Source organism: Plectropomus leopardus, chromosome 11 (genome assembly GCF_008729295.1).
Source record: "Plectropomus leopardus isolate mb chromosome 11, YSFRI_Pleo_2.0, whole genome shotgun sequence".
Classification (NCBI taxonomy): domain Eukaryota; kingdom Metazoa; phylum Chordata; class Actinopteri; order Perciformes; family Serranidae; genus Plectropomus; species Plectropomus leopardus.
This window is the reverse complement of record NC_056473.1, coordinates 3,951,526-4,239,883: the sequence shown is the minus strand read 5'-3', so window position 1 is coordinate 4,239,883 and position 288,358 is coordinate 3,951,526. Positions and strand designations below refer to the sequence as shown.

Below are 288,358 nucleotides of genomic sequence, written 5' to 3'. Positions count from 1 at the left end.
ACTGGACCTTGTTACTGTTGGTAAAAGAGCACCTAACAACCCTTCCCAACACTGTCACATCACACTGCCAAAACTGCAGATTATTACTGATCTAAGCTCTTTATGCATGATCAAATTGCTGCAAAGGTTTTGACTGAAAAGAGGCAAAAATGACAGCTGGCACATAACAAAATGAACAAATGTCAGATTGTTATCAGTATCACATTCATGCGAACAAACAGCTAAGGCGAGCTGTGAATTGAGTTACTTTGTGTGAGAGGAAAAAATGTCTGAAAGCTGTTTAGTGTGATACCATTTGTCTGCTGTTGTAAACATTCAAACACAATGCCGTGCTGCGCCTCATCTCTATCCTGAGTGGCACCGGTGCACTCTGCATGCTGCTGCTGACCCGCACAGATGGGCCACTCTCTGAATATCTGAGCAGGAGCTCTTAGAAAATAAAATTCACAAACATGAACATGTTTGGGTGCAAACAGCTAGAGATGACGTCAAAGCGAGGTTGCTGAATTATACCCATATGGTCCTGTAATTGTATAACAACACTAAGCGTGATTCTTGAGATCAAATGGAAGATATTTTTACTCAAGCATCCGTCTTGGCAAAGGCCCATTCATTCAGGAGGATCTATTTCAATCTTGTGTCCAATGTGCAAACAAAACCTGCTATAATCCCGACTGTGGCGCGTGTGTGTAAGGATTGGATTCTCTTGACTGTTCCTGCAACATGAACAGCTGACAAAGAGCTTATCACAGAGGATTAACTGCTGCTTTTCAAGGTGTTTTTCCACATCAAAACTGTAATTTTTGGCGCTCCACCAAAGAGCATGGGTGTGGCACGCTGCAAATCTCTTTCTCTTTGAAAATCCCCCTTGTGATGGTCGAGCCCAACATGACAACTTGTCTAACAGCAGGCAAGGTAAGCACTTACAATGGGGTAGACGGAAACTGACACTCACCCTGATTACTCTGTGTACACAAAGCCGGTGAATATATTACCCTGAGGAATCGCAAAGGAAATGCACTGATCGTAAGCACAGATGTAAATTCGTCTACAGTACAGTCACCGCCATCGTACAATCACAGCTGACTTTATCCAAGTGTAACTGTAACATGGGTGTGCCCCAGAGCAAAATGTCTATTCAATAGCTTTGTTTTCATGACAACCAATAATAAATAAAGCTTAAACACTGACTCACTGAGTTACTCAACCTCGTGGCGAAGGTGATAGCTCAGAAACCCAAACCCAAGTGTTTAGGCTGCAAACTAGAAACAAAGAGTATAATCCTTTTTCTCAAGACTCTCAACATGCTTAGAGTAACATAAAATACATCCCAAGAAAAGTGGAGGAAACAGCAATGCTGCAGCTTAGGGATGGATTTGAAGTGATCTTTTAGTTTTTGTTTGACACTGACGGAAAATTATAGATTTTCATTAACTCATTGAGTGCCATTGACGTATATATACGTCAAAGAGTGTTTTCGACAACTGGCACAAGGGGGCGCTCTCACGTTCCCTGTGTGTAATTTTAGGGCTGCTGGGATTCGTAGCTGTAGTAAAAAAGACGATAGATCAAAATATGAAGTGGAGTAGCCGGGATCAGAGAGCAAAGTGATCTGTAGGGAGGTGATTTGAAACTACAGCAACGAAGCTACATCAATTCAATATCTGCATGAAATGCCCCCCAAAAAATGGAGAGGGTCAAGTAGCCAGTTTCGCCAGCGAACGCCACCCCATGCTCTTGACTGAGTGTCCCGCGGGGTCCGAAGCATTTACTTTGAAAAAATCAAAGCAGGCCCGGTCCCCCGAATACTGCAAGTAGGAATAATGGAATGGGACTCTGGTTCTATTTTGTGGGTTTTCTCTCTCTGAACTGGGGCCATGATTTGTTGCATTGTGCTGTACTTTGTATATTTGTTTTACAATAAAATAACATTTGTAATACAATTTCAGGTGTCTTTTATGTCATTGAAGGCAAAATTATAACATTCAAATCACTGTTTTGCTTGACAGACTCCCTTTCACAAAAAATGCATTTTTCTCAGCTTTCTAGAAAAAAGTGGTCTTTTTGATGAAACTAGCCTCAATTCAACTACAGATAAATCAAGAATGGAACAAGGTGCAAACAAACGTTTTTTTACATGACAAAAAAGAGAGTTTCTTCTTTCATTTGAGCTATTCCGTGTTTTCAGAGTCTTTGTACAAAATATTCTGTGGGTCTTGAAAGATGACTCAAAATGGCCAGAAAAGCCACTTTCCATTATATAATAGGGCTGGCACTCAATGAGTTAATTGCAGCCCAACTAAGGAGGTGTTATTTATATAGCACCTTTCAAACAAATCAGTTTTGTTCATTTTGATTTTGATAGCCTCACACCCATTAAAAGGTAACTAACCATTACATTTCTATTAGGGGTCCATCGATATTAGTTTTTCAGGGCCGATACCGATTATTAGTAGTTAATGACAATGATAACCAATATCTGAAACAGATATTTATTTATATTAAAAATGAAAATCTTTCAATATTGAGAATTTGAAATATAACAAACTCAACATAAAACTTTGTTTAAATACCTTTGGCAAATGTTTAATCAAAACTGAGACTTTATTATATATTCAGCAAGTTCCAAGCAACTTTTCTTATAAAATTTGAATTAAAAAATGAATACATAAAAATAGCTTCCTGAGGTTTTACAAAGTAAGAGTTCCTCCCATGCTGACACTTTCTTTGCATTTTTTAATTTATTAATTTTATGAGTACCAATACAGATAATGGGCAACATGCCAAATATTGGTCCCCATAATCGTCCAGGCCGATAATATGTCCACCCTTATTATTCAAATTTCTCGCCAAAAACTTAATTTCCTTTTTCTTCTCTCTCGACTGGTATCATTTTCCTCTACAAAGCCAGCAAAAGGGGCATCTCCTCACGTCTCTCAGCTCCTCTCTCTCCTATCAGGCATCCAGGGGACACTCATTTGCAACACCGAAACGACGCCATGAATATCACCCTCAACTGCTAATTCTCTGAGGCCTTTGTGGCGGTATAAATCATTAAGACAGATACTCCTCAGAGATGCTATGGTGGTCATATACCTCTTGCGCCATTTGATTTCATTTGTTCTTCTGCAAAGCGCATAACAAGTGGGGTGATGTTAAATTTAACACCTTGTTGAGATCATTTGCATTATTTTCAGCTAATTTACACACCATAGCGGGGTGTGCAAAACGAGCGCTGACCAGGGATGGCGTATCAGACGAAATGATACACATTGTGCTGCTCAAGTCATTAACAATCCAAAGATTGATGAACAAACAAACAGTGGAATGCTTCAAGGTGTGCCTTCCATCTGCAGCAGATACAGCGATGCTATATGGAGGATGCTCATTGTGAGGGAACCATTGTTCTACTGCTAATCCTGGCTCAGCCTCTCAACCAACCAGCACTGGAGGCTTAAATGCAGCAGCCCTTTTAATTCTCCACTTTGTGCCGCCGTTGTTGTGCTCTCCTCGTAAATAATACCAAGAAACAGGCCCAAGATTGAATATGAAGCATGTCTTTAGAAATGCATTGTGACTTGCAAATTAAGTTTTCTTTTTCCTCCTTCCTTTGGACCAGCTCTTGTCGCCTGCCAGGAGATGTGCGGTGGCAGAGATATGACTCCGGTGTCGAAGAGCACATCAAAGACGTGGGGGGGGGGCTATGAGAGGTCTGCTTTACCTTTGAACATAGAATAGGATTGGAGGCTGCGCCAGCTCTCTGCAGGCAAGGCTCAGGCTGATCAGAGGCTGCCCAGCGCAGCAAATGCAGCAGCAGTGGGCACAAACACTCGTACTATAGTCAGTTTCAAAGGAGCCCTCTACCCACCACTGATAGCCTACACACAGAGCGAGCGCGAGCTTCGCCACTGAGGGAAACTGAGACTGCATGCCAAAGCACAACACCCTGCAGAGCTGAGGCGGTGTCATATGGAACAAAGTTACTGATTCAACAGTCTCTCACATAGTTCCTCCTAAATACTGCATTTCCCAGTACGCCCGAGCCAGCATGAGGAGAAAAGATAAGTGCATACTTGAATACCCGTCTCTCAGAGGGAGGTTCAGAGTGTCCACAACATTATTCAGAAAAACAAATCACACGCACACCTTTATGTCTGCACTGGCCAATGGGAACAGGAGATAAATTCAGCTTGCTCGTCTGACCTGTTCCCAGGGATTGATTCAATTAAAATTAGCTTTATGGGGTTTTTTTTTTCAATCTTTCTTCCACTTCTTCTGAAGAAAATATTAATTACATGAATCATAGTTCACAGTCTCTCAGTTAATTGTTCAGCAGTAGAGCATTTCACAGAGCCGCAGCTGAAGCCTGGGAGATGAAAACAGAAAGGAGATAGGGGGGTGTGAGGGGTTCTGGGAAAGGGGGAGGGGGCACTAATGCTTTGCCACTGTCACTGGACTGTAAAACGCAGATGGGACCCCCATCATGCTTTGCTTGCTCAGCAGAGACACAACCACCTTCGCAACTATTAAAAAGTTATTATGCATGACAAAAATTTATAGCTACCTTACATGCTCATTGTCTCTGGCACTGAAACAGTATTTAGCCATCTTTATCAATCAATCAATCAAACCTTTTTATATAGCACCTTTCAAACAAATCAAATGCAAATGCTTTACAATTTGAAGAAACATGAACAAGAACAACACATGAAATAAGCAAAAACTGATCTCATCAAATGGACCTTAAAACATAAATAAATTAAAAAAAATAAAATAAAATAAAATAAAAGGAATGAGAATAAACCATAAAATAGTAATAGTAAGACACTACATAAACTACATTTAGTAGTACAACAATGCCACTGAACTCCGTCCTCCTCCTCAAACTCTGATTTTATTTTCAGTAACATGATAAAGTCCCCAATCACAGCGGATACTCTTGTCACTTCGGAGCAACGTGATTGTTTTAAAATCATTTGGCAAATTATCTTGCAAAAAAACGTGCGTGGGCAGGAAAGTGTTTATGAGCACAAACTATTATCAGGTTAAGCAGAAGAAAGCCATGAGCTGGCGCTTTGCTCGCTTTGTAATCTCTACCCCCATATCTTTGTAACAAATTTAGTGTGGACTCCACAGCTCTCAAAAAAAAGGACCGTGCGCCGGCAGTAGCCCGCCAATTAAACAGATAATTATGCAAATGTAGCCTTTACTTAGTCAGCGAGTGGGCAGCAGCAGCAGCCAGCGCTTTCTACAGGGCAAAGGCTACCACTGCACTCACACAGGAGAGTCTACAGTCGAGCAACAAATTTACAATCAAGCCTCCCTTTCATTTACACACACACACACACACACACACACACACACACACACACACACACAAACACAAACACACACACAAACACACACACACTTCACCTTTAATTATCAGAAACAAGAAGCTTACAAGCTGAAGTCAATGACCACAGGGAGAGGAGGAGACACCCCTGCTGACTGTGCATAAATAACATTCGAATGCTACAATACTGTAACTGTGAATCAGTAATGGCCGCTTTCCAGAACTGATAAGGCAAATTTCCTCCTCTAATGTGTATTATTGCTCGTGTCAGTTTGTCAACAGCAAACCGCTCGGCGTGATTCAAACAAACGAGGTTGGGGAAAACAAAGGCGAATTGTTAAGTGACAAAAGTGCCAATGCAGTTTTAGTATGAAAGCAGCCTCATTAGTATTGGATGTATCGCCTTTTTAAGACGCCTGCCAGATTGAGCGGTTCTAGAAGCGAGCCATTCAAGATGCACACCACAACAAAATGCTAATGGAAGACACAAAGCAGTGTGCTGACAGGATTTCGATACGGGGATTGTTAACAGTCAGAGAGAGAGAGAGGAGGCTGGATGCGCGAGTGCTCTAATCCCACCTGCCTCTCTATACACCGAGGGGGGAGACGAAAGCAGCCCCCGGGAAGTTCAATATCTGCATCTGCTTGACCACATCTCAGCCCCCCTCCATGAGAAGCAGTGTCTATGTGGCAAGGTGGAGCAGCATGGCTCAAGGAGTGCCGGATTAGGCCAGACTCTCCAGGCAGACCTCACAGCACTTTGCTGAAACATTCATGAGGTTTGCCTGCGTGGAGGCGCAGAGAGAGAGGCCGGCGTCTGATCCATGGGCAGAGCCCCCTGCATGAACTGGACCCCCAACTGCTCCTTCACCAGGGCGAGTGTGACAAGCCCTCTCACATATCCCATCAGCCACCAGCTGCGGGGCTCTGTTAAGACTCTGGTGGGCTCTGCAGGTACTGGCCACTAACCAGGTCCCTCCTGGAAGGCTCTGGTAAGCACGCTGAGGTGCTCTTTAAGCTGAGAGGACTCACACTCCCGAGGCGAAGGTTGGGGCTTTCCTCTGCATGTGTTTGTTACTCGGTGACTAACAGAGGGCTGCTTGTGCTCGTGGAAAAGACATGGCAAAGTTGACATGTTTAGATTGGAGAGCAGTCAGGCCTGTCTACATAGTCGCAGTGAAGCCACAAAGAGCTGCTATACAACTGACAGAGGAAACAGGACTGTAAGGACCAGGATGTTTTCATGCTGAAGTTTAGTGCTCATGGATACTGTTCGGATAACAGAAAGGTCAAACACTTACAGTAACTTGGCAGTAACGCTAATTGTTACTGAACTCAAAACCAAACCTTTTTTCCCATGCAGCTCTGAGAGCGTCTACTATTGATTCTTTTCAAACCTTTTTCCCCCCCAAAAGGTCTCCATCAGTGTCATAACTGGTGATCGCCTCTTACACAATTTGTGGGATGCGAAATCACTTCCTCTAGTTTCCACAGTTTACCTGACCTTGGCGAATAGATGCGCCAGACATCTGTCAATTACTGTAACATGAGTCATTTCTGCCTCCACACCAACAGCCAACTCTGAATGTCGACCGCTGAGGACCAGAGCTCGGCTTTGTCTTCTTTTGATTCCCTGTTATAATCACTCTATCAAAGAGGAAGTGTCGCAAAGCAGCGAGCATTAAAGGCATGCTGAGACTTACATTGGGTAGAAAATACATCTGAACAAAAGTGGAGGAAACAGGTATGCTGCAGCTCAAGGATGGATTTAAAGTGATCTTTTAGTTTTTGTTTGACACTGAGAAAATAGGGAGGGAAAACGATAGATTTCATTAATTGTAGCCCAACTAAGGATGTCAGTTTCTTTTATTTTCATTTCAATAACCTCACGCCCATTAACCGGTAACTATCCGTTTAACTTCTATGATAAAAAATCCTCAAAATCACTTGAAATACAAGAGGAGTGTCCCTTTAGTCCATTGCTCCACTGCATCAGTGAGCTTTAGCGCTCTATTTCAAAGCTCTGTCCATTTAAAAGGTGGTGTAATTTTTATGTTTTGTGATTTTAATGTTTTGCCTTTTATTTTATATTATGTTGGCTTTGCTGACAGAAAGCTGGCAAGCTGTGTTAATATGCAGAAACAAAGTGCCCACTGCCCATCCTCCGGTCTCCACTGGTTAGCTAATGTTAGCAGTGACGCTGCTCATGTGCGGTCACCTCTGGTACCGCCACCTGGATGGAGTGGCTTCATTTTGAGCTGCAAAACCAGGCCCCCCAGGAGAGTAGCTCAGCCTTGCTTCCAATTTTTCCCAGAGGCCTCTGCAGCGAAAAAATCATTGGCTATGAATTATTACTTGTTCTAATGTGAATTTTCCATCCATGGAGGTTTTTTTTGTAAAACTTTACTCAAAGTAAAAAAGGGGATTAAAAAAGTCTGTTACATTATCAATATGCCACCTTCATGTGCTCTTCGGAAATATCTTATTTACCATATTTACAAATTACGAGCACATGAATGGCCCTCTGAAGTCACAATTATGAGTGGAAATTTCTTTGGTACCGGAGTTGCCTAGTTATGATATTTGTGTGATGGAAAGCATACAACAGTGTCAACAACTGACGGTAAAAAAATATAGATTTTGTTATTTTGTCTATCATACTGATTGGATTACTGAATATCAGGGCTAAAAAAATACTGCTATACTTTATGCATTGATCCCAATTACTATAATTTCAGTTGCTGTGCATCCCTCTGCTGACTGGTGGTGGAATGTAACTAAGTACATTTACTCAAGTACTGTACTTAAGTATAAATCTGCCACTTTCTTCTTTTACTTCACTGTACTTCTGAGGGAAATATTGTACTTTTTACTCCACTACAATTAGTAGATAACTACTTTACAAATTAAGATTTTTGCGCACAAATTATATGAATATATATGAGCGCAACTGAAACAATGAATCAATGATTTAGAAATTTAATGGCAACTATTTTTATAATCATTTAAGTCATTTTTCATGCAAAAAACATTTTATGGTTCAAGCTCCTTACATGTATGTATGAGGACTTGCTGCTTTTCCTTTCAGTGATCTTATTTATTTTTGATTTATTATATTTATTTAAACCTTTGAACTTATAATACTTCAATAAATTTCCCTGAAATCACATTTACTTTGTTATAGTTTATTTAACAGTGGGCATACTAGTAGTTTCATTACTGCAGAGGCTCTTCTTCTTCTTGCAGTCTTTTTTTGGTGTCAGTCTTGCCAATGTACCGGAGTCTTTGCACACCGCACAAAACCTGCCCTTATATGGTGTTTAGGGGGCATTACCTGTGCTAAGAGGTGACTTATGATCAAGTGGGATTCATCATTGTGCACACGCGGTCAGAGCAGATTTGGATGGTTAAGAGTGTTTGGTGCATCTGTAGTTGACTTCTCTTATATTTTTTCTTTCCAGAAAATTAATGGGAAATAAAAAAGGGAATTGAAGAGAATGCTGATACATGAGGCCCTTTGCGTTTAACCATCCTTGAACTCAATTTGATTTAAAGTGTTGCACAAATACACAGTATATAATATATAGGCTACAGTACACATGCACAGTTCTGAAACATGAGCACAATTTAACTCCGACCTCAGAGCTGAGGTGTCTGACAGAGCAAAGCACACAGTGAAGTCTAAAAATCACAGCGTCTCTCGTTACCTTGCCACCGCCACGCTGCATGACAATCACAGCACTACAGACATAAAGTTGGGGCTGTGTTAATTTGAGCACTACATATCCACAGGCAATCTGCAGAAAGACACCAATTACACAGAGTTTTAAAGTGTCTAATTGAGGCCCTTCAGTCTGAATATGTTATTGCCAGCTCTGATTCAAGGATGAAGACAACATGCTCGGCTGCAGCCTGCTGCTTACTCTTCAAGGGATATGTGGTGTTAATAGGATGGATGCTCAGCCTTTGGTTCAGCGTCCTCCTACTGAACCGGCACGCCACAGGGTGATAATCCTTATTTTGTTGCACTGGCTTATTACAATGCTAGCAGTAAATTTTGCATTTAACCACAGGCCCTGGCTGCTTGATGTGAGAGCAACCCTCTGGAGGGAGTGTCAAGTCTACAGCATATCACGAAACGGCCTATTATGCTGTTAAGAAAACTTTTTAAGTTAAAAAAATTATGCTTGGAAAAACTATGCATTAGGACTGAGGAAAAACAGCAGGATGTTCTTATTTATGACATAAATTATCATTCCGTAATTGATGTTGCATTAAAATAATAACTAAAACAGAGTAAAAATTTAAATAATGGTGTGTGTTTAATTGTACTTTACAGTGTTTGTTGTGTGTACAGCTTATAGCTTTCTTTTAAATATTTATTAGTACCATTTTTTGTATCTCTGTTGTGTTTTCACCTAAAAAAAAATACTGTATACCTGTACTGCCTGTCTGTGCATGAACAAATGGCAAATAAACTTCTTAGAAAATAATGATCTATGATTGTGGACAAAAAACTTTAGGATGGACAGGACATAAAGAGACACAAGGCTGTGATGAATGATTTCTAGGAACTTGAATCAAAACTGGTCTAAATTGGAGTGCTGATGAACTCGCTTGGCCTTAAATTCCACTTTCGCTGCACCACAAACGCAAAGCTTTGTCCACAGACTCAAGTACGGGTCACACTGATTTCCATGACTCTAACTCCAAAAACAGCCACCAGACTCTCATTAGGAACCCCATGTTGGAGAACATGAATAATGCAGCACACTTAGAACACTGGCCAGCGTCTGTACATTCACCAGTGTGTTTGATCTTGTCAAGTTTAGCTCACATTTCTGCATTTATTCTGTGGCGTTTAACTAAGCAAGTTCCCCCGAATGCACACAAGGGTGTCGCAGGCAGTCACTGGTATTTGATGGGTATAAATATGGGAACGTTTGAAGATTAACCCAAAAGACTAATGCCGCTGTAACACTTGCAACGGGTAGATCAGCTAATGAGAAGCCAGCCCTGGTCTTTGGCATCATAAACATTTTACCAAATGTATTCCAAAGCCCCCTGGAAAAGCATCTTGAGAGTTCTTCCCCTCATGTACTGTACTTCATCTCATTACTAGAAGGAGTCAAAAACATCGGCAGGAACTTTGAAGCTCGGAGCTCTTCTGCGAACCAGAAGGCACAGAGGTGAGAGTGGGCATATTAAAAAAAAAAGAAAAACGTATAAAAATAAAAACTCAAAATAGTCCCTCCAGTCCACCCACTGAGGTGTTACAAAATACAAAATAAACTGCAAGTACATACACCCAACAAGTGTTATAAAAGGAAACTTTTAAATGAGATTACAGTGTGCTTTAGAGTTGATGCTGCATTAACAGGGTCGCATATTTTAACAACTTTTTTCATTACCTGCGTCTTAAACTCTGAAAGACTACATTCACATGCATACTAATATTTCAGAATTATTTCAAAATTATTTCATTTATAACAATATTTGAATTTGTAATACAGGTAATGAAAACAGCATATTATATTTGAATATTTCAGATGAGACCTTTTTCCAAATGTAGCATTTTCCAATTAACCCTCTGAAACCTGGACTGGCATCTCTTTTCCTGTGCTGCATTCAGACGTTTTTCACAAGTATTAAGATATACAGGATATTCATGGATAAAGTAAATATAAGTAAACCTTTGAACCCAATTTTGCAAAAAAATGTCTTAAAATTGCAAGAAACTTGTAAATTTAGAAAGTTTTATAAATTAGGAAAAAATAAGAAAATACATCCAGAAAACATATATTTATAAGTATTATAATTATATATCTTAAATAATTTTACAGAATTATTAAAAATTTTAAGCAGCTTTTTTTCAGGTCACTGCCTAATTATTTTTGTTTACTTTCCACTTTTTGTTGTTTGTTTGTTTGGAGGTTGGTATGTTTTGGGGTTTGCGGGGTTTTTTTTGCAATTTTTTTGGTAATTCTCTTGTACTTTTTACTTATTTCTCACTAATTGCTGGATTGTTTCTTCTAAAGTTTCTCATTGTCTTTTTCCCATGTTTTTAAAAGAAGTCAAGCCAATTTGTATGGACAGTGTAAGTGCAAATTTGTGCATTCGCACTGTTTGTAAATGAGGCCCATTAATATTTAGTGCATGTAAACAACTGGATCTAAATAAAAAGGAAAAAAAAGGAAAACTTTAAGTTACAAAACAGAGTTGTGATTTTCATGTTATGTAACTGTTTCCTGCATGTTAAGCCATGCAAAAAGACCATAAGATCATAATTACAAACACAGATCCCTAGAAAAAACACAGTCTACTCAAAAGTGTCATTTATATCTCTACCTATGTGATGCTGATTCAGGTCACGGCAGAAGAAACAGTGGAGGCCTTTGTCCTCATGAGTCTACAGAGTTCAGTTTCTAATACATTTATCTATATGATGATCCACTGAAAATGTGGAGTGACTGCCATTCAGTAGTTCAGCAGTTCATTCCAAACAATCTGTGGTGAAATGTTAATACAAAAAGGAATCACATTTAAGCGCTAGATTCCAGGAAAAATCCTCTCAACTTCCAGTAAAAACGGACCTTGGAGAAACGTAGGAAACTGAAGGCAGTTAATGCAGAGCCATCATGTTACAAGCTGGCTGATTTGAAAAGACTTGAGCCAAAAAAGGGGGAAATAGGCATGTCAAGCTTAGCTTTATTGAAGGTCAGTGTAGCCTACTTGCAGTGTGGGCAATCTTCCCCTTAAGTCATTTAGCTTTAATTTCCACATCTGATATCACAAAACGTGCTCCCTGTAAGAGGGATAAGCTTAGCATTGGCCAGAGCTAAAAATAATAAGTCTTAGATGTTAAGAGACCAAGGTTTGTTCTCCCAAGTCATTAGCTGAGATAGCCGTTATACTGACTTTTATTCCCTGAGAGGAGCGCAGGAGGAATGGTGCACTGCCCGCTCTCGCCTTCAAAGTCATTCCAAAGAGTTCAGTCTCCTCGAAATTAAACACGAATTTCCAAGAAATATGATCCCCAAAATAAGAAAAGATAATCAACACTACCAAGGTCTCTTCTCTCATTTCTGAAATAATGCTTTTACGAGTTACTTATTTAGTCACCGAGTCAGAACCTATCAAGTCAATTTAAGGATGATTATCCGAGTACACTCCCCGATGGATGACAAGCTGCATCGGCTGCATGAAGATAAGAGCATCTTCAGTGCACACTGGGGAGATACTATCAATGCCCCTGTGAAAGCAAAGATGAGAAAGTTCGGCAGAATTACCAAGTACTCATCGAAGAACTCAATTACAGTAAACAAGAATAGTTAATTTGTTGCCAGCAGATAATCAAACCGGATTAAGCTGATAAAAACTGATTTTAAGGTGCCGTGGCGGTGAATACCGCGCAAGAGCCAAAATGTTTCCAGCTTGATAAGACAGCCGGCTCCTCCTTAAAGCAACACATTGGTACATTTGATACACAGTCACTCATCCTGCCCCTTTGACAGCAATGAAGGTAAAAAGTTAGGGGCTATAAAAATGATATACATGACAACGGCATTTCATCATGTGTTGTAGCAGCTCCCAGATACTCGCTGTTAGCTCAGGACCCAGAGGAGCTTCTGTATCTCCATGATAAACTCATCTGGCATGATTTATTAACTAGTGAATCACACTCTGCTCTCGCTCCGTAACACAGACACACAGACACACACACACACACACACACACACACACACACACACACACGCACACGCATACACACACACACACATACACACACACTACAACTTCTCTGGAACAGTAAGCCTTTCCACAGGGACAGTCAAAGTCATTAGCACCTCCAAACTTTCTCCATGCTAATTTTTGCTTTGATATACTGTCTGGGTAGCTCATTTAAAACATAGTTCAGAAACAGTGTGGTAATGTTTAAAACTTTCACAAGCAATACAACTTCTTCTCACATAACAGAGCTCACGCACAAATTGTGCAAACTTTAATAATGCTTCTCAATCTTTCAAGTGCCACAGTTTAAAAAATCATGACTCGTATCACTTTCAACTCATCCGTCTTTCTGTGGATGATCACAGCGTCGCCCTACTCTGGCCAAAATGACCTTGTGGAGGTCAGGCTAAGGCAGCTGTCTTATCACATCGGCCCTACCCCAGTCTCAAGCGGTCCATCGAGTGCACTGCTGGCACCAGACTGCACAAAGAATGCTGGCATCATTTCATTCTTTGAGCCTCCATCTGCCACGACTCTGACCAAGGGGCTACTTCTTATTTTAGACCATCTATTCACATCCTCGCGTCCGTGTCCGCTCATACGGACCCCCACCGGCCCATCACCCCCGTCCCATTTACCCCTCACATCCACTCTTCAAACGCAAAACTTGGGCTCCCAAGGCGGAGCTAGGCTGAACTCTATGAAGTAGACTGGAAACATCCGTGTCCTTTCCCAAACTTTGTCAGGTGAAGGATAGTGGTTCTGCTCTAATGGACAGAGGAGCAGCTTTGCCCTCGCACTTACACAGCACTTTAACAAGGAAATCCCACACAGCCGCCACAAAAGCAACATTCAGACAAACGTATCACCTTGTAATGAGTGCAATTTGTAGATGAAATGATAGTTTTAATAGGTAAAAACATGTGTTAGAGTTTATAGGTGTGCACAACCAGGCAAATCAATATGTATTTGCCAGATGTATAGAATAAATTCTATACATCTGTTTTCATGTAGTTTCAATTAATAAAACAATGTAACGTTCTTTATATAGCACCTATCATACAAACATGCCACCCAAAGTGCTTCAAACTGCAAAACTGAAGTTTTGCAAGACTAGAAAATTACAACAATAAGACAATAAACTATATTTTTTTAAAGCAACAACAAAAAAATACAAACAAAAAGAAAAAATGATTAAAAGTCTATAGAATAAAAAATAAAATAAAATACATTTGTATGGCACCTTTCATACAAATATGCCACTCAAAGTCATTCACATAGCAAAACTGAAGTTTTGCAAGACTAAAAAATTACAACAATAAGACAATACAATACATATTTGATAAAAAAAAATGATGATTAAAAGTTTATAGAATTAAAATAAAATAGAATAAAAATAAATGGCATGGATAAAATAAGGCAAAAAACAATTCTTAAAACTACTGTAACTGTAATTTTATCCCATATTAAGTACATACATAATCACTGATAAGCAGTTTTAGTATCTTGAATATTCAGTCTTACACAGAACAGTGCAGCACTGATTTTTTATTTAATACCAAAAATGCTTAAACTGAGATAGAGATATTTTACATCCACCCCAAAAAAACCCATTTCTCAGTATCACTTGCTCTCACTTATGCTCATTAATTTTTGCTGTTCACTCACACTCAAACATATACCTATGTACACACGCATTTAAAAACACACACACACAGCAAATATGGTGCTGGCTCTGTACGGAAATGCATCACATCATTTTCTTGACTACTGTAACTGCCTGACACACCAGGCTAGAGACCACAACATCTGTAATGATGGATGGCCTTCATATTAAAGATATCAAAGTAACCCCAAAAGAAATACATTCTAAGTGACATCTATGTATTACCGAGGGGGAATGGCTGCACATAATTGACTTCATATGCAGCTCGAGTGAGATCTGGCATGCAGCTGACAGCCCTGCAGAGATAGTGAAATTTTACACTGCGCAGAATGTGCTGTGGAGAATGATGGACTGCGAGGGACCAAATATTTGGGTTTGGACATGAGAATATGACTACAAAGTTTTCTTTTTTTTACCACTAGTTTTTTATGCAAAGACACAAAGTAACAAGAGAGTAAGTCATGTTAAAAAAAGTTCTGATCCGACACCTTCTGACATGTGTATGCTTCAACATCGTTGTTTCTGTAACCACCTTGTTGGCTGGGGCTGGTACGTGCAAACTCAGAGCCAAGGCAAGTAGTGAAAGATTGCCAAAGAAATGTCTGGCAGAATAAAATATTTCTCTCCTGCTGGATGAATCTCCACGGTAGAAAAGTACACCTGAGGCCACTACTGTACCAGAACAGTTGACTTTGACTTTTTTTTTTGTGTTTGTAGTCTCACAGGTGGGACCACATTAACTGTAATCATACCACTTCTAAATTAATAGACCTCTAAAAGCTAAAGCAACATAAAAACTTGATATCGGGAGCTTTTGTTCATTTGATAATCATCCAAATAAAGGCCCAAAAGACAACTGTAGGCTATGGGCTGCCCTCTGAAAATCAAAGATTGGAATCATCATTCGGAGACCCAGCAGTCAAGATTTTTGTGCTTTTAGTAACATTTCGGTCCTTAGATTTAGCTTCAAAGTGAACGCTCCTGACTTTAACACTCCATAGGCAGCTGCTGACACAGACCCAGGATGAGTCTGAGTGAGATGGAGGAAGCTGCACAGAGGAGCCGAGGCTTTGCCGAATCAGGCTCCAAAATAACGTTACCTTATAACTTTCTGCTTAAAGGTGGTGAATTTACAACTCTCAGCAACTTAATGATATTGTCTCTGGCTTCTGTTTGATGTCTAATGTCGTAAAATAACCAATGTTAGCACCTTGTATTAGCTCGATGGCTAAGTAAGCTTGTTAACTATATAATGTGAGCGTAACTGAACAACCATTCAAACTATAGACCGAATATAAAGATGGACGACATAACAGCTACCAAAAAGTAAAGCCTAAACATCTTGATTGCCTCTTAGTTGCTGCCTGGTTGCAGAAGAGGTTATAAACCTCGCCTCCTCAATGTTAGCACATTGGACATGAGCCAAACTAAAAAGTCAAAGTACATGTCAAATAATTTTTTTCCAAAGATGGTTTCTGTCATTTTACTTTGCTCTTATTACACTGATTTATGTTCAAGTGTTATTTTTCTGATGTGTTTGCCAATCATTGCGCTTGCAATCAGTGGCACTACTTGCAATTGTTCGGACGAGTGTATATGTGGTAACGGTAGTTAGTTATATTTACTTAATTTTATGAAGTTGTTGCAACAAAAATGGCAAGTTTGATTAAATCAATCTTTCTATGTTTTAGCATCTTCAGTAAACCAAGTTCACTAAGCTATATATATGTTTTCTACTGGCTGCACAATAGTCAATCATATTTATATTTTCTTAAGCATGTTAACATAACTTGCAGATCCCAATGGCTAAATCTTTTTGGTCATGACCAAGTTAAGTCTGATTAACTTGGTTTACTGAAGTAGCTAACAGAACAAGGTAATACCATTTATCATTATTAAGTTGCAACAACTTCAAAAAACTAAATAAATATGGCTACATCTGAAGTAAATTCTACACTTAGATATAAAGTCAACAAATTGAGATTAATAGATATATTTTTTATCCTTTTTCAAGGCAATAGCTTTCAAGGATTAAGACTAACTCTGCGTACTGCGCAGACTATGGCTCCAAATTACCAGCACAAGATGCTTCATTTTGTACAGTAGAAGGAAGACACGGGTTGTCCATCATTAATTAACTCTCATGCTCTATATGGAAAAAAAGAGTTGATTATTCGTATTCAACAGCCAAATTCAATTCAACTGACGTAATTCTGACTCGGTTACAGCCCCAGTGTGAAACACAACTCTACTTACAAAGGGTTTCATGGACAAAGCCAGACTGAGGTTGCTTGTTGCTTTACTACAAAATGTAGTTCACTAGAAAGTATAACTTCGAGGGTTTTTTTTGTGCATGACCTCCACTTTTTGAACTTTTGGCCCCGGTGCTTTTGTTCCTTGTGTCCCTCGGCTTCACCGTGCATCTGTATCGTCTATTCTCCAGCGTTTACATAAGACAGGACTTTGGTGAATCTGAATTGTTCTGTGTTTTAAGATTACTCCCCGGGGTGAGCATCACAGCCCCACGCCGCTACTTTGGAATTTAAAGGAGTGCGGATTAATAAATCATAATCCCGAACCCAGCACTCCTCAGTCACCTTTTTTGTTGTATCTAACACCCCCAATTCCCAAAAGGCTGGGCACACAAAGGCATGTAAGATATGTGCTGCTCAGGAGAAGGGAAACAAACAGGTGGTGTAAACCTCGGCGGGGCCCTGCATCTCTGCACGAAGCCTCCCTGACTCTGTCCTATCAAAGCAGGTTGTGAGACCTTACTGCGGTTCCCTGGTAGTCCCTTGCTATGCACACTTAGCGGCCTCTGGGAAAAGCACTCCAGGTGCTCATTGACTTGCATGAAGGCTGACTTTAGTTCTCACGCTGGTGCATTCGAAAGACTGATGAGCTGCTATTGATCTCTAGCAGTAGATGCTTTTTCTCATGTACAAAGAAGATTATATAATGAGTAATAGCAAGAAAAGGATTTTACCAATTATCTTCACTAGTTAAGCCTGAAAGAATTACAGCAGGAGAAACATTTAGCATCCTTTTTTTTTAAACCACCAAGCCCTTGTCAAGGCAACCAGCGGAGGAAGCATGTGAATCCGCCTGATACGATGTGCTCGGAGTTGAAAAAGTAGACTGCTATTACCCACGAGTGCTGCAAGATGCCCGATGTAAGTGAGATGCCGTTTGCTTTCAAGGACACTTAGGATCCCAAGGTACTTGTTGAAGAGGAGGAATATTATTAACCCCAGTGGCATGGCCTTCCATTTCTTTAGATTTCACAGGCAGAACCGTCAAACCATTATATTACAACATTTCTTTGAATGGTGAAAGCTAATTTGACTTGAGGAAAATTGTTCCGCGTAAGGTCAAAACAATGCCACAACAATGGCGGAAATGGGGCATTTTAAAAATAACTAGACAGGAGAGGAAACTTCAGCAACACAAGCTGTTCTTTTTTTCTAGGCCAGTGTGCACCAGCTTGCCATGACTAGACACTTGTCTAAGTAAAAAAAAAAGGGGGGGAAAGTAACACACTTTTACTTTAGAGAAAAGCCAGATGAGAGCTGATAGATGCACAGCTTGCTTTTACATTTTCGGCTTCACCGTTCACTTCCGTAAACTTTGTAAAACACCTTAAAAATTCCTCAGATGACAAATTTGTTTCTCTTGCAAACTAATTAAAGCTTCCATAGTAGTTCTGGTTGGAAAGGCTGAATTAACTGGAAATATTTGTGTAAATAGAAGCAGTGTCTGAAATTAACTTTTTGACTCAGCTAACAAGTGCTAACAAACTAAAACGGACTAAATATTTAAGACTCCACTAGTAGCCCAAAGGCGCTGCAGTGCTCATTACACCCACAATACATAAGTGTTAGTGACAAACATACAGATTTTCCTGTAGCTTTGCCACCCGGGGGGCTATAAAATGTAAAGTCTGACCTCAGTCAACTTTGTGATTCAGTGAGAGCAGGTCACTGAATCACAAAGTTCAGACGGGTTTTTCTTGTGGAAGGTATAAATATGCACAGAAAATGAAAATGAAAATCAGCCACAATAAAACTACAAAATATCTTATGGTGAAGTGCATATTTTTCTCCAAGAGGGGAACTAAAGGAAACACCAACCAAAATCAACTGGAGACATTAAATGTTCACAGCAAAAATCTAAATAATCTGGCTATTATTTATTTTGTGTACAAGGCTGCTAATTTGGCACCAAGGTGGCGCCAGAGAAAAGGTCACACAATGACCAAAAAGTTCCTCTGGGAAGTATGACGGCTTTCAGTAAGGTTCATGGTAATCTGCCCTTTACATTTAGAGAGATGTTTTCTACAAGTGGAAATTTTGGCCTGAGGGTGGTGGTAAAGTAAAGGTCAAGGGGTCACGACAGTGAACCATGAATGTGTTTCCCAGAAGACTACAGGAGGGCACAACTATAGAAATCTTGGCCCAGTGGTGTGGGTCTGAAATCATTCTCCTCCAAAAAAACAAACAATGATTTTTTGACATAGACAACAGTTGTTTGTATTTTTGAGCTTACTTGTGTGTGTTAAAGGAAACCTTCTAGTATTTCTTCGTTTTTGGGTTGTTTTTTTGGCATTTTGCCTTTATTAGATAGGACAGATCAACAGTGTGAAAGGGGGAGAGAGGGGGGATGACATGCAGCAAAGGGTTGTGAGCTGGACTCAAACCCGCGGCTGCTGCGGCAAGGAAGTGCCATTATTCATGGGGCGCCTGCTTTATCCACTAAGCCACTGGATGCCTTGTATTTCTTAGCTTTAAGTGGATATTTTGGCCTGATGTTTATGACAGCGTTTTACTGAGAATTTAGCCAGTAATCCTCAAGATGTCAAAGATAAGGAGGTTGTTTAAAGAGAAATTTTGATATTGCGATCATGCAACAGGAAAGGTCAAGGGATCACCAAAATAATTAGGATTCATCCTCTGGGGACTTTGAATAAACACCAGATTTATTTGTAATCTTGTCAGCATTTGTCAAGGTACTTTGCACTGGACCAAGGTTTAAAAGGTGGTTTGGACAGCAAAAAGCAACATTGAGTACAATTTTTGCAATGAGATTCAAACCACATATGGAAGTGGCTTGAAATGTGATTGCAACGAGAATATTACAGTTGAGTCTCAGTCCTGTCACTCAAATCAGATTTTAAAGTGTCCTTTGCGTCACTCGGAACATGAAACACAACGAGGGCATCAAATCCAGAGCGACAGAGCTGTATTGCCATGTATACCATCTTCCTCCGTTGCTCAATTTGTCTGCGAGGTCACGACCTCCATTGCTCATGCTCCTGCGTTGGAAGGCCACATCACCTGAAGAGCTAACATAGTTACTGACACCTACGTCGTTACCACAGCAACCCATGCAGTTAGGTTAGTGATGTCTGGACACATAAATCTGATAAATAACAGTGCAGAAAGTCTGTCTTAACGACCTCATTTGAGAAACAAAGCTGATTTTGCAGTCTAGAACACAGCAGTTTAGCGCTCTCTTAAAGGGAACCTTTTCCGCATTAAATTTATTTACACGTCTTGGAGTATGACTGAAAGTTGCTCAAAGTATTTTGTGGTTTCAGAGTGAGCTTTGTGGAGTCTTATAAATTGATTCAATTGATTTGTGATTATCTGAGTAAACATCAGTTAGTTTTGAAGGCTACAAGTTTGGAAATGAAAAAAAAAAACACGAGGAATTAAAAAAAGTAAGTTCACCAGACCTTTGTAGCTCCTCAACTCAGCTTGAAGCTCGAGGCTACATTAGGCATAGCATCAAAACTAAATCTCAGACCTGTGCTGTTGTACTGATTTCTACTCATTTATTTTAACCCATCTTTGGTAAGTTTGCCAATATCCTCAGAGTGCAGAACTGACTGGGTTGAGAAACCTTTTAATTTTACTCACAGCAGATTTTGATCGGCTTTATTTAATTCGCCCAGATTGCCCCTGATATCGATCCTTAGGATCCATGCAGGACATCCCTAGCTAATACAAAATAACCTGCTTCAGTGCTTCAGCTTCAGTGTTAGGTGAGAGGGAGCCCAGTGTGCCTCCGACTGCTTTGACAGTTTTGTGACACTTTATGGTTTGTGAAGTTAAAAAAACTAACAGTTATCAGTATAACAATCTATGTCCAGTGTTCTAAATTAGTCTGTTAAATTTTGTTGTGCATCTGAAATGGGAAGTGTCCTAATTTAAAGAATATCCAAATGTCTAAATTGAAATATTGAAACAAATACCTATCCACTTATCAAATAGCCTAATATTTGGGTCTAGCCCTAGTGTATTGGAGAATTATTTAAGGCTGCCCCTTGAAAGTCAGACGATCGAATCATCAGTCGGAGACCCGGAGTCGACTGAGATTGCCTCAAGTTGAGCAGTCACTTTTTTACTGTGCAGTGTACTTTTTTGCTGCAGACTGAGTGCTCTTGACTTTCATGCTACTCTCTGCACGGAGAGAGAGCCCGCACTGTCAAAGGTGAAGAAGTGGTGAATTTATAGCTCACAGGAAGTTAATACAGTCAGTGTCAGTGGCTTTTTTCTGATATCTAGTGTTGGCAAAAAATGTTGTTGTTAGTGCCATTAGCTTGTTTAGCCTACTAAATGCCGTGGTCACATTGAACGTCCCGCTGAAGCCCGTTCAAACTATAAAACTTTGTATGGAAAACAAAACGGATCTTCAAATATCAAACAGCAATATCTGATTCGACTGGCATGATCTGGAGTCAGGTACAGCCCTAGTATTATCACTGATTTATCAACCAAACACACATTTTACCAACCATTTAGCTCTTGGCAACTGTTCATTTCAGACCTTCAGGAGGGGAGAAACGCTGTAGAAACTCTGGCTTAGCAGGTGTGCTCTTACTCTCGTCTTTTCTGTATAGGACATGGCAGTATGACAATATTCTGTCTCCCATCCTTAGTGACACAAGACTCTGGAGCTCCCCTATAATTAACCCTGGCTGAGCTCCAGCCCAGGTAGTGCAGGAGAGGAGGCCCACTGACTGCCAGCACGTCTGGCAGACACCATCCATTCCCCAAAACCTGGAGATGATCCTGCACAGGAGACACTTTGACACTCTCTACCGCATGCACGGTGGACTCAGCAGAGCGCCAGCCAACAAACCCATCTGTGGAACTCATTATTAGATCACTGCTAAAGACTCAAGCAAGACCCTCCACACTGAAACTCACTTCTGCAGATATTTTTCTGAGCTGCCTATGCGCAGGATCGCTATTCCACCAGCTCATTAGGTAGATCTTGTTTTCCTCCATATATTCTATGTATTACATATTCCTAATTCACATTTCTGTATTAAACAAGTTGATTCTTCACATTTGTGGTGGTCAGCTTGATGAATTTGGAAGGCTGTTTTCTTTGTTTAGATGATAATAATACACCGCAAAAATGCACTCCTAGTAAGATGAATAATCATTATTATGTTAATGAATTATAGCTGATGCAGTTCCAACTATATACTGTATATAAAGCTTGGAAACATTTCCGCTGCATCCAGAAGTGCTGAGCATTATTGTGCATCAGCATTTCTTAAAAGGGCCCATAAGAGCTCCAACATTCGAGGTATCATCTCAGTCGTCGTTGGATAAAGAGAATCCATAAGCCCCTCATTGTTTGCAGTTTGACCAGGTGCTTGGCACATAAAACCCCTACATTCATCTGCCAAAAAACTGCTGGCTCACACACAAGACTGCAAACATCTCCCCTTGCTCGCTGCTGCTTCTTTTTTTTTTTTTTCAAGAAACTGTGCTCTATGAAACACAAACTGTTTGTATTCAGATGTCTTTTTTTTTTTTTAAAAAAAAGAAGGAATTTAATAAACATTTATCTTAGCTGTGGATATAGCTTAATGGTTTTATAACAATAACACATTGCCTTCATCAGTTTATCTGTCTTTTGTCATAATCTGTTACTCACTTCCAGTTAATGAAATGCATATCATCACACATAAATCAAACTAATCATACATGCCATATTTTTAATGCTCCTGTACAAAAAAAAATACAAGACTGCAATCTAGTCTCATTTTTTTGCTGCCTTGTGATGAATATGAACCTGAGGTTAACCTATTCCTTACAAAGACCAGAAATCAATTAATATTTAATTTGTCTGCAAATTAAATATTGAGAAAACAGGAGGGCTTTTCATAATGTCTTTGCAAGTTTTTACTAGATTAATTTCACTGTTTTTCATCAAAGGTAACGTCACACCAAAGCTGCCACATCCCTCCCCAGTTTTGGCTGCACTTTTCTTTCAGAATGATTGATTCGTGAATGGATGACTGAACAGGCCTGGTGTGTAATTCAGTGTTTCTTTCATACCGCTAACACACTCTGGTTTAAAAACATCTCGAAAGGTGTCACGTATAATATTTAATATATCCCATATGACTAGAAGAGATAAGGTTGCTCATTCAAATGCAGACTATTTTAAACATCTTCTGTATGATAAACGGAGCCTTTATTGCTATAACTTAGCATGAAGCAGAGGTTTTGGCTTCAGTCATATGACTTGGACTTGAGTCACAAATTTGATGAGTTTTGACTAAACCTGACAAAATCAAAAGACAACTCAACTTGGTTTTAACCACCAACGATGAGTAACTTCACTTGGACTTGAGCCTTTTGACTTAAAAAATGATTGACTCCTCACAAACCCAAAAATTAAAAAGTATATTATTTAATAAAAACTGCAAAAAAATCAATTTCCCTTCATTTCACAAATCAACTACGTTTAACGCTGTTCATTCCCAGCAGGACACTTAATTCCCAGATCCACTTAGTTTCTACCAATCCAACCGCATCCAGTCAAGTTGCAGGAGAGAACCATGAAGAAATAATGGTGTTACTGAGCACCAGTTGGAAAAAAAATGATGCCAAGATCATTTCCTTTAAATTGACTGATGAATGAATGAATTTTTACTCCGAACATGTAAAAACAAAGCAAAACAAAACAGAGAAATAAAAGCAAACAAGCCTTACAACCAAGTGCAATCAACAACAACAAAACGAGAAAAAAGAAGTCAGATACAAAACCTATAGTCAATCTCAATAAACAAATACTTAAGCAAACTTATCATACATTCATACATACATACATTCCCATTCAATAAAAATGACTTCCAACCTCAGCATCCCACTTTCCTCTTCCATAGCCCTGTGAGGTGACCTCTCTTCACTCACAGTCCCAAAAAGTCAGCAAACATTCATTTTAATTGCATTGACTGTGGCCAGGAAAATCGTTTCACTCAATTGGAAGGACAGTTACTGCTGGTAAAATCTGCTGACAGAACACTCAAATTTAGAAAAGCTCACATCATCCTAAAAGACAATTTGGCCCCTTTCAAAAACACCTGGTCACCTTTCCTGAAATTTATTCAGATCTAATCCCTCTCTACACCACCCCACTTAGTTTTTTCCAACCTACAATATACATGCTCGATATTCTCAATATTCCCCATTGTGACCTGCACCCCCATTTTTTTTCTTGGTTTGTTGTTCACTTATAATGTAATCTGTGTCCTCTCTAGTGTCACACTGCGATTTGTCCTGTAGTAAAAGAATAAAAAAATAAATTTAAAAAATAAAATAAAACAAACAACTTCTAAAAACTTAAATACAACCCAATACAATATGGAAAACTATTGTAGATTTATACTTTCATGATGGGTAAAAAAAAAAAAAAAACAACGAACAAAAGTTAACAAAAGACGAATTCTAATATGCAAAACACCTAGGTTGAAAATTACTGATGGAGACGCAACAACTTCCATTTAACATCATAAATTAATAATTTTTTGTAAAAGCATTCATGATTTTTCTTTAAATGTAATCTATTCTTACTCTGTTATTAAAATTAGGGGTCGTCCGATACTGTTTTTTAAGGGCCGATATTAGTAGTACTAGCAGTAGTTAATGAGACCCATAACCAGTATTTGGAACCAATTTGCATTTATAATAAAAATGAAAATCTTTCTGTCAATATTTAGAATTTGGAATATAACAAACTCCAACACAAAATTTTGTTTAAATGCCTTTAGCAAATGTTTAATAAAAACTGAAACATTCCACATCATATAAAGCAAGTTACCAGCAACTTTTTATAAAGTAGAGAGAAAATTAAATAAAAATGAATAAATAGAAATAGCTCCCTGAGATTTTTATAATGTAAAAGTTCCTCTTACGCTGACACTTTCTTTGCACTTTTTAATTAATTAATTTTATCGGCAATCATTAAAATAAAACAACGATACAGATAATCTGCAAAATGCCAAATGTCAGCCCCAGTAATTGAACAGATTGATAATCTGTCAACCCCTCAAAAAAATTACTGAAGAGTGCATTATGACTTGTTTAGGAGTCAAAATTTAAGGTTTAGGGTTTGGGGCTTGACTTGGACTCACCTCTAGCATAAAGTCACATCAGGGCTTATTAAATAAAAATACATTTACATTCATTTCAGAAATGAAACATAATTAAATTCTTAATTAGGAGCTGTCACTTAATAACGTACAGTGAGCAGTTTTATTGATTTTTCTTAAGTGAATAGGATCCTCAGAGCGAGTGTGACACTAATTACTCCATACAAACTCTTGAGTCAAGCAACAGATAAACAGGAGCGACATGTTGGCATGCACATTCATGCCACTTCACACTCAAGAAGCTCACAACGTCTGACGGGTTTGATGTACTTCACTCACCCTGATATTTCACTTGTTTAGACAACCTGCTCTGGTTTCATCATGTGAATGTCTAAAATCATACAAAATAACCTTTACAGTCACATCCAGGATCACACACTCATTTTATCTATGCTGACCTTATGTCTTTATGACCATTTTCAGTGTCATTTTTAACCATTTGAAACCTAAGCAAATTTGCTTGATTTCTTCCCAAAATATGGGATAATAATAATAATAATAATAATAATAATAATAATCCTGGAAAAGAGAAAGAAATGCTGGAAAAAATAAATCAATTAAGGTGCTAAAAAAATTCTGTGGCATGAATAAATAATTATTACATTATACATAATAATTTAATTTAATTTTCTTTTTTTTGGGGGGGGGGGGTGCATTTTTTTGCCAAATTTTTTCATTGCCCTTTTCCCATGTTTTCAAAAAAAAATAGACCAATTTTGTGAGGTCCCAGAGAAGTTAGATTTGAGTATTAGAGTAGTTGCATAAGGCGTCAACAAAACAGATATCGATCCAGGTTCAAAAGGGTTAATGCCCATTTCTTAACTTTCAGTCAAATTTATGTGCAAAGGCACCACAAAGGAAGTGAGCGTCTGATTTGTTAGGAAACAATCAAAAGCCAGCATTGATGCTTGTTAAGCTACAACATGTTCAGCATATCCAGCTGGCAGACCATCATTGCACACAATCAGACTTGCTGGCAACATCGTCTCCAAAAGCTTTAAAATGATTGTAATCTCTTGATATTTCAATCCTCATATCTGCATTAAACTATCAGATATATAAGACATTAGGAGATAACAGATTTAACAGTGATTGCATCCATTTTTCTCCATATGGTTTCCAATTTAAATCAGTGTTTCCATTAAATACAGAGTGGCATAAATCATTTTCTGGAATAGATGGTTGAACCTGGGCTGTCGTTAAGGGTCAAACAATATCCAAATGTATGACACAGGTTGAAACCGCCCCAGTGCTCCGCAAATCAGCTGGGCACAAAATACCCTTCTGTTCCCACTGTCACCTCCTGGTACCTTCACGCTTTGTGGATATATCTGGGAGGGAGGGGGAGGCAGCGCAGCGCCAGGAACCAGGGGCTGAGGCCGAGGAGCCTGGATAAATTAGCCAAACCACTTAGGTGATTTCAACTAAAATTAGCAGTGCTGCCTGTGGGCTCCATCAATTCTGAACTTGCTCAAACTCTGACAAGCATGGGGGGAACTTTTCCCCCTGGCCCCGCTATCTAGGAGCCCCCTCTGTCTGGCTCTCTCTCTTTCCTCCTTACACCCTATCCTCTGCTTTCCCTCCACACTTTACTATGGAGAGCTCCAATTAGGGCTTCCAGCCGCTAACCACGACTGTACATCCTGGCATTTCATGATATTATTTTTATTTATTTATTACTTCATTCATGTAAGAGGCAAGAGTAGGGCTCTTCTATATACGACTCTATATTCTCAAAATACAGGAGGAAGGCAACTGAACAATAAATTACCCAAAAATTAGCAAGAAATTAGTAAAATGTTCCAAAAAAAATATCTGAAAATGAGAAAAAAAACAGAAAAAAATGGGAAAAGTACCTTAAGACAGTGCTAAGCAATTTTTTAAGCAATTTTCAGGACATTTCTTGCCAAGTTGCTCATTGCCCTTTTCCCACATTTTCGAAAGAAATGAAACCATTTTCCTCAGGCCCCAGATTAGTTATTAGAGTGATTATTAGAGTAGTTGCAAAAACCAAAAACAATCAATTCAGGTTCTGAAGGGTTGAAAAAGTGAACATTACTTCAATTTGAGAGCATAAATGAAGTGCTAATTTTTTTTTTTTTTTGCCCCTGTAGAGTATTTTTAATTATAGTATAGAATAGTGATATGAATTTTGAACATGGTTTTCTGGATAGTTTTTATTATTTATTTATTTTCAAATAAAAATCTGTCACACTGCTGCGAATTTTCACCTTATCTTTTTTCTTGGGAGGGGGCTAAGTTTATCATTGCCCTTTCCCCATATTTTCAAAAAATAGAAAAGGACCCACAGGAGCTAGATTTGAGTGTTAGACAATAGGGCTCAACAAAACTGAGGTCGATCCAGGTTCTAAGGGGTTAAAAAAAAGGAACATCGTTTCAATTTGAGAGCACAAATGAGTTGTGTTCAAGTCTGTGCTGTGGTTCATTTTCAAGGTTCAAGCTCACAGTCACAGGTGCTCATATTGTCTGACACACAACAATGTGGTAGCCGAGAAACCACAGTGTCTGAATAGGGCGGAACACAATGAGCCCAAATTTCAAAAGGCTTCCTTCTGCAAAGCTAATTCAAATATTAGCGACATGGCAACAGAGATTTCCCTACTACTGTATACGCAGAGCATAATGCACATATCTGGTATGATGCTGCTGAACAAATGTACATAAAATTAGAGGATAATGTTGCAATCATCTGTCAGAATGCACATGCATAATGGATAGACAATTTCCTTTATAATCTGATGACATATGTGCAACATTTATCTACACCTGGCTCCTCCTGGCACCAGGTTTTCTCTCCTGGCCAAATCTACCTAAACTGACAGGTGGCCACCTTGAAACGAGAAATTTGCAACACATTTTTGTATTTAGTCCGTTAATTGTCTCTCTGGAAGGTAGCTGCACAGTATTCTAAACAGAAGTGAATGTGAAGAAACTGTAAACACACAGCCAGTGAAAAAAGCAACAGTGGATTTGGATTCCTTTTACGACAAGTATAGCTATAAAAACCTCTATTTAGCCATGCAGACGCAGCATCTGTTTCAGCCCGAAATATTACAATAAAACCTCATGTTTGATGTGGGGAACATTTTGTGTTTCCACATATGTTTATGAAATCAACCGCACAAATTTTAAGGTGATTTTTATTAGCGTAATTAATTGCTCACAGTAGTTCAAGCTGCGGGGCGAACAGCGCTTTTCATTGCTAATCAGACAGCAGCTCATCAGCATCCAGACGGCATGCGTGCTGAAACAGAGCACAGGAGCATGAAAACACATGTGTACGCAAACACTCACATACCAATAATAATAAAAAAAACACTAAATGACAACATTTAAAGGATGCCACCATGACTCACTGCGACGTTCAATCAGACATGTAAACATGCATGAAATAGCGACGGATAATATTTGCTGCTCCAGTGACTGCCCGAGCCCACAGAGCTGGGGCAGATGAAGACAAAGACATTTCATAGGAGGAAGTGCTCCAACCAGCCAAGCAGACTAAATTGACCTATTCCTTAATCGTTTTTAATGAAGACAATGTGAGCCCTGAGTGCCGCTGAGACCCCGCGAGCGCTGGCGCCCCGTGCGTCTGCCGCAAACTGGCTGCCACACAAACAAAAGCCGAGCAGCTGATTTTTAATTCTAAATTGCGAATTCCAAAACATCTCTCCGAGAGATTACCTTTCCCCCAGCAGACTTTCTCTAATTTGTTCAATTAATGGGAATAGTGTTCCAATTAAAATGTCATATCCAAATGAATTTAATTTGAGACCAAACTGCCTGTGACAACTGGTTGCTGAGAGATCTCTGACAATGAATAAAGCAGTTATATTAACATCCATCAATCCATTTTCCACTCATGATTTTTCCTAATAAGGCTCTTTTTTTTTTTAAATCACAAGATACTTCAAGTGCCTGTCTCTTAAAATGGCCATAGCCTCAAATAACCTATATGGATTCATTGCCATGGCCTGATTAGTAGGACTGTTTCATTAGTTCAACAATAAACTCGAGTGTGAGAGCTGCATATTTCAGGTTACTTTATTTAAACTGTAGGTAGATTTGGTTTGCAGTATTAAATGCAAAGCATCCATTCAACACAGTTGGCAGACACCACAGACAACATAAAGGATAAAAACAAGGAAAAAAAAGATACAAGATAAAACATTAAAAAAAAGACAAAAACAAAGAGCCCCAGTGTTACTCAAAAAGTTTAAGATGTAGTAAATACCAACAAGAAACAATAAAAACCAAACCTTAAATAAAAACAATCTAATAAGTGCAAATAAATAAATAAAAAATATAAGCTCCCAAATAATATTGTGCAATTTTTCTACAGCTTGTTCACCAGTGTGATGGTAGCTTGAACAAAACTGTTTTTATATCGCTTAGTTTTACACTTTGGGACTAAAAACCTCATCCCAGAGGGGAGAGGCTGACACTCAATGCGCAAAGGGTGCAGCTCATCATTTGAAATGGCATGAGCTACACGCTGTAAATGTCTGACGCTGGGTATTTGGACCTGGTCTGACCTGTTTGATGACGCTCTGTTTTGTAAGCACCACCATGAGGCAGCTAAAGAGATGCAACTGAGACAAAGAGGTCGGATCAAATTAAAGTATTTGATCACACCGCTGTAACAACACCACAGCCGGCTGCTTTTTTCTCACCATTATGCAACTGCTAACATCTGTTATTCCGTCATGGACATTATGTGCAGCCTAATAAAGCAGCAATATTATATGTTGGATTTGAACAAAAGCTTAAATTTAGATCAACATAAAGCTGAATACACTGGATAAATCAAGTATCGCAAGCATTAAGATTCTATCATGCAAATTGGATGACTTTTTGAATCTCCCTGAAATAACTTTTTTGCTCACATGTTAAATAAATTCATTTTCGCTTCAACCTCCATTTTCTGCTGGGCCAGGTCTGGCAAAAAAAAAATGTGTACGCAGACACATGTTCTCATCTCTTTTGGGAATGTCTAGCCGAGGACATTTCTCTGGGAATATGCGAACGTTCTTTATGCAGCATAACAGCTCCTGCAAACCTATTGTTTTGAGTTGACAAGGTGCTCCATAGAAGCACGTCAGCTCTTATATCAAATTCGCCATTCTGACCTTCACCCTAGTTTCAAGTGGGGCAAATAAAGACTGCACCTGAAACAGGAGTGGGAGAGGGATAGAGGGAGCGAAGACAGGGGAAGTTATAGAGAGGAGATTTCCAAGGACGACTCCAACTTCCTAATGGAGTCTCCAGAAGCTGGACACGGGTACGGCAGTGAGGAGGAGGGCAGCAGGAGCAACAGCTCCCTCTGGGGTGAAAAGACAGGGAAGGGGTCAAGGGTACCAGGAATGTAAACAACCTCATAGCTGGCAGCTTTACCAAAATATCAACTGTACAGGTGTTTAAGTCCAGGTAAAGCAAAAATAAATATTTTTGTTATGAGTTTGGCAAACCAATAAAAAATGTTTCACTAAAGCCAAACTGAATGATTAAAAAAATAGCCAAGTATATAAAATTGGGTCTCAAAATTGTGTAAAAAATAGCAGGTTTCCTCTGCTCTGAGACGCTGGGGACGTGTCCACTGAAGGTGCTGAGCTAAAGCCCATGTAAAGCTACAGACTCTCATTAGCAGCTTACCCAGCAACAAAGCACACACACTAGGCTTGATCGGTATCACCATATTATGGAATAACAGGGTATTTAGAAATCCCAAGGGAATAATTTTTAATACTGTCATAAATACAGGCACTCCCCTTTCCTTTTTAACTCACTGCATGTAGTGCACAGCACGCACCACCAAAGCTTCGTCTCTGGTCCCTACTGGTGGAACATGCAACTGAGTTGAAAGACACAGCAACACCTAGTGGTGGAGGGAGAAGTTACAGGACTGTAAACAGCTGGCAGCCAGCAACAGCAGAGAGACACTGTGGGGGAAAAAGGCATGTTTTTTTTTCTAATTCAGAAAATGAAGGATTTACTTTAACCAACCTGAAGCAAGTGAATGGTTGAAAGTGGACTAACTTACTAGATTACTAACAAGAGTAACTAAGGCTTGTGTGAGTTTTATTTTATTTATGTCAGTTTTGAATGAAGTGTGTTTTATGATGAGCCTCGCCAGTCTTACGTGACTGAGAGAAAGTTGGGTTCAAAAGTGTACAGTTGCATTTCTCTGTTTAATAAGAAGAACAGCTGTGGGAATATTACTTGTGAGAAATGTACATCATACTACATCAATAGTTCTTAACATGTTATGAGTTTCTTGCATGTATTTATTAGTCTATTAGTCACTCCCTGAGTGGGTTTGCTTTGTGACATTTAGGACAGTTGTTCATTGATGTAATTATTAGACTGAAAGAGCTAATAGAGCTTGTTGAATGTAGCGGACTCACCACTTGAGCCTCATTCCCACTGCACAAAAAACCCACTAACATCTGGCTTTTTAATAGACTTTACAGTAGTCACAGGTATGTATCGCTTTCAGCTCTGATCAGCATTGATGGAAACACAACACCCGGGTGAACGTGCTAATTTCACCTCCTCAACCAGCAAGATGCCACCACTAATTACTGTCTGTCTCCTCCTAACCAGCCCTAAAACATTAATCCAAATAAGTCTGCGCACCCACAGAAAGGTATGACACATACCCTCCAGGCCTACTGCAGTGCCATGTACACAGCTCTGCTCTACTTGCAATAGAAAAGCAGTCTATAGCTTATTTTTTGTGGAAAAGAGAAAGTGGTACTGCAAACAGCGGATGAATGAGACAACAGTTTTAACGGGGGGAGAGGTTGTTAAGTTTGGCCTCAGTATGTCATCGAGCCAACATTCAATCCTGCCCAAAACATAAAACACACAAAAATGGTGAAAAACAGTTCAACTGTGTAACTCTACAATGCAGCACTGTGCATGTCACATTTTAATAAGTATTTTTTTAAATGTATAATTTGTTTAGAAAGATATCTCTAGCTCATCTAAGTGTAGGTGTCTTTAAAGAAATACCACTTTTAAGACTTCTGTTGGTTTCCTCTTTTCTTTCGGTAGATGCTCTTGTCATCCTGCTTGCTTTGTGTATATTTCTCAACTATAGAGGATTAACAGCCTGTAAAAGTATGCAAACTGTCAAGGGGCCCAATTCCAAACATAGCTGCTTATTTTGTTATTACAGACCTCCCGGTTCTAAGTTGTGTTAAGAATACATCTCCTCAAGCCTGCTGCTGGAGTCCTTCTCATACAACTGAACAGTAAAAATACCTTTCCTTACATAAAACATAAACTGGGGGGGTTTAATTGTTTCTCTCTTTGTGTGACATCATAGTGCATTTTGGCCGGCCATTACATGAGTCAACAGACAATCAGCTTGTTTATATTAATGTAATGTAGCCTTTAGTGTGTCCTCAACCATATTGATATCTATCGCACTTTCTATACTCTCATGTTCACTCTACACAACACTACAGTACTACTCTTTATCAGAGGAGGTACAAAAAAGTAAAAAGCCAAATCTCTTTTGTCTTTTGTTATTTCCAGCCCAACACAGTGCTGAAAATGTCGCTATTGCAACACTTTCTCCATATGCCTCCAGACATCATCAAAAGACTATTTTTACTTTTTATTGGTAAATCATCAACTTTTATTTGAAAGTAAAACAAATGACAGACGTTTCAGCCCCTTGGCGCACCATCATGTGGGCAGGACAGCAAAGCCAGGCAGCCTGACGAATGCCCAGCCAAGGCAAGCTGGAGGGAAGTAAAAGACACTCCTCCTCAAACGGGCCCGTCGGCTTTCAAAGAAGCAGCCATTAGTGAGTGCTCATCAAGCGGGAGCAGGGGCCCGTCCATTCCCCTGGTGAAGCAGAGCAAACGGCAGGCCACAATGCCTCTACAGGAGGAGGGGAGGCGGAGGACTACAGAGATGAGCCCTGGACCCAGTGGTGTTTCCGAGCGGAGTCAAGCCGCACGTCCCCGGCACACTCAATTCCCAGCCCAACTGTCACTGCTGGCACTCAATTCAGCCCCTTCAAGCACATAATCTGTGCTCGTATGGCTGTTAAACACCACACACTCTGGTCCTTCACTCATCCCGTGCCATGGTATTGTTGTGTCTGCCGTCTTTCTGTCTATTATTGAGCCATTAAAGGATCTGGATGGCGAACCATTTCTCAGCATATGTTATCTTGATCAGCGACAAGACAACTCAAGGACAATAGATTCCTTGCACATTTCAAAACTGATCATTTTGTGCGCCAGAGGTAATAGAGGAAATATCACTAGATGTATATCTATTGTGTGCTTTGGAGCATGGTGTAGCCAGCGCAATCATTTGCTCGCCGGTTCATGCAGCGAGGGGAGCGGTGCGCAGGGAACAGGTGAGATAGCCGACTGAGATTCCTGCAAGTTGGAGGGAGAATCGTTGCATTAATCTGAGCGAAACACAGTGGGGTCTAAGGTGGCACGGTGCCATGCCGGAGATTCCCACTTACGGCCATCTCTCCCGATGACAGAGCGATAATGTCACATGGGTCCAGGTGAGCGAAAAATGGCAGTCTGCTTGATGCTCAGCCGGCTGCTTTAATTGGCTAAAACAAAGTAATTTGAGAGCGGTATGGGGGGCACGAGGGGGTAAATGATGGGACAGAAGGTCATTGCTTCTCTTTTACTCTGCTGTGTGCCATCCACCAACACTCCCAGCATGTGCTACAGTTAATATTGAGATCTATTATACACTAGCCTTTCACCATCTGCTTCACACACTGAGAACCAGTGCTGCACACCTTGTTATTGAATAAAAAAAAATATAAAAAAACAGAAAATGTGTTTTGCTGCATTGTATGTCTGTTTGAGGATGTTGCAGCATACTTTGATTTGTGGGGATCATAAGACACTCAGATGTTACTGATGGGTGGTGAATTACAACAAATGATGTAATAGCATCAAAAGAGCTTTTAAAGTACAGAGCAGAGTATTAACAACATGCCCTCTGTATCCATATGGTGCAGTAAGAGCAGGAAACAAGCAAGCATGATGCCAATATGACGAGTGTTCTTTGGATTCTACACTTCAAAACAGGGGTAATACCATAATATTTAGAACAAGAAAAACTGTTGTACTTTTAGTTATACACATATTATAATATAGTGCTATAACTCAGCACCTTTTAAATCCTTCATGTTTCTGTACAGTAGGTGGATTTCCAATACAGATTTGCTTAAAACTTCAGCAATATTTTCTAAATGTCGGTAAAACACAGTTGCGAGATGACTGCATTTCCACTGAGTGATGTTATGCGACTTCTCCTCTTACAACATTCCAAGAAACATGGTGATGGATGTTCAAAACATTAGCAGGTTTATTTCTATTGCAGCCACTGCACTAGCTGTCATTATTTCCAATCAAAGGCCATGTAGGCGTGTTTTCGGATAATGACAATGGAGAGGCGAGCCCCTTATCCGTGGGAGCGGCCACGTATCAGTTTGTCTATTAACTCATTGAGTGCCAGCCCTATTATATAATGGAAAGTGGCTTGTGCCAGCTTTTCTGGCCATTTTGAGTCATCTTTCAAGACCCACAGAATATTTAGTACAAAGACTCTGAAAACACGGAATAGCTCAAATGAAAGAAGAAACTCTCCTTTTCATCATGGAAAAAATGTTTGTTTGCACCTTGTTCCATTCTTGATTTATCTGAAGTTGAGTTAAGCTAGTTTTATCAAAAAGACCACTTTTTTCTAAAAAGCTGAGAAAAAACTGGCCACATGACCCTCTCGGTTTTTTGGGGGGCATTTTATGCCAATATTGAATTGATGTAGCTTTGTTGCTGTAGTTTCGAATCACCTCTGTACAGATCGCTCTGCTCTCTGATCCCGGCTACTCCACTTCATGCTACATGCTACAAATCCCAGCAGCCCCAAAAGTACACACAGGGAGCGTGAGAGCGCCCCCTTATGCCAGCTGCCGAAAACACACTTTGACGTATATATATGTCAATGGCATTGAAGCGTTGGCTTTTGAATGATGTATATATACGTCAATGGCACTCAATGAGTTAATCATTGGGAAGAAGCTTGGGAAAATCAGTTTGAAAACTTAAGCTCATTCCAAATATTAATCCAGTATAACGAGTACTTCTTATGAAATACTTGAGCATTTTCTAGTGTTGCCAGGATACTGGACTTTCTGTCTTTATTACCACATCTTGAAAAATATCAATACTCTTTACCATTAATTTGCATAGAGGCCATTTTATTAAAAGCTAAAAATACCAAACCTATAAGATGAAAACAATAACTTTCCTTTTTTTGTTTTATTTTTTTTGGTAAGTGACAGAGAACAGCAGACCGACTGTAGTAAACATCAACAATTTGAGAAAGAAGTAAAGGGCAGCTGGTACAGGTGTATCATTACTGTGAAAAATGATCATTGAAAATGTTTCAAATGCTTAGAACTGCAATTTACCAATGAACTGATGTATTTGACAACACCAACATCTGTAGATATCCAATAAAGATGCAGTATATTCGTACTTAATCAAAACACTGTAAATATTTTATCCCCCCTAATCACACTTTAAACAGTGTTTCCTGATGTACATTTCTCACAAGTGCTATTCTATTACAGTCAGTTTTCCCCTCATGATATTTTATCAAGACCTCCAAAACTGAAAAAGTGACAGAAACAACAGGTCATAACGAAAGGTGCTGTACTGCAGACATGTGTCCGATATAAAACCATGTGAGCAGACAGCATTTCATTAACACTTGTGTATCTTTGTGTGTGTGTGTGTGTGTGTGTGACCGTGTGTGCATTCAGGCATGTGTCTGTCTCTGAGCGTGCATTCAAGCGTGCACAGTGTGTGTGTGTGTGTGTGTGTGTGTGAGCTTGTTTGAGTGTGTTGAGATACATGATGCACCTGTGTTAAACAAATGACCCCCATGCCTGTGTGGGTTTCTCCCAGGTGTGGCTGATGCATGGATCATGTGGTGCAGAGTGCTCGGGGCCACATTGGCTCAATCGTCCTGGGATCATCTCTGAATGTGGCCCCCAAATTTGCATCGAGTGAAGGAACGGTTCACCTCCTCACTACAGCCTTGGATGTGTCTGAGGTGCAGGGGAGGAGTGTGCTAGACCAACCCCCTGCAGGCAGAATCAGGTGTTATCTGTCTGACTGGGGACACCACCATCAATCTCTCCTGTCCACTTTCCTTTGCCCAGAATCAAATCAGCGCAGGGTAATACATCTGCGCTGACGACGTGCAGACAAGATAAGCAATCGAGTATGCCAAAATTTTGCCAAGTTTGCCTGATGTGTGAAAGAAGTAGTGATAAGGAATTCATCACCATATGCAACTGGTTTCCACCACCATACTGTGATCAAATGAGAAACCGCTGCATAAACGCATGCACTAGGGGAAATCAGTTCAGAGCGGCATGTCTAACTACAAAACAAACCCACACAAGAAACACACGTAGCAGCTTTCACAATACAAAATAAGGCAAGTGTACCAGGAGCCAAGGAAGCGGGGTAAGAAAAAGGTCTGACCGCTGAAGGGATAAAAGATTTTGAATGGCGGTTTGTTTTGCAAGCAGATAATACAAAAGAGAACTCTATTTCCACATCTATAAGCACATATTTCACTAATTTATGAAGCCATTTAAGCCCCTGTATTGTCAACAACACAGTTCTGCAAATGTTTCACAATAAAATGCCTTGTGTCAACACCTGATGGGATACTGTCAACTGAGACGTCAGAGGACTTTTATTTTGAAAGAGAAGCAGGGAAGTTTGAGTAAAACAGATATGGTTGTATTTCCTCATCTCTGTGACAGATAAAGACATTGAAACTGCCATTAAAGGTGGTATAGAGTCAGTATAATTATCAAAAAGCCATTTTCACTGTCTATTTCTACTGACAGCTGTACGCAGCATGCGGAAAAAATTGGCAAGCCACCGTTTCTCTAGATGTGCCACAGCTGACAAGCAGCTGAGACATGCTTGACCAGCACTGCTCATGCAGGCGGTGTGGCTGCTCTGACTTAACACTTAACACGTGCATTGGAAAAAAACAAGAGGTTCCGCGACACTCACACACTCCTCACGCAGGCAGAGTGTTCCAGGCCTAACCAAAGGGTATATGTTTCAATAGCGCTCCTAATGAACCATCCGGTTCCAAAAATATCATATTAATACAGGGCGGCACATGTTGTAAGTATGGTAGGCGGCCACAAATAAATGTATGTGTGGAAAACCCTATGAAATTACAGCCAGAGCAACAACAAACCAGCGGCAAAGTTGTTAGAAGTCAAATAACAGCTTTTTGAAAGTAACCGATAAGCTTTGTTCAGCAGAAGAATCAGGTTTCAGGTGGATCATATGCACTGGCAATGAATGCAGCTAAAACTGATTGACTAAAATACATAAAGAAAACCAACACTTTGTGCAACTGGTTCAGTTTGTATTGTCTTTGCTCACATACCTGCACTGCCCTTCAAGGTCTAGTGTTATGCACCACATTATTTTCCATTTACAGCCTACTACTTCCCATATAACATTTCATATATAACAGAACAGAAATCAACATTTCCTCCGACTGCAGCACTTACAACACACAGATGTACCGCATCCTCGAAGGCCAGTGACTCAATGTGTCTCTTATATGATGTTTTAGAATCAAATCTGTCCTGGAACACGTTGACAAAAGCATGTTTTTCAACGTTAACGGTCCAGAACAGCATTTCAACATTTGAGTTTTATTCTATATTTAATCTGTTAAAAAAATATGAACGGAAAAAAGCCTTTTATCTATCTTGCGTATAGACTACCCTTACTTTATTCTTACATCAATTACTAGTCTGTTTCACTTCCATGGGTCATTCAAAATTCAGCAGTTATGCTTTTAACTGATTCAAACAGACTAAATAACATCACTGGAGCACTGCTCTCTGTCTCTAGTTACCTGTTATGTGAAGAATTGATCTGAAGATTTCACCTATTGCTTTTACAAGCACAGTGAGGTCTGGCCCCGAGCTATACTGCAGACCTTGAAGCCCCCTGTGAGCTCGCCTGCAGCCTCAGATACTCCTCCCGGCTGTTGCAAAATGTTTCTGTACTTGAGACAAAAGATGACCGGCTATTACTTCAAGCTTAGGAGCTTGCGAATCTTAGGCATCTGTTAAATCACTTGAGGATCATTTTGATCTCTCCTAGTTTTAGAAGATGTCTTTTGTCCGAATGTTGCCCTACAATAAAAGCTCCAAAGTCAAAGTAACAAGTGCACTTTCTTGTAATTAATCTGCAAGACAAGGCTTATTATGCCTTGGGCCACTAGGCGGCAGGGAGTTGAACAGGCGACACAGCACAGGGATGATCTGAAAGTCGACCAAAAAGATGTACAAGAGAGCAGGAGGGGACGAGGGAGGTGAAAAACCTCTGTTGACACCTGGTCTGTATGATAATCTGATCTGTGTATGATGGCTCGGAGTTTGAAAGGCACTTTGTCCAATTAGAAGTGTGCAGCAAATTTCCACCTGCCCCTGACAGAGATGAAGTGGCTCTTTCAGAAGACGCTGTGGCACCGAGCCAGCGAAGAGAGCCCAAACACCGCAAGTGGAGCAAGCAGAAATTAATGAGCATCACAAGCTACACTTGTTTAACACAAGATGACATCGAATGAATATTCCCTCAGTTAAACTGTTTCATACTATATTTCAATTACTCAAACCACAACAAAGGCAGAATGAAATAAGTGTATAATGAGAGTAAGTTGATAAAGGTTTTTTGCCTGCAGTAATTCGAAAAGTAGATACCTCTCATTTTTTAAAGATTTGTGTTGCATTTTTATTAACCTGCCACTTCTGCAAAGTACTCTCCTTTACTTACTTATAATCCAAATACCTGTTAGTCATCCATAACATTCATAATATATAAAATAAATTTATGCTCTTAACTGTTGCAGTACTTTTCCTTTATTTTTTTTCTCTTAATATGTTTATTCTAGGCAATAATTACAATATATTGGGGAAACACCTCCCAGTCCAATATTCTTTTTTTTCTTTTAATTTATGTTACCTTTTTAATTTATGTTTTATTTATTTCATTTTAACTTATCTGTGATTTTATTGCTTTTATTGCTTCTGTTGTTGTTGCTGTTGGTTTATTACTTTGTAATATTTTATATTGACATTTTACGTCTTGCATCTTGTATTATGTTCCTTGGTTTTAATTTTATTCTGACTCTACCCTAGTTTCTTCTTGATGGTGTTCAGTCGCGCTGCTGGCTTCCCATTGTTGTATCACCATCTATGTATCCCATTTGTGCTTTGCTTTGTTTCTTAAAGTACTCTGTAAACTCTGTTTTCAAAGGTGTTATATAAATAAAGGTATTATTACTATTATTGAAATATGCACAAAATGTGCTCAAAATGTGCCCCTTGCTGATATAATATCAATTATTTGAATTTATTTAAAAAATGTAAAGAAAAAAAATTGCTATGCTTTCAAAAGCAAACACCACTATCCAAAATTGTTATTAGCTAATTATGATCATAAATAAACTTTCCAGATTGCCACTATTATTACTACTATTATTACTATTATTATTACTACTGGTTCTAAATTACTTTATCGTAATTTGAGTGTAACGTGGGCTATTTCACTGTCAGCAGTTCTTGAATAGTGTAAGTATTTTTTTTTTTAAATGTCATAGTTTGTATTTTTCCCATGCAGTCCCCTAAAATGGCACTCAATCATCGAAACTTTGAGAGCCCCAGATCTAAGATTTCTTTTTCACAATGCTCTAAAATGGCCACTTTAGCTGTAATTTTTCAAAACTTCTCCTAGGGAAAATTCCACTCAGACCACATAGATGCTTGGGTCGCAGAAAGTGGAGATTTAGGCCACATTTAGACGAGAACGGCCCTACTGGAAAAGCACTCTTTCTTTTGTGTTTAAAAAAAAAAATCTGTGTTCATATGATAACATTATGAGAACGACCCTTGTGTACATGGATCCGCAAAAACATCCAAAAACACTGTAGTACGCATGCCAGGCCGATAGCTGGCGATGTAAATTTGTAATCACACACCATAGAAGAACACCACGCACAAGCGCATCATCAGTTTACATGGCAACAGAAGGGGTGGCGTTTTCAGAAAATGACACTCTGGAACCTGGTTTCAAAAATTAACATTTTCAGGCCCCTAACATGCCATAGTCGTTTGAACAAAAGGCCAGACCACAACACTACTAAACATTTCATGCAAGAACCGTTGCCATGTAAACGGTCCCTTAGAGCCCCCCCACCCCCCATGTTAAATAGGTGATTACACACCTGTTTTTATTGTATGTTTACAAACACCAAAGCAGACTGCTTGTGAGTTAAAAACCTACTTGGTAATAAATCCTATTCTAATGACAGTAAATTAAATAGTTAAAAGTGGAAAAATAAATTGAGTTTTGCACATTAACATAACTTGAAAGCAACAGGAATTGTGTGCTAAGAAAATCTCTTGTACTTCTAAGTTCACAGTTCAGTGTGTAAGGAACGTCTGCATGATGTGCCACTATCAACATCAACCAGAGGCCTTCATCTTCCTATTTCTGTATGTCTATTTCTGTCTGTCACATAAAAATAGGCTTTTAACAACCCAGCATGGCGTTAATTATTGCCTCTTAAGCACTGCATTAGTAAAATAAAGCTGCAAATATTGATTGATCAGACAGCTGATATTTGTCAGTGAATGAGAGCAGGATTCGTGTAGCATACATGGCGAAGAGTGACTCTGTCTTTCAATCACTGTCAGAAAGCAGCACAGCGGCAGCATTGCTGCATTGATTGAGCCCCATCGTGCCACACTCTGTCTTAGTACGCCTCCTAAAGCAATCAATCCACACACACGCGAGAACCAAATATTCATTAGTGACTTATTCATATTCAAAAGCTGCCTTTTGAAACTAACAAAAGAGCCGAATTGTGTTTGACAGGCACATTACAATGATTCTATGACACACTGTGTGAGGCATGAACAATCAGTGATCATCTTCTATTATTTCGCGCAGAAAAAGATTGTGTGCATTATTGTCGTCTGCCAAATGAGAACAACTGTACAAACAGCTCCAAAAAAGATTATAGTGTTGTGATGTTACACTGTGAAACAAATACAAACGGATTCTTTGATTTCACAAATAATTCTACGCTCAGATTGGTTTAAAATGACACAAAGGTCAGTGAAAATATTCGTATTTGGACAACACACAGACTAGTATGAGACGTTTCAATAAGAAGAAGCTAATAGTTTCACACAGAGTGATTCAACATGATTAATACTTATGGGTATTGTTTAAGTACTCCAGCCCATTGGCCCTCTGTAACTGGCAAAAAATAGAGAGGAAGATGGGCTGCGATGTTAATAATTAGTTGGTTCTGCACTCAAAAAAATTCTGTCCAACCTCACCAGATTTTAATCAAAGGCTGAAAATAGTAGCTGATTGTAATCGGCACTCAGAAGTCACCAGGGGTGTTTGAAGAGCCCGTCAAGCCTGAGAGTGGAGCTAATTCGATTAAGTGGCGGCAGTACCTGGAGGGGACGGATCTGTATCTTTCCCTTTTTTATTTATGAGATTAAGTTGCGCTTGTTATTCCAATATAAATAATCAAGCCAACAGAAATGACACTGATTTTCAAGTCGTTTTATCTCCCTTGTCTCCAAAAGTTTTTTGTTTATTTCAGGTGACAAATAAACTTTGTTGAGTAATACTCCACCGGTACTGATGTAACGGAAATAACGGCGGAGGATGTGATATGCACCTTCCTCAGTATTATTACCTTACCCTGTGTGATAGAAGCGATGGGGGGAAAAAAAATCAAAGCACTCGAGAAAAAAAAGTGATCTGCTCCTGCAACTTCATTATTTATAATATTTGTTCAATTTGAAGATGGTTTTGTGCAAATGAAAAACAAAAAACTTCACATGTGGTGAAATAATGATGCAGAGACTAATGATGCCAGACTGATGCGCTTGAAACAAGACCAATAGTTTCAGCAATTCCTGAGACCACTTTCTCTAATCTCGACTATTCTGGTATATTTAATACATCCTGAGAACACGTGTGAAGACATTGTTACATTATAATCACTCTGAGGAGAAAGCACACGGATTCTTCTGCCTTGCTACTGTTCCTCATCTATGCCAGACACATTTCAATTTTCATCTCAGCCTAATGTCGTAGTCTGACACTCCACAGTCCTTCAAATGGAGCTGCCGTGAGGGCCATTTAGCCTTCAGAAAGCAAGATAAATAATGGTTAAGAGGCTCTTGAGGTGTGCCGTTTGACTAACATACTTTAGATTTTACAACGTTACCTCTTCCTGTTTTAAAGCACATGCACAAGGTCTGGGAGGACCTCCGCAGCCGGGGGATCATCCTGATTTTTCTCTCAAGTGTTCAGCACATGTCAGCGCTCTGCAGCCTGCGTGAAACCGTAAAGGCTCTGTGGTAATATTTTTTTTAATAAGCAGACACTCATGTCCACATGACTTGATGTAAAGCAGCATGAACATGTGTATGAAGGCACGGTGCTGACGGTTACAGACAGTACGTTTACATTAGAAAAAGTAGAATTACTGTGTTAGTCCAAGAAAGACTGGACTTTTAAAATACAAGTAAACATATTAGTGCCATTAAAATCAGACTAAACTAAATTTCTCAAAATCAGACCAACACACCCAGATAATGCGACTGAAGTCGAGCTATTCCGTCATGTAAACACCTCAGTCTGACTTTAACTGAACTCTTTGTTCTGCGCGTGCTCCAAGTCGCCACGCCGGACTCCCTCCGTGGTTAGGGACTGTTCATTACTTATGAGGAGGGAAGGGGTGCTAAAAAACAGGTCAGGCATTTTTTTTAAATGTAAGCACTGAAGAGGGACTTGTGCTTTTGATTTTGTCTTAGGTAAGGGAGATACAACTTGAAAAGGTAGTATCTTATATTTATTTTATATAAAACAGTCACACCCCAGCTACCCTCCTGATAAAATACAGTCCCACAACACCAGCATGGAAGCTAAGCGACGTCCTGCTGTGAACGGGCGCACAGCAAAACATACTTTAGCCATCTTAAAAAAACATTTTTAAAAAGCAATATCTCTTTAAGTGTACACTATATTTGAATATTTGTTCCTCTTTCGCAACAGCTGATGGAGGCAGCAGTAAAGCAGAAACTCTGCAATTTGGTGGAGTAAATAGTATTTTTTTTCATTAGTCTGGTGATTTCAATATAACACCTTCAAATCCCTGTCGGTACGGGCTGTCTTACAGCAAGGTAAAACACTGAAAATATTCTAAATATAGCGTAGATTACACTTTAACTTACATGGACTTTTCTAGGTGGCTTAAAACTAATCAATGAAGGCAGAGTTTGCTCGAGTTGATCATATGTACGTGATGTGACAGTTTTCTACCCCAAAATTATTGTAAATGACCATTGTGATTGTGATGCGTTGTTTATCATAGACTGTATAAATAACATAGGTTTACTGCAACTAACTGAACGGTGCATATCTCCACCTGCTGTGGCCAAGTCTGAAATAATTTTGTCAATAAATGGATTCTCCCCCGGCGCTTGTATACTGGGACAAGGACAGTAGTCCAATTAAATGGCCTAATCGAGCTATAACTTTAGCTCCACAACACTGCATGTAAACATACTGTGAGATACTGCTGGTCAAAGTTCCTGACTGAGTGCTGGGGTATTCAGTGCGAAGGGCTTACCTAGCTTGCACCCTCCACACTGCTAGAGATGTGAAAGGCTTGGCACTTTATGCGACATAAGAATCCCTCTGAGTGATCCTTTAGACCCCTCTCACCACCTCTCTCCCTCCAGGCCTCTTCTGAGGGGCCCTGCTTCATATCAGAGAGGCACAGAGCAGCGAGGAGCCAAGCAGCACCAGTACTTAGGTCACAGTGTGCCACATTAAATTTAGACTCCTTTAACACCCTCCAATAATGCATCTGGAGTATTTCCGGTCATTACTATTCAGACGTTTTCTATCTAAGATACAAACTTCTGTAAATGGGCCATAGATCTGAGCTGTCGTTCACCACAGGAGATTTCACATCAAATCTGGTGTCTGTCACCAGCTGAAACTTCCTCGCCAGCCCCAGTTAAGCCACTGGTGATTCAAACTCCAAAATAAACTGTCCCACAAGGGTAAAACTTTAGGATTTGGTCTAGGGTAAGTTTGACATTTCTAAACTTTTTTTTAAATTAATATAGTCTATTAAGGCTTGCAGTGAGTTGCCTTCAGTGTACACCCCATAGACCTAAGAACTGACTTAACAGGTTACCAAAAAAAAATGCAGCTACACCAGAACGTTTGTGCAATGGATTCTTGTACTTTTTCAGACCATTGCACTTTTTTTTCTGCATCCAGAGCGTATCCTGAGCTGTGTAATGAAGTGTTTTGTAATATGTCAGCACCAATTAACAACTTGCGTAACAACTGCACTTAAGGAAAAAAAAGCCCTGAACTGATCGAAAGCACAAGCACTCAAACAACTTAAACCTTGAACCTTGGTGAACTGGGTTTCTGCATTACATTAGGGGTGCCAGAGAATATATGACGGAATATGAGATACATGCATATATATTTCAGCATGGGAAACTTTAAAGCTATTGGTGCAGATGTTTAGGCTTATAGCAGGAATCAGGGGTCAAGTGTTGAACGTCTTGTTAGTTTCCTACAATAAAATCAACCCGGTCCTTTCTTGCAGCATCCCTCTAATCAAAAACATTCCACTTAACAGCATCACAGGTCACTACATGATTTGTCGTTCATATGTTATAAATTAGACATCATATTCAAATAATAATTACAAAAAATACATATTAAAGCCCCCTTAATGTAGCATTGATACACCAAATAAAACCAAAGGGGTTAAACACCCAGAGATCTTGCTGACGAAGTTCAAAACATTCAAATGTCTCCTATTTAAGTATATAAAGCACCAAAAATATTTAGCTTAAAAGGTCCCATAACATGCCCGTGTGTGTGTAATTTTAAAGTTTGGCCTGTTTCCGAAAACCAGGAGGGACTTCATTTAAATATTTGAATATAATGAGTTTAAAAGTAAATTTGAGCCATTTATATCACAACAAAGACACTTTAGGAAATTCAAACCAAGTTTCTAGCAAGAGACAGCCAAACATGCCTCTCTGATGTGTATGACTCTAGCCGAGTTAGCTTTATAACAAAGGTACACTTTAAAATCAAAGATCACTTTTCATGCAACAGAACTGTTACATATACTCAACGCAGCAGCAAAAACTTTAAAAACCTTACGGAAAATGATTAATTTAGGATCACAAACATATCTAAAAAATACATAAGCTAAGGCTGGAGAACATATCAATATTATATAGATACCATATATGAGACTAGATATCTTCTTACAGTTCTACATTTCATATCTTAATATTATGTCTTTTCCTGGTTTTAAAGGCTGCAGTACAGTCAAGTGATGTAACTGATGTGAAAAACGTTCATTTTTGTACCATTTTCTGCGTCTTTGTTGATTAGTGTAAAGCCTATTTTATTATTGTTACTTCTCGTACTGAATGTGTTGTGGTGGTCATGTTCAAGTTTTTTTTATTTATTTAACATAAACCTATCATGGGACCAAAGATGGAAATTAGCCTCTGGCTATAATCTTGCATATATCCATGTAAATGCTCATTATTATGCCCTGTCCCATATTTTAAATAAATAAATTGAAAAAAATGTATGAACAAACCAGACCAGCTGTTGTTTTATTTGCTTTTACCATTTCGGAAATATATCCACATTGCTGATGATTATTTATTAAAAATCTCATTGGGTAAATATTTTATGAAAGCACCAATAGCCAAGCCTGCAATATCATCACAATATTGATATCAAGTAGTTGTTCAGAAATATTGTGATATTTTGATTTTTTTCTTAACGCCCAGCCCTAACATACACATATTTTTGGAACAAGTTGATAGATAGCAAAACAGTCAGCTGAGGGAAACTGTAAAAAAAAGAGACCTAAAAAAAGATCTAAAAAAAGTAATAAGCAATTTATAGCACTTCACAAATAATTATTTTACATTATTTTATTTCTTTACACATTTTGTGACTTGTTATTTTGAACTGACAGCGAGAAGGAAAAGAGCCTCAACCTGACATGATAAAATCTCAATCAGTGCTCATTTTACTACTAATCCTGGTGTTATGCTGACGTTCACGGGTACATCCTCCTTAGATAAGTGCCAGCCGCCCAAATGTAATTTGACCTTTGAAGCTCATAAAAACAGATCCTTTTTTCTCTAAAGGTGGCAGTGCCAAAGTCTAAACTGAGAGCAGATGTCACTGTCTGTGTAGCAGCTCAGAAGAAATAATGTTTATCTTTTTTCAGTTGCTGTTGGTCTGCAGAGAACTTGATGTGAATAGATCAAATACTGAGCTCTGACTTCAATGGGCTGATTATTAACATTTAACAATGTTAAGTGTCTGACAGGTACCAATAAAAGACCTCATGATATTATCACCTCAGCCACATTTAAGGGTTGAAAGCACAGGAGGACTGAAACTCGATATTGTGTTACAGGCAGCCAGCCAGAAAAAAAAAAAGAGACACCTAATGGAGTTCCTCTCCCGGATCTGTCCGAGCTGAAGGCTCAGCTATAAGCCTATACCTGTATCTTCATGCTCTCCAGCGGGCAGGGAGCCCTAATTCATTGAATTTGAGAATGCCACTGCCTCAATAATGTTGCTGTCCACTCGAGTGGCGTGCAAGCTCCCGTGCCAACTTGGGGCTTTCTGAGATTTTGTGTAAAAACCTTTTTTTTTTTAAAGCCTCTGCAACCTCATCCGTCTTGTGTCAACAACAACTGAATAAATGCTGCCATTCTAGCCGAGAGCTCTCGTTTCGCTGCCCAAAAATAAAACTGACGAACGAAAAGTCTGGTTGCGTGTTCATTAGGAGGAGTGTTTTTATGCTGTGCTTTTTTAGCGACTAAAACTGAAGTGACAGGTAAGATTTTCTTTGCACAATGGAGGATTTTAAAAAAATAATCTCAAAAACTACTGAGCTTCTATACAAATGTGACATAATAGGTTGAAACTGGTATTTAATATGAAATGATGAAAAGAGATTTGCTCTAGATATGACACTGAGGCATGTTAATAAGTTGCACTGTAGTATTTTCCACTGTGAGAAACCACACTTCACCTGGTGACAACTTTCACAATCTAAAAAGCAACACTATGTTTTCAGTTCTTGCTCCTTTATGAGGACCAATCAATTCCACCTCTTTCTCCCAAACGAAGGAACACGATGTTGAGATGACTCACTGTTGCCGTCAATGAAAAGAACGAACATGCGTGCGGTGAGAAAACAAGTGGTCACTGTCATTCAGCGCACTACAACACTACAACACTCACACGCGTTGAAACAAACTCGTGTTCTGAGGGGATCCAGGACACCGGAGCTCTTATCAGATCTGTGGCTTCAGCTCCCCTGTGCAACTGTGAGGTTCCAAGCCTCTGCAGAGACCATGACCTTATATAACCAAGCTATTAATATTGATTGTTTCCAAATTTGCGAAGCGAGGGATCTTGCAATATGAAAATAACACCCTTTCTTCTTTCCCGTAATGATATCCACAGCCCTCCAAGGCCTGTTCTCTGACCCACTCAAGTCTTACAGCAGAGCTTCTGCTGAAGTAAGCCCTTTCTACTTAAAAGGTATTAGCACTCAGGGTTAAAACAGTAAATGCTCTGCATGCAGGATAAGAAATGTGCATCCTCAGAAAGTCTAATACAGCTGGTGTAAAGAGGGAAACTGCGCCTGAGCGAGCGACTGCCGCCTTTCAGATGTTGGTTTCTGTGGCTGGCCTGAAAAGTCTCAGCGTGGAGCTGTAATCCGAAAAAATGTCTTACAAGACTGTAACAGGACGGTGAGCCTTTTTTTTTTTTTATTGTTTTTTTTTTTTTTGAGTAATCCTGCACTGAACTTTGCCAATGCAATAAACCAGCTGCGGTTACCTCTTATTAGAACACTTGCACTTTTACATGTATGCTTTTTTTTTAACCCTTTGAGACCTATGTCTTTCAAAAAAGGCACTGAGCAACTTATGAAGAAATGACCTAAATATTAGCAAAAACATTGTGAAGGTATAAGAAAACTACATGAAAAATAGAAGAAAAAACAGTTTAAAAAAAAAACAACCCCACATTTTTGGACAATTTTCCAAATTGTTGTTAAAAGTTATTTTCCAAATCTTCTAATTTCTTGCAATTTGCAGAACAGTTCTTGTCAAGTAGCTCAGTGCCCTTTTTTCTCATGTTTTCGAATAAAAACATAGCAATCTTCTCAGTTTCTGAAGGTTTAAATACTTGTGAAGGTGTCTGAATGCAGCACAAGAAAAATGATGGTGATCTAGGTTGAGAACAGTGAAACATGCTACAGTGTCTTTATGAAACTTTTCTTCTACTCTCATGCAAGGTGAACATATATATTAAAAAATAATCTGCTTTGTAGGCGCAGTTGAGTGTCTTTTAAAACAAATATAAGGCAACTGCTGCAGTATTTTAATGCCTTGTAAACACTGGCAAGAGTATAGATTAGACGGCAGACCGCAATAGGTTGCCGTTACTATATAACTGCATCAGAGCAACAGATGGCAACTTACTGATTCTGGAAGATAAGATTAAAAATTAATTACCCTGCAGTAAAAATGGAGCATGCATCCTGTATGACGGGTGACACATATGAACTACACAGAAAACTGGCTTTTTTTTTAAGCATGGGAAGAAGACAATGAGCAACAAAGGAAGAAATGACCCAAAATTTAGGGAGAAGTTAGTAAAAAGAAAAAGAAAATTACCTGGAAATTAGGGTTTTTTCCCAAAGAAAGTTAAAAAAACACCAGTAAGGAAAAGACCATGAAAAGTGCTTTAAAAATTATAATAATTTTGTAACATAATTTTAAATATATAATTAGGATCAATTTAATTTTTTTTTTTCCTACCTATTTCCCCCCCCTAAGTATTTTGCCTAAGCTTTTTTTTTTTTAAATAATTTTCCAAATCTATTCAATTCTTGCACTTTATGGAACATTTCTGACCAAGTTGCTCATTGCCTTTTTTCCTATGTTTTTGAAAGAAATCTATTTGCTCAGAGTTCACAGGCTTACAATCTTTTGAAAGGCGTCTGAACGCAGACCAAGAAAAATGATGTTGCTCCAGGTTTCAAAGGGTTAAACATACTACAATAACTGAATATAGGACTTTAATCACAACCCATTTCAGATAAATGTTGATTCACACTAAGTTTTTAAAAGTTCTCCAAACTTTTCTTCAAGCCTTCGGCTGCTAATGCTTTCTAACAATCCTCCTTGTTCTTTGCACAAAGGTCAAAATAAAGTTTGAGTGCAGGGAAACTCCTTTAAAGCTGCAGAGGTTGTCCCACTGAACATGTGTTTTTTTTCACCCATTCAGCATTACATAACAGACCGAAGGCGTTCTTTTTCCTGTCTTTCTCTTTCCCAGACGCACTTTAATCCTGTGCATAAAAGGGTGGGGTGAATATGGGTCAGCAGGTTAGGAGTGTCTCAAAGTCAGACTTGCGAAAAAAAGAAATCAATCCACGAAGCCTCCCAACTACCTGTCTTTGCCCCGCTATTACATAAGTGCTCCGGCTGTGCCAACCCACAAAGTCACACAGTTTCCCTTCACTGCCGTCTGTATAAATACACGCTCAAGAAGTGCTGTGATTTATTTTTTCTTTTCTAATTAAAACATCAGTGGTTTTCACGGGGAGTGGAGGTTGGACTCTTGTATAAAGTGAAAAAGATCTGCGTTGATGATTTCTGCTCTCAGTTGCGCGCCTCTGTTTATGGCTAAACCTGTTACATAACCAGCTTACATTCCACATTCACCATATCACACTCTAAATATACCCGTGCGCACAGGAAGAGCGCGCGCACACAAAAAACCCCACCGTTCAAGTGAATTAATTGTCACATGGCTCGCCTCACTTGTCATGTCACACACACGGAGTGTGCTTGCAAAGAATCAGCAGAGAAATCAGGGATTTCTTTGAACTTGGATGAGCCCGGTTAGCCTGTGCTGGAGACAGCCGAGAGGGGGTGTGGTTAAATACTGTCTGTACTGTACAACATGGACGGGACGTGGTGGGTAAATCATGTAAAAATGAACTCGTCCTTAGCAGCAATGCAGACTTTTGACGGGCTAATTGATATCACAGGCCAGTGGAGTTATTCATTGTGTCATCATGGTGTCGCATGCAGCGCCTTCATGCTTGCAACAGTGTTTGAAAGCAGATTCCAGCTGCTGGGGCGTCTTTTTTTGCACACTGGAATAGCCTAAAATCTTAGCAAGGAGATGTAAAAAAAAAAAAAAAAAATCCAGCCAGACGGCGCTGTGTGCTGTGTGAGGAATAGTGGAGGACACGTCCCTACAAAGGAGAATGATCGATAAACTAGCCCACAGTTCCCCCTCCAAAAAAGTTCACTTTTGACACTTTGACTATATCGCGTTGGAGCGGACAGGTTGGCCATTTTTTTGGCACCGACAGAAGCTCCCGTTGGTCAATTTTAAGTTGTAATTGATTTCGCTTGCAGTCAGAGTAAATGTGACATCTGTGACCGTATCACCCCCCCTATGATTTGAGCTGTCAGTGGAGCCTGAAAAGCAGCAACACACACCGAGGCACTAATTCCAGCCGAACGCATAAAAGCGAAAACAGAAAAGCCATCTATCTCCCCCGTGCTTGGATTTAAGACAGCGTGCAGTTATTTATGGGGAGGCGATTTCATTCATTTTGAAGTTTGATTTGGAAAAATAATCCGCGATCGGGGTTTATTTCTCACACAGTGAAATTTAAAAGAAAGCGAACCACGGTCCGCTTACCTCTGTTGGTGCTTGAGCAGGTCTGCCTTCGAACCGGGGCTGGATGGTCCGCTTTCCGGAGCGTCTCCAGGTTTACCGGGGTTTCCCTGACCGGGGTAGCCGGCTCCGAGGCGCTGTTGCCCGGGTCGCTCGCTGGATCTGGAGGGGAGTCCATGTTGAATTTCAGATTCACTGTTTAACTACCGCTAGTACTTGAAACTAATTCTACGCGATCTGTGAGCTCCGGCACTACGTCTTGCTATCTAATTTAGACTAGAAGTAAGAAATGAGAAATGCGAGTGTGTCTGGAGGTGGGTGTGTAGGTTTGATTGTCCACTAGCAGCGCTAGTGAGAGCTCCAGTCATGCACACTGGAAAGGGAGAGGTTGTCAATAGCCGAAGAATAGATGTAGGCCTGAAAGTAATCCACGCTGATCGACCCTGCGCAGATTTACATGGGGATGGCAATATTTTCTTACTGTCTAATCTTCATCAGCAGTTTCATACATATGTGTATTATCTCACCTACAAGTTTGGGAAATTATGATCACACTGCATGTAGGCTGCTGCTGAATTTGACACTGAAAACTGGGCAAACAATGTCTAGATACACAACAATGACATTTGCATCATCTCATGATATATATCAAACTGCAAATAATGAAATTCATCGACATGAAAAGTACAGCTTTTGTGGTTATTTTACTTTAATCATAATCTGCAAAAGCTAAATATGGCCACTAATATGCACATCATGATATGGCATTATAAATATGCAATGCTTGCAAGTCGACCCTGTGCAGTTTTACATGGAAATGGCAATATTTTCTAATTGTCTAACCTTCATCAGCACAGTTATACATCTGTGTATTATCCCACCTACAAGTTGGGGAAATAGTGATAACACTGCGGGCTGCTGCTTAATTTGACACTGAAAGCTGGGCAAAAAAATGTCTGAATCTATCATACTGCAAATAATGAAATCATTCACGTGGAAACTGCAGCTTTTGTAGTTGTTATTTTCCTTAAATCCTAACTCGCAAAAGCGTAAATGGCCATTACCATGCACATCAACATATTGCATTATCAATATGCAATTTTTGCAAGTTCACAGTCAAAAGCTGTGGAGGTGCAGAAATGATTTACTGCTATACAGTGAATGTTATTACTGGCTGCAGGTTACAGCACTCTGCATGAGCTAAATCACAAGACAACTTTCATGTCAGAGAATCCAAACAAGGACTCTTCATTATGTTTGTCATCATCATCATCATCTCCACCGTTCTATGGGAGGAGCGGAGTGCACTACTGAGAACTCTACCCAAAGTGTTTATTTTGTATTTTTTATTTTAAAAAGGACTCTCACACATTAACCTGAGAGTCTCCGCTCTGCTCTGATTAAAAGTTTCACACAGGCAGCAGTTTAGAGAGCTTTAAGATATAATGGCGCGTGCAGCTGGCATCAAAACGTCACTCAGGCAACCGGCATCCGCGCGCCGCTTGTTGCGCAGCAATTACAAACACCACGCTCTCTGCATGTGATCAGCGGGCGAGCTGCGAGGCGGAAACCCCGCCTCTTTCAGGAGGTGCACGTGGACTTTGACATGGTCCTGCCCTCCCAGTGCAGAGCCACACTGCTGATAGACAGGTCAGTGATAACACAAAAAGCACTATACCCACAACTCATAACCTTATAAAGTAATTTAATCACAGAAGGAATATCTCTTTAAACACTACATATATGTAAAATGTGCTTGTATATTAATATTCATAAGGATGACTTTACAAGGTCTTTTTTATCTTCAAGAAAGTTGAGGGTCTTCAGGAGGTCTTCAAGAAAATTACCATCATTTACACAATAGTGTATCCTCTTGATGACTATATTTGGTAGAAACTAATATGCCTGCCTTAACACATAAATCAAGTTAATTAACAGGTTTGAAAATACAGAAAGTATACACTATCTTTACTTCACTTGCCTTTTTCAAAGTTCATGGAGTGTCTGCACAATAGGCCTGCGTGTTGCAGCAATACCGGTTTCTTAGTATTCTATGGTATGAAAATTAATGGTTATATTGCGTATATGCTATTCTATGGCAATGGAAAACGTTCCGACCAGACAGGGACTCTCACTTTCTTTCTGTACATCTTCCATTTAAAAAGGGTCATTTTTAAATGATGATGATGATGATGATGATGATGATGATGATGATGATGATGATGATAATTATTATTATTATTATTATTCAGTATATCACAATATTTTCGGACACAGTAGTCACACCATGAAAATCTCATACCGATGCATCTCATACCGATGCATCCCTAGCACCTAATATGATAATTTATATGATAGTGATGATGATAATTTATACAGCCCTATGCCATACTACTGCTTTCATTCATAAAGATAAGATAACTGACATGTAAAGCATAAAAGATGACCGATATTTTGGTTCTGTCATGAACTAAACATGGTCACAACAATACACTGTAAGAATTTGGCTGTAAAACTTCAGCCAAATTCTAAAAGTAATGTAGTTTTTCCACAACACAGTAAAACACTGTAAATTTTGATACTATCTTGGAGCCAATATTTCACTGTAAATCTCACATTTCACATGCAATATTCTGTAGAATACTGTCATATATAAATGGTAATATACTGTGAAAGTAAAATAAAGGTATGCTGTCAATTACAGTAGTTTAGTGCAGTTCTACAGAAAACTTACAGTTACAGTGCACACATAAACAACATTGTATCTGACTGCATCCACATCCAGCAGCTGTGGTACATGACTGCAACATTGGGGATGTGCATGACTGGTTAATTTTTCTATTAACCTTTGCTACCCTCGTTTTTCAGCAAGACAAATACTAGCCAGAAAAATCTAATCTATTATCAAAATTATCATTGTATGTGGTTGTGTTCACTCACTGAAATGCCATCGTAATAATCAGGTTCTTTCCCTAAAAATGTCTTTTCAATAAATGTTATTGCTTAACTTTGTGTTGAGTGGGGTTGTTTTTCATGCTTTGTAATGTGTCATGCTCATGGTGCAAAATAGCACAAATTTCAGTGGCATTTAAATGCAATGTGGTTATTCAAGAATGTGATTGAGGATTTCAAATGGCTATTATGATGTGTGCAATATGTTTGTGGACAATGTTCACCCTTTTCGATTAAAATGTGCTTAATTCAGACTGCATTGCGAGCGTTTGTTTTACTTTTAGACCAGTCAACTACTCTGAGTTAAATTTCAAGATGAGTTAGTGGTTATCATCCCTATACAACAAGTTGTCAATGACAGTCATATACTTTTAGCAGAGTCTTGCTGATTGTCATTTCATCTTGTCCTTTATTTGGATTTAGCATCTTAGATTTGGTCTCTTTTTGTGCAGCTTTTGTAAATGGTGTTGACTTTTCATTTATTTGTTTGTTTCAAGCTGGATAACGCTTTGTTAGTCAAGTGACATCATTTACATGAAGGTAAATAGTGTCAAACACAAGGTGAGAGACGTGAAGCACAATGGTTTACTGTGCTATTGTCTGGTTACTAAGTCAACACATTTTTTAAATCCCTGAGCAGGTGGCAGATTTGGAAAATAAAAGACATGAAGACAACAAAGTGAGATATTTAATCCACATGAAAAATACTGGACACAGTAAATACTTGAAGCTAGGACTATTCACGGGAGACTTAGTCAAAAAAAACAAAACAAAAAAAAAACAGATTCTGTTTTCATGTTTCCAATGCAGCGTTCTTTGCATGTAACTCACCAACGAGAGTATGATATAACTTTTGGAGACAACTTTTTGACAGAGAGCCAGAAGGAATCTCTCACTGCCAAGTGAAGAGGCCAAGTTCCATTCCTTCTGCTCAGCTTTAGCTCCTCCAAATTTCCCTGACCTCCTGACCCACTGCAATTTGACCGTGTGAACCCTGCTCTCACATTCCACGCCTGCTGCATGTTTGGTGCCGAAGCCGAGAAATCTTGAACTTGAGAGAGAGAAGCAAGCACCTCTGCAAAAACACAGAAGAGCACTTCTGCATAACCATGAAAAGTGCATGCTCGTATGTGCACACCCACGCTTGTAAAGGTGCATGTAAACACTCCTTATGTGTGTGCATTAGGGATGCAAATCATAGGCACTTTCCATAATCGAGTATTCATCGTTATTTGGATCGCTAATCAATTATTAATTGTTATTTGGAAAAACAGAAAAACTTTGCTCATTTCAAACAATACAAAAGGGGTTTTGTTTTTTTATTTATTTTCTAAATTGAAGCTCACAGAAGCATATTCCATATACTTTGACAGCATTGCATAACCTATCAATTGATCAATTAAATTTCACATGTTCCATTAAAGTTTTAACGACTGATTAATCAATCATCGATTAATTGTTATTATCCCTAATTTCTAGTCATTATAATTATGCATTTAAATTTTGTTATAGAGAAAACAATACATATATATATATTTATATATATATATATACACACACACACACACATAAATGATCTAAATCTAAAATTATACACACATAAATTATCTAAATCTAAAATTATACATATATTTTTTTCTGAACTGATTTTGGGTCAATTTTCTTGTTTTTTATTTATTCATTTATTTATTTATTAAATATTTATTTATTTTGACTTATTTTCAGGTAAATTTTCTTGTAATTTTTTTACACACTATTCTTGGGCCATGTGTTATTAACATGCTAATTGCCTTCCCCCCATGTTGTTGAAAGAAATCAACATATTGCATAAACTTTGCCAGCATTTCTCGACTGATTCAATTTCACATATTCCATCAAAGTCTTAACGAACTATTAATAGATCCTCAATTAACTGTTGCATGCATTTAGTAAGATATATATAAAAAGAATAAAATATAATGTAATTTTAATGTATAGACAAAAGTAACATATTCAGGCCAACACACTGTGCTGTGTTTAAACCGAAAGGATGCAAGGACAAGTTTGATGCTGCCTGTTTAATTTTTGAGTTAAAATGAATTATGCTGCTGTCACATTGTTGAGCAGGGGAAGGATGTGGCGGATGTGAAGCGAGTAGAGTAAGCATGCCTGCCTGTGTTTAAAAATGATTGATTAAGCTGACACCGGCTCAGGGGTGCAACACCGCTCTATTTTTCTCCCTCATTATGTAAGGCTATATTTCAAATCAGGAGTGCACTGGAGGAAGACACCAGAGACACTAGACAGGACACCCTTCAAATAAAAAGTTTATCAGACAACAGCCAAGAAGACTGATGAGTTTCCCCTCTAATCTTGTCTTGGGAGTGGCAATGGGAAAGAGGAAAAAAATGTGTTTGTCAAAGGACGAGGTGATCTTTAGACAAAACACACAGAAAATACATTTGACCAGTTTGGCCCCAAGTATTCACAATGTTTATGAAAAAAAATGTTTGTTTTAATCTAAATTCACAATCAGGCAGAGTACAGAAGGTTACATGTAGGCTATGAATTTTTAATGTAATTTAAAAAAAAAAGATAAGTTCAGCTGTGTTTACAAAAAGCAATTAATTCAGATTAGATAGATTAAATATAGCTCATAATTTAAATCAGATATAAAATTCACTGTTCTCCTCACGCTGCACTCGTTGTCTATTTAAAGAGCAGCAACAAAACAAGTTCTCAGAAATGACTTTTTTTTTTCTCATGCGGACATGGTGACATATCTTTGTTGCCTTACAAATCGGACATCAGAACCCAAGCCCAGCAAACACGCGGCTCTTTGCATGCTCACGCAGTACAGAGTGCCACAGTGTAATGAAAAAGACATATTAATGGCCTTTCACTTATTCATGCGTCGGAAATGAAGAGGCACAGTCACATTCTGAAACGGTTGACAGAATAAAGAGCCAACATTGGGGAAATGATTGTATTTATGATTTCACTCTGACACATGAAGGTATCAAGAGAGAGACAGAGTGACACATTTCTGACAGTTCAAAGTGTTAAATGATGTGATGTATGGCAACATACTCGAGCACGGGGGCACATGCTCTTATATATTTTCACTTTAAGAGTCAGCGCCTCACAAGTGCAGACCTGGGAGGCAGCTGGAGAATCATTGCTGTTATTTCAGCAAACATGGGACATACTGTATACTGTACAGTATACACATGATCAGGAATATCAAAAGTGAACTGCAGGAAAGCTCCTTATATAATTAGCTTTACACTATTTCAATTCTAACAAAATTAGATGAATCCACAGCGCTTCTTGACTCTCCCCCTCAGAGCCAGTTATATCAATAGCACCACCTAGCAGCAGCTTGACCACAGTAAATCACTGCGTCCACACTCAGCCTCAGTTTGCTAACCCATCATGTCTACATTTCTGCATAAAGAGGAATTCCTATGCAAATTAAATCATGAGTAGATTTATGTGATTTGATATGTAATTCACTATTTAAATCTAGCATTTTTCCGTTTTTTTTGATCAGGGTCACATTAGCGAACATGCAGGAAAATATGAGCATTAAGTGTGCATCTGTTCTGCGTAACTGACATCAAAAGCTGCAATGACCATTGCGATTTACATTAATTCCTGAAAACAATTATGCAGTTAAATCATTTCAGTACTATCTGCAAGCTAATGATTATTTAAGGACATTTCTTAGGTAACAGACATGTATTTGTCATAGTCCTCCTGCAGGCTGCAGCATGAAATCAAGACAGCCAGAGCTGCCACACTGCACTCATCCAGTGATACAACAGTTAGAAAGGAATGCATTTATACAGTCTCGTTTAAGATGGTATATTATGCATTACCAGCGTTGCAGAGTAACTAGTTACATTAATAAAGTTACACAATAATTGTAATTTTGATCAATAAGAGTTACTGAGAAAAAAAAGAAATTAAATTACAGTTACTTATCAAATGTTAATGATTAAGAAGGGGTTACACATTTTCATTTTGATGAATACATTACATTTTTTAAAAGAGCAACTACTAATCTGTAACCTATTACATTCCTGTAACCATTTATAAATATTTAACATGTTGCTCTTGCTTAGTTTTATCATCCCTCTGCAGCCCCTGTGCGCTACTTTTTATACTTTTTTTAACTTCCCAAGTATTAATATATCATCAGTGTGTTGTTTGCATTTTTTATTGCTGCCTTGTTTTTATCTGGTACTTTTCTGCAAAGCACTTTGTAACTTTGTTACAAGTGCTATATAAATTAAGTTTATTGTTATTATTATGTTTTAAAAGTAACCTTCACAGCAACACTGTGCATAACAATCATGAACACTAGACTGTGGGGAAAAAAGACAAAGGTTTTAAGATTTGCAGGTTATAGTGAACTCCTTTCTGTCAGAGCCACAACTGACTCATGGCATGTGCGTAGAGTTCATATGACTGGGGACCAGGATGATTTTCTCCGTTAAAAATCAGGAGGTGAAAAATGGCGTGGTTATTTGTGCCTGACAGAAGTTAAGAGCTTTTCCCCGAGGCCCGCTGCCTCCCTGCTGACCGCAAGGCAGCCTTCTCCTCCAGCATCTACTCACCTTGTGAGATCACACCTCTGCACCGGCTGCTGGGATGGCGCATCCCGCAACTCCAGTCTTTGCATACAGCATATGGACTCAGGTGGTGTTTTTTTCCCCAATTTGTGCTCACAAGTTTGTTTTTGTTTGTGTGCAAGAGGTCTACTGAAGTTGAATTTTGAGGTGAAGCACAGAGGCAGGTAAATCAAGTGCAAGGTCAAGGTTTTTGCACTAGTGTAATTAGTAGTGTAATTGCTGCCTGCTTCTAAGGCTTATCGGAGAATCCTGTGTGGCACAAACAAGGTCCCACAGGAAGAGATCAAAGCAGTGTCTGGGGAGCGAGGATCTCGATTAGAGTTTATGTTTTTAAAGGTTCAGAGGATAGAAAACAATCCTGCATCCAGGATGGAATATTTCATATCTGTGTGTATGGATGCAGATGCCAGTTAGTGCACAAGGTCACCTGAGGGCTCATTTATATTATCATTTATACATCACTGCCTTCATGCTTCCGTGCGTCCTTTATGACAGCACAGATATACAGCCAACAGATAGCACTAGAGAGCAGGGTAAAACATGTCATACAACAAACTAGACTACAATGTAGAACGCTCTAATAACGTACCTTTAAGATACGTTGGTGGTCTGTGAGGCAATTAAATACATCGCAACAACTCTTTTCACAACATTACTGATTTTCTCCGCTCCAACGTTTTTAAATATCTTTGTTGTATTCTTCAGTTGTGTCTTGTCTATCATGGCTTGCTCTATGTGCAATATATCAAATGACTTTGTTGCAAATATCAAGTATGAATTGTCACGTTGGTTTTATAAGCCACCAGTGTTTCAGCTCTCTCGCTCTTTTCTACAGCTCTCTGCCTCCCAAACACACGCAAACAAAGCAGGGCTTTTGCAGAGCTCCAGACTGTGATTATTTAGTCACATTTTGCGACCATGGAGCACTACTGCAATCTGCAAATACTATGAATATATCGACTGGAGAGTTGTTGGTTTGTTTTCAGCTTACAGAGAATAAATCATCACGTTTAATGGCACTGTGGTAACAGCCTAACCTAATAAGTGGTGTGGTGGTAGTGTGAGCAGGTGAGGTGTGTGTTTGTATCTGCAAACTATTAAGTCACATTTTGCAACCACGACGCACCAGAGCAATGTGCAAATATTAGTAATATATGAACTGGACAGCTGTTACTTTGTTGCCCACTCACAGTGAATGAATCCTCAAGGCACTGTGGTATCTGTTTAACTGTCTGCTAACGCTAACATCCAACTGTTGGCCAGAAGCTTGAAGTCAACAGCAAAAATATCAACATTTCCAGAGTGAGATTGGCCAGGTCTTTCAAAATAAAAGCACCTTGGGTCCCACTTTATTTTATTTAATTATAACATTCATTCATTCATTCATTCATTCATTCATTCATTCATTCATTCGTTTTCTGTAACCGCTTGTCCTCGTAAGGGTCACGGGGGGGCTGGAGCCGATCCCAGCTGTCATTGGGTGGAATTAATTATAATTATAAATAATACTTTTAAAAATGTCATCATAAAAGTACTTTATTTAACATCTTTATAACTGTATTTTTATTAAATGTTATTATACGAGTAGTGTATTCAACTTTAACTTACCAACTTTATTTAACTTGACTGTATGCAGGTCAATCAGTAATTTTGTTTTTAATAGTTACATTAGTTTAAAGGACATTTAAAATATATGAAGATTATGTATCTCAATACAGCCTTAAAATATTGTGATTTTACTTTTAAGCCAAATTGCCTAGCCTTAGCTTGAGCAACGCTACACTACCCCATGATCTCCAGTGATACTGCTCCGTTGCATCCAGATCTTTCTCACAAAACGAGCACAAATACATACAATAAAAAAAAGCAGAGCACAGACAGAAGACTCAGTCTGTGTCTGTATACATATTAAATGTTGAGCATAAATGAGCTATAACACTACCGAGGTTGATCCATGCTGTCCACTAGACTCACTAGAATGAACCTGAGTAACATTGTGCAGGTATGAATTCTTGAAATAATTCTTACTATATATCAAAATTACTGGTTGAGAGAAATAATGGCCAAAGAGGTCATATAAATGTTAAATTAATCCATAAATGTGTTATAATTATGGCATGTAAGGAGGCCCAACATGGCAGTATAGTAAAAAGTCATTACATTTTTGCTTTTTCCTTGATTTGGTGTAGATTACCATGATAATATAAAAATAAAAGAGAATAATTAATAATTAATAATAATTTGCAGATCTTGCATTCCAGCCAACATTATTTTGACTCGTCAGTCAACAAAGCACCGTGGTCGCCAGCCCATACTGTTGCATGTGATGATGAAAACAAGACAGCGGCATGCCGCCTGCCTGATCCTATCTCACAATCCTCGCCCATCCAACATTACTGTGCAGTCTCTGATGTTGGGCGGCTGCTAATTTAGCCTTTAGCTCCATGGTACCGTAAATCACAACACTCAGGAAGACAAATGTCAGAACACATGTTGCCAGACTGTGTCTTTGAGCAGAAGATTCCTTTAATTGGGTGTGCAGGGACTGGGTCCAATCCCCAGCACCCTCCTCTTCTTCCTCCTTCCTCACTCTCCCTCTCTCTTTGCCTCTTCTCAACATACTAACAAAAGGCAGCGAGATGAAAAAGACAGCGCCAACCCATCCCTACTTTGTGCCATTATAGAACAGACACACTAGGGGTAAAGAGGTACGATGCTGAACATCAAGGAGAGCTTTATATAACTCTCTTTTCATTCGCCTTGTTTCATGTTTATTTTACTTCTTCAAGCTATCATGTCTGATTGACACTGCTCCCTGTCATAACAACCATTATTCATCGAACCAGCTTATGGAATACAGTGATAGCTTCTGGATATATTTGTCTGAGTTTAGGAAAATGTGTAAAGAATCAAAAATGCTCTCCAAAGTATGTTCGGTGTCATCTCATCATCAGTGTTATGATTCCACCCTTCCCCTTCCTCCGCTCACGCACACTCTGAACTTCAGCAGAGGGAATAGAGATCATAAAGAATAGATATTCAAAGGCTTTAACACAAAAAGACTTTCCTCAAAGCCTGCCTCTCTCTGGATCCGCTGGGCGAGGGAGGGTGAAATGTCCACACAGAGAAAATCACAGGGCTCAAGTCAAAAGCAGTCACTTTAATTCTCTTAAAACGCATTGTTCACAATTTAGATGTCGTTAGAGCAGCAAATGTTTATTTCATCATTTGCTGCCATATCTGAACGTGTGTACAAAGTTACAATTTTTTGCCAAGATTCAAGTTTAAACCTCCCAATCATCATAACCCACGCTGTGAAACAAAATCATTTTTTTTAAAAAACACATACAAGTCTAGAACCCCATTCCCCTCATTAAGACCAACCAATAAAGCGCAGTCAAAGGTTGCAGGCACATAAAGAAATAAAGCTGAAATCACTTCAGATGGTATCTACTTAACACAGAACTAACTTTCATATACCCCAGGACCCAAGTTTAATTATCAGATATACTATCCTCTGAGCAATGCCTTCCCAAAAGTTAAAGATTTGTTATAATAATTATAATAATTCTGTATTCCTTCACTAAAAGTCTGAGTTAATTTGGTGGAATTATTTGTTCAGTGTGCATGTGGTTTGATGGGCTCAGTTTGAGTGTCAGGCCATGCAGATTACAGGCTGATGGAGCTGTGATGCCGCTGCAGGTGAAAGGAAGCCGAAAAGCAATTTAGTTATTGCATGTGGGAAAGATGAAGCTGTGCTGAAAAATAAAGATTCATAGCCATCTTATATCTTCACTCTCTCCCAGCAAAACCTGGAATCCTTATTTTAACTACTCTGTCATAAAAAGGTGCCTGAGAGGATGCATTATTTACACAAATGCCAATGATTTATTGATTTAAAACATAACAAATAACAGCTTTAATAATGTGGTAGGACCTTCAAACTCTTTGGCCATCTTTCCAAGCTTTCACAAAACTCTGAAACTGAAAGGAACAGACACAAAAACTCTAAAAAAACGCTAAAATGCAATGTTTTGATTCATTTATAGTAGGACTGGGCAATATGGCTTTAAAATAATATTGCAATATTTTAAGGCTACACGATATATATCTCAGTATTTTTAACCTCTAAACTAATGTTAACTACTAAAAGACAAAATTACTGAATGAACTGCAGTAACAAAATTGTTTAAAAAAGTAGCTACTGTCAAATAATCAAGTTGAATACACTACTATTATAATAATATTTAATAAAATACAGAAATAAGGAAGTTAAATAAAGTATGCTTATAATGAAGAATATTATTTAATTTATTTATTACAATTAAATAAATCCGAGTGGGACCAATGGTGCTTTTATTTTGAAGACCAGACTTTAGTATAAATTGCCTGAACTTGAACGTGACATTTACACCCTGTCATCCTCATCAATTATTAAGTAAAAAATTGAATGAAAATGAATGAGTGTTCCAGTTTTTACTTTATTGAAATTGCTCATACTGTATGCTCATTTGTAGCCAACTGGTTCATTCGTAACCATAAATAGGTATGCCGAGTAGAAGTTTCTTATTAACCTCCAAGCAGGTGTTAAGATGTCATATCTGACCTTGCTGGAAGAGGCTGCAGTCCATAGATATAGAAACACAGTTACCGCCTCCCTGGTTTGACATGCATCTGCGCGGGTGCCATATTGGGAAGGTCAAGATCCGCAAGTAAACAAATTGAAAGATGTAGATTTCACTCAAAAATAGACTGTAACTTGTCTAATTATGAACCGATTTTCATTAAATTTGTTTTATTATAAACCTCTGATGTAAGTGATACATCATGTGTGTCGATTATTACACGTATGTAATGTTTCTAAAATGTAGTGGTATTTAACTGAATTAAATGAAGCTGCATGAAATTTAAAGTAGCAGAAAATAATACTCAAGTAAAGTGCCAGTGCCTCAAAATTGTACTGTACTTGAATAAATGTATTTTGTTACATTTAGTCACAGGATGTTGCTTATTCACAAGTAGAAGCCTGAATGTCCCAGTGTTGTTGCTATTCAGAAGATTACTGTTTTATCAAAGAGCTCATTAGATCGCTTCCAGTAACTGAAATCAATTCAAACAAGTAGCCACTATCACGTTCACTTTCTGATGTTTATAACAAAACAGATTTCATTAAAATTGGTTCAGTATTAAGCAAATTACAGTTGATTTTGAGGTGAAATCCGTGTGTCTTAATGCACATGTATATGTTTACTAGTGGATCTGGACCTACCCAATATGGTGCCCATGCAGACACATCTTCTTCATTTCTAGATCTATGCTGCTGCCTGTGACTTCAGGTGAGAGCACATCAAGTTTCAACATGTATGCAGAGAGGGACCATAATATGTGCGCAGAAACAACTGCACCTCTTTCTCCATGATATACCTCTCAGCAAATGGATTGCCTTAAACAGAGAAATAGGGATGCGGCAGTACGCAGATTGCAGACAGCGGGCACAAGCCTGCCAGTCAAGAATGATTCTGATTCACCAACATACGCACAGCGGTAAGAACAAAATCAGCTAGTACACACCTGTCATTAATACGATGGTAGTTTTGCGTGCTCACTTATGTTACACGCAGTGGAAGAACATTTCTACGCACATATTAGTAAATAAGTCCAGAGTCCTTTTCCTTAAAAAGACGTATATTGAGCTTTAATTTGAAGAAGTATTAATTGCTAGGAACAAATAACATTTACTGGGAACAAGGTTAGCAGTAAAAACAGTAGTCACTAGTGGAGGAAACTCTGAATAAGTAGTATTTCATATATATTTGTGTAGCCTGCTGTTGCACACAATTGAGCCTGATTTGTTAGGCAATGTGAGGTGGCTCTGTAGCCTGACCACCATTAATCAAGGCTAAAAACTTTCCAATAACACATTAATGAGAGGCCTTGCTTTTGCAACAACACACAACTTACAAGTTTGAAGAAGGTCCTATAAATGTGTGCTTTATTTAAAGCAGTCTGACCGTGCACTGTAAAATCTGAGAAGCTGATTTCACTTTTAAAAAAATCTAGACAAGCGACTGCTTTGAGTATGAGGTAAAAGTAACCATTAATCATAATTCATGTTTACTCTATATCGAATTATTAAGTTTACTTAAAAAACTAGTCATATTTACTTAATTTTGAAGTGAAGTTGTTGCAACTTAAAAATTAAAAGTTTAATTCAATCAATCTTAATAAGTTTTAGAAATGCCAGTAAACTAATTCACTGTGCCACATGCTGGTTGCAAACTAGTCAATCATATTTTCATTTTCTTAAACATTTTTACAAAACAGAACTCACAGATTTCCTAACTTCATCATTGGCAAAATCAAGATCAGTCACACTAACTTGGATTACTGACGTTTCTAACACAGTAATTTCACTTGTCATTTATAAGTTGAATCAACTTCACAAAATTGATTGAATACAGCTAAATTTTATATGTATATAGTATATGTCCATATCGATGCATCTGGAATAAGCCTACATGAGTGGTTCAAACTACCTATTACACTGATGCATCACTAATTTGAATTAACATACTGAATTAAATCAAACACTCAAAATTCATCCTGCAAGAAGTGAATTGAATTAGATTACAAAGTTAATTTTGAACATACGGCAGGGTCTCAGTGCTCACACGAAATCTCAATAAATACAAATAACCTCGCCTTAACCTAAGTCATTCCTCACATGTATATTGTGTTGCAAACCCCGTGCTCTGCAGAAACTCTTATTTCCTGCAATCATCTGACATGTGATTCACATCATCTCTGTTTGTTTAGGCAAGGCCCTGCATAGCAGTGGGGAGCGATGGGCCATGAGCTGCACAGCACCACTCTAATGAGCAGAGCTGGACACAGACAAAGAGAGTCTGGATGCTGTTCACCATCTCTGCCCATTATCTGGCTCCGGGCCAATACACAGATATTAATTCCTGTTCCTTTTAGCGACTACGGTTTCAAGTGTATCGCTCTGTCCACAAAGGCTGCACAAACTTTAATTAACATGCCTTTAATCAATAAGATATTTTCTGTGTAAAGCTGTTGTTTTCTGGAAAGAGCACTGATTTACTTTAGTAAATTAATTTCACAAAAGATATAGCCATCTATCTAGACTTGTGCTCTTGATATATGTGAGGTCTGGGATTCATATTCATTCCATTTAATTATAGACTGAGCAAAACCATCTGACATTTAAAACAAAAATAATAATAATAATTTGCAATAAATTTCAAGTTGGGATTTTAAAAAAACATACAAAAATGTTGCATATCCTTGATGAAAACTATAAAAATCATTATATCACTGCAGAGCAATCATGATTTAAACATCAAACTGTCTATTGCATATCGGTTCAATGCTTTATATAAATAAGTATTTATTGAAAGAATGCACCTTTAAATTATTTTTACATATTTGCAAGCTTCATGGATGGATCAACGTGTATATATTCTCTTAAAAACGTGTCTCTTTAAGTTAAAATGTGACTAAACTTTGAGATTTTGAAACTATGTTAGTGCAGGCTGCTAAACGTCAGTCTGAAATTCACGACGACTAAAATAGACATCCTGTAAAGAAAATTACAGAGACAACAGCCAAAGCTGTCGTTTTCCCCGCGGTTTTATAAAGCCTGAATTGTTCCCAGTAATGTTTGTCTTCAACAACAAAACAAGTCTCTTCTCTTTTTCCTCGGTGGGTTTTTTCCCCAGCCAGACCCCGTAGTGAGCAGCAGGCACCTTTTATTGATCAACACAAAGTCCCAAATAAATGAGCGCAGAATGAGAGCTATGCTCCAGGGAGTTCAGGGGAGCTGGAGCTCCATAGGTTCCCATCAATTTTAATCACTCCACTAATGAAGAGGCTCCTCTCTGTTGGGTGTCCATAACTCACTGTGCCAGAGCTACCTCCACTACCTCAATCAAATCATTTCTACACAGCCCGCTTCTCTTCACAACTCTAATGACCTTTTCAAAATAAACAATGCCTGCATTAACGGAGCTGAAAAATGGTTAGATATGAATAGAAAAGTTAAGTGTTTTACAGAAAGAGTGCACGCAGGATGGAGTTAATCACGCTTGCTTCAACTTGTGCACCAAGACACAAAGCATTTCTGTAATGCACTCACAATGAGTAAATCAGTATATTATGATTCATTTAAATTGGCAATATTGTCATTTGCAAGAACTAATTAGATAGACATAACATTTATCAGTTGTAACAGAAAAATAATTGTTTGAATGGTGGAAAAACATAGACTTGTGCTTATTTGCTAAATTGAAATAAAACAAAAGTTCACAGATTTATAATAATTTTATTGTGCAATTTCTTTTTTAAAAAGTCAAGATTTAAACAATATCCTACCTGGGCAACAGGGCTTGGCAATATAAAGATATTATGTTAAGTCAGGACATGAGACTAGATATCTAGACAGTTCTACTTGTTTGTGCCTTTACCCACTTAATCATTATATCCACATTTATAATGATTATTGATCAAAAATGGAATTGTTAATATTTTTTCAAAGTACCAATAGTTATTCCTACAATACTGTCACATCAAAGGTAAAAAAAAAAGAAAAAAAGAAAAGTAATGTTCGAATGTCCATGTGCTTTTAAACAGAATATATGATCATCATCTCAATATAAAAATATTGAGATATATATCATGTATCGACATATAGCCTAAAAATATGGCAATATAACTTTCAGCCCATATCGCCCAGCCCCACTGAGCAACAGCGTGTACTGCAAATATTAAATATAATACGCTGTTCATTTAATCTACATGCAAATGCAAATTCCTTTTGTCACCAATGTGTCATTAAACACAACTTCCAAAATCCTCAAGTGTAACCTGAGAGATCTGGGTCTTACTGGGGAGAAGCTCCTCATGCCATGACGGTGTGTAATCTCCTCATCCCTTTTTTTACCCTCCAAGTATTTCAGAAGTTATTGAAACTCCAGAACTCTGTGAACTGGTGCTCCCTGTACACACACATACACACACACCCGCGCTCATATTTTACTTCTCGTGACGTCCAGAATCTTTCTCCAGCATCTGCTCCGCTCACTGTAGGTAAGGGAAAAAATCCATCACCTTCCCCCTGGGTTTGCATAAGCCTCTCAAAGAGGTGAGTCACTGCCATTGGGCTATTTGTTGCCACGTTTGGGGATTTGCCCCGTCTTTTTGAATTTGATATCTGAACTCTCTGTTGTGGGCATCTTGGCGATTGCTCAAGTTAGACCCAGGCTGACGAGCGGCATTAGGTATTTGCATTAAAACCTGCTTTTTGGTTGAAAATGTAAAATGCTATTTCTATATTGTATGATTTATAAAGTATAGGTGCACTGGGACTTTTTTTAATAACCAAAACGTACAGTGAGACTTTAAAATAATGCACAGAGAGAGTCACAACATAAAAAAGCCATTAGAAGCCATTCTGTCCAGTTCTACCATGGCAGTGCAATAATGTGTACATTATTATGTGGAGACATTTTAAAAACAAACACAGTTTAAGTGGGGTACTCTCGGGGTAATCTCTCAACTGGAACACATTAAATTCACTGTGATTAACAGCTTGCTCTGAGAGCCTATGGTGAACATTGATGTTTGATCTTTCATTTGTGATGTAGCACATGGGGCACTCTTTGTGTGTTGTTGTTGTAGCCTGTGGGCTCACTGCGCTGTGTGCGCAGGCAGGGGCAGTGGGCCAAGTGGACAGAGACTTTGCTGTCGTCTCCGCAGCTGGCCTGACCTGCTCATACATCCACATTAAGAGCGGATGTGACCGGCTCCAGTGTTGCTCTCTAGACGTCAGACTGGGAATACTTGTGACACATTGTTGCATTACAGAGCGTTACGGTGCTGTAGATTCAAACACCGAACAAAAAAAATGGCTTTACCATTCTAAAAGTTGCAGTGACCAAATATATTCAGAGCTATGTGGTTCTCGCAGCTGCAGATATTAGGGGTCGACCAATATTGGTTTTTCAGGGTCAACATCGATACCCATTATTTGTACTTAATGAGACCGATAACAGATATTTGGAACCAATATGCATGTACAATAAAAATGAAAATATTTCTGTCCAAAGTTTGAATTTTGGAAAATAACAAATTCCAACACAAAACTTAATTTTCCCTACTCATCTCCCAGTCACCCTGCCCCTTAACCCCACCCTGGTAGGCTACTACCATCTAAAACATTTTTTAAAAAGCAGTGATAGCAATGCTAACAAATGAGATTATGCCAGAAATGCACAACCAAATAAGTAAGTGACAACCCCCCATTTTTAAATATATATATATATATATATATATATATATATATATATATATAAGATTATATATGTATATATTCAAAAAGGGGGTAGCCACACAAAAGAAAAGAAAGAAAAAAACTAGACACTATGCCTGTTGCTCCACACTCCCACACACCCACTTGACATTCCTATATGATTTAGATATTTCCCTATGACTCTTTCAACTTTGCTATTACAGTAACAGTAGTGATTAAGGACATAAATGTGGCCAACATTTTACGAAATTCAGCCTTCTTTCTTGATAGCAAATCTGATCTTTTCTGGTTTTAGGTGGAACATGACATCCCTTAGCCCTCACACATAGGAGTGGGGTTTGGGGATTTTTCAAACTGAGCAAAATGAGACAGCGGGCTAGCAAACAGGTAGAGGCGATCACATGATAGAAGTTCCCTGACCAAACAGCAGCCTGTGCTTTCACACTAAAAGTCAGGGTCCGGATCAACTACCATGTTGTAAGCTTCGTTAAAGGACTTAAAAATGAACCTAAAAATGAACGTAAACTTGAGCACGACCAAAACACGGGATGTCCAAAATATTAAGGGGGAAGTGTGTGTGCCTCTCCCCACCACCACCTGTGGCAACAGCGTAGATTTTGTTTTTTTACACTGGGAGGACACAAAATGGATGTCAGTGTCCTCCACCAAACAATTTTGAGTATGAATCCTTTCAAACCTCGATCATCACTTTTCATCTGCTCCTTTCAAATGCCTTTTACAAGTATTTAAACCTTTGAACCCTGAGCACATTAGTTTGATTTCTTAAAAATAACAATAAAAATGAGGGAAAAAAGACAATGAGCATCTTTAAGTAATGTTCCACCCATATCAAGAAATTAGTAGATTTAGAAAATTAATAACAAGAAATGAGACAAAATTGACAAGAAATAAGCAAGAAGTCCAAGAAGATTAATCAAAAATTAGCAGAGAAAAATTGTAAAAAAAAAAAAAAAAAAAACACACAAAAGCAAACACAGACATGACCTGAAAAAAATGCTTCAAAATTTATAATGATATTGTCACATAATTTTAAATATGTAATTATGACCATTATAAATATAGTTGTTGGGGTTTTTTTCATTCTCCTTAGCTTTTTAAGTTGCTCTTGCATGCTTCCCATGTTTTTGGATAAAGTAAAGCCAGTTTGCTCAGGTTTCAAAGGGTTAAAAATGTTATCTCCTACCTCTGATGAATTTGTGTACACCAAATGTGCCTTTTCGCACCAATTCATGGTGTAAATGTCTATAATTTTGTCAAAATAAAAGTCCTCTGTTACTTTCATGTGTTTACTGCAGGGTCCAGTTCACATATTCTAAATATTGAGGGGGACGGGTGCGTTCTCCAGAAATCTACACCTATGGTGACATGCCTTTGACAGACAAGGATGAAATATTTCTCCCCGTTCAACTAAAATTAAAAAAGTAAGATAATGACTGGAAGCTGATGAATGAGTTTGTGTGGCAGGCATGTCTATGTTAAAGATGCGTAGGTTATTATCGATCAAACTAAACAACCTGATGGAGCTGACTGAAAGTCACCTTGATATAATTCTGGCTATCAATCATTTGGAGTGCACTCTTAGTCATGGTTGGCAGTGCCATTAGCATCACCATGGCATTGTTTGGTGAAGACGACAGGGCTGTTCCGCTGTGATTAACACAATGAAGAATCATATCCTCCTGTCCCGCTGCAGCGTCTATTGTTTCCCATTTAGCTCACTAATCTCCTCTGGATGCTTCATCTCTGCATTATAACCGTCCCAAAATGTCTCAAATGTCACTCGCAAAGTGTTTGTGTGCGAGATATAGTGCTCTTGCCTCTGCGTTTGTATTTTTAAGCCGTGCATTGTCAAGCAGTTGTATCACAATGAGGAAATCTACCATGGATAATTAGTTGAGAATAAGGTGCAGAGAAGCCAGGAGATTGCTTAAGGTTTTTTTTTTTTCTTCTTAAGCTCTTTCTTTTTGCTCTCGTAAACAACACTAAATGTATACAAGCACTTACATTAACTGAAATTAGCCTGGACCACCGCCCGGATCAATTTCCATAACTTTCATCTCAACAATTACAGTATCAGACCTGAGTTAACAGAGATTCTCAGCAATATGTATTCAAGCTGTGCAACTAGTTACAATACAGTCCTCCAGACATAAGACCTGGCAATGTCTTTCACTCACGATCATTAACTTTACTATACACCACCGTCCAATTATTTGCTTTTTTGCTGCCAACATTCACAACAGAAGCACAGAGAAGAAACTCACTCAACACCTGGTCTGGGATCAGGGAGCAGAGCACATTTGCCCTCTGGTCTCACATGGACTTCATTCAGAGGCGAACTATGGGCTTCCTAAAGGTTCTGTGTGGTTGGGAGACATATGGCTTAGCCTGGTGTTATGTAACCCTCAACCTTCACCATCTGCCTGGAGGCCCAGGTGTGCAGAGCTTGCCAGCCACCAACTGAATCCAGCACCACTGGAGCTCTGTCATTCATGGGTTTTTAATCTCGCCACCATCCCTTCCCCTTGTTCCAATTACCAGACATGCACGTGTACAAATAAGCTGTATTAATAACTGTGGAAGCGCTTTCCCCAATTTGGCTCAACAGAGGATGGAAGCGATGGGCTTCGGCTGTGGATGTGAGAGGGAAGGTGTATAGGGGGATAGTCGTGCCCGGCGATTGTTGACAGGAGGGCCCAGTGCACAGAGCAGTCTGGGAGTTATTGGAAAATAAATCATAAATCATCTCACCTCAGTGACAAGGAAAGACCCTCACAGAGCACATCTCCTGTGTGGCCGGTCTGACTCGCTGTGATCGCCTGCTCCTGTAATACTCATGCTAATACAGCTCTAACGAGTATGCACACACAGACAGATCATTAAGGAGAAGAACTGAGACACGGACGAGGAGGAAAAACTTGAGTCCCACTAGCAGGAATACCTGACCTCTCTACGAGCACCACTAAGAGTTCATCCCGAGAACCCTCTCCGTTCCCATGAGGCGTTAACGCTCGTTTCTACGCGGAGGTGATTCAGCCAGCGTCCCTTCAGAATATTGGGGGAGATCTATAGTGGGCCCCACAAACATTGTGGGTGGCTTTACATCCAAACCACTGACAGGTTTGTAGTCAAAGTGCAAATGCTGCAAAACCAACAAATGTATTTGCCTTTACAAATACGGTGCATCCAGTCAGGTGATGGAGCCTTTAGTAAATATTGAGCGGAGGGGTGTCCCAGCAGCGTGGTCTGCAGGTTTATCTGCAGAGAGAGGAGTACAAAGATGAGCCCCCATGAGGATTCAGGGAGAGATGGCTCGTGTTTGATCACCCATCAGGTGTCAGCGATGTTTCGGCTGTTAAAAACACAGGAGAGGCTGCCGCTCTTGTTTGTGCCAAGCACATCTCTTCAAAGAGCCTCGGAAGCTCTGTAGCTCCTCATTTAAATGGGAAAGTTTCTTTCAGCTGATAGCGAGCTCGCTGGTGGATCTCCTGTTGACACAGGACATTTTTTCCTGTGAAAACACATCACTGTTGTTTTTCTGCCTCGTGGTGAGAAGGTGATTAATGACCAATTTTGAGATTCTATCAAAGCAACTGCGCTGCTCTGCAAATCCACCCTAATTACTACACATTGTTACAAGCGTAAGAGAATATCACATGAGTGCTGAGACCAGAAGAAACAGCGACTTTTTGCATTTGAAATATATATTTAAAGGTACTTTAAACAATGCTGAATCATTTTTACCTGGATAATGACTTAATTTTTTTCTTTAGTGATGATTTTCCTTTTGGTTTTTTTTTAAACCACCGTCTCTGTAAAAACCCAATGTAAGCATCCTCTCAGCACATACTTGATCAATTTTAATTGCCACAGTTCTCACCCCTCCGATATAAACAGAAAGTTGAAAGCAAAAGTAAGAAGAAAAAAAAAGACAGAATGAAATGTATTCCCGCATTCTATGATATGGTAAATGTTAGCGCCTGCTGCATCGCACTCCATATCACTTCGCTCCATATGAAAAATAGTTTGCTATTTTGGAACCCCCTGGCAGCCATAGTGGATCACCACAGACCCAGAGCTCATTTATCTTTTGTCAGAGATGAAGCCAAACTAACGCCATCTCCTGAAGCTGCTAAAGAATGAGGAGGGACGTAGGGAGGGTAAAAATAAACCCGGAGCCCAGGTAGCTACACAAAGAAGTCACTCCACAAGTAATGGGCGGCTTCTGAAAGTGGAACTCCTTTTGGAACTGTCTCCCCGCTCGGAAATGATACTATTTAGTGTCCAAGTTCACTCAATTACCTTTGCTGTTTTTTATGAGATTGGAGGCGTAATGAGAATGTGTGCATGTACAGCAATATTACCACACTAGATAAGTGACCGATCAAACTATGATTTTGTTAAGCACATTTTAAAGCCCCTGCAAATATGACAAAATTAGGAGCCAAAATAGAGGAAGCTTTTATATGTACTATATTAAAGTGCTGCCAGAGAAGCTTCAGATCAAAGCTATCATTTGAAAGAAAATACTTATGTATGGCACCAGTGATGCTTTGTGAATTACATCTTTAAATATTGTGTTAATGAAAAAAGTTTAGAATCTTTAAATTCGGATTGTAGATTAATTTAATTATACGTTTTTGATAATAGCTACTTGTATTATAATGCAAGGAAACAGAAACAGCCATACTTCATCTACGTTATCATTACTGTCAATAATATTCAACAATTCAGTGACCACTCATGATCTTTTAAAGCCTGTGTAAAGAGATTTCCCTACAGAATTTACAGAATGTACCGAATTTTTGAGTTAGACCGTTAAAACAGTAAAATGGTATGAAACACTTTGTTTTTTTAGGTGGGGCTAAACAGGGGGCTCTATGATACACTGGGGCCCCATGAACAAAGCCATAAATTTCATCTTTGCATGCCCCTCAAACCCTACTAATAGAGATTGTAAACAAACAGTAATGCTTTTCTCTCGGTTATTTTTGCTTCAGTTTGTAACTCTTATTTATCAGTATAACACATGTTGATACATTTCCATATAACAATTACCCTAAAATGCAATTTTCATCTTAGCAGGGTCACATTGACTTTGTTTACATGCACACTAATATTCCACTGATATTCCAAATATGACAATATCCTGAATTTCTGGTCATGCAAACTGCATATTCCAATTGGATAGCTAGCATTTTCCGATTAAGATGTGGGGTTAAAAAAAAAAAAAAAGATGTGGGATATGTCGATACTATTCAGGATTTAGGAACATTTAGACAGGTCCCCAGTCCATTTGGATCTCAATTGGATTATTAACCGCAGTTTGTGACAAGCGGCGCCTTTCCTGTTAAAGGTCAGCTCTGTGCGTTGTCATGGATACGCTGTACACAAACCAAACCAACTAACACTTTGCAAGGCTGTGCGGTGGAGATGCATGCCCAAAAAAATTTCCACATTTTTGGTTAGATTTAAAAACACATCTTTGCTTTTAAACATTATGAAAAACTTGGATATCAACAGGTTTTTGGATATGCAGAAATATTGCATACCTTTTTTTTTTTTAAAAAGAAAAAGATAGTTGGAGGAATTAAAGAGAGGCTGTGTTTGCATGGTCCAACAAGAACAAGAACAAGTGCACCAAAGGTGAAAAATGTTACATACATTTTCATTAGCCATTCAAATACCTTAGTAGGAATATCGTCTTTTTCAGAATGAGGGCAAATGAATTAATATTTTGTGTATATAAACATAGTCATTGGGCTTTAGAGCTAACAAACAACATCTGTGTCTCTCTCATCTCTGCCTGACTAGGTAAATCATTTTTGTAGTGCCAGGTTATGTATAAAGAACACACCTGTACAGCCAAATCAACATACAGACAGCCCAATACATAAAAACATAGTAACCTGGCTATCAGCCATACTCTGCTGAAACTACTACAACTCTAAAACTAGTCTTACTTTGCTTTTGCTGTTTATAAAACCTTTCCTACCTTGCAAAAGTATATCCCTGTTGCCATGAGTAAGCCAGTTTAAAGAATATTCCTTTACTCCTGTGGTGCCCCAGATACAGTAGATCGGTCTGCCAGCAAAAAGACCTAGCCGCCAGCTACAGCCTCCCTCTTTGACTCAGCTCGACTAAATTTCTTCTATTACAGGGAAAAGAAATGATAAATGTTGTGGTAATCATACTAGCAAAATCCTTATCACCTCCTTATCAGGATGTATTATTACACTATGCATTTGACGTTCTGTAGATGAAACTTTCTTTCAAAATCCTGGGAGCAAGGAGCAACTGAAGAAAAAATGACCCAAAAATTAGCAAGAAATTAGTAAAAAAAAAAAAAAAAAAAAAAAACGTACAATAAAATTTACCAAAAAATTGTAAAAGAAAAAAAAAAAAAAAAAAATAGGAGAAAACAAAATAAATAAACAAACAAACAGTATGGGGAAGTCAAAACAACAAATAAAAAAAACAAGGAACTGACCTGAAAATTAAAATAATTCTGTGAAATAATTAAAATAAATGTAATTATGTTATTTAAAGTATAGTTTTCTGGAAATTCTTCCCAAGCATTTTTAAAAATACTTAGGAAAATAATTGTCTTAATTTTTTTATTTCTTACAACATGTGGGACATTTTATGCCAAGTTGCTCATTGCCTTTTTTTCCATGTTTTTGAAAGAAGTAAAACCACCTTTTGAAAGATGTCTGAATACAGCACAAGCAAACTGATCCAGGTTTCAAAGGATTAAAGGCAGATTCACACTAGCACAGTGGGTTTTTTTGATCATATCTTCCAGGCCTGGGCAGCACTGTGGTACAGTGGTTAGCACTGTCACCTCCCAGCAAAAGGGTATGAGCTCCAGGGGGGCTCTTCTTTTTGGACTTTGCATGTTCTCCTCGTTTCAGTGTGGGTTTTCTCCGGCTTCCTCCCACAGTCCAAAGACATGCAGGTCATGCAGGTTGGTGACTCTAAATTGGCCGTAGGTGTGAATGTGAGTGTGAATGGTTGTCTGCCTCTGTGTATCAGCCCTGCGATAGTCTGGCGACCTGTCCAGGGTGTACCCCGCCTACCGCCCAATGACAGCTGGGACAGGCTCCAGCCTTCCTACGACCTCCTAAAAGTTAACCCTTTGAAACATGCATCAACACCAGGTTTCTTGTGCTCTGTTCAGATGCATTTCCTAAGCTATCTGACCCTTTTGAAAACTGAGGAAATCGGTTCGTCTTTCAGTAACATGAGGAATAAAAGCCATGACAAACTTTGCAAGAAATTAGTAAAATGTGACAATAAAAATGCCTAAAAAACAGTTTCAAAAACAAGGGGAAGATTATTAGAAAGCCTTCACTGTAGCGGACGTGGGTTCACTTCCAGCCTTGCCTTCCAGCCTTTGCTGCATGTCATCCTATCTCTCTTCCCTTTTCACGCTTAAGCTGTCCTATGAAATAAAGGCAAAAAGACAAAAAAATGTGTTAAGTTAATAAAATATCATTGTGTCACAGAAAAAAATAAAATAAAATATATATTTTTAAATAAATACTTTTATAAAATTATTCTTTTCAACACTTTCTTTTTTGTCTTTTTTTAAAAAACTTTAAAAAAATATATATTTTCAGGTAATTATCTTCTGATTTTTATACTTTTTTGCTAACTTTTGGGCTATGTCTTGTTTAGTTGCATGTTCTTTAAAGAAATTCAACCAATTTGCTCAACCCTTTCAATGGGTTAAGCGGTTATGGAAAATTGAGCATAGCGTTAGTTCAGGCAGGCCACAGATTGAAGTGCTGCTACTGTTGATATCAGCTGATGTAATGAAAGCCCTCATCAGCTGATGGCCAGCTGATTCGCCTCTAAGCATCTGATTCGCTTAACTAACTTGAGCCGCCTTATTTAAGCTGCTCTAGCCTCCCTGTTCCCTCTGCATGCCACTTTTGCACCCTCCTCCTCCCTGCCTCCTCCTTTGTGCCATTCTGACTTAATCAGTGTCGTTGTAGTCATTGATGCCTGCTCTGTGGGGTTTTTTTGTTTTTGTTTTGCTGCTGTTCTACCTGCCTCAGGCTTTCCTCGTATGCACAGGAAGGGCAGGAACGTGTGCTGTTCCTGCTTAATGCTTTCCACGTAAGCATGTGGAAGGGCAGGAGGTCCCCAGAACAAAGCCATACCGCCAAATATCAATAACTGCAAAATGTAAATATTTATAACTGTGAATAAAGCATAATAAACAACATAAAAGCTGTTAATAAATGTTTTTCTTGACTAAGTGGTCCTGACTGAAATAAAGAAATTAATCTTCCAGGTCTACCACTTCAGATGGCAAGGGGACCTTGTATTTTTTTTTTTTTTTTACTTTGGGTACATAAACAATGTAGATATATGCAGATATCTACAGTGTCAGGTCTGAACTGGAACTGAAAGTTTAATATTAAAATCAATGGCCCAAACCTTTCCACCAGTCCATCCTAACAGCTCTATTACTGCATTTCTCCCTACTCTCTCTAAACATAAATGGAACGCCTTGCATGTGATAACAGTTATCTGGAAATAGCGAATGCACTTGGAGGAGAAAATGCATACAGAAATACTGTATGTCACAGTATAAATCATCGTCTGCATCCCACACATCCACAGGCCATATGATTAGCCATCCTGTGCATCTTTTCAGCTCTCTGCATGATTGACCAGATCTGTGGCGCAATAAACTGTAGCTGTAGCATATCTCTCTGACAAGGCAATGATAGACCAGTCTGTGTCTCCTCAGAATGAGCCATCTGTGGGTCCTGGTGGCGGGCTGCTCGGCGGACAATATGACAGTCCTCAGGTATATCTCTCAGCGTGGCGCGCACTGATAGTGTAGTGAGCTGGTATGATACACTGCTTGGTTACTGTTACAGATGAATGACCCTGATGTGTCTGACTCTCCGTCTGTCTCCGCCCCTGTCTCTATCTGCGCACCACGGAGAAGTTTTAACAGTGGAGGCAGGCGCACGAACGCACCCAGAACCAACACACAGCCAGTGGGCTTGTCATTGGGAGAACACACCATGACTAAAAAAGGCCCAGCTGTGATTGCCTCTCCATGCCTGATGTGGTCTGATGATGGCTCATCCCTGGCCCCGGAGATGAGAACCTGATGAACTGTCAGGAGGCAAACAGCTTTAAATGAGAAATCGACAGACAAGAGCTGCATATAGGGAACATAATAGACGCATTGGGATGCTTGGACATCTCTTTGCAGGTGGTAATATGATGGCTGCGCCGTGTCTTCCTTGAAAATACAGCACAATGCTATAAAACACCAACAGATAGTGTCTTGCACCCTCTCTGCTTAAATACAAAAACTGGCCATATTTCCATGGCACTGTCTTGTTAATTATAAAACTGCTGAAACAGACTATGCATTGTTTCATGTTGCACAGCTATTATCAAAGAAATGTATTATTCCTCCTCGCGGTAAAAGATTTCATCACATCTGCAGCGCTCGAGAGCCGTTTGACTTTGATCTTAACGTGTCTTTTTAATCAAGTTCCAAAAGAGACGTCTTCATTGTTGCGGGCCCTGGCCAGACAGCACTGGGAGACATATGCTAAGTTTATCTTCAGCAAATAGATCAGCAGTGCTTTAATATTTTTGCTCTATAATGGTCTTCTTTCCCATTGCACTGGGCCCATTTGGCATTATTTGCTGCTGGGCATGGCTTCTTAATAGAATCGGAATTCCAATTTGACTCTCCCGCTTAGCAGCCTAAATTTGAAGACAGGCTGTCCACAGCCTTGGAAAGTGGAAGGCAGTAATTTGAGCAGACCCCCGCTAGCATTACAACTGCTGCATAAAGCATAATTCCTGGTTAACTTTTTTTTTTTTTCTTTGAAGGCTACAAATGAAATAACAGAGTTTTTACTGTTTTCACATCTATTCAGTGGGTTTAAACTGTATTGTCTTGCGATGGAAGTCAATTTGTTTTCTTGCCCCCCTGCAGCGTGGTCAAGGTGCGGGGTCAGCTTCAGAGCGGCAGGGCCTGGGTTAGTAAAGATTCACACGTTTGCTCAAGGACACTTCAAAACGATGGATGTGTTCTGTCACGGGGGCCTGAACTCAGACCTCCCAGATGAAGGACGGTCTAGCACATCACAAACGTCTAACCACCACTTTAATTCACTCAGCACAAAGAAAAGTCCAAGAAGATTGTGCACCTAAGCTGTAATAGCAAGGGCATCAATAATAAAATATTAGCTTTGAGGCAACAGACACAAAGAGGCTGCTAATTGAGTGTATAATTACCAGAACATGAAGGGAGGCAAAGTGGCTCATCAGAGTACTAACAAGCATGTGACCAGTGGTTTCTCGAGAAGCTCTTTGAGAATTAATTTCTTACACTTGCCCTGGAAGTGACTGCCTCCTAATGGTGCGTGTCACGGGGAGCATACTCAAAACATTACACTTGCCCTCACAAAAAAAAGTATTTACAAAGAGAGATAACAAATTCAACACTGCTGCAACACATCCAGGTGAAGTAGAATATTGTTTTATTTGGTCCTCCTCAATAACACTACATTCACACTGTGGGCCCAAGTCACCTGAATCTGATTTTTACCCAGATGTGATTGTTTAATTACAGTGTAAACAGCACAAATCACACGGATTTGGGCCACTTTCATATGCTCTAAATCAGATACAGATCTGCAACCTCAGTCTCAATAGCCATGAGACCTGTGTTGGAACACAATGTGACTTCTATATCACTCTCGATTGACATCCCTCTATGAAATGAAGAAATGTGAAGAAACGTCCATTTTTCAGTGTGTCTGTCTCTCCGTCTGTCTGTGTGTCTGAATCCATTTTTCTCCGAGATGGGTTGTCCAATTAATCTGAAACTGCACATAGGCATTTACAATTACCAAAGGTAGAGACTGACGAAGCCCTTTGTCTCATTCAATACTTCATAAATAACGTTGATGTGCTTCTTCTTCTCCCCGGGGAGTGAAAACACGGACAGTGCCACTCTGCCTTTGCAACGCACATTGCTGTCAAAGGTGGAATTGCAGATTGAATGACAGAAATAAAGCACTATTTTTCCATTCTGGCCATGACCAGTTCATGAGAGTTTGATACTGGCCACATTTTAACTCTAATGTGGTGTTCAGGTTAAACTATTACCAAAGGTAGAGACTGACGAAAGAAAAAAAACTGCTTAATGGCCTTTGCTTTGTGAGGCCAAAGCCATAGTTCAACCTCTGCAGAGGAATACTCCCCAGACAGTTGTAAATTCCAATAAAAGGTTCATGCCAAAGTGAGCGTGAGTGAGTTATTCTAAATGTTTACTTAAATAAAAATGATACAAGAATAAATGTTTTCAACCTGAAACTCTATGGCCTTAGCTTATTTTCTCTACAAATCCAGCCACATTCTCAAGTGGTGTCACCTGTGTGCGTTGCATGTGGACGCACCCAGTGCCATCCAGCCAGCGGCCAGGTATGATAACAACGCCACCGGTTCTGTCCAAATGCGTTATCATCTGTCACTGTCCAGCCACTCTGCAGTTGGACGTGAAAGACGGCTTTTGTCGTCACGCTCGTACACCGAAAGCACTGACAGAGCAGCGCAATTTCACAAATTCAGAATGAGAACGGGCTGGTATTTGATGTATCAGTTCAAAATAAGAAACAGTAATTTAAAAAACATTCTTTCATTTCATTTTTTCCCAGATGTATGCCACCAAAGTCTTTATGATAATATATTTTGTTACACAAATTATAACTTCACCACAAAAAACAAACTCTTTCATTGTTGTGATCTAGCAAAGATTAATTTTTCACAAATGTTATCTGAATTGGTTGGAATTGAGATATAGACAATATAACGCTGCTGTCTGGCACATACCTCCTCCTCTCCTAAATTGCATTTTTTTTCGGAAATTAAATAAAATGTGTTTTTATAAAGATTTAATGGAAAATAGTGAAATATGGTCATACAAGGTTTGTGCCCGTCAATGACGATATGTTAAGATTTTTATGTAATTTTTTTTACTGTTCCAAAGGGTCCAAAAAGTGTATAACACAGTACAAGGGTTAAACAACAATGTGAAGTTACATAAAAAAATCAGATGTAGAAATAAAGCAGATTTGAGCACCAAGGCTTGCAGTGTGAATGTGGTGTAACTGTGTGAATGATTTCTCCTCTCCAATATACACATACACATAATTAACCAAGTTAATAGACTCTGCTATGATCAGTTATGAATCTGAAAAACAAGGCAGCTCAGTGTGCGTAAAGTGGATGAATAAAGAGGGAGAGAGAGGAGAGAGATGAAGATAGAGATGGCTGCCCAGTCTGCTGGCACTCAGACCCAGCTGGGTTATGGGGAGGCAGTGGCTGCCTAATGAGCCCCTCTTACCCCAGAGAGCTCACCCCACTCCTCCCCCTAGAGTCCCTAATATAAGGATGAAGGACTGCACACACTCCATCACTATCACATGTGTTGCTTTTCCAACACGCAGCAGGGGAGCTGATGAAAACACAATCTTCATCTATAAAACGGCCACTTGCTCCACCAGTTAGCCGCGCACTCATATTGTCTTAAACCACAGGAGGAACAATGTTACCTATCAGCACAAATACTTGCACATGCTGTACTGACATATTTTTTAATCCCCTGTCTGCTTTCCTCTGTGTCAGCCTTCACCAGGACTCTGAAACATACTCAGGGGATCTCTTTCACAATAAAAGCACCCTAATGTCATTACTAATGACCACCAGCGCTACCGTGTCAAAGGTTCATGCCGCTTTGTGTTTAACAACACTGTGAACACATTTTCCTTGGCAGATTTAAAATTCATGGCTTGTCCATGAAGTCCATCTAGCGTTCTTCGGCTTGTAAAAAAAAAAAAAAAAACTGCTTAATGGCCTTTGCTTTGTGAGGCCAAAGCCATAGTTCAACCTCTGCAGAGGAATACTCCCCAGACAGTTGTAAATTCCAATAAAAGGTTCACGCCAAAGTGAGCGTGAGTGAGTTATTCTGTAGAGGAGGGTGGTGGGCAGAACTCCAGTGGGTCCACTTTCCATTACCACAGCTCCCTAGCGCCTAATGGTCAAGGCCCGTCTCCGCTGGGTAAATGTTTACCCTAAAGAAGAGGCTCACCACAAACAGGAATACAGAGGCCAGCATGGGCAGGGAGATAATGAGCTGCTATCAGCCTCCCTGCCTCCCAGCCTCCCTGCCTCGGCCACAGCCAATGCTCATTAGGGCCTCGGTGATGGGCAGGAGAGTTGAATGCACTCAGTCAAGTGGTTCTCCGCTCTTCCACAGAGAAAACTGCCTTCATATTCAAAAGGAGCGAGAGAAAAGAATCAACAGTAAAAATATTTGAACAATCTATTCAAACACCTTGTGGATTGTTACTGGAGGCAGGCGGCCAGAGAGCAGTTGTTGAGAATGGGCAATGAAGAGATGGCGAAGACTCGAAGGCAGTTCAGTGGGTTTTTTGTCATACGCTGCCAAAATGGCTTTGATTTACTGAGGGACCTATTGATAATTAATTGTATCATCTGTTTCCTCCTCCGCTCAAGCCAAGAAAAGCGAACCCCAACTCTTCATCAGAGGCCTGGGCACAATTCATACCATCAGAGAGGGTGATTGGACCGAAGCTGGCTGTGCAAGCTGTCAGCAGATGGCAGCTAAAAACTAAACAACTCTCAGCCCCGAAGAGAACACACACACTCAGGAGCCCAGAACTTTGCCAAGGTGTGGAGGAAACAATTAATAGTCTACTTTTGAATCCACTGCTCTGGATACTGCTTACCTAATTAAATAAATTGGAAGGTGGTGTGCTTTCTCATGCCTGGTCCTCCCATTAAACTGTATTGGTTGAGACTAGGGCCTGGCTATATGGCTTTAATAAAACATCACAGTTCTGATATTATGATTATTTTGTCTTTTGATTTAGGTTTGAGTACAGTTTTATGATAATTATACATTTTACTATTTTATGGAACATTATTTATTTTAATACTGATTTTAGCATAATTATGATGCACTTTGGTAATGCACTTTATAGTGTGCACTTCATATTATACATCATTATGCTGGTCAAGGGGACAAGAATTCTGCTCCTTTTATAATATTTAATATGAAATGAGGCAATGATAAAGTGAATTTGAATCAATATTTTTAGGCTATACTGCAATACACAAAATATATCTCGATACTTTAAAAATCTACCGTAAACTACCAAAATACAAACTAATTAAATTAACTGCAGTTAAAGTAACTACTGCGATATAATAAAGTTACAAAAACTACTGTTATAATTAAGTTTCATAAAATACTTTTATAATGTTAAATTAAGTATAAATAAAGTACTGTTATAGTAAAGTTAAATAAATTACTGTTAGAATAAATAAATCAAACAGAACCCATGGTGTTTTTATTTTGAAGGACCTGCCTCATCTCGAGCTGGACGAGTTAATGTTTTTGCTGTGGACTTGAAGCTTCCGGTCAAAAGTTGTATGTTAGTGTTAACTGAAAGTTAAACTGTAACCGCAGTATGAGGATTCATGCACTGCTAGCTGGAAACAAACAAATAGCTCTCCAGATCATGTATTGCAAAGCACTGGTGCTCCGTGGTGACAAAATGTGACTAAATAGTTGTGATCTGGAGCTCTGCAAAAGCCCTGCTTTGTGTGTGTGTGTGTGTGTGTGTGTGTGTGTGTGTGTGGGGGAGGCAAAGAGCCATAGGAGAGAGCGAAAAACAAAACGCCATAGCAAGTCTCGTGCCGGTGGCCAAAAAAACTAATTTCACAATAAAGTCATTTTATAAATCACGTGGAAAAAGCTGGAATGTATGGAGTATATTCCTTTGTGTCACTCTTAGCTCTGTGTCTGACTTTTCACATCCAAACCACGTCCTCATCCACGCCTCTCTTTTGGGTCAGAGCCCCTTGTTTTGAGTAGGAAGATTGGTGTCCGTGTCTTGTGCTGAATCCTCACGTTCAGTTTCGCTTTCCAGCTCCTCGATTGATATTTGTTGTGGTGCTGTGTATTGTGACGCCCTCTCTGCCACGTGGACAGACACAAAGCATTTTCAGATGACATTAACAAAATAAACGATATGGCATAATATGAAATGATGGGTGTTCATCAGACGATATTTTAGTAGTCAGCCATACCACCACACTAAGGAGCAGCTTCATGCTCCAGGCTGTGAGACTCCAACTTCTTCAGTTCCAAAAAGCAGGATCAAGGACCAATTTTAATTAATTAATGAAAATAAATTTCATTTTTTTAACTATGTTTTAAAAAATGACTAATAAATCTACCTTGTATTTTGTTATATCGCACAGCCCTGTTTGACATTTTCGTTTGAATTCATCATTCAGCCGGTTAAATATGGTGTTACATGTTCAGACTATCATCTACAGTTTTGCCCGTCCGCAGCTTTAATAGTTCCTGTCTGCCCGCTGTTTCACACAAACACAGATCTACCACACATCGACAGAGTGGGCGCCGTCTACAGCAAGCTACAGCACATGGCCGTATATGGAACATACTTTTAGCTCAATAATTCATAATATTGGAGGGATGCTGAATAATTGAAGTGAACTTGGAGGCCTTTCAGCTCAGCGGAGCTTTGCATGTAGCTGATGGATCTGTGGGATTCAATGCACATTACAGGGGGAGAGGGGAAATATAGTGCTAAGCTGTGTTTCTGTTTTCACTGCACATTCATTGATCAATTATTCAGCCGGGCCCTCTGACTGTGACCCACAGTTCTGAGGAGAGGCCCGAGCCTTCCCAGCCTAAGACGGCTCTGTGACAGCATTTGCTTCTCTTATTGTACTGCATTTCATGCTCCAGCCAGCATGCTCTTACACTGAGTATCTCATGAAACGCACTCAAACTTCCCTCTGAAACGCTCTCATGTTGTTGAGCTGCGGTGGCCACCACTTCAAATGTTACAGTAAGCGTCTTTCATCTTCTTAAATGAGTCAAAGTGGCGAGGCTGCTTATGAAATGAGCAGCATGGCCACTTCAGGCAACTTTGTTCTCTCCTTGTTCTCCTCTAGTCTGGGGAAAGAGGTGAAAAGGGGGGGGGGGGGGCTTTTAGAGAGCCGGGGGGTCCCCCGACTGAGTGTGGCTTTATCACACAGGCCTTCTCATGAGTGCTGGATCTTTTAATCAAAGACATTATTTCACAGGAAAACCAGCCTCGCAGCCAACATGACTGGGAGTGTCTAATTAACACAAAAGAAAAACGCTGTGCTCCGGCAAAGTCCCCCAAAACAGCGACCTCCATCACTGCATCTGAGATCGCCTTACATTCCCAAAGAATGTTGTTTTTCAGAGTCCGAAGAATTTATCCACTCTGGCTATTTTAGCATGTTAAGTATAACTCAGAGCGCTCTATGTGGACAACAAATACTACACCGAAGGCAGTCAAGTCAATCATGAGCTCATTTAAAGGAACAGTGTGTAAGCAAGACTTCCTTCAGTGAACATTGTTCAGGAGGTTTTTAACTGGGAGCCAAATTGTGCGCAGAGGTCTCTTCCTCTCCAATAAAGCTGTTTTAATGTTAGAAATCAGTGTTTCTCCTATGCTTTTTGGAACATCACAGTCAGGCCACTAGCTCAGCACTTGCTAATGTGTGCTCACATTATTTGTGATCGAGACATTCAGGAGGTTTTAACCAGGAGCTGAATAATTGGCAGAGGTCTCCTCCTCTCTAAAACAAACAATGGCTGGACCAAAATATTTGGATATTCATCAGTCATTTATTCATGGAGATCAGTGGTGAAGCTCCGTAGCCTCGAAAAAATTGTATTTGGGACAGCCATAAAACAAACATACCCTGTGATTTTAACCGGTAAATACACTGAATAAAAGCAGTCTCCCATAATAAAAATTCTCATGCCTCACATTCGTGTTTCTCTGAAGATGTGCTGCCTGTTGGATACTGGCCACTAGCCCGGCACCTGCCAATGTACTCCAACTACTACCGTTTGATTTTAATATTCACCTTAAAAAGGTATAATATGCAGGATTTTTCTTAAAAAAAAAAAAAAAAAAAAAAACCTGTCTTTTATTCTATAGTTGAGTTCTTGAGTGCTGCAGTACTTTGCATCATTATTATTATTATTATTATTATTATTATTATTATTATTATTATTATTATTATTGTTATTATTAACAATGGAACCATGTTTCTTGTAGGTTTAATGTTTGCAACAAAAACTAAAACAGATTCTTATAACTGACAACCTTCCTAAATCCATGTCAGATTTTGACTCTGATTCTGGCTAATTTGGAAATTATTACAATAAAATGAAATAAGTTACAAAATAAAATATCACAATTTGATATTATACTGATTATTTAGAGAATGATGCAATATTTGATGATATCACAAAGTCTGCCATAATACGATTTTGATAAGATTTGATTCATCAGCCTGTGATCGATATCAGATAATTTCAGTGGCCAGGCATGCCGAGGGAATTCCAAATTAAAGGCGCATCTTCAAAACGAGATCATGTGTCGATATCTTCACTTTACATCTATATTTGTTGATCGATTTATTTGGTAACTGAATCCTTAAATATCAATCCAGATTGATGTAGAAATTATCAGGGTTTTTTTTATGAGAATTAATCTAAATCAATATAAAAGTAGAAAACTTTGAGCATGTGTTTGGCTTTCCAATGGAAATCTATTTATGCATGAAAATATGCTCCCCTTTTTTCTCTCATAACTTCAGATCCAGACATCTCGGCCTCTACAAAACAGACATACCCCGCTTAATTTTACAGGTAAAACACTGAATAAAGCAGTTTCACATGAGAAAAATCTGTTTCTGTGGTGCAACATGGTGATCTCCGAAGACAAAGACCTGCTCCCTCTGAAGATATAGACAGTACGTCTCTTTCCAAGGTAACAAAACACAAAAAATCTTTATTTCCGGTGATTATTTACTAAAGAAAATATACTTATTATATTATATTATATTGCCAATATATCCCCCTAAACTATAACTTTACACACAAAAAATGAACTAATATGTTCACTGTAGTATTTAAAAATTGGTGCTGCACACTTTCACTTCCCCAGTCTATCTGAAAAGTACAGAAAGAGCCGTCGGACAAACCCAGAGATTGTTTGTTATGCAGAATCAGCCCTCTGGGATTAAGTCGGCATTGTTCAAAGCTCAAATAAAGTAAGTATACCTATTGAGGCCAAAAGACATCCACACTGAATCAGAATAGCCTGATATACAACCGTTTAGAGGTCAAGCTGAGCTTTGTCTGCTATGATTTATGATCCACTTGCTCACCTACAGCTGTAGGGGAGAATACATGTCATATAACATTGCTTTGTTAGAAAAACACAGTTTGATACCGTTTTGATAGATGGATTTGAAGTTACCCGGGCTTTCTGACATGAGCCGAGTGTGTTTTAGACAGAGGTGTTTAATCTTCATCCTGACTGGTAGGCTCCTCACGTCCCCTGAGCTCCTTGTTTTCCTGTATTGATTAAAATCTGCCCTATCCACCTTCCTGGTGTAAGAACTCCTTCAAAGAAGGCTCAGTGGGATTATTCGCTGAGAAAAACTTACCCCAGTCTTTGTTCTACTGGTTGCTCTACGTTGTTCAATGAGAGGCAAGTCTATGGGCCAATATCGGTACAAAAAAAATTGTTATGAACACGCAAGCCCCTCTGTGACTGGTACATTTTCATACTGATAATCAGGTAATTTATCATTACGCTACATCACAAAGCTTTATTTGGGGGATCTGAAGTGCAAAGAGAGAGAGCCTAAGGTGACCTTGGCGCCGTATGGACAGCTTCCCTGTTATTTCAGTTTGACCCTTGAAGCAGCGGTCTGCACCGGGCAAATGAAGCACGGATTGAGACAAGGGATTAGTTTGGAAATGAGCCCTGCCCTATCTTTAAACACGGACTGGCTGAGGACTGGGTAGCTTACCTCTTATCTTTTTTTTCCCATTGTTGCCAGAGCTGAAGAAATAATTTGAACACACACATTCACAGGTCCGTGTCTGTGGGTATGTTCTACAAAGGTATGATGGCAACAACCACTTAATTCGTGATTAGGGCTTTATTCAAAGGCGTGTTTACTCTCCCAGGAATTCATTAGATCCAGAAGCTGCTTCATTTTTTTTTCTTTCCTGCGACTCATTCCCCCAGTGAGGTGATTTAATGCTAGTCTCTAGGTGATAAAAAACTGAAGAGCATGACCACAAATACACTGAATACATTAGCTCTTTTTTTCCCTACCAAACACAAGGAAGGTTATTCTATCATGCAAATTACCCAGTGCACCAACACATTTCTCTTGCGTCTCATTCCGCAGACATCAAATTATTTTAGGTTTAGTGCCAGGTGACTTACCTGTAGTGTTTTAATGTTGCCATTGAAAGAGAAAAAACAGTGCTGTTGTTGTGGCAGCTGAAACTATTTGAAAAACATTCTGTGTCCTGAACTTTTCAGTGAGGATTAATGTAATATACAGGAGAGAAGGTAAACATTTTAAAATAAAAAACGCCCAGATTCTAAGGTGATGCAACTTCACATTTGCAGGTAAAAATATATCTACTTTAGCAAATATCTTTTACCTGTTTACTGTAATGTTTTAACCTTTCACTTGACAAATGTTGACATAGGAATTATCTATTTTCAAGTTGTAATTAAAGAACTTTTAATATTTATTACAACCTTCAAAAAGGCTATTCTTTTTGATGATAGTAATATCTAGAAAAAGACAGCTGTTTTCATTGACAGAATGTAATTTTGAACATGCAGGATTTTTCTTTTACAAAAAACCAACTATGTCTTTTATTCTATAGTTGAGTTATTGAGTGTTGCAGTAGTTTGCATTATTATTGTTATTATCATTAATATGTTTATTGTAGGTTTAATGTTTGCACCAAAAAATAAAGCAAATGCCTTTAAGTAACAACCTACTTAAATCCATGTCAGATTTTGTCTCTGATTCTGGCTAATTTGGAAATTATTACAATAAAATGAAATAAGTTACAAAATAAAATATCACAATTTGATATTATATTGATTATTTGGAGAATGATGCAATATTTGATGATATCACAAAGTCTGCCATAATACAATTTTGATAAGATTTGATTCATCAGCCTGTGATCGATATCAGATAATTTCAGTGGCCAGGCGTGTGATGGGAATTTCAAAATAAAGGCGCATCTTCAAAATGAGATCATGTGTCGATATTTTCACTTTACATCTATATTTGATGATCAATTTATTTGGTAATTGAATCCTTGAATATCAATCCAGATCGATGTAGAAAATATCAGGGTTTTTTAGGAGAATTAACCTAAATCAATATAAAAGTAGAAAACTTTGAGCATGTGTTTGGCTTCCCAATGGAAATCTATTTCTGTATGAAAATACACATGTATCCAAGAGGAGCATATGGGAAAGCAATTATTTCTCACATAATGAAATGCAGTAAGTTTCTAAGGTGTAATTACAATGAGAAAGACTGTCACTAACGTCAAAGGCAGAGTGTTTGGGACTGGGGACCATGAAGTGCTGCAGCTGCTGAATTCAATGAGCAACTTTCATCACTTCATGGAATTTCTTCTGTTTCTTCCTTTTGGTGAGCATCATTAGGAACTCAAACTATCAAACTATAAGCTGTTGTGTGGACAAGTCATTTTAAAATCAGTTCTAGTCAAGATCAAAAAGCCAGCTGATGCATCACATTGGATCAAAGGAAAATGTATATAAAATCATATTCAAGTCATGTGTTTCTTTTTGATGTAATGAGGTTAAATCCTTACAAGTATTACATACGGTACATACTTTCACATATGTTTGAACTAGGGATGATAAAAATCAATCAATAATCGAATAATGGAACATGTGAAATTCAATCGATTAATCAATAAGCTATGCAATGCTGTGAGCTTTGACTGAGGAAAAAAAGCATTTGGTATTGTTTGAAATAAACAACACCTTTATGTTGTTGTTTTTTCCAAATAGGCCTAACGATTAATTGTTAATTAATTCAATAATTTTACCAATAATCAATTAAGGAAAGAGCTTACTTATTTGAAACCCTAGTTTGAATCCACACAGATACAGAACGAAAATTGTGTGATATTAACAGACTTTAATGTTTCTAAACATTTAGTAACAAAGGGCTTAAAAGGGAAGTTAACCATTTCAAACCTGAGCAAACTGGCTTGATTTATTTCAAAAACATGGGGGGAAGGCAATAAAAATAGAAAGACGAAATTAACTTTTTCAGCTTTTTCACTTTTTTAAAGAAATTGCACCAATACATGCAGCAGGATCAAGGGCAAGTTTTAATCTCATTTTATACACTATATTTTAAAACTATGTTTAAAACTATGTTTTATAAATCTACCTTATGCTTAGGGTTCAAAGATTTAAATACTTGTGAAAGTGAAAGCAGCACAAGAAAACTGATATAGCTCCAGGTTTTACAGGGTTATGGATGATAACATTTTTATAAAAGGTATAAAGTTACAATTCAATTTTAATCCAATTTGGAGTAAAATCACTTTGCACCTGCACAGTGTTGGAGACTGCCTATGTTAGGGGATGAAATGTGCGCTGTGAAGGCTATGTTTCCAGACGGCTTTGAGCTGAGCTGCAGTGCACCATCTGTAGCGGCCAAGGGGACAACTGTTGCTCATTAAATTAGCCAGTTCCATCATCCTGATGCATCAGAGGAAGACCTGGGATCTCTGTGACCTTTCTCTCCCCCACAACCAAGCCCTTTCCTTCACTAATATAGATGCAAACTCAAGTAGGTCAAACACCAGGTATAAATCTTCCTTGGCAAGCCGCTGCGGCGTTTGCCAGGTATGCACCGCAGGCTGGCGTGACGGACTGTGAGTGGAGGTGTGGCTCAAGCATGAAGTGGGCACGCTGTTGCTGCTGCCAGCAGGCTGGGACCAGCTTGCCGCTGGCCGAAGGGTTTGCCTCCTACATGGGGACCAGTTGGCTGCTACAATGTGTTTCTGAAAACAGATATTTGTTATCAGAATCAAGCTGACGATGCATTTATACGAACAGTTGGGAATGTAGTGTTGCTGTAAAGGCTCCAATGAGCACATATTCTCCAGTTTCAGGAAACTAAAACTCCTAAAAAAGGAATATTATGTATTTTGTCACCTATGCAGCATTAGCAGGAGTGAAGTCAAGGTTATGACTGGTTTGACTTGATTTCTTTTTATAGACGGCCCTTGATATGAGAAAATGAATAACTGGCGCAGCCATAAAGCTTTTATATTACAGTCTATTTAATACAAAAGCAAAGGATTCTGACCTTTGACGTTTTACTGCAGACAAAGAGGTCCTGCCCTCACTGGGTGATAATATAAAAATGAGGTGAATCTCTTGTGTGATTAAAAATCGCACAGAATACACTACAGAAAAGGAAGTGAGGACACCAATTTAACACAGTAAAACCGTTCTTAAATGTTACTTTTTTGAGGAACTTTTCAACAAACCTTCCCTGCAGTGATCTGCAAATTGTGCCTGCTGATTCAGGCAGACAGCCAGCTGATCAGCTAATGACTGTAGTCAAAACACTTTGATGACATCAGTTAACTAAAAATTAAAATGGAAAAACTGCACAAAGCTGAAGGTGGTGTGCTGCATCCAGTGTGATATTAGCAGTCATTTTCAATATGAATTTCTATATTTGTAGCAATGCTTTCATATTACTATTCAGACAAATGAACTTGTTTGACCAGAACGCCATACGATGATGAAATGACAGATAAAACAGGACTCAAAGGGACAGAAATACATTTTTCTTGAGAAAGCATTCCAAAAGAAAACAGCTTTTCTGTCAATTTCTTGTTGTCTTGTGTCACTCTTGTAGAAAAAGCTTGCTTCACTGATGCCTCAAAGTGCTAGGTGCACACTGGCCTTTCTTGCACCCAAACACACACACACACCTACACACTCACCGTCTATGTAGTCTTAAATTTCCAAACCTCTCTGGGAAAACTCACACCTGTGGCAAATTCATTCTCCCCTCTCCTCTATTACACTCACACTAAGGCGCACAACAGGGCCCTCAGTGGTATATGGTAATGCTGGCTGAAAAAGCAGTGAGCCATTTTCACTTCAAACTTGCAGCTTTTCCTCAGTAACTATGGAAATTGTGCCTAAGAAAAAAATATGTTCATGTTTCTAAGCTACCAATATGAAAAAGCAGTTATTTATATTATAATACAGTAACATTCAGTTATAATAACAGCATGTGGTTTTAACAAAGTAGTTAGTATGGGCTTCAAAAGCCAAAAACAAAGCAGGTATTTAGTATTAACCCTTTGAGATTTGAATTGTTTCAAAACCAAGGGTAAAAGGCGATGAGCGGCTGAGGAAGAAATGACCCAAAAATTAGCAAAAATTAAATAATAAATTCATTATAAAATTAATATTTCTGTAAAATATTTTTATTTACAATTAAGATAATTACAAATATCATTTTTTTGGACATTTTTCCCAAGCTTTTTAAAAAATAATTTTCTAAATCTACTAATTTCTTGCATTATGGTGAAAACTTCTTGCCAAGTTGCTCAGTGCCTTTCTTCCTTTGCCTTCAAAGGAAAACAAGGCAATTTGATCAGGGTACAAAGGTTTAAATACTCAAGGTCTCAAAGAATTAAGGCTTCAAGCTCAACTAAGCAGATTTCTTCATATTGACATTGTAAATATCCAGCCCATTCTCATTCCAAACTCGTAAAATTAAACATGTGACAAGTTGAAATTAAAATGTGTTTCATGCAAAATTGTAGTGCTACCCATGAAGTGATGCATCTGCTAGCAACATGACATCAACATCACTACTCTCGATCAACCAAAATCTGCAAGCATCAGCACACACAAGTTCATCTGTTGTCTCACATCATCACACATGCAACAGGCTGCATCAGTCCACAGCGCTGCCACTGTGCCAAGTAACCAGATAAAGCTTACTCACAAGTACATCCTCACCCATTAAGGAGGAGCTCAGGCAAAATAAAAAGTGCTTGCTGCTGATACTGCCAGACTTGAGGCTGCTGTTCAATGATTCTTTATCTTATGACAGTCTGCAGATACTGAGCAATTTTAGCTTTTATAGGTATTTTTGTGGTTACATTTTTGCATATGCAGTTATATAAGGAATACTTTAATTATAGTTTAATTCTAATTTGTGCAACTCTCATGATAGTAAATACAAAAGGGCTGGTAGTTGGATTACTCAAATTTATTTATTGGAAATGTAATATTAACTAAAAAATACACAAGTGGAATCAATACAAATGTAAACTTAAAGAATTTGAAAAAAGCTATTGATCTCTAAACTAAGAAACCAAAAATGATAATGAAAGAATAATATGCAATTATCAGCTTTAGCTTACAGTAGCTACAACATGTAGCGCAGAGTGTCAAACAACAACTTAAAACAAAAAAGAGACTGAGAGAGAATGGTTTTTCGCTGTCGGTATTCAGAAAGAGAACTGCTGGTTGAGTGTTACACAAATATTTATACTGAAACAAAACTGAAATTGCATTTTCCCTCTCTTTAGCTTAAATCTATTTTGGAAACACGTCACTGTGTATACTCAGGTTATTCAATTAAATATGTGTTCACACTGCCTTGCTAGTTTGGCCAACAGGAATAAACTTTTTTATAGTACTTTTTTACTGTAATGATGGAATCTATCAGTAAAATGCAATGGTGTGGCTTTTTATTAAAAAACAGGTGAATATCTTTACTTTAACTTAAGACTTGTTTCACAAAATACTGAATTTAATGATGAAATGGATAAAAAGGGCACAAAAATGGGCACCCTGCAGGTTAAGGCCAATCTAAAACCGCTGTCTCTGGTAGAAATTGATAAGATTCTATTGAAAGTGAATGGACTTGTGCTTGTATAGCACCTTTCTACTCAGTTTTTTAACAATCAAAGCATGCACACACCAATGGAGGAGCCAGGGAAACTGCTGATCTTCTGATTAGTGGACAACCCACTCTATCTCCAAAGCCAAAACCACCCCAATAGATACCAATGTGATTAGCAATTGTGTTTATCAGTGTGATTCTTTAATTTAATTTTCTGTGCAAAAAAAGTAGGCCTACACAAGCTTAAGCACAACTGTTTTATGATCTCGATGAGTCTGAACACAGTGTAGATGACACTAGATAATACCAGTAAACTGTACTTGTGTACTTGTTTTCATTTAGATTTTCTTCGTCAAGGAAAAAATTTGCTAAACCTGCCAGCGTAACACAAATGTCATTATAACATACAACAGATGAGAAAGCAATACAAAAAACAAAATAATTTGTTTTATTCATGTTCACTTTGTTAATTAAAAGAATAAATATCAGTTGTGATATCGGCAGAGATTAACATCTTGGCCCATTGTGATATTTCATTTTAAAGCCAATATCGGCCAATAATGTCGAGCCGACGTTATCACGCATCCCTAATAACAAACATGCTGCTCGATCAGGAAGGAGAGGCACTCGTGCATCGAGTTTCACCTACATGGCATAAACCCATGTTGCACAGAAACATTTTAGCATATTACTGCTGTTTCCACTTAAAAATGCTTCTTTAAAAGACAACACAAACAGCACTGTCTGCAGCCACTATGATCTCGGAGGCACATGATTTCAATGGATCGCACAATTTGGAACCAGTTCTCAACTGGAACCAGTTCTCAATTCCCATCCTTAGACCTTAGGGACCTTGGCTGCATGACATTTACCATCTCATTTTCCTGTCATGTCTTGACTGTATCTGATAAAGGCATAAAGTGCCCCTTAAATACATTTAAAGTACTTCCTTTAAACAATTTAAAGGATAAAGAGAGGGATCTTAATAATGTAGCATCAACAGTATCACCACTGTATGACCAGAATATGATATTTCATGAAAGCCGAAAAGCATCAGCTTTATGGTTTTACACACACCAATATGCTTAGGATATATATAAGCCCAGTAAACAAAAATTTCTTCCTTTTTAAGTTTCTGAGCTACTTCAAAATGGAACACTGACACAAATAAAACATGTCTAGAGGAGTGCTCCCTGAGTTTCAGAGGTTGAGGAGAGTTAGCAGAGGTTGCTGCGCTTAGCCAGTATAAAAAATGGAGGCCTGTATTGAGTTTGTAGGCCTGCAGCTCCAGGCAGCGGTGATAAATCCACCTGTGAGAGAGCTTGTATCAGACAGGCCCAGGCCACTGGCAGATAAATCGACTGGCCCGTGCCCTGACTGGGAGACGCACCCCTGTGGGCTTCCCTGCCGCTGAGAGTTATATTTCCAGCTCTGTCCCTCGTAGGTTGGAGCAGCGCTTCAGGATACGAGCAAGCTAAATGAAACACTAATGCACCAAGTTTCCCATCAGAAATTTCCATAATTCATTTCCACACATTTCCTTGAGAGCACACTGTGGGATTTGAGGGAGGGGCTGGGAATCTAAATGTACCAGCTGTGTGAAAAGAGGAGTCTGATCAACAGCTCAGTGGCTGGAGCCTTATGGTGAAAGCCAGCCACCTGACCTTACAGGTGTATCCCCTATCTTTCTAAAAAGGAGGGTTTTTTTCATCAGAGTGCAGGCAGAGCTAGTCAAAATGTGCTCTGCCTCCTCCCTCGTTCTCTTTGGATTTAGACTTTATACATTTGAGAAATTCTATTATTTTATGTTACGTATTTCAAAGAAATCCCCTTTCTCAGCCATTTCATTTTCATCAATAAATAAGCCAGATTCTGCTCTTTCATTCAGCGCTTCAATCTATGTTGAATGATTTGAGGGGCTTAAAACTGCTTCAGCACTTCTCTTTGTGATGCTGGTTAAATGTTTCTCTCCTCAGTTTGTTTTTGTTGCTGTTAAACTACTTACGAAAACCATGTGTTGTCTGGAAAAATAATTCTCTCTTGGATTGCAGGGCAATGAAGATATTACGTTTGATGTTGTTCTCTCAGACCAAAGGCTGTTTGTGTCTGTTGGTGTATTGAACCATAGCCCGAGATGTCCAATATTACATCTCAGAAAATATTTCATAAAAGGCCATTTTCAAGCTTAGGATCCCTTAGAACTGCGGCTGTCCCTAACTCTTTGTTCATGGATTATTACTTTTCCATTCAGTCAGACATAATGTTAAATAATAGTGAAAGTGAATTACCCTTTTTTTAGACTTCCAGACAGAATGCAAATTGAAAATAACTAATAATGTGTTCAGTAATATTTAAGATGGGTACAAATCCTCCAAGAATAATGGAGCCGTAATGAGGCTTTGCAAGCATTGTTGGATGGAGAACAAATGGTTTGTACCAACAGTGTTTAGAACACAGAAATAGTCTGAACACCAGGTGCTGTACAACAATATTCCCCGCAGTGTGATGAATTGGTTGACTAAAGAGGGTATTCATCCAAAAGCACCATAGTCTGCAATATGTGATTGCTAAGCCCTGACAAAGTCTAAGAGAAATGGCATATCCAAACAACTTGCAACACATCAACCTTATCCTGAAAGATTATGATGAAACATCTATTTCACGTTGTCGAGAGCAAACAGAATAATTTTACATCAAATCTCAACATGATTGTCATCATAAATGTTCAGCAAATAGAAGAAGTAGTATTGTAAAAGACAGGATGTCGCTCAAATGACATGTTTTTGTGATGCTGTGCCAAATTTACAGACATACAGAGGTGGTAAAATTAAGTGCTCTGTCTTCTAGAAAACAATCCTAATAGTCGTTTTTTTCCCTGGGTTGGTAAAGACAGAGAAAAAAATAAAAACAATTCTCCAGGGGAGCTTTTGCCCGAGGAAAGACACAGGTGGATGGAGCCCAGAGCGGGGTCACAGTAAAGATTTATACTATGTACAAAGTAAAGAACAGAAGAAAAATGGCTGTTCATGTAGCGTCTCAGTGAAGCGAGTGAAACAGCTGTTCACGGAGTGAGGAAGTGGTCAGGTAAGACAGGCCTGGAAATAATAATCACAGGCCCATCTGCTGACCTGGGACTGCATGGCCCCCGGGCTCCCAGCACAGGCCCTCCGTATGGAGCACAGCACAGCCCTCGCCCCGGGAAACCTGGCCACGCCGCACTAGGCTGCTGACACTGCCACATGCTCTCTTTCTGTGGCCGAGCAAGCCTGCAAGCCTGTGCGCTCTGTCTATATATGATACACTCAAGTTAAGGTGCCACTGCAGATACTATCTATAACCAAGTGACTGCTGTTAAATGTACTCCAGGATCCTATTTATACTATACGAGCACCTCAGGGGAGGATGTTTAAACATAAAGGAACAAAAGATCCCAAACAAACCTGTGTGTGATGAATTGTTGTTTTATTATAACTCCCATTTAAAGAAATGGGTTCATTAGATATGAGGACAAAGTTTTGGAGCCAAATGACCAACAACAGGGGGATCAAGGGCCAGTCTCGTTTCCAACTGCCAAACTAGTTAATTCTCATCATTAATTCAGTGACTAATAGCGGCGTAAGATGGCATTTTAATGTAACGACGGATTAAAACACATTTATCATATTAGGGAGCATATCAGTGATTTCCTGGCCGTGCATCCTTGATGGTTTCTCCAGGAACAAATCAATATTGTGCTGTAATTGAGCGATGAGGAGGGTGAGAAGTGTGAACAGCCTAATCATAATTAAAGAGCGGGCGGCTGAACATGAGGGTGAACTAAGGCTCTGGAAGATAAACAGTGTCAGCGAAGAGACGCCGCAGAGACAAGGCAAGCTTTGCTACAACTTCCCTGTGTTGTCTGAACTTCGATCAGACACTAAATTAAAAAGATCCAGGCTGCAATCATCCACCTTGGAAATTTTGAAAACACTGCTCTGAAGTAGAGAGCAAGTTAAGTTTGCAAAGAGTGGCAAACCCTCTATGATGGAGCTTCTATAATAGGTGAAGACATGGAATCAAAAGGGTAATGACATTATTGATATTGTGTAGCACTAAACACACAATCCCAATTAGTCCCCATATTCACTTCACAGTCTGAAATGCGACACGGTTAAACTTCAAACCCACTTAAAGAAAGCAGATGCTTCCTCAAAATCCACCTGCTCACACTTAAAGCAAAACGCATATAAACAAGCTCCCACTTAATCACTCTCTCTCTCTTTTCCTTTCTGTCTGCCTTGCACAAACACGCACGCATCACACACACACATTCTTTGCTCCATGACACGCCGTCAAAGCGCGCAACACAAAAGCACCTTTAATGTATTGGAAGAAAAGTGGTAAACAGATTTGCATCACTACCCCACATTATCTGCTGACACCCAGAAATGATTTGTTTTATGCACACTTGGCCTTGAAGTTTGCAAGCAGGTTGTCAGTGATGATAGAATTGAGGTAAATGGTGTAGACTGAGAAAACAACAACTTTGCTGAGGTCCCCACTTTGAGTCTGAAGGCGAGGTGCTTAACGCAAAAGGCAATTTTAATTGTATCGATTCAGCCATACAAATGTAGAATTCTCTTCAAAAGTGCACAAGTCAGCACAGTCTCTGTCTTCTAATGCAGCCAAACGGGAACTAGTTTATTTTGTAAAGCCCCTCAACCCGAGTAGACAGCACACAATCACAGGACGAGGTTTTGGTTTCGCATGATCCAACACAATGCTCCAAAGTTATTTGACAGAATAAAAAGTGCAGATTGTTCAAAGCCCTGTTTAAATGTGATCAGCAGTGCAAAATGCAAACAGAGAAATAAATATTCATTTTTTTGCATTTGCAGTTTTGTGTCATTTGTCAGGTGGGGGAATAGCAAAGTGGCCTTTGTTGCTCTTTTAATAGCTGAAAAACAGCCTTTTGTTGTGGAACAAATGATGAAGTTTCAAAGATGTGCTATCAGAAAATAAACAGTGTAAGGGAAAAAATGACAAAAGCTGGACAAATAACCTACAATTATGACTTCAAGCTAAACAACTCCCCATGTGTTACAGAAAATAGGATCTCAAGTTTTCAGCTGTTAGTTATTGTAACATTCACCAGCTGTTTTTGGGTGATTCACAAACCAATAATCTATTGCTTTTTCTTTATTCTATATTGTGTGTCAGATGGTTCTTCCACCTGTGAATAGTTTATTGTTCACATACAGTCATCACAAATGATTGCCCCAGGCCATGTGGCGGCCTGGAATTGACGTTTGAGCAAGCAATCAACAAACACTCAACAGGAGTCACGGAATAATCACATATTACATTATTTCAGTAGATAGTGTAAGAGCCACATATTCTGTACTTGGTAAAAATGTTAATGTTGGTGTATGACATGTATAGGCTTTGATTTTAAAGTTTCTGTATATTTTGAATGGTTTATAGTAGTATACTAGACTAAAGTTATGTTTATATTTGCATTACTTCTTATATAATTTTTGTTAGAATGCAGGCTAAGTAAGGCAATTTGGTGCGCATGAGGGTTATATCCAGAAGAGAGGGTTATATACATATATATGGATGACGCCGTGCTAGAAGATGACAAGAAGTCTGTGTACATGTGGATAGATATAAGTTTTTTAGGAACGTGTTTTACTATTTTATGTGAGACAGGATTAGTACTTCAAGTCAGTAGATGACCAGACAAGATGTGCATGGAAGGACTTTGCCTGCTGTTTTTTTTTTTTTTGTATTCCAAAATAAATCTTGGTAAAGTTTTATTTGCATTTGGATTTTGCAAAGTGGAGCTGGAACATGAGTCAAAACCGAGACATCTTGCAGACTACGTGGTCAAGGAACTATGGTATATTGAGAAGGCCACTATAATTAGACTTTGATAATGCATAAGACATTAACAATTTTCTTTTTCTGATTTTAAGAATTATGGTTCTGATAAACTAACATAAATAAATATCTGACATTGGATTCTATCAAAGTACTTTACAGCTACTTCTTTAATCTCTTTAGAGACAATCACAACTACTCAACAAGATGCAGATCAACAGATTTTATTCTATTTAGATTTAAAAGTTAAACAGGCAAATATACCTTTTTATATATGGCTGCAATTAAATGAAATAAACTTCCAGTATCTCTAAAACTGAATGAAGCTTACAAAAAGTCTAAGCAGGTTTTAAAGACATGGCTGGCAAATAGTTTTCAGAAAATGTATAAATAGGGATGTTTATGATGACTGTCTTCAGGTGAAGTAGTTTTATGTGTAATTTATGATGGTCAAATCTATTTATATACGTCAAACACACCTGAAAACTTTTCAAAGGGTGTTTAACCCTTTGAAAAGTGGTATAATTTCTTTAAAAAACATTGGGAAAAGGCAATATGCAACAAAAGAAAAAATCACCGAAAAATTTGCGAGAAATTAGTAAACAGTACAAGAAAATTACCTGAGAATTAGTTTAAAAAGATAGAAATACATTTTAAAAAAGAAAAATGAAATGACCAGGAAAAGCCATTAAAATATAATAATTTAAATATGTTATTCGGATAATTACCTATAAATTCTTTTTTATATAGTTTTCCCCTAGCTTTTTAAAAAAAATATTTTTGTCAAATCTACTAATTTCTTGAAATTTGTGAGTTGTCAAGTTGGTCATTGCCTTTTTTTATGTTTTTAAAAGAAACCGCACTAATTTGCTCAAGTCTCAAAAGGTTTCAATACTTGTTATCAGTGTCTGAAAGCAGCACAAGAAAAGTGATGTCTCTCCAGGTTTCAAAGACAATTCAACCGTGCAAAATAACAGTTAAATAAGGACAAATGGGAATATAATTTAGGTTTATTGCTTGTGCAAATGAACGCAGTCACTGTAATGTAGTCATTTATTAATGATCATATTAAAGTCTGAAAATGAACCACTGTTAATGCTAACTGCATGGGAGTTTCAAAATTCATGAACAAATCAGTTATGTCGCTAAGAAACAGTAGTTAACAGTGACATTTAGATTTTATAAGGCATTTGTCTCATTATTTATTCAAGTCTATTTATTTAACAGCTGCCAGTAAAAGCTGTAAAAGGGGCATTTCCTGGGTGAGTGTTACTGTTCCACAGGGATGCACATTCATGCTGTACTATGGCGTCAGTTCACCTTATGTCACCTTTTTATTTAGTCTGTTAATATATAAGCAATTGATATCATTCATTATTAAGGACATGACATCAAACCTGTGCAACACTCTGGGTTGTTTCTGTGTGCATTTGTGCATGCGTTTCTAACACTGTAAGCATAAGCATGCAAGCCAGGGTTGTTTGTATCTTTGTTTACACACACACAGCGTATCTGACCATATGAGGCTTCCTTACATTGACATGTAGTAGATGACAGGCCTGGTCTGATGGGGATGGTCATTTCCCAGGTAGATCTGGGCACACCGTGAGGGATGGGTTCTGTGCGGCTGTCACAAGACATTACCAGGCGACACATACTGCTTCACACACACACCACAAGCCCATGAAGATGATCACATTTGATACACAGATGACATTCTTTCCCTGCTGTGACAACACGGGCTCATTTTTCTGCTCTGACATCCGTTGCTGTGTGGGTGTTATTCAAGTCAAATCTATCATTTTAATGGAGAAGTAGTCAGACCTGAGGATTATTTGAGGGATAAATATATCATCGTCTGTTGGTTCAGTATCGACCGAATGTCATTGTGTCCCTGACTAAGTCTTTCAAGACGAATGCCTTAAGATGCCGTAAAGCATACATACATGCAATAGGGGCCCATACCATAAAACACATCAAGTGAACAAGAGCAGCGAGCTGTAGAACCATTTAGATAGGCTCTGATAACAGGCTCTTTAACATAACCGCAGAGGGATAATGAACAGGGTAATTATGTTATCCTTAGCGAGTACAAAGGAACAATAGACCCATCAATTAAAAATCCTCAGGACTGCCCTTGTTTGGCACCATGAGTGCAACAAAGTGAATTGTCCGCCATGATTTTAGCTTTTTGTAAATGTCTTTAGCACAGTAGATCTGATGATACTCCAATTTGCCAGTAAGCAGTGCACAGGGGCACAATGGAGTATTCCAGCATATTGCTTAAACCATGGCCTCTGAAAGCACCACTAATTGCATCTGGGATTTGGTTATCCAATCCCACAGTGCATTGCAGCCAGGCGAGGAGCAGGGGGGTGAATTAGAGGCTGGCAGGGTGAAGCTTCTGCTTGCTGAAGCCTTGACAGTGCTTTGTACTGAATGATTGTTCTCCAGACAGCTGACGGAGGTAGCGGCGCACGCAGAGTTGTTTGAAAGCCCAAAAGGATATGCGGCTGCATCATCAAAGTCCAGCAAGTCTTCCATGTGTCAGGGAGAGATTAAGCTCTTCCAGAGAGGGCAACGCCTCTGATCACTCTATTCAATCGATGGGATTTGAATAAAGGAATAAAAGATCAGGCATTGTGTATCTGGGTGCTGTGCAACCGCTGGATAGGATTAAGGCATGTTGGAGCTGTAACAGTGACAGACGCCATCAATCACAAGTTCCCTACACTAGTTAGCTAAAGTTGATATTAGCCCTAAATAGGACACATCTGTTTGTTGCTGCACACTCTCTGACTTTAATTAATTCTCAAGTCATTTTATTTTTAGGCACGTTTTTTTTTTTTTTTTATTTGTTGCTGCTCCTGTACATGTGCACAAAAAATGTAAATTGCATCCTTCCTTTGCTCGCAGTGAGGGGCTCACATACACTGTGATGCTGCGAATTAAGCATGCACGCACGCGCGTGCATGGCAAAGCACGCAAACACAAACAATATGAAAGTCACTGTGCAAACAAACTTTGGTCTGGTGGTCCGCTTCGGCCTCATTTTCCTGGCTGAGTTCTCTATCATCGCCCAGCGTCTCCTCCACAGGCTGTGTCAGATAATAGCTTCCTTTCTCCACTTTTCAAGAGAGAATGAGTCTATTCCCTGGGAACTGAGTTCAAGGGCAGGTCTGTGTAACCCAGAGAGACAGGCTCTTGCCAAGACCTTGGCTTCAGATCCTGGAAATGGCCTAACACGTTTTTATGCCGGATTTGAACGTGTATGCCGCGCTGACCAGGAGCCCGGAGTCTCTCACATCAGGCTGAGGAGCGTTGATCCAGTTCAGGTACTTGGACTGTCCTTGCCATCTTAACCTCTAAGTCTAACCCAGCACTAATTGTTTCGACTGTCATCCTCTTGCATCAGAAAAAGTGGTTGTTTCGTGAGTTACGATGTGTAACACCAACTCTTTCCTCACTATTGTCTCCTCTCTCTTATCCTCTCCTCTCTTCCCCCATCATGTCCCACAGTGGGGCATAATTACTAGAATCCTTTGCCTGGCTATGCTCTCCTATTATTAGCCTAGCGTTTAAGCCCTCTCCCTGGTCAGATGGTCAATGCTTGAGGGCAATATGTCACACTACATGGGCACAAAAGGTAGCCAAACAATGCCTATTGAGGACCAGGTGCCATTGCAGTAATACCATTTGGCTACCATTCACTATTGTGGTGCACAGCGCTTGTTCATACAGTACATTAATTGCTCGTGGTTTCAAGCAACCGTCTTAATTAATGCACCCGTGGACAAGGTGTGTGCACTCAACTGTCCATAAAAGCTATTACGACTGTTCTCTGGATTAGCCAGTTGGCATCCTTGAATAACTCAAATAAAGACAAAATGACAGAGAGGAGAAACTATGACTGCAACCCCTACATAAAAAGGAAATGCAGAGGCATAGTTGTAGCATCATTACGATGGCTTTTCATCATTATGCTGCATGAGAGAAATAGCCTTTTTTTTTTTTTTTTTTTTGCAAAGATATTCTTGGCGATTAAGCCAGCCTCTTTAATGATGTTTTGGAGCTCAGTGTTCACTGAAAAGAATGAATTTGATTGGTATTTTTGACATTCAGTCCTTCTTTCATTTTTAAATGGGCCCTCTATTTTCAACACAGTGTGACATAAAGCGTCGGAATTTTCTGCGCTTTATGCCACAACAGAGCAACTGCTTCAGTGTTGGTTTCCAGGTTAAATGAGAATTCATTGATTCTGCAGAATAACAAAACACATGTATTGATTCATCTGTAACAAGAGAATAATGTGTTGATTTATTTTTTGATTTATGCAATTATAATCATAAAAAACATAAAACAGAGAAGAGAAGCAAGTTGAGATCAGCTTGTGTTTTACCTGATAAATGACTTAATCTCATATACAACTAAACAACTAGCACAATTGTAATTGTACTGTCGATCTACTCATTACTTGATCTGCATATCATGCTAGTATAAATTAGGGGTGGGACTTCTGATACAATATTATCACAATACTTCTGTGCAATAAGATTTCAATAACACATATTGCCTTTTATTGCATTTTTTCAACTGAAAATTAATGAAAAACTTTGACAACATCTGTTTTTATCTAATAAAATAATCTTTTCAGTGTGTTTATCTCACTTGTTCAATCATTTGATTGTGGCGTGTATCTAGTTGGACTGAAAAAGTTGATTTTATTATTCTAATAGGCTGCCAAAAGTTTGATTTGTATTGGCAATATTATACTCTATATAAATACAAAACTGATACTTGGCATCTGCATATTGACACACAAATTATCACAACACTATATGTAGTGACTTTTCCTCCTCCCATGGTATAAATATATACTGATGAGAATAAATAAAGAAAAAAAAGCTTTTAACTAAAATGACAACATATTCCAATCATCATAAGTATATTAATATAAAAAAACCCATATATAACATTTCATTTATAGCTAGTCCTTTAGTGCTAGTGTTAGATTTGTACAAACATTCGTATATTGTTTTGTGTTTTGATGCTGAGGTTTGGTTGTGTCTGTGGATTTTCCAAACCCTCCACAGGCTCCAAAGGTGGAGGCAAAGGTGGGCTGCAGAGGCCTCTGTCGGCCTGGGTCAGGCCTCCTGCAGCAGCAGCTTGCCTCCTGCATAAGAGCAGCAGACCCCAGTCTCTTTACTTACAGCCCGCTGGAGCAAGAGGTCGACGCACACCTGAACCCTCCCCAGCACACAGTGGGCCGCGGGGCCCCGGCAAACACACAGGACAGCCGACCTGCTTTGACCTCTCCTCTGCTCCGGGGCCCCTGGGACCCCCGCCAATAAGCTCAGGGACCACTCGCAACCTCTCTGTTAGCACTCTCTGCCCCCTCAGCACCTCAGCCGGAAGAGAGCGCTGCGCTGTTCAAAAAACACACACCCACTCAGGCACGTACACTGTACACATAAACAAAGAGACACACTCAAACATTATACAGGCATCACATACTGCCTCATGCAAACACAATCTGTCACACACAGCCATGGAGTGCATTTCTCTCTCTCTCTCTCTGTCTGTCTGTTTCATGTGGAGCCAGCTGGGAGCTCAGCTTTAAACTGGTGAATATCTCCATCTTGTGGACAATGTTTGTTTCATTATAAGAGATGTTGTAGGGCAAATGTTCATTGTCTAAGCTCCGGTCAGACAGGGTCAGAGCATGGATTCTTTTTATCTTACACAGTTATACCTCTTTATATAAGTAGAGGTATATCAGTGCGTCTATACGGCAAACTGCAATTATTTTCTTGAAATTATTGCATGAGCCAGTTGCCTCTTGTAAACAAAGTATGCTCATGTGTGAAATAATTTGTCCACATCCACAGGCTCCCAGGGTCAAAGAGGCGGCAGGGTGACTTTATCTTGAATGTCACTTTGTTTTTGGTTGGTTAGACAGTACCCTCTCTTGGATTGGCTTCTCGGATGAAGGCACAGGTGAGGCCCACAGAGGAGCAGCCCCCTCTCTCTCCCCGGCGTTTCCTCTGCTAAAACAGCCCTACATTTTAATATGCAACATCTGTGCCGGGAGAGCCTTCCAAAATGGCTGCTCCTTGGAGGATGACGGTAGAGTCTGCTCAAACTTGGGGTTGGGGCATTTGGTACTGCAAGGTTCTGCACAGATGTTAGCATTCACAATGTCACTCTGTCCTTTGCTTCAGTACCCAGGGAGGTCTATTTTAAGGGAGGGTGGTGTGTTTTCTTCCTTAGTTCCCCGAGATCACTTTATCTGTAACTGTCATTGTAACAATTCTACATAGACTTGTTCAACTGAACTGGGACTGCAGTCTCTGATCAGTAAGGTATGAAGGAGCTTTCTGCCTGTTAATTTATCATTCGGTCTGGTCCCACTATATGTACTACCAAGGCAGACCTGCCACAGCACAGTAAAATCACATTAAAAGCCTTCGAATAGATACAGACAATGTTAAAGGATGCCAAGACAAAGCCACTGTTGTCTCCCTCGTCATTTCAGTTGCAATCGTAGAGGAGCATTAGCTCCGTCGCACAGAGCTGTGTTTGTGCAGTGCTTTCACAAAGAATTGAGAATATTTTCTGAACAGAGATGCCATGACCTAAAGGCTGCTTGTCAGTCGGATTATTCAACTGATTCTCAAACAAGACTCTAGACAAGCCTGCGAAGAATCGGGGAGGGAAAGACGGGGCCAAAAGAGAGAAAAAGCAAAAGCAAGGAGAGGGACATGTAGGGTGCCTAATGCATCGCTTACACAAAGAAGATGTTCATATTTAATGCTCATCATTAAGGCAGGGTTTGAGCATGGAAGACGCTTATGCTATTTTCCCACACCCCTTGAGCCAAGTCCTTGTGACAGCCCTCCACTGCATCCCGGCAAATTATCCGCATGAGCTGCGGCGAACAAAAACAGCCCAGCGCGGGGGAAGTGAGGCCCAGCCTCAGCTCCACTCCTGTGATGGGGAGACACGTCACTTTGCATCAGCTCCAGCCCTCCAAACCACATCATCTGCAAGTGAGGAGAGCAAGACCACTCCGTGGGGAGAGGACAGCTGAGGAGAACAAGGGAGATAAGAAGAAAGGAGATAAGAGGCAAGAAATGCGGGAGAGGAGAGGAGAGGAGAGGAGAGGAGAGGAGAGGAGAGAAGAGAAGAGAAGAGAAGAGAAGAGAAGAGAAGAGAAGAGAAGAGAAGAGAAGAGAAAAGAAAAGAAAAGAAGAGTGCTGAAGCTTTAGGAGACACTTAAGTGTTCCTAGGTAAAGTCAAAGCTAATCAGTGGAACTGAAACATAAAGTTCCTGATTACCTGAAAATAATCAAGAAAAAAAAGTAAAAATATATATATATATTTTTAAAAGTATTCATTTCATTTCATTTATTATATTTTTTTCTGTAACATACTTTTAAATATAAAATTCTTAAAATTTGAAATATAGTTTTCTGGACATTTTTTCCTTTTTTTAAAAAGGTCATAAGACTCTCCTCTTTTCAAAAACTAATTTTTAGGGAAAATGTATTGCATTTTGTGGGACATTTCTCACCAAGTTGGTCATTGGCTTTTTCCTCCCATATTTTCAAAACAAATCAAACCAATTTGCTTAATTTTCAAAAAGTCAAATAGCTTGTGAAAGGCATCTGAACGCAGTACAAGAAAACTGATGTCAATGCAGGTTTCAAAGAGTTAACTAGCAGAGGTATGATACTGATTTCTGCAAAAATGTTTTGGCCAAATGATTTACAATAGCCTTGGGCTTTAAATTGCATGACAAATGAGTCATTTAGATTCGCTAAGTGAATACTGTATTCCCCTGAGCATTCATGCACTCACACATTAAGTATTTGCAGTACATCAAGATATATTCACATAACATATATTCTCAAACCACAAAAACACTAATAATCTCTCTACAGATACCTTGTGAATTGGAGGATGGGGCTTGCTACTTTCAGCCAGTGGTTGGTGCCAAGCCATCCAATGTTAAACAGAGTCACGGCACTCTCTGCTGGACATTACTAAACTTGCATGACCTGCAATCTCCCAAAGTGCATACACTGTGTGGTTTTTGCTAACTTCATTTCCAATGTTTGGAAAAGTACACATGCCTATGGCCTCTTTCTCAAGGATACATCCCGACGGCCAAGGAGACTTGAGAAAAATTGACTTACACCAAAATAAACCTGTCTTCCAAGATGCATGTGCTCCAAGCCTAAATTGGCCTATTTAAAGGCATAACCATAGACAGCCTTTGAATAATATTGACTTGCAAACTATGCTGAGGTCAAGGACAGGAGGCTGCACCACGTTAGTTGGCACAAGAGTGATGGAAAGTAAGCCGGGTACATTTAAACCAGTGCAAAATAAAAAGTCAAGTAGCTATTTTTTTATTTTTATTTTTACAAATAATGAATGATTGTGTTTTTTTGGATGGAGAAGCTCACAGCAAAAACAAAAAATATTAATTATGGATATGTGGTAGTACTTTGTATTAAAAATTCAATCAATATTTTAATGCTTATCTACCTCCAATGTTTAAGAATTAATTAAATTTCTTATGTAAAGCAAATTAGTGTGACATTTTTTTCCTTTTTTTCCCAACAGTACATTTCTGCATCATTACTTTTATTGTGTGGTGGTGCTATTTTTGCAAGTTCTAATGATCACAAGAATTATGTGCTTTAGAGGAGGATAAAAATATTGTAGCAGACTGCAAAACCCTAATGTGGTACCAAGTGAGGAGTCTGCGGTTTCATGTGGTTGTGCCTCTTTTGTGAATTTGATTTTTATATCTTAAAGAATGTAAGAATTAAGAGTTCACCAGTAAAACAAGTGTTATTTTCAAATCAATAATAAAATAAATAAAGCAATACAAGATTATTAATAATATGCTGTAAAAGTGTCAAATAAATCCCGATTTTTACTGCAATGTTCTTTGAAACAGCACATTAAAAGACATGTTTGGTGTACAATAATATCTATTTTATTCTTTGAAAGTCTAATGATACTCCAGCACTGGTCCAGTATTTATTGAACACACACAAAGTACGTGCAGGCTGTCTGTCTGAATCATTGCTCTCTTGCTGCAAACCACTCTGTACAGCCGAGCACACTATCCATATTCATGTGATTTTTGCCGGAAGGCATTGGTGTCTACTAAAAATAGCATGGTGAGAGAAAGGGTCTCGCACAGTGTATCCTAACATTCATGAGCCCAGTCCCTGTGATTGGGTGTAAACAAGTGTCTCTTTGCCGAGACCTTACTTCATGTTGTTGAGTAAACACTTGTAAATAATTGCTGTGGGCCGGAATGAAGAGATATTCGAGGTGCAGAGCGTAAATCAACACAGATTCCTCAATTTTCTTTTATTTGTTTACAGACCTCAGCAAAGTGATCTCTAGGTGGTAGGTGTATTTGTGTGAAGGGGGTATGCTGGTCCATTACTGTCTGTGTGTACGAATACATGCGTTTCTGCATTTATGTGCAGTACATGTGTGAGTGCAAGAGCAGACTTGCTTGCACAAAGAGTTGACTTTGCGCAGAGGTGAAATAATTAAAAGTAAGAGAAACTGGTAACAATAAAACCTTTTAAATGCATTGAGAGTGCATATAAAGTCCCATCACACATGGCTTGTGCACTCCCTTTCCACAAAGCCAAACTGATTTTGGTTCAGACTGAGTTGAGGTAGCGTCACCAGCAGATGGCGGTACACGTCAAGCTGCTGTTGATGTGCAAACTACCAGCAACATCACACTAGTGTTCACTACAGGAGCTTCCAAGAAGTGACTACTGACCATTAAAGAATTAGTTTAACATCCCCATAACTGAGATTCAAGCCATCAGATCAACATACACTAACAGAATAATTCCATTCCTCACATAAAGCGCCAAATACTGAGAAAAGCAGTATGATTTAAATACATTTAACTCCTTAAAACCTGAGCATATTGGATCTCTTTCAGTAACAAGACATGGCCCAAAAATGAGCAAGAAATTAGTAAAAACTAAGAGAAAAAAAAAGCAAAATGACCTTAAGAAACTTGTAAAAATTAAACATTTTAAGACATTTTAAACATTTTTTTTAAACATTTTTCTCTATTTTTTTGATAATATTTCATAATTTTCCCCCACTAATTTTTAGGCCTCTTAATTTTTTTCTTTTTTTTTGCAACACGGGGGACATTTTTTACCTATCAACTCATTACTTTTTCCCCCTATGTTTTTACAAGAAATCAAACCAATTTTGTCAAGTTGCATTGGTTTAAATGCTAGTGAAAGGTGTCTGAATGAATTAAACAAAACTGATGTTGATCCACGTGTTAAAGGGTTAAATCCAGTAAATCCCTGTGTCCATCAGCAGTAGGTGGAGCAATAAGGTTTCTCATTAATACACATAATATTCTACTTTTAGCTCGGGTCTTGATCAGTGAAGTGTACTCAAACGTCACTAACAACACAGGTAATTCCTGCTAAAGGAAACGTTCTGAGCTAAATTGGTGCTATTCTGAGACAAACACTTCACATACAGACTTTGTTAGACTAAAGGGAAGTGTGTTCAAGTGTATGCAGGCCCATACTAATGTGGCCAAGATGCAGGTCACTTCCTTTTTGAATAAATAAAAGGTGCCCGAGGCAGTACTCTGGCTTTACTAAAACCGGACATGGAAACTGTAGCAATGTGCATGTGAGACTGGGAGAATGAAGAGGTGGCTGTGTGGGTGTGTGTACTAGCTGAAAAGAACAAATCAGACCAGAGTATATCAGATATATTCAGTGACAAAGTTGTTCATGTTAAGGAACATATAGCAAAAAAAAAACACTAATGTGGTAAGATTAGAATTATATCCTCATCACATTGGGCCAGCTGCAGGTTTAACCATGCCAGCCCTTACTAGATTAACTTAGATCAGATAACACCCGATCTTTACTTCAGCCAATCAGAATTTGTTTGTTTATTCAGGTATTTCATCCTTATTTAGAAATTTAATCAGGTAACAAAAACCAAACAGAGCACTGCAAACAAGACAGAAGAAAAACAAAAAAGACAAAGACAAATGCAATGCAGGAAAAACTATATACTACAATAAACATATATACATCTATACATTAGGAATGTCATCTGATAATACAAATGAAACTTTTTTTTTTTAAATACAAAAACAAAAAAACAAATCAAAACCTAGAGAGAACAAAATTAACCAAGAGCTTGACACAAGGAACATGGTGAAAAAGGATTAGGCAAATAAAAAATGTCATAAAACATAAGTGAAATCACTGAAAAGCAATTCTACAAAAGTGAGTTTTTTAAAGTGATTAAATGGGTGAGACGCAGTTTGAGGCCCTGATCTCGTCAGGCACGTCGCTCTAAAGTCTAGAAGTTCTGACTGCAAAGGATCCATTACCTTAATGAATTAATCTGGACCTGGGAACAACAAGGAGCAACACATCTGAGGATCTCAGTGTGCAGGAAGGGACACGGGGCAGTAACAGATCAGATAGGTAATTTGGAGCCAGGTCTCTCAGGGCTTTGTAAGTCAATAATATCTAAAAATCCATTCTAAAAGCAACAGGTAGCCAGTGTAGGGAAGCCAAGGTCGGTAAAATGTGGTCCTGTTTTCTAATCTTAGTCAAGTACTATTTTCTTTCTACCCAACTGCCCCCGCAAGCTGTATCACAGCATAGAACGAAACACACATCTACTGCCAGCTCACCTAGCACCACTGAGCTAGCTAATGTTACAGCTCAGCCAGGAGGAAAGAAAATAGTTCCTACATAAAAATGCTCTCAACAAGGTGTGTGGATTATCTTAAGAAACTGGGTCATGATTTCTGGAAAGAGACATTGCTGTTGAGTTTTTCAAATGCATTTTTTAGTGCTTTGAGCACCAAGAGCTGAGTGCCAATTGGTTTTTATATTGGAGAAGGCAGAAACCTCTATGGCCGATATCTCCAACACTCAGCAGATCACACCAAAACAGCCTAGATTGAGAAATAGCACTACAGGTTAGAGGAAAAATATGTGTTTTTGAGTTTTTTGTGAACTGTGAACCTTTAAAATATGTCCTAAGGAGCACAGAACATCTAAGTGATCTCACTACTAACTGCCCTGTCTTAGCTCCTTTTGACTCCAACATGTGCGTTCACAAGTGATTCTTCTGCCACACCTTGAAGCACATGGCAGGCACAGTAAAGTTCTGCATGCATAAACACACACACACACACACACACTGAACTATACCACTGACATGTGTACCAACACATGCAGCCTCACATGGTGAGAAACATGTGCCCTGCTGAGATCTGAGCTCTGTGGCCTTTGAAACTCTCGCTTTCAACTCTCTGCATGAAGCAAAGGATGCCCAGCTGTGGAAAACATGCAGTATTGTAGCTCTGAGACAAACTAGGAGCAATAATTCACCAATTGAATCAATTAAATTTTGATCACAGAGGCAAATGAGTGATTCACTAAGCTTCCAGCAGATTAGGGCGCCTGCATTGCTAATCAAAACACTATTTTTTCCATTGTGCATTGTGACAGTGGAGCAGAACAGCAAATGAAGCGAATAATTATCCTTGATAGACACAGTAGTGTGTAAGGATGTGGCATGGAGGCTTTGTTGCACTAAATCCATCTACATATAGTCACAGTTGCTCCAGACATCTTTTGGTTCCTTAGTTTATACTAGCAGTCAACCGATATTGGTTTTTCAGGGCTGATATTAATATTGATTATTGGTAGTTAATGAGACCGATGACTGATTTTTGAAACCAATTTGCAACGAAAATCAAATTCTTTCTGTCAATATCTAGAATTTGGAATACAACAAAATCCAACACAAAACTCAAACGTTCAACAACTTATACAGCAAGTTCCCAGCAACTTTTTTTAATTAAATAAAGTGAAAATATAATTAATAATGTGTATATAAAAAAAGCTCCCTTTTTAATTAATTAATTTTAACGGCGATCATTAAAATGAAATAGCGATACAGGTATCCAGCAAAATGCTAAATATCGACTCCAATAATCAACCAGGCCAATGATCTGTCAACCCCTAGTTTATAGTTTTACTCCCAGCACCCTATTGCAAAATGCTGGCTATAAATGCATGCAATAAACATCAATTGCCATCAATAAATATGTGAGTAAGTGAGTAAAATAAAAAAAAATAATTCTAACTGCTACAAAGCAATGGGTCAGGGTTTGGCATTTTAGCAGCAAGTCACCAACAAATTGGAAGACAGTGAACAACTACACATTAGAATGTGCATTCTGCATCACTTGATGCTTAAACTCTCAACCACAGACACCAAGGGCACTATCCCAGTGAGCTACATGCCAAGAGAGAAATCAGAGATGGCTTCACACTATGAGGGAGCCAACCACCAGGAGGCAGGATATCAGCTGTCCTAGCATAGAAAGGCAGATTTCAAACTGCTGTCAAATATTCAGTTATCAAGACAAAATTCTGATAACTTGCACACTTCATCTAGACAGCATAGAGATGTTGATCATTTATTTTTACAAAGATTGATTTGCTACATAAGTCCAAAACTGCCAAAGATGCCATTTTCCCAAAGACTGCAATAGTTTACATGAGGGCAGAATTTAAAATTCTGTCAGAAATTCAGCTTTTGAGATAAAATTCTGAAGTGTTACACACTTAATCCGCCAACAATTTGTGAAATTTTGTCATGAACCTTAAAGATTTAATTAGGAAGAATTTGCAAGTATATGTTTACAGCACAGTTTACTGTCAAACATTTTGATGCACTCTTCACAGTTGGCCCACATTTTAGTGTAAGTTGCAAAGCTGTAACAAGCATGAATGATGAGTTATGAATTTTCAAACATTTAAAATCTAATCTGTATGTGAAGTTGGATTTCCTCATAATAATACCTCATAATAATAATAATAATAATAATAATAATAATTCTTTTCACCCAGAGTAAAAACACTGGTATGTTAGTCACGTCATTTAGATGAAAGTAAAAAAAATATGTAACTATAAACTTTTTGAAATTAATAACTTTAATCAGGCAACAAAAAGAAAACATCTCAGTGAGTCAGCCAACTTATACTGCATGGCTTTCTAATTAAGTAAATAATGATTATGTACAGAGTTTATTTTTAGCGTCTAGTCTCTGACCTCATCCCTCCCCATAAGCATACACCAGGCTCAGCTCAGCATACAGACATGACGTCAGTTGCCATTATGTAGATTCTTCTATGTGTGTGCAATGGGGGGGGTTAACCCTTTCTATGCATGGGCTGGACATTAGCAATCATATAGCAATCCCCCAACAACACACCATCATATCTGGGAAACTAACAAATCGAAATGGATCAAATCAAACCCATTAGTCTACATAAAATGTATCAGCAAGCTGGGACACATCACGTAGTGCTGAAACCATTTATTGTTCATTAGTCTAGTTAATTTAATAAGCAACAACATTCATATTTGATTAAATCATTTCACTGTGGAGGAATACGCCCACCATTCACTGGTTATTGAATCTAAAATGTGATCATTTGCTGTTTTTTCTCAGTTATATCATTGTATACTGAATATATTACCATGCAGGACTGTTAAATAAAACAAACAATAATTAGATGTCACTTTGGAGAAACTGTAATGGACATGTTTTTCAACTGTCTGTCAAATGTCAAATAATTAGCCATCAATGCATCACAGGCGACAGGCCATTTACTGTGGTTAGAAATTAAAAATAGTATTGGAAAATAGTATTACAATGTGACATATAGATCGATAGATAGACCGGACAATGTAAATGTAAGTGGGACTAATACTCATGCATGACAAAAAGCTAACAGTTTCATATGCCAATATTGCAGGTAGAATAAATAAATGTGAATGGGCCATATGCAAGAAAACTCAAATCTACATTCTAAAAGCAAACACAAAATATTACCTGTTATTAGACAGCAACATGCAGAAGAGCCACAAAAATCAGAAAATACCCCAAACTAAAACATTCTGCAACAGAAAGTAGTCAAAGAGGAGTAGGCTATATTTCACTACAACATAACTCAACAATCTAAAAGCATAATAATCATAATCATAATGCATGTGCCAAACAATTGCCACAACCAGCACAGGAAAACCAAACAGAAAAACCAAGGTCTCAACAGGCAAATATTTCACAGCACTGCACATTATTTAAACACAGCAGCTTACCAGCATAAAAGGGCAGCAAGGTAACCAGAGCATTAACAGCCTCATATAGCCAAACATTTAAACGCCCACAAACATAGTTAAGACATTCAGTCAGAAGCTAATGCATCCACTTAAGAGAACAATTCTTTTATAGAATTTTTTTTTCATGAAAAAAAATCTTGGTTTTTGATTTAGCAAAATAGTCTAATGATCTCATGTACTTTTCTGAATTAGCCTTACAATATTGGTAGGGCTGGACAGCACAGAGAAAATCAAATATCACAATATTTTTTATCCAATATCTGGCTATCAAAACTGTGACAATATTGTAAGGTTGACTACTGAAACTTCACAAAATGTTAACATAATGAATTTTTTGATAAATAATCATCAATTATGTGTATATAATGAAAAGTGGATAAAGGCAAACTACGAGAACAGTCTGGTAAATTCAGAAATTTGGTCAAAAGCCTGGCAAATGTTCTATCAGCCACTCAATAAATTGCCACTGGGTTTTTATCTGCTGGTGAATGAAGCAAATCTACCATACAATTGCATATGGTAGTTGGGGCAAATTCTGTACGCTGCTTAGGATAGTATGATATCAATAACTAGGTAAATTTCCAGTTTCCAATGCACCCTGGACATGAAGAATCTGCACAAAGATCTAAAATTAGAAACTTATATATCCATTAATGCATTTCAGGGCAGCATAAAGAATTTGGTGACAGAGGCATGTGATTTCTTTTTTATTTAAAAGGTCACTGTGTTTGTTCCTATGTTGTAAGCTATTTTTATATTTTGTGATTTTTCAATTGGACTTCCTGGTAAAATCAAATCAAATCAAATCAAATCAAATCAAATCAAATCAAATCTAACACCATATCTACTCTCATATCACCATATTGATATTATATCGATATTGCTCAGGACTGGATAGGCCATTATGTCTTTAGTTCAGAAAAACAATTGCCAACGTTTTTATTTCTTTTTCCTTAAAAGCTTTTCTCATAATTCTGGCATCTTAAAACAGATGTGGGTAATACAGAAAAAACAAAGCAGACTTTTGTTTATGTCACGTGAATGCATTAGCTTTGCGTGGAATGAAGATATTCGCGTTAACAACAAAAAAACGGTTAGCTTACCTTTGTCAGGTGAATTAGTGACGACGGCATCCGCATCAAGACTCCTAGGGGTGATCCAAAACGCCGAAAGGGTAACGTTAAATCCCTCTTCTTTGGTATTGAAGTGTTTATGTAAAGATAAGTCGAGGAGGTGCCTCATGAAATGTCGGCCCAGAATACGTTATTCCTCTGAAGAGACAAATAAAGCTTTTGAGTGAGATGCCACTGTTTTGGCAGAAGTAGCACCAAGTGTTAGCTTAGCTGTCGAGCTAATGTAGAAGCTAGGCCGCAGCTAGCAAAGAAAGCCTCAGCAGGCCCGGGACTGCAGAGGGCGCGCTGGATAAATGATTCAGCAGGAGTAACAAGTCATGTGATAAATGTACTATAGTTTCAAAATAAATTTCAGCTGGACTAAAAAAATGTTTTTAACTCTAACTTAACCCTTATGGCCCGCTTTAATGTTACACACACTTCTATGGCTTTGCGCAAAAAAAATGCGATTTTCAAAATTATTAGCATCTGCATTGATTGTGACAGAGTACCTAGAGGAAATAGCATGTATTTTGTCTATATGCCAAATATGGTTTTACAGAATGACCTCATCAGGTGAAAAATGACAAATTCCGAGGCAAAAACCCAAAATGACAATCAGAAATAATACAGTGCATGTTGTTATGCTTCGGTGGCTGTGGGATCAAAAAAGGCAGTTTGAATGGGTTTCAATGGCACATTTTTTGCACTTAAAAGTGTGAATGTAATAATTTTGTTTCCACAGCGTATTTTCTACTCATCCTGACAAAATTGATGCCATATGCATGAACACAGCCAAAACTATCAAAAATGTAGAATGAAAAGTGCATAAAATCACTTTTGGTAAATAAATGCATCATGATATGTATTCTTCAGCCTCTCACACAGATTTGTTTGGGCTACTCGCACTTAAAAGTCTTTCCCATCTTTCACAACACTGAGTACGTAAAACAACCTTTTTTATCAGACGAACTGTGTGTGTGCATCCCAGACTTTGAAGATAAGATCACAGAATAGCGACTGTTGCACAGTTTTGACAGCACTTGTCGATCCAAGACTATTTTTGATAAAGCAATTCTGCTCCTCCAGACATGAAAAGCTAGTTATGGTCTGTACAGCATGTTATCACCTGCTTGACAAAGAGGTCCGAGGTAGTTTAATCTATAGAGAAGATATATTGTAAATAATATTTTAAAGTACTAAACTAATCACATTGAGACTGTATATTGGCAGAGGCATTTCTGTTCCAAAATGACATACCTATTTTAAAAAAGAAAGCATCATTTTAGATTCATAATACAGTATGGGGGATTTAGTGTTTAAAGGTGTTACCATTTTATTAGCCCCTTGGGGTGAGACATAATTCTGACACTCTGTGACAAGAATACATATCTAAAGATACTTAATTGAAACAGAACTCGTAAAAAAGCTGCACCCACACGCTCTCAGCTGTCATTTTTATAACCCGCCCCAAGACACCTCAGTCTGTGCAGTCTGAACATCAGCAGCCGAAGCAACACCTTGCTTACAACCAAAGTCAAGACATTTATTAAGGCAGTATCAGCGCTTCAAAAGCAGCCAATTCTTCCTGCATCAGATTTATTTCGGCTGTTATATTCTCTGACATTGACTACCATGGAAAATGAGGCTTATGCTAACTTGAAAGTGCAGTCTCAGTGCTCCACGTTTCATGGTTAAACTCGTCGTCTTTCCTGAGGCACACTCTTTCCCCCAGTGTGAAACACTTGCAGAAAACGGTCTGTATCAGTCGGTTGCCCTGTAAACCAAACTGGCAAACAAAGACCCATCACCTATCGTCCATGTTTACCCTCAGTTAAATAACATGACCAGAGGCTATGCACCATTTGTTATCTGTCGCCCCTGATGTGATATTTACATCCCTTTTATATGACGATACAGTATGTCCATGTGGAAGGTGGTGAGGAGGTGATTTTCCAAGTCAGTGTGCTTCAAATTACACAACACTTAAGATGTAAACATGTGATGTAGCCCTTGATATTAACCATTAAATACCTGAGCAAACTGGCTTGATTTCTTTCAAAAACATGGGAAAAGGCAAGATTATACTTTCAGATGGCAAGTGGGAGGGTTAAATGTATACTAAAATAAAAGACATGTTTCTCGCCTTTGCCCTTATTGAAGTCCAACAAACCATCTAAATATTAAAAAAAAATTTTCAAAGTTAAAATATGTCTGAAAATACACATTAAAACGAATCCAATATATTATGTGCAAAGTTAAACTGGTCTATTTGTAAAAAAAATTTTAAAAAAAAAATAAAAAATTTAAAATGAATTAAAATAAAATAAATTAAGATAAACATTCCAATTACAGTACCATAACAGCAAGGCGAACTAGTTAGCTGACACTTATATAATATTGGAACTTATCAGCCAATTAGCTGTATTATTATTCCAATGACATTGTTTTGAGCCACAGTGGATTGTTTTGTAACTTTTTGAGCAAGAGACTCTGTCAGCTACAGAAGTAAGCATGATATATGAACCTATGCATCTTTCAGTGATTATTCTCTTTAATAGTTTAGTATTGTATGCACCACGAAATGGTATGTATATGGCACTTTAAGCCGCAGTACATGTTATTGTAGGCTTATTTTAATATGCAACAATTTTATAAAATACATGTACTGGGGGGGTCCCTGCTCCATTTCTCTTTCAGTTAAGGGGTCCTTGACCTGAAAAAAGACCCCTGTTTTAATGGATTTGTTTTTCAATACTCAAGCAGAAGAGCTTGTGCATCATCTAAATTATACTTTTATCCATCTCCCTGGTTCATTACAGTGAAAATGGCAATTCAAGTCATTTGGTTTATGTGAAACTATCATGACATTGGATTCCTCCCCTAAAATATGATAATTAAGTTGACAAATTGATTTAGGATGAGACCATAAATCGACTTTCCGTAAATAAACAATTTGCTCTACAGTCCACAACTTTCATAATATCTCAAAGTCAAGGACAGACAAAGTCAAGGGAATCAGGACTGTGAAAGCCCTCTGTGGTTTGGATGCTGGTTCACAGTAAGTAGGTCAGTTAAAATGACACAGACAGACCTAGATGTGTCTCATCGCCTCTCCCTCTCAGGGAAACTCATCAAGCAGCAGACTGTGGGTGAACTGGGCACACAAAACACGCTGGCTAAAGACCATAAGCATACAATGCAAAGAGCTTTGATATGAAGTGGGATTTCATCCATTTGAAATGATATCACACCATTAAAATAATCATATAAACTTTATAATGAAGAGTCATTTAATTCAAAAGGACAACAGATAAATGAAGTCCCTGGTTAATTAAATTATAGCACTTGACTGAGCCTTGAATCTGTGATTTGATGGATTTTGGTTCAGAGCACTTTATATGTATCAAATCATTTGCTTCTTTTTAATGTGTTCTATACACAAAGTAATTATATGTATATGCATATTTGTTGTGGTGTATTCACACCGCATAATCCAGACTTTACTCACCACTTCATTTTAGATGCACAGGAAGGATCTATTGACAGCTGGCTGTGGATGCAAGCAGCAGCGTGACTGAAGCTGAGATGCATCTGAATCAAACAGACAGGAACAGCCTCTATCAACTTATGTGTCGAAATAAAAGCATCTCACACATGAAAGGCAGGATCTCCATGGTTTCCCCTGGAGCTGGGCCTTGTTGCCATGGGAGTGGAAGGCGCTATTGCGAGAGGAAAAAACACAGAAAGACGGGTAGGAAGACAGTGTCATCTTTCCATTTGCAGCACCTTATCATGCACTGTCTGTTTTGCCTTGAGTTTAAATAGGCCCGTCCTTGTGCTTTTATTTTTTTTTTTTTTAAAGTAATTGCAAAAGTAATTAATTAAAAAAAGAAACTCTACTTATTATTTTATATTTCATGCTGTGTTTTCAACCCTTTGAAACCTGAGTAAATTGGCTTTATTTCCTTCTAAAACATGGGAAGAAGGCAAGAGCAACTAATGAAAAAATTTTCAAGACATTAGAAAAAGATACTGGAAAATTACCTGAAAATTAGTAACAAAAATAACCAACTTACCAACCAACTTACTACCTAACTAATCAACTAAATAAATAAATAAATATAAAAATAATGATAATAATAGTTTTTCCAAGACAAATTCCAAGAAAATGACCTGAAAATTAGTAAGAAAAAAAGAAATAAAAGAAAAAGAAAAACAAGGCAAACAGACAAGTTAAAGTAGTTCTGTAAATAATTTTAAATATGCAATTATGATAATTATTTTAAAAAAAATTCTAGATATCAAGAAATTTTCCCCTAGCTATTTATAAACGGCTATACATCTACTAATTTTTTGCAATTTGTGGAACATTTTTTACTAAGTTGCTCATTGTCTTTTTCCCATGTTTGCAAAAGAAATCACATTAATTTGCTCTTGTTAGATGCTCTCGCTCAAGAAAAGTGATATCGCACCAGGCTTCAAAGTCACCCAAATTGTGTTAACATTAGTTAGGAGGGTCTAAAGTTAGCATAAATCAAACAAAGCCAGCTATCCCTGAGTCAGCCCCACCTGTCACATGACGGGTGTCCAGGCAGACTGTTTGCCTAACTGTTTAATGGCTATTCAGACAACATTGTGCAAGCCCTGTCCTGATTCTCCTAATGCATTTAACCATCTCATCAGCATGTGCCTGCTCACAAGCGTGACCAGACACATCACTGGGGGCAACGAAGGAATTAACACGCACAAACTGGTGTGTTGCACAAGGCCTTACAATGACTCATTATTAGCCTCTGCTTTTTACTGGCATACTGTCAAGAAACTCAACAATAAAATGGCCATGCGCAGTCTGAGTGACTGCTTACCCAGACCACCAGGGCGCTTATATTCTGTTTATATAAGTCTGATCAGATGTGAGGAAGTCCAATCTACAGTATGTTTGGTTTTGGTTGTTATGTACTGAACGGGTCACGCTTGGACTCCACTCCATGCAGTGCCTGAGGAGATTGAGTGGGTGGTGTAACACAGGGCAGGTGCACAGGCTAAGTGATGAGTCTGCTACGTGCAGATACAGCATGATTTGTTCTTAGCCTTATCGTAAACTGAGAATTTCTATACAGATAACATGCGAGGCAGGTGCATCAGGTTGATTTTGCGCCGTTGTTAAACAGACGTTGGCACTGACTAGACAGAGGCAGAATAAATGACCTGACTGGTCGCGGTGAGACTGGAAACATCAATAAAGTGGGATATAATCAGTCAAATCAAATATTCTGAGCAATTAAACCATAAAGTTGCTTTTGTCGGTTCTATGTGCTGTGTTTTTCAATCATAGGCAAAGCAAACTATGTCCTTATAAATAACATTGTAAATACAAATTTTCACATAAATTTTTAGTGTCCAACCCTAACGACATATTGCAGACGCCAGGGAGTTTGGAGCATCATCGGGCATTGCCTCTGTGTGTGTGTGTGTGTGTGTGTGTGCGTGTGCGTGTGCGTGTGCGTGTGCGTGTGTGTGTGTGTCTGTGTGTGTGTGTGGGTGTGTGTTTGTGTCTGTTTCAGTCAGGTCTGGTTTTATTTTACGTGTTGTGTCCTCACACAACCTAATGACAGATAAAATCTATTGTATAGCCTGCTCATTACTCCCACTAATCTGGTGCAAAGCTAAACACTGAAGGCGGTCTTTACCAATTTGAAGAGAGAGGGGGCCATAAACAGTGATGTCATGACCCTGAAACAACAATCATTAACAGCATCACAACTGACATCATGGAATATTTGGACCTCTTTTCTGGTAATTTCTGGTAATCTGGTAATTTGATTAAAGCTGTTTAATATTCTTAGCAAAGATCAAATATGGCTTTGGAAGGGATTTTTCTTGCAGTAAGCTCAACTATTAAATTACCAGTGTGTAGGATTTGGAGGGATATATCAACAGAAAAAGAAAACACTATGTTTTTTTTAGTGTATGATCCCCTGAAGACAAGAAGTTTTATGTTTACATCATTACAGAATGAGCTGTTTGGGTCTTTGTAGTGGTCATATGCAGGTGTTCTTTGTATACGTCAGGTGTAATATGTTGATTGTGAAGGGCTAATTGCATGGGGGAAGTATACAGGTTGTTTGCACGTGATGTCAAGTCACCGCATAGAACTGCAGATGTGGTGCAGAAAGTAATACTGCATGGAGAAGTGCTACAAAAATGCCAAAGTTTAGTGCTGATTACGGCAGTGCCAACTGGTCAAAATCATGAAAAAAAACAAGCTCATTTCGAGTCCCAAAAGTAGTGACATGTGAAGGCAAGAAGTTTAAAAAAACTCACAGAGAAATGGCAGCAGACATGGATTAAAAGTCTGGAGGAGCGGAATAAGACAATGCTCATGTATGTTTTGTATGTCATGTTTTAAGCTGTGTTTTTGAACACCTCTGAGAATGGTTGACCTGGCACAACAAGGCGCTAGCTGGCAAACGGCCAGCTAGCGCATAGCCTGATGCTAGTGTTGCATCCATTCATGTAAATTTACTTTAGAGCTGAATGGCAATGTATTTTTTTTTCCCCAGGTGAGTATTCATTCCAAAAAATATAAAATGCAAGTCTCCATACTCAACAGCAGACAATGACCCTGGTTAAGACCTGCTGGTCGCAATGTGTTTGCCATTTTATTCTATAGTATATTACCTCGCAAAGTAAAGGAATTTTAATGTTTGCACAAATTTTATATTTTTTGATTGAGTGTTCACCCATGCAATGAGCTATTCACAAGATGGAATACACATATTAATTATAGGGGGCAAAAAAAGGTGAGCACACATTAGCAGGTGCTGGGCTAGCAGCCGATCTGCCATGTGTCAAACAGCATTTGTGATATGAAACTGCTTTATTCAGTGTTTTTACAGGTTTTAATCACCTGGTCCGTTTGCTTTGGAGAGGAAGAGAACCCTGCGAATAATTTGGCTTTGATTAAAAACCTCCTGAGCAATGACCACTGATGGAACTCTAACTGGGTTTCAGCTGGTTGCAACCTGCAATCCTCACCACTAGATGTCACTAAATCCCCCTAATTTTTACACACTGTTTCTTTAAAAGAAAAAGACAGCTGCTTTTAATAATCCTCTGTGTGCATGCAGTCAAAAAGCTCAACCCCTTCACTTATCAGCTTACAAAAAAAGTTTCCTACTGTTTTGGCAATGTTAAACATCAGGATACTTTGTCCTGATGGTATCATGCCTATGACATCTTCAGGCCATTTTCACAGGACATTTGATTGATTGCAGTGGGAGACGGATAACAAATTACAAAAGAGGTCCACCGGCCTTCGTCAGTTAATTTCTGAAGCAGTTGTTTCCCTGAGAACATGGGAAGGTGGGGTGACAACATTGGTCAAACACATTCACAGTGACATTTTACGGTGTATGTTATATATTTTGGCACTATATACAAGCCTGGTAAAACAGAAAATGAGATAAGGAAGCTCGTTTGAACAGACCCACTTACGCTGGAAGCTTTAAAACAGACAGGTGAGATATGGAAGGGGAAGGGGGTGGTTTGCATTTCTTTCTGTGAAAACAATTTTTTCCAATTCTAGGAGGTAGTGAACACTGAAGGCTTTGCAGCAAATAGAGAGCGGAATGGAAGTAGGACATTCAAAGTCAAAGTATACCTGATCACCTCTAAATGTAGTTGTTTTCAATTCCAGCTCATTACTTTGGAATTGTAAATGTGCATTAGCTGGGAAAAGGCATCCTGGTGAATGAAGGTAACCAGGCAACTGTATGGCACTTGAGATTAAGCCAGTGCACTTCCCCTGTTGTACATTTGCATTCATGATGCACAGCTCTTTGGGAGACAGATGTTTCTTACAGATAATATGAAATCACTTCCAGTGATCACTGGTAAGTAAAACACTGCAAATTATCTGCCCACATTCATTGTCTTTCCATTTCTCAGTGTTGCAGTTTTTTATGTTCAAATGGCAAATATAAAAAGTATATCACAGCATGTTTTAATCAAACTGTCAATATAAATATTTACTCTTGAAATATGTCAGTGAGGGATCAATCTTATGTTTATGTGGTACATAAACCTTTTCTGTCATTCTCCCTTTGAAAGCCAAAAAGTTTATGCTGCCCCAGCTCATTATTTTTTATTAATCATTAATAATAATTTGGGGAAGCAACTAATAAAAAGGATCCATGTTGACTTTTAGTGAAACAAAGGTCAGCATGATAGCATCAGCAAACTCTTGTTTGTTAAGTATAGAGTGGTGAGGAAAGGACATATATGAGTTAGCATGTCATTACACAGTACGTTTAATTGATTGATTAATGATTAGAAGTAAAATTATTGTGTGAGTCCAAACAAAACTAGACTTTTAAAATACATGTAAACATTTTAGTCTGACTGAAATGGTACTAAATCACATTTCTCAAAATTATACTAACATTCCCACATAACGCGATTGGCAGTCAAGCACCTCAGTCGGACTTCAGAGGGGACCTATTATGCTATTATGCTTTTTGGGTTCCTGCACTAGGCGTTCTGCATGTGCTCCTAGTAGTAGAGACCGCCTCCCTTGATGGTTAGGGATAGGGACTGTTTGTTACTTAAGAGCAGGAAAAGGGTGCTTTGCTCCTCTTTACCTTCCACGACAGCTGATGGAGGCAGCGGTAGAGCAGCAGCTCTGCCATTCAGTTAAGTGAAATGACCTTTTTTTCTCTGGAATCTGGTGTTTTTGATATAACAGCTTCAAATCCCTGTCGGTAAGGGCTGTCTGACAGCAAGGTTAAGCAGTGAAACATTCTGTGTATAAGGTTTACTTAAACGGATATCAATTTTTTAGGTGGCTTAAAACTATTTAATGAAGGCAGAGTTTGTTCAGCGCTTGTGATTGTGATTGGGTCTCTATCATAGACTGTACAAATAATATAGGTTTATTGTAACTAGCTGAAAGAGGGCATATCTCCACCGGCTGTCGTGGAGTCTGACATACTTCCTTCTATAAATAGATTCTTCCCCAATGCTTGTATAATCAAGCTATAATTGTGGTTTAGCTAAACTGTGCATGTAAATGTACTGACTCCCAGTTCCCTTGTCTTAAAATAAGTGAGTTCTTGAATGGATTTTTGGTTAGATCCCTGAAAGAAGAAGCTTAAGAGACTTTAACATTTTGTTAAAATACATCAAATACAGCAGTAAATACCCCACTCAAAAATTTGAAGCCTGCATGGGTCTTAAAATAGATGGTTGCTAACAAGGGGCTAAATGAAACGACAGTGTCATCATGCCCAACACGGCTTTACAGCTTTGTTGTGGCAGTGACATTGAAGTCATGTGACCATGCCGTAGTTTCTCAGCAACCTAACATTAGCTTTTCACACGTAGGAAATCATAGAAGTGATCATTTGCAAAGATTATCTTGTGAACAAAATGTGTTAGTATCATTAACTTTTGTTTGCCACAGTCTTTATTTGTAGCAATACATTTGAAATCCAATTGAAAAATGGCTTTTTGTTGAGGAAACCAGGACGATGCTAATTTCTGTGTTGGTCTCCAAATAAACATCCACTCCATATTTTTTCACTGATCATCCACTCCCCACATGCAGTGGCTCTATGGCACCCAGATGGGCCCACCCCCAGCTTGACACCACTTTATACCAATGAGTTATTATTTATGAAAGAAGACAATTTGTTTTAGTAGAAAAGTTAGGAAGGCAAAATCGTTAGAAAAGAAAAAGAAAAAAAAAGCATGAAGCCATTACTGAGGATATTTTCCAGGAGTAATATATATCTCTTATAATAGACTTTCATTTGATGCTTTTATTCAGTGCCCATCAATAGATAACATTTTTGTATGGGCGTCACCAGTTTGGATCGATGCCCTAATGCTGCTGCAACCAATGTGCTATATAAAACCCATCGCCTCTGTTCTTTTGAATGAAGATAGATCAGTGGAAATCCCTTTCAAATCCTATCAGCGGTTGACCAGCAAGGGGAATCACGGGTAATTCTCATTTATTACAGGGTATTTCACAGCTGAGTCAACACTCCATACAAAAGTGTCCAACAGTATCAGCCTCTCCACAGGATCTGAAACACATCCTGTTCAGAGAGGCATTGTTGAAAAATGTAGGTTTTCTGTGTGGGATGTTTATGTGTTTCTTTGTCAGAAATGAGATGCTCCTATGTAATACAGTAACACAAAAGCGCATGCGTTAGGCCTTGTATTGTAGAGGCACAAAACCCCTCATTTCCATCAAAACAATTGAGAGGGGATTGCAGGTCTTTGTGACGACGCTGAATCTGTAGTTCAAACTAAAAGTGGATCATGAGCTATATTTGTCCAAAGGCTTTTCTCAGTGGCACAATCCAAACTGTAAAATCTAGCAAGAAATTTGCATAATAAAGCATGCATCATTACAGACGTTGAGCTTTAAAAGCAATCTCCCAGCAGGTTATTATTACGGCGGAATAGCTATTTATACGTACCTCATCACGTTACTGTATGCTGTTGTGTCATATGCTGTTTAAGCAGCAGTTGTCAGTCCCCTATCAGAGCTTTCCTGAGCCCTGAGAAACCTATTAATCTTTAACTAGGAGCTATAGTTGCAGCCGGTGCTTTTAAGCCTGATCTTTATTGCTGAAAGCAGCAGGATAGATACGCGCCTGGAGTTTACATTAAGAGCTCCTGCTCTGTGCAGTTGAGTAAACATGTATGTATATTGCACAGAGAGATGTTGTTTGTGTCTTCAACATAAATAGAGCATGTTTTGTTCAGTAGTGGATAAAGGTCCTCATGTATTTATTCAGCCTTGTAGGTGCTGAAATTGCTTTTATATTCTAGGCTTTAATTATATTTTAATTCAGTTACTGCAGTTTTTACAGAAGCCATAAGCGGTCATGCATTCGTACTTTTTTCTCATCTGTTTTCCCAAGATAACAGGAAAAATTTATCAAGATCTGGAGATAATAAAATTGTATTTTCCCGAGATAACGGCATAATTAGTTTGAGATCTGGAGATAACAAATTTAATGTGATAGGCCTGAGATTTCCATCACACGTGACATGTCATGCCATGCTGACTGATGGACACCGGTGTAAATAAGCCATTATAGTTTTGTGCTATTATGCTTTCTGTTCTGAAATATTGTTGAAACAAATGAATGAGTGAATGTTACAACACGAATATTACCGATACAACAGCTGTCTGTTAGCTAATTTCACGGCTCGGGACCTCACGATGCTCATCAGTCTGCTCCTCTCACTCAGTTTGTCAAAACTGGATATAAATAGCTACCGTGACCCTAGACATCAGTGACTTTTTTTCTCATTATTTCTGCTTATTCTTATGTTTACATTGTCTGGACTATTATATTTTATTTAATTTTCCAATTTTTACTGAACATTTCTATTGCTTCATAATTCCACAGGCCACTGGCTACCCTTGAAAGAGGTCTTTGGGATGGGATGGGGTTGGGTTGGATTTGATAACTTTTTGTAAAAAAAAAAGAACACAAAATATGTTTGCTCTCTGTACCATCCACGTGTTTCAATAAAAAATGTAAATATTAATAGCCAACATGTCGCCCCCATGTAACGTGGTGGCCCTTGCTACACAATATGATGTTTCAAATAAATTATGTCAGTGAATAGCCTGCTATTACAGTATTGTTTTACTATCTCAAGATCTCAAATTTATTATGTTGTTATCTAGGGAAAACACAGTTACGTTATTTCAAGATCTTATGAAAATTATCCTGTTATCTCAGGAAAACGGAAGAAAATAAATGTATAAATGTATGGCTGTTTAGGGCTTCCATAACTTTAAGTGTTTTGTAGAAATAGTGAAAGTAGTTTTGAGTTTTGTAAAAGTCTTATCACCTAAATGCTTGACTGTCAAAAGGTGAATACTCCTTATTTAATGATCCATCTCAGATGCAAAGTATTTTTATGCTGATAAACTATACAACATTGCCCGGCCTTGTATGAAAACCGTGATGAGTAATACATGCTGTCCAACTTGAATTAAATTTCTCTGACTGAAAAGCAGCTTCAGCTGTTGTTCAGTCTTCGTGAAATAAAACAATAAGTATTCTGTATCCTTGGTGGAGGGAAAAAGGCAGATAGAGCTCTTTTTGTGCACTGATTAAAATTATGCATTCTCAATGCTGAAAACTCCCCTCTTGGGTTTCTGGTTTCTAGTGATATTTTTAATCATCGGAAAGGTCAGGAAGAAAACAACAGGCTTAGGAGAAATACGAGACAGCGGTTGCTCACACCAGCTGATGCTGCAGCCACATTAGAACACCAATGAATGAACAGTCTGTAAATCATTATATTAACATTTTTGTGTTTGTTTATGAGCAGTTATGAGGTGAGGCTTTTTTTCTGTGGTGCATTTTGTTTGAATTCAGAAAATCAATTTGGAGAAAACTGTGTGAACTGTTTCTGCACAGGCACAATTAGTAATATTACGAAGACACTTGTGAGGATATTGTTATTTTGAAATGTATTAAAGACAAACAACTTCAATGTTTTTCCATCATTTTATCATTAGAAAATCTCATTTTACAATACAAAAATGCTAATAAATAATCCCATACATAAATTAAGACTTTTGGAAGTACTTTACAATGTCACTATGCTAGAAAGAGGCAAGTCACAGTCGCCCAGGAGATAGTCTCTTTTCAGGGTGGACATTTTGTTCACCACTTTAAAGCGCAGCGACCGCTGGCTGAGGTCCTCCTCTGAGATGCTATCAAAGAAGAAATCCTCATTGAAGATGGGATTGCGGCTCTTTCTGATGACCGTGCTGCGTTGCTTCTGGACTTTTCCGGGCACCAGAGAGAGGCTGACGCTGCAGTTGATAATCTTGGGGTCTACAGAGAGCGGATAGAGGCCCTCGGCGCTGATGAGGCGAACTCGGAGTCTTTGGTTATCCGGGCAGTACTCTGCTGAGAGTCTCAGGCTGCCATCTTTCCCTATGGGGGCCATTCTTTCCTTCATTACCCGCTCTCTGTGCAAGGTCAAGTCTGTGGGGAAGATGTTGGGTGGTGCCAGGCTATAGCTGTTTGGCACGCCTTCAGCTAACGCATCTGATGCCCTCCTCATGACATTGGGGCTGTTGTCTGTGGAGCTGCCTTCATCTGTGGATAGGGAATTGTTCCTGGACACCATTGCCTTCCTCATGTTCCTTGACAACAGCAGTTCATGGCTCAGTGCTTTGAAGAGGGAAGATTTGGCAGGGCACCTGGTCAGCAGTGGCGAGCTGAAGGGAGAGGACTCAGTGGAGGAAGTGGTATCGCTGTCCAGAGTGGCCTGCCAGTTCAGGGTGTATCCTCTCTGGGAAAGCCTGGAGGTCAGTGTGTTCAGGCTGAATGAGGACGGAGAGGAGGAGGGCGAGGTGGAGGGGGAGACTTTGGAGCACACGCTGGATCGACTCCGGGGCAGCAGCAGGGGAGAGGAGCCAGGATCAGCGTGGAAGAGCGACTCCTTCCTCCTGGTGTGGGGGCTCTCCAGTAAGGTGCAAAAGCCATAGCAGGTCTGAGCTTTGGCCATGTGTGGAAGGGACAAAGCGGCCTGGCTCTGAGGATCCGCATTAGTGGTCTCCTCATCACTGCAGCCGTCATATGGACTCTCATCCACACTCTCCACCTGGATAATGTGCGGGCTGATGGACTCATAATGTGTCACTTCTATGTCAGGCCTCTCGCAGGGAGATGCCTTGATAACGCGAGCAGCTCGGCTCTGCTCCATGCTCTTCATCTCCTGCAGGGATGGGATTGTTGGGGGGATGCAGAACTCTGGGATGTTGTCAGGTGTGATGACATTAGGACAGAGGGAAATCCTTTTGGGTTTGTAGCCTTTGTCTCTGAACATGATGTCACCAATTTTAAAGCTGAGTTCTGCTGAGGGGACAGGCAGGTTAGATCTCTCCACTGACACACGGATCTTCTCCACCACCCACATGGGTCCTCTGGTTGGAATTAGGACACTGTAAAATCAAAAAGATATGCTTGTGAATTGTGTTCTAAAATCAAACAAAAAATGTGTCATAATATCTAAAATAATAAACTTTGCAGGAAAATTTTCTTACCTTATATTCTGAAATGATGGATAATCCACAATCCTGGATGGACTGAAAGCTCCAGCTAAAAGTTCAGGCTTGTTGTGAAAAAAAGGGCTCTCTTGACAGCAGATTGAGGTTGTCGCTTGTCAGGACCAGCACATCTGTGGCTGTTTGAGAGACAAAGACAGTTTAAATGAAGCAGGAAACCAGCCAATGTAACACACGCCCCCTGTGCCGCTCCAACAGGATCCGCCCTCTCTCCTTGGCCACTCGTTCCCATGGAAATATTCAAACCACAACAGAGCCCAATGCCCCCGCTGTTCTGTGTTGAGATAAGCGTACTACCTCCAGAGTGGAAAACTGATTTTAAGCAAATGGCAGGCCTTTTATTCACGTGTTTGTTTTCCATTCATTTAAATTAGATGGTGTGTATGACCTTGTTCTGTGAACATAAACAAGGTGATCTGATAAGATAATAATTCTGAACACATTTGGGACATTTGGAGTGGAATTACTTTCTCAGAGGTAAATGGTCAAGGGATAAAGCTGGCCTAGCTGTACTGTATGGTGTTTAGGAGAGCTATACAGGGCAACCAGGCCTCTGCCTAAAGGTGTTTCACTTAAAAAAAAAATGGTTAACCCTTTGAAACCTGGATAGACGTCAGTTTTCTTGTGCTGCGTTCAGACACCTTTCACAAGCATTATAATCTTTAAAACATGCATAAATTGGGTGATTTCTTTAGAAGACATGGGAAAAAAGGGCATGAGCACCTTGGCAAGAAGTATCCTGCAAATTGTGAGAAATTAGCAAGAGGTGATAAGAAAATGAAATTTTTTCTAAAAAATAAAAATAAAAAAACAGAGAGGGAAAGAGAAAGAGAATTATTAGAAAATCATAAAAAAAATAGGAGATAATGTCAAGAAAACTATGATTACAATAATAATAACAACTTGAAATTACTTCAATTTTAAAGCACTTTTCCAGACCATTTATTTTTATTTTACTACAAAAGAATTTTTCAAAAGAATTGCACATTTTGGGATAATTTGTTGTTGAGTTATTCCTTACCTTCTTTCCATGATTTTGAAAGAAATTAAGCATATTTGCTCAGGTTTCAAGGGTTAATAACTTTGGACTGAAGTAAGGGTTTGAGTGAGCTGAACTCCTATAAAAAGCAGTACAATCATACATCTGTGGGGGTCACCGATTACCAGCAACCATTATTTTAATCACAAATTTTTAGGGCTGCTGTGGTTTGTATATTCCATCACTGCACAGCAGTCATGGTCAAGTGCACACAGTTGCATGCAGAAATCACAGTCAGTTAAGAGTGAAAAGTTTTTTTCATGAAAAGGCAACATAAGAATAAAAGAGAATCAAATAAGAAAATAAGGGTCACAGAAGAACAAAGCCTACATTTAGATATGTACAGGTTTTTAGCCTTACTATTTAATTATACTACAGGCCTTTATTAATATGGTATATATAAATACAGTAAAAGAGGGAGAAGGCCAACATCCTTTCTACTTACAAGTATGAATATGATATTTAGGCAACCCAAAACAATCACAAGATTAACAGCATCTGAAATGTTTGCATACAGGTTGTCCATACAATACACGAGGCCCATATCATTGTAAATGATGGTATATTGTCTGTTTTCAATTACAACCATTTATGAATATTAAACCATAACAAATTTGCATATCAGCATTAAAAAAGGTCAATAGTTTAATCTTCTAAAGGAACAAAAGATGAACAGATTAACTTTAAGGTGAAATATTTGTAAAATAAAATCATTAACAGGGTGTATTCATAACATCATTCTAAAATGAGTTTATTTGGCTTCAGAGAAAGAAAATGACTTTTGAACAAAAAAAAAGCCCTCTTAACCCCTTATATAGACCCCTTATAGACCCCTTATCCTGTACAGAGCATGGCTTGAAGTGCCCCATTTATTTATTTATTTATTTATTTTTTATTGTCCATCAAGTTAATGCCGTCAACTTTATAGAAGACAAGGAAAGTGCAATTACAAAAAAAAGCATCAAAATTCAGAAGTCCAGCCCACACACTTTTAGCTGTAGAGGAGGTGTTAGCAAGTCAACTGAGGTTAGCGCAGTTTGCATGGGTTAGCACGGATTAGCACAACAAGCAAACAGGCTTGTGAGTCAGTGACACTTTTTAACAGTCTATGGTTACACTGTGGTGAAAAGTCAACTAGAGGAGCAATGGAGAACAAATTTTACAAGAGGAGGATGGTGTGTGGGTGTCGCTCCACTGTTGCAGAGTATGTCAGTATATACCTATGCTAACACAACATGCTAATGCGCAATGATAAATGTTTCGGTACTTCAAGAATGGTTAAATATAGCCAAGAATGAACGGACTGAAATGCTACTATTGCACAGTTTTTATCTATTTCTTTATTTTTGTTATTTAAGTTCATAACATTAACAGGACTCATCAGTTGACCCATTAACTAAATCACGCCTGGAACTCAAATATGTCCCTGTGGCACAGCCAAAGCAAAACAAACAAAAACCCACTCCTTCTATCTGTATATTACAGTTGTAATTCATTGAAAAAGAAATATTGATATTATTAGTTAAACATGAGAGTTACATCCAAAACGCAGCATGTTTCTGCACAGCATAACACAGAAAAAAACTAATTCCAGAAAAGCAAATATGATTACTGCAGTTATGCAGGTTGGTTATCATTAACTGAACTGATGCATTATCTGTCATTAATGTAACCAACTCTTCATATTTAGGTGTAATTTGACAATTTGAAGTTTTACTACATTTATGTATCTATGTATCTATCTAGCTAGCTAGCTAGCTATCTTTCTATCTATCTATCTACACTCCTAATAGTTTATTTATTTTAAAGACCTCCACAAAGTTCAATTACAACTTCAACCCTGACTGAAGTCGTTTTGGTATTAATATAAATGTGGCATGGGGCATCAGTTGAACCACTTAATTGATGCAATATCACACCCATTATTAAAAAAAAATATTAAGATGCTGCACACATCCGCATTACTTTGTCATCAATTCAGTTAGCACGTTCTTGACAGAATTTGCATCTCTCCATACAATGTCCCATTAATTCAGCATGATATATTTGGGTCTTAGAGTTGAAATTTAAAATGAAGTCTTGTGGAGGTCAATAATGTTTTAGTTTTTTTACATGAATGTGTATAAAGTGAAAATAGAATGTATTTAGTCATCAACCAACACTTCACCATTACCGAAGAGCTGCAGTGCTGGCAGGGCAGATCATAATGTCTCTTTATCAGAGATAAGGTGTCTGAAAAGTCAACATCTGTGTTTAAAAGGACACTGAGAACAGTGATTTATATACAGCCACATTGAACATTGCTCCTTAGGGGTTCAACCTTTATTGGAACGTTGTCATGTCTGTGCTACCCCCTTGTGGTGGCACACAAACAGAAAGCTGTATTTGTGGTGGGTCTTCACTGGAACAGATTACATGACACTTACTGTATATCATGTTAAACAAAACAAAAAATCAAACAAATGTGCCTGTTTTCATATTTTAACAGATGTCAGATGCAACAAGGACAGTCCCTTAACTTTGGTCCCTCGACCTTCATTGGCTCTGCACTGAAAAAAGCTAAGGGAACGTGGAGGGATCATGTCAAAACGCTTGGCTCTGTCCTGACCAAAGTTCAAGTGGAGTAACGTAGTTACCGTGTGTTACCAGGCACCAAAGGAGAGAGTGATGTCAGTGCAAACAAAATACCAGTAAAGTGTCCTAAATGGGGAACTTCTTGGAAATGTTTTTCCAAAATGTTCAAGTCGTATCAGTGATTCAAGTGAACCTCTCAAACATTGTGTACCTCTCAAACCAAGTGTAGGCATATAATAAATTTGCAGTCAGTTACAGAGATGCTAAAATTAATCAACTTCATTTATTTGAAAATATTATCTGAACTGAAGTCGATCATAATATACACATGCACAGACATGCATGCCTACTACGTGTCTGTGTGTGAGCCTGCTCTTTGTGTGTGTTACTCTACCTGCAAGCATCAACATCATAAATGCAGAATGCAGTGTTACTTTAATTTAACACAACATGCTTACTTGCGCTGCTCTTAGATGCTTTTCTTATGTATTTATACCTCTGAACCCTGAAAAAAAACTTGTTTCCTTTTCTTTAAAAAAACAAACATAAAAGGCAAAAGAAACAAAAACAGAAAAAAGGCAGTGTGCATCTTGTTAAGAAATGTTCCACAAATAGATAATAGAAAATAATACATTTTTTAAAAAAGCTATGGAAGAATGGGAGAAAAAAGGGAAAAAGCTAAGGGCAAACTATAATAATCATAGTTACGCATTTAAAATGATGTAACAGAAATGTTATGTTTTTATAAACACTTTTTTTCAGGTCATTTCCTTGTTTGTTTTGTACTCTTTTTTTTTTTTAATAAAAATGAAATACTTTCTAGCTAATGTTCAGTCATTTCCTCTTAAGTTGCTTGTTCCCTTCTTGAGATGTTTTTAAATAATAAATAGCCAATTTGCTCAGGTTTCAAAGGGTTAAGGAAGTAACTCAGCATTTTCTTAGATTCAAAAGACGGGAAGTATGCAAGCAAAATATATCCAAGCAGACCAGGGAAACAGACTAGCATTTATCATTTGAAGTATCAATATATGTGTAAAAAGAATGTTTATCATTGTGTAGATTTAAATTTCCAAATGTTTGAGCTTTCTTTGCATGGGTGCATGAATATCTCCACTAGGGGGCAGTATATGCTCAGATTTAAAAACGACAATACACCCACTGAGGTGACAAAACCAGAGGGAGATGTTAGATGTGAGTTGACACATTAAATGCTCCCTAATTATCACAAAAATTAGCAAAACTGTAAATCCAACCAAAACGATTGAATTGGAGTACATGAGACATGAAGTAATCATTCTGCTGGCAAAAAATCTTCGATAATTACCATTCTCTAAAAAAAAAATCTTTACAGGTTATATGTTTTTTTTCTGGATTGCATGATAGACACGTTATTTTTTTGCAGTAGACAGGTAGCATCACCTTCCATGTGGCATTGATCTTGTGTCAAAGTGGAATAAAGCACAGCACTATGGGCTGTCCTGCACTGATGGCTGGTGTGCTGACACCCTTTCAGCAGGTGTACTTCACTGCACAAATTCAAAGCATTTTCAAAATAAGAGAGAGAACTCAGTCATTCAGTTATTTCATCTTCAACCGTGCGAGCATTGCATGGTCTCTTTAATCTCGCAGGACTGCTCATCCGTATCATCTCGAGCCTTTAAATCTATCCCGATCTGGCAACATTTATGATGATCACAAACCGTGGGTGACTGTGACGCCGCTTCCCTTTTTTTCGGCGCAGAGATATGCGGTCGTTTTTCTTTTTTTCCCCATCTCTCTCCACTGTACGATAAACGAGGAGGGGCTTGATGCCGTGGAGGAGGCAGGCAGGCTGAGCTGACCCGCTTGCGGTGTGTGTGTATCGCTTAGCCTACATCCAAGCCAGGTCGCATGCATTAACGAGTGACAGACATCAAGGTAGGATTTCGCCTCATTTTTTAAAATTTCCCCTTGTGTTTTTTAAACCCTGGCGCTGGTCTTCAAGGTGCTGTTCCTCCCAAAACGGGCTCACTACAGGCAGGCGGACCGCTCGATGTTGGCTCAGCAGAAGCGCTGAAAACATTTCATATTAAGACGACCCTTTTCCACATGATTAGTGTGATGTGTTCACCATCTCCTTGCTCTTCTTTGGATTTAACACCGGTCGATTTGCTTCATGTGGTGCGTTTTTATAAGCTTGTCAAAAAAAATCTTCGCCTAACGTGTGACTGACTGCTTGTGACATTGACAGATAAGAGGTAATATATTTCATTGACCTACTTGTTTAGCGTTTGTCGCTGCATGTTTCATGTTTAAGCTCGCCGAATTTGGTGCTTAGAAGTCGGACGAAATGGACAACTATTGCTGCCCATGCCCAGCATCCTTGCTGCTCTGCAAAGAAATGTGCTGTACAGTAACTTGGACTTGACCTGAATGTTATCTGGATCGGCTCAACATCAAAGCTATGTGAGGCTGTAGTGCGCATGCAGGGATGTTACCACTGATGATTTACAGTAGGCTGACAGAAATGTGGGCAGAACAGGCTGGCCACTCTATAATGGTCAGTTTGGTCAAGTTTGTTAAGACTGCTAAACCCACTAATCCTTTGCCTCAGAGATAAAAATCTGCTATTTCATGGATAGCTGTTGGAAAATTCCTTATTTTGACTTGCCTGCTTGCAGAGGTCAGAGTGCATGCTCACCTAGATACACTTTCTCCAGCAGGGAGGATGTGCCTCCCCTGATTGAAGGACACGACTCCTTAGGCCGCCCTGCCGCCTCATACAGATGTGTATGTGCTGCACTTGTGTCGAGATATTTTATGAGCTGGTTGTTTCATGCAGGTACACTGACTGTGGGCTACACAGTCTATTTATCTTGTCATGGTTAGTTTAACATACAGTACATCAGTTTGTGGAACAAATGCATGAGTGTTGGGCTGACTTGCTATGCCAAACCACATTAGCTACACGTCAGCCTCTTTCGACATTTACAGAAGAGGCTTTTGGCTGTTGTGACCAACTGTTAAAAAGAAATTCACCCCACCCTTCTACAGTATAGAGCAGCTGAGCATTCTGTATAAAAGGCATCTTGGATTATTAAGGGTCAATTCAAGGATACTCATGCCGTGAGGGGCGTTTCAAACCGATATTGAGGAGTGACATGTTTTGCCTGTGTGATGTAACTGGAAGAGTCAAGCTGTATCAGCATGATGCATACAGCTGTGATTCTGGATGGCTTTATACAGTGGGGCAGCAAGGAGGGCGCTGGGCGAGGAGCCATACTAAATATATGCACCCTGGTGGTACTGTAAGGCACAACTTAGTGTAGGATAGAAGCATCTGCCTACTACACTGTATTGCAGGGTTGCTAAATTTGCTTTGTCCAGGGTCACTTTTGGAAAAAGAAAAAAATAAATAAATAAAATACTAATATTTATCAGTCTACATAATAAATGAGTGGACTGTTTTCTTTAAAATACACCTAATGGAAACGCGTCAGCTTAGAAAAAATATCCCATTTATCGCAAAAAAGTTTTTATGCCAGCATGAGGTGGTATTTCAGGCATTTCAGAAAAGCCATGTTTTTCAAAACTGCAATGGAAATCATTTTTGGCTTCTATGGGTCACATGATGCTATGGCTATGTGCTTGTCAGTAGGAACTGGCTCCCTCATGATGCAGGAGGCACTACAAGAGCTGTTATTGCATCACATAACTCTTCCAAAGTTGAGTGGATCATCTGGAAGTTTTGAATCCACAATTCCTCTGTGATATTGTAGACTATAACTCCAAAAAATCCCTCATATGTGGCTGCTCCCTCACATTAGGGGCTTGCCTTTCCACTATCTTTCCCGTAACACGCCTACGATGCCTTGGATTGGAAGTCATGACGACTAGTGCAGTGGCTGCAATAGAAATAAACCTGCTAATGTTTTGAACATCCATCGCCATGCTTCTTGGAATGTTATTACCAGAGGAGAAGTCACATAACTTCACTCAATGGAAACGCAGTCATTCGAAAATATCACCTAAGTTTTGCGCAAATCTGTAATGGAAACCTGGCCTCTGTTAAGAGGCAAATCCAATCACAGCAGCCACACATAGGTCAACCGTATGCAGGGGCGTTTTAGGATTTAAAGACATTCAAAGCTTAGCCCGGTCCTCTGTTAGGGTCCATGCTCTGTGTAGGTGCTTTTTTATGCACTTTGGCATCTTATTTACATCCATAGTACAATAAGAATTAGTTTCAGTTTGAATTAGTTTATTTTCATTGTTAATTAATGAATAGTCAGCAGGCCATCTGGCACCCTATCACAGGTTGTAAGTTGAGTATCACTGCTGTGGGGATTGGTATGGCCCCTCAGTAGCAGCATCATTGTTAGCATGTTGCTCAATGAATTTGTATACTGTCCACAAGGGATCTCTGTGTCTTAAGTATTGCTAGATTGCTGCATTGTAGTTTGACATGATCTGCAAAGAATACACTGTACATACTGAGTTTTAAAACTGAATAGATTGGATGCTGACAGTTGATGGTGTCAAGCATCACTGATGATGCTTTGGTGCTGAAGTATTCTTCATGTGTGATGGAATAGAGGTTTCAGTGAATACCTTTACCCTTTAAAAAAAAAAGCCATGACATGTTTCTGTTATCAGAAATATTGATGCTTACATGTTCAACTTTATGTCCTCAGTACCTTATCAATGATCTATAAAAGATAAAGATGATAACATACAAATATTGGGGATTTTTCGTTATATTTTATCTATATTTTTATCTGTAAGTCAACATATTTTTAAAGAGGGTGATAGGATCACATGTTGATCCCTTGTCGTGGCTGTTGAAAATATTTGTTGACTAGCAGATAGGCAAAATGTGCCAACAGCGAATAATCTCCAGATTACATACTGCTGGAAAGGCTTTATGAGTCGCAAATACCTTCCCTTATAATGGAATGAGCTGGATTGTCTATAGGATTAATGTATTTATTTTTATACCAGCCATAACAAATTTGCTTGTTGTGTGTGCATATAATGTTTGTTTTTGTGTCTATAGATGCACACACTGTTTGCAGTGTTTGCAGACATCTGAATGTTACAGCCATTCAGATGTCTCATTTTGTGGAAATACTGAAGCTATGTAAATCTCAGTGGTGGTACATTCACCTGTTGGTCAATAATATGAGCCCTTTGCTTGCCCATGTTTAATACAGAAGCATAGACCTTCACAATCTGAGTCTCTACATTGAGCTCTGCACACCTTCTCACCACAGTGCACAGATATAATTAGATCACAGCACCACCAATGTCACAAGCTCACATGCAGTATGCATCTGCCAGCGGCGACTGATAAAAGCTTACTGTTCCATCAAACAAAACACTAGATACTATTCACAAGACCCAAAGGTTATAAAATCAATGTTTGTAAGCTTGCGCCAGCAGAAAATCAGAAAAGTTTTAAACTTGAGACAGACAAAGTAGCACAAACTTGTAGATAACGTCAACATTTCCTTCTGCCTAAGCTTTTGAAATATTACACACTGCAATTTTGCTTTGCAGTGGTAATTAAAACCAAGCACTATTTAAACGGTGCCTTTTTCCCACTCATTGCCAGCTATTGAAGAGGCCATTACCACAGTGATTCCGTATTATGGGAAGCTATTAAGGGTATCTCTGCTACAACAACTTTAGTTCACTCTTTCAACTCTGGGCCTAATTTAAAGGGAATCACAAGTCCCAGACATGGTCTTTAAACGCAAAGCATGCTCTCATGAAGTGCTTTTAGACAGTTTTCTTCCAAATTGTGCAACCCAAGGAGAAACACGCAATCCTTAAACTGTTCCATAAATAACCATAACAAGGTCATGCATTCCCTAGTAAGTATTTTGATCCACAATGTGTTGAGAACAAGCAATTGTTAAAGACAAAGCCTCAACTGTTTCCGTTCTGTTCATTAGAAAGTGATTTTCCTCTCAGCTGTTGCAGTTGGTCCGTCATCAAGAATACATTCCTGGTTGGAATTCCCCAGGAAATGTTCAGCTGGGGGGGTGGGGGGGGTGGGAAGTTTTGAGAGTCATTGGAGAGTGTGATTGTTGAACCATATTTAATGCATGAGTGTGTAGGAGGTGGAAACTAAAACACACCCCATGCTGTCGCTGTGACCCAGCCTTTGTGTTTGGTGTTTACTAGTGAAAAAGATCTCTTCTATGTATTTTGTCTCGCTGCTGTCTCTCTGTGATCGTAGCCTCTTTAGGGCCTGGCTGGCCTCCAGATCTGTTTCTGTAGAACAAGAGGTAGATGTATAAACTGGCTGCCATTCTCCCCGTCTACTAAGACATCAATATGAATTCACAATTTCCTGTATTTTTCCTCCAACAGATGACTGTGGCAGGGAGTCAATATGTGAGTGCTATAATGCAGATGGGACATTTTTTCATTCGCAAACACTTGACCACATTTCCAGTGTGCTTTCAGATTTGAAATTAGGTTAATCCCACGTCAGATTAAATTGGCTGCATGCTTGATTAATAATTGTTGGCCATCATATCAGTGTCTTCCAGTACTGGCACATCCACAGGTTACTCAATTGTTGATCCTGTTATGTGAAGCAGTTTAATGTAATACGGCATTGTACTATTTTTAACTTGCAGAAGTGTCAGTAATATCTACAATAATATGAATTAATTTGTATGCCTCTGTGACGGCCATGGCAGAGAGCATTATGTTTTTGGATTGTCCGCTTAGGCATCAGTCCCCTTTCTTGTGAACACAATTTCTCGTTAAATGACTTTCTTTAAATCTGGCACAAACATCCATTTGAACTCAACAGTGAACTGATTTGAATTTGGTGGTCCAAGGTCAAGGTCATTGTGACCTTATCTGTCTCACTATTGTTAACGCAATGTCACAAGAACACCTTGACAGAATTTTGTGACATTTGGCACAGACTCCTACTTAGACTCAACATTGACCTGATTAGATTTTGATGATCAAAGGTCAAGGTCACTGTGACTGGCATGTCCATCTCATTCTCATGAATGCAAGATCTCAGGAAGGCCTTGAGGGAATTTACTTAAACTTGGCACAAAAATCCACTTGGACTCAATGTTGAACTCATTTGAACTTGCTGGTCAAAGGTCAAGGTCATTGTGACCTTATCCCTCTCATTCTTGTTAACGCAATATCTCAAGAGCACCTTGACAGAATTTCTTCAAATTTGGTCGAAACTCCCACTTTGACTCAACATTGAATTAATTTTATTTTGATTAGAAAAGGTCAAGGTCACAGGGACTTGTGTGACTTCATGTGTCCATCTCATTCTCATAAATGCAAGATCTTGCTCAAACTTGGCACAAACATCCACTTGGACTCAATGTTGAACTCATTAAAATTTGGATGGTAAAAGGCAAAGGTCACTGTGACCTCACAAAACATGTTTTTGGCCATAACTCAGGATTTCATACGATAATTGTCGCAAAATTTCACACAATGCCTAGTGGAATAAAATGATAAAGTGATGACATTTTAAATCGAAAAGGTCACCTTCACTGTGACGTAATCAGGACAGTTTTCTAGCCATTATTCAGTATATCTCAGAAACAAGGGGAAAAACTAACTGGTCAAACACTGAATTGGTGACAATAATCTTGAGTGTTCACCTTGAAACTGCGCTGATTGTATAAATCTTTTGTGCTGCCAGGATGAAGATGTGTGTGAAAAATCAATTTTTTATAAATTGTAGTTTCTCTGTAGCAGCATCCATATTTTAAGCATTGTCATGGCTACATATGAGTGTGGACAGACTTTGCTGCTAACTGTAACTGCAGCCTGTCTGTTTTGCAGAGGCACACATCTGCAAAATGATAATTTTAGTATGTGTTTTTGATCAAAGGAAGAAAGAAGTCATTATTGTCTCCTATTTCCATTTTGATCAGATCAGTTGATTATGTATGCACTCTAGGACATGACATCATTTATTATAATTAATGTAAAAAAATAAACAGCATATGAACAGGTACTACATTGAACACGATGCTCACAAAGCTTGCAGTGGTGGCTGATACAGTACTTTGTGAATATTTACTGTACATGTGGTCTGACCCGACGAGGCTTTGCAAGTGATGTGTAAGCACTCTCAAGAAGTAGGTCAGTAGATGCCAGCGTGGTGTGCTTCAGGTCAAAGGCAGTGGTACAGCCGTTGGCACTCTCATCAGCGGGTCAAATGAGATGCCAGTTTAAAGTAGCAGATGACAGCTTTGACTTCCCAGTCATGCACACATTACATGGTCCTAAATTGGGTTAGCGGCATATAAGAAAAGAGGAGGTGTGATCTGAGGGTTCCCTGAGCACCAGCTGTCAGCTTAAGTAAATAGCTGTCTACTTACCTTTGGCTGCCTTGCTGCTTTTCTAGGTGAATTTTAGTGAATGTATGAACATTTTTTTCGCATGTGGTTAATTTAATTATTATTCTTTCACCTAATCTCTTATCATTTGTGGGCGTGCTATTTTGTTGAATTGTAATTAAGCCGTGCATGACAAAAGCTTGAGTATTTTTTGCTGAATTTTTTGATAGTTTCTTCTTGTGCAAATTGCTTTTATTACTTTAATAACATTCCGTTGTTGTAGAGAAAATGTTTGCACTACTTCATTTTGTCTTGTCTCTGTTTCAGTGTTACAGAGGAGCACTGTAACGATCAGGGACATGACCCACACTCTGCCTGAGGCAAACTGATTACCAGTACTAACGATCATGTGATACCTGTGCTGGAGATCATGTGATGTTCAGCCTCCTCTGAACAGGGGAGAGTGTTTTAACTAACGCTCTTTGCCTCAGACACGTTTCTTTGCATGTAGTTTGGAGTGAATACAATTAAGAATCCATTTTGCATCGCATCGGAGTACATGAGGAGCTGATGCACATTATTCTGTAAAAGTCAATATTTCCCTCTCTGTTCTTACAGGGCACACTGCTTCTTTCGGCTTTAATGGTCGCACAATCCATAGAACGCAGTTTATCACCTGGTAGTCTTTGTTCTGTAAATGTCTGCTCGTGTCACCTCAGTGTAACCAGCCCTTTATTGTGGGAACACAAAGCATCTAATTGCCTGTTCGTTGAGAAGTGTATTTGAAGGTACACTCATAAGAGAATTGAAACTAAAGCCTTACTTCTGTTTTCTGCATTGACCATCACAGACATGAGCAGACATGGATTCCTGACAAAGAAACATTTGTATCTTTTGTTCTTTGCGTGGGTTTTTCTTTGAGGCACACCAATATTCTCTAAAACTGTAGAGGGCAGTGTAACAAAAACTCACATCTACAGCATGACTCTCCATATAGAAATCCTGTGGACACTCTATAGATTGTATAAATTTAAAAAATGGATTGATGCACAGTTGAAAATAGCAAAACTTGAGAAAATAATTGATATGAATATCGGCTCAGTAGATAAGTATAAATCAGTATGGTCACCCTTCTTAGCAACCATGTTCCAAAGACAACAGATGGAATATTTACCACATTAAAATGCTATACTTTGATAAAGCATGCAGTTAGACTCATGCACATATATATTCAATTGCTCCAGTTAGATAGCAAGTTCACAATCTGTATGACTAGCCCCTCTATATATTTATTTATTTAGTGTTTCTTCCTAGTTCACTTGCTGCTTGAAAGAGCTTGATGGGTTCCATACAGTGCAAATTACTGTTGTGCTGTCTAATTTTCAATCATATTCATAAGTAACAACAAAATAAAATAGAAATAAAATAATGGATGTGGCCACAATGACATCACTCATGGCTTTGTAGAATTCCATTTTGAATCCTCAAATTTGGTATTTTGGCTGTCGCCATCTTGGATTTTTGGAGCTAAAAGGAGAGCATATATGGATGAAAGGTTGGAGCTGTTGAGCAGCGAGGGGTGGATCTGACTAATAGACTGCGGTGACACCTCAGAGACATCATGTCACTCAAAGCAGTACCACCCTAAATTATATGTAACTTTGAGCCTTAAAATGTAACTGAGTGAATTGTATAAAAGTCAACTTCTGTTACACTTGAAATTAACTGAGGGACCAAAACTGTTTTGTTTTTATCAGGGTTTAAACATGTTTTTTTCTGTTGGCCATTTTACCATGGGGTCTTTAGAGAACCCCAGTAATGAGCTCCCAAACCCGGAAATGAGTTAGCATTTCATCACCTCCGCTTCCCTCTTTTCAAAGTCAATGGGGTTTTAGGTTGGAAGTGTGAAAAGGTCTTGGATTAACACAAGCTCAAGAGACTTTGACGATTTGTTCTACAACATAAAATACATCAGTAAATACCCCACTCAAGAACTTTGAAGCTCTCATTGTGTCTTGAATAGGTGGTTACAAGTAGCTAAATGAGACTACAGAACGTCATCACATCGATTTATGCAGAACATGGCTTCACATCCTTGTAGCAATGCCGACGCCGACGAGAGTTGTTCTTTTAAGCTTAACAATAGCTTTTTACTTCTGCCGATGACATTTAGGCTTAAAAAATCCTAAAAGTGGTGTTCATGTGTGAAGATTATCTTGCTTAACAAAATGTGTAAATATTATAAACATTTGTTAGCTATGGAGCTTATTTTTCTGCAATGTTCTTAAATGCAATGCAAAAATCCCAAAGGTTTTTTAATGAGGGAACCAGGGTGACATAAGTTTCTGTGCTGGCCCACACAAAGTCATCATCCCTAGGGCACTGTATGGGGAGAGGAGACTGACATGCCTTTGGAACCAGCTTCCAAGTGGCCATTTAAGTAACTGCAGTTTTTGGCAATTCTGCGTTGGCTTCATTTTTCAGCTGCTTGGGACACTTACGACCCTCGCAGATGCATAAAGTGTCAATCAAGCATCAGCGTTCCTCTGCATTCAAAGCGTCTTCTGGCTGTGTATAATCCAGGGCATAATCCAGTAAATGTGCTGTAATTACTCCTGTACACGGCGTATGTTGAGAGCTTTTGTGTAATGTTTTGTTATTATTTTTGCTTTGCTTTTAGAGGTTTTTTTTGTAGCCAGTATCACAAAGAAAGCACATTAGAGGCGCACTCTCAAAGGCTCGGATGCTTTTGTACCCATCATCAGCATGCTCGGAGTGTTTTCCACTGGCAGGGGGTCTCCCAGGAACGCCACAGGAGCTAGAGGTCAATGACAATGGGGCAGAGATCCTCGCGATCGAGGCACTCACCATCGATCTGCATCAATGATACATCACAGCCAAATACAGCTGAGTGGTAGGGGTCCTGCACCACAGCAAGACAGTTCAGACATTAATCACTTGATGAGACGGTGATTTTTTATTTATTTATTTTTTTATACACCTGGAACACAGTTGTTTCCCATATTGATGAAAATCAAAGAGCAGTGTTTGATGTAATCCCAGTCTGTAAATTGCCCGTGATGGGAGCTGTCCAGAGGTTGAGAGGCTTACACAATTTTCGGGTCGGCGGAGCAAAGGCTAGCTGCACTGGGACAGGGCCGAGATAGAATAACAGGAAGATAAAGTAAACAAAATGATGTTGCTGTTGAATGGCGCCGTTGATCTTGTTTTAGAGTGAATTGACAAGGCAGTAGCTTCACATCAAGGTTAATTGAGGACCGTCAGGTCCTTTGTGTGTACAGCAGCTGTCAAGCTGTTTTTGTGACTGCCTTGGGGGAAGGACTCTCCTGTCTGAAGAGCAGCACTGAAATTACTGCTCTCCTCTGCTCTGATCCTCTGCAGGCTGCGAGGGTTGCTGACCGAGCGAGAACTCTCTGTCTCTGCCTCTCTGTCTCTCTCTCTCTCTCTCTGCTCAGGGCTATGTAGTGTCAGCACCTTGAGTCTCAAAGAGGAACTGTGGACTGCTCTGACACACTCTTGTCGAAATGATTTCACTTTGGCCCGGCGGAAGTGCATTTAGCAGCTGGATGCTGTACTGTAGGAGTGATTGTGTTACTTTAGCCTTGTATATTCAGCTCATCAGCAGTGCAGTGACCTTGTGTTAAGGGCAGAGGGACTCTCTGGTTACCCTCAGTGGAAGGCAATATCTAGGATTACATTCGTTGCTCTGTTTTTGGAGATGGAATGATAAAGTTGTCCCAGGAGACCATGGCTTGATTTGTATTGGTACTTTTTACCTTTTCTCACAGTGACCATTTTGAACTTGGACCACATTTTAGATGAGAAAGCTGAACCTAGAAGAGCTAGTAGAGCCTAGATGTACCCTACAGTGTTTGTCCCTGAAACCCAGGAAATCTCTAGACAACTTTGATAAGCAGTCATGGCATTTCTTCAACTTACTGATCAGCTGATTTATCAGAAAAATCAGTCAAATTGTTCCCTCAGTGTTATAGTCCTTCTGCAGATTAATGCAGTTGAGCAGATGGATCTCCAAAACCTGGTGCTCATTAAGAACAAAAGCTTTGTCATTCTCCTGCAAAGACTAATGATTAGCTCATCCACTTTAAAGCTGCACTAATGAATATTTTTATAGATGCAATGATCATGTAGATGTGAAAGAGATCGCCTGTAATGTCAAACACATTGTAATCCCAGCTGACAATTGTGTTTAATAACAATGCTTTAAAAAATCTGCACAATACTGTACTTGCCCAACCACTAAAGAGCCACATTCACTTAAAATATATAAAAGCTGGTGGAGACCAAAACAGTGTTTAAAAGATAAATTAAAGATTAGTCTCACTCACTTGGAGACAAGAAACGCAAAAATATTTTTGCTGCTGTAGCTCTGTGCCTTCTAAAGTTTGTGTAAATAGGCAATCATTTGCTACAACATCTTTATATGTTGAACATTAGCTTCAACAAATTTATAACAGGGCTGATTTCTTGTGGTTTGTTGGCCAAACTGTCATTGGTTGAACAATTGCTAGTGTTATTTTAAGAGTGTTTTCTTCCCAGTTGAAAGGCACTTTTCTGAAAATGCCAGCTGGGATCCCTTTGGAGGTGCAGCTTTTTTTTTTTTTTGCCTCAGACACTTTGGTTGTGTCCGGTTGCAATGATTCGAATTATTAGCCAAAGTAAAAATGTCGGCACAAGGCATAGCACTTGCTCACATAGAGAGAGAAAACAGACCTGCTGGTCTCTGTGGTCAGCAATATTAATTTCGCCTGCATTGTTGTTGATGTTATGGTTATTTTTTTGTGATATTTGCCTCATTCTTCTCTGTGATTGGACGGTGGATTGTTTTTTTTCCCAATTTGACCAATCAGTCTGTTGAAGGAAAGTTTTAAGTCAACCAAGATTTTCTTTGGTTGAGATGTCCCAAATAATAATGTCCCAAAGGAAAGCTAGTGTCTAACTGTCACATAGCATCGCATAACACTGCAGCTCTCTGTTGACACTGAATCCATTAAAAATGCACTTCTGTTACTTCATGTCAACAAACCACATAGCTATCAGCTGTGCGCTCGAGATCAGACTTGAGATGTAAACACTTAAAATATGGGCGAGTAACCTACTAGCTATCTTTCTATATTTCTAACATTACTTTTTAAATCAGAAAACAGGTTTTATATTGCGATATCAATTTGAAATTACATAAAATATAACCAGAAGTAAGTAACGTCAGTTTAGCTTGTTTTTAGTGATGTCATTAACCTTAGCAGAAACTTTCAAGCTCCTGGCGCTCTCCCTCCAACCAGATGACAGTTTGTTTAAGTTTTTTGTAGAGAAAAAAGTAGGTTTCGTATAAATAATTCTTCATTTCAGCTTCATGAATCAGCCAATCCCCTTCCACTGAGGTGCTTTCAAGTGAGCAGCCGCATCTGACGAAAGTTCAGCTCACAATAGTGCCAGTAAGAACAGCTCTTTCGTCAGCTTCAACTACTAAATGTTGTCATGTTGGCAATTTTTTTTGTCTTTTTAAGAGAATAGAAGTCAAGTAATAGCGACAAACAAACAAATCGAATGCAATACAAAATGCTTTACAGTTTGATTGAAGAAACAAAGCCTAGAATGATGAATAGAATAAGTATAAAACTATAAAATAAAACACATAAAACCTGGACACCAGTCGCTTCATTAGTCTGTTTACGAACATGATATTAATCACGCTGCCATACTGCTATACTAATGCAGTTGTAATGTTAGCACTGTGAATAAGGTTACTCTTAAAATTGACAGAATGTGTCATAATGACAAATGTTGGTTCAGCTGGTTTGCATTAATAAAACCGGTTTAAACTTGTACCATGGACCGGAGCAGCAAAATAGGAAACCCTTTCAACTTTACTGTCGGGTCAGATTTGTGATTTTGTTTAGTTCTTCTTTGGTTAGTATTCTTTCACTATTTTATGTAGAGTGAATATTAAGACTGCTTGACATTACATATAAGAACTTTGGCTTCCTTTGAAAAGTGAAAGAAGAAGCTTTGCAGAAAAACATCTTTGTTTTTGAAGTAATATATGGGAAAATCTGTTTTTTTTAAATTTATTTTTATTTTTTATTGGAACCAAACTGAAACAATACTCTGCCCTAGTGACCAATTACGTGACTGTTTCAGGCTGCAACTCCTCTAAGAACCAGCGTAAAGCACTTGGACTACTTTGAGCCAAACGAACATTTTGCATGGTTTCCATGGTGAGCTAATAAGTACAGTAATTACATGCATCTGCCCTCATGAATGTGTTGACTCAACCTCAGTTGTTATGGTGATCCTCTGGGTCGAGTGTGACACAAATTGCAAATGGTCGCTGCGGGAATAAGGTCACCTGGCCTGATGGCACAAAATCATTAGCAAAGGAAGAAATTTTAATTCAAGACAGACATTAATTATACAGAAGCCTGATGTTTCATACTGTAACCTTGTTTGTTGGAACGCTGTTGTTCTCAGAGCTAAACGAGAGCTGAATATAAATGTTGACTTTTCTTCGGAACATTCATTGTTTGGCAAATCAGAAGCGATGAGCTGACTTGAGTTTGTCTTCAATTTCCTGTAACTGTGTCAACAGGCACTGAGAGGAGGGAGATATCAATATCCTCCTAAAGCAGATTCTAATATAATATCTCAAGATTTTATTTTTTTAACATTATATTCAAACATCTTGGTTCGCTTGTGATAATGCATGACATCTAATGCTGAGTTTATTTGTCGGGAATGCCTCCTAGATATTGTGTATGTAAATACAATAAACTGAAAATTGTATAGCATTTAAAGAACAGAAAAAGGGAGAGGCTAGCATTTATTCATCGCCTGCAAAGTATAACAGGAGTCATCACATCATATGAGCTCTACAAGAGAGGAAAAACAGAGACTCCAGGCTATAGGAGCTGATAGCACAGTCAACAATTATAGCATGTGTACATTACAGATTTGATTGTTTCCCTTCCATTATGCTCTCTAATTTCTTCCCTGTGGCTATCTTGTTGTGACACTAATTCAACCTGCTCATGAACATGTGCAGTACGGTAAAACAGTTATTCAGCAAGATAATCATGTTATTTATAGAGGCATTGTTAAATTGAATCCACAGCTCTGAATCATGTTGTCAAAGTCAGCGAGCCATCAAAGCACGCCATCATAGTTCCGGTGATGCCCTCCCTTCTTATTCAATACAGCACAACATGAATGGACAGTGTTTTATGTAAGATGAGACATCCTGAAAATGGTCTAAGTAGGGCAACCATTATATGCCTGCTGTATGCATGTGCTTGCACGTTGTCACAGATTTCTTCCCCAGCACTCAAGCTGTAACAATTGCTCCTTTTCATTTTTTGTAAGCATCATATCTGGACTGCTAATGAGTGTATGCAGTAGTAATTGGATAAAACAGAGGCTAATTGGACCTTAATGGCTGAGTAGCTTTGATTTCAGTGGAAAAAGCAGCCCTGTGTGCCACCAAAACCTGTAAGGAATATTCTGTTCTCAGTTGAATAGGGATATTTTATGCATATTAGAGGTCAACCATGAAATTCAGACTTGTATAAGTTAAATTTGGCACCAAGTATAATGTGGGCATCTTAAGGCACCCTTGACCGCTTTATTGAGGGACGAAGTTGAACATTTTTGACTGCAGAAGTGCTGCTGGCACCTCAGTATATTTTTTTTTAACATGCCCATGAAATACTGAAGCATTTGTCGTATTTCTGTCGATGCAGTTGGCATGTTTGAAGAGGATGCTGTTGATTTGGATTACCGAAGACACTGCACAGTCACATAGTACCTAATTCCATGGCATTTGAGGATGACTTGCAGGCCTAGCACACATGGATCAGAGTGTTTTATCTCTCCTTCTGTCACACGGGCAAACACAGTGCACATACAAACTCTCTTCCCGTCTTGTGTTCATTCTGTGAATGCAATATGAGGAATATATTAAAACATGATGAATGTTCCTCTGCAGCTAAGACTTCCATGTTTTTTGCCCCTTCTTACAAGCACTGTGCAACATTATTACAAATCATCACTGAATTAGAATGATCTAGTCTCTCGCCTTTGCCATTACTACAAGGCTCTTGTCCAAGCAGCATTCATTTTCATCAAGAAAACATCAAAACATTTTTTCCTGATAGATGTGAACAAATTGCTCGGGGTGCTTGTAGTGAACTGTTTCAAATATTTCTAAAAGAATTTATGATGCAAAAATCATTCAGCAATACATGGCACAACCTGAGAAGTGCATTTTTGTTCCTTCTTGCCAGCAATAGCTGTGCCTGGAGGCACTATGTTTTCAGGATGTCCTTACCGTTATTGTGAATGTGATACCTCAAGGATGCTTTGAGGGAATTTGTTCAAATATGGCACAAATGTCCACTTGGACTCTACAATGAACTGAATAAATGTTGGTGGTCATTGGTAAAAAGGTCAAGATCACTATGACCTCATTTGTCTCATTCTTGTGAGCGTGATATCTCTATAACGCCTTGAAAGAATTTCTCCAAATTTGGCACGAATGTTCACTTGGACTCAACAGTGAACTGATTACGATGTAGGGGTCAAAGTTTAAAGTCACTGTGACCTTGTGTCCATCTCATTCTCGTGAATGCAGTTTCTGAAGACGGTCTTGAGGGAGTTTCCTTAAATTTGGCACAAGCGTTCTCTTAGACTCAAGGATAAACTGATGAGAATTTGGCGGTCAAAGGTCAAGGTCTAATAATAATGTTCTGCAAAAACACTTTTCTGGCCATTATTCAACATTATAATTCAGCAACAGCAAGTGGAGACTTGGATTCTGAATTGGTGACACTAACCTTGGGTTCCCATTTTGAGATAGGGTGTAAATCACTGGTTTCATCACAATTTGATATTGTATCAATACTTTGAACAGCAATACAATATTTGCTGATATCACAAAGACTATCACGATACCACTTCATTTCAATGTAGGAGCTGGCAATTGATTGCCGATATTATCTGCTCATTTAACACAGTTGGTTGAAACAGAGCAGCTAATATTGCTTTCACAAGAATTTAGCAAAGTGAGATGTCCATCGGTGATGTCGTGTTTCCTAAATACAGCTTTTGCTTACATATGGCATGTGCTCTGTCAGTAAACCCGGAGTTTCTCCGAAAGCAAAACGTTTCCACACTAATAATTCCCGGGTAAATAACGTTATCCTCATTGTCTTTCTCTTGGTTGCTTGCCATCTGCCTGATGCTGTATGAAGGTGGCACAGAATTTCAAAATAAAGGCACATCTGAAAGAGGGTGACATGCAACGATGTTTTTACTTTGCATCGATAATTCAGGATCGTTGGTCATTTAATTTATATATCGATGCAGATGGATGGATAGTTACACCCTACCTTGAAACTGTGCTGACTGTAGAGATCTTCTGTGCTGTGGGGTAAGATATGTGTGAAGCATCCATGTTTTCCATGACATGAATGTAAACTGTAAGTGCAACTTGATTGGTCCGTGGAAGCGTACAACCAAAAGGCGGTAATACTTGTTAAGAGCTAATATTAGAAAAAAGTGTTGAAGTTGCAGACATGAATCTTTTCTTCGCCCAAATAAAGATGCCGTGTATAAGTTTAAAAATGATACAGTGTTAATTCTTGCCACCATTACCATCTGCTCAGTCCACTATATGGCAGCTGTTTGCTTCTCTCTCTGTCGAGTCTTTAGTTTCCTCAGACAGGAGATGGATGGACCGGCAGCCAGTGGAGGGTAGCTGGCCACCCGCAGTGGACATGCTACCCCTGCGAGGCTATACCCATGAGATGACACGCTCTCACTCCAGTCTGGCTGGGATGGAGTCATATAACATAGCCAGGTGTGTGTGCCAGCCTGAGGTCTAAGGTCAATCCAGTGCTAATGATCGCGGCTGGGGATCCTCCCTTTTGGAACAGTATGAAGTGGCTGCCGTGCAGCTCGGTGCCTCTGGTAATTCTTAATTTCCTCTGATTTGTTTCTGCTGTGTCTCATTCATTATCTACGCTTTCTGCCCTTTTCATGATCCACAATCAAATGTAGTGCTGCCACATGTGGGATTATTGATGCTGTTATTTAATGACTGTCAGGATCTTTGGCATTTATTTGTGATTTACAGTGTCGGCAAAGAGCTCATACTGGGAAACATGCACTATATTTACCGTTTGATTTGATTTCTCTGTGCCTGGGAAAAATGCTGTTGTAAATTACAGGAATCTCATGGAGTGAGGCACTGTGAAGCTTTATAAATTCCCCACTGCGAGGTGGGACAAAGAGACAGCGGAGGAGGCTGTGCTATGAAAGGGCGATCTGTATGCAACTTCAGTGGGAGACAGCATCCTCGACACATGGCACAAGCTCAGAGGCATTGCTTCGAATGTGGCTGGCTTGTCATGTAAGGCGGCTCACTCTGCACTCTGTTAGCTTCAGCCTGCAAGCCCTCCTCGTTCAGCTACTCTTTGTGTAGATAAGGATTGCTAAGGGTATTTTAGGAGGAACTGCTTGGTGTTGCTAGTGCTGAGATTTCTTGTTTTATTTATTCCCAGCAGTCTCTTTGTGAGTGAGACTGTCTTTAATTCAAACCAACAGCACTAATGATGTGCTGCCAATGTCTTCTGTGCATTCACCAGGCCTGCACATCCTGGATGTCTCAATGAGATGGATCTGTCTGCCTCCCTTTGGTGCAGAACTGTGGGACTAATTGAATTACACATCCCCCTCCTTAGCTTCTCAGTCCCATGGGAGTGCACAACTAATCATTTGGAATCTCTGTTTTTCAGAAATGGGGAAGGGCGAGTATCAATGGTTCTCCTATGAGCAGTGTAGCTACTGTCAATTACTTTTCCACAACATCTCCATAGCTACCATGCGTTTGGATGTCATCACTCCAGAAACCTTTTGACCTCTAAGGGCCTTGGTCCCACTACAGCTGGTGCACAGATGTACCCCACAGAGTTACATCACTCACTAATGAGAGAAGAGTTCCATTTAATTTAGCAAATTGACTGATGACATTTCCCCAGAGCACAGTTTTAAAATTTGATGAAGTATAAGAATATATATGTCCTCACTACACACATTCACAAGACTTGATTATGTTATGTTTCATCACATTGTCTTGTTTGGATCAAGCATCAACCTGTAAAATGAAGCCAATGTGGTTGTGCCAAAAACTGCAGTTCCTCTAACGGCCACTTGAGGCTTGCTCCAAAAGTGAATTGATCCCCACAGATCGTCATGTATAAATGCCCATACTTACAACAGAAAGAAACATGTTTACAGCCTGGTACAAAAACGGTTTGGGTCTCTAGAGCTAATTTCAAGGTTTATTACAACTGCATGGGGGGTGAATTTGTATATAACTCATGTGCGTTTTATTAAGGCTTTAAGCTCTGCTTATGAATGGGCTTCGCTGCTTGAGTGACAGGATGTCTCTGAGGTGTAGCTGCAGTCTATAGCCCCACTAACATCTCGCTTTTGTATTTAACTGGAAAAGTTACAATTGGCATTCATTCCTGAGTCAAATGACTCTGCAGTAGTCATGGGTGTTTACAGCCCTCTCTCATTCTGAATTTGTCAAATACGTCTGCTTTGTCAGTGCTTTTAGTGTATGAGCATGACGCCAAAAGCCAGCGCAGCTGGACGGAATGAGTGGCGTGTTACTATATCCCGACAGAACTGGTTGCATGTGCATGAAACGTGGAAGGATGGTGTCAGGTTGCAACGCTGCCCCTGACGACATAATATAAGGAGAACGAGAGTGCTTAAAGGGAGGGTGGGAGGAGGGGTTGGGGACGGAGCTCACAAACAACGGACTTTAATGTGGGAGTGTAGATTTCGCTTCCCATGTGGATGTGAGTTTTCTTTTCTTTCTACACCTTACCATGTGCCTCTTTGGCTAAACCTGACTATCCATGACTTTGTTGCCTAATCCTAACCATTGTGGCAGTCCGTGTTGGTTGCCATGTTCTCATGTTGTGTAAACATTATGACGTTCTATATTATCCCACCATGTGCATTTGTTGATGTCCCAGAACCTGCACAGCTGACATAGACGGATACCTAAAACGTCATAAGTAGATGTGGAAGGTCACTGAGAAAGCAGCACCAAGCAGCACCATGTGATGAGTTGGGATGAGAACAGCACCAGCTCCCATTGGCTTCAGTTGGCAGTAATAGAAATACAGCACTCAGATCGATGTGCAAATTTTAGCTAATTTGCCAGTGATGCAATTACAGGCCACCAGGAAATTATGGCCACTTTTTCCAAGAAGTGCTCGAACATTGTTCAAAAGTTAGTCTCCACTGACTTTTAGAGAGAGACTGAATAAGTAAGGGAATTAGAAAGTTGTAACCACCATAACATTTTCACTGGCTTCAATGCTGCTTTCTACTGTTAGCTACCCTGTCATGTCCGTGACGTTGAACGTGACACAACGGAAAAGAAAAAAAACACAGAAAGACATACTCATCTGCTGAGCCATGCACACGGCTCTGGTCTACTGGCAATGACAATGCAGTCTTTTGCCAATTTTTAACAGGTTTTACCACAATTATAAAACCTGAGTACATGCACTAATTTTGGTGTATGAGTAAGATTAACCCCTTGCTCCCCCACAGCTCTGCCCACTTGTCCAAATATTGTCACTTCTCAACAAGTCAGTGGGTGACATCACAGTGGCCACATCCATTATTTTACACTAATTCTGTCTTTTGGATGAGTCTGTATTATTTTATTTTACATTTCCGGATATTATACTATACAATATACTATAACTGAAATATTGTTGGCAAGTAATTATGATAATAGGCTGTTCCCTGTTTTATGGTGTGAAGGAGAGGTGTGCGCTAAAGCCCAATATAGTAAAATGTGAAACTGTCAGAAGTCTTTAGCTCAAAGCTTAGCACTGTGATGAATGATGTCATGAACATTAACATGAAACTCAGTTAAGCCCAGTTTACTTAACTGCGTTGGCTTATTTGAAGCATTGCTATCAACATCCACAGTGCGGTTTATAGCCACTATTATAAAATGGACGTATTATGTTTGGAAAAGAAAAATTACACATACAAGGGAAATTAAAGCACTGACATTCTAATAAATTTTTGTTACTTCACTGGAGGTCATACTTACCTGCCTTTTTCTGTTTACAGAAAATTGATTTTCTAATTGCTTTACTTTAAGTCATGATATTCTGGTAATGAAAATCAGTTATAAGCATCGAAAATCGGACTTTAATTGTATTTTATGCAACGGATCTAGATGCTAAACTGCAGCTGCAAGGAAAAAATGCTGTAAGTTAGAGAGGAAATTATCATTTTTTTTCTCCGCACTCTGTCAAACATCAGTGAAGCTGTGGTGAAACATCGAACATTGGGTGTCCCCTATCATTACTATTATGAATCCTGCATCTGTCTGTGGCACTTTCATTGTCGCCCTTTCATAAATCAGGTTTACTGCTACATCTGTAGTGCCCGTGCTAATGAAGTAACACCTAGTGCAGAGACGCAGCATTGATTTCATTTCCTGCCTCTCTGGCTGCTCCCTGGGTAGCTAGATGGAGATTACATGGCGATGTCATATAAAAGGAGAGATTAAAGAATCTGTATCCAACTGGAGTGTCACAGCTGTGTGCTCAGCCTCACAATTAGATGCCAAAGTTTAAGAGAGAGCAGCAGAGATGGCGCTCAGTCAGTACCACAGGCTTCCTCTCTTCTCCTACAGATCTTTGGAGCGTAACTTTTTTGACTCGTTAGCCCGAGCTGGATGTGGAGGTTGGCAGGTTCTTTTCTCTCCCCACACATCTCTGCCAATGAATCGGATGATGCTACTGCCTGTCAGAGATGTGCGGAGAGGCAACGATGAAATGGATGGCTTGTCCAGTTATTATAGAGCAGAGGAGGGCACAATTCATTGCCTGGCTGCATGCTTGCCTGCTCTCAAACCCATGTGCTCACCCAGTGGCTGCAGTCTGGCTGCCTGTCTTTCCCATTAGAATGATAAAATAAGGTTAGACAGACTGGTAATAAATGATTTGTGACATTTCAGTCAAATGTATGTTTTCCACTTAAACTTAACTGTTTAAAAAGCTTCTTTGGTAGTTCCATATATTATAAGGGCTGGAATATCTACATATCTACTACATTGTATGTCTTTCTTTGAGTGCATTATTACAAGCATAAACTGCAGTTTTCCATATGACATCTTTGCTGACTTCAACACAAGTTGTTGATCAACAGAAATCTAATCTCCAGCAATTTGAAAAGATTGTTCATTTAAGCAGTATTTAAGACAAAATGCCAAATATTATCTGGTTCCAACTTCCCAGATGTAAAGATTTGCTGCTTTCCTCTGTTTTATAATCTATAAATCTCATGATTTTGGACTGTTAGTTGGACAAAAGAGGAATCTTGAAGACACTACTTTGTGGTGTGGAAAATTGAGAAACAGAGAGAGAGAGTTGAAAATGTTAACCTTTTTTCATTGACTAAATGATTAATCTGTCCATTGATAAATAGCCCACATTTTAATCATCAGATCATATTTTTTAAAAATTGTCGTTTCCAGTGGTGTCTTTATTCTCCAAATCCACGATAATCCGTGATTAGACTTTCAATTTAAGGGTCAAAATTTGATTTACTTTTCAACTTTTTTTATTTCAGCACTGATGCCATTGTTAGACTTTGGAGTCCTGCCATATTTGTTGTGTTGCCTGAGGTGGCGGAATGGCATCTGTACAGAGTATAGCTTACAAACTAATTTTTCTGTCAACAATATCATGGATAATGATGATAATAATAATAATAATAATAATAATAATAAGAAGAAGAATGCTCGTGCTTTTCAGATTAAAAGATTTACACAATAAAAAATAAAGTATCTGAAACTCATGCAGCCCCTACCTGGCCCCCTTATGACATCACCACAATTAAGAACATTAAGAATGTTAGAGCACAAATATTGAACAGCACTGCATACATGAACAGATGGGGTGCAAGGACAGAAATACAATTTCATAAATAAGTAAGTAAAATGTAGATAAGAGAAGTAATCTCATATAAGCAGATAACATTAAGAGTAGAAGAAAAAACCATATGTATAAGCAGATAATATGCTAATAACGGAGATGATGTCATATAAAACAGGTAGAATGCCAATAAAAGAACAAACTCTTGAATTTAAAACAGATAAAAGTGCAAAATATATGGAAGTGCATAAAATAGTCACATGGGGAAATTACAAGAGCAGTGTGAAATGTAATGATAATAACTTAAAAATGTAAAAATATGACACCATCAAATAATAATATTAAGGGTAGGCTTTCTTGCAGAAGTGAGTTTGAGGATGTCCTTAAAAGCCTCAGTGGAGTCTGCCGATCTCACACTGAGGGGAGGGCTACTCCAAAGGCGAGGGGCCATCACAGAAAACGCATGATTGCCCTTGGTTTTCAGTCTGGTCTGTGGGACTGTTGGTTTTGATCAGCTGATCTTAAAGGTCTGGCTAGGCTGTAAGAGGTCAAGAGTTTCATAAATATAATCTGGAGACTATGGATGGCCTTGTTGGTGATTAAACCAATTTAATATGTATTCTAAAATTAATGGGTAACCAGTTCAGTGATGCAAAAGTTGGAGTGATGTGACAGAATCTTTTGGATTTAAATAATAATATGGCTGCTGAGCTCTGTATAAATTGTAATTGTGAGACTGAATTGGAGGTTTAAACAGGTAGAGAGAGAGTTACAGTACTCCAGGTGTGATGGTATAAAAGCATGTATGACATCTTCTGAGAAGGCAAAATATCCCCACTCTGTTGTTGGGGTGGGAGTGAAGTTACTTGGAGAATTTCCAATCCTGCTTTTGGTTTTGATGATTAAAATCAAATCCTCATTATGTTTGATTTTTGATTTAGAATCAAAAACATGACACCCCTATCAATGATTGCAGCCCTGTTACAATTGCACCACATATCAGTGGTCCAGACCCCGTTTAATCTCTATGTCCTTTATCTCTGGTATTTTAAGATGCATCATGCAGGCATGTGCACTATAGCATCTACATTCTGACTTCTAGCACATTCTCTGCAACACTGTTTACATAAAAAAGTGCCACTTGCTCTCTCACAAATATGCCTGATCTGCTCAATGGCTTTATCAGTTATAATATCTTTTTCACTTTGTATTTCCTCTCATGATACTGTAAAGCAGGCGTGCTCAGACCCTCATTGAAGTTTAAGGAAGCAATCAGTTGCCTAAACTAAATCACTGTCCACTCTTCTTCGAAAACCTGGTTTTCTTGTTCAACTTTCAAACATCCTCACTGCATGGGCAACAAAATGTACACTGACACAAGATGTCTACAGGACAGAGCGTGAATGCCCATTAGCTGTTAACTAACTTGCTAATTTTGAACAGAAGCCTGTTTGCTGACACTTGAGCTTTGACACATGATGACTTAAGTGTCATACGCTGGCTGGCTGTCAACGCTGCCATGACAACGGTGTCATTCAGGGAAGCAATTATATTTAAGGCTCAACCTCAGACCGGGATTGCTGTAACAATCTTCAAATAGACTATAGTCTACAAAACTAACAATTTATTGATAAGTATAAAACATTTTCTTTAAAAGTAGGAAACATGCAGTTCATTACATTGTATTATTGCGTTCCTAATACAAGGTGTGTGTCATGGTTCCTGCATTTTCCTCCTCCCCCTCCCTGCCAGTAACTTTCCACTCACCTTCCTCTGACCTGCTCTACCTCCTAGCCACGCCCACTGCTGCAGCCTGCTCTCCCACAGCTGCAGCTCATCACCAATCAACCCGGTATTTAAGACACTCCTGTTCACACACACATTGCCAGATCGTCCTCTGCAGCATGCATGTCTTTCCAGCACTCTCCAAACAGATCATCCGTTGCCGACTCTGCCTGTCCCCGACCTGCTCTCCTCGCCTGACTCCTCGTGAACCTACCTGCCTTCTGTCCCTGACCACGTGCTCAGTTTCGGCATTCCGGAAATCTGACGGATTCCCTGGTAAAGACCTCTCTGCTCTGCTTCGACGATTCTCCTGCCTGATCCCTGCTGGTACTGTTGTTTCCGTGGACGGACTTCCCAGTAACCGAACCCCTGCCTGCCCTCGACCACCTCTCCGCTCGATCCCCGACAACGCTCACACACGTGTTGTCGGCTCACGGAGCTACGGGGTTTCCTCGTCACCAGCCACAGTGGGTACAAGCTTCGTGTCTTCGCTTCGTGTGATTCCCAGAGACATTGCTAGGGCTCACAGCTCGAAGAACGAACTCTCAGTCTGTATCCTGTTTTCCATTCGTGTTGGTTTTGATAAAAGTTATTACCAACTGCCAGTGAAGTGTACTGCATCTGGGTCCTCCATACACCCGTTACACTAATTGTATTAAATATTGAGAAGAGTGAGCTGAAATGTGTTAAAATTAGTGGTGCAGACAAAAGCAAATGTGGTATTACTATTTTGTGTGAGTAATCTTTCTTTGAACGTACTATAAAAAGTTCCTGACTTACTACCCTATTAACTACTACTGATGGAAGTGTTTAGTTGTTGATTCAGCTATTTATACACGTCTTGAGGGAAGGATTAAGTAAGAGAGGAAGGAGGAGCCCGTTCAAGCACCTACGTCATCATCCAGCGCCGCTCCAGAACCCCGGGTGGGGGCTCCTGAACGCTATGCTGGAGATCCTGAGGGTTGCAATCCGTTCCTAACTAACTGTTCAATCCTGTTCGCATTGCAACCCCACACCTTCACCTCAGAAGCAGCCAGAGTTGCCTTCGCCATTAACCACCTCACGGGTCGAGCTCGCCTATGGGGGACGGCAGAATGGGAGAGGGGCACGCCAGCCTGCTTGTCGTTTCATGCCTTCGCTGAGGAATTACGCAAGGTTTTTGGTCCGATTCCTGTGGGTCCAGACGCCACTGGGGGGCTCCTGAATCAACGCCAGGGTAATTGATCCGTCGCAGACTTCGCCATTGAGTTCCGTACGACGGCTCGCCTGAGTGATTGGAACCCAGCTGCCCAGTGTGATGCTTACCTGAACGGTCTCGCCCCATACATCAAAGATGAACTGGTTTCGTTTGATCTTCCGCATTCCTTAGACGGCTTGATCGAACTCACCACTCGTTTGGACAGACGAATCCTGGCGAGGAGAAGAGAACGGCTACGGGAGGGGGAGACTCGTCGGACTCTCTCTATTCAGCCTGGTCCTTCCTCCAGCCCTCCCTCGAACCCAGTACAGGGGACTGAACCCATGCAGGTGGGCCGCACCCGGCTGACAGCCGAGGAGCGGGAGAGACGGTGTCGGGGCAACTTATGTCTGTACTGTGGTCAAGCCGGACACTTCGTCTCCAGCTGCTCGGTAAAAAATGGCGGGCTCAGCAGTAAGAGGGGGCATTCTGCTGAGCCGATCCCGGAACTCTGCCTCCAATCCTCGTCCTCTGTTCCATGTCCAGCTCCAGCTCAAGGAGGGACTCCACACCCTCGCCACATTCATTGACTCTGGGGCCGATGTTAACCTGATTGACGAGGAGCTCGCTCGTCAGTTAGAGGTGCAACAGGTTCCCCTTCCTCGTCCTGTGCCAGCCAGCGCCTTGGATGGTCATCTGTTGGGGACCGTCACTCATCAAACCACTCCCATCGCCATGCAATTAGCGGGGAGACATCACGAGACCATTCAATTTCACGTTCTGAGGTCCCCGAACCTGCCCCTAATCCTGGGGTATCCCTGGCTTCGCCAACATAACCCTCACATAGACTGGTCCACTGGCTCGATCCTGAACTGGAGTCCGTTGCGTCAACAGATCTGCCTCAAACGACCGAGCGAACCCGCTCCATCCCTCGGTTCCGGCTCTCCTCCGGATGTTTCCATGGTGCCGCCAGAATACCATGACTTTAAGGAGGTATTCAACAAGGCACGGGCTACTTCTCTCCCTCCTCAGCCTATGATTGTGCCATCGACCTCCTTCCGGGTTCTTCTCCACCCAAGGGGCGTCTCTACTCCCTCTCCGGGCCAGAGAGGGAGGCCATGGAGACCTACATCAAAGACTCTCTGGCTTCTGGCATCATCCGGCCTTCCTCGTCTCCGGCCGGGGCAGGGTTCTTCTTCATGGGGAAGAAGGATGGCTCTCTCCGGCCCTGCATTGATTACAGGGGCCTGAATGACATTACGGTTAAGAACCGTTATCCTCTCCCTCTCATCGCCTCTGCCTTTGAACTTTTGCAAGGTGCCACCATTTTTACCAAGCTGGACCTTCGAAATGCATACCACCTGGTCCGGATCCGAGAGGGAGACGAGTGGAAGATGGCATTCAACACACCCAATGGTCATTACGAATACCTGGTAATGCCATTTGGCCTCACCAACGCTCCTGCCGTCTTCCAGGCGCTCATCAACGATGTCCTGAGAGACTTTCTGAACAAGTTTGTTTTTGTTTACCTGGATGACATTTTGATTTTCTCCCAGTCCCGACAAGACCATGTTCATCATGTCCAGACAGTCCTGCAACGCCTGCTACAGAATTCATTGTTTGTCAAGGCTGAGAAATGTGAATTTCACGCTGCTTCCGTCTCCTTCCTGGGTTACATCATTGGGCACAACCGGATGGAGATGGATCCCGCCAAAGTCTCTGCCGTCTCCGCCTGGCCAGTTCCCGATTCACGTAAACAACTCCAGCGCTTCCTGGGCTTTGCGAACTTCTACCGCAGATTCATCCGGGGCTACAGCACTGTGGCAGCTCCTCTCTCTGCACTCACCTCATCCAAGATCCCGTTTCGCTGGTCCCCGGCCGCAGACGAAGCGTTCCTGCACCTGAAAAAAACGCTTCAGCTCGGCACCTATCCTCCTCATCCCTGACCCCGAGAATCAGTTCGTGGTGGAGGTTGACGCCTCAGATGTTGGTGTGGGGGCCGTCCTTTCCCAACGCTCGGCCGAAGACGGGAAGTTGCATCCCTGTGCCTTCTTCTCCAGACGTCTATCCCCAGCCGAGCGTAATTATGACATTGGGAATCGGGAGTTGCTGGCGGTTAAGCTGGCGTTGGAGGAGTGGCGTCACTGGCTGGAGGGTACCCAGGTTCCGTTTTTGGTTTGGACTGACCACAAGAACCTTGAATACATCAAGTCAGCCAAAAGACTGAATTCCCGCTAGGCCCGGTGGGCCCTGTTCTTTGCCCGGTTCCTCTTCACGCTCTCCTACAGACCTGGTTCCCGGAACATTAAACTGGATGCGCTGTCCCGGCAGTTCCTGGTGGGGGGGAGGATGAGGAGGTTTCCCGTTCTGACAGCATTCTCCCAACTTCCCGTCTCCTGGCCGCCCTTACCTGGGAATTGGAGGAGCGGATCAAGACAGCGCTGGAGGAACAGCAGCCGGGTCCCAGTTTCCTGTCCACAGAACCGGCTGTTTGTGCCACAAGAATTCAGGTCTGAGGTTCTGCAGTGGGCCCACACATCCCGTCTGACCTGTCACCCAGGGGTCGCTCGGACTAGGGAGGTCCTGCAGCGACGCTTTTGGTGGGCAACTCTGGACCAAGACACCAAGGACTTTGTAAATGCCTGCCCGGTCTGCAACCAGAGCAAAACGCCTCGCCAAGCTCCTGCAGGCCTCCTGAAACCTCTCCCGGTCCCTCATCGCCCCTGGTCCCATCTCTCCTTGGACTTTGTCACCGGTCTGCCACTGTCAGACGGCAACACAGCCATCCTGACGGTGGTGGACTGGTTTAGCAAGATGGCCCATTTCATTGCTCTGCTCAAGCTCCCTTCCGCCAAGGAGACCGCAGAACTGATGCTGCTCCACGTTTTCCGTCTGCACGGCCTGCCTACTGACGTGGTGTCTGATCGAGGGTCCCAGTTTACGTCTGCGTTCTGGAAGGAGTTCTGCCGCCTGCTGGGAGCATCCACCAGCCTGTCTTCGGGCTATCATCCCCAATCCAACGGCAGACGGAGCGGATGAACCAGCAGATGGAGACCACTCTTCGCTGCATGGCATCCAGTCAACCTGCCTCCTGGTCCTCCCAGCTGCTTTGGGTGGAATACGCCCACAACTCCTTGGTCAGTTCTGCCACCAGACTCACGCCGTTCCAGTGTGCGTACGGCTTCCAGCCTCCCCTGTTCCCGGCTCAAGAAATAGAGACTGCTTACCCGTCAGTGGAGAACTTCATCCGCCGCTGCCGCCGCACCTGGTCTCAAGCCCGGTCTGCACTCCTGAAAACCGCCGCCCGTTACACCTCCTCAGCCAAACCGTTGCCGCTCCCAGGCCCCTCCATACCAGGTGGGACAGAAAGTGTGGCTCTCCACCAAGGATCTTCCCCTGAGGGTGGAGTCCCGGAAGTTGGCTCCCAAGTTTGTTGGTCCCTTCCCGGTCGAGAAGGTGGTGAATGAGGTCGCGGTCCGTCTCAAGCTGCCCCGCTCCATGCGCATTCACCCGACCTTCCACGTCTCCAAGCTCAAGTCTGTCAGGGAGAGCCCTCTGCAGCCCACCGCCCGGCCTCCTCCTCCTCCTCGCCTCATCGATGGCGCCCCAGCATACACCGTTCGGCGCCTTCTTCGCTCTCGTCGCCGGGGACGTGGTCTGATACCTGGTGGACTGGGAGGGATACGGCCCGGAGGAGCGTCCTGGGTCCCGGCTCGGCAGATCCTGGACCCAGCTGTTGAGGACCGTCACCATCCTGGTCAGGTGTTGTGCCGCTCCTGGAGGTGGGTCTTCTGTCTCTTCTCCTCCTCCTTCTCCAGTTCCCGGTCCATCTGGTTTGGGGTCCTGCACGAGGGGTCCCGACTCGCCGATGAGGGTTGTTCCGTCTTCGGACGACGACGACGACGACGACGACGGCGGCAACGTTGTTTCCATGGGGTCCGAGGAGTTCTAGCCCTCCTCCTGGCCCCCTCCGCCCGCCCGGTTTCGGTGTCCTTGGTTTGGGACGTCATGGGCCGTCCCTTGAGGGGGGGGTTCTGTCATGGTTCCTGCATTTTCCTCCTCCCCCTCCCTGCCAGTAAACTTTCCACTCACCTTCCTCTGACCTGCTCTACCTCCTAGCCACGCCCACTGCTGCAGCCTGCTCTCCCACAGCTGCAGCTCATCACCAATCAACCCGGTATTTAAGACACTCCTGTTCACACACACATTGCCAGATCGTCCTCTGCAGCATGCATGTCTTTCCAGCACTCTCCAAACAGATCATCCGTTGCCAACTCTGCCTGTCCCCGACCTGCTCTCCTCGCCTGACTCCTCGTGAACCTACCTGCCTTCTGTCCCCGACCACGTGCTCAGTTTCGGCATTCCGGAAATCTGACGGATTCCCTGGTAAAGACCTCTCTGCTCTGCTTCGACGATTCTCCTCCTGCCTGATCCCTGCTGGTACTGTTGTTTCCGTGGACGTACTACTCACACACGTGTTGTCGGCTCACGGAGCTACGGGGTTTCCTCGTCACCAGCCACAGTGGGTACAAGCTTCGTGTCTTCGCTTCGTGTGATTCCCAGAGACATTGCTAGGGCTCACAGCTCGAAGAACGAACTCTCAGTCTGTATCCTGTTTTCCATTCGTGTTGGTTTTAATAAAAGTTATTACCAACTGCCAGTGAAGTGTACTGTACTGCATCTGGGTCCTCCATACACCCATTACAGTGTGGGCTGGATTGACCTGTCATCTGGTCTGGATCCAGATCGGAATCCTGACTTTGAGAACGTCTGCTGTAAAGTGAAAGCCTTGAAGACCAAATGCCAAAATGGATAACTTTTGACAAACATAATTTGGTATGCCTCTGTGGCAGGCTGCAGGCGGGACATTTGAAGCATCACAGTTCTGACTCATTCATCCAATCAAGTTTTGAGCAGATGCAATGAAGTGCCTGAAGTGTTTTTCTGTGTTAGGGCGCTGAAGACAATTGGGGCATTTGACAACTCAGTACTCTCATGCTTCTAGCACATCACATTGCAAGTGCTTTAAGTTTTTTATGAGAGGCTCCATTATTTATGTCTTGAAGTTATGTGCAGCTCAATTTGGGAACTGTGCTTTGTTTACTGGTGTACTTTCAACCTTTAGCCCACTAAACTGTTTTATATATATCTAGGTTTACTTTTAAAAGGGGTTCCCTCCTAACTTACAACCGAACTGTTCTCTACTGGGGCTGTCGCCATTTCAAAGAAATAAGTTAGAGTGAATGAGAACTGACACATGATTTGTTCAAATTAATTTGAGGAGCCTGTAATCCTAAACTATGGTGTTTAACTGATCATTTCATTCACAGTGCCTCACTTGGGTTACAAGCTAACAGCTGACTCCTCAGATTTGTCTTAATGTTAATGTAAGGCATTTTACAGAGTCTCACAACAGCCTTACAGTTATTGTGATTTACAATGGTGGAGATTCCACAATGCTTACTTCTCATTTGGTCTATCCAACAGTGACAGAACATGCTCATTTCCTCCATTTCGTGTCAGTGAAACGAACAGCAAAAGCCTAATTTACTGCATGCAATAGATCCAAGTGACAGTGCACTTCATGAACTTGTCCCCATTTATGAATTTTGAATACGGACAGATAATCACAGATCAGTTGTTTGTTCTAATTTCAGGTCGATTGTCAGCCTTATTGTCCACTGTTTCTTTTGTTCTTGCCTCTCCTGAGCACGTTTTCTGTCATGAGGTGAACTTAAAAGTTTGTATAGACAAGATCTTGGATAAAAGAGCCAATTAAATCCATGTAGGAGACTAGGTCTGTGTATTAATCACATTATTTATTGATCCTCAAGGGGTGAAAACTTGCATGAAATGATAGTTTGATGATGCCCAGATGTTCTTTTAAATAGATCAATAGACAAGCAGTTGTTGGGCTTTTTAATGAGGACATTAACTGATATGAGAATAACAGTACATAGGAGTAACTAATGTTCAACTCAACACTTTCTTGGGTATTTATAGTCTTTTTTAAATTGTGTTTGATTTCCTGATACAGTCTTTAATGAAATTCAAACCCACACACTCGCTCTCCGGCCTTGATTGCCATGTTCTGATCTGTGCTATCACTATATACCTCAATTAATGATAAGCTGTCAATGAAAATGTAATTTATTCCCAATATGCTGTTGGTGTAAGTGTGTTGTTTAGTGTAGATAATGGAATGTTGTTGTAGTTACTCAAAAAGCAGAAATAATAAGAATTCAAGTAATCGGCTGGCAGAGTGCCCCCACTTAACTAATTAGGAGCCTGTGTCAGCATTAATGAGTTGTGTGCTATGGTGGCAGAATTCATTGAGGCAATTAGTGAATCTCAGAAAGCATGACACTTCTCTGCAAATTGCTGAGCTAAACAGTAGCTGGGTCACTCATAACTGACAGCAATCAGCAATACGCTGCTCCAGAAATGACCTCTGGTATACAGACTGTGAAAATCAGCCCCATGAATGTAAAATTTACCATTCTGCCGATACATCTTGTTTCATGGTTTATGAAATTATATTATGGCGTGTAAAGTCTTTTTTTCTGTGCCTGTGGTGGGAAAATCTGTTCAGCTGAGTGAACAATTAACTTGGCGTAGCCAGAAATCAGGAGCAGATGATGAGAGTATATGCTATGAAACAGACTTTTGTAGGTGTCTACATCAAAGTCTTATTCAGTCATCTGAAGTAGTTAAACCTTTGAATCAGCAGTTCAAAACATACTGTATTGACATAGGTCAATATCTGAAACTGATGTTTTCTGTGAAGCAATATTGAGGATAATGAAAATAAAATATGTAGCAATAGCCATGCCTATGTGATGCTTTGCATAGGCACAGGGAAAGGGACCTTGAGCTAAATGTCAACATGTTAACATGCTGATGTTTGTTTGGGGGATGGGGGGTAATGTTTGCCCTGGTCACTCTCTTTATTTAGAACATTAGCATGTTAACATTTGCTAATTAGCACTAAACTCGAAGTACAGCTGAAACTTGTGGGAATGCCATTAGTTTTGCAGGTATTCGGTATGGATGTATAAAGAGAACTGGAGACAGTGTTGGAAGCAATGCCTCTTCCATTCCTATGAAAGTTGCTCAGTGGTGCATGAAGTGAAGTTCAACTTCCCAGGTACAAATTACCTGGATGATCTATGTTATTGGGCCTATGCTCTGTTCCATTAAACAGAGGAGCTGGGCATGATTTCACACCCAAGTTGACGGCGTTCTAGTACAACAGATTGGAAAACTAAGATTTTATTAGCAATACTAGTTATAGCAAGGTTAAATGTTGTTAGCAATACCAGTTGATTACAACATTTTACATTGTATTTTGCACATACAAACACTGTCGCAGTATGTCCACAGATAGAAGTTTGACAGTAGATCTACTGTCATTACAACTCTTTTAAAGAGGCACAAATAAGACAGATGGACTAATAAACAGTATATTACTACAGCTTTTACTAACTGTTGAGATGTAAAGTAGCCAATTTTGATTATGAAGTCGGGGTTTGTGAAGGTTATCAGACTTTCCAAGTCGCAGATCTGACTTAGTTGGGTGTTCCAGTTGAAATTGCCATTTGAGATCTCAGAAGTTCTAACTTTCTTGTGCAAATGGAACCCACCATTAGACCAAACACACGAGAGACTCTTGCCAGCTAAGTGGCTAACCACCAGATTAGCCCTTTGCTAACATGAATAAGGATCAGTTGATTTAATTGTGTGGCTCTACTAGATTTTAAAGATGTAATTGGACCCAATGGATCAAATCCCAATGGTGAGAAGAGTAATTTTGTGGGAATGGGGAGTGGGGGGGGGGGGGGGGGGGGGGGGTGGGGGGCTGTGATGCTAGGAAAAATTTGTCCACTGAGTTTCAGTCTTAGTCAAGGAGTGTTTTTGGACCCAATGGCATCACGTCACAGCCGTAGAATTTGTAATTCAGTGGTTTTGCCACGATGTCAGATTGAATTTAAAACCCGGCGCTGTGCCCAAGGCCTTGGTATTTGGTCATAAACCAAACGACTGACCACATCAAAATCTTCACCCAATGATGGTGCTAGATAAAAATTCTGGGGGGTTTGGGGTTTCAATATCCATCCAACAGTTGTTGAGATATTTTAATCTGGACCAAAGTAGTGTACCAACTGACCTATAATGCTGTCCCCAGGGTCATGCTGTCAGCATGTTTAAAAATAGACTAGAATATATTCTTCCAAAGTACACCCTCTGTATTATAAATGTCATCTGTCAGATTCTATTACACAGCATTTTCTTTGTACGCTGTGTTTTCTCTATAGCATATACAAAGCCTGGTTCAAAGTTTGTTCTTAGACAGAAGTGTTAAGACTATCTCTCCAATAGTTCCATGTCTTTGTTTGAATAACATTAGTCAGAGAAAGCTAACTAGCATGCACAGAGCGACATCAAGTCATTTTGCAATGCTGCAGTGTCTTACAATTGAGCCTGTTCTCCTGTGGACATGACATGAGAAAGGAAACTGAGATTAGCATGACAATTGCGGCAGGTAGATAAGATATGTCTCCAACAGAGAGGATTGTGTCTACAAGTCTTAGAGGTGTATCCATTATAGATGCAAGTGTGATAATTAAGGAAACACTGTGCTTTAAGTGGATACTGTGATGCAAAGTGTAATTTGACAGCAAGTAATAGTCCTTTGTTACCCTCTGGAGTCATGATCTCAGAGTTAGAATGTCTTTTTCTGCAAACATCACCGCTTTGTGGAGTCTGCACCATGCATCAGGGATCCTTTTCATCCCTTCAGGATATGAGTCCTTAACAGTCTCTGAGTGGATTTCAGGTGACTCAACACAGAGAAAAGCTTGCCTTTTTCTCTAATGGCCTTGAGTTTCACTAACCTCGAGATGCAATGCCACATGTTGGCTCCGGGCTTAATTTTGTGTTACGACATCAGGCACACAAACTCTAAATGGATAGTGTTTTTGTGCCACTTTGGGAAATTCTGTTCTTCTTTTGGAGGATGAAGGAGAGTAGACCTTCAACTCTGTGGTGTAGTGAGTGGTTTGATTCAAGGCATGGAGCACTGATGAGAGATTTGTGGATTTTTTTCCAAATTGGAATTGGTCTTTAAGAAATTCTTTTTTTTTTTTTTTTTGCTTTTTAGCGCCAGTTATCTTCCCCTGATGACCCCTTCAGGAGGTACCACGTGTATCTTCATAAAGCCCAAATCAGGGCTGTCTGAGTTGTTGGAGTTGCATGTATTTTTAATCCTTAGGGGCTGTTTGGCGTATTTTCACACTTTTCATTCTTCATGTTTTGATAATTTTGGCTGTGCTCATGTATAAATGGCATCCATTTTGGCTAGATTGTGTATTTTTGTTTATTCTTGGAATTTCCAGCTCAGCTCCAAGAAAAGTCTAAAATACACTGTGTTAACAAAATTGACAAAATTCATACTGTGACGTGTAAAAAATGCACTATTGCAACCCATTCAAACTGCAATTTTGATCCCACAGCCATCAAAGCAAAAAAAAAAACCAAAAAAAAACCATGCATTGTATTATTTCAGGGTGTCATTCTGGGCTTTTGCTTTGGAATTTGTACATTTTACTATTTTCCACCTGATGATGTCATTTTTACCATATCTGGCATATAGAGAAAATACATGCTATTTCCACAAACTGCACTGTCACAATCAATGTTGCTGTAAATCACTGACATATCCCAGGCTGTGGTAATAAAAAAAATCTAATTTTGCATGTAGTATATTGAAAATAATTATTTTTTTGTGGATGTTTTTTCATCCAAAAACATAGTGTCATCATGACAAAAACCTGCCTTTAAAAGGGTTAAAATTATTAATGAAAATTAATGAAAATTTGATGTATGATTAGGAGTGATGTTGGTTAAAAAAAATAAACTCAGTCAAAGTACTGAATAATATTAATGTATAATTTTATATAGCTTGATTTTGAAAAGCACATTTTGTGTGGAGAGCAGTATGAGAGTGAGTATTTGACGCTGCACAAAAAGTGATGTGTTAAAAATCATTGGTGCTCCTAATAATTGACATATCCCAGGCTGTGATAATTTTAAAAAGGCTGCTATAAAAATAATTCAATTTTTGTGTATTTTTCCCATCTAAAAATATAGTGGCATCATGATAAAAACCTGGCTTTAAAGGAGTTAAAATTCTGAATATGAATAAATATTTGATATTCATGATTAGGCCTGATGTTGGTGAAAAAAATAACTAGATGAAGGTAGAAAATAACATTGATGTATAATATTTTTTAAAGCTTGATTTAGAAAAAATGCATTTTGTGTGTGTAATATTGAAGCAGGCCCTAAGGGTTATTAGGCACAGTGTGAGCAACAGAAGTTTATTTTCTTTAAGGACAAGATAATCTCACAGTTTCTGTTAGTTGGAGAACTGTTCTCGCTTTCACCTCGTCCTTCACCAAGGACTTTGTCTTTGACAGGCAGGTTAAAAGACTTCATTACACTCGGATTGTAGGGAGGAAAATATCTGCCCCTGTCAAGTATATTTTGGTCATTAAACCATCCAAATACCTTGCTCAGGTTTCCAGAGGGTTGTTGATGCTGTTTATTTGTTGATCTTTTAAACAAATTCTGTAAAATCCTTGGTTACTTAGTATGAATGAGAGTGAAAATGTGCTACAGTGATTGCATAGGACCTCCCACACTGCTGTTTATGATATCCTCACTTTGCAAAACTGTCCTGCATAGTAAAACTCTGGAAATGAATGGTATTGCCTTGAGCCTGCACTCTTCGTTTCTTCTTGGTTTTGTGTCTTAATGTGTTTTTACTGAAGCTTTGCAATTAAATATGTACACTTTTAATTAAGTTTTCTCAGAATGACTACATGATTATTAAATTAGCTGCAGGTCCTTTGGATATTAATTATACAAATTCAATAATAAACGTGAAATCTGAAACAATTTAGCCTGTAGAAATAACAGAGTATTTGTTAAAAATATGTAAATTCTAATTTAGAGCCTAAGATGAATTTGCCAGTGTCACTTATTTCCCAGCAAACTCATGAAAAAGCAGTTTGTCCAGGTGCATCACTCAATGCATCTGAACTATGCATACTTTGCAGGTTTTTTTCTTTGTTTCTTTAAAGCCCCCTACATTTACATTCAAATTTTTATCCTTGTTAACATCACCATATGGTGTGTTTAAATGACACAAGACATATTTTGAGTAAAATAAGCAGTCAACACTATGGTTGAATATTTTTGCCATGGAACTATAGTGAGCCAACAACAAAAACACAAATTCTGACCTCAAGGGTTTCACAAGTTACAATCCTCAGGAACCAACCCCTCCATCTTCCATATCATTTGCATAGCGTTGCAGGTCGGAGACAAGGTCAAGTGTAGCTACGAATTGGTATTTTGCAAGCTAAGTCTCAATTTTACTTCAGTTCGTCAGAGCTAGAGATCAAGAACAAGTTTTATCTAAAATAAGCAACATATTATGTAGCTGTTTGATAAAGAGCTGCAGGTGAGTGGCTCAGGGGTGGATGGAGATAGAGACAGGGATAGGAATTAGTTTGCATATTCATAGATTTGTGCATACTAAATGATGTAAAGGTGTAGGGTGATTTCTAAGCTGTTCTGAAGCATGAAGGGAATTTTTTCATGGAAAAAAGTTCAAAACTTGCAATTCTTGATGAATACAGATGTGTGTTTAGGGGTTTAATCACTGCCAGGAGAGGAACTTAAAAGCTGTTGTTTGCACCCTAATAACCTGGCCATCTTGACATTTGTTAAGCCTGCAGCCTGAGAGAATCTGGTTGTCACATTGTAATGTAATGACTAAATGCAAACGCTGGTGTTTGATCAACATACACAACTGACTATCAATCTTAATTTAGAGCTGCACCTGGCAGCCGGAGATCTATTATAACAACAGCCGCACACATGGTGTTTGGCAGAGTTACTCCCATGTCACTCCAGAAAACATGCACTTTCTTGATACTCTTGAGTGAGTAACATCTGCAGCAGCCTGGCAGGATGTCTATGGATGTTTAGGGTTGATCAGACTTGTGCGTCCCCAGGTGGCGGTTTTAACTGGAAAATCATGTAGTACTATATCATACAGACAGTGATGTACATCGTCCCGTCTATGTGTAACTACAAAATGCACAGAACTTTTCCTGAACTTAAACTTTACTTATCTCCTCACAACATGAGGCGTTTGGGACATCTTGGTGTCTCAGTCGTCAGTTTGTCAGATTTCTTTAGAAGCCAACCAACTATTGATGGACTAAATGGACAGAGTTGTAGAGGTGTACATTTCTGGTTTCATCACAATACAATGGTATATTGATTCTTTGGACAATCATACCATATTTTCAGATATCACAAAGTCTGCCACGGTGTGATTTTGATTACATTGATTTAGGGGCGTGCAATCAATATGAGCCGATATTATCTGCTCATTTAATGCAATCTGTTACAGAAGAAGCTGCCGCCCCTTTGTTTTTTGCTTTTGGCTTTAAAAAGATAAAAACAACATATAAATATCTGTAAAAAGCAAAGCTGGTTCATTCTTTCAGAAAACCCTGTCTAAAACGCAAACCATGATCTTTTTCCCAAAACTTCTAGCCCTAAGAAACTTCTCCAAACATCCATCAAACATGGGTTGGTAAAACTCACCTCAAAAATAACTGTCAATGTTCATAGACAAACAATTGTCTTTTTACCCTTTTTACCCCACATTTTACCCTCATATACAACATGCTAATGTTATTAGCATAAGCCTATGACATTTTGCATTGGACAGATTAGCTTTGTGGCTAAAGGACTTTTCCTCTACTCTGAGCTTAACGAATTACATGCATTATTTAGGTTATTTCTTACTTATTGTTGGTTTAAGTCACTGCATATCCCAACAGAACTGCACAGTTGAATTTCAGTCTGCATGCATGTCTTGAAACAGAGCAGCTAATGTTGTTGTAGTAGCAAGAAGTTAGTGAAGTGAGATGCCCGGCAAGGACGTGTTGATCCCCGAGTGCAGCTTTTGTTAAATATGACACAAAAAAAATCCACACACACTGATGATTTATTCCCGAGCAAAAAACCATCCTCCTCATTGTCTTTCTCCTGGTTGATTGTCATCATCTGCTTTACGCTGTGTGACAGTGACACTGAATTTCAAAATAAAGGCGCCTCTGAAAGAGGATGATATGGAAGGTTTTCACTTTGCATCGATGATACAGGATGGTTGCTCATTGATCCATGTATCAATCCACATCAATGAATCATTACACCCCTACAGCTTTTCTCAGTCAAAATTGTTTCTGTCAAGTTTATATGACTTAGTCATATGTCTGCAGCCTTTTTTAGTATGCAGACACAGAGTCAGAATCTATTTGTAATAGTGACTAAAGTTGGACTCACCTTGATTTAAGCATTTCTCACTTGTTTGCAGGAAGCACAGTGTGAAGTGAATTGGCTGTGGAATGTGTAGTACTTAAGTCAAGGTCTGAGGGTTGAAAGTATTTACTTCAAGAGAAGTGATGGGTAACTGTGGATGTCTTTATGCACAAATTTCACCTGTAATTATTTTTTAGCTTGCATCATTTAATTGGCATTTGGACAACTATTCTCTGTGCTACCCTTTAAACCTACTTCACCTTTGACCAAAATTGCAATTACCTGTTGTCGTCCATTACCCTAACGATGTCTCTGGTCAATGAGCCATCTAGCTCTGCCGGGTTTGAGTCTGATGATGCCTTTTTGCATTCAGCAGCCAGCGAGAGTGCAGAGAGGGAGTGAGCGCAGTGTGTTTGTCTGCATCCACATTAGATGTTGTGCATCCAACAGTCTCTAAGCTCATTACAGTAATCAGGTTAAAGAGAGGGGAACTGGGGAGCGCTTGGCCTGCGGCATGTTTCCTCTGGACTTCCCCAGTGAGACGGAGAACCTCTCACACAGGCTCCGGCTGAGCCACTGGGACCCGACCCTGCAGACGCAAGCTCCTAATGATCGGCTCCCGCTGCTTCTGTTTGTATGAAACCCACACTGGAGTATTCAACTGCACCCATGCTGTCATAATGACCAGCTTGTAATTGTAAAGCCCATTTGATATACAGCCATTCTTTTCTAAGTTCTTGATCCATTTATTGTGGTTCACACTCTCACATTTAGTAAATAGCAAATCCTGCTTTCTGCAAATTATTGTTTTTGCACAGATGAAGCATAAACAATGTGAAACACCGATGAGAAACAGATGACTCTCTCCTTAAGTCTATCTTAACAAAACTGCAGCACATTGAAACTGCGAATATAAAATACACCTAATGGAAACACATCAATTTTGAAAAAATGTCCATTTGTGGCAGAAAAGTTTTTACGCTTGCATGAGGTGGCATTTCAGGCAATTTCGCAAAACTGCAATGGAAACACTCTTTTGGCTTTTATAGGTCACATGATCCTATAGCTATACACTTGTTCGTAGGAACTGGCTCAACAAGTGATGTTACTGCATTGCATAACTCTTCAAAAGTTGAGCCAATCATCCAGAAGTTTTGAATCCACAATTCCTCTGTGAAATCTTGGATTATCACCTCCCAGAAATCACTCTTGTGGCCGCTCCCACATATAAGGGGCTTGCCTTTCCATTATCGCTCGCATAACACACCTTCATGGCCTTGGATTGGAAGTAATTAGGGCTAGTGCGGTGGCTGCGATAGATATAAACTTGCTAATGTTTTAAAAACCCATTGCCATGCTTCTTGGAATGTTATTGGGAGAGGAGAAGTTGAATAACATCACTCAATGGAAATGCAGTCATCTCGCAATTGTGTTTTATTGACATTTCCAGAATATCATTCAATTTTTGCTCAAATCTGTAATGAAAACCCACCGAGTGAAACTGTAAAAGTAGTGACTGTATTTTAGAATAGAGCATGACTTTGTATGGGAGAGGACTCTTTTTGCTTTTTTTTCTTTTGGTTTTGTAGCATGTATTTTGCTGAGTCACAAATGCTGTGATTCAGCAGTAATAATAGTGTCAGTCTTGCACAATGCCCCTCCAGTTGCTGCCATGTTTTTATTTTGTATTTTCAGTTGTATAATATCCACTGAAATCCTTGAAAACTTAGTCTTTTCATCTCGCCTTGTGAGAAAGTACTGAGCAAGTTCAGCACAAGTGATTGAGGCACACTTCAGTTGCTGTGCGGCAGTGACAGCTTGTCTCTGTAAGCACTGAGTGTATGTCGCCATTGAAGAAACTTTAGTGACCATCTTAAGAACCACTAATGAAAGCCAGAGCTGTTTCATCAGTCATTGGTTTTCTTTTTCAAACTGCACTGCGAAAAAAGCCCCACTTTTTTTTTTCCCTTTTTTTTTCTTCAGAGCTGACAGAAGCCACCTGACCTGGGAATTGCCCCAAAACCGAGGTTTCCATGGTAACCAGCAGATGTGGAGCATGAAATAGTGAGCCTGCGAGTCCTTAACTAAGCATGGCAGCATCCCTTACATGCTCCACTCTGTATCGTGTGGTTCTTCTATCTCAGTATGGGTCCAGGTCCAAGAGGTGTATCGCTATGTTTCCTGTCCGTCCCCCGGCTCTGAGCTGTAAGCGTGCACAGAAAGGATTTAGAGTAGACAGCGTGGTTCTTGTCAGTTTGACCCTGTTGCACAATATGCTGAGAATATCCATGCTGAGTGTGGGTGGGTGGTTAGTTGACCAGATGTTTATGAGGCAGATTTAAGCCAGAGATGTTTGTTTCTAGTAATCAGAAACACTTGGGCGTAGTTACGGGGTGGGGTGGTGGTCCCTGTTTTGACAATCTAGTTTATCACTTGGTGCTATATCATATGTTTCACATGTCCTCACCAGACCCTAGGGGTGGAAAAGTAACTGAATACAAGAGCTTTTGTTACTGTGATTTGCCACTTTTTCATGCACTTTCTTTGAGTATACTCTGAAACCAGGAATCATATTTTAAATTATGTAAGTAATTATTCATATTTTGTTTCTCTCAACTTCTTTTGGAAACGCAAAAATAACAAAGTGGAGTATAAAGTAAATGTATACTCGTATGGCAGAATCGGGAGGTTATAGCTATGTTTCTTTGAACTATTTCTCCTCCTTTCAATATTTGAGAAAGCTTTCTTAGAAAGACATGATGCTCACTCTTTTGGAGCATATTCAAATATGTACAAAATGTCCCTTTATATTGATGAAAATATGAAGAAAATAAATGTGCTATGTTAGGACATGCAACCATGCACCACTGTCAGAAATAATTATTAGAAAATGTAATCATGATCATAAATAAACTTAAATCCTTTGGGAATGTGGCTTGAAATAAGAATGCACATATCATATCAAAGTTGAGTGTCTCATTAAGTATCTACAAAAATGTGAAAATAAATGTTCCCAACTGTTAGAAAACCTTGTTGAAAACAGCTCCACTTGAGGATAATAGCATTTCTCCAGACTGTGTGGGCATGGCAGATTACGTTTTGATTGACACCTCCTTGGATCCCGCCTCTGTCAGCTGTCTCCCATTTCCACGACAGCAGCCATGGAGCAAAACAGAGTCGGTGTGGTACAGCTCTATCTGTTCATCCCTCTGACTCTGGCTGCGTTCCTAAATCCAATCTGATGCTCTGCACTAAAATGAGCTGTTGTTTGAAGCCGTGGAGCGTTCAGTTTCTCCATGAATTAACCAACGTTTACGTTCGTCACACATTAACTCTGTTCAGCCCTTTGCTGCTCATTCTTTCCTCACAGAGTGCCCAGAGTTGCTCTGATACTCCCACAGTGTAGTGCGCTGAATAACCGAACGCTACACTCCAACAGCGCTCCGGAGTTACGAACGGTACAGTATCTGCCAGAGTTCGCTCTGGCACTCAGAGTAAGCTTCTGAATGCACCCTATTGAAAGATTGTTGATGTTGTCAGTTTGGCTTGTTAGTATCAACTGACACCTGCCTTTGATTTTTTGATGGCCTTTATCCTTTACATGATATTGATATTGATATCGGGGATAACCACACCCAAATCAACCCAGCTTCAGGAAACTGAAAAAACTAAAACAATAATATTTCAAATTTGTATTGAGGCTAACGTCTGATCATTTTTGATGTTATACATGTAAGACCCTAAATTACATATTAATAATGTTTTTGGTGATTTGGGTAACCAGAGGCTTTAACAAATTGCTATTAGTACCGGTTCTAGTATTACAGTGTACTTCAGTTCTGTGTGTTGCTTGTGCAAGTGATGTTGTCGCACCCCAGCAGAAGTACAGTACTGTTGGACTGCTGTGCTGTGGGTATAATCAATGTCCAACACAGTTCTGTCTCACTGTTTCATTAATGTCAATGGATTAAAAAGTGGAAAACTAGAATGCTGTACAAGTGTTATGAAGGCTAAATCACTCTTAGCTGTTTTTATTTGTAAAGTGTTTGTATGTCTTAAGAAAATCATAAAAACTCATAGTATAATGTATTTAAAAAGTCATAGTATGCACACTTTTCCTATGCGGCCGTCATTTGCTGGCTCTCTAAATGGTACTCAGCCATCAAAATGTTTAAGTATTTTTTTTTTAACAATGCTATAAAATGCTTATTTAATGCTAAGTTTCTGAAAATTTCTCCTGGAGGGCTTCCACCCAGACCCCCCTCAAGGGTGGTGTCACTGAAGGTGTAGAATATACATTTTTACCCAAATGTTAAATAGGTAATTACAGCCCTGCAATCCAGCCTTGGCCATTACTATTTATATTTTTATGGTATTTAAAACCCTGAAATTTTCTCTTTTCTTAAATGGATATTCCTATAGAAAATGGCAAGCACAAGTGTGAAATGCATTTGTGTCTATAGCACCTCTTCTCACTGGGGGATTGCTGCAGTGCCAGAAAAACGATCTTGTTAAAGCATACGAATGTCTTTGAAACATTCTTGAAAACAAAAAAAAAAACAGACTTCCAATTTGTCGGCCGGCCTCCTGCACACAGCCTCCGCTTGAGGAACTTTCTGAAGTGTACAGTATTTGTCTGAGGAAAAGTTGTTGTATACGCCTTCTCCAGCCAATTTAAACATTTGACTCTCCAGTGCTTTTAGTCTTCACTGAGAGAAAAACAAAGCTGCACAATGATAGTGCGCTTGGAATGTACTCCCAAGTTAACTGAATAATGTTTTTTTTTTTCATTTGCTTTGGCCTCACACAGTTTGCTTTCAAATTTTATTGTTTGCTCTTAATGTTGACCAATCATTCATCATTTTGAGAGAGTGAGCACACTCTAGAAAGCTGTTTGGTTAATTATGTGAAGGGAGAAAGTTTTTTGCTTAAGTGCTTTCTCTGTACATTTTGTGTCTGCTCGTCTTTGTATATCTTCTTCACCACACTGTGGGGATCAATGCGCCCGTAGACGATATCACAGTTTCTCATTCTCACAGTGCGGCTACACACAAAATGTTACATTTTGTTTCTCTGCAGTACCTTCAACAAAGCAGCTAAACTGACTTGATACTTTCACATAAAGGTATTTTCATTTTTCAGAAACGCTCTATCAAAGCAAATCAAGTCAGCTTCCTCAATCTCAGGTTTTTTTTCTGCTGAAATTTCCATGTACTTATGTCAGGATAGCTGAGAGGCCTCTTGGATGCTGCTGGGACTCTATAATCACAGATAAAGCAGACTTTAACATTGTGAAAGCTCCTTCTCTGACCTTGTCTGCTTGACATTTAAAAGCTGACTTTAGCTGAAAGCGCTGCAGAGCACACCCTCCGTCCAGATGACCCTGGAAGCAGTTGCAACAACCAACCTGAGGGCAGAGTGGACGTGGCTGCTGCTGCTGCTGTCCGGCCTTATATGTCCAGGAAAAGGTGGGCACAGCAGCAGCCATGGCAACCGTGGGCAGAGTTGCTGATGTGGAAACAATGGGCCAACAACATGGCCTCTCCCTGAACCTCGTCTCATGCAACAACTTGGTTTCACTCACCATCAACAGTGGATTTTATTGTCACAGAGACCACTTGATGTGGTTATACATTACCATGTTGGTAAGTGCTAATGCTCCGCTAAGCTTACCAAGATGATAACACCGTACACTGTGCAGAAGAGTGTTACAGAAACTGCACCTCACGATTACACTGATATGTCTGGTGTTCTTAGCTAAATGTTTGGTTGTGCTTAAAGAGCCAGAACAGTGAATCTCTGCCTTTGTGTGTCAGGTTTCCTCCTTTACAGCATGCCAGAGGATAAAAAATGCTGATAGAGTCCCTCTGTGTATCACGCTTTGGAGAGAAGCCAGTGTATGTTCCGTTCCACTGCTCTTGATACTGTAATCAGCATGCAAGTGGTAGTAGGCAGTCAGCTAACTCAAGTATGAGAGAGAGAGAGAGAGAGAGAGAGAGAGAGAGAGAGGCTCAGTGCTGGGGAGGCAGTGCAGACTGGAGATTGGAGTCGCCTGATTTATAGGACGTGACACTTTAGGCAGAATGCACTGATCGTGGGAGCCTGAGGTGTGCTGTCTAATGCTCCTGCTTACAACCCACTGCAGGATGATCCATTTGGAATATTGAAGTCAATGAGACCTGTTTTGGTTTGTGTATATGTGTGGTGTTATGCACGCAAACTCCCACACTCCCTTCACCTTGTACCTATTGTACTGTGTTTACTTGTGCTACAATCTCAGACATTTACTCCCACATGTTATGTTCATAAAAGGTTGTGTTCATTTTTCACTTTTCATCAAACTCCCGTTGTACAAGGAGGTAATGTGTGGCAAGCTCCATTGGTTTGGTTTTGTTGAATGGCGCAGGGAGACAGATTGACATTGAGATACAGAGAGCAGTGTTGGCATCTTAACTGTGACCTTTTGTAATTGTGATGCAATGAGTTCATGAGCCTTTTCTTCGTCTGCCTTGTATTTACATATTCGTGCACTAATTACTGTCACATCTGCGCAGTCTTTTCTTGATACTCCTTAATCTCCCTGCGCCTGTCTGTCTACATTTGATAAAATTGCATTTCAGTGATGTCATACTATATGCTGGCACAGAGTCCCACTATCATGTTGTGTAGTGCAGCAGAGAGGAGAAACAGAAGGCGGATTACTGGGAGTCTCCCTGTTTGTTAGCGCGACATGGCTGACAGAATTTATTGGAGGACACTGTCTTTGATCTGGTTTGATTTGGCAATCTACTAAAACATATTCTGTTTTGTGTACTTTAGAGAAGTAAATTGCTGCTACTTTTCACACCTGCCTAGTTTAGTGTGGTTGAATTTAACCCCAGAGTGTAGGGCTTGACAATATGGTAAAAAAAAAAATCAAAACATTTTAAGGCTATAACTTGATACACAACATATATCACTATATTTTTTAAATGTCCTTTAAACTAATGTTAGCTACTATAATTTAAAAAAATGAACTGAATGAACTGCAGTTACAATAAAGTTATATAAAGTGCCATGAAGTTTAATTAAAGTAGCTACTTTCAAATAATAAAGTTGAACACACTACTGTTGTAATGACATTTGATAAAATACAGTCATAAGGAAGTTGAATAAGTACTTTTAAAATGAAAATTTAAAATGTATTGTTATAATTAAATAAATCAAAGCAGAACCCATGATGCTTTTATTTTGAAGGACCTAGCCCGTCTCAGGCTCAGGCTCTCAGAAGTGTTGATGTTTTTGCGATGGACTTGAAGCTTCCGGTCGACAGTTAGATGTGAGTGTTAGCTGACAGTAAAATAGATACCACGGTCCGTCATTCAAAATATTCACTATTTTTAAAAAAAATTAAATATAGCGTTCTCTTAAACTGGAATTTAAATTTTTCAAGGTGGCTAAAACATTTTTTATGGTCGGCCTGCCCACAGCAGTACATCACTTAGTTCCTGTGCCGGTGTTGTGGGACTGTACTTCATTTATCAGAGGAGGGAGGTAGCTGGGGTGTGACTTTTTTATTTAAATTATAAAATACTACCTTTTCAAGTTGTATGTCCCTCCCCTAAGCCAAAATTAAAAACACAAGTCCCTCCTCAGTGCTCACCTTTTTTTAAACTGCCTGACCTATTTTGCAGCACCCCTTCCTGCTTCATGAGTAACGAACAGTCCCTGTCTTTAACCACAGAGGGAGGCTGGCACTGCGACAAGGAGCACACAGAGAATGCTGAGTCCAGTTTAGGTCCAACCAACGTGTTTACATTATGGAATAGCTTGATTTCCAATCGCATTATCTGGGTGTGTTAGTTTGATTTTGAGAAATTCTATTTAGTCTGATTTTTATGTTTACATATTTTTTAAAAGTCCAGTTTTAGTTGGACTAACACAATAATTTGACTTTTCCAACATCATATAAACATACTGACTATAACAAATTGGTCCCTGATTCTGACCAGAGCAAACCAACTGTTGGTGTCAGTATATATTACGCTCTCAGTCTATTAGCTCTGTCCTTTTTATTCACTGTTCATCCACAGCAACACATTTCACAAGTGCTGCCTTTAATGCACAATCTGTGAGTGAAGGAGAGGTCAACAGTCTTTAACTGCTATCACCCAGTATCTCACCTGCCAGAAAATTAGATCAAGGGTCCATGAGGATGTAGTGATGCTGAATTAGAATCAGTCATTAAAAATACATACACAATTCAGAAATATTCACTACAGCTGCTTAATGGTAAGTGGAAATGTTGTGCTTGTCTATGAAGTTTTATAAAACACTGATTATTTGTGGAACGGTTGAAATTTTAAAGGTATTAAAAAGAGAAAGAATCACTTCAGAAGATAGGAGCATGGAAGGAAAAATTATGAAAAAGAAAAACAAGCCATAGAAATGAAAATGTGGTCGTCAAAATAGTGTCATCACCTCAGTAAATACAGGAGAATGTGCAGTCACCACACTCCATCATATCTCCTCTTGTGATTTGTTTTGATCAGAGCGTATGCATAAAGGAGTTGATTGCACTGATTGCATACAGGTCGCTGCTCAGATGACGGGCAGACGCTTGCTTCCAGGTTGGTTTGTCGTTTTGCAAAAGACCTGCACGTCTGTAGGTTCAAAATGCATCTGAGAGAAGGAGGAGAAGGCTGAATAAATCATGCACAGTGTGCAGGAGTGCCAAAACACTCAATCACCTCTGGGGTTCCTGTGAAGAATGGTTCAAATGAAGCTGTCCTTTTCTTTGACAAAGACATTGTTAACGACAGCCCATTCTGACTGCCGACATTCGCATGCCTGTGGTGAGGATTCTGGTCCCTGAAACATCAGTTATGGTACACCAACCCATAATGTTCAAATGCACTGCATGCAGCTAATGTTCCCGGTGTATGCTTTACATTTGGTGTGAGAGCTGACAGAGGTGTTTGTGTGAGCAGCAACTCAGAATGCAAATGTGTGTTGACTGACCTGGAAAACATGTACATGTAGTAACACGAACAGTAATACCGAGTTGGGTGTTGTCTAATGGTTTTTGGGTCCAGGTTTATGTTCCAGTCTGACTGCTTCCTTTTTGCCTGTTAAACTTGGCTCAGTAAGTGTGTAGAGGTAATAAATGTGCAATATTTGATAGACTGTTGCACTTTTTCTGATATGAAATTCCATTCTGGATGTAATTGTGGGGGATAAATGCTTTCCACCTTGATCATACTGTAGTATGCTGAAATCAAAGCAGCCGTATGGTATCCAGTGAACAGTGTATAATAGGCAAACCTGTGCAGATTGAGTGGTTAAAGCCACTTAACATACAGCTGTTTGGTATTTTGTTTTCAACGTAGTCGTGAATACAGCAATTACATATGCACATGTTTTCTGTGATAGGTGTAGAAATTCACAAAAAGAGAAATTAACCCTTAACGGGTTTAATTTATGGGATCCACATTCATCAGTTTAGAAGTACACTTTAGTAATGATTGCTCCTACAATAAGTCTAAAATACGTTGTGTCAACAAAATGGTTACATTCATACTGTTAAGTGCAAAAATGCACCACTGAAACCCATTCACACTGTAATTTTTGATCCCACAGCCATCAAATCATATAAACGTATTATTTCTGGGTGTCATTCTAGTCTTTTGCCTTGGATTCTGTCATTTGTACTATTTTCCACCTGACAATGTCATTTTTAACCATATTTGGCATATGGAGAAAAAACATCCACAAGGTACACTGTCACAATCAGGGTTGCTTCTAATCATTGACATACCCCAGGCTTGTCATGTAGTAGATTGAAAATGTTTCATTTTTGTGTTCTTTTCATCTAAAAACATGGTTGCATAGGGTTAAAATTCTGAAAATTAATATTTGATATTTATGATTAGGACTGATGTTTTGATTTTGAAAAGGGCATTTTGTGTAGAGAGCGGTATGAGTTTGAGTATTTGATACTGCACAAAAAATAATAATGTATAAAAATTAACATTGCTGCTAATCATTGGCATATCCTAGGCTGTGTTCATCAAAAAAAAATAATCTACTTAACATGTAGTATATTGAAAATAATTCCCTTTTTTTGTGTTGTTTTTTTTCATCTAAAAACACTGTGACATCATGACAAAAACCTGACATTTTAAGGGTTAAAATTCTGAAAATTATTGACTGTTTGATATACATGGTTGGGATTGATGATGGCTAAAAATTAACTTAATAAAAGTAGAAAATAATAATAATTTATAATATTTTAGGAAGCTTGATTTTGAAAAGCACGTTTTGTGCGTAGAGTGATATGAGTATGTGTAATATTAAAGTGGGCCCTAAGGGTTAATGGTGGAATATACATTTTACTATTTTTAAAGAAGCCAGTTGTTTAACTAATATTTTAGCCTATAATAAATACAAGGTGCAACCCTTCTTTAAATATATTTAGCAAACTATTCTTTAGTATCAAATTAGTTTTGAAGGCCAGACTGTTTCCTTCAAACATGTTCCCTGTTTCAAATCATTACATCATTTCGTCTGGCACAGTTATCAGTCCAAAACCAGATGTAGGCTAGTGGACCAGAGGCCTCACACTGTAAATGCTCTGAGAGATTTATGGCTCAAAATGTGGTTGATAATGATAATGCAATCATCGTGGGCTGAGTCTTTTATTGTTGAGCGCTGATCTGCATCCATATGTAATCAGAGAAACATGTTTGGGCAGCATCTGTCTGAGCCACCAGGAACTACTCCCACTGAGTGACTGACTGAGACGCCAGGTCAACCCCCCTGCAATCAGTGGGACTGACTGAGTGGATGGACTGAGCGACTGAAGGACTACTTCATTGGTGGACTGAGTGCAGCTGCTGGGTGGAGCTCCCCTCCTCTAGTAGCTGTTTCTGTCTCCATCTATTAGGAAGCTCATTCTTTACCTCTTGAAATGAGGGATGAGGGATGCTGCATACTGAATGACTGTTGTAAGACATTTTGAGACCAATCTTAACCAATAATATCACAGTAGTAATTTTAGCCAGCCGAGTATATTCAATGTAATTACACAATTTACTGAAGGATTTGCAATTTAATCCTCAATAATTATCATTTGGGAATTAATAGAATGCATTTTAACCTGCTCTAATATAGGTGTAGGTATTAGTGAATGTCATTGTCTTTAACTATTAGGAAGAAACTGTTACATTTATTGCACTGCTTCTGCTCTAGCTGTGCTTGAAACGATGCTGCTGGAGGACGCTCTACTTCGCTGGATATTTTTAGTGTAAGAGGAGCTGCTCTCTCCCTTCCCGCGACAAGGGCAAGATTCATAATTTCTGTCAGCCTCCATACCCTCAAATTGCATTAGGACGGAGCGTGTCGCCCAGGAACACAGCCTGCAGTCCAGAGACTGGGTCACAGTGGCAAGGTTCATTTTTAAATGTAACTGAAAAAAAGTCAGTGTAACTGTGAGTGGCTCTGAATTTCAAGCGGGGGTTTGGTGCCTTTTTTTTTTTAACTGGATCAGCAACCGCTTGATTAACGGTCTGTTAAGTGAAATAATACCATGCAATCCACTTATAATAAGACAGCTTGTTCTCAGTAATCCTGGTGAACTTTCAATAGCAAGGGTTAGTTCTGCTTCATAATGCTGTCCGCTGATTGCTGTGTTCTGGCGGAGCAATGATTAATCAATTTATGGAATGTATGGAGGAAGTGATAAGGGTGAAGGCGAAAGCCTTTGACTTATTAATGATTTGAATTGTATTCAGGTAGACTACAGATTCAGTGGGTGTTCTTTTCAAGGAAATGAGCACAAGGACATCTGATAAAGAGAAGAATACAGTCTCTGCAAGGCAAAAGAAAGTGGACATTTGGAAATGTCACAGAGGGGCATGGTTAATTTATTATCTAGTATCTGAAAAGAAGATGTGATAATAAGCAGAGCTGAATAGATTTTTCAGGGAATGCAAGGGAAACATCCCTTTTTTTAATTTATTTATTTATTTATTTTTTACTTTTTTTAGATTATTTTTTGGCTTTCTGCCTTTATTTGATAGGATAGCTGAAGCACGAACGGGGAGGGGAGAGGGGATGACATGCAGCAAAGTGCCAAGGTTGGAATCAAACGCACGGCCACAGCAGCAAGGATGTAGCCTCTGTACATTCCGAGCCCGTTCTACCTACTGTGCTTCTGGGCGTCCCAGTCCTTCTCAATTTTTAGAGCATGTCCATTTGTCCTTCTTAATAAAACCGGAAAATAGCAGAGGGCTTTTAATTAGACGGGGTTAAAATTGGTTAAAATTCCTTCAGTGTTCTTTGTTCAGGAGGTTTTAACTGAAGTAGGGAGCCGAATTATCCGCAGTGGTCTCTTCCTCTCCAAAAGAAATTGACCTGGTGAACAGTAATGAAATACAGGCACTCCAAAAATGTGGAAAAACGAGGAGGAATTGCATTAAAAAGCCTTTATTATAGTGGCTAAATCATTATAAAAGCTAACATGTTTAAACCATTACTAGTTTTCGACAGAGCTTCAAAAACTGTTTCAAAGCCCTGACAAAGTCAGGCAGTGGTCAAAACATTTTTAATGATTTAGCCACTATAATATAGGCTTTTCGATGCAATGGCTCTTCGTTTTTCACATTTTTGGAGTGCCTGGATTGCCTTTCTGTGTATCCTGTTGGTTCCTGTTTTCCATGAGCACCCAGTAAAAGTTTTTTACCTACGTTTGTTTATAGTCTACAGAGCAATCAGTCATCTACGTATCTCTTTTTTTAAATGGACTCAGTGATTTTAACTTGTAAAAACACTGAATAAAGCAGTTTTACATTTAAAAAAAAAAATCTGTTTTTCCAATGCTGTCATTGGGGAGGGGCTACAAAAAGGCAAACAGCCCTATTTAGAGCCAGTGTTTGATTTGTTTGTTTTGGCTACTGTAGGAACATGGTGGTGTAACATAGCCCCATCTCCATAGATGAGGATCTGCTCTCTGTAGACTTTGTAGAAGAAAATGTATTACCTTCTAGTTTTCGTTGTGATAATGTACCTCCTGTTCACTGTTTAAGTTCCTGCAGGTTCTGTATGACATTTCCTCTGTGCGGAGACAAACTATTTAAAATTCATTAACAGATCCCTGTGTGCAACTCTGAAACTTCTCATCCAAAAAGACAGTCTGAGAGGAGTTGAAGGGATTTGGGCAGATTAAATCAGATGGTATTGTTAATCAGCCTTTCTTGGAGTTGTGTTTATCCGTGTTGTCACTCAGACCTTGTGATTAGCTCAGCCCACAGCCCATTGTTTTGGGCTAGCCTTGATTTAATGGTATAAAACCTTGTTATGAATGTTGATCTTCAGAGAGAATTCGACATCCCTTGTAGTGATCATCTGTCTTCTGTGCGCAGTGAATATAAACTCATCTGGACCAACCACAGAACTGGACCAGAAATAAAAAAATTTCTTCGACAATATAAACAGCTCCTTCTAAGGTAACGAAACCACACAGATTTGTATTTTCATGTAATCATACACTAAAGAAAATGTACTTATATCACTCAGTTTTTTTTTTTCAAGATAGCCCCCTAAATCCTGCATTCTGGACCATCAAGTGTTTAATGCTCAGAACTTCCTGGGAGCGGATCCCAAACCTCCCGTTTCATATGTGTTGATACAAAACCTACGCTCTTGGCTACAATCATTTTATTTGTACACACTCCACACCTTGTAAAAGAACAAACTGGCTCCATCCATCATTCTTTTGGCAGCTTACGGATACTTTCTGCATCAGTGTAACTTAATCATATTCTCCTCGTGTTATTAATGTGGTTTAAGGCAAGCTGACAGAATGATGTCTCTGTGGCCCCATGTTGCTACTTAGATTACAGCCCGGGGCTATTAAAAAGATGTATAATAATTTGCTATACGTTTGTCGTAAATCAAGTGTGCCTCACGCTTGTGATAAAGATGTATTTATGGTGATTGATTAACACCTTCCTTTTGTGTACTGTTAGGGCTCTGACTCACCAAATTCAAATTAGGATGCACTCAAAATGATCGCAGAATATCATTAAATTTAGAGCTTTTACATGTGAAAATAACGCACCTGACCTTGACACATCTCTCCATGGTGGAGTTGAGCAGAAATATATTTCCTGGGTTGCAGGAATATTGGATTTGAATACACAAATAATCAAAACAACAACTTTTGTTTTGGGGTTATGTGACCTGCCATTGTCTGTGTTACAGGAAGATGTAATGGTCTCCAGAGACATACTATGGTCCTGCAGGAAACTGACCTTGCTTTCAGTCAGACGGAGGATAAAAGGCTGAAACACACACATGCTTTAATTCTGCTGCTCTCAACAGTCCTTAGAAGTGCTGAGGTCAGAATTACCCTCAGCCCTCCTTTCGATGCCATTGACATACTACATGCGTAAATTAAACAACAATAATAGTCCATCGGGCTGAGGATAATATGGTGCAGTAACTGGCAGTTCAGTATATTTGTGAGGTTATTAAAGACAGTCACCACAGTATTTTCCTGCTGCTTCTCAGGCTATTATGTTTGAGCTTTTGGGTTATTTTCAATTGCAACACAGCTTGTTAAAATTGTTATCCCTTACTATGATTGTGCTTGTTTTAGAGCGGCCATACCAATCTACCTTTTACCCCAGAGTGGCTGTTTGTGTAAGTAAGACGAGGGATGTTTGCATCTGCATCTCTATTTCTGTTTCTTCTCCCAAATGCTGCTGAAGCAGAAAGCATGTACAAAACCTTGTTTACCAAGGAATCATTACTGCTCCTGCCGTGATCTCGGTTTAATGGGCTGACCTTGAAAATCTTATAGCTGTGTGGGGGGATGGTTTAGATTTGGTGCTTTAAGAATAAGGAACTATATGTGTTCTGGATTTATTATTTTCCATTTTAATAATGCAACCTGCTTTTTTAAATGATGCTTTTCCTTGTTCCGTCATTCCAGGTCATTCCTACAGTAATTAATGACTCATTACATCAGAGCACTATGTCAAGCATTTGCACTGTAACCTCCTGGTTATACATCTTTTTTTTTGTTTTGTTTAGAGAACATATCTTGTATTTCTCAAAATATAAAGCAGAAATTGATTAAATAAGCAACAGTACCCTGACATAGCAAACAGATTTCAGTGGGCAGTCATGTGCAGTATGGGTGACATGTACAGTACAGTATTTGAGTGACTGATTGATGATTTTTAGGCCTCCGCGTCGGTGATAGCTGTGGCCAAAGGCATTATATTGTCCATCTGTATGTCCATCTATACCATTCTCATGGACAAAATATCTCAAGAACACCTTGAGGGAAGTTTTTTTTATTTTATTTTTTCAAATTTGACACAAACGCCCACTCTGACTTAACAATGACCTGACTAGATTTTTGGTCAAAAGTCAAGGTCACTGTGACTTCACATCCATCTCATACTCGTAAATGCGAAATCACAAGAATACCTTGAGGGATTAAAATAATTTTTTTATTTTTACTTTTATTTTTTTCATTTGGCTCAAATGTCCACTTAGATGCAACAATGCACTGACTAGGGGTGTCAGGTGGCTCAGTGGATAAAGTATGCGCCCCATATGTGAAGGCAGTTTCCTTGCCACAGTGGCCGTGGGTTTGATTCCAGCTTGCAGCCCTTTGCTGCATGTCATCCATTCTCTCTCCCCCTTTCACGCTAGCAATGTCCTGTCCTATCTAATAAAGGCAAAAAATGCCAAAAAAATCATCTTTAAAACAATGTACTGACTACATTTTTGGTGGTCAAAGGTCATGGTTACTGTGACTTCATGTTCACCTCATTCTTGTGAATGCAAAACCACAAGAATACCTTGAGGAAATTTCTTCATATTTGGCATTAACTTCCACTTTTACTAAACGATGAACTAATAAGATGTTGGTGGTTAAAGGTCATTATGACCTGGTTTCCTTCTCATTTCTGTGAACACAAGAAGACCTCAAGGGAATTTCCTCAAATTTGGCACAAATGTTCACTTGGAATCATCTATGAATTTATTACATTTTGGTAGTCAAAAGTCAAGGCCACTGTAATCTTGTGTCAGTCTAATTTGAACATGATTTCTTAAGACTGCCTGGGGGATTCCTTCAAATTTGGCACAAACGATTACTGGGACTTACTGATGAATTGATTAGAATTTGGTGGTCAAAGATCACTGTGACCTCACAATTTATGACAAATGATAACATTTTATACAAACTGAAATTGAATAACTTGATGAGCTGATGACATTATATATCCAAAAGGTCAAAGGTCAACTTCACTATCATAATGTTCTACAAAAACACTCTTTTTGGCCATTATCCAATGCCTTAACACAGAAACAGATGGGGAGACATTTGGTCGGATACTGAATTGGTGACACTAATCTTGAAACTGTGCTGATTTTTAAGATCTTCAGTGCTGCTTTGTTGAAGACGTGCGTGAAGCATACATGTTTTAGAATATATGACTTCTTTGCAGCAACATTTAAAGCCTTACCAACTGTAAAAACCACATATGAGTCTGGACAGACATGCACTTGTAGCTTGTAGCTTGATTGGTTCGCGGAGACATGCAACCCCGAGACGGTAATTTTAGTTATATTGAAAATGTTCAAAGCCGCTTCACAGAACTTCTGTTCTTCACAGTTGGATATCATGGCCGTGACTCCAAGTAGCCCATGCGTATGTCTTTCATGAGAACAATTGATCCATTCTTTTGTAGTACTCTGCGTGTCATACATCTTTATGTCGAGACAGGCGTTTACTCTGCTATCGATCAAATAAAAACCACAAAATTGAAGCACCCCTGTATGGCATTGAAGGAATTCATTCTCATCCACACCCCGTTATGCTCTCTGGGGTCATTCTGCTTCACGTATGTTGTTCTGTTTGAAGCATTTTGGAGACTGGTCCAAACAAACTGGTCGGGCCTGGACCAACACAGTTTTAACTTTCCTGTCAGGAAACCTCCTTGGCTGTTGTGTGACAGACTGGTGCAGTGATCACAGCAGTTGTTCCTTTCAGGCTCTGCGCCGCTGCTGGTATTACAGTCAATCATTAGAGCTGTATCCTCTCCAGATGGCTCCTGCCTCTCCTGCTCTCTATTGAATTGTCTGTGCTTAGACTCCCCAGCAAGCTGCTCTGGCCATTTTCACGTCTTAATATTTGGAGTAGTGAGAGCTAATTCAAAGCAGGACTCTTTTCTGATAGATCAGCGATTGTCACAGGAGATAGTGTTTTGAAATGATATTTTTAGGTCTACCTGATGGTCTAGAAGGGGTGATAACACAAATAAGATTTAACAGATAGTCACATAAATGAGTTATGTCTCATAATTGTTCTCTCAGACGCCGAGCCATCCATGCTTTCAAGTAATGAGAAGCTGGCTGCACTGGGGTGTTTGCACGAGGATGGTGGTGAAAAATGTGCTCTCACACTACTGTAAGCTCAGGGATTATCATTATCCTCCTGGGTTTCATCATGTGGTTTCTGCAGTGCTTACTCTCTGAAGTGACTGATGCTACTCACAAGAGACACTAAAGTGAGTGTTACTTCAGCAGGAGACCGACAGTAGTCTTAAGCCGTCGTCAGAGCTGTAATGCTGTCCGTTTTGCACAGATGGACCTGTCTGAAAATGTTGCAAAACTTCCACAAAAATACAAACATTTTATTTGCTGTATCTATATTTCTTGGTGTGTGTGTTTGGGCTTGGCATCTGTAAGTCTACATTGCGAGTGCATATGTGCCCATGTGGCCTGTCGTGTTGTCAGTCTGGGGTCTGAAGCTGCTTGTCTAGAAGAAAGTATCTGTGGAGGAGCAGGATGACAAAAACTCTGTGGGGCTTCGCTGCCAGCCGGTATAGAGGAGAGCTCATGCGGCGCCATTACCCCTTCTTCTTTGTGCTTGTCTTTCCCACTTTGTAAGAAGAAAAACTCAGGGAGGGAGAGGGGCTATTAAGGGGAACCCATAGTCATGATAGAGCCACACTCACAGGTGGGCTCATTCACGTCTCCATCATTATAGAAAATTTACCTCTCAGACTGTTCTCTGCTCTGGCTGAAAGGAGCCTGCGGATGAGCTGTGAATCCTGAGCACAAAAATACTCTTTGTTTTCCAAGTGCGGCTGAGATCTGAATCGTGTCAGTGTGAAGATTTGAACTTTTGCCATGGAGAGAAATACTAAAATTCTTTTGGTGTTGAAGCTGAATGTGGAATACAGAAAAGCTGTAATGAGATGTTAATTAATAGATAAGTAGAGGGCCAGAAAAACATCTCTGATTTTTTTAAGCAAAAAATCACAAAAATTTCCCTTCAGTTCCTCACATATGAATATTTGCTGGATTGCATAATGTTCTATGATATCAAAGGTATACTATGAAAGCATTGCCAGTTACTGTTTGTTATCAGTTTCGCCAGTAAAAGTGAAAGCCAACCCCAGATTCACTCTCTTTTTGAAAAGGGTTGCGCAAATAATCCAAATATGAGAGAAATTGAAATATCCAAGCTGCAATTTTTTAATAAAGGTAAATTGTGCCACAGCATACTACAGTAAATACAAATAAAGCATTTAGGCGGTTTATTTAGAGAAAATAAACTCTCCATATTTATATATCTATTCAAAATGTGACTCATATCTCAATTGCAATATTTGTCAAAATAATCACAGGATTTTTTTTGTTTGCATATCATGCGGCATTGTTTGGCTGGCATTTTGCATTTTTGAGTTGTTGGATGATTAGTGATCTTTGTGTTGTGTCTGCATTTGCATGTTTTAAACATTGGTTGGACAGAACAAACAATGGGAATATGTCATAGTTGGCTTTGGAAGAATTACAAGGGGCATTTTTCACCATATTATGACCAAACAATTGACTGATTACTCAGTTAATGTAGAAAATAGTCAGCAGATTAATTGATAATGAAATACTTGTTGGTAGCAACCTTAGCATGTGGAATCCTCTGTTAGGGCTGCATGATGTGAAAAAAATTTTTGTTTTGGTGGATATTGAGATATGAGTCACAATTTTAGTTGGAATGGTAATTTTTTTTCATTTCATTTTCACTGAGAAAAATTATAGATGATGATGATGTGATTTTTGCTTGCATTTGTACCAGACAAACATTTTCCCTTACATGAAGAATATGATTTGAAGGCTAGGGTTCTCTCTGTTACACCACAAGGCTTCATTTATAATGGTATGTTATGGCACATTTTTATCTCTTAACGATCTGGATATTGCACTTGCTCATATTGCAATTTCAATAACATTCAATTTATTATGTGGCCCTAACCTCTGTGCTTGGGAACTTGAATCTAAGCTGATATACTCATCCTCCACCAGAAGAGATGGGTTGGCTTTGGATGTGTCACAGACTCATTTTAGTTCACATAAAAGTAATAACTAGATTTTCAGTCTATAATGTGGTTAAGAATGAGGCAGAAAGCCTTCAGAGTATAGAAGACCCTATTTATCATGTTCATCCCTCTCCCTGTTGAAGCCAAGGTCAAGGAATAGAGAACCACTCTGCAGTATCAGTCCCTCTCCTTTTTTGGTGCATATGAGTCTCAGAATACCTGAACTGATTCATCCTAATTGGAGTATGTGACAAAACACCCACTGATTTGTCTCACAGTGAAATCTGCTTGTGGGGGAAGAGTGCGAGCCAGGAGAAGAGCGAATAATGATGCAGCGGTGGAATGTCATTTTCTGTGTTTTGACTCGGCACCTGTTATTGCTGACGATTAGAGAGATTTGCACTTATTTCCCGTTTTGCTGCTGAAAGGTTACGTTGCTCGCCTCGGTTCAAATAATTCTACACACACAGCAATCAGACAGAAGCTCCCAATGCACTTAACCCTTTATTATCAGCAGAACAGCGGGGAGGAATGAGGAGCCGCTGAGGCAGGGGTACAGCATAACACATTTAATTTTACAAGTAAAAATATGTCCCTGAGGAGATGATGTGACGATTTGTTCTGTGCTTTGTAGTATTCTGCATCTGAGACTCGGTCTTCACACATTTCAAGCAGGGTTGTTTCATGAGCGGTCATTTTAACCCTTAGGGCCCACTTTAATATTACATACATTTGTATCACTCTGCGCGCAAAATGCGCTTTTCAGAATCAAGTTTAAGAAATTATTATACATAATTTTATTTTCTACTTTAATTTTGTTATTTTTTTTAACCAACATCAGCCCTAATCATAAATATCGAAGATTTTTATTTAAATTTTCAGAATTGTAACCCTTTAAGTGCCATGTTTTTGTCATGATGCCACTATGTTTTTAGATGGAAAAAAAACAACACAAAAATGAATTATTTTCAGTATATTACATAAAACGTAGATTTTTTTTTAATTTATTAATTTTTCTATCTTTTTATGATGACAGCCTGGGATCGGGTGGAAAATAGAAATGGCAAATTCCAAAAAAAGCCCAGAATGACACCCAGAAATAGTACAATGCATTTTTTTAATGCTTTGATGGCTGTGGGATCAAAAATTGCAGTTTGAATGGGTTTCAATGGTGCATTTTATACACTTATTAGTATGAATTTAACAGTGTTGTTTCCACATTGTATTTCAGACTTATTGTGGAAATTCCAATACTATACAAAACTACACAATCTTGCCAAAATCTATGCAATATGCATGAACACAGCCAAAATGATCAAAACATGAAAAATATAATTGCTTGCTGGTACCAGCCATAACACAGACCGTCTGTTTGGAATAATAGCCAGTGATACGATTTCACACACACCCACCCTTACGTTATGTCTCTACCTATGTGTTTTCCAGGTGTGTAGGTCGGTGAGGCCATTATACTACCCACGAAGATGGTGGCTTTGTCACTAAAGATCTGTGTGCGCCAGTGCAACGTGGTGAAGACGATGCAGTTTGAACCATCCACTCCTGTGTACGACGCCTGCAGGATCATCAGAGAGAGAGTCCCTGAGGCCCAGACAGGACAAGGTTGGTGATTGACTCTGACAGTATTTACATATTTCAAAATCCATAGTCATTAAGGGTGTAAATCACTGGTTTCATTGCGATACAATATTATATTGATACTTTGGCCAACAAAACAATATTTACTGATATCACAAAGTCTGCCACGTTACGATTTCAATTAGAATCGATTTAGGGGCTGTGATTGATATGAGCCGATATTATGTACTAATTTAACACAACCGGTTACAGAAGAAGTTACCACCCCCTTTTTACTTTTGGCCAGAAAAGATTTTTTAAAAAAAAATGTCTTAAAAACTGGAAATTAAGATAACTGGTTCATTCTATGTGAAAGCACTTTCTGGAAAAATATTATTCATTTTAACTCTGACCAGGACCTTTTTCCTAAAACTTAAGGACTATCTGACTTGAAGACAAACTTCTCCCAACATCCTCAAAACCAGGATTAACGAGATCTTTTAACAAAAGTATAAAATTCGGCTCAATAATAACTGTCAAGTATCACAGACTTTTGTAAGTCATGTTTTCCCAACACATACAACATGCTAGTGTTATTAGCATAAGCCTATAGCATTTTAAATTGCATAAATTAGCTTAGAGAGTAGGGTACTTTATTATTGATTTTGAAACAGAGCAGCTAATGTTGCTGTCACAAGAAGTTAGCAGAGTGAAGTGCTCAGCAGGGACGTCATGTTTCCTTAGTACAGCTTCTGTTAACATACCACATGTGCGATGTCTGTTGACACGCAGTTTTACTGAAAACAAAATATTTCCACACTGATGATTTTGACCAGAATAAATAGCATCATCCTCAATGTCTTTCTCTTGGCTGCTTGCCATCATCTGCCTGCAGCTGTGTTACGGTGACACAGAATTTCAAAATAAAGGCACATCTTAAAGAGTATGTGTGTATGATATGGATTAGGGGTTTACCGATACTGGTTTTTCAGGATCAATACAGATTATTAGTAGTTAATGAGAGCAATAACCGATCTTTGGAACCAATATGCATTTACAATAAAAAAGAAAATCTTTCTGTCAATATTTAGAATTTGGAATATAACAAACTCCAATACAAAACTTTGTTTAAATGCCTTCAGCAAATATTTAACCAAAACTAAAATGTTCAACATACTATACAGCAAGTTCCCAGCAACTTTTTTTATAAAGTCAAGTAAAAGAGTCCAATGCTGACACTTTCTTTGCGTGTGTTGCTGACTGCCTTCCCCGCTGTTGGATGAGTGTAATACGCACACTTTTTGATTAATTTTATTGCTGATCATTAAAATAGAATGCCAATACAGATAATCAGCCTTGATAATTGGCCAGGACGATAATATGTTGACCCCTAATATGGATCAATGTTTACACTTTGCATTGATTATATGGGATTGTTACTCATTTAATCAATATATCGATGAAGATCGATGGATCGTTACACGTTCACACGCTGTGTTTTCACTTTGTGTTTCTCAGCGTCAGATTATGGCCTCTTCCTGTCTGACGATGATCCCAGGAAAGGAATCTGGCTCGAGTCAGGAAGAACCCTGGATTACTACATGCTGCGAAACGGAGTAAGATTAAGTCATGTAGTTTGGGGTGGGTAACTGTCAGCGTCACTTATCGTCTCCTGTAGAGATTTACATTTTGTAGCGGGACCTGAGATATTTCTGCGTCCCTGCTCGCTGGGAGCAACTGCAGTTTAGAGCAGATCTGTGGTTGTTGTGGATGTCACTGTGCTTCCTCTCCTGCTTTCCCAGGATGTTTTGGAGTATAAGAAGAAACAAAGGCCGCAGAGGATCAAAATGCTAGACGGCGCTGTTAAAACCATCATGGTGGACGACTCAAAAACGGTCGGGGAGCTGCTTGTCACCATATGCAGCAGAATAGGTAAGTGATAGTCTGCTGGAGAATTGCTAATAGGAATCTTGTGAAGCCATCGTCCAAGGCTTGAATTATTCATCTATCTCTTTTATTTTTAGTCCACTTGACTTCATACTGAGTAGCATTATGTTACCCTGTCATTACATGCTATTGAGTTCATATTTAAAGCATTTGTTAAGTACTCCGGAGCATTCATGTATGCTTGCTAAACTCCTAATCACTTTTTGTTTGGAGCGCGATGGGCATGATTTATCAAGCTCTAACCAGCTTGTTTCTAATAAATGCTGAAGTGTTCTTCCGAAGGCCCAGACCGCGCCATCCTCGCCTGTCACAGAGGTGTTCCCTCAGCTGTATATTTCAATTATAATGGGCTGCCATCAAGCTCAATTGGGTGAGGAGGAGAGGGATGTGTGTCTGGCAGATAGCCTTATTGGAAAATGTTTGTTTAGAGTCGGTCTTTCTGCTTGGCTTCTTTTCCTCCTCGGCTTCCATTTTAGTTTGTTGGCTCCGTACCAGCTTCCCCTCACTTGTGTCTCAAAGCCCGGAATAAGAGATAAAAAAGAGGGGAGAATTGCAGGGGCACTCTCTCTATCCAGTGCTGGTTATCGCGCCTGGGTTTGAAGCATCTCCTCCTCTGAGAATCCCCCTGGCTAACTTGCACCCTTTTCAGGAATCACCAACTACGAGGAGTACTCCCTCATTCAAGAGCCGACGGAGGATAAGAAAGAGGACGGAATGGGGACGCTGAAGAAAGACAGAACGCTGCTGCTGCGAGATGAGAGGAAGATGGAAAAGCTCAAAGCCAAACTCCACACGGATGATGAGTGTAAGTGCAAGCTTGTGTAAAAAAGCTTCCAGAAATGTCGCTGATATCGTGATGGCTTTTCTTTTAACTTATTTTCGCATTAATGAATCTGACTCAACATCATCATGTGGACATGTGCTTTTATCACTCAAGTTTAATTTATTGCATGGACATATCAAAGTTTAATGCAATTACAACTGTTATCTTTTGCCCAGAGGACACCAATTAAAATTTGAAACATGCGTATATATAAATCAGCCTCCAACTTTGGCTGAGAACTAGCTTTCGTCTCAGCAGCAAATGATGCAAATGACACTGTTCATGCTCCGCCAAGGTTTCCGCTTCTCCCGTGATTAATCCGGTTGATTGTCTGTCTAAGCTGATCTGTCTCACGTTTTCCAACTGCCTGGTTAATTTCACAATTAGTATCCTCCTCTAGTAACATCTCTGTAAAGTGAGTGTCTTTTTATTTCAGCACATGGATGTGTAACAGAGTGTGTGTACTGATTTGGCAGTGAACTGGCTGGACCACAGCAGGACGTTCAGAGAGCAGGGAGTGGAGGAAAGTGGGACTCTGCTGCTCAGGCGCAAGTTCTTCTATTCAGACCAGAATGTGGACTCAAGGGACCCTGTGCAGCTGAACCTGCTCTATGTTCAGGTAAAACAATTACACACACCTTTATGCTGGTGTTGCAGAAAAAAAGCACTTTTTTTTTGCTGTTACAGCCCAAATTGAAAAATAAGGTGCATGCAGGCGGGCCCATGATTTACTCTCTAGAGGTCAATGATTTTCAGAGGAGACGAGACAGTGTAATTAGGTTCAACAACTATGTTGTAACTCGCATCTAACATTTAGCCAGGTCTGGACAGACAGATGTGGGAAGCTCAGATGTGGTCCAGACAGGTTTGACCTGTTTGTGAGCTGTGTCACAACCGTATGAATCCTTGAGGGCGAGGCTTTATTTCCTGATAGGTGCAGCAGAACAAGCTGCAAACACAACATTAGTCTGCTTCCCATCCAAATGCAATTTTTAACTGAATTTTCAGAAAATTAAGCAAAAGAAAATTATCCATTCTTCCATCCGCTGCTGGTATATGAATATTGGGAGTTGGTTCATGGAAATAAGCAGTAGTGGCGCTAATTATCCAATCAGGTGCTATTATATCACTACAGAAGAAGAGAGCCCAAAGATATGACATAATGAAAAAAAAACACCTGTCAAACCTCAAACAAAGGAAAACAATGGATGTATAGAAACATGGGGCACAGTGGACAATGGTAACAGAGAGTTTTGAACAACTAAAAACACAGCTCTGTGCTCTTGGAAGAGTTCTGGGAGCAGCGCTGTGTTTATACATAAGTATGTTGAAAGCCATGCAGAGATGATGAAGAGAGCTTGCAGTGGCCTATGCAGTGACAGCACGTCATGACTGCACATCATGATTTATTAGCTGAATCTGTTCCATTGCATTTAGTCACATTAATTCTTTATTGATACACTGTATTTTCAGCCTCACACAAGTGTAAAAAGTTTTTGCAATATTTCAAGATTTTTAAACATTTTTTGGCTTTCCCACTTAGGTTTTAATATGTTAATAATATGGGATCAATCAGTGGATTTGTCACTAAAAGCAACCCCTTTTGTATCACTAGGCAGGTTTCCATTAACCCTCAAATTGCGCAAATTGAAATTGCAAATATAAAATATGTCTAATAGAAACACATCAATTTCAAAAAACTCCCATTTATCACAAAAAAAGTTTTCATGCTCACATGAGGTGGTATTTCAGAAGATTTAAAAAAGCCATAATTTCGCAACACTGCAATGGAAACATTTTTTTCACTTTTATGGGTCACATGATGTCTCAGCCACCATCCTGTACTCTGCACAGGTAGCCAGTTTATAAATAGCTATGGCTATGCGCTTGTGGGTATGAACTGCCTCCCTTGGGCATGATGCAGCAGGAGCTGCAAGAGCTGTTATTGCATCACATAACTTCTCAAAAGTTAAGTGGATCATCCGGAAATTTTGAATCCAAAATTCCTCTGTGAAATCGTGGACTATCACCTCCCAGAAATCCCTCATACGTGGCCACTCCCACGTATGCCTTTCCATTATCACTCACATAATGACGACTAGTGCTGTGGCTGCGATAGAAGTAAACCTGCTAATGTTTTGAACATCTATTGCTATGCTTCTTGGAATGTTAAAGTTAAAGTTAGCTAAAGCTAAAGTTTTATGCAAATCTGTAATGGAAGCCTGCCTACTGATGGCCATTTTATCCATTTACTTCTCAATGCATACGTACATACATACATACAGACAGACAGACAGAAAGATCAATTATAGATAATTTTGTCCTGACGGAAGAACCTGTGTTCCACAGGAGGTGCATACTACACAAACAACAATACACAAGCAAAAACAACAACACCAAAAAAAACGTGGATTGGCATTTGACATTACAGATTGAATTTCAAATCAGAAAGAGGGTTACTTATTTAGAGCTCGTATGGCTGTGGCAACAAAACTCTTGCTTTGAACAGGCCCCTTTGCACATGGGTAGTCTACACCTGCATCCAGAAGGAATGGGTAAATAGTTTTGGTGGAGTGGATGATCTGGGTCGTGAGTGATTGTGAGTATGTGTAAGACATATGCAGTTATGAACACCACTGTTTCTTATATTGCCCATTGTTTGGCTCTAACCCTGAGTTGGCAAGATGTCTCTATTTTGATATGTCAGAGAATGATGTGAGGATGGACACAGCAGGATAAGCTTTGCAGCCCCATCGTACCATTCTTTGTGTTTTGGCATGCTCAGACAGATTCACCTTGAGAGAAAACATTGAATAGACTGCATTGGTTGACTATATCTCTTTCTACACTTGATTGAATGAATGCCGACTCAATGGGATGGCATTGATTTTTGCTGCTGATTTTAACCTCGTAAAACATTGCTACAGTTTTGCAAATATTCAAGTGTTCAGGTTTTTTTTTTCTTTGCAGTGTGAAAATAAGCTATTCAGTTGCTGAAATGCGTTTCATTATATCACCTGAAAATACAGTTTTCCTTTAAGTAGCTTTAAGGCTGGATAATCATCTTAATCCACAGTATATTGTATGAGCTTATGCTGTCTCTCCAGCTCACAATGTTTAGTGTGAAATATTCCAACCGCTGTTCCTTATGGCTCCATCATCCTTTGAAATGGAAATATTTTGAATGTCTTTTCCTCAAAATTCAGCCCAACATATGTGTTTTTTTGGACACTTTAGGATCCCCACAGCAACCTTAAAGGCTCTGTAGGTTTTAACTGACTGCACAGCACAAGTTTGTGCTGACTGACCAGCTGGTGATTGAATGGGGTTGAAGAGGTTATATCTATAAGACAGTAATTGTTTATGAGGTTTAGGAGCTGTCAGAGGTAGAGACTCATGTCTAAACACTTCCTGTTGTTTGCGGATTTGTCCAACATCTTGCACATATCTGGTAGGAGACAGATAGTGTGGCTTTATGGAGTAACATCTAAATGAGATGGTGCGTGTTTATTTAACGAGTTTGTTTCTCTCTGTAGGCAGGTTTCTATTACAGATTTGCGCAAAACTGAAGCGACATTTTCCAAATGTTGAAAAACACAATTGCGAGATGACTGCATTTCCACTGAGTGATGTTATGCGACTTCTCTCGCGTTGTTATGCACTTCTCCTCTCAAGATAACATTCCAAGAAGCATGGTGATGGATGTTCAAAACATTAGTAGGTTTATTTCTATTGCAGTCACCGTATTAGCTGTCATTATTTCTTCAGGCGACATAAGCCTGTTATGCAAAGATGGGAAGGCAAGTCCCTTATACGTTGGAGCAGGTTAGGTTTTCCACTTGGATTGCAATATTTGCCACAACTTCTGGAAGCCCCTCTCCCTCAATGTCTGCTTGGAGGTCTTGATAAATACTGGCATTTTGTTGCTGCTTCAAATCTAATTTCAACGTAATTTCTTTGTCTCATATAAGACTTAAGAAGATCTCGGTCTCTTCCTCCGTCCACACACATCATGTTTTTTAGGATGTCATGTGACCCTTTGTTGTACATCATCTGACCTATGAAACCGAAAAAAAATGCTTCCATCACAGAGTTGCAAAATATGGCTTTTTTGAAACATCACCTCATGTGAGCGTAATGAGCGTAAAAAAATAAATGGGAGTTTTTTCCCGCCTTGTAAGTGTGTGTGTGTGTGTGTGTTGTGTTTTGTAAACCAAGGGGGCCCTGCTGGCACTAGGGGGTTCCCTGAGGGAGCTCAGCTGGGTCCGGTATCACACTAGTCAGGGTTTACTCACTGCACACATCACTGCAAACACATTAACCCTTTTGGAAACAGCAGGGACTACCCAAACACACACACACACACACACACACACACACACACACACACAGATGTATCTTGAGAGATAGCGGGAGAGTATGGGAGAGAGTTGTATACACTCATAGAAACATATTTTTTAAAAGAAATACGCTGACAATAAAATTGTTGCTCAGTCTCCCACATAAAATCTCTGCACAAACAGCCCTCCGTCAGAGATATATATACAGAACCATGTGTGAAATGTGTGTAGTGGTTTGAATATGACTCTTTTCATCTTTCATCTTTCCTGAATATGTTCATAAAAGACATCCAGCCACCCACCCTCACTGCTTGCTCTCCTCCCTTCTATCTGTCTGTTCCTGTTTTTGCCTCTATTTTTCTTACCCTCCGTTTCCTTCCCTTCCAGTTCATCTGTCTCCACTCCCTCTCCATCTCCCACACACTCTGACATAATCGCACACATCCCCACCCTGTTACCCTGGCACACATTACAGCGCAGCTCATATCATGCTCTCCTCTCAACACAGACTCATATTTCCTTTCACAATAACAACCCCGCCCCTTGCCCCCGCCTCCTTTTTGCCTCTCCGTCGCCCTTCCGTATTTAGCTCTCCCTCCCGCTCTCTCTCTGACACACACTGGGATTGTTACACAGGCAGATCACAGAGACTCTTTACATGGAAGTGGCTCTAATTTGTCACTGAGTTAAAAAGGCCAAACAGAGCCAGAAGAGGGGATCTTCAGCAGAGTGGAACAAAACCTGGCCTTCTCTTCCACTTCTTCTTTTTTTTATTTTCATTTTAATTTTACACAGCATTTTACTCCCTCCTTTTTCCTCTTTAACATCATTCACGAGTCCAGTAGTTCTCAGAAACTCGGCGCTATTGAGTAATTGAATTCAGATCGTGCAGATGATGACATTATTGCTGGCATTTCTTTGACAAAGCATCCCTGCGAATCAGATCAAATGTTTATTAATGATTTGAAGCCTCCATGGTTCCACACCCACACACATACACACACACACACACACACACACACACACACACACACAGACGCACACACATATACAGTATAATGGAAGCTTTGCCAGTAACACACTAATCTCCTTTACTACTGGGCCACTCCCTTTCTGTCATGTATTTGTGTTAAGTCCAGGATAAACCTCCACAGCAATAGCATCACCCTGTGTGTCCTGCTCTGTATTGCTTTCACTTTTTTGCTTGCTTTAGCTGATTCTGAAAGTGTAGTGTTTGTGCCATGAGACAGCATCATCCAAGGCGCAGACAGATGAATAATTTGTCTTCTAAATGATTTTAATTAATTGAGACTAAAGAATGTAACATAATTTCATCTGGTTTTCTCCATCAACAGGCCTCTAAGAGCTCATGAGAGCATTTTAAATGTACGTTGTGTCGGACTTATGGGGATATATTTACATTCATGGAATATAATGAATAGTTGTGGGTTTCGTTATCCTACAATGAGTTGTTTATATCTACATAGGAAGCAATTCCTCATCCACGGAGATCACCATGTTGCACTGCCATGTTAGTACAGTAGCCCAGAACAGACAAATCAAACACTGGCTCTGCACAGGAGCACTCACATTTTTGCATTCTAATCAGGGTTCCCGCAGATCCTTAAAAAGTCTTATAAGGCATTAAATTAATTAATCTAAAAATAAGGCCTTGATTGGTATTAAAATGTCTTAAATTGATCTGTCAAAAATCTTAAAAATGCCAAAAACAAAAGAAAAAGATTTTATTGTTGTTGTTTTTTCTAATGTTGCGGTGTAAAATCTGGTAATAATTTGGAATAATTAACTTTTAAATAATTACTGGAATGCCTCTCATTTTACTATTACCCAGATACACAGAAACATGTACCACATCCAGTCAAATAACAAATTAATTTATCTTTTTTCAAGGCAGCCGAAATGCATACTTTTATAATAATATAGGTTTTCAATGTGTTCCACCTTAGAAGGTTTTAATTTTTCCGGCATTTTAAGTAGCTCATCCAAATTTTTAAATTGACTAAAAAAGTTGTGTTTACGTACTATAAAAATGTTGAAAAAATTGTTCTTAACCCTAAGTAATTGATGTGGGTTCATGTTATGTTTTTTTTTCTAAAATGTTCTTTATTGTAAAATTGGTCTTAAATTTGATTTCGAGTGGCATTAAAAAGTCTTAAATATAACTTGTCTTATGTTGTAGGAACGCTGTTTAATTTTTTGACGTCGGCCACAATAGTTAGTATCCCCTCAGTGACAAGCAGCAAAACATGAAACTTATCATGAAAGTTATTCTGTTTTTTCCGGTTTAAATCAACGGGTCTGTTTGTTTTTGAGATTAAGAGACCTCTGCGGAAAAATTCGACTCCTGGTAAAAACCTCCTGAACATTTGGATCTTCAATTATTAGAGATAAAAAGTGAGCACACTTAAGCAGGTGTTTTGGCTAGCTAACTTTGGAGAAAAACTGAGTTGTAATGTGAAGCTGCTTTGTTAATGTTTTTACGGTTTTAGTCACATTTGGAGAGGAAGAGACCTGTGTGAATAACTCGGCTCCAAGTCAAAATTTCTTTAATGATTACAGGCTGAATCCTAACTGGAAAAAAGTTTCAGCTGATAGCAATCCTTCATCCTCACCACTAGATTCTACTAAAGCCCCCTAAATCTTACAAACTTCCTTTGAGTACTTTTTTTCTTTATTTTTGCTTTATTGGATATGAACAATACAGAGAAATAGAAGAGTCAAAGGTTGAATCTGAACCAAGGTCAGTTCAGGTACTCAGCTATAGAAAACTGAGCCACCATGATGTCCACGGTTCATCTTTTCATTTAGGATTTGTCTTTCAAATAAAACCTTATTGTTTAGATCATGAGGCTGCCAAATATTCCTTTCCTTGCTGATTTATTGGCAACTATAAAGGTGGAGCACTGTGTGCATTTAGTCGCTTTAGCGTATCCCTATGTCAGCATTTATTTTTAAGGCTGCATTATACTGTGTGTGCTCTGCTGGGCCATGGTGGACTGGTTGACCTCAGTGTTGTAGCCTCAGGCTGTATGTGTCACAGCTTCTGATGTCTTGTGCTTCACTTCCCCTCATGCAGCTCTATTCAAATGTTCTAGAACCAGCGCCTGTATCACTCACCATATCCGCCCTGATAAAAATTCAGGGTCTGTCCTCACTTGACTCAACAGTCATAATAGCATAATCTGATAACTTGTTTTGTCCAAATAGATACCCTTCAGTTGGTTGCTTGATCTGATGTTTGCTTATTGATTAAAAATGAAAATATTGAAGATAGATAGATTTGTGTCTATACGTGTGTGTTTATGTATATATATGTATATTTATATGTATTGTATATACACAGACACACATACAAATCTTTTTTCAACCCAAGGCTGAAAAATGAAGCAATGGGGAGGATAATCTACTGGGTTCTTAAACTGTGGCTGTTACGGCATTCTTTTCCGCGACAAACCCGATACATGACTGGAGGCGTGTGTTCAGTGGCTTTTTCTCTACCAGCACTTTGTGCAGGTTGTGAAATAAAGAGAAGAAAAAAATATCATCCTATTTTTTGTGTCTAGGACTTTTTCTTTTTGTGGTGGTATCAAAAGAGGCATGTAGTATCGTTTTTTATGCTAGTATTGTATCAAAGTTCCAAATTCCAGTGTTGTAACAACCCTAATATATATTTTAAGCAAAGCAATGAGTACACTGACATGCCATTTTTGTAGTCTTAATCACAAGGAGCATATGATCAAAACATGGTTTCCATATGTGCCCAGTTTGCATTAGCTGATTGGCAACAGCTGTTTCAATCATTCCTCACGATCGCCGGCTAATTCACAGCTGTGTGGCTATCACATAACTGACGGCTTCCAATCATATTCATGCAGGTGTCCAGTGCTGCCATTTTAACCTGACACCGGCTCTACTCTGCTGATACAGTCATACCAGCACCGCCTCTCCTCACCATTCCAACTTCATCAAAGAGCAGAGAGTTTTCTGCTTATATGCTAAAAATAGTCAGTTCCTGCATGTAAATGGTATATTCAATGGAAAATCGACAGGCTGATTGTTTACATTCTTATATTTATAAGTCAAAACAGACTAGTAGAGTTTGGTATCATTTAAAAAATGCCGATAGGCGTACCAATGCCACCTTAAATGTGATAGTGATGCCCATAGAGTACTTCATTTGTTACCTTTTTTGTCCTACCTTATTCAGTACCCATGTGTGAATGAGTGGATGGAAGCATTCAGTTGCGTAACATGCCACCAGACACCAGCGGGCCAACTGAAGACGACGGCACGCAAAACCATACAAACAGACATTTATTTTCTAGATTTATGTACAATGACTGGAGAAGTTTCAATGCTACTTGATACTGGGTTGTTTCAGTCAATACCTTAAATGTATTGACTACCGATACCCAGCCTTACAGACTTGTATCCATGCTGGTAATCATTTCTGAACTGACTTACGCAGCAATTTAGGATGAACCCACTTTGTTCTCTGGCAGCCTTTCCTTTGTTGCATTCACTCCTCTGCTAGATATTAGCCCCCTCATCTTATCATCAGTAATGGAAGATGAGAGCAACAACAGATAAAATGTATCCTTTGCATTTCCGGTGTTACACCTTCGCTTTCATTTTAGGTTATAGATCATCACATACATTATTTCTTTTACTGACAAATGGGAACTGGAGTTGAGTACCCATCTGTGAAACCTGGATATAGTCTTTACATCCAACAGTATCCTAGTTTTTTTGCACATCTGAGTTTCTTAAAACAAGGAAAGTGTGACCTTGTTTCCGAAACATATAAGACATAATAAACACATAACCATATTCTCCAGAAACATGATAATAACATGCTAATGTGCATTCAACACATTCATATCTACAGGAGCTGTGCTGTACATGCTCTATATCTTTGTATATCTGTAGGACAGATTGTAAAGTTAATGCATGCACTCACTGAGGCTCTTGCAACCTGAATTATTTTTCCTAAATAGCTAGGCCACTTTCACCCATCTACATCCAAGCAGTACTTCTTTCAAAATGTAAAATTTTACATCTAGTTCTCCCATTATTCCCAACATCTTACTCCACAATAATACGGCCTAGTGAACAGTGTGTACCAGAGTGAATGGCATGTGTGAGGGCTAATTTTAGAGTGTCTTCTTGTGTTCAGTAAGAGCTTATGTGCTCTGCTGTGAATTGCACTGGGGAAAGGACTTGATTGTGAGTGGAGGAGATTGTTGTCCTCATTACAGCAGTAAGCCGCTGCTTAGTTTTTCATTGATGTAATGGGACGTAAGAATGAGTGGAGTCCACGCCGTGCACTGATATGCTAATGCTAAAAAGCACTGATGGAGCTGTTCTCACTGGCAGCGAGGCCTCTCAGCTTTTGGAGCCATTAATTTTGCAGCAGTGAACTAGAAAGAGGGAGTGAGAGAAGACAGAGAGAGGAAGAGAGAGGCAGGGCTGACTGCCCCCTGGAGAAAACAGCACACACTGACAACCATTTGAAAGATGTCAACAAAGGCTTCTCCCTTTCCATCTACCTAAATGCTGAAGATAATGTAGACAGCCTGGCTGCATTCAAACATAAGTGATGTCCCAACAGGAAGCAGGCACTAACCACCTTCTTATTCTTCCTATTCCTATTGTTAGTTCTTACTATTCTTATTCTTTTTTCTTTCTATTCTCATTTTCTTTTCTTATTATAATTATTCTTATTCTTCTTATTGTTTTTCTTCTTCTTTCTGTCCTTCTTGTCATTCTTCCTCTTCTCTGCCTTGGTCTTCTTCTTCTTCCTATCTTCTGCTTCTTCTTTTTTTTATTGTTTTCTTCTACTCTGTCTTATTCCTATTCTTCTATTTCATATTCTTCTTCATTGTGTGATTTATTCATGTATATTTATTTATTTATTTAGTTATTTCTTCTTCTTCCTCTTCTTTTTTTCTCTTCATCTATTTCTCCCTTTTGGTCTTCCTTTTCTTCCCATCCTCCTTCTTCGTCCTCTTTGTATTTATCTCCCTCTCCATTTATTTCATCTTCATATTCTTCTTCTATTTCTTCCTCTTCTTTGTATTCTTCTTTTTATTGCTATTCTATTTCTCTAATTCTCATTCTTCTTCTCTTCCTTCTTCCTTTTTTTATTATTCCTATTGTTTTTAATTTCTATTCCTCTTCTTTCTCTCCTTCATGTTCTTCTTCTGCCTCTTCCTCTTCTTCTTCTTCCCCTTCCTCTTCTTATTCCTCCTGTTCTTCATCTTCTTCATATTCTTTTGCTTTTCTTCATTTTTTCACTTCATTTATTTATTTCCTCTTCTTTTCTCTCTTCTTTTGTCTTCCTTTTCTTCCAATCCTTCTTCTTCGTCTTCATATACCACTTCTCCTTTTTCTTCAAATTCAAATTATTCTTCTTTGTATTCTTTTTTATTGCTATTCTTTTTGTACTTTTCATTCTTTTTCTATTCTTTCTTTTTCCTATTCTTCCTCTTATTATTCCTAACCTTTTTTTACTTCTCATTCTTCTCATCCCTATCCTTCATATTCTTCCTTTTTTCTATTCTTTTTCTTCCTCTTCATAATCTTAATCTCCTTCTCCTATCCTTCCTCCTCTTCTTGTGTTGAAAAAGAGCATCCAGTCATTAAATGCCTTACCAACATATTGAGGGCCATTCTGTAATGCAGATGGGATATTGTGAAAGACTGATGCATTTCTGTAATGTGTTTTCCTTTTTAATAACACGTAATGGGCTGTGATGACAAATTGTCTGAGCTGTTACATCTGAAAGCCGGCAGAATGGCTCGTATTGTCACAAACAAATCTTATTTGGCTCCCCTGTGTGGATGATGAGTCTCAGTGATGATGTCCCTGCTCGAGAAACACACTCAGTCATTTAGTTAGACGACATGGGCTCTGAAGCCACGGTGCATTCAGAGCACACAATGAAGTGCTCATTATGGAGCTGTGTTGGCTGAAGTTTGGATAATGCTCATGCTTTTGTAGTTTTATCTTTTTCCTGGATGTTTGTTCCTGCTTCTCACTTACCCCCCCCGCAATTTATCGTCTCTACCTTCTCATCTCTCATCATGTCTCTTTCAGGCTAGGGATGATATATTGAACGGATCCCACCCTGTCTCCTTTGATAAAGCCTGCGAGTTCGCCGGCATCCAGGCGCAGATCCAGTTTGGACCCCACGTGGAGCACAAACACAAGCCCGGATTTCTGGAGTAAGCTTTTGTTATCCAAAACATGCATTAACAGCAACATTCACAATAACTCTGTGCAGTGTGTTGCACTTTTCTATGTTCATTTCACAGCTGTGTACGCACAGTAGTTATCTCCTGCTTTAGCACCGGCCTTTGCTTCAGGGATTTCCTCCAGTGGAAAGCTCAGGGGTGATGTCAGCTGTTAGAACTGTTTTCTGATATGTAGGCAGTAGGGCAAGAATGACCTCATATGTAGAGGTATGTTAACAGAAAAGGAAATGCCTGTAGCTCCAAAGAGTAACCATGTAAAAATGTCATTTATCTCCGTAGCCTGAAGGAGTTCCTACCCAAAGAGTACATCAAGCAGAGGGGGTCCGAGAAGAAAATATTCCAAGTATGTACATTACATCGCACCAGTGTTGCATTTAAAAAGAAAAAAACATGTGTTTCAGGCTGTGTGTAGCCAGTGGGGATTATAGTAATTTGTTCTCTGTTGAAGCATAAATTGAGAAAAATACAAAACATGTAGATTATACAGCATAACATGGAACATATGTTATGATCAGTCAGTCAAGGAGGTGGAGATGTAACTGCTGTTGTTTGTCCAGGACCATAAAAACTGTGGCGAGATGACAGAGATTGAGGCTAAAGTGAAGTATGTGAAGCTCGCCAGGTCTCTGATGACATATGGAGTGTCCTTCTTCCTGGTGAAGGTAAGAGCTAAAACCATTTTAATTTACACCAAAAAGAAGAAGAAGCCCCAGTTAAGGGGTTTTAGAGTGCAACAGAGGAAGCAAAATGGAGAGCATCCATGAATGGAAAAACAATGCGAAATTTATTGGTTATTACAATAGGGATGGGGATTGAAACCTAGTTCTACTGAGGACCCGGTTCCGCTTTTTCAAAACCTGAAAATCAATAACGTCTGAGCTTATTGATACTGTTGTCGAGTCCTGTGGGTCCTGTAATGTAACATTACATCTTGAGACATTGTTTAAATCCAATCACTGGTCCTCATACATCGATTGTACATCAGATTTAACCCAAATGCAGTACCTTCGTATGTATTTGGGTTGAAAAAAAAACACTCACAGCAGCAATAGTAAGCACAGCCAAACTTTGTAGCAAGTCCCATCAGTTAAAAATAGTAATCCAATGTTGAAATCCCAGTTCAAATCGACAGAATAAGAGCTAGTTAGCTAAATAAACGAGGTTGCATAAGGTTTCATTGTGTTCAAGGTCGGCTCAGTAAAATGAAATTAGGCAAGGACAAAAAAAAATTCATCATGATGTGTTCAAATGTAACATCAAGAAAGAGAAAATTTAGTTTTTGGAGAGAAGCTTAAATAATACATTTGTTTGTGTGGGAAATTTGTTTACCCAGAAATATAAAAGAAAGTCACCTGTTAAGCAATAAAAGCAAAACCAGGTCTGTTAAAAAAGCATTGTCACCTCGTCTTTCCACCAAATCATAGAATAGTATTGATAAAGACTCGGATCATTGATGAATCTCGGTAATGGTATCAATATCAATAAAAGGTAACGATCCCCATCCTTAAACTACAATGTAGGTGAAAATACTCGCAAATAATGAGGGGCTGCTAAATGCAGTTAATATTTTAGAAGTTATGTACTTTACAAAGCAAGGACCTCAGGGTGAACCACCAAAATGACAAACAAAAACCCACCTATTGTTCCCCAGAGTGCTGCCTACATCCCACAAGCAAGAGAAGCAAATAAAAAGACTCTAAACGAAGAACGGGAGAAAATGGTGATCAAAACAAATGGCAGTTCACTCCTAAAGTGCTATGTTATATACAAAAATTACAACAACATTAGCGCTAGGCTGAGGTAGTGGTATGCTAACACACACACAAATTTCGACCAACAACAACTACAAAGATAACTAGCACACAGCTAATCAATCAGCAAGCAAACCCAAAGGCGGCAATGACTCATTCTTGTAAACAAAAGGTCTCATAGAGTTTTTAAACAGAATCAAGCAGTTGGACGGCCAAGGAGAAAAGCACTCTGCTCACAGCATTGACCCTCGGCATTGCTTCAGCCAACCCAAATGTTAAATAGTCCCCCAGATCAGGAAGTCTGTAGCAGCAACATGCGGTGGGTGTCGCTTTATAGGTGCTGGCACCAACATGTGGAGGAAAACAAAGATCTTCACAGAAAAGAGAGCTCTCACTCTCTCTACAAATATGGCTGGCAGTAACAAAGGTAATTATAAATTCGCAAAGGAATTGCATGTATTTTTATGTCTGCCATTAAAAAAACAAGACACCTCATTTCCCCAATTGTCATCTCTTTTAGTTTTGGTAATAATTTTATGGGGGCTTTTCACGCTGTGCATTCTGTGAGCGGAAGTAGGCGAAGTCAGCGGAGACTAACCTCTGTCTACTTGTTGTTTGGTAAAATGATACACAGTGAGAGCATACAGAGAGCATAAAAAATGTTCAAGAAGTCTCTCCACAACTTTCTAAAGACTACAAAGACTGATGTCAGCAGAGTCATTGTCAAGTTTTCATTAGGACATTGCAAATTTAGCATAATAGTTTTACATACTAATAAAGCACAAGTGTTCTAAAAACAGCTACATGATTTTTTATGCTAAGTTAGCACACAGTCAACTTTTCATTGATGCCTATTATAACAAGTTTCCATTTAGATTTTAGCATACTACCAATTCACTGGAAGGCACTTAAACTTACTAGGTGGAGGCGGTAAAGCTTTGGGTGAGGGGCAGTGGCTGCACCTGCTGAGATAACATCCCTCTGAGAGCTGGCCCTGACATCAATATCAAGTTGCTCACCAGCCCTCTCATATCTCGATTTCTGCTTCTGGCTTCCTCCCCAGTCATTCCAAACAAACCTCGATGGAACAGCCACCTTTTTAAAGACATCTAAAGCCTTTTGGGGTTGAATAGATATTGTCCTTGTTAAAATGTAGACTGCAGAGATAGGTTCTCCCACAATGACTTTTGAACGTGTTTCCCTCGTGTATTCAGATAGCCAAGCAAGTTCACAATCCATCATTCGATCATGGAGTTACGGAAACTTAAATATGGATGCATTGGCTTGTTCTTTGACCAATACAGGACACTACAGGGACTTTTGCAACTTGATCACGCCCATAGACTGTAAATAAAGATGGACGATGCGCCCCCACTTACCCCCTCTATGCTGAAGTGAGATAAAAATATCCCGGATACGAGCGTTGCCATCTTGCGAGTGTGATGTCATTGGGAGCCTTGCATCTGCGTAGTAGCGATTTTCACGGTGGGGGAGTTCCCGCCCAAACATCCGTCCGATCAATTGCAAGCAGCTACATGAAATGCAAGTGCATGGATTGGCTGTCACGGCTGTCAATCATCGTGGAAAAGCCCTCTTTTTTGTAACTTAACTCAAGAAAACTGAACTTATCATGAAAACAAACACTTGAACAAACAAGGTGATGAGAACTACCTTCAGTGACAGAAACTGTCTTTGGGAAAAATTTATTTGGCATGTATTTCGACTTTTTAGTTTAGCCTATGACCATTCGTTAACATGGAGGGGCGGGTCTTAGGACCTGTACTGCAGTCAGACACCAGGGGGCGATCGAAATTAAATAACCTCACTTTGGGGGAGCTGTCATGTCGTCCATCTTTATATACAGCCTATGATCATGCCATGGTATAGCTACGTTTTTTCACTGGGAACAGAAGAGAACAGGAAGTAAGTTTCAGCTACCTTTGCCTATTTCTACTCCTGGAACGCACGGTGTGTAAAGCTCCTTTAGTACGAGATCTTAAAACACAACATCACTGAAAAGCAATCAGATGAGAGGAAAAACATACGCATACAGATAACACATGGGATGCAAACAACCCCCAAACTTCTTGGGAAGGGAAAACAAAGAGTAAGAGTAAAACCAAACCATCCACCGTGTAATGAATGATTAAAATTCACAGACAGACTTCCTGGTTCAGTTTAGACCTATCATGTTTGCATTAGTTATGTGTAATGAGGGTTTGTTGTGCATTTACCTCCAAATAAAGTTGTTGATAATCTGGCTAAACAGTTGTGATGTTTGCAGATCTCAGCAGTTAATTTTTCATTACTTACAGTAAAATATTACCATAACTGATATGAAGATATGAAAACTAAACTAGGATTTCCTTCCTGTCATTTGTTATCAGGAGATGTTGTCATATTTAATGCTCAATGAATTATTATTGGCGTTATGGTGGACACTTATTAATCCGCCCTTGTGGAGCTTGAATGTGCACCGGTGCAAGTCACCCTGTGTAAAGATTAATGTCATCTGTTGTATGTTTCTGTGTCATATTGTTTGGGCTTTATGTCTTTTTATTATGTTTTTACAACGTAAATAGCCCTCTGCGACAAATAATAAAATTGAGTTAAATTGAATTGAATTGAGTAGATTTGACCTGAATTGAATTTTGAGAAACCTCAATTTAATAATACATCTGGTTATGGAAAACAGGCCCATGCTGCTTCTGCACTAATAATTTGTGGCTGTGATTAGAAAGCTGCTCTGATTTGCACGGCGCTGTCAAACAGGTATAAAAGCTTGTTGAAAACACCACAAACCCCCATTATCACAACAAATCAGAAGCTCCGGTGTGAGAGCTCGTGCCTTTTGCAGTTCAGCGGCACACTCAGCGCTGTGAAATACTTGTGACAATAGCAATTCTGCTCTGTTCTGGTTTGGCAAACACAAAAGTGGAATAGAAGTGCAGCATAGGAATGGGATGAAGTTGCACCAGAAGGTATTATAAAAGCTCTCTGACAGCAGCAGCCCATTTGGTTACCAACTTGCAGGGAAGAGGAGAAAAAGAGGCAGAGTGCAGTTGTCTAGTGGCGTCTTAATGGACGATAAATGGAATATTTGGCCCTGTAGTTAAAGCAGAGTGCAGGGTTCAGATTATGTTTGTGCGCGCGCACGAGCACTGTCTATGTTCGATGAGGAGATGTGGCGATGGAGATTTCGAGACTCTGTTAAATAATTCACTCCAGCTGCACTCTGCTCTCGATGCAAGCAGAGGTAAAAAGCACAGACCTGGCTTTGTTGAAGCAGATCTGAGAGTTTATTGTAACCTTCCATTTCTCATCTGTCAGTCTGTAATCACTGCAGCTTCTTGGTTGGCCAGCCCTCTTTTGCTGTAAGCCTCGGAAATACTGTAGACAGGAAGTAAATGAGCCTCTGTGTGTGTGTGTGTGTGTGTGTGTGTGAGTGTGTGAGTGTGTGTTTGCTGTTGCCATGCATGCAGGTGCGTACAATATAAAGCCTCCACATCTATTGTGTTTTCCTGGACAAGCTGATTTCCCCCCATAATAATCAAGGTCAAACTATTTAAAATAATGTAATAAGTCAGCTACCCACTTAAGATTAGAATATCAAACTTCCTGCTTGAATACAGCCTTGATAATTTTGACGTTCAAGCAACCTAAAACAATGGAGGTTTTTAATAAACCTTTGTGCAAAGATATCACTGGGATAATGTTATCTGTCCTTGCGTTTAAGAGCCCTGAACCTCAAAGCGGCTCTACTTGTTGGCCTTTATGCAATTCTCAGAGGTCTCAGTAATTTAAAAAAAAGAAAAAAATAATAGCTGGGAGACAAGAAATGTACGTATTCTGAACTCCCCCGTCTTTACAAAGTGCTAATTTTTGTGTCATCCTCTGCACCCCTGGAGGGAAGCCAAGTGTGGGCTCAGTCTCTGTAGTGAGCTGTAATAGATTTTCAGTGGGCAGAGAGACCGGAGGACAGCGGAGCTTCTCAGGCAGAGAGCTGGTGGAAGCACCATGCTGCTGTGCTGACAGTGACTAAACCCTGTGGAGACCCTGCTCAATAAAGCAGCAGTTAAACAAGGCCCAACTCTGCTGGGTCAGTTCACATCTGCCCTTCTCCTCCTCCATTCAGGGCTTTAAGCCGTGGACATGGCGTGCGTATTATGACAGCAGTAGCACAATGGCACAGCGATTTAGCACCTTGAATGAATCATCTGCGTAGGTGTTCAGCTCCGACGTAATTGTTGATGTTTTCCTATCTGACAGGAAAAGATGAAGGGAAAAAATAAGCTGGTCCCACGGCTGCTGGGGATAACCAAAGAGTCAGTGATGCGAGTGGATGAGAAGACGAAGGATGTGGTGCAGGAGTGGCCTCTGACAACAGTCAAGAGATGGGCGGCCTCCCCCAAGAGCTTCACGCTGGTACTCTCTGCATCCAGTCCTTACTCACACAGTCACATGTTACACATTCCTAATCCTATGCACATATTCAGTTAGTCTGTGAACAATGTGATTTACACGGCTCTGCATCACATATTCAGTCCTTCTCCTGCTTTTCATTTCCCAATACAAACAGCATCTTAAAAACTGTTTGAGACCTCAGACTCCAATATTGAATGTTTTTAGCATGCTAGCCAGCTTTTTCATCCGAGTTAACAATAGATGCCCGGGGAAGAATGTGCAGAATTTAGATGTATTATTTATCTGAAAGCTTTTTCAATTTTCTTTACCGGCTGTTGGCAACAGTGCTGTCTGTTTTCCTCCCGTATTGGAGAGGAGCACTCCATTTAAAGATTAATAGATTATGCAAATTTGAAAAAAATACTCTAAGGTATATTTGCCAACATTGATTTAAACTGAAAATATTCACCCTTGCGTTTCTCTAGAATGCTTTGAAGTGAGCAGTTTTGGAATTCACTACATCTCATTTTTAATCAGCTCTTTGGAGAAATAGGATATGCCATAGAAGCTTATGAGGTGCAGAATGTTTTAGCATTGCCAGATAATACTGCTCTGAATCTCTTCTGTCTTCAATGCATTACAAAGGATTTCGGAGAGTACCAGGAGAGTTACTACTCTGTCCAGACTACAGAAGGAGAGCAGATATCCCAGCTCATCGCTGGATACATTGACATCATTCTTAAGAAGGCAAGTAATTATTAAAAGAATTTAAAATCTTGAATTAAAGGTCCAGTTATCTGTACAATTTAGGGGGTATAGTGACAACAGTGGAATATAATATAATATGAAAAATTGAGTGACATATTGAACATTTTATTTTTCTGCATGTCAGTACATTTTCATGACCCATCCCTAATACACATCAGGTATATAATCACCTGAAAAAAAGAATCATATTTTTGTTACCTTAGAATGAGCAGTTTATCTACGTAGGAAGTGGGTGCTTGTCCACTAAGATCGCCATGTTGCATTGCCATGTTTTTACTGTAGCCCTGAATGGACAAATCAAACACTGGCTCTAGGTGGGGCCTCTCGCATTTTCATTTTTTTGCATTAGCAACTGAAGTTAGCAGCCCTTCCATAATGAGCAGTATTGGAATTTTTTGTTGTTGTTTTTTAGGTGGGCGAGAGAAGGGGCAGCGACACGCAGCAAAGGGCCACAGGCCACACTTGAACCTGGGCCACTGCAGAAGCCTCAGCTATATGGGGTGCACTCACTTCCAAGTGAGCGAGAGGTCGCCCCAAATCACTGATTTTTTTATTGTTAAACTGCTTTATTCAGTGATTTTACGGGTATAAATAATCTAGTTTGTTTGGGAGAGGGAGGACAGCTCTGCAGATAATTCATATCTCGCTAAAACTGGTTTAGGTCACCGGGTCCTTTTGGAGAGGAAGAGATCTCTGCAGATACTCAGGCTTCTGGTTAAAACTGGCTGAACATCTAAATCTTAAGCTATCAGAGAAAAGAGGTGAGCACACATTAGCAGCTGCTGGGCTAGCTGCCTGTCTCCGACATGCCAAGCAGCGTAAGAGAAACAGTTTTTTCAAAAGGGATAGTTCACCCAAAAATGAAAATTCATTCATTAGTTACTCAACCTCATGCTGATGGAAAGTCGGGTGAAGTTCTATAGTCCACAAAACACTGGCGCACTGCAGTGTTGACATGCTACTCAGAAGCCTCACCCACGCACACAGACTTCTGAAGTTGGTGAACTATCCCTTTAGTATTAAACTGCTTCATTCAGTGTTTTTACTGGTTTAAATCACCTTTTTTGATTGTTTCAAACAGAAAGAGACCTGTGGATAACTTGGCTCCCGGTAAAAATCTGCTGAACGTCTGGATAAGTTATCAGAGGAAAAAACATGAGCACAACTGTATTAGCAGGTGTTGGTCTAGCTGCCTGTCTCTGATGAGCCAATTAGTAACATGAAATTGTTTTATTCAGTGTTTCTACCAGTTTAAATCACCTGGTCTGTTTGTTTGAGAGAGTAGGAGACCTCTCAAGATAATTCAGCTACTGGTAAAAGCCTCTTGAACAATGGACGTTGAAGGAAATCTAGCCGAGAGAAGTTTCAGCTGGTTGCAGTTTGCAATCATCACCACTAGATGTCACTAATTCCCCCTAAATCTTACACATGAATCCTTTAAAACAACTAGCATCTAACTCTCCATACATCTGACCTCCATCGCTCAATGTGATTTCTTTTTTTCTACAGAAGCAGAGTAAGGATCGTTTTGGCCTTGAGGGAGACGAGGAGTCCACCATGCTGGAGGAATCAGTTTCCCCTAAGAAGTGAGTGGTACTCATGTTTTATCTACTTTGGGAGAATGTTAACCATTTGGATTCAGCGAGCACAATCTACTTACTCCTCATGAATCTAAACCTCATTACATTTCTGCCAGCCCAGCATAGTACCCCCAAGAGAGGTAATGTTAGAATTAGACGCAAAAGCAGCCCTTTGAATTTTAAAACAACACTAATGCGGCTCTCGATATTCCAGGCTACATTTTGCTAAATGGCTTCCTTGTAGGATTTTTGTTTGTGCAAACCGAAACACAATACCTGCCTCAGGGTGAAGACACCAAATTATCATCTTATTTGACAAAAGAAAGCTGCATCATTTAGAAGTTGAGATATCACGCTGAGTTAGATATCATCTCATTGGAAGCTGTTTTATTCAGCAATTTTTATCTCCCAGTGGGTTGCCCTCCCTCCTGATTTTCCCCGTGTAGCTTAGTAACTAATGGAAATAAAGGTAATCTGATGGACCAGCATTCTGTCACACAGAGCTTGGAAATTTGTTGTCACTGGAAATCTGCATGGCTCTTAGTGAAACCACTCTCTGGCAGAACGGGGCATCATATTCCTGCTGCTTATGGGCCAATTGACTCATGTTGTGGTTCTCAGCACAAAAACATAATTGCTGCCTCTCAAAACAAGCCATAATTAACCAATGGAGTCAGGAGCATCTGTTGAGCTGGGCAGGAAAACAGACATTTTTTCTCCTGTATAATATCTTTTTCTGACAATGCCTACTCAACGTGGGAACACTTGTTAGTGTTTTAATTATAATTTTGTAATTTTCTGCATCTAAATTAGAAACAGTTGCGTTATCATCTGGAACAGTTATCAGAATTTAAAGATACAGTCACAGGGCCCCCAGTGGCTCAGTTGGTAGAGCAGGCGCCCCCTGTACAGAGACTGTGTCATCACCGTAGCAGCTGTGAGTTCAATTCCCGCTTCAGCCCCTTCTCTCTCTCCCCCTTTCATGTTATATCTGTCCTATCAAATAAAGGCATTGAAAAAGCCCAAAACATATATCTTAAAAAAAAAAAGATGCAGTCACAAGAAACACAAGGAAAATAGTCACATTTAGTTTAGCTTCATAAACCCTTGCACAAGACACAATGCTGCTGAATATAGACACAGACAGTTATCTTAAAAGAGGAGCATTTATAATTGGTCTGATAGGTTTCATAAGGATAGAATGCTAAATGAAAACCATCATGACCATCATTACATATTTTCCAACCCTGAATAACATTGTTAAATCAGTGTTTCACTTAGTTTGACCTTACTGTACATTACTGATTGGTCCACTACACAGTTCAAGGCTTGGGTTATGTCATGGTATACCAGCAAGATTGCAAGTGGTATGACTTTTAACACGGTCAAACAGGGGCTCCTCTTTCTTTTTAAGTTATTGTATGTAGTGAACAGCACGCACCACCAGAGCTCAGTCTTCAGTTTCTACTGGTGGAACATGCAGTTGGTGAGGATAACTTTACAAGACTGTAAATAACCGACCAGCAACAGCAGAGAGAGAGACAGACCTGGGAAAATAAGCATATTTCTACATCTAACTCAGTTAATAAAGACCGAACCAGCATTTGGGACTGTTGGAAATGTGGAATAACTAACCACTTGACTAACAAGACTAAGTGAGATGGTATTGTTGAGTTTTATTTTGTTTCTGTCAAGTTTGAATGAACTGTGTTTCACTGTGAGTTATCAAGGCAATTAAACTAATTGTAGTTCGTTGACAGAGAGAAACTAGAATACAAATGGTGTATAGGTGTATTTCGAGTGACATCAAAATGGAAAAGTGGCTAATGTCCACTAGTGGTTCGGCAGCATCTCCTATAATCCCCTTATTTACAGTGAAAACACATTAGTTGTAGTCAATAGACATTGTCATTTTAGGTAGTAGTGGGGAAAAAAATCTTACGTCTATTTTATATATATATATGTGTATATATATATATATATATATATATATACATGTATGTATATATATATATATATGCCAGTAAAAAACGTTTCTTGCCACATGCATAATGCGTAATTGCAACTGGTTACTCATTCAAAATATTTATGATGAATGATAAACAATATGCCACACTTATGCCTTTTTAATGTTACGTGAATTGGTGTTCTATATGATGTACAATGTGATTGTGTTCTACTAATAAAGGTTAACATGCCAAAACCACGTCGCCCACTAATATTGTCATATACCTTACCTACTACACACATCAGGACAGTTTAATTGCAAAGTAGGTTTGTACATGTAAAGAAGTTTTAATGCTTTTAATGCATTCTGTACATGTAGGTTGATAATGCATATGTACTGCAACACCGTCATGATTTAAATGTGCTGAATTATGAAATTCTTCATGCAATGTTTATATCGTCTTTCCCTGTGTAAGGTCCACAATTTTGCAGCAGCAGTTCAATCGGGTGGGTCGTGTGGAGCACGGCTCTGTAGCACTTCCAGGTATAATTCGGTCTGGCTCTATCGGCGGCCCTGACACCTTCAATGTGGGCACCATGCCCTCTGCCCAGCAACAAATCACCACGGGGCAGATGCACAGAGGACACATGCCCCCACTGGTGAGTAAGAGCACTTGCAAGCAAATAGTGTGTCCTGGACAAATGTCATATTTTCACTGTGTTATTATATTTTGACATGAAATGGTAGCATGCAACCCAGGGCTAATCTGTGTGATTAAAATACTGTGTGCGAACAGGGGGGATGAGAAAATGATGAAGCACCGCTGCTCTGCTCTGTTCTCTCTCTTTTTTTTTATATCAGAACACAGTGTCAAGGTACATCATGTAACATGTAAATCTGATCTGCAGGATTTGAAATATTGCTTGTGGTTGCTGCTGTCAACAATGAACCACAATGAACAATATGAAAAGGGCTGTGATTGAGATGGAGAATGAAAGGTTCCTCATATTCACACTAAAAGCCCATCTGTCTCCTGTGGTTTATAGACACTAGATTACAAGATCGAGAGTTTCACAGTTTGGCACCCACATACGATACACATTGTGTATTTAGATTGCTTTTGTCATGTGCAGATTGTGTGTCTCTGTTGTTTGTTGTTGTCAGAGTCTGGCTCAGCAGGCCCTGATGGGAACCATCAACAGCAGTATGCAGTCTGTGCAGCAGGCTCAGGCTGACCTGGGATATGTAGATAATTTGCCTCCACTGGGCCATGACTTGGTAAGTCTCCTTCCCAATTACTACACAGTTTTGAGACATAATTAAGAATAGATGCAGCATGGATAGATTCGTTACCCACCCACATTCCATCATTCACAGCAACTCGAGTTCCACCTCTCTAACATTTGTGCTTTCTGATATTTCAGCCCCTGGTTTTGCAAAGCAGACAGAATAGATAGAATTAAGCATTTACATAACATCACAGTCCGTCATATTTCTCAAATATAATTAGGATACAGAAGGGTCTGTAAATATGGAGGCTGTATTTAATGCATGAGTGTTTCCAAAGCCGTAGGTGTTGTACAGCCCTAGTCCTTTAATCCTGCACGAGAAAGTTTATACGAGCTGAAAATCACCCACTGTGATGAAAGCCAATAGCTCTCCTTTTCCTCCTCCACTGAAAGGCATCCAGGGTTTGGGTTCAGAACAAAGTGGATGAATCCAAACATGAAATCCACTCTCAGGTTGATGCCATCACCGCTGGAACAGCATCTGTGGTCAATCTCACTGCAGGTGAGTGCCCAGGAGAATACTAAACAGCTTCAGTATTCATCCATTTCTACACCACAGTGCTGGTTTGTGAGACCTTTGCTGGAGAACATGGTGAAAATATTGTTTATCTTAACATGATTGTAACCCCGAGGTGTGAATCAATAAAACAATGTTTTCCAAGTCAGCGTTAAGCACTCACGGATGATGATCTTTTAAACAAAAGTGCATTTCCAATTTTTTTCCTGATAGATGTTTCTGCTGATAAATAAATCTTGAACTTGTTGTCCTGAAGCGCAGGCTGTGTCTCTCTCTGCTCCCCTCGTCGCTTGGCACAACGCCAGCCAAGTTCCTGCCAGCCTTTTGTAGGGTTTTAATCTTGACTCACCATCTGTTTGGTTGCACTTACACTCCCTCCAGTAGCTAACAGAAAGTTTTCCTTCTTCACGGCCACTTGCTTCATCAACATGCTCATCTCTGTGGAACCATCTCAAATGGGCTCTAATTATGACACTGACACTGACGTGTGTGTTACAGCATATGACACACAAGCTGCCCCGCGGATTAGCTAAATCAATGTGGCAGCAGCGCGACAAATTAAGATGTGCAGCAGAGGTGTAGTTTGTAACGATGGTGATTTTTCTCTCGCAGGTGAGCCTACGGACACTGACTACACAGCGGTGGGCTGCGCCATCACCACCATCTCCTCCAACCTCACAGAAATGTCCAAGGGTGTCAAGCTGCTCGCGGCATTAATGGACGATGAGGTGGGCAGCGGACACAAGCTCATGGGCGCTGCCAGGATGCTGGCGGGAGCTGTGTCAGATCTGCTCAGATCTGTTGAGCCTGCAGCCGCTGAGGTGAGACGCCCACTGATTATTGTACCGACTTGGACCTCATCCACCTCTGTAATCCCGGTAGCCACAAAGCCACATACGCTGTTGAACCGCATATTTTGATTTTTATCAGTGTCTCAGTGAAGATATTCTGGGATGATTTTTGATCCAGAAATCTGTTTTAGATCAGGCCTGTGTGAGAACGGGCCAGGCCAGAGTAATGAATGTGGTGATGTCATCTCTGTACAGCCCAGACAGACGGTGCTGACTGCGGCAGGAAGCATCGGACAGGCCAGCGGGGACCTGCTCCGTCACATGGGGGAGGGCGAGACCGATGAGAAGTTCCAGGTTGGACACCACCCACCCACTGTTCCTATGACACTACCGGCCAAACAGGAAGACACACACATGTTCTCAGGCTGCCTTTAAAAATGTCAATACACACTCGAGCAATCACCTCAGGCTTTATTATTAGACTGTTACTTTATGGGGATTTTATAATAAAGTGTCAAAAGGAGAGCTTTTAGTAGTAAAACAACACAATGTCTCAGACACCCATTAACACAAGGTTATGTAAAGTGCAATAAAAGCACTTTACTATAAAACAGATAGACTTTATTATTTACCTCCTAAAATTCACAATCACATTCTGCCTCTTGTCAAAAGGAATACTTCACGACCCAAATAACCATTTGTGTGTCAGTTACTCAGTTGAATTCATGAGGAAGACATTTTTCTCCCATGACTCTGTCAAGAAAGAATCCAAAAATGGAGAAAATTCTTTAAAAAATTGAAGTCATAGGTGACGCATTTAAAGCATAACTATATCAAAACATCAGTTTACAAATCTCAATATATGCAGTACAATCTTTTTATCGTTAATCCAGTCATATGCTTAGTGCCTCCAACACAGACACACCTTTCTGACAGGGAACTGAATTAAAAGTGAAGAGACTCCATTTTACCCTGCTGAACACACACAGGCTGCTTTTCTCCCACTGCCTTGATCAGTTAGTTTTCTTGTGTTATTATGTGACTTTGGTGTTGTAAAGCAGTTGTTCCCAACTGGTCCAGCCACTGAGTGCAGATTTCTCCTTAGTCATTAGTTCAAGGTCCAAACATTACAGAAGTAATCACATATTCAATTTTATTTGACACATTAAAAAAAAAAAAAAAAAGACGTATTTATTCATATCGTATGTCATATATTTGTTAGAATGTATTCATTTGCATTATGTATCTTTTTGTTTTATAGTTATATATTTTTTTTTTTTAAAAATCCTTTTTAAATTTTTAGCTTTTTTTCTTTAAAACATTTTTGCAGTTTTGTTTTTTCTTTAAAAAAATCTTTGGGTAAAAAAAAAACAAAAAAACAAACAACAACTTGAAAACCTACCAACTGCAGACCCATCAAAATACAGTGTGCAAAAATTACATCTTTTATCACAGCCATTAACTGTAAAAACAGAAATAATCATTGTAATTTCAAACTGACAGTCCTTGAACACATCATGTGTTACGAACACTTCATGCATTTTCCCAGAGTCACTCAGGAGGCTCAAGGAAAAACGTGTGGCTTTGGGGAAAGTAAAAAAAAAAAGAAAACACCAGCCAGTTTTTCACAAACTTGACATGGTGCCGAATCACTTGCAGTCCATTCAAAATGGACCCGCGATCCACTTTTGGACAGAAACCCACCAGTTTGGAACCACTGTTGCAAAGGGTTCATCTGTATTCACCAAATTAACACAATAACACAATCAAACTATTGATCACACCAGCAGTGGTCATTTAAGGGGTTAAAGTATTCCTTAAAGTAATTTGTACTATGATACTACTGTAATTCTTTGTCATTTAGATGTCCAGCATCTACACTGTATCAACTGAACAAATTGAGTTAAAAACATTAACTCTCCTGGTTCCTGCAGTCACATGTGCGCAGCTGTGCTGAGTTTCAGTGAAGGACATTGATTAATATGTTGCAGGACACCCTGATGAATCTGGCCAAAGCGGTGGCCAATGCAGCTGCTATGTTAGTCCTGAAGGCCAAGAACGTGGCCCAGGTGGCTGAGGACACCATATTGCAGAACCGGGTGATCGCAGCTGCCACTCAGTGTGCTCTGTCCACCTCGCAGCTGGTCGCCTGCACCAAGGTACTGATCTAAAACTTGTTCATCACAGTAGCCAAGTAGGTAAAGGACATAAAAAAGGTCAGGTTATTATTCAAGCAGAGTGTATGGCACCTGCTGCTGTAGTTTTGATACAGTTTAGTATGGAAATGTGCAGTAATACACTTTTTTTATGTATAAAAACAGGTCCTTGTTTACATCTTGAACAAAATAATATGACATGATTCATTTTAAAGGCTGGATTTACTCTTCTGAGCTAGATCAAACAAGAACCACTGTAGATTAAGTCTCTTCTACTCTTATAATTAGTGTGAGTTCTGCTAACGGCTATGTGTGGTGCAGGTGGTGAGCCCAACCATCAGCTCCCCAGTGTGTCAGGAGCAGCTTGTCGAGGCCGGGAAGCTGGTGGACCGTTCCGTTGAAACCTGCGTCAAGGCTTGCCGCTCGGCCAGCGATGACGGCGAGCTGCTGAAGCAAGTCGGGGCAGCAGCCGGTGTGGTGAGCCAGGCTCTCAGCGACCTGCTTCAGCACGTACGCCACTACGCCAGCTGCGGGGAGCCCATCGGACGTTACGACCAGGCCACGGACACCATCATGAATGTGACAGAAAACATTTTCACTTCCATGGGTGATGCTGGTGAGTAGAAAAAGAAGAGTGAAGTCAGTGTAAAATGCTTTCAAATACTGAAAGAAGCAGGTGATCTTTAAACCTTAGGGCCAAAATCAGGCTATAAAAACCTATTATATATTAGTATTATTTTCTACTTTCATTGATTAAGTTTTTAACCAGCATCAGTCCTAATTATAAATATCAATTATTTATTAATTTTCAGAATTTAACCTCACAGCCTGGGATATGTCAGTGACTTGCAGAATCATTGATTGTGACAGTGCACCCAGTGGAAATATGTTTTCTCCATATGCCAATTAGCTTCAAAAATGATGTCATCAGGTGAAAAATAGTAACAATTACAAATGCCAAGGCAAAAGCCCAGAATGACACCCAGAAATAATACAGTGCATGTTTATATGCTTTGATGGCTGTTGGATCAGAAATTGCAGCTTGAATGGGTTTTAGTGGCACAATTCTTGCACTTAACCCTCTGAAACCTGAGCAAATTGGTTTGATTTCTTTCCCGAACATCGGTAGGAGGCTATGAGCAACTTAACTAGACATTGCTAAAAAAGAAGAAAAGAAAATGAAATATGTAATTTTTAAGTAGTAACACTCCCTAAGGGTTAATTAATACCTGCTTTCACTTGACTAGTTCTCATGTGTTATTACATAAGAGGGTCTTAAGATATGTCTGGATATGTGTCCATGATAAGAGATCTAAAAAATCCTGTAGAAATATTGTCAAAGTTCAGGGTATTTGTTATGGTTTAAGCCATGAGGCTGAAGAATTTCCAAACACAGCTAATTCTCAAGGGGCTGTAAGGAAACATGTCATCCAAAACCACTACAGTGCTCTCAATCTGGTCTCAATCAGCATCAGGGAGGCTTTGAAATGTAAAAGGAAACACATGACCAGGGTATTTTTGGAGGGACAAACTTTTTACCTTTCATAAATCAACAGGGAAAAAAGAGAAAATATGTAGCAATAGATTTCAGTGATTACAGTCCACTCTTGAGCGTATGGGTTGATTCCCTAAGGCCGCTGGATGTAGGTTGTAAAGCACCTGGATGTCTTCACAGTCTTTCACAGACTTCTTTGGGTGAGTTATTTGGAGCTGGAGGTAGGTGTTTGGGAAACACAGCTTTTTATAGCAGGTGAGTGGGGAGATGGTACATATATTCCAAAGACTTTGATTTGTGTGAGAGAGGATGACTCACTGGAAACCTTCAGCTATAAAAGTTCATGAAGGTGGAAACAATAATGTGACTAAGCAAGACTGGGACTGATGCAGAAATTTCTTAGTGATACATTCAAGTTGGGCGAGATGATGGTACGCTTTATTTATTTATCTATTTATTTATTTATACCAGATTCTTACCAAAGTGGGCATGTCTGTAAAGAGGAGACTCATGGGTACCCACAGACAGGTCAGAGGTTAAGGTGGACCTTAAAAATGGCCGTGCTGATTTTCCATCACCAAAATGTAGCCTAAATTTGGAGCATTATTCCAACCCCTCCTTGAGAACCTAGCATGACTAGTATCACTGGATTTGTCTGGTATTACTCTCGTTTCATGTGATACCAGTATTATCACTCCAGCTCTTAAAGTCAGCTCTGTACTGCCTTTTAAAGACAGGAATATCAGCTGGTGGAAAAAAATGAATATGGACATACGAACTTGAATCACAAAGGGATAGCTGGGATCTTTTGAAGAAGGGATGTATGAGGTACTCATTCATAGTCAGTGTATTGCATAGAGTAGATGGCAGTCAGCACAAACTCAGTTTGGAGAAGTAGACACAAGTACGGAGACGGAAGCTTAACGTCTATGTTCTCGATAAAGACACCAAACTCTATGAAAAAAAACGTTATTTTAGCTCAGGGAAATTGGGAGCTGCCTCAGTTAGTTAATTCATTTGTTGTTGTGTGACTTTGGTGAGTTCAAACTGTTCCTTTTTATTGCAAAATTTAAAACAGTAACACAAAGAAACTAACTGATAGAGGCTGCTTTTTAGGTAGCTGAAAATATGTGTGTTGCTGCTGCCATCCACAGCTGTGCATTGTTTAGCTGCCTGCTTCTGCTAAGGGGTTGTGCCGACCATCATCTACTGTATGTAATAAAGTTCTCCACTGTGGTGGAGAACTTCATAAAGCCCACCGTAAAAGATTAGAACTATCCCTTTAAGCCACTGAATTAGACCAAAATAGACACTTCTATTGGGTATTTTATCTATTCAGTCTCAAAGGAATGTCCAGAAAATGTTCTGGCTTAATGGGTGATGACAAATCTGAAACTTAACCATCACTTTGAAATAGTTCTGGCTGTCAAAATGGATACAAATCTACAGCAATCTGCACAACAAATAGACAGTCCTCACAGAAAAAGAAAAACAATGTAAATGGACAGAGACGCCAAATCAGCTTTGCAGCACAAACTGAATTTCAGTTGCAACATGGGCTTGTCTTTGTGCTTCTATCCTAGTTGCTAATCTTGATGTTTATGTTGGGCATCTGCCTTTATGTACTTACTTCCTGTCTGTGTGTGCCAACAGGTGAGATGGTGCGTCAGGCCAGGGTGTTGGCCCAGGCCACCTCTGACTTGGTCAATGCCATGAGATCTGACGCAGAGGCTGAAGTTGATGTTGACAACTCCAAGAAACTGCTGGCTGCAGCCAAACTCCTGGCTGATGCCACAGCTCGGATGGTGGAGGCTGCTAAGGTAAGCATTACATCTATGCTCTTTCTGTTGTTTTTTTTTTCCTTTTTAAAATTATATTTAACAAAAAAAATACATAAAATGATTAAATATTAGTGTATACATGTATATATAAATATATGTGTGTGTGTGTGTGTGTGTGTGTGTGTGTGTGTGTGTGTGTGTGTACATACAATGTAACATCAAATTTATGATAAGCCTGCTTTTATTGAACCATAGAACAGGGCTTTATGGAACAATAATATTTGTAGAAAAAGAAAAAAGTAAATATAATAAATTCAGCACCTCTGTATGGAGATATTCTATCTTATATTTTAAATGATAAATAGGACACATTTCTAATTAGTTTAACTCCATTACAAACTATCAGTTTGATCCACCTCTGCTGAGATTGTACATTTTATTTCATTAATTCATTTTTATTCTTGTTTTTTTCTATCAGCACTGCTATAATGTCCTTGCACTTTTCATACTGAATGCATGCAAAGATGATCTGAATTGAATTGCTTTCATTTGATAAAATACACATTTTGGCATTATTGCATGCACAAGCTACCATCATCATTTCACATCCAAAATAAAAGGGTGCAGCATCAGTGGCTCTTAATAAGCCCCTGGCATTGTCGAGCAGGATACAATCAGTGTGAAATACCCAGGCAAGTGAAACGTTGCCTATGGCACATTAGATGTTTTTGATCTGTGACACATTAATCACCACATCACTGCCATAATCAAAAAGGAAGTGGCAATCTGGCACCGACGGTTTCCTTGGAAACTGCCAGAAAGCAGACAGAGCTAAAGGCCTATTTGCATGTATTGCAGAAACGTGCGAAACCGTTGTTAAACTTTCATTACTGACATCTGATAGCTGTTGTTATGTACTGCGTATTTGTGTCATGGTAATGTGTGTCTTGGTGTTTATGTGCTCTCAGGGGGCGGCTGCCTACCCAGAGAACGAGGACCAGCAGCAGAGGCTCAGAGAAGCAGCTGAGGGGCTCCGTGTAGCCACTAATGCTGCAGCTCAGAACGCAATAAAGAAAAAGCTGGTCAACAGGCTGGAGGTGAGTCATTAGAGTGTTCTTATCTATGTTTGTTTGACCTTCATCAAAATCCCCTCCATGTTTCTCATACTGGCAAAGATGTCATGAAAAGATCTCTTTTCCACATTGCAATAATAATAACATTATTATTATTATGATGATGAAAAAAAGATTAAGAACACTTTATGTCTCACTTCCTGCCTTTTAACTGCAATGTGGAAAAGAGATCTTTTCATGACATCTTTGCCAGTTATAGAGTGCTTTTCAGGGTATTCAGACACACTTTAAAAAAGTCAAAACGATCATAAAATAAAATACATTCAAACACACAATAAAATGTAGTAATAACATAGTATACCATAAAATGAAAAGGCAAAACAAAAAAACAACAATTTAAACATTTAAAGCAGAGGTGAAAAACAGATGTTGTTACAGCAGTTACAACGTTAAGAAATCTTGAAAATTACCTGGCCTACAACACTTAATTTTTTTAATTCTGATTGCCCCGACCTCACTCCTGTCTTTGGTTTTATTGGTCTGTATCAACATTTTGTTTCAAAATGTCCATGAAGCTCCCCCATATATTCTCAAAAACTGCCAGCTTTCCTCTTGTAATATGTTAGTTTTTCCAAAGCCATATGAAATTAATTATACATTAAAAGCAGTTTTGAACAGGTGGGTGTTGATAAGTGTTTTGAACTGGGAGAGGTCGGTGCAGTCACCAGTGTGTTGTGGGAGAGACTTTCAGAGCTAAGGGGACGGCTATAGAGAAGGCTCTGTGGCCCCAGGTTTGGTGCTTGGTCCTGAATAGTGGAGACAGAAGGTTGGCATCAGAGGAGCGGAGGGTGCGGGAAGCAGTGTGGCAGTTGAGCAGGTCAGTGAGGTAGAAGGGAGCCTGGTTATGGAGGGCTTTGTGAGTGAGGAGGAGGACTTTGAAATGTAGTCGTTATTGGACCGGGAGCTGGTGGAGACTGGAGGACAGGGGGGATGTGATCACGTGAGTGAGTGAGCGAACAAGCAGCAGAGTTCTGGATTTGCTGGAGTTAATTGGGGACTTTGGATGATGCATCATAGAGAATGCTGTTGCAACAGTCACTTCTGGAGGTAATGAAGGCATGGATTAGGGTTTCAGCTGCAGTGAGGGAGAGGGATGGGAAAAGAAGAGCTATGTTTTTAAGGTGAAAGGAGGCAGTTCTGGTGATGTGGTTGGCATGTTGTTTAAAGGAGAAATTACTGTCAAATATGACACCAAGGTTGCGGACGTGTGGGGACGAGTGCAAAGTGAAATTATTTTGTCATTTTATATATATATAGAAATAAATGGAGAGTTTAGACATTAGGCTAAAGGAAACAAAGAATAATGAAATGCCTCAGCAGTCATTTGTACAAATATAGCCCATTTAGTATATTTGTCTGTGTTATTTCTCTTTTCCCGTAGCAGTGAGCTATAAATCCCATTAGTGCTGTGAATGAGCTATCTGAGTGTAAAGATCTGTGTTTAGCCCTTGGTATCAGTTTGCCCCCTAATGACTAGACCCTCTCAGCTCCAAAGCGCCCAATGTTCAATTTCCTAGGCACATAAAGTATGCATTACCCAGGGCTGGGATCAGCATGATATCAGACATATATCTCAGTTTGCCTCCTTCCATCAGATGTTTGCGGTAATGGTGCTAACAGTCGCCTCCATCAAGGAAATGTTTGAGCCACTGAGGCCAAAGTGTCATGAATCTGCAAGTGTGCAATGAAACAATTATCACAGTCAGCCCTTAAGACCTCATTAATCTTACCTGTTATGTTTCGGCACACCGTCATTCAGCTTATATTATGTAAAAGTAAATAAGATATAAAGAGCATACTACACCGTATGTTGAGAATTCTGCTCTGACCTATCATGTCGGTTCTACGTGCAGTTCAGTCTTGTCTTTTTTTTTTCTCGTAGTATAATGATATCATGTATCTTGGCTCTCTTTTATCATCCTCCCCTGCTCACCCACTCAGCAAGGAATGTCTTCTCCCTCTGTTTTCAATCTTGTCATCACTTCAAAGCCAGTCTTGTGTCTAGGAATTAATGTGAGCTAAGCAATATGTTCTCAGTGCTTTAGTTTCAGAAACATAGCAAGAAGAAAGCAGTGCTGATCATTCTGTGAAATGAAGATTGAGCACTGCAATGCATCCCATTTTCCTCTTCTTAAAGGCTGTTTGGTTTGTGACCCCTTTTAGTTTGATTAGAACAACTCTGTCTGAGCACACAACATGACAGCGTAATACTGCACAGAGTGAATGTTACTCTCAGCCAGGCGCAACTCTCTGACTTTTGCCAAAATGATTGCCATTTGTATCTCCTCAACAGATAGCTGCTAAGCAGGCAGCGGCTGCTGCTACTCAGACCATCGCAGCTGCGCAAAACGCTGCCGCTTCTAACAAAAATACAGTCTCACACCAACAGCTAGTGCACAGCTGCAAGGTATGATTGTGTACTTTTTTAATGAAGAAATGTCAAATATTGTACTGAAACATCAATATTGCCATTAAAATGTGCGATTTGGTAGTCTTAGCATTTTTTTCTCTTTCAACCATGATGATGTAGATATGAAACATATGTTACTGGTGTGTTTCTATGCAGGCAGTAGCAGATAGCATCCCCCAGTTGGTGCAGGGGATGAGGAGCAGCCAGGCCCAGCCTGAGGAGCTCGGTGCCCAGCTTGCCCTCATCATGGCAAGCCAGAGCTTCTTACAGGTCAGACCTTTCACCACGACATTACGTTACTATCAAACCCTTTGTCATCAGATACACAAACAAGAAGTTCTCCTTTAGTGCTTATGAGTTGTTGTTTTTCTGTCATTATTGTTCAGCCTGGGAGTAAGATGGTGACGTCTGCGAAGTCAGCCGTTCCGACAGTTGCTGACCAGGCTGCTGCTATGCAACTGGGCCAGTGTGCCAAGAACTTGGCTACCTGCCTGGCCGAGCTCAGGACGGCCACCCAGAAGGTATCTATACTGTACTCAACACTGTTAGAGCTAGCAGGAGTAATCTCACTGATGCAGGATGTTTTTAGCTATCTCTTGTTTGTTGTAAGGTTTAGGTAAGCCCGCTTCTTTGAACTCATTTTAGAGATACCAAGCATGGCATATAGGCTGGCATCCTCTCTATGCTGTGCAATATAACGAAATATATCATCTGACAATTTTTAAAAAAGTCTATTGTTTCATATTATGCTATATTGTTAATATATATAATAATAATATGATAATATTTTGCATGCATCCACATGGCAGTCAGATTTTGTCAAATCTTTGCAATCTATGAACTGGAGAGCTGATAGTTTGTTTCCAGCTCACAGTGGATGAATCCTCATACAGTTTAACTGTCTGCTAATGCTAACATACAATTGTTCAAAAAAGCTTAAAGTCCACAGTAAAACCCATGGATGTATTAGGAAGACAAAAACATCAACACTTCCAACCCGGGTTCTTCAAAATAAAAGCACCATGGGTTCCACTTTCATTTATTTAATCAAAACAATACTTTATTTAACTGTACTATAACTGTACTTTATTAAACTTTATACTTTCGTTAACATTCTTACAGTATTTTATTAAAATGTATCATAACAGTAGTTTATGTACTTTATTTCATGGCTGTAGCTACTTTATTTGTAACTGTAGTTCATTTAATAATGTTGTATTTTAGTAGTTTACACAGTACAGGAGATTTTGAAAATATCGAGATATATATCATGTATTGCGATGTAGCCTTAAAATATCATGACATTATTTTAAAGCCATATCGCCAAGCCCTAGATGGAGCGCATCATGTGACAAATACATATTTGTGCGTCATTTGAAGGCCCATGAAGCTTGTGGTCCCCTGGAGATCGATTCAGCCCTCAAAACTGTACAGACACTCAAGAGTGAGCTACAGGATGCAAAGATGTCTGTCATTGACGGCCAACTCAAACCTCTTCCTGGGGAAACGGTCAGTGCAGAGCAACCCGTGCTGTCAAGTTCAGTTGAATCATTATACTTCTATACTACTATAATATGTAGTCATACTTATATGATGAGGAGATCCGAGCTATGAATCAGATGGTTTATTTGTGTGTTACGTTTCTCACACAGCTGGAGAAGTGTGCTCAAGATTTAGGGAGTACGTCAAAGGCTGTGGGCTCCTCCATGGCCCAGTTGCTGACTTGTGCCGCACAAGGCAATGAACATTATACAGGTAAGAGAAGTGCATTATGCAAAAAGAGCAGGTTGTAAAGCTACAGTTAGTCACTGTTACAAAAATAACTTTGTGTCATATTTGCTAAAACTGTCACTATATTCTGAAAAAAGAACAAAAAAATCTTGTTCCTCCTCCCCTACATATTGCTTCTAATAGTATTTGCTAAAATCTACCATTGTGCACTAACAACAACCAACTACAACAGCTGTCAAATATGTCAATTAGTTTCTGTGCACAGTTTCTGTGCAGTCAGACTGCCAAACAAGGCAGCTCTGATCAAACATAAATCAAGATTCTGTTAGTGTATTGCCTATTTCTCACCTTAAATGTTTTCAGAAACATATTTTAGTGTACTATCGGGAGGTGGGAGTGGTGCTGGATGGGTCCAACACGCCCAGTGTTTGCTTATCGAATGCGTGCAGAGCCAAACCATGATGTTTTTTCCTAAACCTAACCAAGTATGTTTGTTGTCTAATTCTGACCATGGTCCTTTGTTGACGGCCTGACATTGGTTGCCACGTGCTTTTGTTGCTTCATCCTAATGATGAGCTTTTGTTGACATCCCAGTGTTGGTTGAGGCATTCCGGAACATCAACAGCAGATTCAGGAGGACACCTAACGCATAATATGTAGATGTGAAAGTCCCAAGACAAAGACAATATCTAATGACTTGAGATAAGAACGTGTTGGTTTTGCTGTAAAATGAGAACGTTTGTGACCCGGTCGGCACGTTGGAAACAGTCAACTAAAGTACCAAGCACCACCCACCAGCTGTACTAACTTTCTGATGTTACAGATAAACAGTACACTAAAAAGTTTCTGAAAACATTGGAGGCAAGACATAGGCAGTGCAGTACAACAATCTTGATTCATATTTGATCAGCGCTCCCAAGTTTGACAGAATAACCACAGTTCACAAGCAGTGATTGATATGACTGACAGCTGCATTAGAGACCACTGAGCTCTGATTGGTTGTTTTCATTCACATGCAGTAATGCAGTTAGTAGTGCAACAAGCCAATAGAGTAGAGTTTCCACACATTATCTGTCTCATGAAGTGCTGCGTGAATATAGTGACAGTTTGAGTAAATATGAAAGAGGTTATTTTTCCATTAAAGATACAGCTACAACTTCAAGTAGGCGGTAAGTTAAATGATTTACTTATATCTTGAGTAGTCAGCTTGCCAGCGTGGTTAAATGTAATAAATAAATGTGGATAGCTGAATGTAATTTTAAATGAAAACGGTTGTTCCTTCAAACTGTGCCAAGTGTAAAGGAAAAGCAGGCAGAGGAAATTATGACTTTTTTATTTGTGCTATCACCATTGCCTTTAACTGAACCCTTTTTTATCCAGTGTGGTTTGGCTGTTTTGCCGTCAATTGTGGCCCAATTGAGGATCTCATGGGAGGGGAGATGAAGACAGATAGAGAAAAGCATTTCGAACAATGAATGCTCCCAGGCAGCACTACATGCTGTGGCCCTCGGTGGTGCTCACTACTCATTAATCTTATTTTCACTAGATTTAACATTCCATCAGCAAATGGCTCCACTTGGCTGGTTAATGCAATTTGATGCAATTTGCTGCTTTTCTTCTCGGCTCTGTGTATAATAAGTTAAGGGCACCTCCCGTGTGGAACCATATTTATTATATTAACTAATTTATTTAAACAATGAGGGCATTTCGGTATCACAGTTTGTTCTCAGTGTGGTATGGCTGGCCCCTGCCAGCTGATTTGCACAATACAATTACAATTATAGTAATGACACGGAATACACATACCTCTGTGTCTGTGTTACTTAAACAGGACTGCTGCAAAGTAAAACTAATTAGATTGAAATTAATGTTTGGTAAAATGTCACTCTCAATTTCTACAGAGACGCAGTTACTTACTCTCACGCCATAACAATGTTCAACAAGGAGAATCTGAACATCATATTTCCTCTTTATCTGTAGAATAGTTCATCCATAGATGCTACAGTAGAAAGACTGTGCTTATGTTTATCTAATTTACATTTCAGTCTCTACTGAGTTGCTGTCAATTCTCTTCCATTTGTGCAGGGCTTCACCCCAACATGCAAACACACACACACACACACACACACACACACACACACACACACACACACATACACACATACACACCCACAGTTAGGCAGAGAGTAGAGCAGAGCAGAGATTCTACACGTGTTATGTTAAGTGTATTGCAAAGCACTGCGGCTAAAAGCCAACGAGTAAATGATTAACAGATTGATCCAACTGTCTGAAAAACAGGCGAAAATATCCTTATTTTTTAGATGCACACAACATAAAACTAGCATCAGTGGCAAGGATGCAAACGTTAGCCCTGTTGCTCCCGAACAGAACACTACTAGCTCTCCTGCTGAAACTGCGTCCCCTGACAAGCAGCACAGGACTCACAACAGGATGACAGGCTTTGATCCAACTTGGCTGTCAGGAAGGAAATTCTCCACCTGGCTCTACAAGACAGAACTTGGTAAATAAATAAACAAATAAATAATTAAGCTAAAGATGAATACAGTACATAGAAAATGAATAGAAATCATTGAAGTTTTCTTCATTGGTTGGTAATAGGAGCCGGAGGCCATCCTCATCCAGCCCAGGCAACCCCCCACCCCCCACCCCCATATTCTCTCTATCAATGTACCTCTAATCAAAATGATGCATCTTCATTTCAACATTTTGCTGGTGGTTTGCAGGTGTGGCTGCCAGAGAAACAGCACAGGCTTTAAGGACATTGGCTCAAGCAGCCAGAGGAGTGGCAGCCAGCACCAAGGAGCCTCAGGCTGCAGCTGCGATGCTGGACTCAGCCCAGTGCGTCATGGAGGGCTCGGCCATGCTGATCCACGAAGCTCACCAGGCCCTGGTTCATCCAGGAGATGCTGAGAGTCAACAGAGACTGGCACAGGTAGTGTAGCTCCCAGTAATATATAACCCAGGGGCGGTGATACTCATGTAGCAATCACATTGTTCCTCTCAGGTCCCTTTCTCTCTCTCTTTCTCTCTATCCATCTCTCCTCTACTGATTTGTGAACATTTCTTTTTTCCATAACAATCATACCCTCTAAGCGTTGCTATTTTCTCTCTGCTCTGTCTCTCGCCTGGTATTCCTCTCTCAGGAGTGCCAGAGTAAAACTGCTCATTCTCCTGCAGCCCTTCAGGGGATAAACATATTGTTTGGCATATATCTGTGACAGCAGCATAAATTAGTGACACGGATTACTGTGCACCGCTGTGAGCCCAATTTGCATTTGAGATGTTTTTTCCCCTCATAGCTTTGCTCTGGGACTTTGTATTGTGCTGCACATTTTTAGAATGACTAATGGCAGTCCATTGACAGGGCCTTGTGCTGTGTTTCAGGTGGCCAAAGCAGTGTCACACTCTCTGAATAATTGTGTGAATTGCCTGCCAGGCCAGAAGGATGTTGACATGGCTCTCAGGAGCATCGGAGAGGCCAGCAAGAAGCTGCTGGTGGACATGGTAAGTCCCATCTGTACTTGGGGATCTCCTAGTGCATTTGTACTTACACAAAAACATCTGTACTGCTCACATATATTAAAATATGTGAGCAGGTTATTTCCATTTGACTTGATTTTTGATAGTTTGTGTACTACAGTATGCCCTAATTGGCGTGTGTCTTGTCTTTGAAGCTCCCTCCCTGCAGTAAGACATTCCAGGAGGCCCAGAGTGATCTGAACCACACAGCAGCTGAACTCAACCACTCTGCAGGCGAGGTCGTCCACTCCTCTCGTGGAACGAGCAGCCAGCTGGCTGCGGCCTCAGGGAAGTTCAGCCAAGACTTTGATGAGTTCCTGGATGCTGGCATTGAGATGGCAGGACACACCCAAGTAGGTTTCATGATCATTCAATCCCCCCCACACACACACCATTAAAACAATTAAGTAGTAATCCACTGCCCCTGGTATTTTACACATGAAGAGGAGTATTCAAGCCTTTTAATGGACAAATGTAAACGTCTTAAAATCCAAGCGGACAAGCTCATATTTTTGTGTCACTTTATTACCTAAGCTATTTAAAGTCATTTGTTAATTAGACCTTTTCATCTAATTAATTTAGGCGCATGATCGTTCCCAAGAGTACTAACACAGTCAGATGTAATGAGATTTTGTGATGTTCTTGTTCTGGTTATTTTGCTCATTAATTCGAGAAGATCGTCTGGGATTGGAGTTGATGTAGCATGACACCCGAGCTTTAATCAGGCTCAAAGCGGCCTGCTGAGTGAGGAGAGGGGATATAGGTGGTAGATACATTCTTTACAATACTTAATCCCTTGACAGCTCTCTCGGAAACCGTAGATACTCTAATTCCACTTGAAAAATCACCTGTATTTTTCCTTTTCCTCGCTTGTGCAGAGCCAGGAGGACCAGATCCAAGTCATTGGTAATCTGAAGAACATCTCCATGGCGTCCAGTAAGCTGCTGCTGGCTGCCAAGTCGCTGTCTGTGGATCCAGGTGCAGCCAATGCTAAGAATCTCCTGGCTGTGGCAGCAAGGTGCGACAAGATGCACATAGCACCTGATATGTATCAGACATTGTCTTTTTTCTATTTTTTTTAATGAAAATTATACAGTCTTTGAAAGTAAAAGGAACCATTTTGTCCCGAATATGAAAACAGGTCCATATTCAAGCATGTAGCAAGTTATGAAAAATTTTGACTATTAACTATTGACTATTAAACTTAAAGGTACTCTATGTAACTATTTACATGTGTTAATTGCCTTTTATTGCCAATGGGTGAACAGATTGTAACATAAATTAAAAGCTGAGGTCTTCCTCAACTTTCTCAGTTGCCTATAACAGCCTGAGTGTGGAGGACTGACTTCTATGTAAATGACTTGGGCCAAATTTTCTGGAAAAGTCCAAATGATTTGATGAATTTTCACCAAGAAATCCCTTTTTGGCAGAAAGCCTTCAGCTCACACTTCTCCCAACAGCATGCTGCTTCTCTCTTCAGCTAATCTTAGCTAAAAAATGGAGTCCACTAACGTCAGCAGATGACTGGCACCCACCACAATGCAGAGTTCATACATACTGTTTCCGCTTTATACATTTTGCAGCAACAGCCGGCTATATTCCTCCGGGGGGAGTAATCTCTGAGTGGTGAGGATTGTGGTAGGACCATGAGGTGTTCTGGCTAATTTTTGTCATGTTTATGGTCTGAGGAACAGTAAATTCATCAAATTCAGTGCCCCATATCATAATTTCAGTGCTCCCAGGTGCTAAAGGAAACACAAACGTGAAATACCTTGTGATAGTGTGGTTTTAGCTCGCTAACAATGGCTTGTTATCTAGCGTGGACGAATTGCTAGTTTGAATGCAGCAAAATATTGTATAGAGGGGATAAAGTGAAATGCATTCAGACTTTTGTACTCAGGATATAAAGCGACAAACGTCAGATCCATGCAGTGTAGCTAACCCAGGCTAAAGTTAGCTAGCTAACTGTAAAGCTAAGCTGAATGGAACTGCCATTGGTTGTTTTGTAATGATAAAGTAATATGCAAATGCCAAGGTAGTTAGTATCATGGAGCCATGTTCCAAAAAACGGAGTGCTACATACATATGAACATACCGATGTAATTTTATTTTAAATATGAATGTCAGTTATTTTCCAGTGTTCTATCAATCGGTGTACCCCAATTGTGTGATGTCATTTAAGACCGTGATTTCTCCTCTTTCCACCTTCCTTCGGTTAGGGAGGTTGCTGACTGTAGTTTACTGAACAGCCTCCAAGTGAGGTGTCAATAAAAAGAATATATTTTCTAAAACACATACAGAACACTTAAATGTCACAAAACATCTTCCTGCTGCATGCGTATGCCACTCCCAATCTGTGCCTGTTGGGCATTGCAAGAGGGAGTACATAGTGAGAAGCCAGCAGCTGGTCCCGCAGGGCTTTGGGCCTGACTGACTTCTCTCTGTCTAATTAGGAAGATGGAAGCCTTGGCTCGGGCCTGTCTGTGCTCAGCAAAGCTGAACACAAACTCAAGACAATCTCGGCACTCCTGTGCAGCGTGTTAGCCTATCGCAGCGAGAGGCCAGCAGTGCCATGCTTGAGTAGGGGAGCTAAAAGCATGTGTGAGTGAGTGTGAGTGAAGGCAGGCTGAGTGTGCATGCAGAGGACACATGTGAGAACTAAAAAGCCTGTGTGGCTTCCTGTGTGTTTCAGGGCAGTGACAGAGAGTATTAACCAGCTGATCACGATCTGTACCCAGCAAGCGGCAGGACAAAAGGAATGTGACAACGCCTTGAGGGAGTTGGAGGTAGCCGTCTTCACCTACACTGTACACACACACACACACACACACACACACACACACACACACACACACACACACACACACACTCTCTGTCTCTTGCCTGTTTTCTGTTGCCTCTACATGCCTGTATGTTTTGCATTAGGAAAACTGCGTGCATCTTTTCAGCCCTTTCCTCCCATCTATTTTGCATTTGATTACTCCCATAAACCCATTCATTGCAGATGGACATCCTGAACTACAATAAGTGCATTAGTGACACAGTTTGAACTGAGCATTTTTGCATACTGAAGCCCACATTCACTTAAACCCAAGTAACTGAAAAGGACAAGAAGGCTGTGCATTTTAAAAGGGCAATTATCATTATTTATCAAGGCAGTTTATTCTAATCAGCTCGATTTACATTTATAGTGTTTCCTTTCTTTAAATTAAGTGTCTGATAAAAGTGTAAAATCATAGCAGGAGTGTTGGGTGGTGTGTCCATTGTAGTTTCTTATTATCGCTGTGTGTGTGTACAGGCTGTCAGAGGGCTCCTAGATAATCCCAATGAGCCTGTCAACGAACTCTCCTACTTCGACTGCATCGAGAGCGTCATGGAGAATTCAAAGGTACAGGCTATCAAAATAATTGTGCCAACTACATGCTGCAGCTGTCAGAGATGCGTAGTAGGCAGCTGAAGATCTAATTTGTACACATTTCTTCCATTTCTGTATGCCTCAGGTCCTAGGAGAGTCTATGGCAGGTATTTCACAGCACTGTAAGACAGGTGATGTGGTGGCCTTCGGGGAGAGCGTGGGTGTGGCGTCCAAAGCTCTGTGTGGACTGACGGAGGCTGCAGGACAGGTGAGATGCTAAACACTCGTTCTGAATCAACACACTGCTGCTTTCAAATGAGCTTTCTGTTTTTCTGCAATCTTTTTAGCTCACCATGTTTTTTTAAAGACCCAAGTTTTTACCCTTGTGTGTGTGTCCATATGGTGTTTTTTTAGTAATAATAAAATATTTTTTATTGGGTTTTGAATATAGAAAAACATATCAATACATAAAACAATATATCAAATAGTCGTAAATATACAGTACAAGATGCAAAACTTATCCCAGCTAGAGGAAAAAACAATAACTGAAACAATTTGTACTTGGAAAAAACTAACTAACTAACTTACTTAAGTTATAGACTTTTGGTCAAATTTGTCACATTAAAAAGACTGATGAGGTATTGGTGCATGTGTTTATTGAGACTTGATTGTCAACATGAGTCAGTCAAGTGCCTTCACAAAGTGTTGTGTTAATATTGTAATACATATTTTGAACTTCTTAAATCTTGCCCCTGACAAATACTATAAAAATACAGAAAAACACCTAAATACTGAAACCAATCAAATTAACCAAAACTACACATTTCTAAAAACTAAACTGAAAAAAATAGACCCTGGAAACAAACTGAAACTAAAGTGAAGACAAAATAAAATTAAAACCAAAATATGAATTTAAAAAAAGAAATTGAAAAATACAAAATCATGCCAAATGAGACAAAGTTGTGGAGTTCAGCTAAGGAATTTAAGGCATGAAGGCAAAAAAACCCTCCTAAATATGTAGTTTTAATAAACAGAGATTAATTTTTATGGGTTACCAGTGCCCGAAAAGGAACTTAAATGTATGTTTACAATTAATCACTTTACAATCAAATTTGAAAAGCACATTTTTAAGGTTGATATGCCCCATAAACAGACAGTTGGCGCCTGAAAGGGAGCCAGGTTTTATTTGAGTTTTTACAGACTTCCAACCCTAAAGCTGTAAAATAACATCCTCACCTCCATGCAACAGTCAGTTACCTTGTCTGGAAAAGGGCACCCTCTGACAGATCTTTTGTTCCCTCTGCAGAAAGCGCCCTTGTTATGCACAATGTATACAATATGACTCTATGTATGAATCTATTTATGTATTCATGTACTGTTGTATGTATGTCAGAGAATTTGGACTGGACCTGGGGGGTGTTAGCTTGTCTGTGTCAACATGTGGGATCTTGGGGGACAAAAGAAATATTTCTAGTGGCAAACTGATAATTAACCTTTTGGGACTCTTTGGCACAATTTACACGCTTTTCATTCTTCATTTATTGATAATTTTGGCTGTGTTTTATACAAATGGCATACATTTTGGCAAGATTCTGTATTTTTGTTGGAATTTGAAGTTTCCAGCTCAGCTCCGGCAATAAGTCTAAAAATACACTGTTAACAAAATTGTTGCATTTATACTGATGTACAAAAATTGCGCCATTGAAACCCATTCAAACCGTAGTACTTGAGCCCATAGCCATTAAAGCATAAAAATGTGCATTATGTTTTTTCTGGGTGTCTTTCTAGGGTTTTGCCTTGTAATATGTATTTTTTAGTATTTTCCACCTGATAATGTCTTTTTTTTTTACCATATTTGGCATAGAGAGAAAATACATGCTATTTCCAATATATGTACTGTCACAGTCAGTGTTACTGCTAATCATTAGCACATACCAGGCTGTGATAATAATAAAAAAAACAACATCTTTTTCTTTTTTTTCATCTAAAAACATAGTTGCATGACCAAAACCTGGCATTTCAAGGGTTAAAATTCTGAAATTTAATGAATATTTGATATTTATGATTAGGACTGATTAAAAATTAACCCAATGAAAGTTGAAAATCAGGTGAATGTATAATATTTTCAAAGCTTGATTTTGAAAAGTGCATTTTGTGCCCAGAGCAATACGAGTGTCTGTAGTATTTAGGGTTAACATCACTCTGTTTTTGTTTTCTGCCCTGCAGGCCTCTTATCTTGTAGGTGTGTCTGATCCAAATAGTCAGTCAGGCCACGAGGGGCTGGTGGATCCCATCCAGTTTGCGAGGGCCCATCAGGCTATACAGATGGCTTGTCAGAACTTAGTGGACCCAGCCAGTAGTCCTTCACAGGTAAGCAGGTCCATGTGGGGCTTGAAAGCATTACAGGACCATCCCCTGGCATATGGGAATTGCACTTGAGACAGCAGTGTATATAGATCTTTGGTGCCTGTGATTAAACGGCTCATTAACTTTGAAAACCTTAAAATCGACCTAAATGTCGTAAATAATTTACTCTACACACACTTCACCAGAATGCCTCATTTCATACAACTTTGCTTCCTGTTTCTTGGTGTTTGTCAGGTCTTGTCTGCAGCAACGATTGTCGCCAAACACACCTCAGCTCTGTGCAACGCCTGCCGTCTTGCTTCCTCTAAAACCTCCAACCCCGTGGCCAGGAGGCAGTTTGTCCAGTCAGCCAAAGAGGTGGCCAACACCACAGCCAACCTTGTCAAAACCATCAAGGTCAACTCCCCAACTGATCAAAACGTTGAGTGTAAATTTGTTACAGAATTCTTTCGTCATGTGAGAAGATGTGTGTGAATCATTCAGAAAGTTACAAAAACATGACAGAAGTGGAGAAATATTCATATTGTCTCGTTTCAGGCCTTAGATGGAGATTTTTCAGAAGAGAACAGAAACAAATGCCGTGTTGCTACAACCCCGCTCCTCGAGGCTGTAGAAAACTTGTCAACCTTTGCCAACAACCCTGAGTTTGCGAGCATCCCAGCACAAATAAGCAATGAGGTATTCATCCATTTTAATGCTTGATTGTAATGCTTCTTTTAGATTATTCTTTTTAATTTTTTTTTCACAGATCCTTATAAAAATGAAAATGCTAGATGAAAATGATTGCCGATCTTTCATCAGGTCCTCTGCTCTCTGAAACATCAAATTAGTCATTTTCAGCCATCATCCTACAGAGAATCTACTCTTCAGAGAGATGAATGTGTTTGTGAATTTTGCACTCAATCCCCTCGAAACAGGCACTTTGTGCAAACACAGAGAGGTTTGTACAACGAATCATGGAGGGGAATTGGATTGAGGTCCAATTTCCCCTTTTCTTTTAATGTCAAGAAAAGACTGGAGGACAAAGATGGATTTTTATTTTTCAATCTGAGCGGAACAGATCTCGCACAGTCCTCTAAAAGCTTTATGGCTGTAATCTGTTGGAGGGCAGTGTTTAACGGCACTCTTTCTCGGCACAGCTGCTCTAATCTTCAGCTTGTTAATCTAATTGTCGAGGGAGGCTTTGGCTCGGATCATAAAGACTGAAGGTGTTTCTTCCTGCATCTGTGTAAAGCTGCCTTTCTAATCTCATGCCTTCCTTTGATTGCACCTTTGATCTCTCCAAGGTAGTCAAGGAATATTAACAGCTCCGTCATACCACTGTGGCTAGCTCTTTGCTGTTGAGCTGTAACCTGAGCTGCTGTTTCACCTGCGCTAATCTTTTCATTTCCACAGGGCTCAGCCGCCCAGGAGCCCATTGTGCGCTCAGCCCGCTCAATGCTCGATAGCTCCACTTACCTTTTAGAAACGGCCCGCTCACTGGTCCTCAACCCCAAAGATCCTCCCACCTGGTCCATTCTGGCTGGCCACTCAAGGACAGTCTCTGACTCCATCAAGAGTCTCATCACCTCCATCAGGTTGGTGCTAATCCTACCCGCTGCCACATCTGTCTCTGTAGGATTATCCTGAATCAAAGTTTACAATGGTTTGCTCACAGTTAGCGGGGAAAAAAATGTATCAGAAGCCAGAGGGCTTACTCTGTGATATGTGTTGAGCTAAGCAGTAAATTGCCACATTAGTTTGTATCTGCTGAGATTCCTGCTGCCTTATAATAGATTAGTCAACAGTATAGAGCAGAGAGATGAGGAACCACGATGGATCTGCAGCACGATTTTATCAAAGATAGAGCCCCACCCACTTCTGTCATCATCATCATCATCCAGCCACATGCCAACATTATTCTCACAGCAGCTAAGATTCAGGATAGACCGGCTGACAGTTTGCTTTAAAGCAGCGATCTGCAATGCTTTTCAGGTCAAGGACTCTTGAGCACAAAGAGAGATGGAACAAGGACTCCCTTTATTTTATACATACAGAGTCCCCTTATTAAACAACAACTTGTCTATTTATTTTATTTTAACATTAAAAGGGACCATGTTCTATTCAAACATAAATGGTACCATTTGATATACCATACCAAATTAAAGCCAAGACCAAAATTCCAATTTTCTGTCCCTCAGCAGGTCAGAACAATGACACAGCACAATGACATGATAATATAAGTTTGTACAAGAAGAGGAGAAAAAACACACACACAAAAGCAAATGATATAAAGTGATACAGGGAAGAAACAAACACAATATAACAGGTTACTCTGTGAGTTTGAGAAGATGGAAGATGCATTTTTTCAAATATACCTCATTTTGACAGCTTTTCCATAAACGAAATCACATTTTTACATAAGGAAAAAGAAACATAGAAAAATGGAATGAGAAAATAACATTAACTGATCCTGATTGTCCTGTCCCTCGAAACGTATTCATTCCAGTGACTTATTCAGTGTTTTTTTCTCCCATCTTGTCCTTCTTATGTAAACATTTCTTCCATTTCTCTCAACATCGCTCCTGTTGACCTCTTATCCTATGAATAAACTGTTCCATATCATGTATTTAATTCACAATTTTCAGCCATCCATCTTGTGTTGGGAGTTCTGCCTTGTGCCATCTCTTCATAATGACCTTTTCACTAGATACATGTCTTCTCTTGAAAAAACATCTCCTGTCATATAACCAAAGTATAGTACTATACATGATATAGGTATTTGATATATCATTGCCACAATTTTGATAGCAACCACATAAACATTTCCCCCAATATTGTACAATTTCAGGACAAAACCAACAACAATTTTGGGTGTCATAAAGAATTTGGTATATCTTTGGAACAGTGTTTCTCTTCAAGTACATGTGGATACTGTGTTCTGGATCCTTTTTAACTTTTGGACAGAGCTGGGTTGCTTTCTTTCTGCCCCCCCCCCCCCAAAACTGTACAATTTCTGGACAAACCCAAAAAATTTTGGTGTCAGAAAGAATTTGGTATATCTTTGGTGGATCCTTTTTAACTTTTGGACAGAGCTGGGTCGCTTTCTTTCGGCTCCGAGTCTTTATGCTAAGCTAAGCTAATCAGCTGCTGGCTGCTGCAGCTTCAAATTTGGTGCACAGATATGGAAATGGTCTCACTTTTCTCATCTAACTTTTATAAGGTAAGTGGAAAATGAATATTTCTCATAAAGTTAAACCATTCCTTTAACCCTCAGTGACTGTTTGGCATGTTTTATGTGCTTTTGTTTCTTTTTTCTTTTTTTTTAAAATAATTTTGGCTGTGTTCATACACATGGCATACTTTTTGGCAAGACTGTGTATTTTTGTTTTATCTTGGAATTTCCAGCTCAGCTCCTACAATAAGTCTAAAATACACTGTGGAAACTAAATTGTTATATTCATACTGTGAAGTGCAAAAAATGTACCATTGAAACCCATTCAAACTGCAAGTTTTGATCCCATATTTATCAAAGCATAAAACCATGAATTGTATTATTTCCTGGTGTCATTCTGGGCTTTTGCCTTGGAATTTGTCATTTTTACTATTTTCTACCTGATGACATCATTTTTTACCATAATTGTCATATGGAGAAAATACATGCTATTTCCAATATGTGCACTGTCATAAACAATGTTGCTGCTACTCATTAACATATCCCAGGCTGTGATCATAAAAATAATAATAATAAAAATAAAAATAATAATAATAATTAATAATAATAATAATAATAATAATAATAATAATAATAATAATACTTTGCATGAAGTATATTGAAAATATAATTATTTTTTTTCCTCATTTAAGAACATAGTGGCATCATGACACAACCCAGGCATTTAAAGGGTTGAATTTCAGAAAATTTAGGAATATTTAATGGCTATGGTTGATGTTGGTTAGAAAAAAACTCAATGAAAGTAGAAAATAATATGAATGTATAATATCTTTTATAACCTGACTTGTGTTACAAGTGTGTGTAATATTAAAATGGGCCCTAAGGGTTAATTAAGTGTGGTTTTTGTACCATGTTATTATTATTTATACTGTTAAATGATTTGATGTTTATTCTATATTTATTATTATTTCATAATGATAACCTGCTGTGTATTTTTCAACATCTCTGATGATAGGGACAAGGCACCAGGACAGAGGGAGTGTGATTACTCCATTGATAACATCAATAAGTGTATCCGGGACATTGAGCAAGCTTCCCTAGCTGCAGTTGGGCAGACCTTGCCCTGCAGAGATGATATCTCCATGGAAGTGAGTTCAAGTACCCCATCAGCTCTATCTTGTCCAAGAGAACGAATTTAATGGGGTCTGTAGTCTTTCTGTTGTGACTTATACTGTAATTCTCTGCCGATGTAACTCACCAGGCGCTCCAGGAGCAGCTGACATCATCTGTGCAGGAGATTGGGCATCTGATTGATCCCGTCTCCACAGCGGCCCGAGGCGAAGCTGCCCAGCTGGGACACAAGGTGCTGGTCTGACCATATATCCACTCATCCCCTCTGGATTTCGAAAGAAAAACCCCATTCTGTCTGTTTTCTATCTTGTGATTCAATCCTTCCTCAGACAGCTCTCTTACACTGGTTCTTCCAGGTGACCCAGCTGGCAAGTTACTTCGATCCACTCGTTGTGGCATCGGTGGGACTAGCCTCTAAGCTGCACGACCACCAGCAGCAGATGACCATCCTAGACCAGACTAAGACCCTGTCTGAGTCTGCCCTGCAGATGCTCTACGCTGCCAAGGAAGGCGGAGGAAACCCAAAGGTACTGAGCAACGCATATAGATACAGTGTGTTTAGCCAACCATGACCACTGCTTAAAGGTCCAGTGCGGAGGATGTACATGAATATATTGGCAGAAATGGAAAATAATATGAAACTTTTTTTTTGATAAGGTAATAATATAGGTTGTTGAAAATTACATTTGTCATTTCTCTTTGGAGGACAAACTGTGTGTTGGAGACACTGTCAATAAATGGTATCTTGGGCATTTCTGTAGTGCAAATCTTCCAGCCAACATGTACAATAGATGGCCTTACAATAGCCAATATTAGACCATGTTTTGTCCCACCAGACTTAATGTTTAGACTGTCATTGGTCTGTAGAGGTCTTTCAAAAAATTAGATGGATTGAAAAAATCCATGGGAGAGTGCATTAGTAAAAGTAGGAGGACTTCTATTGACAGAAATTGAATATAATATTTCTAATCATGTTTTCATTAGTGTCTAATCGCATGAAACAACTGTAAGAATCTTTGTTTTTTGTTACCTTAGAATGAGACGTCTATATCTGCATAGGGAATGCGTCCTTGTCCATGTTGCACTGCTATGTTTCTACAGTAGCCCAGAATGGACAAACCAAACACTGGCTAGATATGGCCCTTTGTGTTTTTGTGTTTTCACATATTTTTTTTATGTCCACTATTATAGTTAGCAGCCCATTTGCTTCAAAAACCTCTGTTTTTTGTTCTACATGACAATGGCTTTATTCTTTGTTTTGTACTAACTGCTCGATGGCACTAAATCCCCCTAAATCTTACACACTGTTCCTTTAAAAGTTGACCTGAGAATATGCTAAATTGCATCAGGTCTAGACAGTAATACTGTCATAATTTTTCCAGGGAAGATATTTTTTTAATAGGATCATAAAGATCTTCCTTCTGCCTCAGTTTCTGTAATTCTCTATTATATGTTCTTCTTTTTATCTTTTTCTTTCGTATAAAACTCATACAGAACAAATCAGCAGGAGTTCTTACAAGTTTTTAAGGTTTTCTATTAGTGTTATAATTTTTTAAGAGTTTTAGTGATAATTACCTGTTAACTTTACAACTTCAAATCCCACTCTCAGCCACAAAATAATAAAAAAATGAACTTCTGTTAAAATACAGGGAAAAGGGGAGGTCCTTACATGAGCAGGAATCCAGCGTGGAGAAGTGTCCTCTAGTGAGACACTGCATACTCCTCACCAGCTGTGGGGACACTCTGGAGCTGTTGTCGAGCTGATAAATTTCCTTCTGGCAAGGCCCAAACAGTTTCACAGAAGCGCTAATCAGCTGACTGTGTCCCCAGGCGTCCCACACCCACGATGCCATCTCTGAGGCAGCCCAGCTGATGAAGGAGGCCGTGGACGACATCATGGTGACTTTGAACGAGGCGGCCAGTGAAGGAGGCATGGTCGGGGGCATGGTGGAGTCTATCGCTGAGGCCATGGGCAGGGTGAGTGAGCGTGTTTGTGTGTGTGTTCTGATTGATAATGCATGTGTGTCTCATGAGAAGTCTGCACAGGTGGTTTTAAATGGGTTTCAGGTTGACACTTATTCCCCACCTGATTAGTCTGAAGTCTGAAGTCTGAATGTGAGCTTTCCCTGTTATGGTAATTCCACAGTGAGTGTGTCCTTGTCAGTGACTCTCATTAGTCCAGTAGATGACAAGTTTTAAATCCACAGCCTACTGGTGATGTTAGCTGTCATTCATCCTGCTGGGGGACATGTCACTGTGTTGACAGCACAGCTAATAATTGACAACGATCTGGTCACGCTCAGACACATTCTTGGGTCAGATCTTATTCTTCATTTTACCTTTTGTCATTGTATTGTATTTTTTAATTTTTTTTTTTTAATTTAACCCTCAGCTTAAGTGTAGGAGAATAACCATTATTTAAACTCCATTAGCATATATAAAGTGGAACCATTTTATAAGAATACATACATAAAAAAAGGTTTATAGGTTCTCACTAATGGCTTTTTAATTGTTAAGAAATTATATAGCAATTAACATTAAAAGAACTTGGGTTGCCAAATGGTGTGCATCCAGTATTGGTATTGCCAGAATAGCTCGATTTGTCTTTGTTACAGCCTCTTAAATTAACCCTTTGAAACCTGAGCAAATAAGCTTGGTTTCTTCCGAAAATATGGGAGGAGGGCCATGAGCAACAGCCGTAAGAAATGAGCAACAAGAATAAGTAAAATGTTACAAGAAAATATTTCTAAAAGTCCTCCTCATATCTAACATCGTCATGTTGGACTCGGGGACTTATTGGCAGAAATGGAATATAATATTCATACCTGTGTTTTCATTAGTGAGTAATCACCTGAAACTAACAATTCTGATTTTGTTGCTTTAGAATTAGCCCTTCATATCTACATAGGAAGCAGGTTGACTGCCATGAAGTCCACGATGTTGCACCGCCACGTTTCCAGAGCAGCCCAAAAATGGACAAACCAAAGGCAGCTCTAGATGGGGCCCTATATGTTTTAAGGTTACTTGAAGGTTCACTGTAGGGGGACTTTGGGCCACGTTTAGATGAGAAAGGCCCTACTAAAACTGGAAAAGTCTTTCCTTTGCATTTAAAAAAAAATCTGCACTCATATGATAACATTGTGAGAATGATCCTTGTGTACACTGATCCAGAAACAACCAAAAACATGCCAGGCCAGTAGTTGGCAGTGTTACTTTATAATGACACAACATAGAAGAACACCACATGTCTGCGCATAAAGCGTTCTTCTACAGAGCGGTAAATTTAAACAAACAAGAAGATGATGGCGAACGCCGACAGCTTTGTCTGGAAGGACAATGAAGTGGGACTGTTACTTTGAGTGACGCTGGATTATAAAGTCTGTTATTGTTGTTATTGTTGTCCTCCTACTCGTGCATGGCTATTTTGCTAATGCGCATGTGTGACGTGTGGCTGTGACGTTACCATTCTCACAGGATCCGCACATTGCCAGTCTATACCACGACAGAAGGGGTTGCATTTTCTTAAGATTACACTCTGAAACGTGGTTTCAAAATGTTTCATTTTCAGGACCCCAAAAAGGCTGTTGTTGTATGAATGAAGGGCCAAGTCGCAACAAAAGTTTAACGTTTCATGCAAGAACCGTTGCTGTGTAAACGGCCCCTTATAGAGAGATTATTCAGTTGGTTATAATCTACAATCTCACCTCAAGATGTCACTAAATCCAACACACAAGTCCTTTAATACTAATCTATAAAGTATTCATAATATAATGCAGAATGCAGAATAATATCATACTGGAGTTCACAGCCTCTTGCAGGAGGTTCACCGAAAGCACTCGACCAGGCCTTTAAACCATGTTGAAATAATTATTAATTAATATTGTCAATTAATAATGAATTAATATGTCAGAACACTTCATGATATTCTTCACTGTAAAGTGGTACAAAACCAAACCAAAAAGTCTCACATGTGGTTAGTGGAAGTACTTAATTTAGAAACACGTAGTAAAGCAATGTGAGCCTTAAAATATTAAAGCACTAAAGAGTTTATCTCCACAGCTGGATGAAGGAACACCTCCTGAACCTGAGGGCTCCTTTGTGGACTACCAGACCACCATGGTCAAGTTCTCCAAGGCCATCGCTATCACTGCGCAGGAGATGGTGAGTGAACTGATGCATTAGAATATTCAGGCCTGACTTTGTGTGTTTTGCATTACATTTCCAATGTACAGTGACAATATTTGTCAGTGGTGCTTGAGAAACATTAACGTGCCTTTATTGATGACATATGTTCTCTCTGTCACCAGATGACTAAATCAGTAACCTGTCCTGAGGAGCTTGGCGGCCTCGCCTCTCAGGTTACAGTGGACTACGGACAGCTGGCACACCAAGGACGCCTTGCTGCAGCCACCGCAGAGCCAGAGGAGGTGAGAAGCCATGCTCTGTGTCCTTTTCGGCATGCAGAGAAAAATACACTCTTATAAAAGATTTAAAACATAAAGTCGTGTATCTTTTTGCAGTTGCGACTCTGAAACGTCAGACTAAAATAGCAGCTTAGGTCTGCATTTTACTCCAAAAAAGGTTTCGGATGCATCCACTCACACACTGATCAGAGCAGATGTTTGCAGTTCTTTGAAATGACGCCCCTTCCTCAAGGCTGCTCCCCACCGTGTGAGATCAAACAGAAATACACCCCTCCAGCATCCATCGCTCTCAGCACCCACATAGTCTTTTCTTAAAGCTTTTTTTTCTGTGTAGACCAGAGGACAGCAATGTGTGGAAACATTGCACTAATAAGCACACAGCTCTTATCAATATCTTGTGTATAACAGGCTGCTAGAAACCCTGCTGGTTACCATAGCGACATTGTGCCTCTACAAGTCTAAAAGCCTATAGTGATGCTCATAATGAAGTACCACCCACCCGTGAATCTCAGTCTGTAAATTAAAGGTGTAGTGCCCGCATTCTATCTCTGAGTGTGCTTGAAATCATTTCTCATCCACCCGCTGGATAAGAGGCAAGCCAGTTTAGGATATGATTGTAATTGTGTATTATAGTGACACAAATGAGAAGCCAGTGTAAGTCGATGCCCGCTTCTGCTTTCAGGTTGGATTTCAGATAAGGACGCGGGTGCAAGAGCTGGGCCACGGCTGTATCTACATGGTCCAGAAGGCTGGAGCCCTGCAGCTCAGCCCCACTGACAGCTTCTCCAAAAGGGAGCTCATCGAGTGTGCCCGTGCAGTCACAGAGAAGGTAAGCTACGTGGGCACAAACTGCTACAGCATCTTTAACTCTTGCAGTAGGAAGCTTTTTTTTTAAATATATATGTTTCTTGACTTTTTAAAGGAAGTCTATTTTTGCTGTCATAATTTGCCATCTCTGCTGTTAGAAGTTTGAAAGCAGCATCGACTCAGCATTAGCATTTTTATTGAAATAAATTTTATGCATCTCTCAGTAAAGTTGCAGTGTATATACCAATTTAAATAAAGTGATAGAGAACATATACGTGTGTGTGACTGCATGACTTCAGAAGAAGGAGTTAAGGTGTGAATAACTGATTATTGATCATGTAGCTTACAGGTATGCTTTGTATTTTAATTGCTAGTCATTATTTATTATTAGGGTCCAGTGTGCAGGATTTAGGGGGATATATTGGCATAAATGCAATATATTATCATAAGTATGTTTGCTGGAAATATGAATGCTTGTGTTTTTATTTCCTTAGAATGAGCCGTTTGTGTATACATAGGGTGCATTGTTGGCAGCCCTTCTGCAATAGCACTGGTTTTCAATGTCAAATGCCTTTATCCAAAATTTTTGCTCATTTAGATATCAGCATCCATTTATTTTGGAGAGAAAAAGACTTCTGCAGGAATTTGTCTCCTGCTTAAAAACCTCCTGGACAGTAACCAGTGACGGAATCGTAACCATAGACCAACCATAGAACCGTATAAAGATGGACAATGCATGTCCACTTACCCGTACTGTACAAAAGCGAAGCCAAAATATCCTGGATACTACTTTAATGCGCCATCTTGTGCCGGTGTTGTCATTTGGAACCAGAGAGTGCAGTAGCGATCTCAAGTTGCCGCCTATAGATGTGCCCAACCAATAGGGAGCAGCACCCATGATGTCTGTCTGTCATTTTGTCAAAGCCTTGTTTTATAGGGGGCGGGGTTCATGACCTATACCACAGGCAGCCACCGGGGGAAAATCAAGACATTTTTTTTCTTCATTTTTGGGGAGCTGTAATGTCATTCATCTTTATATACAGTCTATGATTCTAACTTCAAATTTATGCCTGGCACACAGAAGAATTTTCAGCTGGTTGAAATCTGCAATCTTCATCGCTAAATGCACTTAATCCTACTCAGTGCTCCTTTAATGTTAAACTAGTACAGTCAGAAAACGATAGGGTTAAATTGTGTTATTTTAGGTGGTAATAACTGGTGCTTGACTGTATTATTGTACCAGTCATGCAGGTCATGAGAGCATGCTCCCCTGATCACCCTCACACTGTGCAGGTAATGATAATACTAATGTCTCCCTGCTGCGACCCTGGCAGCAGCTTGCCATGCTGCTCACATATTAGAATTTCTCTCCACCTCTCCGAAGCTATGATTTAATTCAGGGCTCATACCAAACTTGAATAATTTGTGGTCTCACGTTTGCTGATACGTGAAGCCTGCGCCTCGTTGAAATGTACCTCTCAGGGCTTTCCATTTGTTTATGGAGGGATGGGCAGACAGCCGTCTTTAAGGGAGATGTGTGATTTGCAGAGTCAGGCTCATTGCCTTAATGTGATTGTGCAGCGGACTCTGATTTGATGCATGTTTAACCCTGCTCTCTTTTCTCGTCCCGATCTTTCACTCTAAACATTTACAACCTCCCTCACCTGATTTATAAAGGCTCTGCCAACATCCTACAAAGAGGAAAAGCTGCTGGTTAATCATTAAAAATGTGCGATGCTTACAGAAACGCTGGTTATTTTTAGCTGGGTTTTTTTAACACCTCTGAAAACAGCATGTTTGAAGGACCTCTCTGCATATCTAATGCTAGACTCCACATGTTCCAGGTGTCCTTGGTGCTGTCAGCACTGCAGGCGGGGAACAAAGGCACCCAGGCCTGTATCACAGCAGCCAGCGCTGTTTCTGGCATCATCGCTGACCTGGACACCACCATCATGTTCGCCTCAGCTGGAACGCTGAACCCCGAGAATGAAGAGACTTTTGCTGACCACAGGTACAATGACCTTGACAAAGACATTATGTTAAATAAAAACCTCTAATCGCCAAGAAAAGAAAAACATTTTTTGACAGTTTTTGTTACCACAAGAGCAATATAACCTAATATGTTTATGCTTTGTATTAACCTGACTAAGATTTTTTTTTTAGGATTTTACACTGGAACATAGGGCCCGCTTTTCTTTTTAATGGCTCACTGATACATAATGCAGTTTGCTCATAAAGCTTAATATTCAAATGCATTTCACATAATAAATATAAACTGAAATGTGTCCTTAACAAACACAGATTCTTTTTGAAAAATATTTTATTTAACACTTTTTTCAGTAACAAAAGAGAAACAGCATTGAGGTGGCTACAAAAAGGAGGAACACCTCCTCCCATTGCTCCCCACAGATGTAGGGTAGAGGGAAAGGAAAAAAGGGAGAAAAACACAAAAAAAGAAGAAACAAAAACAGTGTATTATGCTAAATATGATTCTGTGGTCATCCTGTGATAAAATTAGGTTGCATTATAAAAAGTGTATCAATTAAAATGTTTAACTAAGAGTCATCGAGGTGTCATGAGGTGTCCTCTAAGTGCTACGATACAATCCTTATTTTCCCAGACCTCTCATATCATATTTTCTTCATGTATAAAGTATTAGAGAACTCTGTAAGCCCACAAACACACATTCTGCTAGAAAAGTAACAGCTTCTCGTCGTATTACCGGTACTTGAGTGTGACTGTGGAGCAGATTGTGGCACAATGTGTCCTGTCCCTCAGGGAGAGCATCTTGAAGACAGCCAAGGCACTGGTGGAGGACACCAAGCTGCTGGTTGCTGGAGCTGCGTCCAGCCAGGAGAAACTGGCCCAGGCTGCCCAGTCGTCAGCCAAGACCATCACCCAGCTCACTGAGGTGGTCAAACTGGGAGCAACCAGCATGGGCTCTGAGGACCCTGAGACACAGGTGATGAAAACTAAAATCAACTTTACACCAATGAATGTCTAAAACAAGCACATAGGTTTCAGCCATGTCTACCCACAGTTGTATGCTATTATGTCCTACTAAAGCTCGGTTATTACCTTTTAATTTAGCTGCAGAGCACTTTAACGAGGGTTTCCCTCATATTTATTTATTTTTGGCAGCCCGCAAGGGTTAAAAACATGTGCCACCATGAACTGATTTTATATTTTTGGAACAGGACTGTTCATTAGGAGCGCTATTGGAATATATGCTCTGTTTGGTCATTGATTGCACCACACTCTTGGACCGTAGCACGTAGTCTGGGCACAGACGGAGCCTCAGAATGCCAGGCGCAGTGAAGGTGGAACTTGTTTGCGCTGGAATTAACAGTCTGCAGCAGCTCCTCCTCTCATCTATCAATTTCTGGTCAGCTCTGACCAAAATAAGAGATCAATTAGCCACTTAATGACTCAAATTCCTCAAACTGCTGCTATGGAAAGAAGAGAAGTCAGGGGAGCCCCCCCCCCCCCCCCCCACCCATTGCTACACAAAAATTGAAATTCTGTGTGAGACACTGCTTTTTTTCATTTATTATTTTAACTATAATTATTTTTTTTCATTCAGTATTTTTTCTCTTTTTAACTTTAAACCCTTTATTCACCATGTAGTGCATACATATAACCAGATACAAAGTAAACAAAGCGATGACATTGGATTGGATATTGGATAAAAGTAAGAAAGCAGCAACAGTAATGAACAGAAAGATGCTTAAAAAAAAAAACAAGAAGAAAAACAAACAAAAGACAATGAGAACAAACAAGCAAATAGAGTGTTGATTGCTTGGGTTTAGTTAAATTTAATGTAAGAGTTTTGCAGGATGGGTTTGGTTTGGCGTTATTAATTCTTTCTGTTCATACCTATGCACATACACTTTATTTAATCACTTTTTCTGCTTTCCTCCTTTTAACTTTTCTTCCCCTATCTTCTCTTCCCCAGCTATACAGTTGTGTTTTCATTTGTATCTGCATTGTGGCATCAGCTCACTGGCACTGTGATACAGCTGAAAATTGTTAGATATATTTTACTGAATTGTTCAAGTTGGGTTTTTTTTTTTTGTTGCAGTGCTAACTGTTTTTCCAGTGATATCTGTTGTGTTAGGAGAGCTAACCATTGTGAGATATTGACCTTTTTCTTGTTTTCCATTTTAGTGTTGTTTTCTTGGTGATAGTTAGGGCCACAAATTGGGGTGTTTTGACTTGATGTGAACATGTGTTGAGTGTATCTGGATCACCGATTATGCATAGAGAGGGGGATAACAGAATGGTACAGCTAAGGAATTGGGATAGTGTGGTGGTTACACTGCTTTAACCATCTATTATAACCCGTTATCATTAAATTATTCTTTAATATTACTCATCTACAATGAAGGTCTTCTATCATTCTATACTCCCAGCATTAGATTCTGTGTAATTTCAGTTTCATCTGATATACATAGTGCCTCCTCCTCCCTCTGTGTGTACGCCTCTATCTCTGCCCTTCACTAAGTCTGAAGTATCATGACTAGGTGGGAGTGATAAGGGCTGCAGTGTTAAATCTTCTCCCCAGGGTACTGCTGATAAACCTATACTCTGACCATTGTGCTGTATTGATTCCAGCTCTATCTCCTCAGGTGGTTCTGATAAACGCAGTGCGGGACGTGGCCAAGGCTCTGGCCGAACTCATCGGTGCCACTAAATGTGCCGCTGGCAAGCCGGCCGACGATCCGTCCATGTATCAGCTGAAGAGCGCTGCCAAGGTAAAAGAATATGACACTTTAACAAGCGACTGTCATATCTGGTTTAGCTGTGTATTGATTTAAACAATGCGAATCCGCAGTTTATTATTCAGCTTTTACTTCCCCACTGAGAGGATACTGCATGCAGATATGTATTCTATAAATGCTCTCTTTGTATTACTGTTATGTTTAGTTTGACGCGTCTGGTAGCACAAAGTGAGGTGTTTTCAAAAGAATGATGACAGTCCTTATCAGTGTTTGCAAGGTATTTGCTTTTTCTGGCATATCTGGGTGTGACTACGCACATCACTGAGACGTGCATTGTGTGCATGCATTTGTGTGTGTGTGTGTGAGAGAGAGAGAGAGAGAGAGAGAGAGAGTGGGTTATTATGCTTTACTGAGAACGATCTGTAACCACAGGAGTCCCTCTATTGAGACTGTAGAAACTATAGTAGTTTTTGAATCAGCTTCACTGTCAAGACCTGATCTAAGTGAAGCGTCAAATAAAGCTCAGCCCAATCTCAAAACCCATCAGCCATCAGTCTGACGACGATAAGTCTCTAAGGGGCAACAGCCAGTATTTCAGGAGATCTGGTGTAGTAAGCAGATAGCTGAGCCAAGACTTCTTGTCTGTGTGCCAGTCATTTGGGCTAACAGATATCTAAGTTTGAATGTAGATTAAAAAAAATTTCCGAAAAAGCTAATACAAGGCTGTAATACTGGAATGTGATCTCGGGGGCCGAAAAATGATGGTTACAAGGAAGTGAATTTGATATAACTCACCTGTTTCCATTTTATTAAGAATTAAAGTAATAGAGTAAATAAATAATAATTACGGGCGGGCCACTGTGAATGACAGGCTGTCTGCTTCCAGTCAGATCCAACCATTGCTCCTCCATAGGCCAAAATTTTGGTACTTCTGGCTCCAAAAAAACAATGCTGAACTGGAAGCTTTAAAACAGGAGTCCACAAACCAACGGACAGTGTCATGGTAGCTTTTGTGAACTGGTGAAGTTGTTTTTGGCTGCTGATTCAGGATCAGTTGTACAGACTGAAGTCGGATTCTTCCAACACTGGGTGAAAAAAACCTCCTCCTCTGGTATTGCGCCAGTTTTGCTAGCAACACTGGCTTTGAGCTCTGCACTTGCCACGGCAGTTCACTAACAGGAACATCTCTTACAGCAAGTCACTAGCTAGCTAACCTAGCAAACATTAGATGGAAAAATGTTTGCAAATTCCTTCATAATTAAATTTGGTTTAAACAACCACAAAGATGGTCTTGAACAGGACTCGATTCACTCTGGACTCAGTCCTGACTTTGTCTCAAAAGCATTTGGACTTAGACTTGACTTGAGCTCAACCGGACCTGGTCTTGGACTTGACTTGGAGTCGATTAAGTTGGTCTTGACTACATGGCTTGGCTAATATAGACCTTACTTGTCATCAGATGATGGCAGATGGATTCCACGACTGCTTTTCAGCCAGTGCATCACGGTTTTCAATTACCTGCAACTCAAACATGATTGGTCAAAGCTAAGCTGACTACAGACAGACTACAAAGGAAACTAGAACGCTTTTGATCTTGTCCCATTATCTACAAGTTCTCCATTCATATGCAGATATCTTTTTTATGGAGATTAAGCTCAGCCTAACAATTTTATTTATCATGTCAGTCCAGTTTTCATTTAGTTTTTAAGAGTTTGCCTCAGACATCTGAGTACAAGACACTCATTAGACCACACAAAGTGGGCAAAAACTAAAAATAGTTAAATATAAGGGATTCCTCTTCGAGAACATTGAGACATACAGTAGGCAGAAATAGCAGTAGAAACAAAGTTACAATATGATATAAAGTTAGAATATAAAGCAATATCATTATAATATAAAGTGTGTGTTTCTTTGTATCATTTTAGTATCAGATTTTTGCAGTTTTGTGAACACAGCAGGGCGGCACAGTGGCGTCGTGGTTAGCACTGTTGCCTCACAGCAAGAGGGTCCCTGGTTCAAACCCGGGTTGGACCGGTGTTTGGTCCATAGGAAGGGGCCCTTCTGTGCAGAGTTTGCATGTTCTCCCCGTGTCTGCGTGGGTTCTCTTCCAAAGGACTGTAAGGCATGCAGTTCAGGTTGATTGGTGACTCTAAATTGCCCTTAGGTGTGACTGTGGAGCATGTATCGTTGTCTGTCTATATGTGCAATAGTCTGGCAACCTGTCCAGGGTGTACCCCACCTTCCACCCGATGACAGCTGGGATTGGCTCCAGCCCCCCGTGACCCTTGCGAGGACAAAGCGGTTACAGAAAATGAATGAATGAACGCAGCACCAGGGGTTCTGTTTGTGAGCTCTTTTTCACCCTCAGCAGCAGTTTGTAAAGTTTAGGTTAGGCTAATTGATCAATTGATCCAATCAGAGCTGATCACATCAGATTGATGGATGGGATGAACAGCTGCTGCAGATGCGAGTGAAAACAAACTGCACACCTGGTGCAGTTAAATACACCTGGTAAAGTTAAATTTCATTTTTATTGTGCCTGGTGTTCCTCATGCTTCGCCTGTGCCCAGACATAAACCAATGCACTTTGAGAGTGTGGTGCAATGAATAACCGAAATTCCAAAACACTCCTAATGAATGGTCCAGCTCCAAAAATATTAAATCAATACGTGGTGGCAGATGTTATAAATAATACTAATCATAATAAATGAATGTATGGAAAAACCTGTATAACGTAAATTTTAATGCAAGTTAAGTTAAATGCAATACTTACAAAGCCTGAATCTGAAAAAAATATGTTGTGCAGCTTCCAGGTGCTGCCAAGGGCTCAGAGATTCTGTACTGAACACATACAGTTTTCATTTTACACTATAAAATCTGACAAGTAGATTTCACTTAAAAATCTAGGAAACTTATCGCTCTAAAAAATGTAAGTTAATGTAACTATTAGTCATAACATACAGTATGTTTGCTTTATGTGTAATTTATAAGTTTACCTAAAATTCAGTGATATTTACTTGTGAAATAAATAAATGTTGCAACTTGAAAATGACAAATTTCATTTCATCAATCTTTCCAAGTTTTGGCATCTTGAGTAAACCAAGTTTTCTGTGCTATATATCTGACTTCTGTCAGTTGAAAACTAGCCAAAACATTTTAATAAAGCAGAAGTCGCAGATCTCCTATTTCATCATTAGCAAAATCCTCATTGGGATAATCAAATTAAATCAGACTAACCTGGTTTACTTCCTGTTGCTAGCACTTAGAAAGAACAAGGTTATTTCACTCGTCATTTTTAAGTTGCAACTCAAAATTACATAACTGCAGCTAAATTTCATGGAAATTTAACACTTAGATATAAAGTAATCACAAATTAAGATTTAAAGTTACATTTACTTGTTCATGGCAATTGGTTTCCAAGATAATTTTAAGTAAGGTCAACTTGTCAGATTTACAGTGTACTCTCAATTATCATGATCACTGTCACACCTGCCAACTGCTTGATAATTAAAACTGGAGATCAGATCTTTTTGGTGCATCTGCGGTCACTTGAATAGAGAAGAGAAGAAAAGAAGTTCAAAGTATTTAACCTCTGAACCAAAGATTTGCCAGCCCTCTGCAAATTCCTCATTTATTTATTCATTGTTCTCACAACTATCATCCCAAGCACAACGTGTGACTCCAACTGTTTCATAGAGTTTCTCATGTTTTCTCATCTAAATGGAATTAGGGCCACCCATGGACCTGGTTATGTTGACAGATTGTTTCTGTTCCTCCAACATATGGTGACCTCTAAGTGGGACCCTCTCAAACTCCTGGCGATCATGTTGCTCGAATTCCTAACCTTATAATGTAAACTTTGCTGAGTGCGGCACTGACAGAACTCAATGTGTCACCATTAAAAAAACTTGATTTTTTTCTGTCTGAGGTGTCAGTGAATAAACTGTATAACAAGTAGTAAATCATCCTGTTTTCATTTAAAATACACCCCCCTGTCTTCAGTAGCTGATATCTTTCATTTTCATTAGAAGAGCACCTTCAACACATGTAACCATTATGCACTGAAAAGGACTCTGTGAAGGAGCAAGCAAAAATGATTTTGTAATGTTTTGCAGCAGAGGGGAAAGAGCTCCACCTCCTGGTCGGACTGCGAGCCTCATCATTTTTTTCCTTTTTCCGCTAACAGGTCATGGTGACCAATGTGACGTCTCTTCTAAAAACAGTGAAGGCGGTGGAGGATGAAGCAACTCGTGGGACGAGGGCACTGGAGGCCACCATTGAGTGCATCAAGCAGGAGCTGACAGTAAGAGCGCCTCACAGGAACAAGAACCTCTTCCTTATAGGCTTTTGAGAGTCAACTGATGAGACGCAGCCTCTCTGTAAAGCCAGCCCCGAAGAGGGTCAGGGATATCTATGTCTATTATTCTGCACATAACAGGGGAGCTTTTTGTTCTTTTTCCTTTATTATCTGTCCAGCTACTTTCCTCTTCCTTGCTTCTCAGCCCCTGCAGGTTTCTCACAGCTCTTATCAGAGTCCGGGTTGCAGGCAGAGTGAGAAAGAAAGATTTCAGGAGCTTGTTTTTTGTAATTTACTGCTAATCCTTATCAGCGGACCCCCAGCCCGAGAGGAAGCTTTACCAAGCGCTCTAGCCAAATTCAACAGTCTGCCCAACTCCTAATTATCCAGCTACCTACCCAGATCAAGATATCCTGTCTGCCTCACTTGTTTAATACTATTAATAATACTAAATATTATTCATAGAGCACTTCTCATACAACGGATGAAAATGCAACACAAAAACAAAAAGGATACACAAAATATGTAAGTGAAGGTAGAATGTACAGAGACCAGTAAGAGTACAGTTAAAATGAGAGAATTAATATAAAATAATAATTGAAAGAATTCCATTAATTTAAATTTAAAAGGACTAAATTAAGAGGTTCTTAGCTGTCATTAAAAAATGCTCACTGAGCCTGCATCTCTCATAGCTTTTGAAAGTTTGCAAGTTGTATTCTATAATTGCGCTGCCTATTTTCTTCTGCGTATAACTGTGTGTATTTAATCCTTTGAAACTGGGCATATTGGTTTGATATCGTTCAAAAAACATGAAAAGAAGACAATGAGCAATCTGGGAAGAACTTTACCAAAAATCTGCAAGAATATAGTAAAAATTACAAGTAGATTTCCTAAAAAAAAATAGCAAAAAATAAATAAATGAAATTAAAAAAACAGAGAGAGTGACAGCAAAATATAGCTCTCTGGACATTTTTCCCTAGCTTTAGAGAAAAAAAAATCCAAATCTACTCATTTCTTGTAATTTGTGGGACATTTCTTGCCAAGTTGCTCTTTGCATTTTTTCCAATGTTTTTGAACAAAATCACACCAATTTGCCCAGGGTTAAAAGTATTAAATACTTGAAAGGCGTCCAAGTGAAGCACAAGAAAAGTAATGTCGATCCAGGTTTCAAAGGGATAAAATCCCAGCAGTAAAGGATCTGAAAGCTCGTAAAGGATTGTAGAATGACAGAAAGTCTGCAATGCTGGCCAGTCCCAAACCACTAAGACCTTTAAAAACAAGTAAAAGAACCTTGAAAATCTAATCTCAAAGATACAAGGAGCCAGTGCAGGGTAGTTAAAACTGGAGTAATATGCTCTCTCTTTCTTGTTTTGGTTAAAAGTCTAGCAGCACAATTCTAGATGACTTTGAATTTTTCAGTTGACTGTTTCGGAAGGCTGGTGAAAATGACAGTAATCTAATCTATTTGAAAAAAAAAAAATCATTAATACGTTTTTCAGCATCTTTAAAGGGTAGTAACAGCTGCACCTTTGAGATGTTTTGCATCTCTTCATTTCCTCTCTGAGATTGTTCCCGAATCTGTGCCCCTGTCATACACATATCCAACTACCTGTTTCTTGTCAGGTGTTCCAGTCCAAGGACGTCCCAGACAAGTCCACCACACCCGAGGAGTTCATACGCATGACAAAGGGTATCACCGTGGCAACGGCCAAGGCGGTGGCTGCGGGCAACTCTGCCCAGCAGGAGGACGTGATCGCCACTGCCAACCTGAGCCGCAAAGCCATCTCTGATATGCTGACTACCTGCAAGGTGCTAATCCAAGTCGCCCTGCCAGAACAGGCCTCACACAGACTTCACCGCGCTGCCAGGACACACGCGAGCTCGGCCTGCTGGGAGCAGATAGGACGTTAGAGTCTGGTCTACTTTATGGCTGCTCCCGCTGGCGGTGATTCAGTCACTTTTCAAAGTCGTGCAGCGTAGCATCAGTTAGGATGTCCTTCAGTGACTGTAGAGTGCTTACAAGACAAAAACAGACAGAAAACAGCATTGTAGGCCATGTTTTGGAAATCAAGGTACTATAAACAAATTGTTGAGTTTTTATTGGATTTGTCATTTGGCATGTCTTTTTCTTTTTTTCCCTTTCAATCTGTATTTCGCACATGTTAAAACAAAAAGATAAAAAAGAAGACCAATACAAAACCTGTACATTAATCTCAATAAACAAATATTCAGACCACTTAAACATAAATATCACATGTTCAAAAAGGAGCAGGAAGAAGTGCACACTTATTTATTCCTATCCCTATGTAAACATTCACACTCTATGTAAATGACCTCCCAAATTTTAACTACAACCCACTACAATATGGACAACTATCCCAGTTTATATGCAGCCACAACCACACATAAACTTGTACAAAGGCTAATCCGGACCTCACATTTTCAGTTTAATATCAAGACCTGTGTTAAATCTTAATGTCTCAGTAGAAACAGCGTTTTTGTCCTTTTTTAAATTCATGATACAACATTGTTTTTTCATGCCTCTAGCAAGCAGCTTGCCACCCAGAAGTGAGTGAGGAATTGAGGATCAAGGCCCTGCAGTACGGCGCTGAGTGCACAGCAGGATACATCAACCTTCTGGAGCAAGTCCTGCAGGTTAGAATGAGACAGTCACATGTCTTATAAATAAATAATGGGAGTGTGTACAAACAGTGTGAAAGAGTGGATCCTGATATTTGCTATAGCCAAGTGAGGTTTTCCAGGTTGTATCTGCAGGATTTAATCCTCTGATGCTTGAAAAAACTTTCCTGTCAGTCACGCTTGTGTTTACTGTAGCTTCCCCTGAAGCAAAAGCATAAGACTTGTGATATTCTAGTGTTATTCTTATGCCAATAAATTCCAAAAATACCAAAACCAACAATAAAATTTTCACCATTTGTAGCTAAAGTTTGATGTAGCTTACATCCATGTGCCACACACCTCTTTTTATGCCCAGATGCTATAAAAAACACATAAATGAGTTACACTGTTGCACTTTGTATTTGCACTTCATTATGAAGAACATGAACAATGTAGTTTACTTTTGCAGCCCCAAACAATGCTCTATTTACTTTATGTTCTAATATTTTTTCCTTCTTGATACCGATTTTGATTCATGAACTTACAGATTAAGTGATAGTGAGTACTGATCCAATACCATTGTGTTTAAATACACACAGAATAAAGGCCATTAACTTTTTTTTAATTTAGTTTGACATTTTGCTACACTTTTTACCAGTTACCATTTCTTCACTGCTCTAAAACAGTAGTTGCCAGTGACTGCACAGTAAACACTGCTGTGTACGCCGCTGTTTTACAGCAGCAAAGAACTGATTTCTGGGAAAAACTGCACTTTTATCCATGCATAAAACAACACCTAAGTTTATCAGTAAATTTCATGGTATTGAATCGGTGCATGGACTTGCGCACTGGCATTTCCACTTCTGGTAGTACTTATTGGTCAGAACACCTTTACTATTTACTCCTGTTTGAGTAATGTTTACATAAAACAACACTGCCCAGCTGTGTTAGGAAATTACTGTTCAGCCTTTTCTTATGATGAAAGTATATGTTGCTGGTCTGGTTAAAAAGATTGGTGTCTTTGAATAAAGGAATAGGCTTGGGGTTACGTGCCAGTTGTCAAAAAGAAAACTTTATAGAATAATGCCAGACTCATTTTTAAAGAAGGCCTCATGAATGATTACCAGTAGAGATGTCTTGATCAAGTTTTTTTTTTTGCCCCTGATCCTAATCCGAGTTATTTGATATTGAGTATCTGCTGATACTGAATCCTGATTCGATACTTGTATTTCCCTGGATAATCTTGCTGCACAATGCTCACTTCAAATTCTTTAAAGTTTTTAAATCAATCCAGTGTGTATTCTTGACAGTTTAAAAGCTCTGCAATACAATATGAGAAAAAATGTGTGCATCCAAACAGTTCCTCAAGAGTTTTTTTATTTTATTTTTTACAAAAAAAAAGAATATTTTTCTATGGCTCTGATCACAATTACACTTAGTGTAAAAATAAAATAAAATAAAATAAAATGTGTCTTCAGAAATTGCTCTCAGATCCACATAGTGCAGCATGGTAATAAAAGTAGTGAACAATATAAATGAGTAATAAATCAAAACTCCACTTCAAAGTTATACCTTAACTTTAATATCCCTAGACCCAACAAATAAAAATGGGTCACAGTTCTGTTTATTACAACATTAAAGTAAACAAGTTCACTGAAAATGAACAAAAAACATTTCTTAATTGAACTTAAAGTAGAGTAGCAATTTATGGTGAAATCAGTCTCTACTTATTGGAGTAGCAGCATTACAATAAAATCTGAATATCTTTTTATTGCTTTATGCCCCCAATCTATTGTATCTGTCTGTAACTACATTCATCCTAGAAGTAATATTTTTATATCTCACATTACGGTATACTCCTACTGAAGATCTAATTTAATTTCTGAACACCTTGTTGCATAAATCTGCATATTAATCAGCGAGTCTTATTTTCATTAAATACCTTTTTTGTTAATAACACTCCCCATGCATTATGTTAAGACAAGTGTGTTGCCATGTAACAGTTTCTAATTGATGTCACTTAATTATCTCACTTCCATAATTAGTTACTCTAGGAATACATCATGTGGATTCTGGCAGGGCATTAGCCACTAAAAGTACCTCGTTTTATAATTTGTGGTCGAGTATAAAGAGTCTGCTGTCGCTACATCGCCAAGTCAGTTAGTAGTGGTGCCAAATTATTTTTTTATGATACTTGTCAGAAATTACAGATCACATATAAATGCTTTTTTTGTTGGCTACCACTGGCAGGCATGTGAATGTTTGAAATAAAGTGTTCCTCACACTCTCGTTCATATTTCACATCATATTTCTGTGCGGCTCTTGTATTCTCAGGTGCTGCAGAGGCCGGTTCCCGAGCAGAAGCAGCAGCTGGCCTTACACTCCAAGCATGTGGCAGCGTGTGTGACAGAGCTCGTCCAGACAGCTGAGGCCATGAAAGGTGAGGCCACACACACACTGTCGCACACTCTTACACAAAGGACACAAACAAAAGTTAGGCTTCACAACCTTTAGTTACCGCTGACCCCATTTGGACTGATGTCAGGAATATACGGACCATTTAACTCACATGGAAGTTTTTATTTTATTTTATTTTACTTTTATTTTACCAGGAATCCTGGCCAAGACTGCAGCATAAATAATTTCACACAAAAGACCAAATGGACAAAAAGAAAACAGCAAAAAGTTCAAACGCATAGCGAAGAAATTTTGCTAACAAAAACCAAGCAATAGACTTAAAGGGAATAGTTCACCCAAAAATGAAAATTCAGTCATCATCTCATCACCCTCATGCCGATGGAAGGTCAGGAGAAGTTTTATAGTCCACACTGCCGGAGGTTCATGGGTAAAAGGCATTGCACTCATCTCCCAAACAATTGAGGCAAACAGTGACCAGGGTCAAATTGTTAAAAAAATACATAATAAAACAAAAAAAATGTCTCCATACTGCTACTTCGAAGTATTCCAAGTGTCCTGAAGCCCAGATGTGCCAAGTTCTTTTGGAAAACGTCACTCGCGTAATGTTTTAAGCCATGTTGTAGCCTGTAGCTCGTAGTGTAGGGGCTGCGTTCACATATGCACGCTTGCATGAGACCACAGAGAGCTTGCAGTATCTGCACACCAGTGTTTACATGCTTCCCAGAGGCCTCCCTCACACATAGTAACTTCTTTTTAATTATGATAACTTCTTTCTTGCTGTTAACTCCACAACTCTCTCTCCATGTGTGGGGGAAACTTCCAGGTAGCATGTAAACACTGGTGTGCAGATATTGTGAGCTCTCATTGGTCCCGCACATACACATGAGCGCGACTCCTGCACTTAGGTTACAGGCTACAACAAGGCTAAAAACATGACACCAGTGAAATTTTTGAAAACAGCTTGGCACGTCGGGGCTTCAGGACAAGCAGCATGGAGAAATTTTGTGGTTTTATTTAGTATTTTTTTATTGTCTGAATCCCGGTAACTATTTGCTTCAGTTGTTTGTGAGATTAGTGCAACACCTTTTCTCTGTAAATCCCCAGCAGTGTTTTGTGGACTCTAAAACTTTACTCGACTTTCCATCTGCATTAGGGTAAGTCAATAATGACTGAATTTTAATTTTTGGCCGAATTATCCCTTTAAAGCAATTTACCATAATCAAATTAGCAGCGTAAGTCTGTAACTGGACTTGTGCATTTGGTGGTCAAATAGTCCTTAATCCTGTCTTTAAAATCTTCATGTTTGTAATATAATCTAAGGTAGCTCTGTAGCTGACACCAAGATAAGAGAGCATTTCACCAAAGACGGTGCAGGTACTAAAAATGCTGCACGTAAGTTGTCTGCATGAGCGAAGGTTGCAGCTACTGTTAGTTTTAGGAGTCAGTAAAGAACATAAACAAGGAGGCAAGTTGTGTATATTTAGTATTCCAAGTGTTATGGTCCCTTATAAAACACTATAATGTTATTTTATTAGCAGGCACGCTTTGTGCAGAAGCTTGTGTGCTGTCCAAAAATTATTGGCAGCAGATTCAGATTTTAAAACGACTGCGAGACATTAAAGCCACCACAGCGTAAAACTGGCTGCTGAATACAGTCAGTTTGAAGCAAGAGGATTTCCACGAGGCGCCAACTCCATTTGATAAAATGTAAAAAAAAAAAAAAAATCATGACAGGATTGTGGAGATGTTAGAGATTAGTCAGAGGAGTCCTAATCCTCTTGTACATAAATGATATTACGGTTTTATTGAGTCACACCACCAAACCTGTCTGCGTGCGTAATAAATAAAGGTCATGAAAATCACTTTAGAATATTGAAATGGCACCACAGAGTGATTTCCGTGCAATTTGCTCCAAATTGTTCCAAATGAAGCTCTGCGTGATGGTTATGACACGCAGTGTTTCCTATAGAAGCTGCACCGTTGCATCTGACAGGAGTAATAGATTGTGTTTGGATGAGAATTAGATTTCAGCGTATAGCCCAAGACCCTGTGGGGCTATCCACTTCACCTCTCTAATGTCCCATGTGCTCTCTCCCTCCCTTTCTCTCCCCCTTCTCTCCCTTCGCTGCCTCAGATGGAGGTAAGTGGGATATGGTGTGTTTTGTTCCTCCAGATCACCTTTCATAGAGTCAGAAGGGGGGTAGACGGCTGAGGGGTGGGAGGGGGGGTGGAGGTTCAGAACAGATTTCCCCAGAGCTCACTGTAATCTATGAAAACATAGTTCCATCTGCTTTACCAAGCTGTTCCCAAACAGCGCCGTTTTATGGGCACTTAAAAGCCTATAAAAAGACAATGATCCATCAAATGTGCATTTCTTCAAACTTTGAGTTTATTTTATTTAACTTTGAGGCATTACCGTGATACTTTTTAGTGTATGGACTGCTGTGCTGGAGCTGAAGGAGGTGAAGATTTAGTGTGTGAATGAGCTGAAGCAGAATTTTGACTTTTTGTTGCATAAAATCGAATGTTATCACCAAAATTATAGCACGGTACATTGTGAGTCTGTGCTAAAGAAAAAGACAAAAAAAAAGCATGCACCGTCTTAATGTGTTGATCCCTTCCAGGATCAGAGTGTGCGGACCCCGAGGACCCCACTGTCATCGCTGAGACTGAGCTCCTCGGAGCAGCAGCGTCCATTGAAGCTGCAGCCAAGAAACTAGAGCAGCTGAAACCCAGAGCCAAGCCCAAGGTATAAGTGCCCCTCTCAACCCAGTCCACCCACACAACCCCACGCACAGCTTTTAGCCATTAATCAGCAGGGAGCCCATGTGGGCCGCAGGTAGGAAAAGGTGACAGTGACTTTGAAGTGGAGTCATCTTTTCTCTGTGACTGAGCTGCTATCTCGGTGTCATTAACGGAGAAGGAAAAAAAAAAGTTTCTTCCCTGCACATGTCGTGTTGACTCAGACCGCTGGTCCAGTGAGCAAACGTATGATGCTCGGAAAACTTTCTTCAAAGGCACTTTCGGACAGTATTTTCAGTTGCGTTGCCAGGAGACGCAATTACACTGCTGGGTCCTCAAGCTTGTTTTGGAATGAGTTCAAATGTGTGATGAACTGTTGTGACCCTTTCTAAAAAAGAGAGGGCCTCTGTCTTGTTGAACTTATTTCCTTTGTTGTATTGCAGTGTTCTTCATTTCTAAACTAAACTGAGCGGGGCTTTTTCAGCCTGTTCTCCCCCACACACAGCAGTATTGCCTTAAAAACTCAACGGCATAATATGCAAAGAAAATAGGCAAAAGATAGGGATAATAGTTTTGCTTGTGTAAAAAAAGATTTTTATGTTCTGTATGCATCACAGGGTTGTGTTTGTGTTGTGCTAATGCATGATTGTGTTGTCTGTCTCTGGAGACTGGATAGCTGGATCCTAGTGATCTTCCTCCTGTGCCTGTAGTGCTTTTCCCCTTATTCTATACCTCTTCCTGTACACACAGCGATCGTCGGTTCCCCCCTCTGCCTGTATGAAAGAAACTGAAGAATATTTGGGTTACCCTATTTTTAATAAAGCCTATATAATACTCTGTCTCATACCATAATTCCACAGCTACAGACTGCATTTATGAGGACCTTTGTGTTCATGAAAGGGGATTAGTGAGTGAAAGGCTTTACCTCTTTTTAGATGTCACTGTCTCCCTCTAGTGAGCTGATGGGAAAAAACAAATTACCATTTAAAGGGGAACACCACTTAAATTAAGAATTCCAATATGTTATTTCCATGGCATTTAAAGTTCAATCAATATTTGCCAACATGAGCTTCTCTCTCGAATCCAAAAACCAGAGAAGTAAGTCTTAAACTTGTGATGTCATCAAGTACAAAGTCTGGAGCTGCTCCATAGACAGAATGAGAGGCAGATTTTGTGGACCAACAGAATGTTTGTTTTCCATTTTTGCACCAAAATGAACTTTATTCTATTGTTGTGTTCTCACTTGTGAAATAGAAACACTCAGAGCAGTCCACTGGGTGCCCTCAGTGTCATCTATTGCACCTTGTCCTAACTGGACATGAGTGTCAGAATTTTTTTAAGGCAGAGCTAACAAAATTCAGCTTTCATACTTCGAGGCATTAAGCCTCCCTTAAGTCTGTAAAATAGCCCGTCAGATTCAATCAGGTGTCATTTGTCTGAAACAGCTTGGATTCTCCTTCTTCCTCCTCTTTACTCCCTCTCCTCTCTGCTCCTTTGTCTCCCCCACCCTATAAGGAGGGAGGGCCCCTCTGCTCCCAGCATGCTCGTTGCCCTGCCTTCCCCCTCCATCCCTCCCTCCCTCTCTGAGCCGTTGTAGACCTGGAAGCCTCCTCTGCAGGGCTCTGTCTGATATGTTTGATATATTAGGTTGTTATTCAGTCCAACTATATATCAAACATATTCCTACAGTGTCCCGCCCTGTCTCCAGCCACGTGTGCCTTATGTGTTTATGGAGCTCTGTGGTCATCATATGCTGCTGACTGCTGAGGCAGCAGAGATTTGTTGACTGTCTCTAAGCTGATGCGCTGTGATCTTCATCATGGTGTTTAGTTAAGGTTTGGGAAACAGGACATCATGTTCAACTGTGCTTTTTGTGAAAGATAAAGTTGAGCATTATAGATTATGCTACAGGCAATAGCTACCATAGAGCACACAGAGGTCATGCACTAAGTATGTTGTGAATTTTGGGAAGTTGGAAGAGGTTACTTTTTATATTTGCTTTATACATGTTCTACTTTTAGGCCTATTATTAAAAAGATGATTCCATTTTTCCCCACCATAGGTGGCAGCATAGAGAAGGCTTTGATATAGCACTTAGGCCATAGATGTGCTTGCTGTTTAACCTTGCATTCACATACGCATCCTGCTGTGTCAATAGGCTTTTTGTTTATATTATTGCCTATATGTGACCTGTGTTACTGTAGGATACCTGTAGAGGGCACACCAGAGAGCCGTATACAGCTACCGGATGTGAGGGATGTAAACAACAGACATGGCAACGCTCTAAGCTCCCAGGAAGTGCGGCAGTCTCTGATGCAAATTTTACAAAGTGGCCAAAAGTGGAATTACACTGTCTGCGTTGGTCACATGATGCACACTTTCCCCTAATGACTTACATTAGGAAGGAGACGTCCAGTTTGAGACATCCAGTTCGAAAACATTTGCAAAGAGTAAAAAGGCTGCAGGATTAAATATTGAAGTGCCATTCAAGCTAGCGAATCGCTTAACTGTAAGTCAGTCGCTCCGCTGGCAGAAGTTACCCGTTCAGTCACACTCGGCCACGCTCAACTGCAGTAAGTCTTCAGTGTGCAATGAGCAACTCTCATAGCAATGTACGGGGCCCCGCCCCCATGGCTGTATCCAGACCTCCTATAATACATCCATGCGACACTTGGGGAGGTCATGTTGAAGCTGAGATCAAGGCAGAAAAGGCGAAAGCAAACACCATTTCAGTGGTACATAAGGCCGCTATATCAAGCCTGTGGGGACATGTGGAGTATGTGTCTCTAATGCTTTCCGTCATTTTAATCCCCGATGCAGTGTTTACTTTGTCACATCCTCTCTGCCTCTACACTGCCACTGTTGTTTATATACATACTACATCTTGCGTCCGCATCGCGTTCATTTTTAGGTATGCACACAGAGGACGCAGGGGACACATGCAGCCATCATGCGAATGTGCAGTTAACAGCAACTATAACTCCGGCCTTAGAGCATCATTTTGGGGAGTAAAATATATAGAAAAGTTAGTAATTCAATGACATGTTTTAAAATCTCATACATATGGTAATAAAATCTCTCTGTGATAAAATCTTGTTATGGCCCCTGTTGACCTAGCGACATCGATAATTCTTTTTTTACTTCAGGATACTATGGTTGTAAGTCTTAATTAACATATGATTTTACTTTCAGCAGGCAGATGAGACGCTGGATTTTGAGGAGCAGATCTTAGAAGCAGCAAAGTCCATTGCAGCAGCAACTAGTGCTCTAGTTAAATCTGCATCTGCAGCTCAGAGAGAACTGGTGGCACAAGGCAAGGTCAGTCAACACACTGAGTCAAACACTCTGCAATGCACTGCATTACTAATAATGTAAAATATCATCTACATTCTGGTTGTTTTTTTTCCATTGTCAACCTCAGGTGGGATCCAACCTGGCCAACGCAGTGGATGATGGCCAGTGGTCACAGGGTCTCATATCAGCTGTAAGTTTCCTTCAACACATTCACAAATTACTGTATAAACTTTTTTAAAGGTCCAGTGTGTAAGATTAATCTAGAGATGAGGGTTGCTGATTGCAACTAGCTGAAACTTCTCCTCAAAGTTGCTTCAGTCTTCTTTGTGCAGGAGGTTTTACTAGAAGTCAGACTGTCCACAGAGATCTCTGTTCTCCATATCAAACAGATCAGGTGATTGAAAACACTGAATTTTTTTTTTTATATTTTATTTTCAGCACTTCTGTTTGGTCATTTCTTTTCTTTTTTGTGTTTATTCTCAGGTAATTTCCTTGTAATTTCTTTTAGTAATTTCTTGCTAATGTCAAGGGGCAAGGAGCTGTTCATTGCATTCTCCCCATAATTTGCAAGAAATCAAACCAATTTGCTCAGGTTACAAAGAGTTAAGGGAAAAAAAAGAAAAAAGAAAAACAGTGTTATTCTGATGCACTTGTGAAAATGCAAAGTCTCAAATTGCTGTATCTAGAACCAGTGTTTGGTTTGTCCGTTCGGGGCTGCTGTAAAAACATGACGGTGTGACATGCGAGAACCAGCTCCCTATGCAGATATAAATGGCTCATTCTGAGGCAACAAAAACACAGCATTTCTTATTTTCAGGTGTTTAATTATGAAAGAAAATGTACTTATTATATTCAAGTTCTACACACTGGACCTTTAATATTACAAAGGAGCTGGTTTAAATGTGTTGCTTGCTGTAGGCGCGTATGGTAGCAGCAGCCACCAGCAGCCTGTGTGAAGCAGCCAACGCCTCAGTGCAGGGCCACGCCAGCGAGGAGAAGCTCATCTCTTCAGCCAAACAGGTTGCAGCCTCCACGGCTCAGCTGCTGGTGGCCTGCAAAGTGAAGGCTGACCAGGACTCTGAGGCCATGAGGAGACTCCAGGTAACACTGACACACACTTTTTATCCACAGAAACTATGTGCACAGGGATTGTGTGCATGCTAACTTTGACATCATTTGTTTGAAGGCTGCCGGCAACGCGGTGAAGCGAGCCTCAGACAACCTGGTGAGGGCGGCTCAGAAAGCAGCATTTGACAAGAATGAAGATGACAGCGTGGTGGTGAAGACCAAATTCGTCGGAGGCATAGCTCAGGTGAGACAAAATCCGAAAAAAAAAAACCTGTAACAGAAATCTGTTGTGCGCTGTGCCCTTTTCACTGCATGTTTGCACCTCTCGCTGATATGCCAAAATGCCACAGTCGTTTTTCTGAAATTGTGATGTGCTGCTGTGGATAAACAGCCCATCAGCTTCATTTCAAAGCTGTTTACCAGGTTTACCCGACACCCACGGCTGCCAAACACCGCATCTCTTCAAGACTTGAGAACTGGCTGCCTTTTCATCTTTGAAAGTAATTGAAGAGTGGGTGTCTCTTTTTCAAAACTCCAGGATGCCACAGGAAGCTTTACTTTTCATCTTGATTGATTGACTTACTGTTTCAGTCAGTGGTGCACCCCAGCTGGGCATCAGTGAGGCTCACTGCCTCATTAATGTCTTATCATTGTTGCACTGAGGGGAGCTCTGGACATTTAAAATCGATTGATGGACCACTATCGATCGACAACTACTATTGTACATGCAGTTCAAAAGCTGTCATGAAATTACCTTTTTAAGTTTTTGTTGTAATGTTTAACGCTTCTTTCTTCATGCATCACAACCAATATTCTCCACTTGTGTATATTTATAGACATTGGTCAATTTTAGTAAACCATAAGCCAGGGGTCACCCACCATTTTTCCAAGGACCAGAATTCTTCTAAGCAGACATAGCATGCCTTTACTTTCCAAAATAGAAAGAAATAGACCTGTCATTGTTTCACAATTTATTAAAGTAATAATACAATAAAATTAATATCATTAATGATAAATTAGAAGTAAATAAAACAAAATTTTAAATAAGGGCATGTTCGAATAATAAGCTATTATAAAATGACAGATGGATTTATAAAGTACACATGGATCAAACACTTATATTTGCGGTTGGTAAATCATTACGTTATATACACCTTTTGAATTCTATTTAGTATAAGAAGGTTAAAAAAAATGCGCAATATCAAAAAAATACTGGAATGCATGTTTTCCCTCTCAAATTTTTGAATTTATTAAAATTCAGCAGCAGGCCGTATGGAACGCATGGAAGGTTTTGGTGTGTCCTAAATGGCTCGCATGCTGGCGGTTGCTGATGCCTGTCGTAGTTTGTCTGAGTTTGTCGCTGTGTGATGCTGCTTCCTGTATTTTTCGTCAATGTGCATGGAGCGAACGGGCCGTACAGTGTGAGCTGGATGCCGTGCAGCTGTTAGGTTTTCCATAGGAGCTATCCACAGGACAGGGATTATAATGTGTGGAAGGCACGTTTCCCCGTCAGCTGTTCCCGTTCTCCTCAGATCATCGCGGCTCAGGAGGAGATGCTGAGGAAGGAGCGGGAGCTGGAGGAGGCCCGGAAGAAGCTGGCTCAGATCCGACAGCAGCAGTACAAGTTCCTGCCCAGCGAGTTGAGGGAGGACGAGGGCTGATTGGCAGGCGAGGTGTGCGCCCGCGCCGATGACACCCTCTTGTCACGGGGAGATGTTGCCGATGTACGATTGGCCGCTTTGCTCTCATATAACCGAGGAATATACAGCACTTGAAACAGACCTGTTTGGTGTGAAAAACAAGTGCCTGTGCTCCGTAGTGTATTTGTGTGCGTGTATGTATGTGTGTGTGACGTGCGTATGTGTTTGTCAGTGAACGGCATTGACATTCAGAGTTCAATATGGAGACGGTCGGTACAGTTTTAGCAAGTGGAGACAGTATGATAAAGTTGTATGATAACCGTGTCATTGCTTTGTGAGTGTTACTGCATCATGAGCATTATCGACTGTTACAATCACGAATCGAAAGAATGGAGAAATCCTCTATAATCACTGAATGTTCTATAATTGTTGAAGGTTTAGAGCAAATAGAAATCAACTGAAGACTGATCTGCAAGTGGCGGAGCAAACCTAAGGGTCCATAGGTTGTATTCTAAATGTAAAAACCTCACGGGGGTTGATGAAAAGGCAGGAGGGGGGATGCATTTCACCACTGGCTTGCATGCACCATAATGTCTATACATATCAATGAAGCTACTAACCAATAGAGTAGTATAGCGAGGAAAGGCACTTGTATTTTACGAATAAAAATGTGAATTTGGGATTTGCTGTTAAAGTAGCAAATCTTTAAAAATAAATCATTCTTATAAAGTTCAGCTTGACGCCAAACGAGGACTTCTGATTGGAGTGTATTTCAAAATAAAACAAAAACACACCACTAGCCAACATTAGATATGAAGATATTTATTCTTGGCATATTTTTTTCCAAAGGAGCAGACCGATGTTATTCAAAGAATCTGGACTATATGTGACCAAATATGTCATGCTGCTGGATACATCACCTTACGTTCTTCCCTCACACACACACACACACACACACACACACACACACACACACACACACACACTGTGTAAGGAACATATGTTTACATTATATTTCATGTTTGTTCTCTCTTGTCTTCATGTATTAATTCCTCTCCCATTAACACTGGCCAGATTTTGTTCAGGTGCCCACTTGTACTGTACACACACACACACACACACACTCTCTCTCTCACACACACAGAGAGAGAGAGAGAGAGAGAGATACAGAGAGATAATTATTTTCCACCAGTCGCTGCCCTGTCACGGTAAAGGCATTTTTCACTTTAGACTCTATAGCAATACATTACACTGAATATCCGAGCGAGATAATAACGAGAGTCTGCGCTGTTGTAAGATTGGTTATGTGCAATGATATTTGGCTTGTGAATGAAACGTTATGCACTGATGTTGCTCATAAACAAACGCACTGAAGACGGCAATTTAAAGCTTCCATTATATTAAATGTAGGACGTTTACCGAAAAAAAAACCAGAAGGAAATGGCTTCAAGCTCTGATTGAGGAAACTTTCTTTTTCTCTTTAGCATATAAATGTATAATATATTGGAAATTTTAAGCAGTTCATCTCCTCAGTCTGTCCATGCCGCTGTCTGGACTGCATTGCGTACTAGTGCCTTACTTGAGTCTGCCCTGCGAGCAGCTGAAGATCAGGCTGAACAGGAGCCTGAGCCTTGTCCTCTCTGGATCCGAACAATATGCCAGTCTAATCCCCTTCGGGGTCTTAATAAACTGTCACCTAGTCCTTTGCCATACAATACAATGCCTTGGCTGGTGGCCTCTTTGCCTACAATATTAAAATGCTGATATAAAAGGGCATCTGTGGATACCTTAGGATTTAGAGACCATGTTGGAAGACTAACACTAGACTGCATTCCATGAGCATGTGGCAATTTGTGTTTTGAAGTCAAGACAATTTGTTGAAATCATTATGCCAAGTCCCTCTTAAATGTAGGACTTAATAACTTCCTTGTTTCATTGTCTAACCACTATTAAAAAATATGAATAAATAAGTTTTTATCAGTAAATGTAAGAATTACCCTGAGATCTATTGTCTATCTGATTTGTCCAAGTATTAACGGAAATAGAAAAAGTTACTAGCTCTGTTATGAATAGGTGTTGTGCTTTCTTTAACAGACTGCATTAGTTTTATGATTTGATGCTGTATGTATAATATTTATCTGGTCACAAAAGTATTTTTTGTATTCACCAAAAATAAAAGAGTTTCAAACAACCAGTTCTGTTGAGATTATTTTGTCCTTCTGTCTGTGTCGATCCTTTGGTGGTTTGCAAAGGATATGGTGATAGCTGTCTGTTTGTCCGTCCCAATTTCTTGTGATATCTCAAGAATGCCTTGAAGGCATTCCTCAAATTTGTCACAATGTCCACTTTATTATGAACTGATTAAATTTTGGTGTTCAAAGGTCTCAGCCATGACATCAAAAACATGTTTTTGGCCATAATACAAGAATTCAAACACTGATTATGAAAAAAAATCAGTGTCTAATAGGTTAAATGATGAACAGATGACATGCTATAGTCAAAAGGTGAAAGGTCATCTTCACTGTGACATCATAATGTCCTTCAAAAACAATTTTCCAGCATCATATCTCAGGAACAGAAGGGGAGACATTTGGTCAGATAGTGAATTGGTGGCACTGATCTTTGGTTTGCATCTTGAAACTGTGCTGATTGTAGAGATCCTCTGTGCTGCTTGGTTGCAGATGTGTGTGTGAAGTATTTATATTTAAGAATTTGTAACTTCATTGCAGCAACATCCATATTTGTGGCATTGCAATTGTTATGGTTCCATGTGAGTGGACAGACATGAATGTAAACTGTAACTGCAACTTTACCAGTTTGAGGAAGCATACAAATCCAAGGGGTAATGCATTTTTTCTCTTTTTTCATTTATATATTTATGCATATTTTTATAAGGTTTTATTTTAAAGAACAGGAACATAGATAGATAGAATGGTAGGTAGGTAGGTAGAGTAGTAAAAGTAGTATATTACTGCTATCCAAAATCAGGCCTGATAGTGGATACATGCCATTTTGACCAGTTTTCATCGAAGTTTTCATCAAAAACATCAATTTCTTTGTTCTTAGTTGAAATGGAAATCTGCTGATGATGACAGGAGATGTCTGCTGGAAAAGAAGTCATCCTGCATTCTTCCCAGCAGATGTCAGTGTTATCCTTCATAGCTGAGTCAGAGGGGTCAGTGGATGTTTGGAGAAATATGTGCTAGTGGAAGGACTGGCAAAGTTAGCCAGACCAAATATGGACATAGTGGATGTGCTTTTTTTCTCCTGGTTCACAGACTAGACCTTGAAGTATGCAGTGATTCCCATTTAGATGTTTTGGTCTAGAATGAGAGTTCCCATTCATTTTGCACACAGCTGAAAGCTTTAAAGGGCTGTTAGGAGGTAGCCTCGTGTTGATATTGTGTTGGTCTGCTACTGGTGATGGCTCAGACTTGAACTTGACCTTTTTTTCTCTTCAGGTTTTACAAAACTTATTTGATGCTGTGCCTCTGTCTGTGCTGGCAGTGTGAGGGCAGAGTGTGTAAAGGATGGTTAGAGGTGACCAGCACAATACACTGAGTCCTCATAATGAACACCATATTTGGTTGTTTGAGTGTTTTGGTCTCATGGAAGGCCAGGCTGCAGAGTCAAGAGGGGAAACTGAAGCCATGTGTTTAACTGGGAGTGCCTGTACTACTGTACTCACCCTCTTTCTGCCTCCCTCTCTCCCCCTTCACTCCTAACGACCAGCAGGATGTTTGTCTGGTTAACTTGTGCGGCGCTATCAAAACCTCAGTAGATGAATGATGTAAAGCAGAAACATGGGTCGGTCGAGTTCTTCCACTTATTGTCTTGAATGTCATGATTTCAGACTTATGAGCAAACCACTCTTTTGGAAGTATAATCAATTTTCTGCATTGGCCGTGCATTTACAGCCGTTACGGCCACAAACTTCAACTTATATCTATTTCTAAAGCTTTCTGTTTTTCCATTGTTGGCATTTACAAGACTTCCTGTCATTTCTTTATTTTTTTGCCTCCTTGTCTCCTCTCTTTTCCATTCTGACACCTAGAAGTGTACCATCTTGAAGGATGTCTAATTTCTTAAATTCATATGGAGGAGAGAGCAGGCTTACTGGAGGAGCTGTGAGCTAGGATGCACTGATGTTTCCTTTGTTAAAGTCTTTTTTGGCACCTGTAACATAGAAAATAGGCATGACACACACTGCTGGAATATAAAAACAATGGCAGCTGTGTTGCACGTCATATTTAATTGACAGCTCTGTGGCACAGATGTCTTATTTTGTAAAAAGCCTGTTGCTTTGACTCCTTTCTCCTTGGTTCTCCTCCTCGCCTCTTTTGATCACATCTCAAGTGGGAGGGACTTAACCCGTTCAGATCCTCTGTCCATTCCAATGCACCCTACTTTTCTAGGATGTCTAGATCTATGATAAGTGGTATGATAAGCCAAATTGCTCATTGTCTTTTTCCCCATGTTTTTTAAAAGAAAGCAAAGAATTTGGTCAGATTTTGAAGGTTAAAATACTTGTGAAGGTGTTTGAGCACGCGCAAGAAAAGTGATTTCAATGCAGGTTTCAAAGGGTTAAAATGGCATGTCTTTGAGTGTTTTAAGTTGATTCAGCGACATTTTAATTTTTTTCGAGTTTCTAAGTATTATGACACACCCAGTAATCCTTAGCACCAACAGTGTGCACCGCTGGCATCCAAAATGTTTTACATACAATGTGTTGGAAGATTTGTTTTGCAGTCAGTGAGACTTGTGCGATGTCTAATCCCCAAAGTCTGGCAGTCATTTAGTTTCAGGCTTTGTTCCACGCTCCAAAATGAAATCATGTTGACCCGTGTCCACGCCAAATGACACCAGGTCAGCTCTTCACTTTCATGTTTCAGCACTAATCTACAGTACGTTAAATAAGCCGTGGCAGGGCAAAAACAGATGCACTTGCCTTGACTCTGGGTTTCTTGTATCCATATATTTATATACTATCCAGTGTAAATAACAGGAGAGTCACTGCAGGCTCAGAAGTGATACTGTGCAGGAATGGAGTCATGGCTTGTGCTAAGAACAGCCACGGTGAAATTGAGAGTTGTCACACTGTGGAACTATGCATGTAGCCAGTTATAGCATGTTAAGAATACTCCTCCAAATCTCAGTCTTTACTAGTTTCTTAATTTGCCTTTTGGGGACTTCCTTTTATATTACAAACCTGAGCAATGGTGAATTCTTTTAATATTAATAAATGGGCCTAAATCTCACTACAGGAGAAAGCACATTTAGAGGGCATTGTGGTCTTTTGTAGCATTGAGAGACAAAAACCGTCTCTACTCCAAGCCAGTTTTCTCCATTTGTAGAGAAAAGTGATGAAAGAGGAAGTGAGGTTTGGAAAAAATGCACATCAGGAAAGGCTCTTGGGTTTTTGGGCTGGGCCATTTTGTCCAAACCATGCTACTGAAACTTTCTTTTTTTTTTTCCAACAACATCTCAATTTGACAGTGATGTTCTTTCTTACACCTTTTTCTGATCCAAACATCAGTGTGCAAACACTTTTAGCTGTTTCAAGAACAAGTGCTCTTCAAGATTTTTGTAAAGGTTTACATGAGGAAAGGAAGGAGTTAAGCTGTGCAGCCATATCAAGACAAGCCTGGCGAAACTGATAAAATAGTGGAAACCAGCATCATTTATTGACTTTGCATGTTTGTTTGGTTTTGGTTTTTGTGCAGTACATCTTAAATCTTCATGAGTTAAGTGCCTGAAGTTAATGTTCGGCTTTGGTCCATTTTTTTTCAGGAAGTTTAACATAGTTCAGCCCCAAAGATGGTGCGGCAAAGAGAAGGTAGACATCTGTTAACAAACTGCAGAGGTAAAAATGACAAACACCTTCCAAAAATTTCCATACACTTATTGTAACGCCATAAGAAAGGAGTTTGTTTTCAGTTTGTTTTTCAGGTTGTCAGCAGAATCACAGAAAAACTGAATGATTTTCATGAAAGTTGGTGGAAGGCTGTGTCAGGGGCCAAAGTAATGGATCCATATCACAGGGCAGATGCAATTATTTTTCACTCTCATTAACCCTTTGAAACCTGATGTATTTCAAAATCTTGGGTAGAAGGGGATGAGCAACTTTAAAAGAAATGACCCAAAAATTAGCAAAAAAAAAAAAAAATTAAAAAGTAGAACAAAAATTCTGGAAAATTAGTATTAAAAAAGAAAGAAAAGAAAAACAAAGGAATCAAATTATCTGTAAAAGTGGTTAAAATATAATAATTCTAACTAAATTTTAAATACTATGATCATTTTAAATAATGTTTTTCCCTCACTTTTTCCTTTTTTTTCTAGGGACATTTTCCTGAGCTTTTTAAAAAATAATTTTCTAAATCTGCTAATTTCTTGCAATCCGTAAAACATTTCTGCCAAGTTGCTCAGTGCCATTTTCCCCCAATGTTTTTAAAAGAAACTGCATACATTTCAGGGTTTAAAGGTTAATTTACTTGTTAAAGGCATCAGAAAGTAGCACAAAAAAGCAATGTCACTCCAAGTTTCAAAGGGTTAAAATTGAATGGTGAAGCTTTTGGCCTTGGCAGAGGTCTGTGCTTCTGACAGTGTCTTGTGCTTCTCTTCTCTTGTGTTTGTCACCTGTTTTGTAAGGTGCTGATTTTTTTAGATTGAACCAAAAGTTGTGTCTGTTTTTATCCAAGTTCCCTTTCAACAAGAGTCTGAGGCCCCTCATGTTTCACATATGCAGCCTGTGTGAAGTGCACATGCAGACTGTACTTCGCAATTAAACGCTCTTCAAAGGCTGATGAAAAGAGACACAGTGGAGTGCAGGAGTGACATGGTTTTAATCTAAGGTAGCTGCGTTATAAGGATGCCTGTTCAGCCCTCTGCCTGCTCTGAGCAGCAGAGCTTCCTAACGTAAACCTGAGAGACAGCGGCTGATGGATGTAAGAGAGTCTTTTACTCAGGTCTGGAACACATGACTATTTTAGGTCATCAGCTGGATTGTCCCAACATGTCGGCACGCAGCCTCTCGACTGTGCAGCCTGTCATTTAAAGAGAATAGTAAACAGAGATGGCAGAGATGACACATGGGCTCTCACAGCTCAGGACACGGCGGTGGTCTATGTGCTGTGATTTCACACAGGAAAAATCCAAGAGGTTACTGTAATATTGCTCTGAATGGTGTAGTGCTTCATTTCACCATTTCCAATTTCATATGTGGCTTGTACTCATTAGATGTAAGTCTCTGGAGAACAACTGGGGTAGATTAGATGAAAGCATGCTTTCTACAAATCAGATTTATATTGTTTTCTACACACATATCCAAAATGACACTGTAATGAGCAGGGTAGTTATAACAGGCCCTTGTGCACACTATTGTAATGGGCCCTTGTGCATGATATTATGCACATAACATTTCATAACACTGGACAACATCAACATGCATATTACCCAGCAATTATCATTGCATATCTGTATGACAAACATAAGAAAAGAAAATAAGAAATTATTCATTTTTTACATTGTTTGTTATTATTTTGTAAGTAGAGTACACATCATATTTTGTTATAGATTTGTATTGACTATTTAAAAGAAAGCATACTAATAATAACACCCCCCCCACCCTCCCGGGACACTGTCTATAATTATGCCCCTTTTACATTGTGAAAATGTATATATCTAGCCAGCAATGGTTCATGTACTCTAATTTCCCATAAAAAATGTTATAAACTTGGTATTTTGAGTGCCAAATTGTAGAAAGTGTCCCACATTCTGGCTTTTATACCGTCCGTCAAGAATCAGAATTCACCCATTTCCTCGAGAGGACACTTAGGTGGTGCCTTTGAGAGAAGTATGTGAGTTAGTTTGTAGTCACATTCAGTGTTCATCCTCTGCTGAGTGACAGTGTTCACTGTCTATTTCTCCCATGACGGCACAGCAGCTCCTTTAGCCCTCATGTAAGGGAGGCAGAATTTCTCAGTCAGCAATGACAGCAGGGCTATATTGGGTCTCAGCTGAGACTCAAACCCTGGGTGCTAATTTTGGACGACTCCACGAGCAACATCAGGAATATCAATTAAACGCATGTGTGACTCAAACACCAGCTTCCAAAATCAGGCTTCTTCCAGTGATTTACAATGACTTTCTTAGTTTTTGCTCAGCAGTGCTTAGGAGTCTATGGAACAGGGAGCACTGTCTGCCTCAGACTTGTGCTGCCGACTGGAACTGATCTGCACTGTCTCCTGGGATTTAAGCTGTCCAGAGTGAAATGTAACACTCGTCCATCCAAACCCTCTGTCTTAATAAGGAAACTTTGCTCAACACTCGTTAGATGACGGGCCACATTTCTGCAGAGAAAAAGTCCTTGGCTCCTTTTCCTCTCTCTGTCCTGCGGCCTCCCCGCCCTGCCTTAAAGCTGAATAAACAGTCGCTCCACTAAGTGCTCAGCAGATTTTTCTCAACACTCAAGCCAAATTTTAAGAGAGGATTTTGTGTGGGGGCAGCCAAGATGATTAATCAGTGTGACTTTATCCATTTTATTATGTCTTACATGGACAGTTTGCCTGTCTGCCCTTCTTCTGCTGTATTTACTCAGCTGATTACCTTTGATAGATCCGGAAAAGGGACCGAAAAACTTCCTTCACAGTCTTTCCCGGTGATGGAAAGTAACTTTGCACATTAAGAACTGTTCATGTACTTGTTCTTCACATGAGTTTTTCTATTTTGTGTTACTTTGTACTTCATAATTTAAGGTATCTATCTGACATCTGTTGTTACTTTTTTTAGTATAGTAAACAAATGAGAAGATTCTTAAAGGGACAGTTCACCCCTAATCAAAAGTACTTATTTTTTCTTCCTTTTTTAAAATCGTTTTTTCATTTTTTTTCCAGCTTTTTATTGGATAGGAAAGACTTTTGAGTGAAAGTGGGAGAAAGAGAGAGAGAAAGACATGCAGCAAAAGAACAAGGTCAGATTGGTACATGGGGCACCTGCTCTGCCAGGTGAGCTACTGGGTGCCCCTTATTTATTTATTCATTTTTATTTATTTTTTATTTGTTTTGTTTTTTATTACTAATTTTTAGGTATTTTTTCTTAAATAATTAATTTCTTGCTTATTTTTGCATCATTTCATCTTTGATTGCTCCTTGCCTTCTTCCCATGTTTTGTTTTGGGTTTTTTTTAAGAAATCAAGCCAATCTGCTAAGGTTTTTAAGGGTTAATATATGTTTTCTCAATTAGAGGACCTGGGGCACTTCTTTCACCTTGGCTCTTTCCCATTCTCTTGATGGCAGTGATGTGTTGTTTGGGCAGCCGCGGAGTATAATTTCCCTGTTATCGCAATGTATATTGTTATCTCAGACATCCAAGGCCTCTGGGCAGGAACTCCATACCACACCAGATGGATGTCTATTTATTTTTACGTCCCTGCCCTCAGACAGTTGTTTTATGACTGACTCTGCACAACTGTTGTATGGAGCTCCCTGGCTGTGTGGCGCTGAGTCTGAGCCTGACTGGGAGACGGTCACGGCTTCTGATCAAACGTGGGGCTGCAGGCAGGGTTTGGTATAAGAATGCAGGTGCTGCAGAGCTGTGGGTTCCTGTGGCATTCCTCACTGTAAAGAGACCACTCTGACCCAGTCACAGCAAACGCAGCCTGAGAGCTTTCAAACAGCCACTCCAAAACCACACTGGAATGTCTCATCACCATAGATTCACACACACGCTCCACATTATGGCTTTTCTTCAGCCAAGTTATGGTCATTTCGTGGTTTGAAGTTCATTCACTCATAAACCTTCACTTTCTCTTTCAAATTTAGACTTCTTGTTTACCAAAAATGGAGACTGCTAAGATTTTGATGATGATTACTCTCCCTCAAAGAAAGCTTAGACTGATTATGCTGTTAACCCATTGAAACTTTGAGCACATTGGCTTGATATTTTCCAAAAACAAAGGAAGAAGGCAACTAGCAACTGAAGAAATTAGCTAGATATTTGAAAAATTTTAAAAGAAAATGACCTGAAAATAAGCAAAAACAACAACAAAAAAACAAAAACAAAAAACAAAATTTAGACATTTAAAAAAAAGAAAATGGCCAAAGTTTCACAGCAATGAGCAACTTGAGAAATTAACAAGGTATTAGTAAAAACTTTGAAAAAAAACAAAAAAGAGAAGTAAGAAAAAATAAATGACAAAATGACCAGAAAAAAATGCTAGAAATTAAATTAAATAATACACACACACACACACACACACACAAATATAAATAAATTATGTAAAAAAATATATATTTAAAAATATTCTGTAACAAAATTTCAAATATGAAATTGTATATATAGTTTTCTTGACATTGTACCCTTTTTGTTTTAAAGAAAAAATCTGATAATTTTCTTATTACTTTTCATTTATTTATTTTTGTACCTTATTTCTTGCAATTTGTGGGACATTTTTTGCCAAGCTGCTCATTTCCCTTCCAATTTATTTTGGTTTCAAAGGTTTAAATGCTTGTGGAAGGCATTTGAACACAGCACAAGAAAATTAATGTGGATCCAGGATTCAAAGTGTTAAGAGTGGATATATTAAGAGAAGTTTGTAGCTACAAAAATAAAGAAAGGGAAACTAACATACTACCATAGAAGTCCAGCATCCTCCTCCTCCTCTTGCCATTGTTTCATTTCTCTGCGCCAGAGGCTTCCTCTAACAGCAGCACTGTAACAGGCAGAACAGTGGCTGAGCTGGAAGCGCATACCAAGAAGTTTTATAGGCCTGTGGAATGGAAAGAAATATCGAGTGCGTCTTTGGACCTCACAAAAAGCCCTCTTAGCCCTCTCCTCTGGCTTCTCTACCTCGCCTACACCAGAGAGCCCATATATGGACACATATATGAAAGATTCTCCCTCTGTGTGCAAACACGGAAACTTCTAGCCCTGTGACACGAGGGGCAAAAGATTGAAGGCAAACATTTAAAGAGGGACCATCAACAAGATGCTGGGCAGCTGTGGACTGAAAATATAAAACCAGTTAAGAGCCAGCAGCAATTGTTATACTGTAAGAGGATATCCACAAGCACAAAGCAGAGGATGGTGAGCATTTAAGTCAGACAGATCTTTCAATAACCCTGAGGGGAGAAACACAACTGATGCTGTGGAAGGAATCTCTTATCTGGAAGTGGGTTAAGTTCAAGCTGCCTGTAAACAATCATTTACTGGCTTCCCTCTTGCCCTTTACTGTGTACAAATAAACACAACCAAAGTGCAAAATGTGTTGTTTCCCTAAACTGAAAGCATATTTGTATTGCAGAATGTCGAGCAGATTTACTTTTGTGTTCCAGTGTTCATGCTATGACATATCTGGCCTTTTGGAGAATTTAATTTTACACAAGGATTCTAGCATGGCATCCCGCAAGTCTGAAATGAATCGTGACAGTTCCCCCCGAATGCTTTCTCTCCTCCCCTCTTTTAGTCTAAGCTGACTGAGCAGCATCAGATATGGCTGACATTCCTGCCTCTCTCTGTGTGTCCCCGTCTGCAGAGGGGGAACACAAACAAACAGCCTGGGAGGAGCCCTGCCGAGGCCACAAATATTCCTCCATTATGACTTCTACCCGCATTTGTGTTTGCAGTTCTGGGAGCCCTGCACTTTTGGAAGTTTTACTTCATAGCACAGCTTGTTTTCTCCAAATAAGTCGGCACTGCTTGCATAGTGTCACTCGGGACACTTTGTAAAACTTTCTTCTTTGAAACTCTCAAACATTACATCTACATTTCAACTTGAACCAAATCTAGTAATGGCAGTGTCAGTATCCGGGAATCAGAACAGTTTATTTTTTCTTACAGTGTGCCATGTATAGACCAATTCTGGGCCAGGTATTTTTTGATGATGGCCCATTGTTGGCAGCTTTGGTAACGGGAATGAGGCCAGTTTATTTGACCAGATTCTGGGGTGTCATTCATCCTGAGTCTCAGCTGAGTTGGGCAACCAGATGCAGCCAGGCTTATTTGTTCCAGTGTGCTGAGTTTGGGCCTATACTGAGCCAGGTCATTTTAACTACTTGGTAATGTACCTCTAGTAGAAATCTGTCCAATCATGGCATGGCAGTAATTACAATATAAGATAAGATGCTGGGCCAGGTCATTTTTTATAATGGTCCACTGATGGCACCTGTAATTGGCCAGTTTATCCCGCCCAATTCCAGGACGGCATTCATCCTGGATCTCAGCAGAGTTTGGCAGCCGGATACAGCCAGACTCATTTCTTTCAGTGTGCTGAGTTTGGACTGATGCTGAGCCAGGTAATTTTGACTACCTGTGAATATATTGCTGCTTTTACACAGAGATCGTACTTTAGGGCTGCAACAAAGTCCCCCCTTTGTACTGCTCCTGCACTTTTACATAGAACCAAATGACAGTGGCATCATTCCACTCCTGTGTGTGATTATACACTACATCATGGCATCCCACAATCAAAGGAGGCATGACAGGCGTGACGTTTAAACACACAAGTGTCCGCCTCTAGTTTGACATAAAACATATGCATTTGCAGCACTTTCTAAACAATAACAAAGGCATAACATGTCAGTCACAATCATTTACCTCCTCTGTTACATGGTGGCTGATTTCGTCCTCTGCCCAGAGGGTAAGGAGCTCACGAATCTCATTGTTTTCCCTGTTCAGGACATTTACAGCTACGGCCCTGAATTGTTGGGATTTCTACAGAACAATGTATGACTAAACGTTTTGTGCCTCCTTTCTGGCCTGTGGGAGTTTTATTACAGGGCTTTCCAGTCTGAGTGCTGACAGATCCTTTCATTTAACAGTAGCTACTTGTACTGTAGCAAAAACTTGGCACAAGAAGAATGCTACCCATCTTCAATGGAGCACCTGCAGCTGAAATATTTGACCTGCATACTTCAGGAATTTGACTCAAATTATTAAGCGTGGGTAATGCGAGAATTGTGACTTCTTTCCAGCAAAGTTTACTGCTCTCTCGGGTTCTGTTAACCACACAAATAAGTTTAAATGTGATTACAACTGACTGAGGGACTCTTATTTGATTTACACCCTTAATGACAGATTTATCACCACGCAGAACTGCGCGAGTCAAAGTGTCACAGCCTAATTGCAACTATCCATCAAGTAGAATAGCGTGGCATTCTCTGTGTGTCCTGTTTGTGCTTAGATGTTCACCTGTGCTCCCTGATACACCAGTTTGAGTCTTACCAGTATATGTCAGAGGAACATTACTGTGAATAAACCCAGCCGCAGTCGGCCATGGACTAGGCTTGGGTTACAGCTTGGGTTGCAACCGCCCCCCCTTCCTTTTTGCTATGCTAAATGATTATGCCCCTGCATGGAGCTATCTAATCCCAGGAGTACCGTCTGAAAGAGCCAAGGAGTTCTCTCTATATATATCTGGACGATGTCTGCAGAAATCTTCGGATGGCATTTGACAAGGAGCTTGCCAACGCCGTGCTTCTCAAAGTTTCACTCGGTGGCTGTGCGCTCTACATGCAGGGATGTCTCAGTGTTCCCTTGCTGTTCTGTGTCAATTACAATCTTTATAAAATAACATGTTATAATACTATAGCTTTAATTTAGGTAAAAAGCAAGCACTTTAAGATTGTTTTTCCTTTGAGAAACTTGCCTTTTCTGCATCCAACGGGCATCAAGACTGCGCCTCAGCACATGCACAGACGTACTTCCTCTAATGCAGTAACATTGTAGCCATGAGAGAACCTTAAATGTCTCTCCCGAGGGTCTTCTTATGCAAACATGATTTCAGGCACATCAGCCAAGCTCCGCCCTGAGCAGTGACTGAGGAGAACCGGACATTCCTTATGCATGGCGGGTTGTCACTGTAGGCCTAACAGATTAACTAATACAGTGTCACAGTATTAGTTTTAAAGCCGCTGTGTCACTTGAATTGGCGAGAGGACAAACTGCAATACCATCTCAAAACTACAAAGTGACGAAAGACTGAGAGTCGAGGGGCTCTCATGCCATTTCCTTAATATCCGTGTGAAATCTGTGCAC

At 39.6% G+C, this 288,358-nt stretch overlaps 3 protein-coding genes across 9 annotated transcripts in view; 1 reads left to right on the top strand and 2 right to left on the bottom strand.

Annotated features, from left to right (window-relative positions):
* Positions 1 to 51,433, bottom strand: part of roraa (RAR-related orphan receptor A, paralog a) — a 249,257-nt gene extending 197,824 nt beyond the window's left edge. Inside the window, exon 1 of the mRNA XM_042495631.1 lies at positions 51,171 to 51,433. Coding sequence (XP_042351565.1) covers positions 51,171 to 51,324 — 154 coding nt within the window. The 5' untranslated portion in view covers positions 51,325 to 51,433. The remainder of the gene's footprint in view (positions 1 to 51,170) is intronic.
* A 77,412-nt stretch (positions 51,434 to 128,845) lies between these two features.
* c2cd4a (C2 calcium dependent domain containing 4A) lies at positions 128,846 to 130,426 on the bottom strand. The gene is made up of 2 exons (XM_042496762.1): positions 130,314 to 130,426; positions 128,846 to 130,211 (listed from the first exon to the last, which is right to left on the bottom strand). The coding sequence occupies exon 2, from the start codon at positions 130,184 to 130,186 to the stop codon at positions 128,846 to 128,848; it is 1,341 nt and encodes a 446-aa protein (XP_042352696.1). The 5' UTR covers positions 130,187 to 130,211; positions 130,314 to 130,426.
* Positions 130,427 to 135,794: 5,368 nt separating this feature from the next.
* tln2b (talin 2b) lies at positions 135,795 to 274,708 on the top strand. 7 transcript variants are annotated; one of them, XM_042495461.1, is made up of 59 exons: positions 135,822 to 135,864; positions 140,305 to 140,328; positions 194,480 to 194,653; positions 196,127 to 196,224; positions 196,411 to 196,540; positions 197,205 to 197,360; positions 197,855 to 197,997; positions 208,839 to 208,966; positions 209,276 to 209,339; positions 209,554 to 209,658; positions 215,017 to 215,172; positions 215,797 to 215,898; positions 217,429 to 217,505; positions 219,923 to 220,106; positions 220,612 to 220,725; positions 221,130 to 221,238; positions 221,866 to 222,074; positions 222,300 to 222,398; positions 224,036 to 224,203; positions 224,522 to 224,816; positions 227,349 to 227,515; positions 228,445 to 228,573; positions 230,903 to 231,016; positions 231,176 to 231,289; positions 231,406 to 231,540; positions 232,400 to 232,528; positions 232,672 to 232,774; positions 235,495 to 235,703; positions 236,156 to 236,275; positions 236,446 to 236,643; positions 237,169 to 237,308; positions 238,983 to 239,076; positions 239,589 to 239,678; positions 239,791 to 239,913; positions 241,872 to 242,015; positions 242,247 to 242,408; positions 242,550 to 242,690; positions 243,408 to 243,589; positions 246,182 to 246,314; positions 246,428 to 246,529; positions 246,654 to 246,824; positions 248,128 to 248,274; positions 250,357 to 250,458; positions 250,605 to 250,724; positions 251,404 to 251,550; positions 253,373 to 253,539; positions 254,307 to 254,490; positions 256,157 to 256,282; positions 260,436 to 260,552; positions 262,170 to 262,355; positions 263,094 to 263,201; positions 265,500 to 265,605; positions 267,718 to 267,723; positions 268,208 to 268,332; positions 271,518 to 271,643; positions 271,747 to 271,809; positions 272,538 to 272,720; positions 272,806 to 272,931; positions 274,220 to 274,708. In XM_042495461.1, the coding sequence occupies exons 3-59, from the start codon at positions 194,518 to 194,520 to the stop codon at positions 274,346 to 274,348; spliced, it is 7,641 nt and encodes a 2,546-aa protein (XP_042351395.1). In that variant the 5' UTR covers positions 135,822 to 135,864; positions 140,305 to 140,328; positions 194,480 to 194,517; the 3' UTR covers positions 274,349 to 274,708. The 7 variants fall into 7 exon arrangements, with proteins under 7 accessions (XP_042351391.1, XP_042351395.1, XP_042351393.1 ...); XM_042495459.1 differs by having other exon boundaries at positions 242,247 to 242,432; positions 271,521 to 271,643; XM_042495456.1 differs by having other exon boundaries at positions 242,247 to 242,432.
* The last annotated feature ends 13,650 nt before the right edge of the window (positions 274,709 to 288,358 follow it).

Excerpts from the sequence above, each read along its gene's own strand:
- c2cd4a (XM_042496762.1), bottom strand. The coding sequence starts at position 130,186 with ATGTGGGTGGTGGAGAAGATCCGTGTGTCAGTGGAGAGATCTAACCTG.
- tln2b (XM_042495457.1), top strand. The coding sequence starts at position 194,518 with ATGGTGGCTTTGTCACTAAAGATCTGTGTGCGCCAGTGCAACGTGGTG. Across the intron at positions 235,704-236,155 it reads GTCAACAGAGACTGGCACAG|GTGGCCAAAGCAGTGTCACA; the intron begins GTAGTGTAGCTC and ends GCTGTGTTTCAG. Across the intron at positions 268,333-271,517 it reads AACCCAGAGCCAAGCCCAAG|CAGGCAGATGAGACGCTGGA; the intron begins GTATAAGTGCCC and ends TTTTACTTTCAG.